Raw genomic sequence first — 266,274 nt, 5'->3', positions numbered from 1 at the left:
TACCCCTTCTGTGTTCAGCTACCACATCTGCCTGTCTGGAACACATGGAATGAATAGCACAGGATCAGGTAGACAGCAGCTGTCCAACAGTTTCATCAAGGGCAGTAGAGGAGAACAGCTTAGGATGAATGGTGTGCAAGCAGGGAAAGAATCTGCCCAAGCCCTCAGAACAAGAGATACGCTGGTTTTCTGCAAAACAAGACCCTCTCCTATCTAGAACCACATCTTGCTGCCTATATGGTTTGAAGCTAAAAGATAAAGAAGCAAGTAACCTCTTAAATTCAACACAGAATTTACAATGGTCTGTTTGGAGATGAATAGGGAGAAACTATTCTTAAATATCAGTTATAGATTTCTCCTTTTTTTTTTCCCCAGTTATGCTCCTCCATTCTAATAGTGAATATATGCACTTAACTCCCCACCTTTCTTTAATTGTAAGACCTATGAAGCCATGGAGAATATTTTCGTTCCCTCTGGTTAACAGAGACCATGCTCTTCTGTTCAACTCATTTTAAAGAAAAACAAAATAATAATAAACCAATCCAATTCACCACTGATTCAGAAAAAAAACATGAACATGTATTGTGAGATTTGGAGCCTTTCCCAGTACTCTTAAGAGTCCTGGACCTGTTCTCAAGTACATTATAAAATGCACATGGTACTAATCATTTTGAATGTGAACTGCTCCAGTTTTTCCTGGGAAGCCACTATTTATTTGCACAAAGAACAGCAATCATACAGGAGAACAGTCACTTACTGTGAATCTGTGCATAGTGCTCAACTGGGCCATAAAAGAAAACTTGTGACAGGTCCATCTAGAAAGCATCTCAGAGCAAGCTGATTACTGAAACAGAGCTGCTTCTGATCATACCACTGATGGCCTGCTCCTCTAAACTATTAAGACTGATAATCAGAAATAGAAAATGGGGATTACAGAGGTCGCAATGTAGTTTTAGATCCCTCAGACTAGAAAGGCCACTTATGTGGCAAAGTGACATTGTTCCCAATCTTTGGATACAAGCAGCTTGCCCTCTTGGTGAAAAGGTCATATTGAAAAACGCCCTGTACTTTATTTTAAAAGGAAGATTTCACCGCCTTGCTAGAAAACAAATAACAGAGGAGTATGTTTTTAAGATTTTTCTTTCATTTAGCTCTTGGGATGTAAAGGAAATGTAAGGGGTAGGACATGTACAAAGCAGTAAATATCCAGTGACAATCTTAAAAAACCAATTTAATATAAACTGTTTTGCATATCTAAATCTTCTGTAGTCTGTTCAGGAACATACCCTAACTCAGCGTGGCAATGATACCTACTGACCCAAGACATTGGGAGTTATTCTGTAGTGAATGTTACCTGAACTGAGATTACAGCGAGTTTCCCAGTACACTGGCAACAATAGTATCTGTCTAGCCTAATAAAGACTTTAATGTTCTTTACCAAGTGTCTCTCTTGTCACTTACTTTGAGTCTGATAACTGATGTTTTAATGGAGTTGCTTACAGGACATTTTTCACTTTCTCTTGTATTCAAGAGTCAGGATACTGTTGAAAAGCTTCCTAGAAGAGAAAATGAAAGAGTTCCTCCAAGCCAGTCTTGTTAATTGTGGTATTAAAATAACCCCTAAACTGAAAAACTTTTACTAAATGGCAGAAGTGTTTTACACTTAAGGTACATTTATATCTTTTTCAAATTTACCTATAAAAACCCCTCCCAAAAAACCCCATGTGCTTCTACATCAGTTTTGTTCATTTGATTTTTACACTAACAAATTCATAGTGAGCACTCAGAGACGTTAGGATTTTCTCAAATAATACTTTCAACTATAAAGCTGTGTCTGGGTCTCTCTTTCGGTGGTGGGAATGAATTCCAAATTCCTACGGGACTCTGAGAAAAGCCTCTCAACCAGAGCATCTTTATTAATCAAAGAGCTATAAAATAGACTGGTTTTTACAGAAAGCTTGCTTGTATGCCATAGAAATATGTATTTGGTTTCCTACAGCTGTTTGAACCCACACAGGTTTGGAACTGAGAGCAAATCCTAGCAGACGACTAAAATGGGATAAAGGAAGCAGCCAGAAAGAATAAATACATGCCATATGCCCACTGCCTTCTCAACCAAGAAAGGGTTTTGCACCACCCTTCTAATTATCAAAGTAAATATTTAAGCATGTGACTGTACATTGAGAGAATCACAGAATTACAGAATGGATACATGGGTTAATGTCCGAGAGTGATTTTCCTCCATCCCCAAAGTGCTGGGGGAGGGAAGGGGGGAAAGGATGGGGGACTAATACAAGGAACTTAAACAAGCAATTAGAACTATAGTTGAGGAAAACCCAGTTTCTTTATGGCTTGGTCCAATTAGAAGGTGGCAAGCACTGCAGGATGCTTATATTCTCTCATGGTCCTTTCTAAAGGCCATGAGAGAAAAAGGAAAGCAGGCACTTGAAAAGCAGAGGTCCAAGGTTACCTGAGAGCATTATGAGGAGAAAGGGTACCTGCAGAACCAGAAATACACCACACTGGCTGCACCCCCTTGCCTCTGGCATATCAGATCTACACTCTGTAAACCTGCAACCACAGCTTTGCTGGAGCACTAGCTAATCTCTCCAGAACAAAACATGGCAAAACTCCCTTCAGCTCCACATTCCTCCGTGAGTAGCATTCGATTTTGACATAGAGAGCTATCCTTTAGTAAGGAAGCATGGTACCTCTACCAAAGAGTCTGACAAAGAATTAAAGCAGTACTTTACCCAAAGTTCAGTGCTGCTTCTGGTATATTCAGCACAGCAGCTCAAGTCCCACTCCTAGCCACACAGGAGGGACTAAAGGCAGGAGAAGCCTCTACACCCATCTCAGGCACTCAATTCATTTCTTGTTTGCCTTGTACCATTTGGGCTCTAACTGGGGAACAGATCTGCAGCTGTGTGAGGTAAACAAACCACCTTTCCAGACACTGCTCTTGCTGCCTGTTTCCATCTATTGATCAAATACTTGCACTGACTTAACAGTCATTAAAATGCACTTCAGTGTTACACAAATTACAATAGCAAGGGTGCCTTTTACATCAAGGCTTAGAAGTACTGGCAGAGATACCTCATGCAAGTCTTCCATGCACACACACTTTGCTAAGCCTGAAGAGCTCCTCTCTACATACTTGTTTGGCCTGGGTTCCTGTCCAATACACACATGGCAGTGCCTAAGCATACGAAAACATCGCTGCGACTGAGCACACAGCACAACCCAGCACCCTCAGCTGTACTACAGGGGCAACAGGCTGTACCACCACCCACCAGTGAGTTCCCTGCCTTCGCACAGCTCTAAGCCCTTCTAAACATCAGCTAACACCAGTACTCCCAGCAGAAAGGACCACTGGCCTGTCCCTAGCAGACAGCTTGCATCACAACAAAACCCCTGTACATCAGTGTAGGCCATCACAGTTGGCTTCTGGCTGGAAGTTCTTGCTGGGCTTCGACAAGCTTGTCACATCAGTTCTCCCACTACCACTTGGTGGGGAGTGAGGGTGATCGGAGTGTAACTTCAAACCTTGAAACTGGAAATCAGAAAGAACAGAGTTTCCACCACTATTGTAACTCTATCTGGCAGCTGTATGGTACTTCTGCACACATCTCACCAGCTTATAGATGTCCAGGAAATGTCTTCAACTACTTTGTCTGACAAGTCCATTCTGACCTGCAGTCACTGCAGAAATGCCTGAAGTGCACTCCAGGAAAAGAATTAAACCTGTGCTCTCTAGAACCAGGAGACTCACAAAACCTGCTATCTGCAACACAGCCACTGCCAGTAGAACGCAGAGCTCAAGGCTCCTCAAGGAACTGACTTCCCCAGACCCAGCCACTTCCCCAGAGTGGCCTTGCAAGTCACCACAGAAAGGTTGGCTCTGATGCTGTATTTACACTTCCACCTTGTCTAGCAGGAACAGTGTAAATATACCAACATTCAAAGTCTACCCACAAGAAAATTCCTCTACATTTGCTTTGCCTTTCTCCTCTTTGCCATGTAACTATATTTACACAATCATGAGTATTGCCAGTAAATTATACACTCCATCTGTTTTGATTCACACACATGATCTTTGCTGACTTGAAAATAATTAAAGACCTCTCCCTCACTCTCCCTTTCTGTCTGCAGCATGTATGCCAGCTGCTTGTTGGAATCCAGATAATTGAACAGCATTCCCTCATCAGGACACTCAAGGAAAATCACTTGTGACTACCAGGTTTTATTGCTGACTAGACTTTATTAAGATCATTGCTAAGCTAGATTGCCTTGTGCTTGGAATACATTGAATTTGTTCCTTAGTAGGCAGCTTGGGGCTTGATGAAGAGCGAACAGCATTTCTTGTGTGTCAAGATCTGGAATAAAGAAATATGCTTGATTACAGCACAGTAGGGTCCTCTTCTGCTCCCAGGCAGCCCAGGAAACACACCATATGCAATCAAGCATTTTTGCTGCTTTAACTCATGCTGTTACTACACCTGAGTACAAATGCACCTGGAGATGCAGGACCTGCCTGATCACAGCCCTGTGCCTGACGGATACCAGTTTGCTGACAGGACCACTCTGAAAGCCAAAAATCCTTATGGCTCACCTATTTCACCTCCTAGAGATGAGATGTGAGAGGAAGGACTAAGACATACACCCATATTTAAGAGAGGGCAGCTGGTACATTAGCTGAACAGGGCCAGAGGGATACACTGTGTTACTAGTTCCAGAGCTCACCAGTCTCACTGCCTGCTCATTGAAAGCTGTTTTACTTCTCACCATTCCCTCTTTACGAAGCACAGTCACCTCTCATATAGTCCTTGGCTTCCTCCTAAAAGGATACTACAGAACATAGAACCAACTTATCGGTTTACTTAAAATTACTCCCTAACACTACAGCCATGCATCTTTCTCCCTGCTTCTTCCCGGGGAAAGTTTCTATCATTGATACATCTCCTTTCTCTGCTGAAGAAGACATGTCTCAGATATTAGATTCTTTAGTCACCAAACTTTTCTCTAGCTGTAGGTATTTATTTACTACAATAAATATACAGTAAGGAATTCCAGAGCTCAAAGTACTTCCCTCAGCCTTTAGACTGTTGTGGGTTTTTTTTGACATTTCGTGGTTAGCTAGGTTGGGTGTTTAGGTTTTTAATTTTTCAATAAAGAAAAGGAAATCCTGGCACCCAAACTGGATATATTATTCCAAGCATTCCAGGATCAGTTTCATCAACACTGCACGTAGAAAAAACATTTGCGTGCATGTCTATTTCTGTACATCCACATGCATTCTACTGAGTATTTGCCTTTAATACCACCAAGCACCACAGGAGGCCTTCTACCTATCCCACTGAGAATTTCTTTTGAACTGTTTGTCCACTACAATCATGAAACCCTATTTTGACTTAACAATACAGTCCCATATGTGTTGGAAGTCCTTGTGTTTCTCCTTCCCAGATGCTAATTTCAAATTTGCCTTGCTGAAATGCTTTTGCTGTTCTCCTGCAGAAAGAGGCCCCAAGAAATCTGCATTGCTGTGTATGATTCACTGCTGCCGAACAGCTGTCACCACAATTGCTTCCAGACCTTTACGAAAGCACTGAACAGCACAGATCACTGCAGAGGAAAAGAATCTCAAACACAGATTTGATAGGGATTCCCACTAACTATTACTACTAAAACTTTGCTAACTGGTCCTTAAACCTTTCAACACATGCTCTAAGGATATATTAACATCATTTTGGAGCAATAAGGTAGGCGTTTGTGAAGCAATCATGTATACCCTCAGTGTTGCTACTAAACCCAAACCTGTAATTCCTCACACACTTTTTGACAAGAATTATGTCCCATAAAACTCTCTCAAGAGTCATTTCTGCTCTCAAGGCACCACTGATGTCCCAGGAGCTTCCTCTCTGTTTTGTTTCAGACAGATGCCTGGACAAGTAACTCTTTGCTGTGCTTTTCTGGAACACGTGCCTTATCTTCCACAGTTTATCAAAAACTAATGTCATTGAGTCAGTGATTTCCCAGTCATCTCTTCAGACTCTTCCTAAACACCAGTTATTGAGTCGTCCCTTCGGAGAACACTTAAAATATCAACTGCTTCATGTGCACTGCACCAGACTGATGAAGATATCCCAGTACTATCAATAACCAAGATGATTTTGACATACAGCACACACATACCTAGTAAGTATCCTGCTTTTCATGAAGCAGTTTTGCCATCTTCACCTAGGAACAAAGCTAAATGAGTCTGGAACATTTTTCCTGATGTTCTACTTCTTGTCCTTAAATTGAACTGTATTTAAGATGTGTTCAAGATTGTGTTTCTCCCTCTTGGGTAAATAAGGCCTTATCTGTTGCTGTACTGGCAGTCAGAGGCCAATTAGCAGACACGCTGACCGAATTATGCTCCTACCCCAGGAATGTGCCTCTCACTGAATGGAGACACATTGGCAGGCTTATATGGGAAAACTTGCTGCTGTTTATCTGCCCAGATCTTGGTAAGAACACATTGCTGTGTTTTCACAAGCCATTTGACTGGAGTCTTCCAAAAAAGCCTCAAAAATAAGAGACTGGATCCTATTTCCCTCTTGAACATTTTGTTTGTCCCAGGAACACTGTTGACTGCTGGCTTGAAAGGTACCACTCAAGTCAACGAATCCAGTACCTTGATACCACAGCCACAGATTTAGCCAAATCACTTTAAACTAGTTGGGTTTCTCACTCCCCCATCTTACTGCTGGGAAGCTGTTCAAGCTTCACACTGACAGTGATTGAAATCATCTTCCAGCTGCCACCTAAACTTACACATGGCAATTTCGCACTCATGTTTCCCCTCATGCCAATATTTTTTACCCACCTCCCTGCTACCGCCTTCACATGCGGCAACCTTACTCTTTCTCACAGAACAAACAAGACAAGTTGGAAGCTGGCTGCTCACAAGTGTACTAGCGGACTCATTTTTTTTGGCTACATGGTCCTTTTATGAACGTAAGTAACTGAAGGAAAGCACTCTGACCACACTACACAACGATCTTAGCAGATGTTTCGACCTGTAGATGGAGCGCTTGCACTGCCTAAAGAGTCCCCAAGTGCCTGCTGATCCCTTCCCAGTAATTTCTAGCAACTTTTAAATTGGGAAGTATTTGTCCCGTGTGGTTTACTTCGGCATTCCATCAAAATCCAAAAGACAGAAAACTGGAGCTTGGCAAACTCTACTCAAATCAGCCCCAAGTAGGAAGAAAAAAACATTCTCATGCCTCACAGCTGCACCCTGGCTGTGTCGCATGCATGTTAACACATGCAATGTCTTTACATGCAATGAGTACTCTCTGAAGAACTGATATACTTGCTAGACTTGCTACTATTAAGTTAAAAGGCTTTTCAGTGAAGTTCAAATATAGTTACCTCGGAAAAGTCTAACTGCTTCCAGGAAAAAATGCAGCCAGTCATGAACTTCTGGATCTGCTGTGGGTGGCTTTTTGTTTGTGTGGCTGCTTTGTTGGTTAGGGATTTTTTACAATTTATTAGTAATAAAATCCTGTGGAAGCAATTTTATTTCACTTGCCATCAACTTTCTAGTGCAAATCATGAGCCAATTCATTCAAATGAACACTATCATCCCTTTTTAGCACTACACTAGAACTAGAATGCCTCTTTTAGAAAAAATGGATTGGTTCTAGGAGAAATGGGCTGGAAACACAGAAATCTTTACACTACATTGAACCAGGTTTATTTGGTCCACTGCCTTATATCTAATCATGATTAAAACAAGCTCTTTGGCAAGAGTGGGCAAAAAGTCTTGTAGAAAGCAATTTAGAAACCCTTGCATAGCTCTAGATCATCTCTCTTCCTCCCACTATGGCAAAAAGGACTCGGACGAAAGGGTAGAAGTCTGTATTTCTTACAGCAAAATCATACTTCCAAGAGAAGCCGTCATCTTGCATCCCACTCAGAGAAACACTTTTGCCTGGGGTACACTAACACCTTAAGAAATCTGGAGAGGGGCTTTTTACAAGGCTTGTAGGGACAAGCCAAGGGCTTTGAACTGACAGAGGCGAGATTTAGATGAGACATCAGGAAGAAATTCTTCCCTGTGAGGGTGCTGAGGTGCTGGCACAGGGTGCCCAGAAAAGCTGTGGCTGCCCCATCCCTGGCAGTGTTCAAGGCCAGGCTGGACACAGGGGCTTGGAGCAACCTGCTCTAGTGGAAGGTGTCCCTGCCCGTTGCAGGGGGTTGGAACTGGATGAGCTTTAAGGTCCCTTCCAACCCAAACCAGTTTGTGATTCTATGATATGTTTTCAAGACTTTCATTCTATTCACTGATATAACTGATTAAGTTCTCTTCCTTTTTGAATGGTGAGCTCTGGAAATAGTGTATGTTGTGAATGAAACCATCCCACACTCCCACACACCCTTTTTTTCTTATCTTTTAAAGCAACTAGAAGCATTATTGAGTTCCTTCATAAAAGCACATGCTATCATATGAGCGGCACCTGAGGAGACCTAAAGCTATGCTCTGCCTATACTTCCCAGCATATCTTTTTGTCTGAGGCTCCAAATGTGTTTCTGCTTACCTCTCTTGGACAAACCCACTAGGGAACAAGATGCAATCCCTCTCTTCCTCATTGTCAAACTTCCTGCCTTGCCTGCTTCCCTTCCACGAGACAGCTGACGCATGAGAAACCTCTTGCCAGCTCATATCCATGGAACAATAAATGTACCCAATCACTTTGTGTTGCTGATAAATTCAAGAACTGCATTTTAAAAGCAGAAATCTGATCCGAAGACAGTGTCAGCCCTGCCAAGCATAAACTGAATATGTAAACATCTCAAAGTTGATTTTAAAAGCTCTTCCTCAAAGCCTAGTATTTTAGGGATGAAGGTGTCAAGAAATGAGGTATTAGAAAGCTCTTGTTATAAGGAATGCAACCTTGCAACCATTTAAAAGTTGTCCAACTTGTTTGCTCATTCATTCATTTACTTAAGACTGCAGTTTAATGCCTACGTATCAGAAAACAAGAGAGAAGCTCCTCTTCTAATGTTGCTTTAGATGTTTCTCAGTATTCTAAACTATCACTAACTGATTTCAAAATCCCTGAAACAGGCACATTTTTTTTTGTTTGTTATCCCTTTCTTATCCCCATTTACACTGGGGAACAGCAGGTAAATCCCCCTTTCCACATACCAGCCCTACTATAGGCAACACTCAACACAGCTTCTGGTATTTAAACATAATTAATACAACAAAGAAAAGGCAATTTTTAGCCAGCGAAAAATTATCCAACCCCTTTAACATTAAAAGATGTTCCTCGGACAGACCATTCTACCAAAATAACACACTGTGTCTTACATCTGCTTTCCTAAATTTGGCAAACCCTAACACAGACAGCTCAACCAGACATGCCCCAGTGCCCTGCAGCCAGGATAACGAGGTGAACACATACAGGAAACGGAGGCCACAAAAACTAGAGAGAATCCACACTGCCTGCTAATACATCCAGGCTCTGGCTCTCCAGTAGGCTCTCTTTACACATGCAAAGGAGCAACATTCACACCTTCCCTTACCTGTCCACAGCACAGAACTAGTAAGCCCCAAGTCCCCACACTTCACACCCTTGTCTGGCCCTAACCTGGGGAAGGAAAGGAGGAATAATGCCAGGAAGGCAGGTGACCAAAAGCCTTTGTGGGGTTTAGGAGGAAGAATTTCTAAACAAAGCCCTATAAGCAGTAGATGGGGTGAAGGAAAAGGGAGAGGTACACAGTGCTTCCTCCATTTACCCCTCTGAAGTATCCAGCTCCAGAGGATGCAGAAGTCTGCAGGACCAGGGGAGCACCAGAAGACAGCAAACAGTTGCAGGGACTATAGAATTGCTGGTGAGTATATCTGAATACGGCACTGTGATTGATTCAACTGAACTCTGAAACTGTGGCTGTGCCTCTAAAGGCCTTTGGGGAAGTGAAAGGGGAAGGACAATTGCACAGAATAATTGCAACCAGGACAGTTAATGAATGTAGGAACTATAAGCACATCTTTTTCTTTCAAAAGAGAACTATTTTCCACAAAAATTGAAGAGTGAGAAACAATCACTGCCCTACAGCAGCCACAGAAAGCCAGGTCCTAAAAATAAATACTTCTTTTTATTTGCTTTTATTTTCCTTCTTTCTTCATATTTGAGTATGATACAGACATCAGAATCTGAGCTACAGCCTTTTCACACGCTCCCAGCGTGACCATCAGATTCTGACCCAAATTCCCTCCTGCTCGGCTCTACAGCTTCGTGAAATTAGGTGGGAGGGGGCAAGGAGTCATATGCCTGGAACACAGCAGGAACCTACAACTCAGAAGTGTCTTAGAACACTGTTTTGTTTAGCCCACCCAAACATGGAAAAGAGGGGAGTGGTTTCACAAACTACCTCCTATGCTTTCTCCAGCAAGAGTTCAGAGACACCAGACTCACTCCAAAACAAGGGCTCTGCATGCTTTCAGTTTGTATGTCACAGGAGAGCAAGTAAATAATTCAAGTCTTACTGAAAACAGTAGCCAGGCTACTCTGATAATAGAAATCCAAAGCAGAACCAAAAGGGAAGATAAAGAATTAATTCATCATCTAATTAGAAAACAACACACAACCTTCTCTACCTAACCTAAGTGGCAGGAGGCAAAGTGATCAAATTAAAACAAGCACTACTGAATAGCAAACACATAAAAACCACGCAAAGCAAACCACTGGTATTTAAATGATGGACTCACAAGCTGAAAGCAGATACATTATTTATTCCAAGTATTTATGTCCTTATTGATTTCCTTTTGTATCTGATTTGCTGTCACTGGTGAGTTACAAGGTTATTAATTATGCATAGCAATGAATAATATATCCAGTCACACCAACTGAATTTTATCTGCATTTAGAAAGTTTTTATACTTGGGCTTTTTCGGAATGGTAGCTATGACTTATATAAATAGATCAGTTAAAACCTATAAAACAATGCAAATATTTTGAAGCAATTTCTGGAGAAGCAGCAAACAAACATGGAAGTAGGCAGTTGTCTATTTCAGGTCAAACAGCTGCCAGGAGACTGGAATCAAGGTACCAGAACTTTGATTAGGAAGTCCAACACAGAATACCTCCTCTGTCATTCAGTCTTCTGGAGCTACACCTTGCAAGAACATTTTCAACTGTTTGAATTTATTACAAAAAATGAAGATCCTCACAAACCACACAATCCACCACCTCTCATCTTCTCCTGCACTTGAAATGGATTTTCATGGCAGCAAAAGAGCTTCCCAGGAATGTAAGAAGTGCCATTCATTTAAAGACTTGTTCCACACAGTACCACCCAGCTTCATTGTGAGCATAGCCCAAGGTCATGCTCAAGAGTGACCCTGAAGAGGAGAAAGTTAAGTCATGAGCAGCTTAGGATTCCTAAGCATTCATGTAGGAGAAGATAAAATACAGCATGGAAAATACCATTTTCACTCATATGAAAGCAACATCATGTGGCCATACTTACATGTCCAGAGCCAAAAAAGACGTGAAGTATGCAATAAGAACACAGAAGAGACATCCTAGCTTTAGAAGGTGAAATTCTGATTTTTAAAACCCTACCAACCTAGCATTGTACCAGTACTTTTTGTTATTAGTAGTAAAGTTGTAAATCAATCCCTTCTGAACATCTCATTGTAAGGAAACTGCAGGGTGGGGTACCACAGGTACACTCTGACCTCATCTACTTCAAATGTAGTCCCAGAGAAGGCTGGTCACAGCCCCGCTCCTTTCACCCACAGAATTAACTACAAACCTTTAAAGCAAATAGACTCAGCAAGCTGATCTGATGAGAATAAATATTGGGAGGTTTTTTGGTGGGGTTCTTTTTTACCAGGCCAACTTTCCAAACAGGCTGATTCTAAGGCTGCATCATCACTACAGTGGGAGCACATGAATTAAAAAACAGAACACAAAAGAAAACCTATCTGTAGTGGAAGGGCAGAGAGGGGGTGGTGGATGGGACTTAACTTATTTTAAGTTAATAAGCCTCTAGCTATTGCTGAGAAAACAAATGAACTACTTGATGCCTGAGCCAAGTCACAGAATTAACAACTGCTGGTGCCATTAAAGCTGTAAATAAGCAGCCTAGAGAAACTCCCTATGTACACCCCGTGCAGTGTGATAGATTCACAAAGTATTCACTGAGCAGTGCCCACCTATTCTTTCAATGTTTGAATGTAGTACAGCAAAGTATGATCACATTCCAGAACTGCATCAACTCCCCACAATGAAATGCAGAGAGAGAGACTCCAAAGCTAATTGTCATTGAGCTGTGAGCGAATTAACGGGGAGAGGAGCAAATTATAAGATCAAGCACGAGACTGTCAACGAATTTCAAACTTAACAATTATAACACAGCTGCATGAGTGTGCGGAAACAATATTTATCGGACAGTTAAAAAGCAAAGTAACTTAACAGAGATTCAAAGTCCCCCTGTCGGTTTACAGTCAACAAACAATTTTGTGACTAAGCTTAATGTTGCTTACCTGCAAGTAGAAGAGTACAACATCAACAGGCAACAGCTTTCAAGTATTTGCCGAGACCAGATCCAGAAGAGGTGTTCATTTTCTCCGTTATCATAGAGCCTATAATGAAAACCAGAGCTCAGTCTAATCAGCAATTTCAAGGTAATAATTTCACACCACTCAGCTGAAGCAGAACTTCATAGCTCAGGTAACAAGTGGAAAAATGATTTTTGTCCTGAATTACTTTCTGTTGCTGTAGTGAAGATACCAGCAAACCCCATGTCATCAGGTTTTACTGGAAGCCTGTCTAGTGCAGAAGCCATGCACAGGGAAGAATTTCATCATGGAGGCTCAACAGTCACATTGACTGGTGACTATGAACTCTCACTTTTGCTTATCAGTGCTCTGCAAGATATTAAAATACATCACTGTGTATAACATCCTATGTATATTCTTAATAAAGAACATATATATAGTCTGTGTGCAATAAATGGAGCATGTGTTCAGGTGCAACACAGCAAAGAAAGAGCCCTGCTTACCTCCAAGAGCCTTTATCTTACACTGCAAGCACAGAGACACCTTGCTAAAGCTGTGCTACCTGAAAACATTCCCATTCTTTGCTTTTTTTTTTTTCTGCTGTTCAACCAACAAAGATGCTCACATGAAACAACACTTCAGGCAAAGCCTGTCTGGTTAGGGAATTTTGATCACTCTGTTAAGGCAGAGGCAAGTTAAGAAACTCCATGCAAACCACTCCTAACTTGTAGGGATACCAGTTCCCTTGGCAAACAGCACCGGGAAGTATGGCCTGATCCAAAGATGCTTAAGTTAGCTACAGACTTCAATGAAATCATTGCACCTTTGTGATCCCTAAAAAGCTCTCAGCAGTGTTTTTTTTAACAAATTATTATTATCTCAATCTAACCTAGTCACATTTAAACTGATCATGGTTGGCGTTGTCACTAACAAACTTCTGGAATAAAAAGCTGCAAATCACAAGAATTTCAATCCTGCAAGTCATGGTAAACCATTCAGCATGAGCCACCACAGCTATATTGAAATCAAAATGCCCTACTCTGCTTATTCTGATCCAGCAGCCTGCAGTACAAGCAGAATCCACAGATTCTGAGATTCACAAAGTTAACCAACAAACCAGAAATCTGCTCCTTGTACCGTTAAAGCACAGCACAGAATGGTACACAACTGGCTTGGAAATCAAGAACTATTAGCCTGGCAAAATAAAACTTGAATACTGCTGTTCTACACGTTTTCCATAGTCCTTCCCATAACCAAAGGTGGCAGCCAAGCTGGCTTCGCTTACATGCATATCCAAAAGCAGCAGGGAATATCCAGAAAAAGCAGATGCACAGTAAATTTGCTGAAAACTGGCTGTTGTTCTAGCTTGTCCCTGTAACATTCTATTACCTCACAAAATCTAGTGCAGCAAGTCCAAAGCCACACATTTGGTCAGAATCCTACAGACATCAACGGTGACAATGGAGAGGGAAGTCAGGACATTCTGAGAGTCAGAGAAAACCCCAGGCTCAAGCAAAGAAAGAAGCTTTACTAATTCCAGCCTCTTCCCACCCACCAAAGATGGGCACTTTGGGGCCCCTCACACATTTTCTTGCATATGCTATAATCTCAGCAGCATGGCATGGGATTTGACTACCACAGCAGAAAAGGTGTGTGTAAAAGCCAAGCTTTCAGGCACAGGCTGAAATACAGAACGTCCAGGAGATCCACACCTGCTGCCCTGGCTGATGCTCAAACAGCTGCTCTTGCCAGCCTAGGAAGGCATGGTTGTGTACTGTTCTGTTCCTTCCCAGAAGTAGGGAGAGGCAGTTTTTGCACAGAGTGCAATCAGTCCTGGCACTTTAAAAAGCTTTTGGATCAGGACCTTAGCTTCCAAGAAACACAAATACTTGTCTCAGACTAACTAGGGGAGCAGAACCTAAAATTAAATGAATGGGAGAGAAAAGTTTAATAAGACCTAGCCTGTAAGACTTGACACAATGCTCATGTGGCATGGAGAGGCTAACTTTTCCAATCAGAGCTACAGAAACCCACCCAATTCTGCACTGCACCATGCACAGCATCTAAGGCCCCTTTGTGTATGTAACTGACTCAAAGCTTAACTGTATGTTTCTATGCAAAGCATGAAATCAGAAGGGTTTACCCAGGCTTTATGCCAGGTACTTTACATTATATGCAAACATCAAACCGCACTAAGCTTTTCAGACACCCTCAACGTCTAGATGGATTGGGGATCTAATTTTCAGTACCGGACTTGCACCATCTTCCTTTACTGACTGGACAAGTTCACATGGCTCTGTGCATTCGGGTACTTTGACAGCAGTATCACAGTTGCTCTGCAGCTCACGGACAGGCAGACAGGCTTCCAGACAGGTTAGTTACTCAATCTACTTTTAAATAGTCTTTTCCTTCTTTCCCCTCCCTCCTTTTTCAGGGCAGAGTTGTTTTTCTCCCTCTTGGAGTGAAGGGCAGGGAGGCAGTCATGCATGCACACATCTAGCAGCTAACTGTGCGTGATTCCCTCTGGCAGCCCTGTCAGGACCTCAGCATTTTTATGTACAAGATGTCACACCAGGAAGGGTTCTACAACACTGAGCCCCTTCAAAATTCAAACCCAAGAAAGCTATTACAAATGAAAAGCCCTTTCTTTTCAATTCCCGTTCCTGGCTGTGTTTTTTTGGTATTTTTTAAGAGGAGTCCAAGACAAAAGTTGGCACTGATGTTCCACAACATCAAATGCAGATTTCCTGAAGATTTTGGTAAAAAATTAAAGTGCTGCAGTAAGGAGCATTACCTTTCCTGATCCTTGGAAAACACACTGCTGCACCCAAACAGCAATCTACAAACTCCTCCATAGCATTTCTGTGGGAAATTCCCTTATCTGGAAAGGAGATTACTTCTTGGAGCTACAATTAGAGATTACTTTCCTTCTTACCAGCACACTTCTAACAGGGAAGCGTGAGTACTTTCTCAGCTCTCTTTTCCTTTTTAAGCCTACTTACTAAGGTCCCAGTTGGGCAAAATGCTTAGAGGACTGAACACAAGCCTCTCTGTTTCCAAGTCTGGCAACAACCAGCAGGTACCAATACTTCCTCAGGGCTCCCAGGGAGAAGCCCGGATTTACTGGTTACCTTTGTGAGCCTTCAGCAGGAACAGCCTCAAGTGAAGCAAGTGGAAATGTTCTCAAAGATATTACTGAGTCCCGCAAAACAACATAAAGGCACGAGTGCTTGCTCTTGTCACTGCACCACTGATGAGATACAAACACAGCAGGTATTGCACAGAGCAGCATCGAAGGGAGAGGCAATCAGACAAGACAGCTTCTGCTGCCACAGGGGTATGGAACGAGCAGACCCTACTGAACTGTTGACTTTGAGAGCACATACTGCCTAATCCTTGCTTAAACCCTGCTCCCTTCCTTTCACAAACGATGCCAGCCCACTTTAGCTTTCAGAAAATTCACTTATTCACTTATTCTGCACGGGTTTTATCCAGAAGAGTCAATCTGGATTGGTAATTCCTTCAACACTGCATGCTGTGCCAAATCTAACAGAGTAAAGCATGGGGTAATTAAAAGGAACAGATAATTTTGCCTGAAAGGCAATGAAACCTGAGCTGTGAAATGAGCAAGAATAGATTCATTTGTAAGAAGCTCCGCTGTGATAAGATGCTCAAAATAAGCAGGTAGCTTGCAACAGGATAATGTGCTGTCGAACACCCTGGTTACTGTGCACAGAGTGCTGATAGTTATAAAAGCTTTGCACTCGTCATAGAGAACATGCATAAAACAGAACAGATTCACGTCCTCTCTATCATTTCTTCATTTGCAGTTCAAAAAGCTACACAGGTCTGGTTCACCACACCTTTTATCAGCAGCCACAAAAGGACATTACTACTGAAAACAGTCCATATCTGCACATGGACTTTACCTCTTGAGTAAAAATATGGAAACAATCTATTTTGGTGAAGCTTCGCAACTAAAACTGTTGCTGTTGAGGCCATCAGAATTTCCCAACTTGATTATTACAGCCTCTCCTCCTCAAGCTCTCCCACACTCATGCTGCCCTCTCCCATCCATAGGGAGAGCTGCTGCCAACAGCTTCCTCACTCTGACCTGACCACCTCCCTTGGCTTTCTGCACCTCTTTCTCCTGCACTGTACCACATTCAAACTTGTTGCTCTAAATCCCAGGACCACGCACAATCTTACTTCCATCAAACTGTCCTCTGTCACATCCCACAGTCTGTCCAACTAACATGCACCTTCTGAAGGTCACTCAGGCCGCCTTCTGCCTTGCAAAAAGCAATCCAGACTCCAGACGTAAGTTTTAAGAGCTGGTCCACAATAGTTCTTTGTAACAGCTTAGTAAAAATTACACCCTAATGCTTATAAAGCCGAGAGCAATGGCCCAACTGTGCTATCACCAGTACTTTCAATCCCAGGATTTTAAAATTATGTTAAAAAAAAATTAATCCCCATATTCTTCATCATCCAAGTTTTTCATCCTTAAAGTGTATGAAATCTTCTGCAACCTAAGGATCTAAAAAAGGTTGTTAAAAAGATCTGTTCTGCTTTAGGTTAATTATTTCAACTTCCTTTTTTATCATATGCTTCCACATACTTGAAGTAGAGGGAAAACAAACAAAAAATTGCCAAATTGGTGCCAGCAGCACTGAGAGAGGCACAGTTCACCCCCACCACTCATTAAGCTTTTACATCATACTCATGCTCATTCCTCAAACCTACCTTGCTCTAGCACTGTTACAAGATCTGGAGACGCAAACCAAGAAATTCCTGCAGTCGTTACAGTGGGTCAGTATTTTTCAGCTGCATGCAGGATAAGGAGATGGGGTGAGCCTCTGCAGACTAGGAACGAAGATTGTGCTGTAGAGAACAGCTGCTGCAAGAAGTTAATTTCTGACTCCCCAAGAGATCCCACTAAAATAAGAATTCCCCTCCAACACTACCAGAACAAACAGTGGATAACCCCACAGACAGACAACTTGGATCCAGTGCATCTCCTATAGTGGAGGTGACTTCTGACAGTTCAGCCCAGCTCTCCCATGAATATCCAAGAAAAGTTTGGGCAATCCTCCCCCACATTTTCCTGTGATCTAACCTAACAGCCAGACAGCACAACCTGCCCCCCCCCCCCACTGTGTGCGTCCTCGTAGCCTGTTCATGGCATGTGACTTTCCCAAGTGGAAGCCCCCCCAGCTCTGTGGCTGGAGAACAGAAACCCTAAATCACACCTCCATCAAACAGCAGTACAGAAGCACAGGCAAAAGACAGTGGCTCCAAGAGGTAAGAAAGCACTGGGGATCTCCACTAAATAAGACAAATTCCCTCTCCTCTGTGATAAGCCCTATGCTCCTCCTTGGAAGAACACGTCAGAATGTGTGGTCCTAACCCTCTACAGTTCCTGCACTGCAGCACTCATTTGGCAGCACATCTCAGAGAGCAGCAATTAGTGGTGTTCAAAATTACCTTCTAAGTGAGTAACTGGTTTTCAGGCGGGTTCTAATATCCTCTACCTTGAGTGTAAATCAGAACTCATCATTTTCTGTGTATAACTGGCTATGAAACTCTGAGCTGTAGTTTCAACTCTTCACTTGTACAACCTTGGAAAGTTTTCACTCCAAGAAAATAAACTGATACTTTGTATACTCACAAAAACCTCACCTCATAATAGGAGAAAGTTTTCAGGGAGGAGAAGGAACAGTCCATCTGGAGATAATAAATCTGACGAGACAGAAATTCCAGGATGAAAGACAGAACTTCATTATATTAATTAAAAAATGCTAACTTTTGAGAAAAAAAGTGGTGATTCATGCACCCTAATGGAGCTTGAGAGTTCAGTCTCTCCCATCAGTGTCATCACATCATTGTCCCCTCAAAAATTATGGCTTATTCCCTGCTCTGTAGATCAGGAAAACATGATAGAGTAATTAGGTATTTAAACAGGGTGAAGATAATTTTAATAAAGAATTTTGTATTTTTTACATGCCCCAAAAAGCCATTTTAAAATATACTAAAGGAAGATCTTTTGACATTAGTAACACTCACTTCTGGGGAGAACTAAACGTAGATCTGAAAAGCGCCAGCTTTTATTTGTTCTTAATGAGACAAGTTCACAGGCCTTCACACTGTTAACAGTGAGAGACTCCTAATCTTACCTTACTGTTAAAGCAAAGATCACCGATTATGCCATATAATGCCAGAGGTGAGGCAAACCCAATTCTCCTTTCTCCTAATTTAAATCACAGCATCCTGAGGCAGGGTCTCATTGTGTTCTGTCCTTTATGGCACAGTGAGGGCATACTTAATGAACTAGGATACAAATGCTACTGCATTTCAAAAGAATAAGATGCATGAAAACCTGCAGCATCTATTATGTATCAAAACACCCAGACCAAACAGGTTGTTTTGTTTGATTGTTGTTTGCTTGGTTTTTAGGCCAGAACCTCTGCAGAGAGGGGAAACAACTGAGTTCTTAAACAGAGGAGAAAACCACCCCTCCTAGGTCAGCCTTTTAAGTAAGTTTCCCTGTAATTCTTTTATTACCACACACCACCATTTAACAACATAAAGGGCCTTAAGAAATACAATAGGAAGACTACTTTGGCTTATGCTCAACATTTAAATGGAAGCTACCTGACGTGGCTGACAAGTTAAACATGCCTGCAGTTATCAAGATGGCAGGGAGATCAAGACAGAGTAAGGTAGAGAAGAGGTGGGCAATTAATCAAGACAACCTTTCCATTTATTTTATCACAGCATCATCTCTGTCAGCAGTCTGTGTATCAGCCTGCTTTGGCATATTTCCAATTCCAACTGTATTTCCAACTGCAGATAGACACTTCTCTACATTACCTGTTTTATAAACCACACTGCAGAGTGTGAAGCAACTATGGACAGCTCTTGGCTTCTGGTCTTCTCCACTATTCCACAATGAAACATGCATTGTTACTTTAATGTAATTCTCAGAAGAAAAGTAAAAGATTCATGTATAAGAAATTGCCCTTTATAACAATGTGCCGCCTTTCTGTCACCCCTCCCCTAGTACAAAGTGAAAGAAATGTAATGGACACTTAAGCTTTTGTGTTAGCCATTTTTTTGCATATTGTTCAGAGCATGGAAGAATCTATGCACACTTCAATGGCATAAGAGAAAAAAAGGTCAACAATTTCAGTACAGTTATTGAAGCTACAGCATAACAGCCCCATTTCAAGAAGATGCTTAAAGTCAAAGCTCCACCACAGAACCTTCTGTGCTGGCTGTGATGCAGGGAATTTCCTGTATGGTCTGACACCAGAGTGAGGAAGCAGCAGCATGCCACACTGGGTTCCAGTGACGGTCCTGTACTACTGCCACAAAAGAATGGCAGATTTTTGGGTTCTGCCCTACCCTTAACAAAGGATGACATAGTTTGGTGACCACTAGCTTGTCTATCTTCATCCCATCATGATCATCCTCTCCAATATTCATCCTTCAGCTTTCTAAATGTTTCAGCATCATTTCAGTCAAAGGAACTTAGTATGTAAGTAAACTGATGGAAATGCAGAAGGCATCAGACACCTTACAGGCATAACTACTAGTTCTTCCTGTAAGGCATCTATGCTTAACAAAAACCAAATATAACATCAGTATGAGAAGAGGGGCTGAGGGGAGAACACAATCGAGAACTTGAAAAAGCGGGTTTTGAGAGAGAGGAACCCATGCAAGCACTTTTAACACACAAAAGGCAGCTCTGGACTACCCAAGAAGTGAATGATAGGAGGCAAGGGCTGCTAAAAAGAACGTATCACGTTCCACCTACCATCTTCCCATCCCACCTCCCCATCCAACCAGAGATATCTGCTGCCAATTACTGTGGGTTTTGGCTAACCCAGACTTAGGCTAACCTACCTTCACAAAGAATGAGGAAGAAAGATAAAGCAATTTGTATTCACAAAGCTGGTACAGGAGGGTGGGGGGAACACAACCAAGAACCCACAAGCAAAAATGTAAGACAGCTAATGAGATTCCCAAACAGAGAGAAAACAAAAGTAAAATATGCTGATGTGGTTTGTAGTTCTAGTCCTGCAACAGATGTCACAGGCATTGTGAACTGTAAGTGCTTCTACTTAGTAGAGCTCTTTTCCCTTGTCAAGATAACTAAAATACACACAAAACCAAGAATGGGCTTAGAGGAGAAAGACCCTAACAAGCAAATACTAACAAATGGCAGATCACTTGATGAGGAGGCAGTAAACAAAGAACATTGGCAAGCAAGCAGAAAGCTTTAGTGCTAAAATTGTTCCTCTCAACACTGTCCCTGAAGATGTATGGTTTCCTTTTCTTGTGGAAGTCCTTACATGTACATATAAAAAGTCAAAGCTTATGATCTCAAAAGAACTGGAAGCATTTCTTAACTTTAACCATTGCTTAAAACCAACAGTGAAATAAAGTCCTAACAAAAGCTTTATGCATAGGTCTCATGCACCTAGACTGAACCACTACTTTACAGACATCATTTACAACAATGGAGAACTTATGGAGTACAAAATAAAGCCCAACATTCCAGAGAAATAAAATATTACCAGGGAAGGGAGAATCCTCTCCAGACTTACTAGGAAATCACATGAACAACATCTGCAAAACTTAACTTCCAGGCTAACAGCCATCTCTGATGCAGGGCATCACTGTACCATAACCAATCCTTGCCATAGCTGCTCAGTTTGTCCAGTATTCGGGACCCTTCTACACTTTTTGCCCATCAAGGCCTCCCCCGTCTTAGTGTGCTATCTTAGCAGAGCTAGTCTTGGGTTTGTCCCTGTGTTGGAGCAGACAGCCATGCTAGTGCCTGTCACTGCCTCACTACCTGTGGCATGCATGGCAATGCCATGGCATGGTATGAGGTACTTGCCAGAACAGACAGGGAGATGGACAGTTAAAATGATCTCTAACTTAAGACATTGCAAAGAGGAAGCAAAAAGCCTGACTGTTCGCTCCAACTGAATGCTGTCTCCAAGAGGTTATAGACTTCTCTCTTCAAGGGTGACCATGAGAAACTAGGGATGAGGCCATGCCCCATCAGGGCCAAGTCTTAAGCCAGCATTCTGGTTCCCAATTTTACACTTTCCTTTGACAAGCTTTCCAGGTGGAGGAGAAAAATCATTTGCTTCACAACAGTATTCAAAAATACACGCATGAGAAACTATGCTGAACAGTTGTGATAGCACCATGATAACACCAGCTAGGTTCCTATCAAGAGATTACTTCTCAAACAGGACCACTGCCTCTACTCCCACCCCCAAAATGACTGAACACTGCTCATTTTAGCTGCTTCAGAAGGCTAGACTGCCTTCAAAACAGATGACCACATACTCCTGAATTCTTTGCAATTACTCATCACTTCATCTTGACCACAACAAAAGAAACTAACAGATTTAGAGCAGATCTCTCAATCCAGAAGGCCATACATCTTTCCCAGTGGCACTGTTCTCCAGCACCCAAGTTTTCCCATCTGGGAGCAAATTAACCACCCCAGAACCCAGTACTCAGCAGCACGGCTTTAACACTTCCAGTAACACAAAAGGTTTACCATTAGCCTGGTAAAACTTAATAGCCTTCAAGAAGTTGGAACTAATTGGCATAATTTTATAAATCCTCATTTAGCATCAAAATATTTGAAATTAAAGAAACAAAGGAACACACCATCAGTAGAAACATGTACTGTTGGGGGCTGTTGTACACAAAAGATCTGAGCACTCACTAATTTGGATGCAAGCTCTTGTTCAGAAAACAATGTCTGGCAATAATAATATGATCCCAAAGAAAGGGCTCTACAGGAAAGTTATTTACTCTCTCACAAAGGCCATATGATTTATACATGTTGTCACTGCCTATGCCAGAAAATTGATGACTGATTACCACATGTTCATTTCAGTATCAGGTATCCAGCCTGAATTAACTACATTAGGCCTTACGGAATTTCTGAACGATTTACAGCACAACTGATTATAACATTTGGTTTAAGTCAACAAAAACAAGCAGCTTTTAAACAGAATCCAGTAAGAACTAGAATATATTTAAGCCACATTAATTACATGTTTATTATTTATCACTAGTTCTCATTTACTCCACAAACATCTGGATTCCATTACCGCAGCTTGACAGGATGACAATATTGAGAGAAAAAAACCCATATAAATAGCATATAGGTCGTTAAACATCTCTAAAGCAATGCTATCACTCATCCATTCCCAGCTCCTGAGGACAGGTATTCAGCTATTCCCTTGTGTTGTTGGCTGGATATCGATTAAGAAGTTCTGTTATCTCGGTTCTGCAGCTCCCTGTGCAACAGCCACAAAATCCCTGCTTGAAATGTTGCAGGTCCTGTGTAGCAGGACCAGGGAGCAGGCAAGAGTAAGGCAGGGACATGAAAGCACTCAAGAGTAAAAAAAGACTTTTGAGAGCAGCAAAGACAGAAACGAGTAAACTCATGTCAGGCAAAGAATTTCTAAGACCTAAGAAACAGTACCCCCTACCAAAGCACCTGAATATGCTATGGGATGGCCTGATTAATATTAATAGATTGGTAATTTTATTCATTTTAGGCTTGTAGATAATGCTTGCAGCATATGAACATGTATGGCTTTTTCCAAGCCCCTTACTTCCCAGATCAATTGAAGCACACAGAGCCTTGCTAGTGAAGCTTCCCTCACTTGCAACCTCCGATTGCTTTACCTGATACCTAGCAATGATCTATTAAATACCGTTCAATTCATTGATATTTCATTGACTATCCCTTTTAATTCGAAGGCTATAAGTATATATAAGTAATAACTCTAGTAAAACAGCTTTATTGTCAAGCCTAGAGTGTTCTTTTAGTCTGCGTATGAACATGCCTTAGTTTCCCCCTGCAGCAGAGGGTCTGAGTTGATGTACCAAAACCAGCCATGCACATTTCCAGCTGCAGAAAGCCTAGAATTTTATCTGTATATAAAATTCACATCACTACTGTAAGTACCACTGAAGTACTACATCATAAAGTGTTACGAGCTGCAGTGCATGGGGCTCTCCTAAAGTCTGCCCACTTTTACAAACTCCATCGAAACATGCAGTTATTCCTAGATATACATTACGCAAAAATCTCCATCCCTCCTCCTGCTCTCTGACAAAGAGGCTGTCCAGCACTATTATGGACCCACACGTGAATCCTCAACAAGGAAAAAGGAACCCGTACTACCCAGAGATCAATCAGTACACAAGCCCTTAGCCATTACAGTGTTAAAACAGCCTTGCTCTGCTCTTCCTTCTCCTGAAGCAAGAAAGACGCTACTGAGGAGTTACAGTAACTCCGTGTGAGTGCATGAGGCAGAAGAAACAAAACACAACCCTCTGACAAGAGCTCTGCAGCACCTCCTCTGATATGCTATGGTGAGGATCAGCTTTTCCATTCAGGAAGAGCAGGCTGTCACCTGGGGCAGCAGGGCAGCCAGGGGCTGCTTATTGTCAGGGTAACACCAGGATGTAAAGGAGGGCACTTTCCAATTAGCCTGAGGCAGCATATCCCCCAGAGGCAGCGCTGGATAGTGTAAACCGACCAAACATAACAGGAACATCCTGGACTTGAGCATAAGGAAACTGAACATTCATTGGTATAAGAAGGAAAATATCCCAAAACCAAGAACAGAATACTCTGGAGACTCTACCCTCAGTAACCCATTTCACCACTTCTTTTAAACTGTTCTTCAGCATCCTTTCTGCTCCTTTCCCCTTCTTACACCAGTTCTTGCAATAGAAGAAGCATTCCTTCCATCTGCTTGTGAGCTAAGCTCTCTCCTTTTCCTGGAGGCTTCTAGCTGTCATACAAAGGAAAAACCATCATAAAAACGGCGCAGACAGACTGCATGCACATGAAAGCATTTTGCCTGCACACAATTTTTGTGACATACTTCTTAAAGTATCTTTCAGGCTTTAAAGAATATAATTGAGGAGAAAAATCATGCTTTCAAACCACAGTACAAGGGCTCCCATGTAGTAGAAAGACCTGTGTCCACACCTTTAACACCTCCTGGAAGGACACCAGTCCCTGATGGTCACAGAAGCACCCGGGCCGCAGCAACAGGAACGCCCATGCTCACAGCACAGCCTGCCCTCATTAAGGTAACCAGGCTCTTTGGTGCCTACTCTACATACTGGAAGAGTGGTGCTGGCAAAGCACCCCACAAACTGCAGGAGGCGGCTCAAACAGTACTCAAAGCCCCTTCTGGAGGGCAGCACCGCTGCAGCCACCACCCATAGCCCACCACTGAGAAGCCCTGTGCACAAACCCCAGCGAGGGCTGCAGAGCACACCCCGGAGGCCCAGCTCCAGCTCTTCCACTCTGGGCCTGGAGCACCCACAGCCCCCGAAAGGCCGCCGAGCCCTCCCCGCCCGCCTCACTCGGCCCACGGGAGCTAGGGGGTGCCGACACCCCGCCCTTCCCCGGGGCTCGGAGGGACGGGCTCACGCTTACCGGAGGAACAGAGGCGGCCACTAGGCGGGGCGGTACCGTGGAGAAGGGCGACGAAACTGACATGGAGAAGAGCCCGTCCCCACAGCGCCGCCATTTTGTGGTTGAGGCACTGGGCGGGGCGGGGGGGCGCGAAGCCGCCGGGCGCTTCGGGAAGGTTCCGCGCGCGGGGTGAGGCGGCGCGAGCTTGGAACGGTGTTGGGCGTTCACGCGTCACTCCCAACGGCCGCAGCGGCGGGAACGGTGCGGGGGAGCCGTTAGACTTTGAGGGGTGGGACGTGAGGGCTTTGCCAGCAGCAGGCTCATGGCACGGCCTGGAGTGAATGACTGTGAAGCTCCTGTGCCTTTAGTGTGGTTCCCTCACACCTACCTGGACCTTCTGCCAGTGTCTGCACCGCCCAGCGAGTAAAATGAGCCCCTCAGCAATACGGGTTGGTGCAGTGCTGTGTTCCTGCTGTGTAATCATGCGTTTTATTTGGAAGGGCTTCCAGTAACACCAGTGGGATTGCTTTCAGAGGGGGGAGAGGAAAGAAGATCCAAGCAGCACGGCAGGGAAGGTTCATATGCTGCATGCAGCTCCTCCAGCATAGATGGTGGAAGGTGTGAAGTGCCATGATGTGCGGGTGAAGTAACGGTGGTGTTGCCCATGCTCGCATGATCATCTGGCTGTCCTCGGGGAACTAAAGGACTTACATCATCATTTTCTTACCCCCTAACTTACTAACTTGCACTGTATCAGAATGAGGTGCACAGCTTACCTCAGCCCTGTAATTGGGCAGCATGTTCATAGGTCATGTTTGGTGAAAGTACTTCTGAAGATGAAACAGAAAACATTGTAATATTTGCTGTAACAACCACCATTTATTGCCTGCAAATCCATTCATTGCAGTGACTATTAAAAAAGCTGAGAGTACTGTACAGTATTAAAGGGAGTTACGAGGTTCAAGGGCTTTTTGTAACGTTGACTCAAGTGTAACAATAGTAATAACCAGACTGTGGTTTCTGCTTGAGTATGCCTGTGTTAGGAGTCTGGTTTTGGTAGCAGAAAACAAATACTCTCCGTCAGCTTGACTGGCAGCTTTATCTCTCTGCAATACAGGACACAAGTCATATTACACTGGAACAGCATGGAAAGACCAATGCAAGGACAACACACACAACAGATGCTCAATTGTAGGGTTTATTTCATCCGCTAACATTCATTCTTGAGCTAGACAAAAACAATTCGATGATTTATTTTTTTTTTTTAATCCAATTTTTCTTGTGGAAGAAAAGGAAAAAAAACCTTTTAACGCTTTTTGTAAGATGCTATAAATAAATATATAAAGCTTTAAGTGTTACTTGGCTCAAGTTAAACAGTTGTCTGTCGTTTCTTCTTGTTTTTAAGTTCCTGAAGTGGAGGAGAAAAAAAAGGTGCAAACCATACACATTCAGCCCAATGGAATGACTCCAGCCACAATCACTTTCAGAGAAGCTGAATCTGTTTGATCTACACATCATGGAGGATGGAAGGCGCGTGGGGGAACGTTTGTATTTGTTTACCCTCAGTCACACAGCTCCTAGAAGAGAAGAACTGAGTCCCTTGGTACTCGGGTAGGTAAAGCACGCAAGAAGGGGGAAAGGAAAAGAGTCCTGCCTGTATTGCCCTCTCCCTTCCCTGTGCAGACTGTGCAGCAGAGAGGAAAGAAGAGGCAATCTAAGCAAAGCCTCAGACAAAACCAGATGACAATGAAAAGTAAAATTGGATACCAGCAGGGAGGGTGAGAAATCCTGTGGCTGTTGCGTGTTTGCCTGGCAGACTACACACAAACACAGAGGAACTTCACATTGAGAGAGGGTGGGGGTTTCTGTCTTCTCCTCATGAAAAAAAGATGAAAAGGGGCAATAAAAATAAGTTAAATCATATTCCAATATGTACAAAACAAATCATGCTCAGTAAACCATTTGAATATAAAATCATTCATTATAGTACAACTCTCTCAACCCAGTCTACAGAATAGACACCTGGGGGAGAAGAAGGAGGGGGAAGTGGGGGGCTTTGAGGGATGAGACAGACTCATTTGCAAATCTTGATTTTCCTCAGCTTGCATGGTTAAAAATTACAGGGAAAACCACCTGCAGCTGGGATGATACAGGCTTTAATACCCATGTGCTTATCAGCACTGCATTCAGTTTGGGAGAACTCCTGTAGATGGGGCAAAATAAACAGCTACAGGGAGCTCAGACTGTGTGCGCAGACATGAGCTCCGCTGCTCCCTGGTGTATCTGAACTGCTGCTAACTGACCTGTGCTTTCAAGGCTTGGCTCTACTGCTGATCAGCCAGCAAATCCTGCGTTCACTTCTGCCACTGGGACATGATCTGCTAAATATTAGTAAAGACAAGAACAAAAAGATAACACAGCCAACCCTGTGATTCGAATCCAGCAGATACTGAGTTGCATTTCAAGCTGTACCCCTGGAAATACAACATTTAGCATTAGTCTGTGTTGCCAATTCCTGTAGCACTACCCATTTTTGTGACATTCTGAAAATTCTATAGGATAGAAGAGGGTCTGAGTAACTCTGAACACCAGTGAGAAGCTGGAGCTGCTTTTAACCCCAGGATATAAATCTCAGTCAGGCCCTGTTCTGTGATGTTAGTCATCACCTTCTGTAGCTCTTGGGGGGGTCTCTGTGAAGTGATTTGATGGGCTCAGAGTGAAAACTTCCTAAGTGCCATGTGTCTGTCTGCCACTGTGGTGGTCCTTCTGTCTTGCTCGTACTCTCAGCAACGGCGCTGCCCTTTCTGCTCCTACGGGACAGCCCTTGGAGAGAATTCAAAAGCTTGTTGGGATCTTCCTTATGCTGCTTTCATTGCCATCCCACTTTTGTAAGCAAATAAGGGACTATGGGGTGCAAACCCATCAACCTGAAGTGCTCCAAAATGTTGGGCATAAAGGGAGAAATTCAGACAAGCCAGAAATTCACTGACCCTTTTGTGAGAGGTTTTTTGTTGATGACTTGGAGCCCCATGACAGCCTGGCTTTGCAACTTAACCGGTCAATCCTGCATTTTGTGACCTGGGTAGGGTACGAGGTGGCATCTGTGTGGGAAACTTTGGAGGAGGCAAACTCCAACGGAGCCAGGTTTGATGAGACAAATGAGCACTAAAAAGTCTTCTTCAGCAAAAACACCTGGTAAAGTTAACACTGTTCAGGTGACTAAAAGTGACAAAGATCTTAGCACTGCAGCATATCTTGGCCTTTCCACCCTCCCAAAGCAAGAATTCTACTTCTTACTTCTACTGGTAACTCCTCACTCTGAGTGTCACCCTTCGTGGCAGATGTGCAAGGCTCTGCACAGAAATACCTTACACAGCTCCATTTGTAAAGTCCTTCCATGGCAGAAACACTGTGGGATGGACAAGCATGCAACTAGGTAAAATGTGAATTCAAGGGGAACTGCCTCTCCTGCCCTCCTCCCTTAACTTATCCTGACCTGGATCATGGTGCACTGACAGGCCCCTCAAGAAACACTGTGTAGTGAAGAAGGTCTGAGTGCATCTGAAAGTCATAGGAAAAATGTTTTGGAAGAAAGGGGCAGATACTGAACAAGAATGTACTATCTGGCCAATACTTCTGCCAGAGTGCCTTAAAGCCATTGTTCTCCATTCATTTTAAAACTACATACACGTTTTTTTATGTTATTGTAGCATCAAATAATCAGTCCTAAAAATTAATTGTACCACGTCAAACTGTAGTACATATAAATCACAAAAAACCTACGTTCACATTATGTTAAAAAAGCTCCCTTAAACCCACTAAACGAAGAAGATAGTGCCAGGTACATCCTGCAACCCATGCTCTGGCACACAGCACTTGCAATAAATGAACCCATGGCCTACAGCTGTAAAGAGACCAGCACAGCAGGCAGGGTGAGGGATGGCTTTTTGGTCGTTCACTGTATTTCCGATACTTAGACTCTATTTCAAAGCGCCCTATACTTTTCATGGCTTGGATTACCTCTTTAAAATGCATAAATTTGTTATTCCCAATGTACAGGTGGAGGAATTGAGGCATTTGCTGGACACAAGTTTTGAGTCTAGACATTTCTGCCTCAGTGCTAGGCTGAGGTCAGCCCTCCTTTTGTGGGTTGAAGTGAAACTGTTAACAAGACAGTTTTGAATATAGTTTCATTTCTTCTGCTTGCTACTGTAATATATTACAAACAAAATGTTGGAACAAGGTCTTCTACTGACATGCTTCTAAGGTCAAAGGCTGCCTCTGATTTAGGGAACCCTGCAGACAGATCAGTTGGAATCTAGCTGGATACGCAGAGCCCGTAATGTAGAAACAACTCAGGCAAACCAAGCCAAGAAATGTTACCGGTCCTAATCATGCACAGTCCTGTTTATTGTCACCCTTGAGAGCAGAATTAGGTACAGGATGGCCCTTAGAATCAGTGCCAGCATATGTGGACCTGCCTGGGCATTCACTGCACGGCCCTGTGCCGATGTGCACCTCGAATATGGATTAGCTGCAGGAACCACTTGTGCATGATGGATCCGTAACATAGGATGCACACTGAATTGCCTTTGGGGAAAGCTGGGAACTGTGCATATAAAGCAGTTGCTTTTTATATCTTGTGTATGGGGTTTGTGGGTAAACAGCCTGTAAAATTGCATTTTTTAAAATATAAATGTTTTCTTTAGTTACAGCAACACATAAAAGCGCTGGGAATTAGCAGACGTAGCTCCTCCCAGTCTTGGAATTCAAAGATGAGCAAATGGAGTTGTAATACCTTCTGCCCCCAAGCCAACAACCGAAAATTGCTTCATTTTGCTTCCCACTTTTCAGCTAGGAAAAAATGCTTATGGCCAGGCTATACATCTCTGGGAACAGGGGCCATTTTGTGGCCAAAGCACTGACAGAACCTTACAGACAGCAACACCACTACCAAATACTGGTACCGGCTGAATGCATGGGTAACATCCTACTGTCCTTGTATATGGATGAGCATTTGCTTGTGCACTTTGCAGCCCCAGGATGCAGACCTGGTCGAAACCCATCTGAATTCACTAGGAAGGGCATCCTCTGCCTTCAGTGGACTTTGGATCAGGGCTGTTAACAGGGTTGTATTTGAGCCCAAATTGCTGTTTGCATGTTCTAAGTTTTCAGTCATTTTGACTTTGGAGAAGAACATCTCCAGAAGCAAGGTGTATCCCCCAGGGTGTACACAGAAAAAACAAGGCCGCTCCTCTGCTTAAAGCAGCCCCTCCTTTGCAAAACTCAGTCCGATATGAAACTGTTGGAAACAGTGTACAGAGGCAGAGAGAGAAATAAAATACAAAACAAGCAGCACTTCAGTGGCTGTGTGATGGGAAAGGAACACTGTAAAAGCGACATGCTAAAATTGAATGCATCAGCTCTCTGCCTCCCCTCCAGTGATTTCAATGCCATATTTTATTTGCAGTTAGCATGGCCTTTGAAAATCAAATTATATTCCATCTGGGTCATAGTTTACCCTAAACAGTAGCTGGTTCAGGTCTTACAGGCTCAGTAAGAACGGGGTGAGACATGAAACAGGCAAAAACTGCTTCATTTCCATGCTTCCACCCAAACAAAGAAGTGCTTGCAACAGCAAAAAGTAAGCCATACTTTAATTTGGTGAGTGGGAAGAGGAACTGGACAAGTCGTTGTTCTATGACTCAAAAGGCAGTAAGCAGAACCTGGTTAGACTGTCACCACATTGGAGGATTAAACTCACATCAGTCCCTAAAAAACAGCATTGAAAGATTTCTGCTTTGAAAGTGGTCTGAGACTAAAAAAACATCCATGATTCCCCTTTCCAGTTTATGAACACAGCTTGTCCATGTAAAGTAAGAGCTCCAGAACAGGCACAGTGCCAAAAGACAGTGTGCTCTGTCTCACAATGAGTTCAGACCCATAGTCAGAAATTTGCACAGCTCTGGAAGACAGCCCCATCCTGTTCCCCTTAAATCAGTCCTGGTGACCTCACTGGAAGCAGGCTGATGGCCACTATCATTTGATAAAAGCAAGTAAAAATAACTGAAAAAATACAGATACGGGTACATCTGTATGCTTGTTCTAGTTCAGCATTTCACATAGCAACAAACAAAACAAAATCACCCCCTCATCATCTTCCCATTAATGACTAATTAGTCGCAGGGTCTTCCCTGGAACCTGTCGCGCAGATTTATGAGGGAGTATTGCTATTTAAATTCTTCCTCCTTTTTTTTTTTTTTTGTATTTAGAAGAGGGTTTCCATGTGCTGTTAACACATAAATACTGGTGACAGCATGAGCGGCAGTTGTGTAGGATGACAGGATAGCATGTGAGTGCACATTTGAGCCTATGTGGAATTTGGTTGGCTTTTAACTTGTTTTGGGACCTACCTGTGAAATAAATCCGGGAGCTCTGTGCATGAATTTCCTATTATCTTTGTGATGGAGTTGCGTATGTATACGTGATACCAGTGCAGTGTATCAAAACCTCTGTGCTAAGTACATATCCTAGGCCACAGTCAATTTGATTTAATGTTTCTTGTCCTCTGATGTTTTTCTTCTTTTGGTTTTTATGGTGGTCTGCTTTCTGGCAGTGGCTGCCAGCTGAAATGAAGTGACCGCCCTTGTGCTCAGATCACAGCCTGACAGGATAACACATTGTCAGCTTAGTCGCTGTTATCATTTACTTACAAACAATGCAATTCCCATCCCGGCTTCAAAAACACCCACAGAAGAAAACCTCCATTTCCTAGGTTTTTAATTCTGTATCTTTGTGTCATTATGCTCAGGGCATAAACAGATCTTAAAAATCCTACTTTTGCCATTGGTGTTTGAATTGTGAGGATAAGAAACATTCTTTCGTGATTGGCCTTAAGAGTGGGTAACTGCATTTGTGCATGGTTTACCTCTGCATTATCATGTTGACCTTTTTTTTATGTCTTTATTATTTTTTTAAGAATCTCATTGGTCTTGTAAGAAACAGTAAAAAGACCCCCTGCGTAAGGAAGCAATCTACCTTCTGTTTTACAGACTTGCGTTTAAATAAAATAGTTCTTGTTGGTTTTTGCAATTTTACTTCCATGATCTTTTATATGGAAACCCTAGAAGAATCATTAATATAAAAGTCTGCCTAGGCTACCATTTCTCTATAATATGGCTCATGTAGTCCTCAGTGGGCAAGCGTCCTTGCTCTTCCGTCTCTTCCTTGGGAAGCGCTTCATTGGACCGGTGAAGAAGCCTCTCTTCCCGATTCTTTATCCTCTGCTCCATTCTCTCTAGCTGCCGTTTGTACTGGTAGCGCTGTTGGAAGAGGTCCTTTGCATAGTCATAGAGCTGCATGTCCAAGTCATTGAGCTCTTCGATCCTGCGGATGGTGTCATTATCAACCTCCACCCCTCCTGCCCTGGTACTGTTGTACTGCATAAAGGGCCGGATGAATTTCAGATTAAAAGTTCTCTCAAACAGGTACTGAGTCTTTCTCTGGAACTCTGTCAGGCCGAAGAAGGCCATGTCTTTGAGGTTTTTTTTTGCACTCTCCAGCAGGATCTGTGCTCGCTTGTTCTCTGGGATGAAAGACATGTTGTAGCAGCCCACTAAGCTCAAGTCGGCCAACATCCTCACTTGGCGGTTGTTGGCCAGATTATACGGGCAATCCATGAACTCCTGCAGTGTGCAGCCTGACCAGTCTGTGCCTTCGTAGCATGACGGCAGCTCTTCAGGAGTTGGTGTCCTGCCATCACACATGTGCAAGGAGGTCTTCCAAGTAGCTCCTCGTTGGACGTGACGCCATTCGCTGAGGTAACGGGATACAGGGTCTCTCAGCAGTGTGATGTAGTAGAATTTTCTACAAGAAGAAGAGAAAGGAAAATAAATACTCTGCTAGTAACAAGATGCTTGGCAAGCTGAGATACAGTGCAGATATCAGAAAGACAAGAGGAAATCAATACCACAGCATCCATTCCACTGTGCTCTTGGGTCATCTTCTTCTTGCAATATCTTTGCAAAGTAGTTTGTACAACATTAGACCTGTGTTTCTCATAGCCCACCATTTTAGTCTTGCCAAGTAGCAATCCTTTCACCAGGACTTTCGTTTTAAGCCACAGACTGCAAATGTCAGAACAAATCATCAAGATTCAACCAATCTACCAGCTTCAGAGAGCAACTGTGACTTCAGGGACTGCCTGGCCTTTCACATGGCCATATGCCTTCTGAATCAGCCAGGGCTTGCTCTTCAGGACAGCTCAGCAATTGGTTTATGAGCTGGGCTATCATTTTCGCTTCATGCAGATGGCTGACCAGGACACCTACTGCTTGATTGATCTGGCTGCCGAGTTGAAATGTGGGAGTCTGCAGTAAGTAGCAAGATAGCACCGCACAAACATACGTGCAAAATAATGGGAAATCGGGAATGCAATATGCTTTGTAGAAAATGAAGGCATGAGTTAACAATCAGTAATAGTAGCAATAGTTCACTCTCAGCTAACCTGCTATAGGTTCAAACAAACTTAAGACACATGAAACTAAAAAGGAGGAAAAAGCAAGACAATCAGGAGGAACACACATGGTGACATGGGGCATTCTTGCTGTCTCAAATATAATGAAGTCCCCAAGAATACAAGCTGTCCCTTGAACTGCAAACATGACAGCTGCCTTGTACAGAGAGACCCTCCAGCTTCAGCCCACCTTGTGCCTGGGTAAAGTTCTGGGATTGATCGTGATGGCAGTCTGCAACAGCCCTCTGTAGAGGCAAATGGACCTGTTCCCCTGACTTCTAGCAGCTTGGCACTGTGGTGTCTCTTGAATGTTTCTAGAACAAGGAAATACCTACTCCAGTTGCTAAAGCTGGCAGAGAATCAAGCCCACATGTGCTCCCAGTGCACAGGGCTGTGTGACACTGCACTGGGGCTGTAGCAGGATAGCGCACATAAGCTACTGGAAATGTTTCATATAGGGGTGGTGGTGGATCATTTCCCCACCGGAAATGCATTTTTGGAATGCTGCTACATGGCTTGCTGCCACCAGCAGGGCTTGGAAGAGCTCAGTGTGATGGCCATTGTGAGGGAACTGCACATCTTTTTAGGGAAAAAGAAAACTAAAAAAGGTAAAAATTCTGCTTTGGCTAATACTAACACACCCGTATTTCCTTAGCACCTTCAATATTATTATTCCTAGCAGTAACCTCAATTACTGCAATAAGCGTAATTTAATTTTAAGTAAATACATCAAAGACATTGCCTGGGAAGCCTGATTTTTAAGGAATGTTTGCTTTCCCAAATGATTATTAACTTGCTGATGGGTTGTTCCAAAGCAGTAAATTTTGTAATCTTTCCAGCAACGGCAGTGCGTGTCCACTTGGACTCCAGCTCTTCTTCTCTTTCTGCCTTCAGAACTAGGCCTGGTAAAGACATTTGCTATTTTTGGAAGCTTTTCCATCTCTCTTCATAGCAAGGGTATCATGCTGTCTAGGAATACTGTCTAGTACTGTCTGTGTACAGAGGGAGAAAGGAGGGGGCAGAGTGCATAAGAGAAACACTTCCCTTACATTTACCTCTTTTTCCTTCATTTACATTGCAGCCTGTAATGATTCAACTACCCAGACTGAGATGCAGCTATGATTTACATAGGCAGTGCTAAGAAAACTCTAACAGATGGGGATAAAATATGACAGTGGAAGGAAAAGGAAAGCAATGATGAATGCCAGATGTTCAAGCGACAGACACTGATGCTAAACACTACCAGCACTTTCTGACTTGTGAACTGTAGTGGACTTTTTATTTACACCAATGTAATCTAAAGGCTGCATTTTTTTCCCATAGCAGGTAGAAGCCAATTATTATTGCATGGCTTGCAGAAACAACTGCAAGTTTCACCTAAGATCAGGGACTCATTTGTGCGGTATCCAAAGACACAGGAGGAACCAATTCGTGTCCAAACCTGCAGTCTATACAAGTACAGATAAGGGAAAAGAAGAAGCATTAGAAACTGTATTTTGTACACAGGGGAACTACCAATAGAAAATGATGGCCATAAAGTCAAATGGGCGTCTGTGGCAGAGCTGGCATGAATCTGATTCTTGTAAGCCTGAGTCCAGTTGGTCTTCTCTCTCTCTCTGTTTAAACTTTAGGGATCCATTAGTAAATACCAAATACAAAGCTTGTAGGCTCCATTGAATCAGAGACAGCTTGAACAGGACATAGGTTGAGAAAAGGTTAGGAGCAAGTATTTCTTCTTTCACACCTGCACTGCAAGAGCTATTATCTTAGTTGAAGCGATACACTGGTAAATATTTTACCATGAGCAATCTCTTAAGATTCATCTCATGGACAGAAAAAAATGGACAATAGAAATAGTAAACAGAATGTTTTTTGAAAATATACTGAATTTGATGTGCCCCTTCCCAGGTCTGTCACGTACAAAAGCAGAAGTGGAGCTTGCCTCCTAACACAGAAATAAGATGTATCTTTGGAAACAGGAATACTGGCAGTGGAACCAGGCCCCTGGAGGTACATTAGGAAGCTGCCCCAGTGGAGCTTAAATTAAAATCCAAGCAAACAAACAAATAGACACTGCAGTGCAAATGAAAAGTTTAAACCGCCTAAGATGAGATGCACCACTGATATACTGGAAGTTATTCTCCCAAACCTCTATTTAGCTTTCTGGAAGGATACTACTTTCAGAGGTGCAGATTCCCTCAGCTCTCAGGAAAGTGAGGAGCACACCTTCAGGAAGACTGGGGCCTCAGGAACTGGAGAGATGAGCCACTTTGATATTAGATGAATGACCATGTAAGCATTCACCCAAAGTACTTAAGATACTGAAGTCTGCATTCATGAACTATAACTTGGGGATTGCCTTCAAGTGCAGAGAAAAGTTAGCTATCTCACTAAAGCATCGCCCATTAGCAGCAATGTTATTAATATCGTGAGCCAGAAAGCAGGGGGAACTTTGCGCCAGCGTGGTTGAGAACACAGGCAGTGCCACTTGTCAGCAGTGACTTGCAATTTATGAGGAACCACATGGCTACTAAGTTCTCTTTTGTCATCAGAGATAAAATAAACCCATAAAATACACACAGCTGGGAGTGCCCTTCCTTTCAGCATGGTGCCCCAGACAGCTACTTAAGTTAAATATTCCTAAAGGCTCATTTCAGAAGTGTGGTCTTCTCCTAGCCCAGATGGTTCCACTCAATACTACCTTATAAAAAACCCAAACAGCCCCAGTCTGATCATGCAATGCCAAGTCTCACTGGCTTTCCTAGCATTAACAAGCTTGAGTAAGAAAAATGGACATTCTAGTTGGTAAGGTACTTCTTTTCCTGTTCTTCCTATATGAAGCTGGGCAGAACAGCATTACTACTCTTGTAAGCTCCCCTTCTACATATCCATGGGGTTGTGATCCTCAGGAGGACAAAGAAAAGCAGAAGCCGAAGTCCCACCTCTGCCTTTCCTTCCATTATTATCCCTGGCACTCCCAATAGGAAAATCCACCTGAAGCTCCCTGGAGCATTTGCAACGACAGTGTTGCAACTCAGATCTGTATGCAAGCTGCGCAGTTTTGTCTGAGGAAAGAATCACTACTGTATTTATTGAACAGAGCAAGATGAAATCATGGTTTTGGTAAACAATCCTGTATTAGAACTGAAGTTTCAGGGAGGAAAAAAATCCAATATTAGAAAGGAAGGGCAATCTTGCAATTGTAATACACACCAGCAGAAGCACCCCTTGTGTTAAAACTACCCTATGTGTCCCAGGCAGATCTCTCTTTCTGCCTCAGTTTCCCACGTGTGAAGCGCTGACAACGTCTCCTTTGTCTATTTTGGCATTTCAAAATGTAACATCTTTAGGAGCATGAGCTGTCTCCCTCAGTGTTTATGCAAAGCCCCTGTTTCAGCCTGGATTGAGGACAATAGTTAACTTGAGGCGTATTTTCATGACACAGGCGTCAGGGGCACTGTTGCCCTACAGGATTCCCACCCCAACCTCTCCTTCCCGTTCTCCCATAGCAGCACAAAGCAGCCTTGGTTTTGCCAGCAGAGTTGGGTTTGGTTTGGGTTTTTCGTTTGGGTTTTTTTCAGGGCCATGCTGCACATGCAGTCACTGAGCAGATATGGGTTAAAACTAACCCTTTCCTGCAGACATGAGGGGGTGGCTGAAGCCCCCCTTTAGTAATATTCTGCCTTAATTCCTGCCAGCAGGTTCCTCAGCTAATGAAAGGGAAATGAAGCTCTCCTTCCTTTAAAAAAACAATTCCTTCTCTTTTGCTAATAACCAGTCAACAATATTCTGATGAAGTGACATTCTAAATGTGATGCTATTATCTCTCTTCAGTTCATTTCCATTTATGCTTTCCTACATTCCTATTCAATACACCCTTCTTACTTCCCACTGATGGTCTCTAAAATCTACCAAGAACTGCTTATTTGACTGTGCAATCCCCTATTCTTCGCTGTGATTAAATGCTTCCCTCCCACACAGCCAAAATATCTATTTCTACAGGCTCTTCACTGAGCTTTCAAGTGTCCCTCACAGGAAAAGTCAAATCTATCAGAAGTCCTTCTTGGCTACTGTGGTGGCCTTCCGTCAGATAAAGAGCAAAATAAGGATAGCCACTTCCAATCGTAAATGCTTCATTCCGCCTGCCAGGAGAGGGAAAGGGAAGGAAGCTGCACAGGTCAGCTTCAATCATATAACCCCAATCTGTCAAAGCAACATGCCCCCAGGCTACAATTTTTCTACCGCTAAAGAAGAAAATAATAAAAACCTCTTTCTGTGTCCTTGCCGAATTAACTGAACAGAACAGAACAGGGTGTCCGCCAGCTTGCAGGAATGAGAAACACTCTGTTTTGTTTAAAAGAAGTACCAACGTCAAATTTGTGGCTGATTTAAGGCATCTTTATAAGCCAAGGCCATGTATTACACACTCCTCAAATCATTTGTGAGGGTCCTTATTCAGTTCATAGTCACTGTAAATAGTTTATCACTAAAACAACTACCGATTTTGCCTCCCACCAGCAAAATGAAAACAGGCACCTACCCTGCCATTAGTCTGCAGGGACCAAGGAAAGAACTAGAGCAAGGAAAGAGCCAGAGCAGTCAGCACCATGACTGCAATCACGTAAACCCTCACCTTACAGACAGTTAAGAGGATTATTAGGCAATGGTTACCTGCCCTGAAAATGGACAGTGCATTCTAAAGGAGCAGTCCCAGCAATGGCATACAGGTAAATAACAAGTGAAGGTGAGTCAAGGGTCTCTACTAATGGCTGAGCTGAGAATGTGGCAGGTGAAACTTTGAAAGGAATTTATCTTCTCACTATAAAGTCATACCATGTGTTACCTACAAATAACAGAGGTATGGAACCTGTTTTACCCTTCTGCACGGAGCCACAAAATGCCGTTCTACTACAGTGGGGTGCAGAACACTCTCCAGCCATCCCCACTGCCTGCTTCTGTACAAGTTGTCTCCTGCCTTCTTTACCACCAATACACCAAATCCCTGCTCACTACTTTTAAAGCCCAGACGTGGGAAGACTCCACGTGTGTCCCTTTTTACTCCACAGTCCGATTTCTTGCATAACAAAACACACCCTCAGTTAGAGATTGGAATTTAATATATGTACAATGATTACTTCCTTTGGTAGCAAATAGCCCTAATTTTCCTCAGTCTATTTCCTCTCATCTGGTGTTCATTTAGACTCTTCCTGCATTTCACACACAATAAACTCTTCAGTCCTTTAGAAGTCATAGAAAAAGAAAGAAAACCCCAAACAAACAAATAAACAAAACAATCAAGTCTCTTCTGTCTCCTATGTTTAAATAAAGGTTGCAACACAAAACACTAGAAGCCAAGGAACTTCACAGCAAAGGCAGTCCCCCAGTACTCAGCCTGTGCAAACACCTACCATCAACATTTTTCTGTTTCCAGTGAAGGAAGGGGCTGTCTTTAAAGCAAGTCAGTCCTTGCTTTGGTAACTGGGTTTGTTTTGCACAGTTGTGTTTGTTTTGCCTGATGGTCGCTGCTCTTGGGACTCTGCTGTATTAAAAGATGGGATGTTTTGAAATGCAACAGCCATCACACAGGCTCTGCTCACCCTCCAGATCTTCACTCAGGGACTTCTCCTAGGGTCTGATCTCACCGTGGGCCATGCTGCTGATAGCCCACCGTGAGCTAACCATGAAAAACAACACTCGGGCTGCTTCAGGAGGCGAAGGCAGAAGAGAATACCCTCATACTACTGCCAAATTGACATGCTCTTCTTCCAAATGGGAAAATTAACCCCTCAAGGCTCTCCTGGCTGGATGCAATCCAGAGCACATGTTTCCAAATACACGAGGGTGGGTTTCAGCAGGTAAAATTGGGTATTTCAGTCCATCTACCCTTTCTGTAAGCACCAGCAGCCCCTGAAAAAAGAGCACTTCTAGAGCTGGACATTTATATGGCTTTGAGGGCTGCAGCTTTACCTGCTGCCCTTCCAATGCACAGGATAATCGTAGTTGGACTGGATGATCATCTTAGGTCCGTTCCAACGGATCTATGCTATCCTATCCTATCCTATCCTATCCTATCCTATCCTATTTCTCTTTTCCTCTTGGGGATGAACAGATTAAAAATGGAAAAGCAGAGTCAACTCTAATTCCAGCAGCTATAACAATACTGGCTGAGGGTGTAAGTAGATCTGTAGCAGATTTCAGAGTGTAAATGAACCTGAGGTTACTTAGGTCTCATGTTCTGGATTTAAATAGCTGCAGAGTCAGAATCTATTACATATTTATATTTTTTAGCAGGAATTAAAATGTGTTATATTCATTAAATATACACTTAAAAATACCAGTACTATATTAACTTGGGAGTTAAAAAACAATGTAACTGAGTGGGCATGCTTAGAAAGCCACACCTCTCTTTCTTCCCCTGTGTGTTTCCTAAAATGTGGAGGATTTTGAATGCTTCACAATCCTGGTGATGCAGCCTTTCATCATACAATGAATGGTCACGCTGCAGTGGCAGGCGGGGAGCGTGAAGCTCCTGTGTGCCTGTACCTGTGTGTTCCAAACACAACACATATTTCTTGCAAAGGCAGTATAAAAGATGAGAGAAGTGGACAGTGAAGAAAGAGACACAAGAGTGAGCAGTGGCTCAGGCATTTCACAAGAGGAACAACCACCCCTCCATCCACTCAGAACAACTTTAAACAGAAGCTCTCCTTTTGGTGTTTGCAACAGACACACAGGCTTAGAATCACGGCTTTAAAAACACCGGATAGCGTCAAACACAATTGCAAGGGCCTTCTCCAGCCTGGTGGCGGTGAAACCTGCAGATGTGGAGCCAAGGAAAACACGAATCTGTGTGCTCCTGTAGCAATTGAGCCTCAATTTTGGAATCTGTAGGAAAGATAATGCTGTGTGTCTGCATGTGCCTCTGCACACATGGTAGCTGTGTAACAGCGCAGTGTGAAACGTCTCTATTTGAAGTTGACCTACAAAGAAAGGCAGGTCTACAAAGCAGTAGTTGGAATACTATTACATATATATTCCTTTTACATCGGTTTGTGTCTGGAATCAAATGCAGCATCAAGACAGGTATGGATTGCTATCAGTTCCTCTGAAACCATCAGAAATGGACACTTCCAGGCTCACTGTCTCCATAAATGAAATGAGGGTGTGTTTGTACCTTAGACCTCAGGATTGGGCAGCACTGATACTCGCTGTGTTCATAATGCGTTAGTACACACACCACCCCAGGTCAGATTTGCTAGCAAAGGACTACCGACAGGCTTTCACCCAGGAAACAAGTACGGTTCTATCCCCCTCATGCCTCATGGCTGTTTTACATCCAATTAGCAGAATAGACACAGACTGTGGGTTTTAAAAACATCTCTGCTCTTCAAGAAAACCGAGCTGCTGTGTGAGCACAAGAATTTCCTGTTGCAGTGTCTCTTGCAAACAAGTTAATCTATAATAAGACACATGACATGTTATGAACCTCAGCTCGTTTTTCAAAATGACAGATGTGATGAAAATTGGCCAAAGGCTTGGAAAAAAAAAAGTGGGGGTCAGGGTGAGGGGAGCAGATGTGGGGCGGAGAGGAAGGCATTCCAGAGCCCTCTGGAGCCTTGGACTCCTCTAGGACCCATTAAAAGCTTATGTTACTTGCACCGTTTATAAACAAGTGCTTTCTTTTGCCATTATAACCTTCCTCCTATCAAGCGCTTAGGAAGTGTTGACTGCTGTCTTCTACTGAAGCAAGGCACCAAAAATGACGGCGTGTTACAAATCATATACCTTTGATTTATTACCTTTCCCAAGTTTCAGGAGGTTTGTTGTGATTCCTAAGTGACCTTAGTAAACCAACTAATCAATAGCACATCTGAATGCTGACAGACTGCAATGGAAAGTTTCGCTGCCAAGAAGGATTACATCAGTGCTGGCAGAGGACAGACAGTAGAAATGTGGACTGCAACCTATGCCTGTTCTTTGCATTCTTTAGCTTTTATTATTGCCCCTGCTGTCATCAAGGTAGGAGATTCAGGATGAGAAAACACTGCCATTCTCCCTAAGAAACATGTTCTCTCCCTTCGCTTATGGGCTCTATTGGAGGGACTTTCATTTTTATTGATTTTAGCATTACACAAAATACAGATTTTAGTCACACACTGCAGCCATATTTACTGTAAAATATTTGCTCTAAGGGTACTGTACCCATTAGTTTTTTGAGTTTCTCCCTGTATGCTGGACACATTAGAATCAAGCAAGAAACAAATCAGCCCCTGAAGAGACATTTGCAATGAGACTTTTCATCTCTGTGTCAGTGTGGCACTGGAGAGGTAGCAGAAGATAGCGGTTTTTACCCTAGCACTAGACAGGTTAAGTGGAAAACATTTGGGGTCTTATTCTAGCTCCCTGGGGTAAGTGCTGTCCCCTAATAAAATGCCAGTGGAGGCTGCCAGGTTATCAGGGAGGCTGAAATTTAAGTCTCCTACTTGTCATCGAGACTGAGATGCACTGGTTCTGCACAGAAATCTGCACAGCTTTGTACTGTCTTTGCCCTGGGAAGAAAGAGAAAGCCAGGGATTCAAGCTTCCCCAGGTGTCAAGATGGATGCAATGAATAAAACAACTGCATATGTTACCTAATAAAGCAGGATATCTGCATCTGATTCCTGCAGACTTCAGGATGGAGTTTGGGAACGATTAGGATATTGTCACACAGAAAGAAAGAAAACCAGAAGCAAGTTGAAATAGTGCAAAGACAAAGCAGAAGTAGCTATGCAATATGCAAAGATATTTATCTGCATCAGCTGCAAACAAAGCAGCTAGGCTGGAATTTGCATTTCCTTTTGATCTGTAAGCCAGCTTCTCCTGCGCATCACAGGAGTTCCACTGGCACTAAGATTCGAGAAGTGTAACAGCATGGCAGACAGGAAGTATGTCTTCTTGAGAAAGATTAAATTATAAAGAAACCATATGGGAAGATGAAGAGAGCAAGAGTAGTCACAGGAGCAGATATTGATAGCTTATGCAGGACAACTGAATTCCTCAGCAACTGCCTGCCTCAGCCAAAAGGATGCAATATTTGTGTCAGGCAGCTGCAACTGCAACGCAGACACCCGCAAGTTGCTTGTGGATCAATCTTGTTCCAGTCAAAACCTGATGGATGGCTACTTGTATTGATCAGAGTGGGAAGACTCAGGAAACTGAATTGAGAAGCACAGGATTTTGAAACTAGATTGACATGTCCTGGACAGGCGAGTAAACATTGTAACTTCCAATTGGCCAGGGTATGTTAAGGAAACAAGACAGACATCTCAAGGAACTAAAACATACAGGGCAGCGCAGCCCATTCCTGGAAGCAACCACAATGCAAGCTGTTGCAAGGACTGGTTTCCAGAGAGCATGTCTGTGAGCCAGGTGGGGCTGCTAGAGAAAGGGAACAACTGCTGCCCACTCAAACATAATCCATGTGAGCTACATACACCTAATGGCATAGGTGACTGGTCCTAATTCCATTTACCCAGTGCTGGGAGGGGTTCCCACACTGCTGCTTTTCTTGCGAATGGTCATATTAGTGGCTTACAAAGAGTACCAAAGCTCCCCCTTCTCAATTAACTGGCTTTCCCTTGCTCAGGAATAGCAGATGCTATCAAGCAACAAATAGATAATCCCCAAGAAAGCAGAGCTACTAATCAGTCACTTCTACATTTAAGCTCACTCAGAGTTGCCACTGCCTTATACTGTTTTTCTAATTAATTGCACTGGAATGCACTTAAGCAAGCCCCGGATCAAAGAATCAACTGCAGAGATTGAAATAAATCCTGTCTGTGTTGCTAATGCCTTGGAAACGGATGACTTGCTAAGCATTCCAAATCCTGGGTACCAGTGTTTTAAAACTACAGATAGTGTGAGACACTTTGAAAGGAACAGATTTAAGAATAAAAAGGAACAAACTCCCTTCACTGGCTTGTAAAAGACAATTAAACAAAGGCAATCATTCAGCTAATTTATTGTTAAGTTTGTGTATCTTAAGTTCCTTATTCTCTGCTTTCCTATCACCAGAAATCACAGCGCAGGAGTGTCAGTTTTTGTTATAGCAAAACTATCATTGTTACAGATTTCTTTTTCTTCTAAATTTGCTTTTATGAAGGGTTGAAATCTTTTCAAAAGAATGATAAATAAAAATGCCTGGGGACGGATGCGTTACCGGTTGGTGCAATAAATCACTGCCTCTTCCTACATGAGTCTCTCTCTCCTGGTTTAGAATATCATCAGAATGCCTTCGATTGATTTACAATTTAGTAATCCAGCCATCATCATCCATAATTCTACAATAAACCACGGCACTTAATGTAGCTGTTACAGATGTGCAGAAGTTCATTCCCTGCCTTTTAGGAGGTGATACCTAGAAGGCAGCTGCAGACACCAGGATTAGCTGGGGAAGAAAACTCTTGTCTTCAGCACAGGAAAACATCCCATTTTCCTGTAACAATGCCCGGTCTTTAAAGCTGAAAGACAACCTTGACATATCCAGGTTCCATTATTAAACACCAAATATCTATATGCATATATGCACCTCCCTTGCCACCTGGCAGGAGTAACAAAATGCCTGGCTTCTGTCTAAAACACATTATTTCCTGGGAAAGCAAGACATTACTGAAAGCTGTAGGCAACCAACCCAGCAAAGGGTATGCACCTAAAAGCAACTGGTCTCACAGGCCAGGCCAGCATCAAGATACCCATGCTGCAGTGCATCTGCATGTGACACAGTGTCCACAGTCAGACCTAAGGCAGGGGTTAGAGTTTGCTCTTAAAAACCCCACAGGAGTGGGGCGCAGGCAGTGCAGCCTGAGGAATAGGGTGCTACTCATTCTCCTGTTACTGTAACCAACATTAGCCCTTCCTGACAGCACAACTGGAGACATCATGGGCATTGTTGCTCATCTTTTTGCTGATTGGAAAACAGTAGGTTAATTCTAATTGGTTTCAACTTCTTTTGCTACAGCCTGAGAGCAACACAGTGTGAGCTAGCCTGCAGTTAACACTTTTGTTAATACCGTTTCTTAAATAAAAAGGAAAATACGTAACATGCATAATACAAGGTGCGGGTATTTTATAGCAAACAGCACTAGTACTCTCTGCCAATCTCACAGCAGCCACAGTTCATTTAAAGCACGCATACAGAAATAGCCAACAGGAATTGTCAAAGTGATGGTCTAGGTCACAGAAACAATTTCTTTCCTGAAGTGAATCACCATACTGAGGAAGCTGACAAAGACTGCAGAATTCATTAGCTGAGCTGTGCTGGAAAGGTTCTGCTCCGAAGCCATCACTGCTCTGTCTAGGCCAGCATCCTGTCTCTGACAGTGACCTGTCCCAGGCACTGCCAAGAGAGGTGCAAGGAATAGCAAAGATATTTCTAATTACAGGAATCCCCTTGTTTCCTCTAAGCTGCACTCTCAGGAATCATAAATCAGACTTGTGGTTTGGGTCGTCAGGGATATTGGAGTCTTTGAAACTGCAGCTATCACTGGAATTCTCAGCTGTGTCTCAATCAGTACATTATGAGGCTGAAAGAGCTGGCAAATCTGCACGAGTGTAGGGTCCAGTGACATACCAAGCGGCTATTTCACAGGGACAGCATCCCTGGGTTTGGAGAAGGGATATCACACCCTAACAAACCATGGGTTCATCTGCTTCTGAGGGTGGTAAATGATAGCCCCTGCCCTGTGGCTAGCAGGGGCACTTAAAACTACCAGAAAAGTGGCAGTGCGTTGAATGTGATTTTGCAAAGCACCTTTTTGATTAATAAATCCTTGAGATTCTTCTCTTAAATACAGCCCAATGTTACTGCCTCAACTTCTATCTGAAGGACCTTGAAGGTGTCCTAATTGGCTGAAAGGCAATCAAGTTCCTCTGCAGTTCTACTGCAGATAGGCCTAATTATGTGCTTACAAGTGTACACTACAATTCTCCAAAGCACTGCTTTCAACTCAGAAGAACCCTTTGCATCTCTTCAAAGAAAGCACACAGTGGGACTATTCCTCCTGCTCCCCCTACAGCCTGGGAATACCCCCACATCCCTCCACAAGGGAGGAAGAACTCCATTCTCCCTGAGAGCCAGCTGGGCTGCCAGTCACCATGGCTGGGTACCAAACACCGCCTCTGGTGGGGTGGCACGACCGAGGCTGAGGGTGGGCACAAGCACATCCTCCCAAGGCAATTCCCTGCACACACAACTTTCCTTCCAGGGGGACTTACAGTACTTGCCACTGGTATTTACATTTCCAATTTAACAGCTTATATTCACTGCTTACACAAACATGACATACAAAGTGCTCCTGGCCTGCAGGTGATGTTCACAGAATCACAGGATGGTTTGGGTTGGAAGGGACCTTAAAGCTCATCCAGTTCCAGCCCCGTGCCGCAGGCAGGGACACCTCCCACTGGAGCAGCTTGCTTCAAGCCCCTGTGTCCAACCTGGCCTTGAACACTGCCAGGGATGGGGCAGCCACAGCTTCTCTGGGCACCCTGTGCCAGCGCCTCAGCACCCTCACAGGGAAGAGCTTCTGCCCAAGAGCTCATCTCAGTCTCCCTTGTCAGTTTAAAGCCATTCCCCTTGTGCTGTTGCATACATGTGTTGAGATTACAATTCTGTATCTATAGAGCGTTTTGCTTAAGTCTGCCTCAGGCTTGACTATGAAATACCACCTGCAACAAAATGACCAAGGAGTTTTCTCCTCATAGGCTTATATTACACGGAAAGGTTTTGCTGGTGTAGCTGTGCTGTGAGAAGAAAATAATAAGAGAACATGTCAGCCAAATAGCAATGCCAGCAAAAAGTTGTGGATAGCTATACAGCTGTGTGAATAGCTTATTCTGTCCAGGGAAATGGGTTAAGTTATAGAGGCAGAGGAACACTTGCCAGTGTGAGTTCTCTTCCAAAAAGGGTTTACCAGCACAGCTCTGCTAAAGTAACCACATTCTGAATGCAGGCATGTGCTCAGTCTCTCTGTCAAAACAATTATCACAGAGAAAGTTCCTTGTGTTTGGTAAACTGTTGAATAACAATTTACCAAAGGCAGTCAGCATCCCTAGAGCATGCTGTGATTAGGCCTCTGCCCACTGGGATCTGCTAGGCTGAGGCCACCAGTTCTTTCAGATACACTGGCAAACTGCTGAGCTTGGAGAGGCTTTCAGTCACTACCAACCTGGGATGGATGAGAGCTGGTGATTGTGTTATATGAGGCTCCATATCCCACAGCCTGAGTCATTCAATCCTCTGACTGTCTCTTCACATAAGAATTTATGTTTTCTTCGAGCATGCTGCCAACGGGAGCTGGAGGATTGCAGGGTCATTGCAATCCATTTCTTTGAATACTCTGTGGGATCTCAGCTTGGTGTATTGCGATTTTTCATCCCAAAGAGAGGGTGTGTACAAAAGCAAAAGATGTGGAAAGCTTTTAGCATCCCAGGAACTGAGAATACTGCTTCATTTGTTTGCTCCATGTAGCCTGATGATGGTTTTTATTATCCATTAGCTCAAACACAGCAAAGCTACATCTCTTAGTCGGTTGTGGGACGCAGGTATTTGGGTTCAAATTCCCCTTGTTAGCCTTCCTGAGAAGCTGGGCTGATGCTTGTTGTGCATCCTGTTATTCCAGTCAGCCTACAGACAAGTGCCAGAGCTGGCATGAAAGGCACGGATCAGAGACAGACAAAACCAAAAGTAAATTCCTCCCACTCCACACTTGGGTTTGTTGTACCTGTTGCTACATGCGTATCCTCCTTATGCCAGCCATTACAAAGGCAGAAGCAGTTGTAGAGAGGGACAGAAAGGGGATTGCTAAACCAGAAAATTAATACTGAAAGAATCAGTACAGTAAAGGTTCACAATGTTCACTCTGGGAAGACAAGATCTTCCTTCTGGATAATTCCCTCAGGAGAGGAGCAATAGCAATAGATTTGAAGAAGAAAAAGAAAGAAGTCCAATCACATACTGTGTATATAAAAATTGAGAAGACTACCAGCTGCAATTACATTCATGATTAAAAGATCTAACAGAAGCATATTTACATTCATTAACTTGGTCCACACTTTACTACCTCAGGAGACCAGCTGCTGCTGGAATACAGGGCAGCAAAATACAAACTACATCTTGCTTGTACTTGATCAAAACCTTTCCAAGTTCCAATGATCTGGCTGTTAACATCTCTTAGGTGATAATTAGACTCTCGGGGCAGAAAGCATTGTTCGGAAGAGAAAATGCACTGTGGAAACGTAAGTAGTGGAGCCTTCTGCCTTGATGAGGAGTCAGTTATTCCACTATATAAAGAAAAGGCAGGCAAAGGCCGTTTTCAAACAGAGACTCATTCTGTCTGTGTATATCAGCAATCAGCAGATGCTCCCCTCTGTGTAAACTGTTTACTTTAGTTTTTGCTCATTTCTGGCAATGTATGTTTTAACCAGGGGATTTCAGCCACATGAGCACAACTCTCCTCTGGAACAGGCACTACATAGTTTTTCCATCGCTGCTTGACAGCTGTTTGGTAGGAGGTACCAGCTGGGGCTGAGCAGATACTGCTCCCAATTCCCGTCCCCCCAAGCAAGGTCCCTGGTCTGCCTCGGCCTCCTGATCTCTCTGCTCGGGGGATGCTCCAGAGCCTCTGGCTGTAGGATGAGGCTTCAGGGCACTTCCAAAGGCACTGGGATGAAGCCTGTCAGCAGGGCAGATGCACAACAATGTTCTCCATCTGTCCCAGGAGGGCACTAAATTAACATCAGAGGCACTGACTTACTTCCTTCCTGCTATTGCCATGGGAGCTATTTCCCTGTGACAGAACAGGAAGAGACTTTAATTATAGATAACTGTGAATTTCTGTTTCTGGCTGGGTCTGACACGTATTCTGTCCTTCTGAAGTCTTTCTCTTTGTATGCTATGCTTGGTTGTGGTCTCCTCCATCCTGCAAGACCAGGCTCACCTCCTCCGGACAGAGACCTTTCTTCTCAAGAGATCCTGCCAATAATTGTGACAGTTGGAGTCTCTCCTGCCCTTCCTGCACAGTCCCCCATAATCAATTGCAAGAAATCCCAGAGGACAGAGTTGATCTTTCAGACAGACAGCTACGTGTGTGTCTGTCCTGCCAGGCTGACATTCTGAGGACCCATTTCAGGGTTTTAGTTAGGATCCACGGCACAAGTCTACATTATGGAAGCGTCCGCACTCCCTCTGTGCCTTTGGGAAGTTGCACCATTCCTGAAGAGCTGTAATTCACCTTGAAACCAGCATATTTAGACACCATCTACTTGTGCCACATGAACATCAGTTTCTCATTGTCCACAACTGTAACTGAAGTGCCCTGGTGATATGCACAGGAGCAGGAACAGCCTCCTGCTGTCTGTGTCCCTTCGTTCAAATGAAGTCAGCAGAGATGCAGCTACACTGGCAGTGAAATGTCCCGCTCAACTTTGCTTCCCCTTTGTCACTGAAGGACTGGAGAGATCTAGTTTGTTTTGCTTTAAACGCCAATATAAGGCAACTGACTTCCCTTGAAAGAAACCTGAAAGCCAAGAATAATTTGGGTTTCAAAGTCACAGCTTCAAAATGCTCCCTTTTTGAGGGCTGGTGTGGCCATATCTCGAAGTTGAGCGTATACAGAGCTACTGCAGTGGATGGAGAAAGAAACTCTTCCATGACTCATCAGCCACCCTCCATGAGCAAGGATATAGTGACAGGATTAGTCAGAAACACTGTAAATGTGACCAAAAGCAAGAGATGAAACTAGAGGAAGAAAGTAGGGAAGAGGATGGGTACTCTTGGGACCACTGGTACAAAAGCTCTACACCAACTTCCCATCCTAAAAATATTTGCTAGTGACTTAACATGTTTCTGTCTCATAATCAGAATTATACACAGTCTCAGATCCTCATTCTGATGAACAGTAAACACATTTTTTCTTGTTAGATATGGGAACATTTGTTATATTGTATTTCCAATACATAGGAAGATTCCCCTTACTGCCATATTTTTGGGACAGTCCTTAATATTGCTTCAAAAGTAAAAAAAACCACGTGCTTAAGTCCATTACAGTATGAGACAGCTTTCCTGAATGGGATCTGGAATTCAAGCTGAGATGAAGTTACTTACAGCAAAACCCAAACATACTTCATGCAATACCTGTGCTCTGTGTGTGACTTGGAAAATAATGGGATGACATTTTGTGAAGGATTTAAATGAAATCGTGAGTGGGTTTTTCTCTTTCTAGAGTACTCAGTCTCGAGAGAAAAGGAGGTTATTTGCATCCCAGAGCAAAATGCCCGCTAATACTATGAACACAAAGAACTCTAAGGATGAGGCTTCTGATGGCACTTACAGAGACTGAGTGCCAAAGTCTCTTACAAAGAGAGATGTGCCTTGCATTGTTCTTATCATCCAGGAGCCTGTAAAGGCTGCAATGAGTCTTGAGATTGGGTACTGAAGCTGGTGGATGGCAGATTTATGAACCACATCCCCATTTTTTAACCCAAAAGAAGCTTCAGTACCTTTTACTACCCCTTCCCTTCATCCGAAAGTTATGGGTTAGCCTTGACAACAGATAGCTCCATCTGCACTTTTATTCATCCCCAGTGAATAGTTGGGTTTTCTCTAAACACAGATTCTCATCTGTCTCAGCATTAAGGAGCAGCAAAATATCCAGGGAGAAAAACTCAGGATGATCCAGATGACAAGATAGGGAGGACAAGGAAGGAAGGCGAGGAAAGAGGAGCTTGAGATGAGTTGTGATTAAATTTGTTAAGTTTAAATTTCATTAAATTTGGTAAGATTAAATTTGCAAAATTACTTAGGAGTATTGAACATCTCAGCCTTGAGTTCACCATCAGGTCAATCTGTTGTAAAACAAAGGGCTTCCCTTTGAAGAGGTAAGACAAAAAATCTTAGACATGCTCTCTTTTAAAACCAGTTTATGCAGGAGGGGATGTTCTGGCTGCAAATGACATGATTAATTCTGGTTTTGGTGAATATTTGTTACTCCATACACTCTTCTGCCAAATTCTCATTCCATAATGGCATGATCCAAAGCTCATTGAGCTCAATGGAAAGGTTTGCAGTAGTTCTGAGGGAACTACTAGGTGAGGACACGTGAGGAAACAACATGGGAGAAGCTTGAGAAGACATGGGGAGGGATCGACTGCTGAGGACCCATGAGGCTGGAGACGCACTCTTGGAAGGAGGGAGACCCCTGAGGGACTGTGGTCCATGGAGGACTCATGCTAGGGCAGGGACAATCCTGACGGACCCTTTCTGGAGCAGCAGCAGTAAGAAGAGCAGAGTGAAAGAGAAAACCAGTAAAGAATCGTGGAAGAGGGACAGAGAGAAACGATTACACCATTACACACTAGAAAACTCACACACAATTCTGCCATTCATGCCCAAACCCTAGTTTAGAAGAACAATCTCTAGGTAAAAGTAGGAACCTTTATCTCCATGTTGTTTAAATGCTGGACCTTTCTCAGAAAGGGACAACTGTGACCCCAATGGTGAGATATCTTCCTGCAAAAAGGGCAGCTATGTTTTACTGAGGACGTGTTGACCCTTCTCAATTTGTGTTCATAGGAAGAGTTTTTGAGATGTATTGGCTGGAGCTACTTTGCTTTCTGTGTCCCTACCAGTTCTCTTAGGCTATCAGATCCAGGAACTCTTATCCAGGTGGGATAACCAGTTTGTCCTGATATACAGGTGTGCCCCAGCCACCCCATCCTGTGGTTTCAATGGGCTGGAGGAGAGCTGTGGGCTGCTCCAGGCAGGCACCTTGTCAGCACAACAGAGGGATTAGGGTGTAAGGAATTGCCACAGAACACATATCCCATACCTTAGACAGAAATAGAGTGACACACACCCTTGGGGAGGACAATTTGTGAAAGAAGTGATTTTCAAGCCTTGAGTAAGGAGGCAAATACTGGTTTATCCCAAGAATTATGTCTTATTTGCCATTATCACAACATCAACCTTCTGTGCCCAGTTTGTCACCTGGTATTCTGCTGATCTCATTGCCTTCAGCAGAAGCCCTGGGGACTCCCAACTGTTCAACAGCAGCCAAGAAAACTGAACACTTCTCCCTTGTTAATTCACGGAGAAGCTAAAAGGTAGAAAAGAAAAACCTTTGTAGAAAGTTGAGGCCTCTTAGTTCAGTCAGTGCTCTGCCATGAAAACACCAGAATCTCTCAGTTCATTCATGTGGCATCTGCTGACCCTGAATCCCCTCCTGTCCACATGTACATGCCAAGTGGGTTTTATACTGTTTGTGGCCGATGGTTCTAAAAGCCAAAAGATTTATGAATTGCTAGATTCATGCATTCAGAAAATGTGACTCAGGCCCCTAGAAAACCACCGGACCAGCTGAAAAATTCCACCACATTAAGCTGACCTCATTCTGCATAACTCCAAGTACTCTGGCAGCAAAGCCTAGGATCCTTCTAGCTCCAAGTCATTCACTCTAATAAGTACACGAAAGCTGCAGGAGGTATCCTCTGCCAAACCTCCTTCCCTCACAGCAGCGATGCCTCTGTTCATCAGCAAGCAGTCATGATTTCTGTTAGTTGTGGCCCAGTTCTGGTCTATTTTAGGATTTCTAGAAGCTGTTAAAAACTAATATCCTCCCACTCCCTCCTCCTAGAATCTCATTTGTCACTCTGCTTCTTGCACAGTTATACTTCTCTGTCTCTTAGCTGGCAATTTCTTTCCTATCATATAAATTTGGGATGACCCTGCGGGGTTGTAAGCACATGGGTGCAGTGGACCAGGCTACAAAGTGACAGGGAAAGATTTAAACAATTGGGACTGTTAGGAAAGGGGGAATTGTGCTAATTAAAAGGAAAAGGAAGAGTAAATAGCCAGATACAAAAAGCAAAGGTCCTCAAGCAGGAGCACCCTGGCAGTAGAGGAGCTCCTTATGATCTGTCCTGCTTGCAGTGCAGCTCTTCTCCAAAACAGGGTTATGAAATCCATCAGTTTAGTAAGAGACAGATTCACTCTCCAAGTGTATTCCGTATCATGTCTGCTGATTTGAGGTATTTTTAGTACATTTTTACAACTGTTTCCACTACAGTCACTATAGTTTCAGGCATGCCAGTTGACCTCAACTTTGTCTTGGGTCTCATAAATAGAACTATTGTTCATTAAGCTTGATAACCAGATTCTATCCCAAATAGCACTTGGTTAGCCACATGGTGGTGTAAAGATGATGAAAACAGTGCATGCAGAGAGTTTGCAAATATGAAATAAGGGAAATATTTTGGCTTATAGAACCTGCACAATAAAGAATGATGCTTAAGACAGCGTGGCTTGATGATCAGCTACCAGGCTGCATTAGTTGGGCCCACATAAGAAGTTCTACCTGCAGTCTCAGTAGACCCACATATGACTGTGAATCTCATTCACAGGGATGTTTAAATGTAAGAAAATGCTAACTACAAATAAGATGTGGAACTAAGAATAGGTGCTTGGAAAGGGAATTAGTACAGGAAGAAAAACAGCTTTCCAAAACCACTGGACTAATTACACTACATTGTTTCTAAATGTCAGCTAAACGTTACTGATCTCTTCCCATATGAACAGCTCAACTTTGCACTAAAATACCAGTTTACCTGCATGCATGGGTACGAGTGTGCATGTGCAAGGAAGAACTCAGGGATCCTCTTCCAGAGCAGCTGTTTCTCAGGCTGGATCCTAGTCAAGTACGTGACTCTCTCTCCAAATCTAACAAAAGGGCTTTTTTCTCACAAGTGGCACCACTCTCGATGCACTGGCAACCCACTGGTTCAAAATGTCAAGGAACACAATTGCTCATGGGGCTGTCATTTGGTATAGAGCATCTATACGCAACCCATCACCAACCTGCTCTGCCTCCAAGCACCATGGCACATCCATGGCTACAATCAAGCATGTGTAATACAGGTCAAGAAAGGGCCAGAGGTAGCCACTGAATGTCACTAATCTTGAATCTGCCTTATGCCTAGTAGTAAACTGCAATAGTACAAATCTTGGCTTAAGTTTACGGGCTGTCAGGGGCTCCTGCGGCCCAATAAAGCACAAGGGGATCAGTGGCAGCATGTAGAGAAACTCACTCTGATTCCCTTAAATTAACACTGGGGAGCCACAATAAAGACTCCAGGATGCAATAGCGTTCCCCCTCTACTGAGATGATAATTCAGGAATCAATTGCACTGCTGTAAGTAGTCGACCTGGTACCAATGCAGATCAAAGCTAGCACCACAAAACTTCTGTCTCTGTCTGGAAGGGCAATGGAAGGTATATGTGATAAAGTCTACCTGGTGTGAAACACTGCATAATGTCTAACAGACTGATTATGGCACCAAACATCACTGAGCATCCTGTTTCATGCACAGCTCACTGTCTTGCTTTCAGACAATCAATATGCCTTCTGCTTTTTGTGCACATTCACATACAAAAAGCAAACAGACGAAGCCGGATTTTTCCTGCCTCTCATCTCATTACTGAAATTTTCCTTGCAGCTCACTAATTTTATTCTCTCGCAGGTATGAGCACTCCCAGCAGCAGGTTTCCAGCAGCAAATTAGACAAGCTAAATTACTGGAAGTTTACCAAAGGAAAAGGAAATAAAGACCTCAAACACCTTGTGGACTTTTCTCTCCCTCAAATCAGTAGCTTGTTTATTCTAATAATAATAAAGCAGGCAGGAGGATGTAATTAATGTCAAGCACAATTCATTCCTGTTACTTTGAGGTACTAAAATAAAAACCAGAAATCCTGACGTTGAAGCAACATACACCAAAAACACAAGAAAACTTTTATATGTGCAATTTTCTAATTTAGGAACATCCATGAGCAACGTGAACTGCTCAGCAAATTAAGCCAGGAAATACATTAACTGGAAGCTAATTTAGGGCACAACTATTTTACCTCATGTTTGAAACTGTTCCACCAGGCTATTTCACTGCAGAAACGACATTTTGGAGAGGAGAATGAGCACGCTAAGGGGAAGAGAGAAGGGAGATTTCGCACTGTGGGTTTTTGGCTAAAATGGAAAGGAAGCTATTTCTGGTGAAGTGGACCCTCTTTCACACCAGATTAATGGATAGATCGTGTAAGAAAAATGTCTCCATCCCAAGGCAGGCCCAATTACGTTCTGCATTAACTGAAACATATGGGAACATTTCTGTATAAACAACAACTGCACTGTATGAGCACTTTCCAGTTCATTTAACCCTTGCTAGGGTGCACATTAAGTACAGCCTGAGATTACTGGTATAACACTCCACTGAGTATTTTTTGGCTTAGGTAATGCAGGAGTAACTCCCGGCTTTTATGAACTGGAAGACTGCTTACATCTCAAAACACTGTAGGCCCTCTTCTTTACGCCAGACTGTTCAGCTGAAGGAGGTGGATGTTATGGTGGGCTTTCTGAGAGCATCCATTCAGAACAAAAGCCAGTCTTTTGAACAGAAGGACGGCAAAATCATCCATGAGAAGGATGCTCCTAAATGCTATTCATGGGAGCTCAGGCTCCCAAATTATCCGACTGCTTTTGAAAACGCTTTGTTTTCGCTTCTCTTTCCTAACTGTGCCCTTCACATTCCAGAAGCACCTTTCCCTGGCTGCCATGGTGAACACCTGCAGTCCTGATGAACTGTGACGACTCAAACCTTTGCTGAAGTTCATGTGCCTCTGGGGATCCAGAGCAGCCCAACCTGACCAGGCAATGCAGCGAGGCAGCCTGCTTTTGGCTTGTCCTTTCATCTCCTTGGGCTCCTTGTTGAGATCTGCCCTGCTGAGATGATCAGCTGCCCCATCATTTTTATGTCAGGTAGATGAAGAGCAATCAAGATTCAGATAATTTTTTTATGTTAACCCATCTACTTATGTTTCATTTCTAATGTTTATTATGAGAACTAGTTTACTTTTCACTTTTGAGAGCACACTGACAAAAAATCACTAAATGTACCTCCAAACTCTCATATCCTCCTGACTGCTAAAACAAGCAAACACCAGCAGCTTGGACACAGCTGTAATGAAAAGCTTCAGGTTTATATTTTCTTACTCTGTGTGTGGCAGGAAAGAAGCCTCCCAAATCAAAGTGGAAGGTCCTTCTGCCATGGAAAACAAGGGGAGGTATTTCTCCAAGTCAGTGCCACAGTATCAAGTGACAGGATACACGCTGATTTTCATGTCTTGACCAAATCTCAGCGAAACCAGAAACTTACTCCTCTTACTGTCATTCACAGAAAGTAAACCCACAGAAGACTACTGCAATTTTGACTTCTGAATTACAGGAGCCATTGGGCTTCTATGACTTCATTTTTCCTTGAATTCAGCATGTACTTGACACAATCTCATGTCAATTTAACTGTTGTCAGCAATGCTCTACCCAAAGCAACCCAGGGAATTTTCTACCAGTTTAGTCGGAGTTTGTATAGCTTCATCTTTCTTCTATCTATCAGTTACTGCCAGCTTGCTGATCCTCTTACATGCCACAAATCATTGACCTTTTAGACTTAAGCTTGAACCCAACAGACTGTTTTCCAGTGAATCCTCCCCTATTTTCTTCTGCCTTCTCCACTGTGGGCACCAAAAGCGAGGAGGGTGAATGCTATGCTCAAAGCTGCAGGAGGTGCAGTCACAACTGTCCTGTAGTACAGCTCACATGGGAGGATCCTGGCAGCAGACCCCAACTAACATTCCATGGCCCACTTCAGACGTTGGCATGAGCCTCATGCTGCCGTGTTGGGATATGAACTGTGTTCATAAACTGATCCCATCTCAGTGAACAGACTGCCTATCTCAAAAAGGGTATAAATGAAGTAACCATAAAGAGGAAAATACTGACAGGGATATTATGGTCAAATTTCACACTCTGTTACACTGAGAAAAAAGGATCTGAAATTGCTCAGGATTGAAAAAGAGATGTTATAGCATTTGGTTTCAGGAGTTTAAATCAGATGGAGGAGGGTAATGAACAAAACCACATTATCATCTAGCAGCCACTAACGAGTTTCAGTGGCTAGATGAATATAGGCTTTTGCTGACTGGCAGTGACAGCTCCAGTTTTAGCGAGAGCTGTCTTTGTAAGGAGGTCTGGAAAACTAAGTCAAAATTATGAAACCAAGTAATCCTGGGATACAAAATCACTTGCAGAATGGCAAGTGAGGGGTAGTGATTTCATTTCTAGGTCACATATATCACAGCTTATATCCAGACAGGAGAACCAGTAATGGGAAGCAGTTAATGTTTAGTGTCCTGTGCTTCAATCCTGAGAGCAAATACCCAGGATGACTACCACAAGCAGCAGTTGCACCAAAAGTGATGAAGGGATAGATATGCCCAACTCTCTACGCTGGTGGAGGCCTTACAGGAGTTTGCAACCATCAGCTTCCATGATTTTACTTTGGTTGGCTGGGCCAAAGGGAGGTCAGTATGTAGCTGTCCTCCAAGCAACCGTCTCATAAAGATAACTGGATTGTCACTTTTAAAGAGAACTTTCCTTCCATAAACAAATGACTTTTTCAGCGATCTGTGATACAAATGAGGAGGGTGCCTGCTCTCCCTCCAAAGGTCTGGACTGCTTTGACAGTGCTGCGATGCAGCACGGGTCCCCTTCCTTCTCCTCTATGTGCTCTGTCCTCGCTGTTCGACTGCCTGACAGATTTTCACCTTTCTTTCCCAAACGTGTTTTTCTTTATGGCTATTTTTCATTCCTATGTTAAGGACAAGCCCAGTAATATTCAAGAAGATGACAACTGTCAGACCTACGATGCTCTAGTTGATTAAATGATTTCGCTTGTCCACTGCTGTCAGTCCTGGTACTTTTCACACCATTTGAGATTCACTTTCAAATGTGTCATCTTGGCTGAGGCAGGCTCTCTGGCCTCAGAACAACACCCTGCTGCCCTAAATCCTCCCAGCTCAGAGCAAACCTACTGCTATGGAAAAGCCTTGCTTGGTTTGTGGACAGAATCCACCTACCTCCCACAGACACCCTCCGTGCCAGGGTTAATGGAGAAAGGGGCCATGCATTTCACTGCTCTGCGTTGCTGCTATTGGCAGCAAAGATAAACCATAAGAAGGAATGTCAGGAAAATTCCAGCAGGAAGTATCTGGGCGAGGCACATTGCAAAATGCGCAGCAGAGGATGGCGAATAGACGGAGCCTATGCAGCCTTTGTGATTCTGCTGAAGCACTGGGACAGGCTTGGGAAGAGGAGCATAACTTTTTCTAGCTATTAAAAATGCGCTAAGACTCTTCTCATAACTGTTTCTCTACACTCCTTAGTTAAACTTTCCTTGATGAGCTTCCCCACTCCTTCGGAGGGATGGTGTAAATCACAGATATAAACTCGCACACAGTTCTGCCAGAGCAAGCATTTTTCCACAGCAAGTCCAACTCGCTTCCTAGGTGACTGGAGATATTAAGAGGTTAAATCCTTCAAACTACTGTTGCAAACAGCAGCACTTGACATGGTGACCCCAGACTGGAATAATCTTGGACTCCGATCTAGTTAAACATCCTTGTCTAATAACTGCCTCAGGCTTTCAGAGTGCAAAACTGGGACCATAAACCTCCATCACAATACAGAAAAACCTTACTCGTGTCATTCCTGGCTAAGAACCTGCTCACCTTGAGCTGCCAGGTCAAATGGGCAGGTAGCTGGGAGTACTGATGGTTAGGCAGGAACAGACAATTCAGGCTGCAGTTTGTCTCTGAATGAAACCAATTACCCTTCCAATGCTCTCAGCACCTTTGTTTCAGCCTGTTACATGTGCTCTGTGAAGCTTCAGTGCTGGGTGAAGTGGGCTTTACCGATGGTGGGAGTCAGGCTCCACATCTACACTCACTGCCTGCTTCTGGGAAGCATTTAGATTGCTGGAGCACACACAGGAAATCCCTGGATGGTGACATGTGGAAATGGGGTCAGGAAGGACTGTTATCTGGGAGCACAGAGCCCTTTCTGGAAGCAGCATGCTGCCAGCATGTTTGTGGAGAGAACTGCAGAGTAAGCAAGAGCCTTGGAGCAGAGCTATGTTACACACTAAATGATCCCTAGAGAGCACGAGGAAACCTAAGAGCAGCAATTCTTATATAAATAATAAAAATTAAGAAATCTGCAGTAAAATTAACTGAGGCCACACTCAAGGGCGGGAAAAAAATCACAGTGCCAGGCCCCATTTCCCATTGGTGGTGGCCACGTTTCCCAGACGGCTCTGCCTTCCAGTGCCGCAGCGCGCTTCTTTCTCTTTCAAACACTATTCAGTATATTAGCCCTCTGCCAGCCGCTCCCAGCCCTGCCAGCCGCCGTTAGTATCCGCTGTGCTGTCAGACAGAGGTCTGCAGAACTGGGAGGCAAAGCTGGAGCAGACACATGCCACCTCACTGGACTCCTGGGCCCCTCAGAAGGCCAGGCTCCACGACACCCTTTTTGGCTCCCAGTCTGATGCAGATTACAGCACAGTGCTGTTTCAACCACTGGGATAGGATGGAAAAATTAGAGCCTTTAGGGTTCATTTACCACACGGCAGGTGTAATATTCAGAGTTGTTAAGAGACCTTTCTTTTGCTTTTCAACAGTGGCAGCAATTCAAAAACACCCTTAAAAATTCCTTTTTGTGCACTGTCCTAAGAGCTGCAACTACACGCACCCGCTCCTGGATGGGATCCAGAAGTGTCAACAACAGCCTGAGGGTTAAGTCCCTTCCCTTCTTATGGAAAACAATAGTGTAAAGCTCACCAAGAAACTCTTTTGTTCCCTAACCTCTACAATGAGGCCAAATGAGACCCCAGGGCATCCCACAGTGATAATCCAGCCTCATGTAACTTGCCTGAGGGTCTGTGAATTAACATTTGCAGTGATTGGGTAGGTAAAAACTTTCCTCACAGCCATTTTCTGGCACTGCAACACCCATCAGAACCTTAAGTATTCCTATGGTGGCCACACATTGTGTAGTGTTTATCGTGGCCTTTTTACTCCATGCACACGCTTTGGTAGAGATCCAGTATATGATTCCTTCCTTCCATGTTTTTCTGGACTTCTATCAATTAACTTTACAGATCCATATCCCGCTTCAAAGCCCATTTCTACTGGAGAAAACCCAATATTCCTAACAAGTTTTTAGTCTATAATGGGCATGAACAACCACCTCCTCAACAAAACCCAGCAACCTTAACGTAGTTGATTTAATTCCTTGTGACACACTTGCCGTTCCTGTAATTTTGCCTCTGGCGCTGGCATCCAGCCACAGTGGTGAGTCATTGACAGTTCCATTTCAAGGGTTAAATTTACATGTTTTACATAATGAGTACACACGTTTTCCCATTCCTACTAATTAAATTCATTGAGTCTTCTGTGACTCCACTGCCACTATGTAAATGGAGGCAACCTACCATTGTTGAGAGAGGCTCAAGGCTTACTGGGTCCAGCTCTCTCTGTCAGTCACTCTCTGGAGCACAGCCAGGCCTTTGCAGGGCTGCGGAGATGACCCAGACACTACAGCATGTACTTCTGGACCTCTGAGAGGGGGGAAAAGTATAAAGTCTGGAAAAATAACAGCATCTTCCAGATGTGTCGGAGACCAGGGCTGTCTCTGTGCAAGCTGGGAAGCGTCAGGACTTTTATTATTTGCCACTTGCTGGTTACACGTAAAAGTGCTCATTAAAATGAAATTCCCTATTTTAGTTTCTGTGCTTGGAAATTTCCTCCCATCATCTACAGATTTCTAAATGCCCCCTGCAAAAGGTTCTCTTCCCTAAGTGTCTTGCTTCCTGAGGAACAGAAGGTACCAAAAGGCACAAAAAGGCAGCAAACCTGGGAAGGAACGGTTTGGAGCTATTTTACCTCAGACTTGACAGACTCACGAGAGTAGCAGAAAAATGCAGTGCAAACCAAAGATATAGTTGTAACACAGCAACAGAAAGGAAACACTGCAAGCTTTCAGGGAAGAGACAATGTCCCTGCCTGTCTTTGTGTACCTATCACTACTATTCTGATCTTGATTGGCATCCTGTCTCTCTATTGTAATTTAAACAAGCCAATATATATGTTATCTTTAAATTACTGAGCTTTTCAACAGCCGTTCCCTGGAACCTCTGTGTGATGGGAAACATCAAGTGACCTTGTCTCGCTCCTTGCAGTCCTGGACAGATTTGCCGCTCCAAGGCTGCTCCAATGCCCCTTCTAATCTTTCGCTTGCCTTGCATTCAGGGAAGCACTGGCAGAGCTGGGAAACAGCAGGAGGGAAGCAAAGCCCAGCACGGCCCAGTGGCACCACATTGTGATGGGGCTGCCCAGGAAAACCCAAGCCTCCTCTACTGAGAGCATCCCTACTTGCAGCCAGTGGTTAGTGAAGACAAAATATAAAATGTACTTCTTAACTGGACTTGTTGCACTCCAAATGGCCACAAATTATTTTGCCTCCTTACTAACCTCTTCCCCAGATGACTTTTAAGTTGCATTTCTGTACCTCTGATACATGTAAAATACTGACTGAGGTAATAATAATCTTACCTTTAAAGTAATGAAGGTGAGAGGGTCACACAGGGATATCAAAGCCATCAACAGACAAAGCCAGGTCAAACGAGAACAGGAAAAGAGAAAGACAGAAAAAAACACAGTTAGATTTGTATTTCACTATGAGCATGCCAGCTAAACAGGGGGGAAAAAGAATTCAATTTAGTTTGATTTCTCCAAGCAAATGATAAAGTAAAAACAATGGAGCAAATTAAATAGTGACACAAAGTGCTTTTGTCAGTGGATAAAGATTTCAAAGATTTATGCAAATCATTTTTCACCAGCATTCCTTTGTGACACTGATTTGCTGTCTTCAAAGGAGTAAGAGGAATATCTTTTATGTACTATGAAATTTAACACAGACACATACCATTCCCCTTTTGAACAGTAAGTAAAGTAATGGATGCAGATACAGAGAAAAGGTATCAATACATCTGTCTGCACACACTTAACAGTATTAACTCCTTGGCAAAGCTCCAGTTCTCAGTGGTACCAGCCCAGCCCATTGTATTTGCAGCGTTATCTCAAAGCCTCAGGCACAGTTTTAATATCTAGTCACTTTTCTCTATATTAGCAGTATACTTCCGGCACTCGACCAAGGAAAATGCTTTGGAGACCTGTTAAAGCTAAACCAAAAATCCATAAAACAACAGAAGTTTGGTGCAATGAAGGGGTAAAAAGGGGAGGGGAATAATTACTTGCAAGGGAAGAAATAAGCACTGTTCTGAAGTCAGAAATTCTGAGTTTCCTGTGGGATTTATCAGAGAAAATGAAAGATTTCTAGTGCTACTGAAGGAAGCAGGCAAGAGGCTCAAGTCCTTTAATTGTCTCTTCATTAGAGCTCCAACACTATGGTAAAAGGTTGGACATAAGTGTCTGCGACTAAAGGAAATATTGCAAGCAAATGGGGAATTCTGTCTCATGTCATCTGTGTCCCCCCCCATGCCTGCATACAGGTGTCATGAATGTGGCATGGCATGTTCTAACTGCTTTGATAATGCTTTCTGTTTTCACTGATGATAAAATTACAGCCCTATTTTTTTCTTTTAAACATTAAGAGGAACCTTTTCAAGAGTGTCAAAGTCAATGTTGCTTTTATGTGAAAACCTTTTACAAAATGGTGTCATATCTCCAATGCTTGACCCTAAATGGCACACATATAAAGAGATGTTCTTCCAGAGAAATTAAGATTATAATGCAAGAAAAAAGGCCACAGACAGATACAGAAAGCAACTTTAATGTGCTGGGGTTGTACAGCAAACATGTCTATGGTGGTGGATGGATGAAGATACACACCCCCTGTGTTCATCACAACCTTGCAGGAATACGTTAACCAGACACCTGGTCCAGCTAGGTCAGGGCTATGATTGCTCAGTGCTGCCTCCAAGCTCAATTAGCCTTACTGGTGGCAACATGCTGCTGCCTGGGCATCTCTGCTCTGGCTCCAGTTCACAGGGCAGAAATACTCTGTGATAACAATGAACTGTGAAATTCCTCTCCTCCCCTAGGCCAGAGCTGCGTGCTGGGAAGCTGGCCCTCTAGTCATGGAACACGTGTGGGGACAGGCAGCAGACAAGTTTCAGCTATGACGCTCGCTCCCGCTCATTGGGAGGTTATGACAAAACTAAGGGCCTCCTGCCAAAGCATTTCGCCAGTGTATTCTTTCATCCACCTTCTCTTCTGCTTATGCAAGAAAGACAGGGAGGAAATGAAATCTTGGATAAAGTCATCCTGCTGAAGGACCCAGCAGGGTGGAGGGCCCATAGCTCTAAATACACTCCAGTTATGATCTCACTCCTCAATAACTACTGAGCGAAGATGAATGAGAAAACACCAAGGGCACATGCAATGAGAAGTGCATTTCACTGGATTCAGATGCTCACAAAAGTAAGTGGGAACATGAACTGTCTCTGACTTTCACCCCAGAACCTTTACAGGCTGTCTCTTATTGCCTCAGTACTTGTCAATGTATTGAATTCACTCAGTGAATTCAATTTTTTATAAGGAAAGCAGCGAGAATGGAGGAAAGTTGTTCCAAAAAGAACGCGGTAGGTGGAAGAGTGAGCTTGGTAAGGCAGGAGAACCCAAAGGATCTGGTTCAGAGGGTCCTCTGAAAGCAACAGGGAGTTTTGCAAGAACTTCTACATGATTATTTATCTTTTCTTCTGTCTCAACAAGGCCCTTTAGCTCAGTTTCTCCACAGAAAGAGAACTAGAATGAACTATAAAGCACATGCCCTTCTGCTATAGGGGACTGGAACACTGCAGAAACCAAGGAAATTGACTCTGTATTTCTAAGATACTCTGATGCCCGGAGGTGCAATATTAAGGCTGCACTATACAATCAGCAAAAGAAAAGAGTCCTGCACAACTAATTCCAGACAAAGATACACTTTTCTAGGTGAATATGTGCTTTGTGTCTGACCAGTTTGGGTTTCAATTGAGGGCAACAGTGCTCTACTGGAAGATGAATTAAAAAGACAAAATGGAATTACTAGTCTTTATTCCTGTGCCAAATGCTAGATGAGGTGTGTGAACATATTTGTTTATAAGGGTAACAACATACATGACAATTTCTTGGCACTTAAGAGTACCTTCTACTGCAGGGTCAAAAGGAACCTCACAAGTATCAGTGAATACAGCCCTCTAGTGCCCTTGAGAAACTGGCAAAGACTGGGAATTCCAAAAAGTGGGCAGGAAAACTGAAGTGTAAGAAAGCCATAATTAATGATACATAGGAGGTGGGTGTCTTACAGCTGCCTCATCAGCAGTAAAGCCCACAGCCCCAGCCCTGGCTTTGGTCAGGCTCTGAGTGCTGGTTGGTTCTAATGCCACGTGCTAAGCAGGGAAGGTGCAGTTGGGTTGTGGTGAGGGGCTCAGGAAGGAGGAAAGGATAAGGCCCAGTGGCAGCTGAGACCTGCTGCTGTGCCCACATCACATACAGCTTCCTCTGGCTGCTGCTACCCTTGTGATGATGGCTGGAAGAGGCCAGAAGAGACTGTGGAGCTGGGAGCCCTCGGGACAGACATGCTGCTCTCACAGCATCCTTGCTGCTGGTCTGGATCCTCCCCTACGAGTTGTAGATGAGTAGCTGAGAGGTAGGAAGTGAGTGATGCTCGCCATAATGGGCGTTCAGTTCAGGCTATTTTAAGCATCATCACTGTGTTACTCTGGTCCTGCCACACAAGCCAGCGCAGGTACTTATAACACAGGCTTGAATCTCAGAAGGATTTAGGATGCTCATAAAGATGGCTGAGGTATCAAAGGCACTTTTAATGGTTTTTTTTTGAGTGGATTTTGAGTACTGATGGAAATATGTTCTGTTACTAGAGATGAACTGAAGATAACATTGTTTGTATGGAATTGGACTCTGTCTTCAACACTTGCTCTTAAACAAGAAAGCACTGCTCTCTGTCTGCTGCACTTCACTCCCTGCTGAGCCCAGGGCAGATGCCAGTCATTCCAAACCTAAAGAGGGTCTTAAGGGTTTAAGATGGAAGCACATCAAAACTCAGATTTCCTTTTAATTTATTTTCTTTTACCCTGTACTGATGGGCACAGTGTCTCCAAATCAGCAAAAATAAAAGCATCACCCAGTAAATCTCTTTCCAGGGGTCAACATGAGAGCACAGAACAACTGTCTAGGGAGAGCAAGATTATTTGCTTAATTCAAACCCACTTTTTTCTCATTAGCTGGCAGAGAAAGGGAAGAGAGTAGAAAAATCAATAAATACAATAACTTTAATAACCATCACATAGGGAAAAGTTGAAATGAAGTTAAATAACTGAAGTTTAATAATGATTTTTAATTACAGGGGCTTTCATTTCACTTTTTAAATGGATCTTAAAAACCCTGCCCTTGTAAACCTCACTGTATTTATGAAATAATGAATAATTCAGCACAGCTGCAGTTGACACTTTACACACCACTGATGGTAATAGCATTGCTGTGATCAATCTGCAGAATGCCTTTCTTTAAAGTTCCTGCATCTGGCTGCTAATACAGCTCTGAATCATGCCTTTCGCAGCCCTAATTTTGTGAAGAGATGCACGCAAGCAGAACTGAACTGCTTCCTAAGCTTCTGCATAACAACTTACAAAGGCTGGATTGCTCCATGCGACATCTCATTCAGGGCTGGAGCTGGAAGAATGAAAGAGCAGTCTTGGAAATTACAGGGGGATGGATCCTGGCTCTTAGCTTTGGGCAGGGAGAGGAGAATGCTCAGGAATGTGCCTGCAGGATGAAAGCACTTAGATGTGCCCTGGCACGCCAGCTGAACAAGTGAGTTTTGTGCCTCTGAGTTCAATAATCCCTGGAATCTTACAAATGGCAAATTGTTCTTAAGATCTGAACAGGAGAGTAAAGCAAGAGAAACTGCCTGCTCATTTACCATACAAGAAGCCTGCCTCAGCCCTTTTTCCTGGAACATCCCTCCACCATCAATGCTCTGAAGTACTGTTTGAATTCAACAAGGAGAAAGCTACATATTGCTGAAGCGAGCTCCTCACAGGCTGGTGGATCCTCATCAAAGCACCAGGGATGTACAAAGCCCTGAGCATAAAAGAAACGAAAAGACTACCACTAAAAGCCAACACCAGCAAAGCAACTTCCAAAAAAGAAACAACAAAGACATTCACACTTCAGAAGGAAGTTTTCCAGGGAGCACAGAGCTGTCACTACATGTCATGACAGCAAAGTAGGATACAGCTTTAAAGTCCTGCCTTAATCAGAACAAAACAATGACTTGAGAGACTCACCTGCACTTCATGCTAGTGTTTTTAAGGAACTGCAAAATTAGTAAGACCTTGTGTCATGTTACGTATTAAGCCCATTTTGCAGATGGTGGACTCTTAACTCTGTGGGAATACCTTCAGGGGACAAACCCAAGCCCCTTAAAATCATTTATGCACATCAAGTTTTGGACGCTTGAATCTGTGGACATTTGGAAACTCAAACGTACACGTGATGCAGACGGTGCTCTGTAAACAGCCATGCGGTTGAATAACTTCATTCACATGATCTGTTTCACTAGCAAGTTAATGTGGAAAAAAGCCTCATTCATTTTGACTGGCAGGACTGGGGTGCCTTGATGTAGACATAGGGTGTGATCGTAGTTCCTTGGGTTCAGAAAACTACTCACAGCTTATTAGCAAAAATGGTTATTTTTATTTCTTGTTCTCCTTTGAAATGCTGCTTTACTCTAACATGTTGTTTGCCATGCAGAAGTGCCAGGAGCTGTGCTGTCTGTTCATACATCACCTCATGAGTCCCTTCCAAAACCACATCCCACAAATACCAGGTGAAGAGGAGTTCAGATTTCTTTCAGATCCCACTTGTGGGAGATGCCACAAGTCTTCATTCTGTTCACAGTCGGTCACTCATTGCTTTCAGCTCACTTTCGTGACAACTAAACAGAAAGGCCCTTCAAAATAACCCACGCTTAAATTCCAGTCAACATTTTAAAAGGTATCTAGAATTTACTTAGGAAACATTCAAACAGTAATGGCCTTTTGAGCTGGGGCTAATCCGAGGGAAAAGCCCTAAGTCTCTCAGGAGACTTCAGGTTTTATCTGTCATTTGGAAATTCAGACATTTTAATGTAACTCATTAAAAAAGAAAAAAACCCTGGAAGCTCATTTACCTGCCAAACCCAAGAAAAGAGCAGTACTAGAGCTTACCAACCAGCAGAAAAACATACCATTCACAGCTATAGGAAAGGAACCTGTGCTGAGTGCCCTCAGGCATGCTGGAGGGGGGTGAGGAGAACCTGCTTTGTGGTGGCATCTACTAAGGTGTCCCTGTGGCTGACTCAGAGGCTTCTGTAATGTCTCCCTGTACCAGGCTTAGAGATATCCACTGATATGGAGGGAGGAGAGATTGCGGCTTTGGATCCTTCCCTAAAGCCACCTATATTGGAACCACCAACTCCAGCAGGGCAGCAGGAGGGAGAACAAACTGTATTCCCGACAAAGATTTGGGATTTAATCGTTTCTGTTACTTTCTGCAGTGTCTCATACAAGCAAACCAGGATTTCCTTTGTTACAGGGCAGGAATACAAATCTCAGTCCTCAGGTTTGGTAGGTAAATGTAAGAAAAGGTTGGAAATGCTCCATTTTTTTTTTCAAAATTAAAAAAGAAACAACCAAAATCCCAACAAAGTGGGATTTACGAATTAATCCTGCTTTAGGTGTTACACCTGCTCTAGGCCTTCTGTGGGAAGTCACTGTTAAACTCCGCGGGAATGCTTTCAGAGCATGGAAGACTATACACTAACAGGTAATTCCATCATCAATTAGGGATCTTATTGTTACATGTGGGTTTGGTATTTAGAAAGTATCTTTGAAATCAATCTAAATGCTAATAAGAGAAATAACTGTGGCAAGCTTTCCATGCTGAAGATGCTGTATCAGTTTTGCTATAGCTCCCCTCAAGAGCCGATACAATAGTCTCAGCCAGGGTTTTAATCTTACAAAACACAGACGTGCTGTTCCATTTGCTAAGTTATTTACCTAGTGATACAAAACCTGGGCACGGAGCTGGCATCCCACTGCGTTTAGACAGACCCGTGTACTAAGCAAATGTTTAGTACCATCTCCCTGAAGTCATTGAGATAGTGCAAAGCACTGATGTCCTGTGAAAGCTCAAGTGCTGTATCAGTTACAAAGAAAACACTCACTTTACAGGAGTGCAAATTCCTGTAAAACTGCCTTGAGATGGAAGTGGAGTACATGAAAACTCCTGCTTGGGAGGCAGGCTGTGGTTCTGCAGCACCGGCTTCCCTGCAACCTGAGTTTTCTTAGCCAAAGAGAACAAAAAGCAGAAAATCTTGATTGAACAGATTTTGTTTTGTTTCTTTTTTTTCTCTTTCCTTCAAAAGAATTGCTGATGTCAAAAAATGTCAAAACACAATTAGAGAGGCCTTTCCTCCTCTTCTGTGTGCTTTCTGACAGTATTTAATCATTACCTTCCAAATTAGTTTCAGAATGATGGCAAATAAATGGGGAAAAAAAAAAAAGCACAACCAGGGATACAGAGCAGACAGGGCTCATGCTTACGTTAGAGCCTGTTCCTCATGCTCACGTTAGAGCCTGTTCCTCATGCTCGTTGAGGTCAGTGGGCCTTCTGCATGTGCTTTGGCACTTTCCTGAGAGGTGATGGGCTGCTCACTTGAGATCTCACCTACTTTCAGTGTCTCAGTAGAGCCCATCATTACACAAGCTAAATGGATGTTGAACCAACCTACAAATAGCAAACCCTGATTCTGCAAACCCCTTTCTGTTCTGAGAAATAGTAACAGAAAGAAAAGTATTGTCTTGAAGGAAACCAGATTTCAGGCCAAAGGCAGCACTAGCGCAGCAAAGATCAAAACACAACCTAACCCACTGCAGTGTTTGACCTTTGATTATAAGGGCTCTGACAAAAGCTGCCTTCACCTGACCTGCCATACAATAGAGTTTCAAGAAAAGCTAACATAAACAAGTAGGAAAGCACTGACAGGAATGTGGGGCTGGAGCCAGCATGGTGTGATTGATGTGGCTTTGCTCCTGTGGAGCAGAGTAAGAAACTGTATTTGGAAAAAAACCAAGAGGGGGTTGAAAGCCACGTAATACTTTGTTCTGGGTTCAGCATCCTCACTGAGAGTCAGGCCAAACCGCATCCAAACCAAGTGAGAGAAAAAGGAGCTGGCTTTCACCTACTTTGATTTTTCCCACCTGCAGGCTAAGGCTGCTGCAGACAGTTGCCATGAGCCACCACTCAAGGGATTCCTTTCTGGCAGCACTGAACTGCTTTCCAGCTCTGCCTCTTTCCCCACCTGGAACATCTCTGCAGCCCATCCTTCGGGCTAGCAGAGCTTGTGACATCTCTTGTGTTTCATTAGGCTGTAAGCAGTTGGAAGCTGGAATAGTGCTACATGTCTTGTAAAGTACCTAGTCCATCCAGGGTGCCATATGAATCAAACCAATCACTTCATTTGATGTAACTTAGTCTTCTGTTGCTATGTGGAAATGTCAGGGAGAAAATGGGGGGAAGGAGGGCTGGTATTTTTTTAACACTATTCAAATTGCCTGGATCTGCAGGATGGCACGTGGCTATTACTGGATGCTGAAACTGTTTTCTTTCCTCCTATCCCTTTAGGGAGTCTTTCTTCAACACTTGCAGCTCCATGCTTCACAAATGGATTATCTGCCTTCTGCGTCTCCACCTCTGAAATCCTAGTTAGAGGAGAGAAACCTAACCAAAGACAGAGCAAATTGTGCAGCTGGAGGGGAGAGAAGCAGAAGAGCATCCCCCCAAAGCTGCCTGCCCTGCTACCCCTGCCTCTGCTGCCTGCTGGCCTTGAAGAGGGCTGCCTACAAAGCTGAGCTGGCACTACAGGCGATGACAGCAGCGCTGCTGATAATAGATTTGGTAGTAAAGAGCTTTGTCACTTAGCTCTCAAAACCTCTTAATTTTACTGAGCAGGTAATAGATAAAATCTGATCAGCTGGATAACGGGCCTACTGCACACCCCTGGGGAGAGTGCTGCGTGAGCAGTGCCTGGATTTTACTCTTCCATGTTACTCTGTCGTATAGATTCCAATGAGAATTTAGGCAGATTAAATTCTCCCACTGTCTCCTCTTTGCACACCTGTGGACAATAGTGCCAGGCCAAACAGGGAAAAAGTGAATGAGTTAGGACCTCCCACCTACGCCACGCATGCACACAGTCATAGCTTCTATCAAATAATAAGTCCTGAGTTTTAAAACCGTTCCTTCCTCGCTATGGAGGAGTCAAAATGAAAATACCATTTCAGCAGCTGAGATACAAGGAAAAACGCTACAATGGTACTATTTATAAAGCCTCCAATTAGTAATACTGCTGCCATTCCTGATTCTGGTGCATACTTCAACACTTCCAACTCAGTTTATTGAAATTCAACATAACGCACCTCTGTGTACAACACATAGCAATATAAGCACTACTTCTTACAGGTGAACTCTGTAGTGAGTAATCAAACAAACACATATATATTTATCTCCTGTCCCCCCACGTGTAAAATGCTTGTGAATGTAATTTTGTTTTATGGAGCCTTCACAGCTGGGTTTGTTTGTTTGCTTTCACAAATAAGAAAGCAGACAAAAGAAACATGCTGGCAGGATAAGGACTGCTTTTAAAGCTGAGCTGTAACTTGCAGTAACAATTTCTCTCAGCTGGTTCTTCAACCAGTTCAGCTGCAAATGCTGGAAGAGTCACCAGCAGAGCTTAAGACCAGCCTCAACCTACAGTCCTAGGGCTTCTTCTTCTTCTTGCCATATAAAAGGCAGGAGAAGTTTCCTCAGAATTAGAATTCTCTGTCACTGAGGATTTCAGAGCGGGAGGAAAGGTTTCTGGGTCACCAGGTCTACCTTTGCTGAAATAACTCCAAAGAGTTTAACCTGCAATACCCATGGATGTAGACTCTGGCATGAGGTACCTTACAAGAAGAAATCTCTTTGGAGAGTGGGAAAGAGAAATATCAGCTCTGTCTGCAGCATGACTCTTCCAAATGTGGCCCCTGACCTGGCTGCCCTATGTAGTACCTGTTGTTTAACACAGGTCAGGAGTTTGCTGCACGGACCAGATGGCACAGACTGGCACATGTCTGAAGCAGATGGGAGATGCTGTCTGTCTCCCCAAGGAAAGTGCTTTGACATTCAGCGGGAAGAGCTTGCCACCCAGCTGACAGCACTGCAAAAGAAACCTTGGGATCCATTTTGAGAATCTCTGGGATAGGACGGTTTGACTTTCCAATTTCCAGAGATAACCAAAAGGCAGGAAAAAGACTGACCTGTTGAGGCAACGAAGCCAAGTTCGGGATGTGTCCTGAGAACATGCTGAGGGATGATAACTGACAAAGAGAGAGACTGCTCAGGTGGAATTTGAACAAGACCCTTGCGAGTCAATTGTTTTTGGCAGTTTGATCACTAACTGGTCCCTGCAGAAAGATATAATTACATCATTTTTAGGGATACAGGACAAAACTACCAGGAGAATTCAGGAGCGGGGATCTACTTTAAAGAATTGTTCCAGGATCTGCAACTGCATTCTTCCATCTCTGATAAATTATGGGCATATTATGCATCTCTTGTCTCAGATCCAGGACTCGTGCACGTAGAAGAGGCACTGAGAGTTCCTATTCTTCCATGTACTGTGAGAGAATTAGCAAGCCCCAAAGTCTGCACGTTTAGAGTCCACTACTGGGGAATGTGGTGGAGCAGAAGCAGCCAACATACATCACAACAGTAGAGCGAGGATGTCCTGAGGATTCTCAAAAGACATTCTGAGGGAATTGGGCTAAGCGCCTATAAAACTTAGACCAGATACCAGTGAGGCTCTGTTCTGAGCTCTAGCAGAGAGATGGTCAAAGCCGCTTTGTGCTTCATGACCTCATTTAGAATCATGTTTTCTCATGCACCAAAAGATATTGCTCCTGCAAAAGGGACTCACAAAACTACTTTCCTTAAGAACTTCCCATTTGTTTGCTAAAGGTCTTCTATCCACCTCCTTCTGTAACCCTGCAGCTGGCAATAAAAGGAGATGAGCACATTGCATGATAGCTTTTTCTTTTCCTTAGAGAGACTTTTGAGGTTAGTGAATGATGACACTACAAAATATATGGAAAGGAAGAGTGATCTGCTGGCACCTAAACTTGCATTTTCTGGCAAGTTTTGATGAAAATTAATGAGAAATACATGCACTCGTGGTCATATTGTCCAATATTGAGTCTCTTGGACTAGTTACCAGATGAAATCATGCCCTGGAATGCAGTGCGCTTTGCCAGAAGCATTATTTCTTTCTGGAATTCAATTTTTCAACCCAAGAAACAACCACATTCTGTCTAAACTAAAAATACCAGACAGGAGTGTCACATTTTAAGCGTGTACTGAAAGTTCGAGTAAAAAGGAAAACAAACAACCCTTCTGCCTCTTTACCTAGCTCTGTCACTTTAGTCAAATACTCCTTTCAAGCTGCAAAGAAAAAGACCGAACACTTTCAAAGATCTGGCTGTCTTCCAGCACTGTCAGAAGTCAGCACAGCCTATTCTGCTGCCACGTTTCCCTTAAAATGAGGGGTCTTCTGGCACGGGAGCAGCGGGGGACACACCAAAAAGTGAATTCTCTCAAGCCTGATTCAGAGGAACACTCAAGCTGACCCTAGACCCATTCCCACTCGGGGCAGGAAGCCTTTAAGCAGGTATTTAACTTCAGGCATGTGCTTAAGCCATGGCCACTCAACTGGGAGAATGTGCCTCTGTGTGTGTGGACAGGGCCAGGGTCATTTCAAAGTCCTGGCCTGAGGTCTGACACGCACTTACACTGGCAGGTTTGGAAGAGGCAGCTCTGGGGTGTCCTGTATCAGACTCAGTGCATACCCACAGCTGTCATTTAGCTAAGACCTCAGAGCACTTGCTAGCCAAGGTATCAGCAGGATGTCACCTAAAGGTGTAATGCAGCAGTTTAGCCCTAAAACCTCACAGAAGGATATATGTTTATGCTAGGAACAACAATGTAGGTGGGCAAGAATCAGTGTATCATTTTGCTAACTGTAGAACAGAGAAAGATGAGTGAGATCTGGTGATGCTAGACTTCTTTCTTTTAAAAGAGTGCTGGTAAACTGCCTGTGCACCACACTGCAGACAACAGCAAGCTGCTTCTGGTCACCTAGTCAGGAAAATCCAAGCCCTACAGCTTGCCAGCCTATTCTGCATCTATTTGCATGCATGGGAATAAACTTACAGGTTGGAGAACGAGCAAGCTAAGAAGCAAAGCTGAGATCAAGCAGGCTGCTGAAGGATGTGCCAGTCATATATCCTAAGAATGCTCCCCTCTGCAAAAATGAACATGCTTTAATTCCTGCCTTGTACGCTTGTCCCGTACCTGAGGAAAGCTAGAACATGATCAGAGCAGGGAGATCACTGATCCGGGCCCTACATCTGCATTCAGAACAGTATTTGCTTCCTTTGAATGTAGCCACTGCATTCAGGTGAAAAAAGGGCACTTTATAGCATGGATGCAGTATTCAGGGACTGCCAAGGAAAGGCTGCAAACATGACACACCTGTCTTACACTTGTTCAGATTGATGATAGGGATGTGAAGAGAAGCAGTGCTTTTGGGCTGTGGAGGAATACACATACCCCTGCAGGAGCTGTTTGTTATCAGGGTGTGCTGTGGGATCTGGGATGAGAGAGGTTTTTGGGTTTCCACCGAGGTGGCTGGAACTGACTTGAGACCATGAGAAAATTCACAGCTCTTCTTGTGAGATTTGCTTGAAGCAAGTGAAAATGAGAGTGGGGAAAGGATAATGTGGGATTCACAAGTGCTCAGCCCTGGTCCAGTTCAGCTACTGCTGAACTCAGTGGAGTTTTATCAGTTAATTCAGTGGGAGTGCAGCCAGTATTGAATGGTACTTTATTTGTGGCTGTGCCTTAGGAGGGACAGGTCATCCTTTACATTTACCTCTCTGTATTACACTAAAGCACCACACAAAGGCAGTTAATCTTCACTTGGGCCAGCAGGAGCCTTTTTGCACTGATTGGTATGTTAGAAACGTGCTGTCTTTGATACTGAAAGGGCAGTGATTTCCTTGCAGCAAATATGCATATATGTCATGGAGGTGATGTGTTTAGAATAGGGAGTTAGGAAAGAAAGAGAAAAGGGAGGCAGCAGCAATCTTGCTTATCTGTGCCTTGCTGTGTTCACAGTCCAGGAGAACTGATATCTGTATCACTGAGATATGGCCGAGTAAGGGGACTCTTGGGACTGCAGTAACTATCTTCACATGGAAAATTGCTAACAACATGCTACATACAAAAGAGCTTGCCACAACTGATCCTCAACTGTTCTACTTGAAGACCATTAATCTAATTTTGTGATTATCTTTTCAGCAATCGGATCCAGCTGTTCAGCAATGTTCAGTGGGAGGTTAATGAATATTGCTGAGCTTGCAGAACAAAATGTTGAGCTTCAAAAAACTTCTGGGTTCATTTTTAATGAAATGTTTTAAAATCTTGGCTTTTATCTTTTTCTAAGCTTCAGAAGTAGCCCTGGCTCTCTTTTAACTTGCATACTTGATATTTTCCATTAGAAGAAACTCAAAACGCAAGTATTAAAATGCATCATGTTGTTGCCCTTTTAGCCTGAACAGTATGCAGAATTCAAAGCCTTCCTGTCTTGTTTCCATGAAAAATTGATATGGCCCCACTATTTCTTTGTAAATAAGTAAGACTGTGCAAGAACTTACAAAATGTCTTTTTTCCCCCTGAGCACACAAGGGGAAGAAAAACGAGTAAAACTTCTCTTAGAAGCTGAGAGGTTGTTAGGAGCGGGTATCCTACATGTCTGACATATTCATGGCCATCATTATCAGTGCCACTTCTAACTCCTACTAGGGAAAGGTGGCTTTGGCTTGACCTGGTGCGGCTGTCCTCTGCCTTCTCCAGAACTCCCTGTTTCACTGGCATTCTGTCTCAGGAAGCCCTGCCTCAGCATCCTTCACACCCAAACCCACCCTGCTTTAGGGTTGCTTTCACAGAAGGAGCTAAAGAGAAGCTGAGAACTCTCTAACTCACTGGCCCTGCTCCACTAAGCAACATCCATGGAAAACATTTGGAACTTAGCTTTGTCTCTGGCCTTCCTTGCCAGACTGCATCACTGGCAGGGCCCTCCCATATTAAACTGTTAAAAAGAAAGGAGTATTAAATAGCTTCATCATTTAGCCTCAGTGTAGAATGCTTACTGCATACATAGATGCTTGCCAAGCCTGTGACTGATGGCTATTTTAATCTTCCACCACCACAATGTATTTTTTTTCCCCAGGAAAAAGAGAATGCAGCAGTGTAACCACCTCTCTGTGGAAGATTTTGCTTCTTGGCAAGCACTGCATGTCTAATTCAATGCCCAGGTGCTCCAGCTGAGATGCACAATGCAAACATAGCCAAGGCAGTCCCTGGCTCAAAGAACTTCTCACCTTAACACTCAACATGGCATAGGCAAGATCTCTTCTGAAGATGACAGGAACTTCTGTCTGAGGCCCCAGATCAGGTGATACAGGCTCTACATCCAAGAAGCCCACCATTAGTGGGGCTTATTTTATGGGTGGCTTCTGCTTCACATCTCATGCAGTGATAGGACAGGGGCAATGGTTTTGAACTGAAAAAGGGAAGATTTAGATGAGATATTAGGAAGAAATTGTTTACTATGAGGGTGCTGAGGCGCTGGCCCAGGGTGCCCAGAGAAGCTGTGGCTGCCCCATCCCTGGCAGTGTTCAAGGCCAGGTTGGACACAGGGGCTTGGAGCAACCTGCTCTAGTGGAAGGTGTCCCTGCCCGTGGCAGGGGGTTGGAACTGGATGAACTTTAAGGTCCCTTCCAACGCAAACCAGTCTGGGATTCTATGTGTAGAGTCAAGCTATGCAATTCTAGGGCTCAAAGATTTACCAGTAGTGTCTAGTTATTTACCTGTATATTTACTGTTGGTATTTCACCCTCTTCATCTCCTCTAGGCATTACATTGGTTGGGTGATATGATTTTACACTCTCGATACAACTCTGCTTTAACTCTATATTCTCCTTCTCATTTTCATCACTATCTATGAAGTTCAAAGTAAACTATTAAGAGTGGAGACAAACTTTTATCCAAGGGCTCACTCCCTCACTCACCTTTGGAACCAGCTCCAGACACACCACCACAAATGGCTATGCTGCCAGTTCTCTCAGGCCTGTTCTTCACATAGCTTTCTTGCCAGCCTTACAAATCCATTTTGCCAAAGAAGTGAGGAACATATCTATCACTTTTGTATTCTCTAGCATTAGGCAATACAGACGGACCTTTGTGACAAGTCTATTACTTCCCATGTTTATGTCTCAAGCAAATGCTAGCAGGATAAGTGTGCTCTGCTTCAGTCCCAGCTTGCCTACTTCTTGCCAAAATAGTTTTGCAGGATCTGAATCCCTCTGGGTCAGCTTCCCAGTTCTCTGTAGCAAGCTGGTTCTCTTGTCTGTTTATCCCCTAACTAAACACTGGCAAATACAGAAATGACACGCCACCTTTTTGCAGGATGAAATAAACTGACCTTCAGTCTGGCATTGCCCTTTGCTGCATAAAATAAAAGAGTTCGAAAAAATAACATACTTGGTGCACAGTCCCAGTGGCTTTTAGGCAAATCTTAAGCAGATCTGTCGTGCACGAGTGGACATAGTTTATTACAACGCCGGCATTTTTACATTGGTTTGCTATCAACAGGAAGTAAACTGTTTGAGAAATGCCAGACAAATGGCTTTGTGAAATCCTGCAGTCTCCTAAAGTAATGCTTATAAGCAGCTAAACTGGGGAAATCTCACAAAGGAAACTAAGCAATAGTTTGCCATCAGATGTGCTGACAGAAGGACAGAGCACTGTTTCAACCACAAGAAAATCCACCCTACTATCAAGTTAAAAGCTGCACTAGGCCAATTATGAACCAGGATAATGATCGTGAGAGGAAGCAGCAGAGACTGTTCCTTGTAAGCTGCAAAATGCATTTATCCTGCACAAAACTCCTCTTGCAGCTCTACAGGCACATGGGCTTGCATTCAAATGGCCTCATTTCCAGCTCAGGCTCTGGGATTAGAGCTTCTTTGCTGGCTTGCTCGCCCCTAAATTGTACCTTGTCAAGTCACCATTTAGGGGTATAGCTTTCATCACCAAAACCAAGATGAGAGTGGAAATTCAGACTGTCCCAATAAAAGACCCAGCTCAAGAATCAGCTTTACATAATTGACTTTGAAAGATACTTCTCATACTCAGACTACAAGTTTCATGCTTTGCTGGAAATATGCTGCACAATACCCTGATGGATCTCATATACAGAGAGGCAGCATCCTTTCTGAGACTGTAAACCTCACATTTTTGTAACCTCTTTCATCTCTATCTTGGACTGTTGGATAGCAGCTATGGGAAAGGGTGAGCTTTAATATATTGCAAAGTTCTGCAATGGGGAGGTATCATTAACTTGCATTTCTTTCTTGTGAACTGAGAAATCCAGTTCCAAATGCCCCTGTATGTAATATCCTCCTCCTTTGTAATATTCTATCTGCACAACTAATGTAACAGTACCCAGCCCTGCGAATTAGTTATGGGTAGACTCCAATCTCCCAGTATAATTGCTGAATACTGTGGTATTATAAACATTGGCAGGGACATCACAGGTCAAAAGAGCCTCCTCATATACAAGACTTAAAAAGATCTTACTCTGTATTGACATTTAACTCCTTTATAATGTTAATAAAAAGCTTCATGAGCAGTATGTATTTTAAGACCAGCTCTGATACTCTTGAGTAGGCGCACACATTTAGGAAGATATAAATTACATTTTAGTTCTGAGTACATGCAACACTTACTGTATGAAAGAGTTGACTTGTCCTCTATAAATATTTTTGAGGTAACTTCAAAGCCAACTGGAATCTTTTCTATGGAAGACACGCAAACTCTAGGATTACATACAAGGGGGAGGGAGGCTCAGCTCAGGGGAAAGGTAATGAATGGCCAGGCTCTCCTATCAAGGTCAGAGCCTCATATCCAGCCTTGATAGATGTTTCTACCTAGAGACTGATCAGTGCTCGACATAAACTGGAGCACTCCTAATCCAGTCCCTAGGCAACAGGTATCTATATTAAAAACAAACCCTTAACAACTTCATGGACATTTTCTTGCCCTGGCAAGGGCAGGAAAGATGCAAAGGAATGAGGACATATGAAATAATGACCACTTTGACCTACATGCATCCTCATCATTGTAATAGCTCAGCTAATGTTCTTAAAAGGGTTTCTTCATGCCAAAGAGGAAACGCTCTGCTTGTGGACCACAGGAAAAACTATTCTTCTCTCCATAATGAGTCTGAATGGCGAAGAGGGGAGCCCATGCACCGGCATTTTCAAGGCAGCACTTCTCAGCTGTGCTGCATTTAGATGGAAGAATGATCTACATTTCTTTTGGCAGCAAGGTCAACTGAAGTAGCTCCCACCATCTCTTCTTGTCTTGCATGCTCTTCACCCTTAAAGCACTCACTTCAGCAGTGTCAGAACAACTGCTTTGCGGGGCTGAATGCTGGGCTTGATCAAGCAACTGAGCCAAGTTTAAAATAACCCAGGAAAGAAATGAGCACACTGCTTTCCTGATCAAGTTCACCATGCAGCCCTAGAGCCAGCAGCTGTGGGAGGCACTGGAGAAAGGAGGGGACAGCAAAGGAACTGTTAGTGAAGCCACCAATAATCGGATTTACAAACCATGCTCTAATTTGATCCTGACATCCTCCAACCTCATGGAATTGCTCTACTTTTTGCCTCATTTTATATACTGAGAACAGAATGAGTTAGCAAAATATCTCAGTGCTCTGCCTGCGTTAAGAGAAGAGTTGGGAGCTGATGAGGTGGAATGTCAGATTTCTTTTAACACCCGAAAGTGCCAAGGATCTTGGAGGAGTGGAGAGCTGGCATGGGAGGGAAGTGATGCTAACGGCTGATCCTCAGCACCAGGCCCAGACACTGGATAACAGCTCTGAGGAGGATGGGATGCTGCAGTACAGGGCCCTATTCCCCAGGGCCTCAGCACGTACCTGAGCATCCTTGACCCTTCTTAACAATGCTTCTTTGGCAAAAACCAGCCCCTGCCTGCTACCTGAGTGCACTTCAAACAGATGATTTCTCCGTAGGAGCTTTTCCAGTCTCTGATGTGCTGTACAGGGCACACAAAGACATCCCTCCTGCAGTGTGCAATGCCCTAGGTAGGGGACAGACAGGCTTCTGCCCCAGTAAGGGAGCAAACAGAGAATTCTAAAAGGCAACTCATCTTGTGCAGCTCCAACTTACTAAGCAAAAAGATAATCGCAAAATCATCATACGAAACTACAGCCTACTCCTTTTCACAATGTTTTGGGTTCTTCCCAGACAGAACAATGGGGTCTCTCTCCTCCTTGCAGTTGAGCTGTAATTCCCCTTTACATGGGCTTCCCATGGGTCCAGCCAAACCTGTGGGACAATCACACCATAAAAATTTACCAAGAACAACTTCCAGCAAACTCTGCTATCAACCTGCCATAATACTACACTGCCTTTTCTGCATTAATAAAACAGGCCCAGAATCGTTAGACAAGACACCCAGGAGACTCAGTTAAGTAGAGAAGACTCAGAAATATCTCAACACAGAGTATCACAGCCCATTGCAACACAGAAAGAGTCTATTAAGCCTCCAGGGCCACATACCAAAACACAGACATCCCCCAACCCACTTTGCTCCCACTTTGTCTTGTATTTCTGAAATCCTGAAGAGGGCAAAGCAACACCCAGTGACAAGACAGTTTGTTGTGGGCAAATACCCAGCTAGCAGGGACAGTGACCCAGGCAATCTCCACTCTTAGAGGTTTTAAGAAGTTAGATAAGTATCTGTCAGGAGCAGTTTAGTTTGAATTGATCCTGCCTGGGGGTAGTGGGATGGAGTTGATGACCTCTTGTCCTTTCCAGGTCGACCTTCTGCAATTCCAATGAAAGCATCGAGAGCAGAAGCCTGATTCCAATCCTGTCTCTGACAATTGACTTTTCATTCATCTTTGCAATTACCATTAGCTTCTTAGACTGCTCTACTTGCCATAAAACTGGGATTAAAGCACTTCCTAATTCACATGAACATGTAAAGTGCGTATACACACAAAGAGAAGTACATACACCATATATATCTCTAGCCAAATTTGTATCTTTAAACATTTATCTACAAAACATTCATACACCCTGATCATGAAAACAGAAGATGAGAATGAAAATGGAAAAGAAAAGCATTAAGGCTGAAGATACCATAACAGTAATTCCAAAGCTGCTACTCACAACTGCTATTTTTAAAGCAGAGAGACTCTGCATGTCAGACTAGTCAAGCTTTTCTTCTAATATAAATGAGTGATTACAACTCCTGAAGCCAGAACAAATAATCAACTACCATAGTATGCAGGAACCATCATACTCCAAAACATTACACGCATCAGTAACATCTCCTTTTCGTGCCAGTATGTGCCAAGCTGAGTACAATGTAAGCTCCAAGACAAAGGAATATTCTCCAGCTCATGCCATACGGAGAACAGCTATAGGAGAGGGACAGACTTGCATGACAAAAGTTGCGTGTGGAGGCCCCAGCAGGCAGAAAAGGCTCGGTGCATTTCAGTGGTTGCTTGTCAGTTAATGCCTGAGCAGAGTTAAACTTCACTAAAGCACACCACAGAACACAAACAGAATACAAAATAATCTTCATTGGCTTATCTGTTCAGCTCTCGCTTCAAACATGCTCCACACCAGCAGCTAAACTATAATATACGGTCTTGAATCTTACATACAAAATGGAGTTTACTAAAAGGTATTTTACAGGTAAGTACACAATACAGGATTCATACAGCCTCCACTTAGGTTTTTACAAAACTCAGGGCAGCCAAAGCTAATCGCTGCTTGTTGAATCACATTCGTTCCATCTCAAAACACACTTCTGATCTGTAAAGAGGATGCCTACGCAGACAGTGCAGGCATGTTCATCAGGGCCAGCTGAGATACCTGGTGTCCTGCGTGCATCTACATACATTATCTATGACTGTGCAATAGCTGAATATGTATAGACAAGTTTTAAACACTGTATAACTATTACACACACACACACTTCTGCAGAAATTAGATGTCTGCTCTCAAGAAATGACAGGAAATGACTGGGGAAATTTTATGAAAACTGAAGTAATCACCATGCAAATCACCAAAGTGGGTTTGAGATGCAAGGGGATTTAATTCATCAATTTGCACAGATTAGGCAAAACTGAAATTCACTGCATTAAGAGCTCCTATTTATTTCTTAAAACCTTTCTTGGCTGGGAGCCATTAGGTACTTGTAAAAGATTAGAATTATTGGTGTTTGATGGGCTCTCCTAAAAGGAACGGAAGGGAGAAAATGCCAGATTTGTGTCTTTAGGATCATCTTCTGTTAACTCCTGTGTTTTATAAAAATATACTCTAAAAAGCATAAATAGATGACAAATTGCCTGACTCCTACCTAGCATGATTCCTGGCCAGTTCCACTGTCAGTAAGCATGCTTCCAGGCAAACTGCCTGCACTTTGCAAGTGTTCCTCCTTACTCACACTGACACATAACATAGGCTGAAAGATTCATCTTACAGACGGTGTTGTTTTGTCCTGCCACGTGAACACTCAACAACTGTTCCATAATAGCAAACGGACTATTACAGACCGCTAAGCGAGCTCCCTTTCTCTTTTAAATAATGTAAGCGGGCTGACTTTATTCAGGATGAAGGACGAGCTATCCTAACAGCAAGACACCCTTCATTAGGCTGCCTTCGAACCTTCCCCATGCAGCATCTGTCAATATATCTCCAAAGCAAGCATCAAATCTTCCCTGCTCTTCTTATCCAAGACCCACTGCTATCTTCCTTCCTAGACATCCCTTGCTTAGATGATGCTGCCTGTCCCAAACTCAGTGTGGTTTTGGTAGGCTTCTGGGAAAGAAATACAGTCATTCCAGCCAACTGGATTTACAAGATGGGGCTTAATCACAGGTTTCTATTGGTCAAGAGATTAGTGCCCTAATGTGTTTCATTAACTGTGTGTCAGCAGACCCAATTTGTTGATTGACTGAAGTCACTTGATTTGCAAAGTCTGTGGAAAGAAATGCTTATGTTGACCTTGTAGTCCAATAAAGAAGAAAACCTGCAATCTCTAAGAGAGTTCTACTACACAAAATTATGCCCAGAGTAGACAAAGCAGTAATTTGTGGTTTTAAAGGAAACTAGTTTTCAAAATTACATTTATACAGGCCTGCTTTATCTTATACTTTAAAGAGTCCTTTAACTTGCCTCCAGTACTGCTTCTGCACTAAAATAGTGACAAATGGAACTTGAGAAATAACCAGAACTTATAGGGCCAGATCCTGGGAAAACTGGTTTTGGTAGGCAAGACATCTCCTTAACTTCGGCACATATGGGACTGTGTATGAGATTGGGATTACTGCTTATTCCAGAAAAGTTGGCCCAAATCTACTTCCTTACATTGTTTTTCTTTTCCATTAATTTGTCTGTCAGTCTAAGAAATGGTTTTGATTGTTGTTACGCTCACTTGCAGGACTCCTGTAAAAGAATCTGATTGTTTGGTATGGCCAGATTAGGGTGAAAGTCATCACATCCAAATGGAACAAATATTAAACTCCTATTGCAAACAGGTTACATAGCATTTTAAGATATTAATTCTTCTACAGTTTGCCCAACTATGTATTGCACTAGATGCACTAAAATTGCACTACAGATGCATTAAAAATGCGCTGCTTAGCATGGCTCACAGAGGCACTAAGAGAGAACTGGCTACAAATCTGGGTAAAACAAAATGTATTTATCAAGACTAATGTTAGCCATAGACATGTGGCTGCTTAATTCTAGTGTTTTGCAAAAAATTAACTGTATGTTAACTTTTCCTCCTTGTTTTATAATTTGTATCAGGTGCTAACAGTGACTAAACTGTAACTAAAATTTGTTAATGTCTTTAAGGGATGGGATAAAACGTGGCAGAGAAAGAGGAGATCCAGCAGCAATGCATGCAGCAGTCATCAGCTAAGGACCAGTTCTGTGCAACTTGTGCTGCCGGAGGCTCAAACCTACAGCTCTTCTAGAGACTGACAAGACTCTAAGTTTTGTCACCCATGTACTCTTTATAAGATCAGACAGTAACACTAAACAAGAAGGAATCTTGCATGAATTATAAAGGCGTTTGCTTTCTTACCTTGAGAAGTTGCAAAGAAACCACACAGAGCTTGTACCTTGTAGGATATATAAATAAGCCTAAATGACAGGGGTTTCTGAGGTTTTCTTTTTTGTTTTAGTAGGTTTCTTTCCCGGCTTTTTCTGTCTAATACAGATTTATGTCTTGTCTACTCTGAAAGGCCACACAAATGACAAAAATTATGACAGCATGAAAATAGCTAGAAAGAAAGCTGCGTAACCAAGAACACCTTTCTATTTAGGCTCCTTACAATATTTACTTTAAAGAGTTAACAAACATTTTTCAGAAGGGATGTCCCTGTTAGCAATTCAATAGCTCTACTCTTTCAATTATCAAGTAGGATCACACTCATGCTTGAACACCTATGAGCAAAAATGGGAACAAGCCTCGAGCACAAGAACATCCTTTGAAAAGGTCACTTTTAAAAGACGTTCCAGTATGCAATGTAGGGCTGCTGTGGTACCTCCCCAAGAACTACCATGTTTTCTCTTCTTTTAAATATAATTCTGGGGAAATGAACAGGCCTCATTTTTCTCCCTGGCTTTTCAGAGAGCTGTGGGTTGTACTTAGCTCTTGGTACACGGGTACTCCTGTTGTATGGCATGCAAAGCAGCCAAATTTTCACATTTGTTTTAATTGCCTGTGCTGGGAGTACAGCCTTCCTAGCCAGTCAGAGGAGAAGAAGACTCCCCTGGATGGTGAGATAAACCATGTGAAGCAGAAGCCTATCTCTTTGTTAAGAATATAAAAAGCTTGAAGTTAGATGCTGTGCTGCTGTTCTGGCTGCAATGCTAAAGTTGCACATTAGCCCTGACTGAGAGTGAATTAGTATGAACATACATCACCGTGCTTAAGCACCTTCAAACCAAGGACATTTTGGAAAATGCTAGATTAAATTCAGTTATGATTTACAATTTGTATGTTCTTATACCTTATGTTCATATATATACACACATGCATAGTGTCTACGTTTGAAAGTCTGCACTATTTCATTTGCTCCCAAGTGTAACCTAAAGGTGCCAGCTGGGACTTTACATGGCACAGCGGAGGAATGGAGCTGCATGGCTCCATGGAGGGACCAGCTCAGTCATGCAGACACGGTGCTGCTGGGCTGGGAGCAGCTCAGGGTGCTGGAATCTCTACCTGTTCACTGAACTGCAGAGCAGGATGCCATACGTGTCTTCTTAAATTTGGCTTTGCATTTGTTCTTACCTTTTTGGTTACTTCCTGACAAAATGTCAGTGGTGTTAGGGTTGGCAGCCAGCAGCAATGGCTTGTGGGTTTCCCCCCTCCCTCCCATCTAGATCCCAGCCCTGGCAGAAAAATCGTATTTTTATTATGGATTAAATCCCCTTTCCCAAACTCTTCTTTACTCAGTGTGCTAATAACATTAAAACTATTGCTAGCAGTAGCTTTAACAGCACTAGAACTTTGTGCCCCCTGTGCACTTCAACTCCTCTGTTCTACGCTTACGACAAGGGAAGGAAAGAAACACATCTTTTGTTAGAGGCAGATGATGGTGAGGTTGTGAGGCACAGGGTTTTTTCATTTCAGCCATTATCTGTATTTTGGAGTTTGTTTCTATAAACTGTCACAGCAGATAATGTATGAGACACAGAGGAAAAAATCACAGTATTTTGAAGCAACACAGCTTTAGGAAAAGGACATCTGGCTCCTAAACAGATCACAAGTTGGGAAGAAAAAAGCATAGGACTTGGAAACCACTTTTCACATTGAGACTAGACTTCTCACAGCAGGACAATCAACCACCACTGCTTCCAACAGCGCACTCCTAAGAAACTGCCCCTACTGCTCTGAGTGATGACAGGAAAAGGAGATGATGGGGGGATATTAGCTTATGCAGTAATAATGTATAGATTCAGCATATAAGACAGGTAAGGTTGTTTTCACTGATCTTGGAAGAGCTGAAAAGAAGAATGAAAAATAAGCAAAGGTTCTCTGGACTTGAAAACCCTCTCTGCAAGCTCACTTGCTGCTTCCCTATCTGAAATGCATGATAAAATGATCTAATTCAGAAAAATAAACTAACGGAAAACCATGTTCAAAGAAACAAAGCCACTGGATGCTCATTAGCCAAGTGGGTCCCCCTCCACCTTATTATAATGCCACATCCCACTGGGAGAACTCGCTTGCTGCTACCTGCACTGCAGAGCTTGGGCTGCTTGGGGCTCTTGTGTGAGCCCACAGAGTCTGCTCAGAGTGAAACCGTGAAACCCTTAGGAGAAGCTGGCAGATCTTCTCCTCAGGAAGAAGGAAACAAAGCACCACATTGATTTGTTTCTCGTTCGCCAAACTGTGACATGCAAACAGGCACACTGGGGAAAGGAGGCCTCGCCAGAAAACTAGCTGTCACTGCTTTTCTCTGCTGTAAAATAAAGCATGTGTATTTGTGCATGTCTGTGTACATGGGCTTGGATGGAGAGAGAAGATGAAGTAATGATTTCCTCCCCCCCCCCCCCCCGGCCAATTAACATTCCCTTGGAGGTTTTTAATTAAAGCAAATGTCCACCCAACAAAGAAGGCAAGTCTGGAAGGTTGACATCACATCTCCTCTTAAAACACACAGAGACACACCTCCCAGATAAAGGCTATTTATTATCTGCTCAAGAGACTTTCTGGGACTCCTTCCCTTTTTTGGCCTCACTGTGGCCAAAGAGTCCCTTTCTTATCTGTCTGACAGGTCCATACAATGCTTAATTGACTTGCCTGGGGTCTTAGGTTTTCTTTCTTTAAGGAAAGCAGGGCTTCAGGGTGGTGATGGAGAGAGATCCCGTCCTTTTGGCTTTTAATGAAAAGACTCCAATAATAATGCCATCCATTTGCAACCATGACCCCCTAGAAGATACTGTGTGGACAACTGTTTTCCTCACAGTCAGTGGGAGCTGGGAAAAACACAGTGCTGAATTCTCAACTACTTTACCTTTTGTTTTCCTAATACCATAAAAAATACCGCATTCAAGAGATGGAACTCCCTCATGCTGAAGCTGGATTTCACAAACTCCAAAAACTTCAGATAAGTGAGTCTTACTCAGATATAAGCATGGCTGACTGCAAACACACTTTTGGCAAGTAACACGGCTTGAGAAGTCACCTACTGCTGAAAGCCCATGGAAATTCTAAATAAGGGTCTGAAGGTAGCCAAGATGAGTCCTGAATGCTCACAGACGCGCAGGTATGACCACAAGAGCACTCAAAAGGTGGTATCGCTGCCGTTATTAGTGACTAGGAGATAGGCAACTTCAGTCCATGGAGTTTGGGGCTAACTACATTTAGCCCAGCAGTAATGGATGGCAGCATGGACCATGTGAACATGGCTCAGTGGGAAGAGCTGACAGCTCCTGCTGCCAGCAGGAGAGGTGCTGTTCTCCCTTTACTATGTTGGGACACAGAGTCTTGCCCTCTCCTTTAGCCCTGCTCTGGCACTCATGTGTGCTTCAGCCAAGTCAGCACATCAAGTTTTTATGCACAATCAGTGCACAATTTGCACCCCCACCTTTCTTTTCAGTAATATATTTTTGGCAAGTTTAGTGAGGCAAATCCACTCACTAAGAATGCCAATCACACCCCAAAGCCAGAGCAAACGAAAAGGCATGCATGGAGTGGAGAAGGGAAGACAGACAACCATGCCTGTCCCTTTGGCAGCTGTTAGCTGACATTTCAGCTCAGACATTCTGTAAATGAATCCCAAGCAGTGAAGGGTGGTGGGATGGGGAAGGGGGCAGGATTTGAATATACTTCTTTCACATGAAAGAGCACTGCAATGTATTTCCCTCAGCAATCAAACAGTGTTCCCAATCAGTTTACCCACCACAGCAGTCTCATCTAAAACTCTGCTATAAACCCAGTCTCAGTGGCTGCAGATGAGAATACCCATTTATAAACTGATCAAGGCTAGCATCAAGTGTGTGCACAGCAGGTAGCTGCCACGAGGGCAGCCAGACAGCACAGCTGATGCAGACCCAAGCTGTGCGGTTCCCAGCTCCCTGCTCACCCATCCTGCCAGCACAGCAGGGCAGCAGCCAGGAGACACTGCTATAGCCCCAAGCAGAGCAACCTGTTGCCATGCTTGCACCCCTAACCAGGGCCAGAGTGGGGAAGAAGTGAAAAGAGGAGGGCCTTGGCTGCTGCTCTAGCCAGACCTTGGGGAACTCACCTATGGGAGGATGTGGAAATGGTGCAGCAGAGGAATAGTAAATGAACAAGGAGGGAGTGCTCAAGGGAGCTCTCCCCTTCTCAGCCCTCACAGCTTTAGGGCAGCACTTCGGAGAGGCTGCTGACAGCACGGGGAATGAGCCATGTGTTGCCACAGGGAAGGTGACAGCAGAGCACTTGCCATCTGTGAACATCTGTGAGATTCATGGGCCTTTAATGCACCCTCAGGCTGCGTGAGGTGTGTACACACTGCCAATTTTACAGAATAAAGTGCAGGAAATTCTTAATAGAAACGCAGGAGACCTGGGATTCTTACAGCTACCTGCAGTTCAGAGAACTGGCCCATCACCAGCAGTTTGTACTGGAGAATAAGGAGCTGTCCCTGTGACTCCTGTTCACTACATATACTTACTGTCTATTTGTTGTATTAAACTCAATTTCCATAATTATGTAGCAAAGAAGAGAAAACTGATAGAGACAGGAACTCTCTGAGTGCATGCTAGGAAAAGCATCCAGATAACATAATAAAACTGAAAGGAAATCTGCAATTAAGAACTAAAACTGTTTCTCTAATTTGACAGCTTGGTATCTCTTCTCTCTTGAACTCTGAAATTACAAGACATTGCTTTTGCATCCCCCCAGTGCTCCCGCTGCTGTACTCACGCAGCAGTGTAATTCAATAGCCTCGAAATCTGCCCCATGCCCACAGCTGTACACTGTACGTAGACACCAAGCAGTATGTTCCCAAGGTATTAAAATATAGCCTTTCTAAAGGCCCCCATCCTCACACAGTATTTTGCACATACTTACAGGCAAAGTATACTAAAATCCTCACGTGAAAGTATTCAAATGCAAAGAATAATAATTATAAACAAAGTTAATGAATGGGTCCATTTCAAGAGAGAAATGCATCACATATTCTATATTTATATATTATAATTAATTCCCTCTAGCACTAATGCTGGCTTGGCCTGGAACCAAAGCAGCTGTCTTGGGGGATTCTCTGCATGGCACTCCCTCTTAAATACACTAGAAGCAGACACTTATCCACTTTTAGGCTTTTTATAATGTTTGCATGGGCAAAAATAGAGAAAGAGGCAAAGATGGGAGGCGTGGGGAGAAAAGAATGAAAACAAAGAGGGAAATGCAGCCTGGAAGTCAGGAAAAGCATTTCCCGCAGCACAGCTCCGGGGGTGCTTTCTAAGGCTCTCAATAGCGATTCAGAGAGCCGACGCTTACTGGAAGAAACCAGGCTAAAGAGATTATCTGAGTTTGCAATTGTATATCGGTTTGGTTATTTTACATGCGGCTTCTGATGTCCATTTCCATTCCAGAGACAGAGCTAAAAAGCTTGGCTTTGTTTGCTACAGCTCAGAAAAGGGGATGCAGGGAGACAGCTTTTATCAATGCTGCAATGCAAAAAAAGTCCATAATCTCCCCAAAGTCCAGTGTTACTTTTCTCTGTAACTTGGCCTTTGTCTGCTGGTATATCAAATCTACACATTCCAAAATGGTTAACAATGTACCCCTTAATGGGTGCTGCAATGTATTCCTGTGACCTATGGGGATCTGACACCCTGGGGTAGCAAAAAGTCCTGTTATTTAACCTCCTCAGCTGCACCCTGACCTGAGCTGGAGGCTGGGAGAGTGCAAGGATCCAGCCACAGTGAAAACAAGTACTTCAAAGACAGACAAAAAGATCTTTGCAGAAAATACAGCAAAAATACAGCACAGGAATCATGAATAATGTATTACTAATTTTGTACCAAATAACGTATGCAGCACTGTATTAATAAACTGCAGACAGCTTTTGCAGAAGTTAACACCAAAACCACTGAACTTCTCAAAGTTTAAGGAACATTACCAGATTGGCTGGCCTGTTCAAAGAATTATAACCTAAGTGTAAGAAAATAAGTTGCTCAGGTAGAAAGGCTCTCGCTAAATTGGAACTGAGAACTGGCTCCCACAAGCAGATTTCTGTGTCAGAGAAGCACCCTCTCATACCATCTAAAGACTAAGGTACATCTGCATGAAGTAGACAACGGGACTTTCCTAACTTCAACACCTTGTCTTGAGACAGGTCAGAACCATATTTAGTCTGATGCTGAGATTCTGTAAGTGACTCAACCTGCGTGTGTATCCTGTGGTTCAACTAGCTTCTTTGGAGATGAAGAGTTCAACATTTCTAAAGCTTCTCGCCTGTGATTGTTTCCAACTCTCTCTGACCTAGTTCCCCTTAAAGGCCTCAATTTATAAAGTATAACATTTACTTCCTTAGAAAGCATCCAAAACCTTACTAGAAGGGTCTGCAAGCTCTTACTGGCATTACTGTAGACCCCTGGCTTTTGTATTGGCCTTCCCTGCTCTGCAGGTCTGCCCATCCCTGTGTGCAGAAGGCCTGGCCTACAGCTGAAAATACTGCTTATTACTGTTATTTTTCATATCATTCAGATATGTATGTAAAAGGCTGTAATATTTTCAAATATGTAAAATACCAGTACTGGGACAAGGGATTTCACGGACTGTCCTGTCACATTGCTTTATATGAATGGATTCAATTAGCTCAAAGCTGACTCTGACACCAAGATGCTTGTCTGCAAGCTGCATCCATACGTGTAGCAGAGCACAGGGAGGCACAGAGAGATTAAGGTCATGCTGAATAAACAAGAATAAACATGAAGTCCATAAACTTCTCTTTGTAGACAGCTATTTACAACACTGCAAATTGAAGCAGCCGTATAAGAACCACCTGATAGTTGGAAAGTTGGGCATAGCCTCAAGTGCAACACAGAGAGTGCCCAAACGAGGTGAGGTGATGATTTCATCCTGGCTATTGGTGAAGATCAGGTGTCCCTGCATGCCTAGCTAGTGTCTAATGCTAGCTTGAGACTGCTAGCCACACCATCCTCACAACTTCTCTTAAGGTCCACAGAATGATGGTTTTGTTTCTATTGCAGCACATTCCCCAGACCTGGCTTTGAATGGTGCTGAAGGAGAGATGTGCTGACATCTGGGGTTCTCCCTTACAGCACTGAAACCTGCCAGGTCTTTGGAGTACCTTGGTTCAGCATTTGGAAGACTGTGGCATTGATGAGAACTACTTGGTTACAACAGGATCATGGACAGCAACACGGTGGCAATGAAAGACATGGAAAAATACCTGCCAGCTTTTCCTCTCAGAGCATTTACCATTCATTGGACAGCAGAACTGCAATGTAGCGCTGTTGTCTCCCTAAGATTGCAGCAGATATCAGGTAAGTATATAGCAACAGCAGTAGGGAAGCCATTTTTCTGTCAGACACCAAAGTTTCTGCATGAGACAGGTTTGTTATGAATGCCAGTTTCAGGAAAAGCTTTCCAAATCTTGCTCCACTAAAATACCAATCTACAGGACACAACCCTTTAAGAAAACCAGGTTCCATCGGTTCTGCGGCTCACACAGTGATGTCTGTGCAAAAGCACATAGTCTGGGACAAGGCTTCTTACTCACATAACATCCTCTAATGCTACCACTGACAGCTTCTGCTGAAAACAGCAGCGTTTCATTGCATCTTCCTCACCACACAGGAAAAAAACCACTAACTTCCACTGAAGTCACTATTCCTGGAATCTGAACGTCCTTTGCCTAGCGTGCACTGTACATTAAGCAGAGAGGCAGCACGGTCTGTCAAACTGAACTAACACAGCTCAATTCCTTTTGGATCTTTTACTGTGGCTGCAACTAAATATACATGTCAGCCAGTGACATGTCAAGCACTAATCAGAGCCTTCCCTTTTTTATTTTAGGAAACCTTACAGTATTTTGTCTGGGTCTTTTTTTTTTGTTGGGAAACTTCGAATCTTAAACCTTACCTCTGCTAAGCCTAATAAATCTCCCCGTGTCTTCCTGTTCTGTTCCTTATTTCTCCTTTTCTCTCTGTGCTCACGCATGTTCAGAGAGCAGTGTGTTATTATTTATGACACTACCAACTTTCTTGCCTGTTCAGACGTTTTTATGTCTCATGGCCAAATTCCAAAGCACAACGTTAAGGGGCTTGATGGCTGTGTCAGAAAACTTTGCAGATACCACATATGTGTCAGCCTAATATTTTACTCATTCTCTGCTTCAGGTACAACGCTTTGCCCTGAGGGTTTGCCAGGTTACAGCATACTGATATACATTTCAACAGCTCTTTGCCTCGGGAAGGCTTCATCAAAACTTACAGCAGAGCAGTCAGTGCATTCTGCACAAGGGCATGAGCAGGCATGAATCTTGTACCTTGATCTGCATCATCTTCCCCAGCTTGTAGTTGGCTTTTTTTTTTTTGGCATGGAAACAATTAATACACCTGACCAAGCCATCTGCACTCCTTATTAAAGTGTATTTCCTAACCTGCTTGCAGCCAGTGTGACAGGGACGAGTTGGCCCACAAGTGTGTGAATTCTTGTGGGTCTCCTTGTGATCAAAGAGGTAGCAGAGGGGAGATTGGGAAGAAGGTGTATTGAAAGCTGGGGCTCCCGGCGTGTCAAAGGAATGGGTTTCAAGGACTTGTTTAGGTGATTCTGCACGGGTCTCCAGCACTTAGTAAGACATTAAAATAGAAGTAGACTAGGATTAAAAAGCTGCCAGCTCAAAGAGAAATACGAAACACAGCCTGAGCGGGATGCCCTGGAGCTGCAGGGAAGGCCCTGCCATGACCCTTTCAGTGCCATCTGGCCATTTCTAAGCACTGGCGCCAGAGAGTTTTCAACAAGCACATTTTACAAGGCAACAGAAACTGTGGAAAGCCTTGAGGCACAGATACATACCCCAGCTACTGCCCCTTCAAAGAACTGGAGGCATGGCTCAAATTATGCCAACCATCTTTTAAATGATGGGTGCTGTTCCCCAGGAGTAACCCAAATACCTCCCATGCATTTTTACCCCGCCATCTGCCCAGCCTGCCACACTAAATAATTATGCTCTCTCCTCAAAGGTTGGCCTTGATTGTGCAGAGGTGAGGCATGAAAAGGAGGATTAAGTCTCCTGACTCGAAAGCTTTGTAGGCAGGACTGATCCAAGGTCAGGCACACACATCTCTTTCCCACAATGCCCCATGGAAAAGACTGAACTGCAGATGAAGAGAAATGGTCAAGAGAACTATTGCCTTTTTTTTTCCCCAATTATTTAAAAATAAAACCTGCACCAAAATTAAAATGAAATAAGCAAGTGGGATAAAAATGTCTCTGGAGCGCTGGGAGTCACTTGAACACAGGCTTCAGTATCTAAACTCAGAGTAGCCTAAGTACAAAACACACCCCGAAGACAGATGACAAGCATGCTAAGACAGGCTGCATTTGGAGAAGACCTTTCCAGAAACTAGTTCCTGGGGCTGCATTTAAACCAAGTATGATGACAAAAACACTCACAAAGACATTTTCTGCCTCAGGATGCAAATGCATCTGTCTACAAGATCCCGTGACTATCAAAGCCCAAACCTGACGCTCTTTCTACTGTAAAGTCCTATGCAAATTCACATTTCTTAAGAGTGTTTAAGAGACAGGCTCCTAAGTGAGAACCTAACATACCTCTAACTTCATAACTAAATTCATATACCCTTCAATACAAAACAAACAATATCAAAAGGACACTGGCTGAATATTACGGAAGAAAGAGGTTCCAGTTTTACCCGTCTTCTATTTTTAACATCCCTCCAATTAAAAAACCACGATAAGAATATCATAATGACCACTGTTGGCTCCTTGTGTTCTTGCATGCCAGCCTCCATCTGCAACTGCAGATCTTACAGCTACATGAGAAACCCTGCAGGAGCGAAAAACCTGGCTGTCTTTCCACTATGTTTGTCCAGCAACCAGCAAAGTAGGAGTCTTGTTCTGCTTACCTGCACAGCGCTGCAATTGGATTGTGAAGCAGGACTAAAGCCAAAGTCAATGCAATGCAGCTCACAGAGGCATGCATCTCAGTGTCTTCTTGACCCAGAACCTCCCACAACGCAAAATGAAGACAGCCAAAATAAACATAATGTTATGTGTTCTCTGCATTTATGACATTACAAACCCACAATGAATGCTCCAGACTGAACAATTATTCCGCAAGGGGAAGGAGGATTTGAAGGCAAGGACTAGCAAAGGCCAAAAAAGAAGGAAGTCTCAAAACCAGCACTCTGTGCTGGGCAACTGCTTGGCATGAAGGCAGCATTTAGCATAGCTTGAGTGCAACCACCACTCCGACTCTTAACATGACAGAGAAAGACCTTGTGGTCTTCAATGAGAAAACAAGCACCTCCAGCCTTTGAGGGACAGGGAAAGGACTGTTTCAGTGCTCCAAAGAACATCAGAAACAGAAACAGGCCACTGATGAGTGCTGCTCTCTGCAATGCTTGCAGTCCTTATGAGAAACGGCAGGAAAAGAGAAAGTAATTTTTATAGTAGGAAGACTTAAAGAAATGCAGTGCTGCAAACCCATACTCTCTCCCCTCCAGGAAGAAGCCTGCTGTTCTTAGTCTCATCTCAGATATGCCCTTTCCGTGTGCTGCCTTTGAGACGAGATGCTTCTGCCACTATCGTCTTGATGCAGAGAAACTATCTCTGCCAACAAATTGACAGAGAATTTCAGTCTTAATAATCATCCTGCCCTGCACTTCAGCCTGATCCACATCCCAGAAGGAAGATTAATCCGCTAAGCCTCTCAGCTCCTAGAAACGATACTCACAGGCAAACAACTATCCCCACTCATTCTATTCCTCAGATGATAATCAGAAAAATGTCTGTATTTGGCTCACTGTGACAAGTTGATTTTAAATCTCCTAAAGAGCACAAGCTTGTTGGCTCTAGGGATAAACCTGCTTGCCCCTCTGCTTCAGCCTAGTGGCGCTGGTAAGAACGAGGCAGGCCATCTTCGGAAGGGTTAATGCAAGCTGGTTCCATAGGCAAATCCTGAGCTCAGCGTCAGGCCTCCACAGGCACCATGCAGTCAGATGAAGGGTAGAGGAAGGCCCTGGTTAGACAAAAGCCCCATAATCCTTGAGCTCTTTTCTTCTCTCAGACAAGTACAATCACAGGTGCTGTTCAACTTGACTTCAGTGTGCTCACCGTTATTAATGCATCCTTTTGATTTGCAAACGACAAGTACATATGGAGACATTATGGACATCTTGGCACCTTGGTGAACCAGAATCCATTTACAATTAAGCTGGAAGATTGATAGGAAGCTTGTTAGGAAGCCATCTGAAGCTTTCTCTATAAAGAAATCAATACCTTTGAAGCTTCATCATGCCACACCTTAGTTCAGAATAGGTATTTTGTAGGCTCTTGGCAAGGAGAAGAAAAACACTGAATGAAGACATGAAACATCATGGTAACAGCATTAAAAAAAAAAAAAGGGTACATTTTCCTGTCTACCCCCCTGGTTTTCTATTTTGAGGCAGTTCTCCGCAACTTACGCTTTATCCTACAAACTTTGGTTTTCTTGTTCAGACTCTAAACCATTTGAATGATGAACCTTAATTTTTAATGCATTTACAATACAATCTAGAAAGACATCAGAGGAGATGGAGCTAGAAAATGATACCTTTTTTTTCATATGCAGATAATATACACAATTTATGGCTGAAGAAAACTGCCTTTTAGTATTTTTTTCTTCCCCGGAATCTATAGGGGCTGCTGGAAGACAGGACAGGCAATAAAACATATGCAACACAAACAGCTTGTGATAGTCTATGGCTGCTACACATGAAAAAGAGGTTAATTAGAGCAGTGATATAAATAAGGCAGAACTGGAAACTACAAGCAGTCCTGCAGGGAGAAGAAACAACTTGCCCAGCCTTGCTAAGCCCTCACCAGGCACCAAGGTAAGCAGAGAGGCTGCACAGTGTAGAACAGATGGCCAAGGAGTTACGTGCTCTTAAGTGTGGGTAAATCTTCTCTAGCTTTGGTTTCAAATGTGCAGTAGGACAAGTCAAAGTAAGCACCTACGTCTAACACTGGATTTAGATTCTATGGGCCATTTTATTCTAGATTCAGGAATACTCTAGATTTTGGCCCATTATTGAAGGCCATCACTGCACTGACCACTGTTTCTAGGAGATTCAGCAAGCATGACACCTACATAGAACCACAGCTTTGGAGAAAGTTATATCCTCCATTTGAAATGTGTTAAGAGAAGCCCTAGGAAAAAACTCTAGGCACCCCACTGCATCAAAATGAAAATGAAAGCACACGCACATGGCAACTACAGGAGCAGCAGAAGAATATATATGTTTAATTATTTGATAGCTAAGCAAGCTGGAAAAACTGCACAGACATAGCAGGCCTTCATCTAAAAGTCTGTGAAAAGAAACACTTTTCTTTCAACAGCTCCACATTTTGTCCTCACTCTTTTGGCAAAGTGCTTAAAATGTTTAGGGATCATATATTGTCTGACGGCCTTGGAGCATACAAGCCAAGCAGGTCATTCAAGAAAACTGCGAACTCTCATTTTGCTCTAATTAATTCATTTCTTTGTAAATCACTCTGAAGAGCCTCGATTACTTCAACACCTTCCTAATCCTGCTCTCAGGCAGCTTTCGCAAACTCACACCTCCATTTTGTAGTCTTTGCAGTGAGTTGGTTCATTTCTAATGCATTCTCAAATCAAAAGGCTGTGCTGTATCTAATCCTTCTACCCTTCAAACAATAAAAATCAACTCAGCAAGCACAGTAAAACTAACACTAAAAAACCATAAGCCTGGAACAACTGAGTTAAACAGAAGATTTTATAACAGACTCTCAGCCCTCCAGCATTGAAATTCAACTGCACAGGAGGGCTCCTTTTTTCTCCTTGCTTTTCTGAAGGCTTTCTTGATAAAGTTCTGTGACAGGACTAATTCTGTGTAACCAAAGTGTGCTAATTGAAATGCAACCCATCATTTCCTTCTAGGTGATTTGTTCTTAATATCTGTTCTGCATCAGGGTTTTGATACTTAGATGCACCCACTGCGCCATGGGGAGGGAGGAAAAAACCCCTATTAGCTGTAGCAGAGATGATGAAAAGCAGAGAATTCAAAGGGGGAAGGAGACAGAAGGCTTTCTCTCCTCAGTCAAGGCTGTTCCATATTCTCCATGACTCTCTAAAGCTGGGCCAGCACAGACAAGTTGGCACTTGGTGCCCTGAAGGAACAGGCTAGCAGTTTGGCTTGAGGCTTTGAAAGAGCCTGGATTTGGATCCCATCCTTGCTCTCCAGCTGACACCTGACTTTGGACAGAGCTCAACAGGAAGCAAGGCATCTGGAAAAAAGCCTGCAATTCCTTATCTAGGGAACAATGAGAAGCTAATACAGCAGCCTAAATGAGACATGACTCAATTAATGAGAGCTGATGGGGCTAATGACTAAACAGATGGTATTCCTAAAAAAGGACGAGGGAGGGGAAATATAGCTGTGATAATCGACCTGCTGTAGTGTACATGGCAACTCTAACGCTGTCTCTTGCAGAGCATCGAAACCACTTAGGAAAAAAGAGTGCTGTTTGCCTCAAATGCAATGCAGATCAAATTGCAAAAGGAAGCAATATCTGGACTAAGGCACCGCATCCCTCCTTCCAGCAGGCAGAATATGATTTTATTAAAAAGCCTCCTACTACAGCCACCAACAGGCCGGTACAAATTTTGTCACAACCCTGATTTCTATCTCTACATACATCCCTACATCTATTTTGGATAGACTATAGTAGAAGCACTTCGACAAAGGCTTTCAAAGGCAGAAGAGCTGAAAGTCGAGACATGGCTCACACTGATGGAGCTTCTAATTGCAGAGTACCATCCAGTGCTGCATCTTTGTGCAATGGTAACTCAAGGAAAGAGGCTGTCCTCTCCTGAGACACTCTCACACATTCCTGGAGCAGCCCTGTGAAGGTCTGACTGGACTTGATCCCACTTACTGTTGTAACTCTGCTGAGATTACAGGTCAAATGTTATGGGCCACCGGATTGTCAAGGCAAGTCAACATTAGGGCAAAGAGCAGCCTGTCTCCTTTTTGATGATATGTCAGCTACAATTATATTTGTGACATTTTATCGTAGGCCTGAGAAACTGTAATGAGCACAAACCTAAGAATCTGACCAAAACACAATGCTTCCAGCCCCAACTAGCAGCCTCCTTTTAAGCGTTGCCCATATGTTCAGTCATCAGCTATTCTTCGATTAAGCTGCTGTGATCAATACAGTGTTGCTAAAGCTTCCTGTGGATTAAATATGCCACTGTAGCATGTCTGTTCTGATAACAGGTTTTGCAACAATGGCCCCTCTATGGTGTTTGCCAGCAGGAGGGAGGACGGAAGGTTCATCATGCTCAGCGATGCATTATGACTGACAGGAGTGTCTGCTCTGGGGTGAACCTTTGATTTCCTCCCCTCCATACTGAGATAGTACACAGCTGTCTCCCCCCACACCAATCAGCCTAATGCAGCAAGCATTAGAGGCACTCATCTCTCTTCAGATTTTTGACATTTAGAAACAGGCTAGAGGGGGAAAAAAAAAAGAAAAAGAAATTAAGAAAATGAAATTTTCTATTTCTGAGCCTATAAAAATACTTTCCTAAAAAGGGTAGAGTCCAACATATCCCTTTCTTACTTTATGAGCATCTTTGAATTTGACACTCTGCATCACTTTCCACACAGGTCTTGGTGCAGCCATTGGAGGGCACATTGTTGTGACACCAGCAACCCACAAAAGCCCATGTGTGGAAGATTCACCACCACCAGTATCCCTTCCCATTACATCAGGGACTTCTTCCAGAAGAGGAAAGTCAGCAACAGTTAACCATTATGTTGTAGCCAACAAGTGCAGGGTATTTCTGCCTCTGTCTCTGACAGGGGGACAGGGATGTTTGTGGCATTTATAGTTGAGCCATATAATAACATTTTTTGAAGGAATATTTAAACAGCTGCCATCCATCCCAATTTCTACATGCAATCATCTTGATAGGCCTTGTGACTAAAGACAGCCGGTGACAGGAAATTATCTGGAACACAAATGGAATCACCGATTGCCACAAACACACCGGACACAATAATGACTGATTTTATGGTTAAGATGGGGAAAAAAGAGTTGCTCCTCAGGGATGATTCTGGAATGATCTGCTGGGTAGAGGACAGGCCAAAGAGATGGGGGAGATTCTGCCCTCTTAGCTCTCCTCAGCTCTGACCTGCAGGATGAGGCTAACAGGGAGGTTAGCATGCAGATTCTGACCATGTTTGTATTATCTAGCGTGGACTTCCAGTCTCCTCTTTTAGCTGGAGGAAGAAAGCAATGGCAGCACAGGTTATGTCTAGTAGAGGTCCTTCTGACAAAAGACCACTAAAATGTGCACATTAAATTCAGAAAGATTCAGGGACTGATGTAGATACAATTTAGGAAAGAATCAAACCAATAAAATGCAACAAAATTCTCTGCTTCTGTTTGATACCTGCTTTTGAATGAGTGCCCAAAGCCAGCTGAGGGTGACTTGGTTGAACCTTCCTGCTGACTCCGGCAGAAAGAGGCATGGCCCACCTGCCTCCCAGTGAAAGAGCACATCCCCAGAAATTAAGAACAACTGCTCATGGGGGAAAGAAGAGGAAAAGGAAGCTCTCATATGATAGTCTGCAATTACAGACAATAAAGCAGGATTGGTTATTGGTTCAGCTTTAGCTAAACAATTGGATCAAAACTAATTTTTTTCCCTTAAAGAAATAGAACATTTTGTTTCTTTGTCCCTGTTCAGATTACACTAAAAGGTTCCTGCATCTCCACTTCCACAAAGCACATGGTAGCATGGAGTACGCCAAGACTAGTTCAGATTAGCTGCAACAGTTCAAAGCAAGAAAGCATCCCTGTAAGGTGAGTGAACCATTCTCCTAAATTAAAGTGCAGAATCCTTCTTCAATAAACAGAGCTGCTCCTTGTACTGCAGTGGAAAGAACTATTTATGAATACAGAAAATCCAAAGCAAAAGGCATAGAGGGGGGATTCTTAGGCAGAAGCACAAGAGAATTAAACTGAACATAGCTGGCACAGCACCAACAAATCTTGCAGAGAAAGGCTGACAGTCCTGCACAATAAATCTGCTCCCTCTTCGTTACAAGGCTGCCTGCAAGAACACTCTCCACTAAAAGCATTGCTATAGCAAAGTTCTATTTATAGCAATCCTCATGGCAATTCCCTCCTTCTCCCCCTTTATACCCCTTGTCAACAATCAAGAAGATTATCTCTCTTGGATGGTATTAAAACAAGGGTGAAGCTTGTGTTCCCTAATTTTAAGAAATGGTATGCATTAGATGGAAAGACCAAAGAAAAGGTACTAAAATAGTGACACTGAGGTTTTACTAGAGTGAAGTCAGGTCATAAACGTATGATTTTTCTTGATTTTGTCCCCTTCTCCCTTTTAAATGCAATCCTTCCTGGAGCAGAACCAGCCACAAGGCTGCTTATCACACTCTAGGGAGAATACGTGCAAGTACACGTCATTTTGTGTGCATGCTTTCAAGTTAGTTTTAAACAGAGGTTTTTGAGGGACTCATTGAAGTCCCTGACTGACAGCTGCAAAATCTGTGCCCCTTTATCATGCAGGAACAGGCAGAGCAAAGACAACAGCGGCACTGTGTCATCTCCCCAACTTTACTCAAGCTGATGAAAGCGTGGCCACTTTTCCCAGCTATATTACATACGTGTGCATATATATATATACACACACATACGTGTATATATATATATATGCACATACTAACTACTCCTACAACTCTTTTTTCTCTTAAATCTTTTGATCGTTACAGCCATAACATTATCACTGTTACGACTGATGCTGCAACATTAGAGATCGCATCTCATCAAGGGAAGGTGGTTTGTGTTCTTTATTTGCTCACTCCTTGATCTCTGAAAGAGAGTGGCAGTGGTGAGAGTGGCAGGGGAGTTAAATGCAATTCCCACATTTGTTACAGAATGGAGGACTTCTTGATCACTGTCTTTTTAATGAGCAACGAATCGTCCAGGAATGAGGCTGTATGTGTGCAGCGAGATTCTCTGGGTCTCCTCTCTTTATCCTCCTATTTTCAAAACCAAAGATTCTTTCTTGCAGCTATATTCTCCATATGTAGTTTGAATTTCTGGGCCAGGCCTGCCTGTATTTGAAGGTTACACAGAGAAAACCAGGGCAGGGACACCACTCTTGAAGTTCTGACCCTTAGGTGTGGCTTTTTCAATTGCTGGGAGAGAAAAGAGTGGAAAGAGAACACACTTTACTGCTGTTCTCAGGAATTTACACTTCTGAACCAAGATTCTGCTGACACACACAGGTTGCTAAGCTTTCACTGTGCTGGGTGCAGCTCCAGTTTTAGTACTCCAACAAAAGCAGCTGTGTCTTTCAGACACTCGCTGTTTCCCCCTAATCACCCTACCCTGTACAAGTGCTATCCCTGTTACCCCTTCTTCAAGCACATCCAGGGACCATAAAGTCATCACAAACAGCATCACAAGCTCAGGGCAACACAAAACCAACCTGCGCAGTGTAGAAGCAGGATTCCAATTACCCAAAGGGCAACCCAAGAACCAGAGGCCCATGTGAGAAGGGTTACTGAGGGATTTTAAAGGTATTTAAAGCATCAACACATTTAGACAGACCAGGGAATAGCTGCACTATCTCTATATATCCCTACTGATTCCATTTGCACTATAGTATTTCAATTCAATTAGGATTTTTATCATTTTCCACCTGCAATGCAAATGCAAACAATACCCTCTAAAACTATTTAAAACAAGTGACGTTTCGACTTCTGTCACAGACTGATACAGGCAGGTATCTGCTTTTATCTTAAAGCTACATTTCCAGTCTGATACTTCCATTAAGCAACTCGAAACTGTGAACTATTTCAGTTTCACTGTAAACAGCAGAAATAAGGTGGTGACACCTCCTCCCTGACTCCAACTGCAGTCTCAGTTTATTCTTAGAGATTACGAAGACCTAACCAGGGGAGTTATTAAAAGGAAACGGGCCAAATGCCAAGTGGACCAGCTCTCAACATCTCTTCCTCCCCATCTTTAACGTTGCTTTACCTGGGATTCATGTATTTTCCAAAACCATTCATCCTCTTATGAGTTTTCAATTATTAAACCATAACTGAAGTCCACAGAAACAGGCATGTGATATTCACAATAGAACTGCAGCACCTTCTGGAGTGTGAACAATTTGCCTTGGAGAGCACTGCTGTTATTATAATGTGGATTTATTCTCCATTTACAAATAGGAGTGAACAAGTGCTAGTGCAAAATTTCTTCTTGCTATCACAGTTAACAGAAAACAAACTATCACAAAGGAAAGAGATGTCTCTGGATACTGATTATGCACAAAATTACATCCAATTGAGTTTTGTTTTGGAGTTCGAATGAGAAATTATTTAACAATACTGCTGTTTCTCAGTAACCCCCTGGCAAGCAAGTTGGAACTTCTCTTTCTTACAGTAAATGAGACTACTCAAAATTACCTGCTTGGGTTTGTTGGTTTTTTTTACCAAATGACAGTATTTGGTACTACTGCTTATAGATGATAGAATCTGAAAAGTAATTTCTTCCACTCTCCTGACTCTTTATGGGAAAATTGGTCTTTTGTGCTTGTACTCAGTAAAGCACGCAGCGTCGGTCCCGCTGTAACTGACACATGAGCCTCCAGCTGTGAGCTCTTATAAATTTTCACTTACAGCTTCAAATGCTGAGTTTAACAATCACAGATTTAAAACAGCATCTCAGAAAATGAAGAAACATACCCACAACAACAATGTACAGGATTAATGAACATGAGTATGTTCATTATTTTGCTGAATTTCTTATAAAAGGAGACCTTTTAGCAGCCTTCCAACACCTCAAGGGGGCCTACAAGAAATCTGGAGAGGGACTTTATACAAGGGCATGTAGTGACAGGACAAGAGGGAATGGCTTTAAGCTGAAAGAGATTTAGATCTTAGGCAGAAGCTCTTCCCTGTGAGGGTGCTGAGGCGCTGGCACAGGGTGCCCAGAGAAGCTGTGGCTGCCCCATCCCTGGCAGTGCTCAAGGCCAGGTTGGACACAGGGGCTTGGAGCAATCTGCTCTAGTGGAAGGTGTCCCTGCCCGTGGCAGGGGGTTGGAACTGGATGAGCTTTAAGGTCCCTTCCAACCCAAACCAGTCTGGGATTCTTTTAATGCTTACCAATCACACATTTTCAGTCAGAAACAAAGATGTTACATATTATGTTACACCTTCCTTTACGTATTATAGCTTCTACATAAATAAGAAAGTGTCATATTAGCCTTTGTTCTCCTATATCAAAACACTATTCCTTCCATTTACAACCTTAATTTTCAAAGGTTTTTGTATTCTTTTCAGTGGAAAAACAAACCACCCCAAAGTCTCATTTCTACTGCCAGCAACCACTGTAACAAGCTTTCTCACCAAAGCTGGGGCAGCTTCCTGACTCCAGCAGGTACTGCTCCTCCAGCTACAGCTCTCCATGAATTCACCTTTAAGGTGAAATAAACTGAAATAACGAGAACTTGGGCAGGTGTGAATGAAACCTTCTGAAACGTTAATGAAAAAAACAGGGTTTTATTTTATTGTCTACAGTGCTTCAAAGCCTGGAAAAGAATTAATAATAATAAAAAAAGAGAATCCCAGACAGCAAAACCTGCTAAGGTAATGAAGGATTAAGATCACTAATGCACAGAGGCTGCCCACAGCTACTTGGCACAGAACCCGATCTGCTGTGTTAAATGCCCCATCTCAGTGGGGCAGCAGACGTGAAAACGAGCAGTGTTAACAATAAGGCCAGCTAACATCGCCTCCCTCACAGTAAAACCTGCAGTATTTGAACAGGGAGAGCTGACTTCTTGTATTTAATCTGTAACCAATTTTATTTCCTGAAGAGCTCCTTTGAGAGAGGAGCTTAATAAGAAAGGCGCTATAGAAATAAAGAATACAGCTGATTGCCTACGCAAATCTGTGAATTTTCTTTGGGGAGGGGGATTTGCAGCTGGAATGGGTTAATGATAAAAGTGATTGCTGGTTTTTTCCCCTTCCCAAGCTCCACAGCTGAACACGATCTGATGTGAGAGGGATGGTTAGGAACAGGGAGATTCAAAAGTACAAAGCCATTCTGGCTGCTCCAAATGTTTCTGGCACAGTTGATAGTGCTGATGGCACAGGAACTCAGCACTGTCTTGCGGGAGGACTTGCCTTCAGACGTGACTCCGAGACAACCTTTCTCCTGCAAGCCTCCACTTTTTGTTCTTTGGGAATCAGACAAACAGCAAGAGAGGAGCAAGCTAGTGGAGGGAGCAGAGTGGTTATTCTTCTCTCAGGCGTCGGGGCGCTAATGGGAAGGATGCCTATGCCGTGAAAGGCTGGAAAGGAATAAAGAAACAGGGAAAGAAACAGAGAAATAAAAAGGCAGGAGCCTGAGCCCTCCAGAAGCAATAAACCTTCTTTTCTTTTCCATATCTTTGGAAGCGGCTGCTAAGGCATGCTGAAAGGGGTTTTTGTCAGAAGCCCTCTCTGCAGATGTCTCCTGATCCCTTTGGAGGCATTTCAGCCCCTAATACAGCTGTCACTTTCTCCCCGCTGCTCTAACAAAAAAAATGGGGGAAAATATAATACTAATAAATTTCTGCCTAACCGACCGACCTGCCACTGACAGCCACCCACTGGGGACTTTGGCCTGCATGGGAAACCCTGCTGACCGAGAGAGGGGCCCAGGGCTTTAAACTGCTTTCACGCCACATTAACACCCTGCCTGGCAGGAGCAGGATGGAAGAATCCAGGGCTGTCTGATCCCCTGAGCCACCGGGAGCTGCTGCTCTCTCCCACCCTCTGTCTCTCCTGCCCGTTCTCGGTACAAGTGCAAGTGAACAATACTTTTGATGCAAATACGAGGGAGGGGGAGGCGAGGAAGCACCTTACCCTCACCCCCTTCCCGCCCTCTCCTCCCTTTTGTGAGCTCAAGCAGATAATAGTGAAAGCCAAGGCCCATCTGGGGCTTCTGAGCAGACTTTGTCCCAGTTACTTAGGCTCATCTCTAAGCCTACTTGAGGCTCCCTGCAGTTTAATGCATCTTTAAGAACTGTCATTCCGTGGCTCCCTCGCTCTGCCCCCTCCTTGCTTTCTCCCCTGTTCCAGTCCCCTCTGCTCCCAGCCTCTCCCTCCCCCAATTAAAAATTCTTCACATTTGAATGAGCGTATTTTCACCATCACTTAGCTTGGAAACGGGCCCTCCCCCCTCTCCTTCGCATCCATCCTCCTGCTGAATGGAGGCTGGAGGAGCTCTTTTCACATATTATTTATTTAAAAGCTCTCCCTTGCATTTCAGAGAGAGCCATCGGCGTGTCAGGCTGCCTTGGGACAGCACCTGCTTATGAACCTGCCACCTTAACGTTTTCAATGCGTTTGATCATCTTCAGAAGTCAATTCTTCTGCCTTTATCTGTATGTCAAGGGTGAGGACCAGGTAAGAAAGATGAAAAAGTGCATTTTCTTCTTTTACTTCCCTCCCCTCCCAGTGCTAGCTGGAGAACACTGAAGGCCTGATAATTTTTAAAAGCACTGAACACATGAAATTACCAAGAGCGGCTGCCTGGGCTCAGCACCTCTGAATGGCAGATACAAGTTGAGCATGAAAAAAATCCTGAATTACCTTTATCTACGCCTATTAATATTTATTTGTAGCAGGACAGCGCACAAACCCTGCCACAAACAGAATATATAATGCCCATCCCACTGATCCCTGATGGAGGCAGGGACAAAGCTTTCCCCATGGCTGAGACCAGGCTTTTCCCTTTGTTCTGCCCTTTTCCATAGCAGGGGGCACAGTTCTGTCTTACAGTGACCTAGGGTTTTACTGCACAAACCTCTGCTTGTTCAAGGACCTAAAAAACTGGTGATGCCCACAGTTTCAGGTTTTGTTCCTCAGGGAACGGAAAAGTGTTTGGCAGCCACAGATCTGTGTATATCTGAAGCAGCTGTTTTATAGACACTTCTCTACTAAATATTTAGGGTTTGACTGCCTGCACCTACAGCTGAAGAGATAATTTTCACCTTAGGTTTCTAAACAGATAAAGTAGGAAGAGGATGGGAAGGAAAACAGCAACTTAAGTATGTAAAGTGACTTGCTCAAAGGCATGACAGATCAGGGGTAGGGCAGGGAGTGAAAGTCCCAATGCCCCTCTGATCAGGATCACTTCAGTTTCAGGGGAGGCTGGGAGGGCTCGAGCACAAAGGCATCAGAACCTTCAAGGGCAAAAGCTCTACTATATGTGAAAAAGCCTTATTTCTTGAAGCATTAGAAATCTGTGAAGGAAAAGGCCTTTCTCTGAGGCATGAAAGTCCTTTGAGCTATTACACGGCTGGCAAATCCACTTAATTCCAAAAGCTGGAGAGCCAACTTCACCCAGCATCTGACCACCACCTCTGATCTCCCCTCCCTCACACAGAGTCAGACCTCTGATTTCATGCCCTAGGAAGTGACAGTGGCCTTGAGCTGAATCTGGTGTGAAATTAAAGATAGTAGTAGCTTTTCTTATTAAACATCACAGGGTGCATTCCAAAGCTGGGGAGCAGAGTGGAGCAGAAACAGTGTTCCACACCTAACTTTAGGATTTACTTATCAAGCAAGTCACTCCAAGTAGGAAAAGAAACTAAGCCATTCATCACTCTCCCTCTTGCTGCCTGCCTGACACTGATAAAAAGCACCAGCGACTCTGACAAGTCCTAGGTAAATCCCAGATTGGATTTCTCTACTTCTTCGGCGCTATGGTTTTGACTAAGTTCCCATGACACTGGCAAGACACATTTGGAGAAACCCCAGCACAGCATATTTCTCTACACAAATGAAAAAATGTAATACTTGGATCAGAGAGAATGACTCTGTATTGGCATGGAATACACAGCTCTCTCTGGATGCACTGACAATGCTGTTTGATGCATGGAAGAAATCCTGCTGGAAACGCACCCGATTCGCTCACGGACCTGATGCTTAAGTCCTAAGATCTCTTTGTATTCAGGACAGGTATGAGCAAAAGAATAGATTCCTGAAAATAAAGCCATTTATAATATTTCTTCAACACCGAACAAGACTGACAAGAAGTGGAGATATTCATAACTGCTTTGAAAGAAATGGGGAATTTTATTTTGTGCAGTTACCGGTGTGGAAGAGGGAACCTGTGTGATTGTCTGTACGCTCACTGTCAGAAAATGCAATAACAGCAATCTGTTTTCTGTTCCCTGTTTCTGAGCTGACTGAAAAGCAAGTAACCCCCAGTAACAAAGTACAAGCCAGGCCACAGCTGCCTTAAGCATACATGAAATCAGGCTGTTCTTTGTAACTCATGCGTATTCCATATTGCATGTGATATGCTATAAGAAGGGAAGCCATCTGAAGGTGCAGTTTCTAAAACGTGGCAGTGTGACAGGTTCTCTGAACACGGTTTAGGGGTTCAAATAGTGGGTTCTAACATCTCTCCCTGATGAGCCCAGCCATAGAACACCAAATGCTCTCTGTGGTATAAATGAGCTTGTTTCACAGAAATTTATAGGGTGATGTTGATTCACATCAGAGATGATTTGGCTCACACTGTCTGCAAACAAAGCAAGGAGGATTACCTACTGGTACACATGATCAGTCTATAAATACACGACTGTAGACCTTGAATGAGGCTAAGAGCTACACAGAGTAAGACCCTCAAGCACCAAAGCCACTAAGTTCACTTAGACACTTGTGAAAATTTCATCTACTGAGCCATATACTCCTGCATTGTCCCCAACAACGTGCACTACTGAGTGAAGCAGCTGGAAAGTATATTAAGAGGCAGGGTTTAATAGGTTTAGCAAGGATTAATAGACATGCTGACATTGAGAGGCTGGGGTTCGTGAACAGCACTGTGCCACACTACACTCAACATCACAAGGACTTTCACAAAAGTGGATGAGTAAACAAGCTCAGCTAAAACTAAGGCCATGTATACACCATAGGCTTCTGCTGGCACAGCCCTCTCTGTGAAGGGTGAGAAGAGGTGAGCCTTTGCAGGACAGCGCTGTGCCAGCAGAAGCCCCTCTGTGCAGACATGTTGATGCTGGCAGCACATGCTTTTGATTGGAAAGCTTATTTCATGTGTGTGCACTCCAGGGAGAAGTGTTATTAAGCAGTACAAAGAACAGCTTTGCCAGTACAGCTGATTCCATAGCAAGAGCACTTTGTCAGTATGGTGGACTTTTCCCTGAAAAAGCACTTCCAGAGTAGCCTTCCTAGCAATTCTTAGGTTAGCCTTAGTATTGACTCCAGTTTTCACCCAGGACTCGGAACTTGAATTTGGAAAGTTAGAAAAAGCTCCTTGAAAATAAACCACCTCAACCAATTTTGCCTTCAGGTAGAGCTCTGTATCTTTGCACTGTTACATTGCTGGGCTGATCCTTCGGCAGCTGCATGATGTAATTAGCACTCAATGTTCAGACACACAGAATGAGAAACAAAACACATAACACTCTTAGTATCTGTATCATGGAAGTATCAAAGGCAAGTAAATGAGGCATAGGATTTAGTTATGGCACAGGAAGGACTGCTGTCAAGACATCAAGTCTGCTTTCCAGATGAGAATGTCTGGGCAAGCACTGATCCAGACTGCCTTGTCCAATGCTAATTATAATCATACTTCCATTTTCCCACCCTGGCAGCAAGCACTTCTGGGGGGTTTTAGGCCAGAGAATGGATTAAAGTTGACACTAAAATGTAATATTTTGCTGTCTAACACCCAATTTCCTCATAAATAAAATTACAGGAACTTTAAATAATTTATGTCAGATGCTAAGCCTTTGAAATGGGAGGCACTCTTCAGTCCAGCCTCATGATGGAGAAAGAAGGAACTGCTTCTAAAAAGAGGCTCTCTCTGAACTACTCTCAACACGGTCTCATTCTCTCTCCCAGATTGAAAAGAAAAATGCAATTGGCCATCAGTTTGGAAGATGGAACATGCAGAAACTCAAAATCATTATTAGTTCAGTACATGTGCTCACACATGTAAAGGTTCAATAGGTCTTTTGGGCTTCAGCCCATCAAGAGTTCTGTACCTGTTGCTTGTTAAATTATTGCTAACTAATGGGCTTCAAAGCTGTGTGACTGTCTAAATAAGGAACTAAAAGCCCTTCACAATTCAGAATAAAATCAGCTGAAATTAAGATAAATCAAAATGATTTACACAGTATCCCAAATAAGTGACACTTGGAAAAGCACATGTCTACTAAAAGTGTGTGATCAGGGAGTTTTTGCACTGGCCCGCTTCATAGCTATAGCCAACAAGAAAGTGTCTTATAAGATGGTATGCAACATTCCAAAGGGGCAATGAATCAAGCAAGACTTTATAAACCTCTGGTAGCTCCTTAATCTCATTGTAACAGACTGCTTTAAGTACTCAGAGTTCTAGCCAAATCATTTACAATCCAAACCACATACACATTTCCCTGTATTTTTCTTCTCATTTTCACAAAGCGTTAGTAACAAGAGGCATTTATTCAGAACTAGTCAGCACAGGTCTGAAGAGACCATACCATATCTGCCACACATCACTGGTCTTTCATTCAGTGATCACTTCCCCTACCTGCATTCACCTAAGGATCCAGTGCCAGGGCAGGAGAGAAATGTACAGAACAGGGTAAAGCAGACTATAGTGTTTAAATAGAAATAAGCATCTTTGTAACTAGAAGAAAGGTAAATATTTTGCCTGGGGTCCTGGCAGAATACACATAATATCCTTAATTATATCAAGGACTCCAACTTCTAGAGGAGAAGATGCTGGAGTTTGAGTGTGCATAATCACCATCCGTTCCGCCACGCTGCCTACCCTGACTGACAGCTGCCAGAAGAATGCTGGGACAGGGTGAAGGGGAAGCCTACTTGTTGCCTCCCCCTCTATAACAGAGACCCCTACCATGCAGAGAGGGATGCATTCTGTACATCCCAGAATTTCATGGTGAATTTGCCACCTGACAATCAAAAAGGACAGGACTAAACAATAGATGAAGCATAGTAAAAGAGAGATGGGGTAGAAGAGGAAGGAGGGGGAATGTACTTGGGATTCCACTACTTAAAAACCAGCTCTATTAGTAGATTTTTAGCCATTCTAATGTAGTTTCAAAAAGCAGAAGAGTAGCATATTTGAGGATAAAGAAACAGAAAAGCAAAAGGGCAGCTGCAGCAAGCACTGTGGTAACTTAAACTCTTACAAGAAAAAGGTTAGATGGTTTAGCTAGTAAAGGTACAAGACTAGACTAGTTCCTGCCCCTGAATCAGACCTCATCTAAAGGTAAACTGAGTTCTCAAACCAGGCTGCAAGGTTACCAGAAATTCAGCAGTTTTCCTCATATATGGTGTCCCCTGGGCTCCTGCAGGATGTTCTGTATTTCACACCACTTGTACTTTGGAGAGAACAGGTGACGTAATGAGAAAAGCTGCCTCAGAAACCAGCTGCAAAAGTGACACTGGCCAAAGAGCGCTAGAGACTATGCTCAACTTCTGCCCAGGCAGATGTGGGTGAAAGTTCAGCAGTGCTCTCCTAAACAATTTTAACCTTTAGAAAAGTCCAAAGGACATGTCTGCCTCCACCATTTCATGTAGTCAAGTTTCAAGACCACCAGCTAGTGTTCCTGTTTGGCAGAGCCACGAAATGCCACATCAGCAGCATCGTGCAGAGACAGGTTGTCAGAAAGAACAGGCACTCTTCCAAACTCTCACACAGTTTTTCCTGGTATCATCACCCCAGGCAGATGCCTCTACATAAAACGAACAGGTCTGTGGATGCCAGTTTTCAGCTCCTACTGTCCTCCAGGACCCAGGCACGTCTGTCACCTTAAGCAAGTAACTGCATGTTCCAGCAGTCTCCTTCGCTGTAAAAAAAGCCAGCTATCTGCCTGCTGAACTTGAAATGAAGATGTATGATTCAAGTCCTATCAGCCAATCAGGAGTATAACAGCAGGCTCTAATGGTTTATTACCTTCTTAAAGCTGGAGTCAGAAGACCTCATATTCCCAAACCCTTTACTGACCTGCTACATGCAAAACACATTCACTCAGACTCTCATTTCTCTTTATTTTTCCTCCTGCCTCTTGTCTATTTTCCTGTTGCTTTGTGCTGGACATTGGTTCTGCAGAGAATCGATTAGGGCACCAAACTGCCAGGACCCCCTCTTGTCTGGACTGTGATTGTTTCTGTTAGTCTTAATCTAACACTAGGAATACCACACAGGAAGTGTAGATTATGGAGCAAATCCAGTCTGTTTCTCAAAGTACTAATGCAAGCAAGCATCAGCTGATGAATAGAAAAAAATCTCCAAGTAACAGATCAAAGGACATTGAGGTATCTTCTTTTGCACAACTTGTACCTCTGAAGTTGTGAGAGGGGTGAATTAATTAAAGCTCATTTGATTTGTTTTCTAGTGTTTAACACGCAACAGCTCTTCACTCTGAACTCCTCACTTTTTACCTATGATACCCGGGATTGCCAAGCAGCCTCTTGTCCTGTACTGGAGAAGCCCAAAACAGTTTAGTTTCCAAGATCAGCAGGTGCACTGAGTGCACTATAATCAGAGCAGCTAAGCCCTCAAAACCACCCAAAGCTGCAGCTCTAAAATGGGGCCCTTCACACTGTATATTTTGCTTCCTTACAGACAGCTGCTGCAATATGCTATTACTGATATTATTAGCACTGATACTTTACTCAGTTATGTAGTTTATAATCAGATCGATACACCATCTTCCCTCCCACCAGAGTCCCACGCTGCTTATCTGTGGCCTCTAATGCACTGTTTGGCTTCAGTTACGAGGCACAGAAAACAGGGGGGAAAAGCTCAAGAAACTGCCTGATGAAAATCACTTGTTAATTGGTACCATACTTCCAACACTCATGCAGATGAAGAGATACAGTGAATTCCTAATTATAATTTTCTGTTTTCCTGTCATAAGCACCTATGAGCTTATTTCTCCTGCAGGCTGCAGGCTGGAGCAGGCCCACCAGGGATGATGGCAACTAATTGCGCTGCTGCAGTGGTAGAAGACAGTCAAGTGAGGCAGATGCCAGAGCAGCATGACGCCTGCTCAGGTGACACAGCACATTCACTGCTCCCAGCGAATGCTGGAGTCGTCCTGCCATCTGTTCTTACACAAAGGTGAATGTACTTCTCAAGGAAAGTTCTTGGTTTTAATGCTGGCTGTGTCGCCGGCTGCTGTGACTAGAGACGAGCTGTGACGGATGCAGTTGACAAGGCTGTAAAACTGGCAAAAAGTCTGTCTCAAAAACAGTCGCTGAGAGAAGACCACCAAACCAATACCATTAAAAAATTACATAAATACTGAGGAACCAGCAGCAATTATAATTCCACGTATACATGCTTAAAACTGAGGCTGCCAACTCACTCAGGATGGGCCCATCAGAAGCGCTGTGGGATTTTCAAACCCCAGTTTGTTAATCTTTCAGGTCCCAGCAAGCAGCAAATATGGAATCCGGGGGTATACAGCCCCAAAGACCCTTCCCGCACAGGGACTGATAGCTCAGGGTGAATGAAAGGCTTGCAGAGCTATAGAGGTGGGTGCCTACACTGGTTTGGCACTGCAGGGTGGACTCCACTACACTGAAATCACGCATGGCATCAAAAGGCTGGCTAGTGGCCAGTCGGGTCAAACAACTTCCAACTGACTAAGGCCTAAGATAGAGTTCTGAGACAAAAGAACAGCACTTTGATGTACAAATAGATATAGCAGTCTCTGATCTTCTCACTTGCAGCATGGTACCAGTCACTGCAGTTCACTTATTTTGATGGAGAACACCTAGGGACTCCCCCAGGCCTGGGGAGAAGAGCTTTTTTAGCAATAGATTAAAACAGTTTAGATGGAAACTTTGCGCAACAACATGAATTTGTACTGTCCCGCAACACTGGCTCCACTCAAAACATTTCTTTACTGGCTTTTTAGAGCAGGATACCCAGGGAACACTGAGCCTGACAGCAGTCTGAGGACTGGAGAGAGGAATTGTGGCGCATGTCAGCTGAGAGCTAAACCTAAGGGTATGACTGAAGAAACCCCAAAGTTAAATGCTTGCTCTCAAGTACACTGTATTCCTGCCTAAGTGACTTCTGAACCCATTAGCTGAAACCCATGACTAGAAACGAGAATTTCCTTACTTTACATGGAACAGATTATCAGCTTCTGTCACCTCCTAATTGCAATAAAGACTCTGGAGTGCTGATGCATCATAACTAGTATTTTAAATGCCAAAGTGGATAATGTAATCTGAAATTAAACTGTGGCTTCACAGTCAGCTTTAACAGCTATGGCTAATTCCTGCAGCAACCTTACACTGCAAACAACGGAGCATATAAGGCACTATTTGCAATCAGGATTTGATTTTGTAACACACTCTTGCTCCTTTTTATTTCTGGAGACATTTTTGGACATCTGATTCAGGGCTAGAAGGGATTTTCTCCTTTTGTCAAGAAGCACGTCACAATATTCCTAAAAGTGACCGGAATTAAATACATTGCTGTTGCAGATACTTCAGAAAGGTAATTTTATTCAGCCACTGCAACAAAACCCTAACTAAATATTCTATGAGCTGCTTTTGTTATTACCCTCCACCAGGTAAATGCTGAGAGAATCAGATGAGGCTTATACTTGGTTACAAGATTAGGCTTAAGTCTGGAGTTCCCTTGAGCTACAGAAGAAACTATTTGACCTTATCAGGAAGGCTGAAGGTTCAGCGAAAGACCACAAGAAAACTACAGGTCTAATAGGTTCAGGCAAAGGCTTCTGCACCCACATTCAACGTGGTCAAATTTCTGCGTTAAAAACCTCCCTGCAAAACAGGACCTGCTGTCAGTGCCACCAAATTCCACCTTTCCTAAAGTCTTTCCTAACGACTCGGAGTACCTGCCAAGCTACTCTTAAAAAAAATGAAACTGAAACGGGGAAAGCCAATCAATTAATTTTCATGTTGGTCAGTTGCATCAGTAAATGATTACGTGGACGGAAGAGATTTCTGCAGCATCCTGGCGTTCTGTATCTTTACTTCTTTAATCTTGGGAAACTTACGATTATCAGTCTCCAGAACAAAACAGTAAAACTTAAAAAAGGAACTCACCAGGTGATTTTACACAGTATCACAGTATCACAGTATGTTAGAGACTGGAAGGGACCTCAAAAGATCATCTAGTCCAATCCCCCTGCCAGAGCAGGAACACCTAAATAAGGTCACACAGGAATGTGTCCAGGCGGGTTTTGAATGTCTCCAGAGAAGGAGACTCCACAACCCCCCTGGGCAGCCTGTTCCAGTGTTCTGTCACCCTCACTGAGAAGAAGTTTCTTCTCAAGTTTAAGTGGAACCTCTTGTGTTCCAGTTTATACCCATTACCCCTTGTCTTATCATTGTTAGCCATTGAGAAGAGCCTGGCTCCATCCTCGTGACACTCCCCCTTTATATATTTATATACACTAATAAGGTCACCCCGCAGTCTCCTCTTCTCCAGACTATAGAGACCCAGCTCCCTCAGCCTTTCCTCATAAGGGAGATGCTCCACTCCCTTAATCATCTTTGTCGCCCTGCGCTGGACTCTCTCCAGCAGGTCCCTGTCCTTCTTGAACTGAGGGGCCCAGAACTGGACACAATATTCCAGATGCGGTCTCACCAGGGCAGAGTAGAGGGGAAGGAGGACCTCTCTCGACCTACTGACCACCCCCCTTCTAATACACCCCAGGATGCCATTGGCCTTCTTGGCCACAAGGGCACGGTGTTGGCTCATGGTCATCCTGCTGTCCACTAGGACCCCCAGGTCCCTCTCCCCTACACTACTCTCTAACAGGTCGTTCCCCAACCTATTCTGGAACCTGGGGTTGTTCCTGCCCAGATGCAGGACTCTACACTTTCCCTTGTTATATTATATATATATATATATATGTTATATATTGTTATATTTTACTGATTTTTTAAATTTTCGGTCTTTATCTGTAGATCCAAACATTGTAAAACATTGTAAAATTGAGCTAAACTGAGTCATACAGACTCAAGTGCATCACCAGCCACATTTGCTTCCAAGAACTCTAGTGAGATCTGTTTCACTGTGCGTAAAAACACAAATATTTGCCAAACAAGTTTATATTTGCTACTCAAGTTCCTTTCTACATTAAATGACTTATTTGTATTAGGTTAGAATGATAAAACAACACCCCAAGGCCAGAAAACACTCACAGGGACTATACAGTAGTAGTGGGAAAATGAGAGAAAAAAACATCTGGGTCTGGAGCAAGACAAACTGGTCATATTCCTGTCAACTTCTTGCTATAAGAACCTGGGAAAATTGCAGCAGTGCAGCTTGGTGCTATTTTGCTGATAATGAGGGCTATAATAGGAAAAGAAAAAGAGGTTTTGCAGGGAAGTGGGAAGTAAAATGATTAAAAAGGTGTATGTTGGTAAAATCAGACCTGTGCACAAATTTTGAGAGTGGGTCAGTGCTTGGCATGGCAATTCCCAACCCTCTTGACAGGCTTCCACCCTTACAATAGACCAGGGCAGAATGGCCTTTCATCTTCTGACTTGTTTGGCATCTGCTCAGAAACACATTCTCCAGGGAAAGAATACAAGGGCAGAGATGCAATACCGGAATAATTTAAGCCTTTGAGAATTGTAAGTAATGGGTATGATTTTCTATGAGTTAGTATAGTTTATCTCAGCTGATGTCAAGGGACTTATCCTGGGGAAAAAGGGTAAGATGCTAAGTCTACTGTTACATTTTGATGGCTCATATAGATCATTTGCCTCTGGACATTTGAACTCCCAACACATCAAGCAAGAAACTTTAGAGTTTGGTTTGCTGTTCCCTTCCTTTTCTTTTTTCTCTGGGAAGAAATGGATCACTTCTTTGCTTGTCTAACTGGACCATCCGCTGGTATAGCAGGAGGATGTGTGTCGGTATTAATAAACTACATTTTCATGTAGTTTTGCTTGGGAATCAAGCTGAATTAGTTCAGCCTGGTCTCAATATGCTGCTGCCAGCCATTGATACTCAGAAGGAAAAGCCATAAATACTTTTCTGAATCTGGTTCATGAAATAGGTGGTAGGGGTTTTTTTAGTTTTTTTTTTTAAATCAGAATGATTGCCATGGTTTAGCCTGGGAAATCGCGACTTGCAAAAATGCATTCCAGAGGGATGTAGGAGATTTAAGCAATGCCAGATGTGAATGCCTCGTTTTAGCCAGTAAACTGCCAGGCACTTCCCAATCTCAGTAATTGTTTTCAGGACCACAAAACCCACAGGATGAGGAAAAAATTACATTGCACATTTCTGTGAGACGCACAAATGCAAACCAGTGTCTGTGGCCCATTCATTGATGCAAGCCTGAGGAGTTCTCATTTCTTTTCTTTTAATATCTCCTGTCCCTCCAGATCCAAGACCAGCACAAGTCTCTCCAAAAATTAATGATAAAAGAAATAATTCTGGAGTCTAGACAAAAATGGCAAGGAAAGAAAGAGGTGAAACCGTATCATCACCTGTTTTTAACTCAGTAAAGCATCTTTAAGAACTGAGAAACAATGTGGTAAGATATGGCAAAACTGCTCACCATCCAGATGATGTGAGTTAACCCGGCTCTTCACTGAGAGTTAATCTGGCTTTCAGGTTGCACACTTACCAAAGCCAATACCTATATATGAAGCAACTGTGACATTTGTGTGGCCTGTATCTTTCCCGATAGGGCAGCGATTTGCCTTCAGCTGGACCCCTGGAGTATAAAAATGCGCTGTGGTTGAACTTTGCAAGCTGCGCATGTGACCTTCTCGGGAAAGCAGCAGGGAAGCCAGCAGGGCAAGGGCAAAGGGGGCCAGTGAAAGACCAGTGTTGCTAATCTGTAGCTTGGCAGCATTTCTCCACTTGGACCTCCTCTACACTCACAGCTTTCTACAATGAGGTTTGTGGAAACAAAGCAGCCTTGCTTTGAGAAGGCAAGAGGCTATTCTCTTTGTGGGAGACCCACCAGTTTCCCAACAAGCAGGATCTCAGTGCTGCTTTTTGCAGAGGCCACAGTCACTGAACTGAAAAAGTAGCCTCTGAAACAGCAACTGGGCCCATAACACTAACTTTTACTCTAGCATTATGATTTTTTTCTTTAACCTAATAAAGCACATGTATCATCACATAACAGCGTAGGAAAAACAAAGTCATTCCACAACACAAGCCGTCTGTCCACCACATTATCTGTCAGATACATGCTCAAGTATTCAGACTGAAGAGGTATTTGCAACTCCTCTCCCTCCCACCACAACAGCCATCATCAGGACAAAGGACCAAAGTAAGTTGGTAGCAAAACATTTTCCTCTACAAGCTGCATAGGAAAGGGCACTCACCAGCATATCTGAACTCACACTGAGCCACTGGAGCTTCAGGGAAACAGGCTGAGGGAGAAAGCCTGGTCTGTCTTTTAGGCATCTTTTCAACATGCCATTCCGTCTTCCCTTTAATCTGTACCATCACAAGCTTTAAAAGTCTCTATGCTTCCTCCTCCCAAGCATTCTTTCATTTCTGCAGTTTGCAGCCAAGTTAAATGCCAGAATAAAAGCAGGGAACAGAAAATACAGAGGTGATACAATAGCATGAAGCCAGTTTACCCGTTCTCATCTCGTGATCAAAATCACAGCTCTATCTCTGTTTGCAACAATACCACAAGAAACAAAGAAAAGCAGAAGCAACTCTGCCCATAAATTTCTGGACAATTTCATGTAAGAGATAAGGGAATTCAATTTGCAGAAGTGGTTTTTTTCAGTGACGTTCATTTTCTGAGTGCAAGGCTACAAACCAAAACATATTAAGAAAGTGTTACTGTTGGATAATTAATGTTCCAAAGAAGAAAAATATTTATGCTAAGGAATGACGTTGACTGCATTCCCACTTGACCGTGTGTTATGGTACAATGTTTAATTACATGCTCGTGTTTCCCAAATACCCATTACAACGTATCTTCTGCTGGACATGATGCATGTGTATTATTTGGCTGAACAGCATGATAATATATCAAAAGGAATTGCAAGCACTGTTTTCCAGTTTTCATAACAGAACGTTGATTCCCTTCCACCATAAACTTGCACCCGAACTGAAAAACCACGGCTGTCCTCCCTCTCACACAAGCCTGCTTGGAGCAGGAGTGTTGTAGCCTGAGAGAGGGGAAACGCTACAAGCAAAGAGAAAAGGAAAGTAACAGAACAACTAAGCAACTTTTTACTAGAGGACTTACTGCTGATAGAGCCGTATTACAGCTGCGATGCGATGGCAGTGATTCCCATGCCATTTTGATATAATAAACCAGAAGAAAATCCGGGGTCTTCTGTAATTGATATATGCCTTTTCTTCACTTCTATCAAGTCCAGGAACTTAAACCAACACCATTTAATTCACTTGAGAATATATGCGATGTTCAGTTGAGCTTTCAGACCGATTCAGCTTTAGTAAACTAGTGTCTGGCTGAATATTCCTGTGAAAGGCTGTGAAGTAGCTCTGCAAGAGTATTTAACATGAAAGTGAGCCCTCGCACACACAATTACATAGGTATATCATAGAATCAACCACATTGGAAAGGACCTTTAAGATCATCGAGCCCAACCATTACCGCAGGACGCTCAAGCCCACCACTAAACCATGGCAGTGAGGGCCAACTGATCTCCCCTCATGATCTCCAGTCACAGCCACCCCTCATCTGCCCCCCATAGCAGCCCACACTATACAGCTGCCACCCCTACCCCTCATGGCCACACCTCACACCCCATGGCTGCCCCTGCTCTCCCCTCATGACTGCCACTCACTGCTCATAGCCACCCTTCATATCCCATGGCTGCCCTTGCTCCCCCTTCACAGTCTCCCCTCAGGGCCGCCCCTTCTTTCCCTTCACAATCTTCCCTCGTGTCCGCTCCTTCTTTCCCCTCATGGCCGCCCCTTCTTTCCCCTCATGATCTCCCCTCATGGCCGCCCCTTCTTTCCCCTCATGATCTCCCCTCATGGCCGCCCCTTCTTTCCCCTCATGATCTCCCCTCATGGCCGCCCCTTCTTTCCCCTCATGATCTCCCCTCATGGCCGCCCCTTCTTTCCCCTCATGATCTCCCCTCAGGGCCGTCCCTTCTTTCCCCTCATGATCTCCCCTCAGGGCCGTCCCTTCTTTCCCCTCATGATCTCCCCTCATGGCCGCCCCTTCTTTCCCCTCATGATCTCCCCTCAGGGCCGCCCCTTCTTTCCCCTCATGATCTCCCCTCAGGGCCGCCCCTTCTTTCCCCTCATGATCTCCCCTCATGGCCGCCCCTTCTTTCCCCTCATGATCTCCCCTCAGGGCCGCCCCTTCTTTCCCCTCATGATCTCCCCTCAGGGCCGCCCCTTCTTTCCCCTCATGATCTCCCCTCAGGGCCGCCCCTTCTTTCCCCTCATGATCTCCCCTCAGGGCCGCCCCTTCTTTCCCCTCATGATCTCCCCTCAGGGCCGCCCCTTCTTTCCCCTCATGATCTCCCCTCAGGGCCGCCCCTTCTTTCCCCTCATGATCTCCCCTCAGGGCCGCCCCTTCTTTCCCCTCATGATCTCCCCTCAGGGCCGCCCCTTCTTTCCCCTCATGATCTCCCCTCAGGGCCGCCCCTTCTTTCCCCTCATGATCTCCCCTCATGGCCGCCCCTTCTTTCCCCTCATGATCTCCCCTCAGGGCCGCCCCTTCTTTCCCCTCATGATCTCCCCTCATGGCCGCCCCTTCTTTCCCCTCATGATCTCCCCTCAGGGCCACCCCTTCTTTCCCCTCATGATCTCCCCTCATGGCCGCTCCTTCTTTCCCCTCATGATCTCCCCTCATGGCCGCCCCTTCTTTCCCCTCACAGTCTCCCCTCATGATTGTCCCTTCTTTCTCCTCACAATCTTCCCTCATGGCCGCCATTACAGCAGCTACAAGAAGTCCTGGAGGGTCCCGGATAACAAAACCATGTAACACGAGGCGCAGGTAGGAAGCAGAACACAGAAAAGCCATTTGAATGGCATTCAGACCCCTCTAAACCCAGAGTTTCAGTTCAGTCTCAGCACAGAGTTGGCTCTGGCAAAGCCTTTAAAATGCCACCATCCTCAGAAGGTATCAAAGTTTCATGTCTAAACCAGCCATCCTCATATTTCACTTCAAAGAGGCGCTAGTACCTTTGATATGGCTTTAAACCCAGAGGGCTGGCACTGTGCTCCTCTGTCGCTGTAGGCAATGCAAGCTAAGATTCAGTGATGCTAGATATTAGATTGGGAAAGCTGTAATTGCTTATAACAAAATACATGAAGAGTTAAATACATGCACAAGATAGAAAACACCTTTGATACATTTCCTCTCTTTTACATTACATTTCATTCAAATCTGTAGGACTCATGCACACTGTCTTCATCCTGCTGTAATCCGACTTGATTTTGTTCACCCTGAGATGTATTTACCTCAGGATCTGCAGATTGCCAAGTTGGGAAAAGTTTGGTTCAGTTTTGAGACGCTTCAATATAAAGTGTGCTAAAACATCAGAGACTGTAGAGTGCTCAGGAGCTGGAGAAAAGGAGGACAGGGAAAAACTCAGGGTCATTAGAGTAGCTGAGAGTCAGTGGATTTCTAGTGAGGCCAAAATAGAACCTGGTTTGATTTCTTATGGAAAAGTTTGTTATGAACAGGGAGCGTTCCTTCTAAAGAGCACTTTTACGTATTTAAACCTCCCGATCGCAGCTGACAACAGAAGAAGGGCAGAGTTTGCCAGAAACGGCAGACAAAACGGCTGGACATCTTTCCCAAGCACAGCTGGCCGACTGACAACTCCCATCCCGTGCAACCCTCAGCAATGGATTCATGCACATTTACTAAGAAGAATAAGGGTACCGTTAATAGTACTGCTACTGGACTTCCCTGAACTTAAATAACTCTTACCTTTACTGTAAGGCAAGCCTTCGCTGAGCATTGTCTTTTCAAGAATACACCCCTCACCTATTGTATTGTAAAGCCTGGTCTTTCATTTTTCAAGAACAACTAAAAAAACCCCAAAACCCAACAAAACCCACAACAGATTACCACATACTCCCACAAATTGCCACTGTGACATGGGACACAACAGGCAAGCTGCATGTCAGAGGAGCCTCCGCTAGAAGAGTGCAAACGCAGTGATTTCATTCCCAGTTTTCATGAAAGACCAGAAGTACATCCAGCTCCACTCCTCAGATGTGTGCTTGTTGCCTGCCTTCAGCTTTTGAAATACCACATTTTGTAACCAAAGTGAACTTTCACTCTAAAGGACAACAAATTAATTCTGAAATAAGTCATTTCACAATGATGACCAATTGCTGCTTTTCATTAAGAAAAGTAAACGGCATCTATCCATGCTGGCTACAGACTTGAGAACATCACTGGCACAGGAGGATTAAGCTAGGGCTCACAATCCCTTGTGCTGTGCAAAGGACAGCAGGTAGATACTACTAAGAGATTTTCCTCTAATGCTACGTAAACCAGTCACAAAGACTTGGGCACAGACACAGATTCCAGCTATTCCATGCAACTAAACAAACACAGAAATAGTATTCATTAATGGCAAGAGTGGAAGATAACAAGTAAAAACCATGGAGAAGGAAAGCAATGACCTCTCACACAGTCTTGTGTAGTGCCTTTGACATCAGCAAGAGAAAAGCCTCCCTCTTCCCTAGATAGAAAAGGACTGCTTGGAATTTTCTAGCACTGATTACAATTTCATTTGATGACTATCACTTACACTGAAATAATTTTAAGAGTGCTACATCAAAGGAACCTGTAAACTGCTCCACATGATTCATTTGCCCTCTGGGAGAAAGCTAACATTGGTGGGTGACAGGGGGTACAGAGCTGGGAACCTTAAGGAAGAGGGGTCTGGGGGATAGAAAGGAATATGTAATAGTAAGTGATAAGTAAGCAGTGTTTAAATCCTTAGGCCAAACTCTCCATATTCTGTCCCATATTTGTCTGGTAATGTTTAATTTTTACCCTGAATGTCCTACTTCTGCAATGCTCAGGAAGTCACTAAACTGAAAATAATTGGAAGCTGGAGAACTATTAGGGGGAAGTATCACATATGCTTGCCCTGTTTTACTCTTCCCTGGGCTATCACACTAGACGGATTTTTCTCTTGCTCCAGTAGCTGTTTTTATTCTTTCTTCTTTCAAAAAAGCTAACGTCCAACATTAACACAGCTCCAAAAGTTGAACATGGTGGTGTTGATGGTGTTTTGTTACATTTCACATTTTAGAACTGTAATATGCATGTGGCTTTTCAAACATGCAATTTACATAACTGCTTTCATACTTGTAATTACCCTTTGCTTAATAGTTCACTTAAGTGGCAAAACAGCTTCTCAAGCAATGGGAATTCCTAAGTATTTTGGCTGTTGTATTTTGCTGTGCTGTATTAATCACATGTTTGAAAGTAAACATACTTAAGACAAGACATAATCCAACTGAGACAAAATTATGACTGGTGAGTAGTGGAACAATGACAGCTACTCTGCCTTTATAACATCAGCAGTCACAGACATCTGGGGCAGGGAAAGGTGCAGAGAACACAAGGTTGACAACAACTGAATTTTCAGCACTTGCCTACAAATTGCTATGAAAATAAACTGCACTGCTGGCAAGAGCAGCACTGTGGGAGATACCTGCTACACCTTCCAAATGACACAGGCATCACTAGGGAGCTCCAGAACAAATTCTAAAGCTCTGAGAAAGCACGTAGCTCAGGTCACACAGATGATGGGAGAAGCTCCGGATGTATCCTGTGCTACTGAGCTCAGGTGCAATAGCCCAGGCTTCAAACACCTCTCCGAAAGCTCCACTTCGGGATCTCATAGATGCTTTTGGCTCTCCACACTTCTCCAGAAGTAGGAGAAAAGTTTTTCCAAGACTCCACAATAAATATTTCTTATTCTCTTTTATGTTCTTTGTAATTAGAGGTGGGTAGGGGGGAGCGATTTGGGGTTGAATTGTAGCAGTTACGTATTACAGCAAACTTGTCGGCAAACACTTAGTGGAAGCATGTCAAGTGTTTTGTGCTCAGAGCTATACTGACTGAATGTGCAGGTAAGGTTTTTTACATTTAAAATCCTACTCCCATTTTGAATTACACTTGGAAATTATGCCTTTGGAGGAATAATTTCCTCACTGAAGGAAAGACTTTCCTCAAACAGAGTTAGGATTTCCAGTGCTTTTTATTATAACATTGGCACAAAATGGGGAGTTAGCAATGTCTTTGGCAAGAGACTTGTATTGCCTCACTCAATACTGTTTCTAGGTTAAATGGGAAACTTGGTTTTGGATTTTAATTTCTGTTTGTGAAATGGCTCATTGTTTGGGAACATGTATTTATAGAGCACTGGAGATCATACCGTATATTTCTCACTACTATTTCTCCCTCTGTACAACACAATCCTCAAAAGTCATTTGCAGTACAGCAGACAGGCAGGCGAAAGGCAAAGAAGAAAGAAAAGTTGATAATGAATATTTATTAAAAAAAATTTAACACTTACCTGTATGTTTCAGTTCATGAACGAAGAGGAGAAGATCCAACAGCAGCAAAAACATGGAAGAGAAAAGAAAACAAGAAGATATATTGTTAATTCAGAAAAGAAATCATCAGCAATAGCAGCAGATTTATAGAACACTTACAACTTGATCCTTCCTGCAGGAACAGAGGCCTGAGGATCATGCCCGCTGTCCTTTCAGAAACTAGATCCCACACACTGGATCTCAGGTGGTGTAAATTCATAGCAGATTTCTACACACACACACACACACCCTACCCCCTTCAAGTTTGGACAGCAAGTTTATTTTATGCCTGAGGACACAATTTGTCAAAATGAGCTTAAATTGTGGAGTGTGGCAGTTTCTTTCTTACAGCACAATGAAAGCCTAGTCAAAGTATTTACTTTCCTGAATACTCTTTAGATCAGCAGTATCCTCAAGATGATGAGATTTTTGGCATATCTTTTTGTGTGTTCTAGTCATTTTAAGCAAAAGGGCAGAACAAAACACTTTGGCAGGAAAAAGCACTGGTTTTCATCCCTGAAGAGGGCCCTTACTTGTCTGTTTAAAGGCCTCTATGCTCAGAGAGAATTAACACTTATTTACCATCAGAGTGCTTTCAAGGAGTCTGAAGTTCAGAGGATTTCTCCCCTTTTCCACATGACGAATTTTAAAAGCACTGGACAAAACTAAGCTGAGAGGACTGTCTTTTCTGGAAAATCCTCTTCTCCCTCCCTCCCTTCATCTCACCCTCTCACCATAGCTGAGGAAAATACCAAGATGAAAGACCACACTTTAACTAAGCCCTCTGTCTCCAAGGCTAAGGCTGAGTTTCAGTTCCTGGGCTGTACACAAAGAGAAGCCATTAGAAGCCCGAGGGTTAGGAGGAAAGGCACTGACAGGTTCCTTTTAATTAGGCTGAAAACTAACTTGGTGAGAATAGCTTGTCTGTATCAATAGCTCTAATTGACTGTTCTGAAGACAGACAGAGTGAATAAAGCAGGGGGCAATTATTGTCTGTGACAATTTGATTGACAAGCTTGTCCCCTGGAGGAGAATCCGGAGAGCCTATTGTCTAGCAGAGCCCCAAAATAAAGCATTCACTTTCAGAGAGCTCCATTAAAAAAACCCACTGGAGGACTGAGGGATTTAGCATTTGTGCTAATGGGCTAACAGCAATTTCAGACCGGGAGCCTCTGAACAAATGGCTCAGGTGTATTCATGGCTGGGAAGGCACGGAGAAGAGGCTGAGGACTGCAGTGGTTCTGCCCTGGCCAAGAGCAGCAAAATGAGAACAGATGACAAAGGTGCTGCCTTGCTCTCCTTGCAATACACACAGTGATAATAAAGCAGCAGATTTTCAATTCGGCATCATGGCCTGTCTTAACAGAGAGCAGTGCTTGAGGTCAGCCAGAAATAAATAGAAAGCAACTGAAAGGGATGATGTTGTCCAATTTAACTTATCAAACACTGAAAAGCTGCTACCCGTGTTTGTTTTCCAGACCACCACCCACAACCCCAAATGAACACAAGCCACGTTTTTAAATAGCATCTTAGAAACTCTATTTCAGCAGAAGCTAAAAGCTCCTCAAAGCACTGTGCTACGTCCCAGGCATCCCATAGCAAAGGTAAGGCTCCTCCAAAAGACAAAGAAAAGTTGGCAGGTGAAAAACAGGAGGGATAAAGCATCAGTTACAAACCAACTAGATAGATAAATAGGTAAGTTGGAAAGTAACTACTACAGACCCCTGAGTGCTGCCCACTAGCTAGACTCACTGAGTTCTGCTGTCCACACTTGTTTTCCTCCTTTGAAGACTGTCTCAATGTGTGTGTCCAGGGAACAACAGTGAAAATGAAAATTCAGTATTACTGGAGGTATGAATTTAATTGCTTACCTATTTAACAAATTACTCCCCCTTTTTGTGAAAGCTGTTCTGGTTTTTACCCCTTATTTTATTTTTGACGACAGACCAATTTAATTAGAAGCTCCCAACCACTCCGGTAAGAATACTCCTGCGCTCCACCTCAGGGAAAAAAAATGATTTGGGAAGTTTAATTCAAGAATGAGCCTTCGAACCACCAGCTTGTTCTTTCACTCCAAATCAGAGCACAGGGAAGTCCTGAAATGGAGTAAGTCTACAGCCAGAAACAGGGCTAGGGGGTCTCAGGCCCATGGTATGGGGACAAATCTCACTAAAGTCAAAGGGAACAAAAGATATTCTTCAGTTCCAGATTGTCAGTCTGCGTGACAGCAGCAGCCACACTTCAAACAGTGCTGAGCACAGGCAGGTACCACATACTTTCCCAGTAAGAGAGGTGGTGTCTTTGAGAGCTTATAATTTACATGTCTGAGACAAAGGATGAATAGAAAACAGAGCCACAGGGTGAAGGCGCCTGACCAAGGGCTCAAAAGCAGATCAGGGGCAAAACTTGTGAAACCCCCTAGATCTCTCGACCTCAGGTTCAGTGCCTAACCACTACTCCTGGGTCAGCAGCCCATCAAGTGTCACATGCCAGATAGCTTCCATTTTGTGAAGGAAGAATACAAAGTATGCTAGTTTCATTTCTCTCTTGCACAGAGGCAAATCGTGTCTCTGAGTGGCGGCAACTCCTGACCTCTGCAAACCCCACTGCAGAGGGAGTTGGGAGCTTCCCTCTTTCAGAGGCAAACACTTCAAAGACTGATGGTAGCAGCTTGTCTGCAAGAAAGGCAGTGATGCCTTACCTGTGGCTTTGTGCTCCTACTCAATCCCATCCAGCAGTGGACAGGCATCTGCTTCCCACATACCGAATCACAGAACACTGAGGCTGGAAGGAACCACCAGGGTCATCTAGTCCAAGCTCTGCTCAAGCAAAGTCACCTCAAGCACATTACTCAGTACTGTGTGTCCAGATGGCTCTTGAATATCTCCAAGGAAGGAGGCTCCACAGCCTCTCTGGGCAAACTATTCCCATGCTCAGCCACCCTGTGAAGAAGTTCTGCTCAGGTAGAGCTTCCTGCATTTTAGTTTATGCCTGTTCCCTCCATTGCACCATAGAGAAAGGTCTGGCCCCATCCTCTTGATACCCCGCCTTCTTTCTCCCCCCCTCCCTTTCCAGCCTTGAGATACTTCTATACACATATCAGATTGGCTGGTTGAGCATGATTTCTCTTTAGTGAATCCAAATGCTGACTACTCTTGATCACCTTCTGTCTTAGAGATGTCCTCCAGGGTAAGCTGTTCTATCATCTTTTCAGAGACTGACTGGCTGGCATGAAGCAGGGCTGGTACACATCTTGAGACAGAGAGTGTTCAGATTTGGGAGCTGTATCCTCTGGCACATGCAAGCAAGGCTTATTTCATGCCAAACAGTCTGCCTCCTTACTGTCTTTAGAAAGGGTGCCACAGGTCAGCAGTGCCTAGAATAGATCCCAGCCTCGCAGGATGCGGTCAAGGAAGAGTTAAGAATTACTGAGTCATGAACACAGGTCAGTTTGTAAAGTTCAATCTGTTGCTTTGCCTGGGAGGTCAAAGACTTCAAGAGCTGGAACCGCGCTTAGAGGTCATTGCCCAAGCACAAATTGCAACAGCACAACCACATAAACCACAAAATCTCTAGAGATGCAGCTGGAGAAGTCAAAGGGTTAGCGAGCACTGCAGCCTGGGCTTGAGAAATACAGGAACCTTGAGGCATCCTCTGTCTTAGTCTCCTTAGTTGGCAGAGAAGAGGCTGAACTCAAAAAACCCTTTAAAATTGCAACTACACGAGAGAAATTCTGTGGAAGTCAGTGACCAAATCCATGCAGAAGTGTGATTTTTGGTCATACCAAGCCAATTTCATTTTTGGGATCTTAAATCTCTGTCTCACATACATAGAAAAACCCCAACTTTCATTTTTTAACTGAAACTGTTTGCCAAACATAACCAGAGTTTGCAAATAACATTGATTCCCCCCACCCTTAATCATATTTTTTGGCCAATTTACTGTTCACTGAATATTTTGCTGCCATCTGCATATGAGCAACTTGAAAGGAGAAGCTCGCCACGCTGAGGATGCCAAAGTGAGAAAACACACCTTGAAACAAACCACAGGCAGGATTTCTACAGGAAAAAAAATACTCAAGAAACAATTCAAGAGAAAAACCCAGCAGGTACTGTGACAAAAGGCTTACAACAAGCAGATAGGACTTACCGACCACTGCCATGAAACATAATCCAGCCTAAATCCACAATTAGGCTCACAGCAGCAGCTTAAAAACACAGCCAGGTCATTATAGCCCAAGTCAGATGAGCCAGGCTACTAAACGATCTGGACTAAAGCCAAAACAAAATCAGTCTTGGAAGTTGCAGGAATGTTAGTCAAAAACCTCACACTGATAGCAAATTCACTGTTGACTTCTTCCGACCTTCCAAGATGAGGTAGGTACAATTCATCCCTCTTCCAAACTGCAGTTTTGGAACTACTATGGTATAAGTGAAGTACTACTTTAAAACCTTCCTGTTGAAAGGTACTTTGGTGTTGGCTGAGGATTGTTTAATGAGCAGAGGCTGGTTTTAGGCATTCAGGTGTAAGCAGTCAGCACTGTAGGCTCCCACTTGTCCCAGGCAGGACTGAGAAACTGGTGCTTTCCCTTCACAGAGTTATGTGTCACCCGTCACTCCAGGTACATATTCTCATGGACTCTGTCGTTTCAGAAGCACCTCACATTTTAAAGTGTTACTCAATATGCTAACTAACTTAGCAACCGCACAGCAACAGATAGACCGGAGATATTTCTGTGTCCCAAAGCCTGGCATGGGTGAAATGTCTGCAGTTTGGTGTGATGGAGGACATTTTAGCTGATAAAATGGATTGAAGCAGCTGCTCCTGCAACAGTAAGCCTCGTTTTTATCAATAGTTGGAGCCAAAGAGCCAGGCTCTGTAGAAAACAAAAAAGCTCACAATCCCTAGAAGGGGCACATCTACTACGTTCACTGCCTAGGCAAAGGATACTGGCATCTGTTCTGGAAGGCAGTGAATGTGGATCAAAAAGCTGCTTGGAAATGGTGGATAAGCATCAATGTTGCACTTTCTCCAGGGCAGAGGTGAACAGATGGCTGAGCAAAGAACGAGCATCCTGCTCCAGAGAAATGAAGAGATTTTTCCAGAGTGGACCTTTACCTATCAGTGGAAGTGAGCAGTGGGATGTACAAAGACTGATTTCCCAGGGCCTGGGGTTTGATTATCCCATGCCTAACAAAAGCAGGAGCTCTACTCAGCATTTGTCCTGAAGCAGAGGCATGTGTCCCAGGTGGATTCATTAATGTCTAATAATGTAGCTGAGCTTACCCCTAGCCCTCCCCTCAAGTGGGGAATTAATTTGTGTCTCTTCACTTTGCCTGGCCACCTATTTTCACTGAACTTTCTGCTGAAATTGCCTAGTAGGTTCAAACGCTTTTAGAACAGGAGTGACAAGCCATGAAGACAGATGATACAATGACATACGCCTCATTCTCTTAAGAATCCAGGCTAAAAGTGGCATAGGACTTTCTTTTTTGGCACAAACCCCCTAATGGCTGATAATTTCAGAATGAAGATTTTGATTTTCCTTTTAAACTGTTACGATAAGCAACTATAATTAAGGGATCCAGGCCTGAAATGTGGTGTACAGACCAGACGTCTGAATTCAGGGGTGACCTGGGCAGAAAGCATTTCAAGTATGAAGCCTCTGCTAATTGGAACCACACTGCCACAAGCCAAGTAAGGCATGGCAGCAATTCCTCCTGACACCAAAGTTACCAGGAAATACTTGCTTCCTGAACTGTTTCTGGAAGCACCACACTACTGACTACTGCTAATTTGTATTGTGAACATCTACTAGGAAAGTATAGATGACTCTGCCTATAACCAAGACTCAATCACTGCTGCAGGTCTTGTGCTGGCATGCAGGTTTCCAAGTGTGGCACGATGACTGACCCTGTAAATAAAGAGTCACTACTGTCTTGCATGTGCTTCATGCTTTGAATCTATTTGTGTTTTTTAGCTGCTGGCACCATTAAGGGAGATGCTGTTCTCAATTAAAACCAGCCCATTGCTTCCCTAGGCTTAATTAGGAGCAGGGCTGTACATTCTGGCACCAGCAGTATTTTCTTTTCAATTAATGGACTTAACAGGCAGCAGATGCCAGAGTCTTCCTTTCTCCCCTCTGCAGCAAGCACCCCACCCCAATATTAAAATAATCATTGACGATGATTTTAAAGATACAGCTAATTCAGATACTGCTTCTGGAGCCGAGAAGATTTGTTTAAAAAACAAAATCAATCCCATGTACATTTCAATGCTGACAAAGCCCATAATAACCTTCCATCTTCTCTATACTGCAGAGCAGATAATAAATACTTAATTAAAAGGAGAACGGTGAATTAAATAACAGTGCGAACCATGACAGTCTAGGATTACACTTTGTGGGTGGATTTACCAATGGTAAGGCTAGTAGGGAATGGGACATGCAAAAAGAATGCAGTTATTTTTTCTTACTGAGAGGTCACACATTCCAACTTTCTTGCATTGTTTCCTTGAACACAAGATGCAAAAAGCAAGCAGTGATTCCTCTTAATGGAAAACAGTAAAATTCCAATGAAAAATACACCAACCACATTTCAGACTCTTCTACAGTCGTTCCTTTATGGCAGGACATTAACCTATGCCTGTGACTTCAGCTAAGACTTAGTGATATAAGTGGAGATTCTGAAATAGGATTTTTATTTGATTAATAGTGTATGCAAGAGTGTAGAAAGATGAAAATTAAAACAAAAAGAAAGTTGGTTTTGTGGACAGTTTCAACTCCTAGGTGGGTTTCTCACCCAGAAAACATCTTCAGCTGCCTCTTTGTACAGCCAGACAGTAACTATAACGATCAGCTAATGAACACGACACAAGCTTTCCTGGTAGCTTGGAAGCCAGGTACCAGTGCACACGCTCAGGCTGGAGGATGCATCTCCTATTCATAAAGGGACATAAACCAACTCAACTCATGCCCAAATTGAGCACATTCACAGCAGAGCACACAAAGGCCTGGTGAGATCTGTCAAGTTTCAGATAAATGTTCTTTTACTGATATTGACACAAAGCAATGAACTATATGGTTAGGGGTATCTTCTGTGGCAGACTAAACTTGGAAGAGCTCCAAAAACTGAGCCTCCTCCTAACTCAAAATTACTACAGAAATGAACATTTTAAACCATACATGCAATGTGGTGGTTAAAAAGTGTCGAACAGGCAACCCTGAAGACATGGAGTGAAGACATCTTGGTGAAATACCACATTTTATCTTTATGAAAGTGATCACATAGCTGAAATATTTCTTAACGCTGTGCTTCACAGGTAGGTGTCTGAGGCTACCACTAAGAAATGTCACCTCCATCTCTGCATTTACTTCAAGTTCAGTTGGCGTATTTGCTGAGAATGAAGGGCCACCTATACCTTTAGCATGTACCTGAACAGCAGCACCATGGTTGGACTCTTCTCCTGTTGGGCACTGCAGACAGCAGTGAGACAATACCTGCTTCTCAGACGCTATCAACTAAATCACATGAATCTCTACCCACAAATTGTCATGTCTACTTACACCTTGTGCAAGTCCTTCTGTGGGTAACAGACCAATGAAGCCTGGTTTACAGTACATTTGAATATTAGTTTTATGAGCTGGTGTTGACTCTGATACGTAAGAAGCTGTAGCCATCACCCTTGTGAGATTATTGCCTTTATGTTGTAGCCTGCTTTCGTTAAACTTTCTAGACTTTCTCTTTAAGGTGACTACTCCTCTTTGGCTGGAATTTGCCAGACTTCTCTACTCCAGCTGCTTGGGTAGGGGATTCAACAGAAATACAGCACACTTGCATAAAGCTTGTTCACTTCGAAACTTAGTTCAAGGCAAGGTTGGGGGAATCATTTAGAGCTCAGGATGATAAGCACACTGTCCAGGCAACAGGGACTACAAGCAGGTTTCAGATACACCTGATAACAACGCTGCCTTTTTGTCAGGCCTGAGTAGGAATGCATTTGAGAGGCACGGATGAATCACATGTAAAATCCTGCCCACAGTCTATCAGATACAACTTGCTTTTAAATCTCAAAGGCTAACAGACATGAGGTTAAAGGTTGCTTGCATAACATACTCTGATAGCTGTCCTATTCCTGTTTTCTCCCTTACCTATAAGAAAGGAGGAATATATTGCCACAGCAGAGAAGCACCTAAATCTATGCACTGAACTGCAGCACCCTAAATCAGGGTTTCTGTTTTACAGCAGTGGGCCACCATTACTTAACAAAGCAATCTTTAAACCTGATCATATTTAGTGCTTGAGAACATCTATCTGTTTTAAGTGCCATAAGGAATTCTGTGATGTGGAGCTCCTTCTTTTACTAACGCTTGTGAGCACTCACCTCTCTCTCAACTGGCTGCCACATTGCTCTCAGACAGCAACTCTCAGTCACTGTCCCCCACAGTCAACTGTACCTGCAAATAAATGGCAACATATGGCATTTTTCAACAGGCTGGCCTACCTTGTTCAGTGTTCCGCACATCTAAAGTCTACAAGATCTCATGGATTTCATTTTTGAGCACTGTAGTACAAAAGGTCTGGTGTCACCCTTTTCCTGTCTCTGCAATTTAGGTCAATACTGGTCTTCACTTCATGGTAGAAAGCCAGGAAGAAAGAGGAAGGGAACAGTTTGCTTTCCTTTAGTCTGACAAAACTAACTTGCCTTTCCATCAAGCAGCTGGATCAGATCAGGTTTAAGAGAAACTGTCCTTAATGAATTCGATAAGATTAAATTTAATTTAGGAAAAGCAAAGGGGCTGCCCAAGGGAAAATCTCCCTCTCCACTCTATAACCCAGACTGGTTCCAACTCCATACTCTCTTTCACAGAAACTGTGAATGTGAAGGATAGGGTCATGCATAGTATTTAAAAGGCAAATATAACATAATTGTTGCTGGCACCAAAATCATTACTCATATTCAAGCAAAATACTGAGCAATTGGAAAAAGAATAGCCAAAAAGCAGGGGAGGGTGAAGGCAGATTGGGGAGCCGTTTTTATGTGGAGTCTCAAAAAGCAAGTCTGCTTTTTGTCAACTGAAAGGAATCTGGGACAGTTTTGCAATCTGAAAGTATTGTTTACATCAGAACTATGCTCTTCTAATGCTTTCCTATGGCTACACTTATTCTTTACTGAAAAGAAAGCAAAGTATGTAATTATATGCCTGTAAGAGCAAACAAAACCAATAATGAAAAAGCATTTCTTACATAGAGAGAGGAAAGAGCAGAGAATTGTCCCACCCAACTTTTAGACACTTACCTGAGATACCTAACCTAGAAACTTACTTGATGCCTAAAACCTGAAACACACATGTATTGTATCCCCACTGGCTGAAATTCCTTTAAAGTCAAAGGGCACAGAGATGCAGCAGAGGACCAATATCACAGTGAAGCCCCACTCTAACCTCTCCAGTTAGAGACTGGAAAAGGAGCTTACATGGAGGTTGGTCATTATTATCATTACACGCCTGTTAATTCCGGCTACCGTACACTGAACAGCTTCTGGGTTTTGTAGTCTGTCAGCTTTACCATTTGCACAGGTAGTTTAAACACCAGCGAAGACTGTTTTAAAATTGGAAAACAAGTACAAACCCATAAACACTAATAAAGAGAAGCTCTACAAAAGGCTTGAGACAGACCAGTTGCAAGTGGCTGATATTCCTTTAAAATGCTGGTGTGAACAATGAGGAGCTTTGGGATTTGAGTGGGGGTAGACTGTCCTACTCTGAGCTAATAACATCCTATTGTAATTCTCATCTCAGCGATAAGAAGTCAACTCAATTTCCTAGCTTAAACAGGACCTTCTGGGATCCAGTATTTATATGCCATCCAGAGAAAATGAATGAAAAATTAATGCATGCAGCGAAATATAGGACTACTTCAACATTACATATTCTTACATACTTCAGAACTCTCAGACATTCAGTGTTGTTCCTAAGAGTAACTAAATTTGAAAAGAAGAAAAGGTGCATTACAAATTGCTGCTAATCATGCCATAATTTTATCAGATGCTAAACATTCCTGCCCAAGAGGCACTGCCTCTTTCCTGCCATAGCTCTAACAGCAGGGAGCCCTCGTAATAACACAGAAATACAACCTGACTGAATTCCCTAGATGGGAATATGCTATACATCCTGTCGCCACACTGGGGAAACGCGTTTGGCAGCTGACTCCCACAGCTTGCCATTAAAAGAAAGGCCAAACATCTGAGGGCAGGCAGGAGAGCTCCTTGTGGAGCACGCAATTTCTTCCCCCTGTACATGATACCACCATTACACGTTTTTCTCCTTGAGTCCATTCATCAACTTGAAACGAGCACATCACCGCAGTCCCACAGCGTAGGAAGGATTGCTGCATTTCTACTTGTTTCTCCAGTAATGCTCCAAGAACACATAGTGAGGAAACCTTGCAGACATCTCCCAAGCACACTTCGTGAGCCCGTTTTTAACGCTTATCATCTTCTTGTAGCAAGAACTGTAATTCTTCATTCCCGCCGGCTGATTTAAACACACTTTAACAAGAGTCTTTAAAGAGCTACTGAATCATCGTGAACATCTTTAGGAAACAGGATCGCCACACTGTACAGATAAGATATTTGCCTTGATATTTCAGCCGATTAAATAACTGTCATCAAAAGCTTGTCCTGCTTTCCCAGGCATATCAAGTAGGGTAACAAAAGATATCATCTGTCTTTGAAACTCATATACCCTTGGACTTTCATCACAGCAAGACTGCTACTAGTTCAATAGATTGTCTTCCAGTGGCCTAAAAAAAATAAAGGGCATTCGAATGCCCGCAGACAAATCTCACACATTCCCTGTCTACTCCGCAGTTGTAAAAACCACTCACTGCATCATCAGCTGAAAAGCTGAGTAACCAAGTCTGCAGCTTGACTCTTTCCTGCCTCAGCTGAAGAACAGTAAGGGACTGAGTGCATGCTCTAAGCTCCCGGCAAACACAGTACAAGTTCATCTAATTCTTGGAAAAGAGGTGACATTTGACTGCTTAGAATATAGAAAATGGGTGATTATGAGACTCTGAAAAAAAACCCCAAACCCAAACCAAACCAAACCCAAACCAGACCAAACCCAAACCAGATCAAACCCAAAACCAGCCGGAATAGGTTTTCAAAAAAAGTCAGTATCCAAAAGCTCCTGGACTTTTCAGAAAGATGAGATTTTGTTTTTTCTAAGTAAACCTAAATGTTGCTTTAACATACTCTGCTTCTCATCTCGTTCTTTGTTCTCTCCCTCACACATAGAAATGGACATCTGCCCTAAGACAAGTATGATAATTTATGTGAAATTCATTCATCTCTCATGTTTGATATAAGCAGGGTTTCCATATAAAAATCAAACATGCTTTTGATTATTAACTTACTGGTACAGGTGACATTAAATGAAACACATTATCCTCAGGAAAATAGGTAACAAAAGCTAATATAACAAAGCCTGTGGTTTTGAGAAGGCTCTATTACTAAAGGAAAACAAACAACAAAAAGCATGGCAGTGAAATGTGTTTTAGCACATTTATCTGCTTAGAAATTGATGATCTCTATTTTCAAAAGATAAAGGCATAATAGTTTCACCTAGCCTTTTAAAATATAACATCAGCAGTATCTTAGCTTAGGTATTCAGGCAGTTAAATACTACAGGCTACTAGAAAACAATAATCTATACTGTCTAACCAATAATGCAAACGCACCTCTCAAAGGGCATGCCATGAGATGAAAGAAATATGGATTCACGTTTCAATGTAGCCCTTGCAGCCATGTTCTCGTGTTGTAACAGAGAGCACCCTGAGGCATGTGAGCAGTGCACCTGGCTCAAGTTTGTTGAGAATGTGAGGTTTGGACTTGCTAAGTTCAAAGCCAGGCCAGGCAGCTGCTGATTTGTGTTCCTTCTGTAATTTCTGTAGCAATTCCTTCTAAGATTTCTTCAAGACTGATAAATGCTCTGGCGATGATCATAGCATCGCCTTGGATTAAAAATGTGCTTACCACTCTGCGTAACCATCCTAAGTCTTGCATTTTACTCTTGTCGTGGTTTAAGCTGAACCCGGGACAACTCTGCACATTGGATATACAGAGTAAAGCAAAACGTACTGTTTGAAAACTGTTACCCCATGAAGTTAAGGGGACGCTTGTTCTGGCAGGACAGATGAAAGAGGCTATGATCAACAAAAAGGAAAACAGCTCCTGGGTTTTGGCTACTAACTGGGCTTCCACAAGTTAACCAGCAAAAATATCTGAAAAACAACAAAACAAAAACCCCAACAACTAACTCAACCAATGAAATCTGTGCCATGTAATGGTTACACATCAAACAGTCTAAATCAGTTTATACCGTTTGTGTCTTTCCCATTATAAATCTATTCCCTACAGTATAATAAGTACTATCTGTATCAGTCAAGCTTTATGCATCCATTGGGAGAACTATTCAAAAATTAATCGATTTCACTGTCAGGCTATTTCCCTTCCTTCCTCCCGATATCCTCTCAAGCTTTCCTCTTCCTTGATTTCCTGTACTAGCTCTATAAATCACTCTCCTCCTCGCGTATCTCATGTTTGCCTTGAAACTACATTCCTTCCAGCCACTAATTTTGTAAATTAGCACATGAAACAATAGGATTTATCTGGCAAGAGTTACTCCACATAAACTCTGCTGTTGACTGTTTGTGGTTGTGCTGCTCATTAGGACCAAAGCGCTGGCAGGACGTGCACCACATTCACCTCTATGTTTTCTTTCCCTCAAAACCAGAGCAGCGTCATCTTTCAGGCTCCTCTAGCCAAACCAAACCAAAAAATATATCCTTCATGTGAGGTGACTAAATGAAGCCAAAGCCTGCGGAGATGCGGTAACCTGCACATGCAATTTCTTCTACAGCATCCCTCACCACGAAGGCGCAATAGTCTTTTAACTGTTAAAGACAATAGAATCATAGAACAGTTAGGGTTGGAAAGGACCTTAAGATCATCTAGTTGCGGTAGTTGCATTTGAGTCCACCACAGGGTAGATACTCCTGAAAGAACATTTGAGCTCGGTTATCACAGCCTGCCCTGTGGCAACCAGTAAAGTGTGACTAATTTGTGAGAGAGGATTGTTTGCAGAAGGTACAGCTAATTAAAATAATAAAGGATAATACAAGATAAAGACCTACAGAAGGTAAGTGGATAGCAGGTCTAGGACAAAACCTGCTGGAACACACAATCTGCTGCACAGACCCTCAGTCAGCTGGGTAGTTCAGGACACGCTGACTCACAGCAATCACTGGAACCCCACTTGCATTTACTCTGGATTAGATACAAATGTGGAAGAGAAGTGCCCCCGTGTTAAGACTTGGCATTACCACTGTAACATTAATTGCTCTGACAGTGGAGATCACTAAAGAAGCTTATTTCTCTCCGTTCCCCTTTAAGTATATTTCTTGAGCAAGCATTCCTGGCAGGCATAATTGCTGCCAAAACTATTCTTTGGAGAAATCAGAAACCCAGTTTTATCCTATGTGAAGAAATGCATCCACATGCTTTATTAGCCACCCACGTAAGGACAAAGTACAGACTGAATTTCATTTGGGTTTTCATTTTAAGCCCTGTATCTTAAGCATTATTCTTCATGTTGGTTCAGCTGACCTTGACACTTTTATATTCATGATGGAGTTTAAGTAGAGTCTAAAAGATAAAAATCTCTCTTCGGTTTCCTGCTCGCTGTTCCTGTGATACTTACAATCAGTGAGTACAGAGCATCTCTGTGGTAAAGTCTTACAAACAAGCTGTGTGACAGTTTTTAGATAGTAAGCCAATATAAATGTGTTCATCATAATCTGCTTCTATTTTATAACTGCAATTCATATATATTCTTTGGGCTTAATACCACAATATTTTACTTTCAACAATATTAGCTGAATGGCAGCAGATAAATAAGCACAAGAGGATAGAGTTTACCTACATTTTTAATGGAAGCTTCATGAAGTCCCCACTATGAGGCCTTTAAAATAACACACAACTAAGAATGAGAAGATCCTGTCACAAACTAAGCAATGGGAGGCATAAACAGAAGAGAAAAACCCTTAAAGAAGCTTTCCACAGCACAGAAAGGATACTGGGCTCAACCCCTGTATTCTTGTAGGTAAGCAACAAAATTCCCACCAGATTCAGCAGTGTTCTGCCTGGCATTTGAAGATCTGGAAGGGAGGAGGAATACAGCAGCTTACGCCTTTACTTACTACCAAAGCCTCCTAAGTGAACAAAAGAACATGGGAAGCTTCAGGGAAAGAGCCAGCTGATCAAACCAGACTCAACAAAACCTGACCTCCTGGGTACACATTACGAGCAGCTAGCAATCAAAATATCCACAAGGATCCGCCTTCCAGAAACAAGATCTGGACATCATGATGAGCAGTGCTCTAATCAGTCTGCAGAGACGGAGAGATCACAACCAAAACTGAGAGCAATGAAACTGAAAATGCTATACTGGGTAAGCCAGTGGCAGGTCTTCTACCACGTACAGTCACAGGCTAGTAAATGTATTTGTCAAAGCAATGGTCTTTACCAGATGTTATAACCAACACAGGGAATTCCCTTGATGGGAAAGAGCAGAACCTGGCTCACCTTGTTTGACAGAGCTGGGACTGACCATACAAGTGCGAGAGTTCATGGATACCTTAACCAAAGCCCACAACAGACTTCTTCTGAGGGGAGATGGAGAAATCTAATAGAGAACAAGTAATGAGAGTCTCTTGATATATCCTTTAAGAGTCAGACAACCCACCCACCTGCAAGCAATCTGTGGCTATCTGTAGCTCTCAAAGAACACAAACAGTTTGTGGTTTCACTCTGGGAAATCTACCCAGCTCACCAAAGTGCCCAGTAGGGTGATAATGCTCAGCTCTGCTTCTCCTTCTTAAATAAGGAAAGCAGGCCAGAATGCATGCGACATGAGAATCTGTATGTTTGAACTGCCTAAAGGTTGCCACAGACATTTGGAAGGACTGGCCAGATCCTAACTGCATGTTACACTATAGACAACTACTTTTCTTTTTTAAAGACATACGTTGTCTTAAGATAGTAGCTATTACTGGTCCCTGTCAGGCAAGCACGGATAACAGCAGCACCTTGCCCTACCATTGGCTTGCCATGCAAAACCATCACTTGCAGGGAAATGGAATACTTCACTCAACATTTATGTGTCTCAGATTTGTAGGTAGCTAAAATGTGACTGTCTACAATTAAGAAAGAAGCCTCCTGTAAATACACTGCCCTGTCAACAGCAACACTGACTGCATAAATGTAGCCAAATGATTACTAAATATGCTTCAGCATAAAGCCCCCAAGAAATTCCAGGCCACGGCTCACCTCCTCCTTATTTTAAAAAGACTCAGTAGCCGCTAAGGTCTTTTGACCTGCTCTGCCCTGTCGAGGATTTCTTAGCCAACATAACTACTTTTAAGAGCCATGGGTAGGATCCTGCTGCTCAGTTCAGTACCTAGAGGCTAATCCAATCTTGAAGGAAAAGGCAGCTGGTCTTGGGTACATATTTATACAGTGACTTACAGAAAGGATTCTTGGTCCACAAGCACTACTGTAAATATCTACTGAAGTGAATTAAGGTCATGGATTTATCACCAGTGTGCCTCAGGAGGTGATACAGGGCACGCATTACATGTAAATCCTCAAGACTCAGCCCTGAACTAAAATGTTCATCAGGAATGGTTTTTCCTTATTGTTTATACTGTAAGAAGAAAAAACATTGCAGAAACAGCAGCATACCTCAGCCTTGAACTTCAAAAGACCTTTTCCTCTGGCTAAGGGGGGATCCCTCCAAAGAAAGATCGAACTCAAACTTCCTCTCATTAGCCACTGTGATTTCCTATTTCCCGAGTAACGCATTTCCCACACCGACCAGACTGGTTTTCAGAGCAACGCTATTAACAGACATCCTTTGATTTTTTTGGGGCGTGCTTTTCATTGTTATCCTTAACAGTAACAAAGCTAATTTCAAAGCATTCGGATAGGTTGTCTTCATAGCACAAAACTGACACATGTTCTGTATGTTAAAAATAAACCTCAATGCTATTCTTATGCTGCCCTCAATGGGTTTTTCCCTTTCATTTTTCATATCTTTGGAAGTTACATTGCTTGTACAGAAATTAAAATGGGATAAGTAGTTCTTTTAAGCAAGGAATGAGGAAAAACCTGGGTCAACTGCAGGTTTAGAGGATTCAGTAGATAGTTGCTGCTTCTCTTCTGCAGTCTATACAACGCTCATCTGGCTACACTCTTGAGTTGGGACTGCTCAGAATGCATACTGTATCCTTTTCAGTAACTGAAAAGGAGCTGGACAGATATGTGTCACATGAAGTGACATCCTAAAGTGACATGGAAGTAAAAAATACCTGCTTGCTCAGCAGATTAATCAAAACCCAGGCAAACAAAGCACCAGCATCCGTGTATCTGAAGATGTGATTGGTGATGAACAAGATTCAAAGCAACAGATCAGGCTGTGCTTCGCCCTTTGTGGCACCTGGAGAGGCTGTGGGTGAGCAAATGCCACCAAGCTACAGACATCACCCAGATACTTCTAGCTTTGATGTTACATACAACTGTCATGGTAGACAGAACTGCAAGACAAGCTCCACGTAGCTCAAGCTCAGCTGCTGTATGCTGCGCTTCCCCAGGGCAGCACACATCAGCTCCACATGGGCACAAGCCAGCATGTTGCTGCGTGAAGTGAGACTACTTGGTGCCCACAGATCACATCTGTGAGAGAGGAAAGTTTAAACTGAGGTGAAGTTTTGTTTCATCATGCTCAGAACATACAATTTTAAAAGTTACAAAAGCCAGTGGATTGTCCCACAGGAGAACCCAAATTCCAGTATTATTATTATTATTATTATTAAGCAACCATGCCAAAAATAGTAAAACCTGTGAAAACTTAGGGTGAATTGTTCATTTAACTGCAAAGACCATGGACTAGCTACGTTTTGCAATGCAAGTCTTGGTGAGATTATTCCTTGCCAACATGGAGTTTGACACTGACTGCTCATGCCAGCCTGTGCCCATAATCTCTCTCCGCATAAGTATCCAGATAATACTATTTCTACTATTAATAACAATAAAAACACCTCCCCTGTATCAGGCCCAGTGAGAAATCCCAATCTGAAAGCATTTCAAATGCTGTCAACCATGAAAATCAATCAGCACCAACAACCTCGGCTGAAACGGGGCTCATGGAGCCCGTTTTCAACATCACTGGAGAGCTGCCAGCCTAATCCCCTTGCTGTAAATACAGCGCTGCGAGAGCCTCCTGACAAGGGAAAATGAGCAGATTACACAGGGAGGTAACAAGCTTGAACTGCAGCACGTAATGAACGGTGGGGTGGAGAAATCAGCCTTCCTTTGTACTCCCAAATTATTTGCTTTTGACCAGTCTTTTGAATAAACCTTCCAGTGAGAGAAGTTACCCCTATACACATCATTGCAGCCTTATTCTGAAAATAAGGTGGCAGTTGTTAGAGGCAAACTCTTTTGCCCAGTCAAACAGAAAATAAGCAATGTGGAAGCTCTCAGCTTCTCTCAACTTTACAATGCTAGCCTGACCTATGCACTCAATAGCTCCCAGAAAGCAGGGCTGCAGGGAATGGCTCCATCACAGACAGAACACTACACTCAGGGGCCTGAGGAGGCTGTCAAGAGGTTGCACTGCAGCATCCTCTTGATTTTCACTTTGGCCATGCAGGAAACAGTCTTTGAAATGGACACGCAATCAAACTTATTGCTTGCCCACATCTTTCAACGTTCAAGGTGCTCTTAAAAACTGGCCCTTCAAAGCCCCCTTAGTTCACTTTCTTATGCTCATGACTTGTTTGAAATGGTGCCTGCTTGTTACAGTGAGAAAGCAAACGTGAACCAAATAATGAAAATCCCACTGATGATAGCACAAGGAGTAACGGGTTTAAACTGAAACAGGGAAGTTCAGATTAGATATAAGGAAGAAGTTCTTCACTGTGAGGACAGTGAGGCACTGGAGCAGGTTGCCCAAAGAAGTGGTAAATGCTCCATCCTTGGCAGTATTCAAGGCCAGGCTGGATGGAGCCTTGGGTGACATGGTCTAGGGTGAGCCATCCCTGCCCATGGCAGGGGGGTGGAACTGGATGATCTTAAGCTCCTTTCCAACCCAATCCTTCCTATGATTCTATGATTCACAGACATGTATCATTCCTTAAACCCTATCCAGGACTCCTTAAACACTGCTTGACCTTTCGGCTCTACCAGGGCTACAACCCGCATCAGTTACCGCTCACCCTCACACAGCCTTTGGCCCGTTGTGCAAAGAGCAGGCAGCTGTTCGTAAGAATTATCCCACCAGCTACAAACTGCAAGTATTTTACAAAGCTTCCTCTTTGCTTTTAAGGACTTCACTGAAAGGACTCTGTGCAGAGGTCTACATGCTACTGAAATCAGCTGTGCACGTGGGCAGGCATGCATGCTCCCATGGGTTAGTGGAAAGAACGCTTACATGAAGTACGTCGAGGCATCCTCAAACATTCTGTCTTTGTGGTTGTCCATCAGGGCCTCAGGATTTTAATGGCTGTGTTTTTTCAAAACATGCATGCTCTTGAACAAAGAGGGCGCCTTGCAAAGCACTGCTTTACATGTTTGTTCTCACCAAACAGCTGTTACAGATAATATTCATGCCTGATTATTATTCATGAACGCTCAACTGAAGCATCTTTTTTTGTTTCCACAAATGTTAGGGAAACGGCTGCTTTCTCCAGAGCTGAAAGGGTGTTTGGCAAGAACAAGAATCCCCATTATTACCTTGATGCTCATGATTCTCAGTTGTTCATTTCCTCCCTTTAGAAATTTAAACCATGCAATCAGAACACAGCAACAACATCACCTAACTTGTGAGATCACTCACTAGCTCCACTTTTCCAAAGAGAAAATAATTCAAACAAGCTATTTCCAAATAACTGCTTGTCCAAACTACTCTATTAACATCATGTTTGCTTGAAATATGGAGTAAAATGGCTTGGGAAACAGTTTAGTCCACAGTGAACACTGGCATCATTTTATAGCCATGAGCCACTGATCAGACTTACTTCCGAACAGCTCTGCACGTGAGTACTAATGATGGGAGCAAGAGGATCATAAACTGCTTAAGAAGTCTGAGAAAATCTTGACACTTGTAGCCATAAATATTTCCTCTTCTACTACACCATTGGCGAACATGATCCATCTTGGGGAGTTTAAATTAAATTTAGTAGTAGATTTTGATACAAGAAGGTGGCATTCTCCAATCTACTCATATGGCAGATGGATTGATGGGATAAAGTACACACAACCTGTAAAACATCAGTAGGAGAAACATACATATTCTTCACCTTCTTCAAACTTGTTCTCTTGCTTGATACACTAAAGGCTTCCCTATTAGAAACGCTTCTTCAGCACAGCATTTGAGCAACAAAGTTGATCCTTGCTCTGCCTGCGCGTCTGGAAACCAAATCTTACAGCTAATTCTGAAACTGACAGAGGAGAGATTTAGATTAGATACATTAAGAAGAAGCTCTTCCCTGTGAGGGTGCTGAGGCGCTGGCACAGGGTGCCCAGAGAAGCTGTGGCTGCCCCATCCCTGGCAGTGTTCAAGGCTAGGTTGGACACAGGGGCTTGGAGCAACCTGCTCTAGTGGAAGGTGTCCCTGCCCATGGCAGGGGGTTGGAACTGGATGAGCTTTAAGGTCCCTTCCAACACAAACCAGTCTGGGATTCTACAAACCTTTCAGTGGAGCTCCTGTAATGAAAGCCTCTAGAAGGAAACCCCAAAGTATAACAGGCTTTTTCAACACATTTACAGATCTGTTCTGTTGCACTTGAATACAGAAAGGGTCTCATGTTCAGAACGAGAAAAATGGTCTTACTTCACACTAGTAAAATCAAAACAGAAGCTGCAAGAAAAAACAAACATATATCCTCCTCCCCCGGATTAAGTCCATTACAATAGCATTGCTACAGTGACCTGTTTGAAGCATTTAAGGGGCTTTGGTTCTTTTGGAATCTTTCGGAACCTTTTTTTCATATGTGTAAGAGAGATGAAACACAGTTTTACTGTTCTTCACTGTGTGACCCAATCATTACCTTCTATAAATTATTACCCATCCATACCTTACAGTATCCCTTCAGTAGCCATGTCAGAAGGATACCTACTCATTCTGGCTGGAAAATCCTACCCACAAACTTCTATTCTTCCTACAATAACCCAAACAATACTCCCCACCAGAACCAAACAAGAAGCTTGTACCGAGATGATTTCCCACAGTCTCTAAGAGCAAATGGCAGTGATAAAAAGGAAATTCAGAATGAAAAAGCCAACCCCCAGGATACTGATGGTAGAAATGACAAAGGAAATCAAGGACTGGAAATCAGGAAAAATACCTCTGTGATTCAGACAAAATACATGATAAAAAAAAAAAAAATCAGGAGAACCCCATGCAATCAAGGCAAGAATCAATTGGGTGTGCATCGGGGCAGCTTCTCAAATCACAGGAGGATTCGAGCTGCCGCTCATATGCTGAAGAGAGTTCCAAGAATCAATTAAATTAAATGTCCAAGAATCAATTGAAGAGGGAGGGGAACAAGCAAAGAGGGAAAGGGACACAGATACCTGCAAAGGGGCTGCAGTGGGGACGCAGGGCAGGCTGGGCAGGGGCTGTGGGCAAGGCAGCCTTTCAAGCTCAAGAGGAGGACTGGCTGGCCTGGTGTGAGCCCGTCAGCTGGAGCGTGCTGCTCCCCATTCATCATCTGGTGTAAACCTGTGTTTCAGCAGTGGGCCTGACAAGAGAGCCAGGATCTAATAAAACCCTGACAGACAAAGTGAGACAGCCTCCTGCCTGTCTATCCCCTTCCCTTTGAAATGCGGAGTAAGGGTTGGGGGAGAACAAAAAGTCACTGATGATTGATAACAACTTAATATCTTTGTGCAGCTTTATCAGGCTTTTTAACTAATGACTGAGGCAACTCCACCTCTATGAAATCAATCATCATGTCATAAAAGCCTGAAACAGTACAAAATTAAGTGCTTGCCCCAGGGATATAGAGCATGTGCCATGTTTAAAGTGAACCTAATTCTGCTGGGGGTCCCTGGAAGTTATTTTTTAACTTTCATTTCCCTTGGAGATACTCGAGATGGGGAGAAACATGCAAGAGAATCCAGAATTAGTGCCTTCCTTTAAAGAAATGAGCCAAGTAATCCTTTAACTCACTTATCAGAGCCATGCGCTTATCAGAGAACTGAACTGGGGGATCTAAATAATTCAATCACAAATACACCAGCAGGAATAACCCTGCAGCAGTTGAACAGGATGGACAATACGACCTCGTTCTTCCCCAGGATGCTCAGTCTTCCACAGAAAGGCAAACAAACCCCATGTATTAGATTCTGTGACCTTACTGTAAGCACTACAAACTGCCTCTTCTTTTAACTTTAACCATGCTTGGAAACCATCCATTCTTAGCCACCACCCTCAAATAGAGACAAGGGCAAGCAGGTGAAGATGAGCAGATGGAGTATTTGACAAGTACAGTGTACCCGTCTCAGGACAGATGAGCAGAATCAAGACTCTGCTTCTCCAGCAGGTGTATGTAGGTACAGAGCACTCCTTGAACTTCACTGGGAAACTGCCACCTTCCCCATGAGACTGCACTGTGTCATCGATAGCCTGCCAAGTTATTTCTGACATCAGCGTATTGCTCTGGTAAGATGATTTAGTCTTCGCCACTCAAAGATACAGAATTAGAAGATACTGAAACTTAATACCCATTGTTAAGAGGGAAATAGCTAGGCAATCTTAAGGAAGCGATTGATGGCAGGAAAGAGAAGGGGCCAACTTAAATAAGTCCATAATTTAGGACTTGGCAGCTCCTTTCTCTGCTAACTGCGGGTAAGAGGGGGAACCACTGAAACCCCTACTTTCTATCTCCTTCTTTTCTGTACAGTGAAAAGGAAAACAAGAACTCCTTCTGCATTGTACCTCACATTCCCTGCAGCCTCTTCCCATTGGCAGAAGAGTTGAGCGAGGGCTCCCAGGAACACTCAGCCCTTTGTCTGCTTGCTCGTGCAGATGCATCTGTATCACTGTTGCTCTCCTCCTGCACCACTGAACTTTCTTAATGCCTTTCCTTCCCCTGCCGTTTCAGCCACAAACGTTCCTGTGCTTTATGAAAAGGAAGATTTTTCCCCCAAAGTGTGTCAGACACCAAACCGTGTGCTCAAGGCTTAATTTCCTGAGCGATTTAAATGCTGCAGGAAAAAAATCACATCATCTTCGAGCTCAACCTCTTGTAATCCTTGACTGGGTATTTATGTGACAATGACTTAAACTGTCAGCAGCAGCAGCTGTTGCCCACTGCCAGGTGAAGGTGAGATCGGGAGAGCTTTTCTCCATAGTCAGAAGAGAAGGGATCTGTTTCTATTTTGATCCTGTTTGTAACCACACTAACCTTTTAAACAGGCAGGGCTCCTGCCAAGTCTGAATTACTTGCCAGGGGATTTGGCTATTTTACAGCTCAAATTTGATACAAGCCTTGGGATTGTTCCCCCTTCCCCTTTCATACAGAACATTATTCCAACCCCTCCCTGTTCACAAACTTTCCAAGAACTGTATTGAGACAAAATCTAAACTGGCACATTTTTCATACACTTCATGGCAATATTCCTAACTACTTTTGCAGGCAGCTGGAGATGTGCATTATCCTGCCATAAAATCACAACGTTTAATTTGCAACATCACAGTTGCTTCTATGGCAACAGATGGTGACATCAAACACAGGATCATGACTTCACTATGGGATCAAGAAGGATTAGCTTTGCACAGAGGAAGTTAAGATCTAATACAAACAAATAGCCTGAACAATTGCAAGGAGAATTTACAGCAGCATAGTTTACTCCCTGTGTAAATGTTCTTCTTGTTTACTCCTGTATGAAAATCCCTTTAAATCAACCAGCTGTTTGTAAATTAAACACAAATGGATTAGCTTTAAATCAAGCTCAAAGGTTTAAGGTGGGGTTTGCACACGTAACCAGTTAGGATCGCATTTGGACCTCTAAGTTCCACCTGTACTAAGAAAGAAGAGGCCAGAATTACAATATCCTTCCCTTACATTGCCTCAAGGATTTTTACCTGTGTAAATGTTCACCTGCCTTAAGCAGGTATAGCATGAATGCAGCATACTTGCCTTCAGCACTGCTTGCTATCCCTGAAAACCATGTGGAGACAGTTATTTAATTGCATGACATATTCTCTTTCCCAAGAGAATCCTTAGATGGATGAATTCCCTGGCCTTTCACCTTTATGTTACCAAAACAGGACCAAACAGAGGGTTCCTAGCTTTACACGCCCCTCTAGAGACACCTATTATTAACATCTAGAGACATCTATTATTAACTGTCCCCAACAAGAGCCAGCCCTTAGCGGGACAAGCACATCCAATCAAAGAATCACCTTCCCCTAAGGAGTAAGGAGAAATAATGCAGACGGATCTTCCCAGGACACAGCTGAGTCTGCTGGTGGGATATGGAAATCCACATTCTGCAGCTGTTCCAAGGACTCTCGCAGGCGGCAGAAGACGCAAACCCCTTTTTAGCAGTAGCACAAGAGGGAACTGCCCCTTGGGAACCACCTTTACAGCAAGTTCTGAACCAATTCTCCTCCTCTTTGTTAGATTCCTGGGTGCTGGCACTCAGTAGGTTGATTCTACTACATATGAAAACCCGATTGCCACATTCACGCACTGGATCGCGCAACTGTTCAGTTACCAATACATTTTTCACCCTAGTAGACGCTAAGTCCTTCCAACAAGTGGCACTGAACTTTCTGATAAGCATTCCAAGGAATTCTGCTAGACTACAGCATTTGCTGTGCCTTCACAGCCCATTTCTATTTGGAAACTGGGCCAGCTTCCACGGCTTTTCTGCCTCCAGAAGCAGGAAGCTCAGCACCGCGCGTGTGCCCTGCCATTGCTAGCCATGCCTCCGGAGAACCACCATCGCAGGGTAGAAAGTGACTTCTGATTTCACACTCAGCCTCATGCCTCTTTGATGAGATGCCAACTAGGGTATGAAATTCTCTTTTACTAGCAGAGTTTTCTTTTATATGGACACATCAATTAGACTACCAGTCCTGTTGCATAAAGCAGATTATGTTGATTAGCACAGCCCTGAAGGAAGAGAAGACTTTGAGCAGTTCTCTTAAGAATTAAAGCTAGGCAAAAGCTGAACCACACAGCAGGGCAGGAGAGTAGTTTTAAACCTCACAATCCACTTCCATAGGTTTGTAAGTGCTCTCTACTTTAGTTAGAGGGACTTCTCTTTGTCCGAAGTATAGTTTTGTTGGACTACTCTCATCGGTGTTAATAAGCACCAACTTATAGTTAAGGGGCTTGCCTAGGTAAATACATTCATTTTGCAGGTGTACAATTAATATAACATCAAAGTACATCAGGAAAACAACAGCACGAGGAGCACTGTGGATACTGTAGTGGGACACATCAGTGACAGTCCCTTCCACACTCAGTTAATTTGAAGTGACAGATTTTTGGACCTTCTTCCACACACACTTAGGTGATAATGGGAAATCTTTCAGGCTACGTTGTCACCTCTCCTCTTCTTTTCCTGTCCCTTCTCAATTCCAACCAGCAGCTCCCCTCATGTTCCTACTGAGCCCAGCTCCTATCTCAGTGAGACCATTAGATACCATTTCTTCCTCTAATAATTGTAAGAGGAAGCCGAAAGCTTTCCATTCCCAAGACACTGTTGGCCTGAACTAAAAGCATTTTACCTCATTTAGTGAAAGAAAGACTGAATATAGAGAAAGGAAAAGAACTGAACCACCTCAATGCTGCAGAGATTTGACAAGCCATTTAAATTCTAGACCCCAGTCCCAAGAGGCAAACCATGGCGATAACACACCCTCTCCCTGACTCCTTCACTGTTCAGCTATTAAACAGGGTGCTCGCTATGTGATCAACACACAGCTCTTGCCCGAGTAATTCGTGTGCCAGTGATGTGCAGACTAATGAAGCAGAGCAGTGGCTCCATCTAACACTGCCTTTGAGACCAGGAATGGAGACGAGACTCTATGAAGACACTCATGCTTCATTGGTGTGAAGAAAGAAAAGATGAAGAAATGTACGACCTGGAAGCATTAAAACTAACATTTAAGTCTTCCCCAAACAGTGTGCAGGTTCTCAAATGAGCTGTGTGCAGGAGTCGCTGGTCCAATTTATCTCTAGGTCAGGAGAAGAGGAGGCGAAGGAGTGATCCTCCTTCCCTGCCTAAGACAGAGCAGGAATAATGGCAGTTCCTGCACAGAAAGCTGCCATTTCATCCATGAGGTGCTGCTGCTGCTGCTGAGTGAGGGTCAGTAGCAAGGTTGCTTTGGCTGTGTTTAAACACACACCCGTAAAAATTATTAGGATGGTTCGTGGCCTTTGGTCTTCCTAAAAAGGCATGTTACAGACCCAAGTTCTTTCAGCCTTCCTAAAAGGGCTCTTAAATGAATGAGCCAGCCTTCATTTGACGCAGTTCTACTCACTACTCCCCCAAAAGCAATGCTTTCTCTGAGTCCTGACCAGCAGATGAACCCAGGGCTGGGCCTTGCTTGGATCCACATCATACCATGCTACCTATTCAAGCATGACCTCCAGAGGCTCAGACCCCTATTCATATTTCATATTCCACAGATGTCCCCACACACACACTTTTGCTGCCTGTTTTTAACGCACCACTGAGTCTCTTTACAACCCCTGCTTTAAATATATCTTATTTTTTGTTGTAAGAAAGCAATGAGGTGAGAAGCAAAACTGAAAGACCTGACAGTCCCAGCTTCCCACTGACATACTCCTTCGTTTACATCAAAAATCAGGGGCTGTAAGTGACAAGAAAGCTGCAGAGAGCACAGGGTGCAGAGAATCATTTCAAAGGCAGCAGCGACATGACAGCCTTCGAAGGCCAGAGTTGACGTTTGTCAGGCCAGGAGGATGGGGCTGCATTAAGCTGCATTTCATTAAGAAAATACTCAAAATCTATTAAAGGGTCCCATGTGGCTGCCTCACCACATTTAATTTAATGTCTTTACTCTCCAGTGACCAATCCACCCCTTACTTTCTTACAAACGATGACTTGTGGGTCTTAACCTTACAAGCAAAGATACGTTTGACCCATTAGTTACCCTATTTAAGGGCTTTTGTTAACCTACAGTATAGAGCTTGAGCCATGATTTTACATCGAGGATCCAGATCACAGAAGCAGATGGTGTCATAAAATCCCACCTCCCCCTATTCTGTTTATTCAACTTCTGCTGTGTAATTGACGTTCATTCTTTATGCACCATTTTCTAGGCAACACGTTATCCCCTCAGATCAAAAGCTAGGGCAGCGGGTATCTGAAATGCTGGCCATGGGTAATGCCTCAGGCAGCGCAGGCATTTGAAGCTGGTGTTTCTGGCCTATTTCTTGGGAGGAATGCCCCAGACTCCAAAGGCAAAAGCCTCCTTGAATATGTAAAAACTCCATTTACAATTGGCGAATTAGAAATGAAACGAAAGACAAACTATTCCACCTAAAACGCAGCCTTGATACTACAGTGCCTTCTATGTCTGTTTTAATTTTTTAAGCTTCCTATTCTCATTGCCCAGAGCCAGTTTCTCCCCACCGAATGTATTTAGTTTCTCCTTCCAGAAAGAACTGCAGGAAAGATAATAAATCCTGACTCTGTTGGCTACAGAGGAGGATTTCCTGGTAAGCTGCAAAGTTCACAACCTTCAAAATTCATCTCTTAGGAGAGACAGATGACTCGAAAACAAGGTCTGCAGAATGAAGGAATGGAAATAAAAAATCCAAACACAAGTGAGTCTCTCTTTTACATTACTTTTCTGAAAGAAACTGGAAAGCTAAAGGATCAAAAGCCCCCAAACAAACCCAACACTCAGCACTGAAAAACTGTCAAGAGGCATCATACATGTGCATTAGTAATAATAATAATAATAATTTACAATCTGCTTAGATATCCTGCTCACAGTTATTTAGGAAAATCCCTGCAGAAAAGATTTCCAAAGTCTCACTGGTTTGATTTCAGAAGGAAAGGAGATGGCTTGATGGTAAAGCATCGAAATTATAAAGTAACGTTAATTCTACTGCTGTTTACCACTAGCAGAACATCATGTTTCCTTTTGTGGGGTACTGGCCCCAAACCCAAGGAGCATGGTGACTGCCTGACAACGGGCAGGAAGCAGGCTCCTTCCCTCCCCAGTCTCACTTGCTGAGTTCTAACACGATGACATGTAAGGCAATGAGCTTGTATTGATTTTGCATTTGGAGCTGGCTCAAACACTCAGGCAGTCTCTTTACAGGAAAAAAAGATTATGTGGGAGCGTAGGAAGGACAGATCTGGTGCTAAAAGTAGCAGAAACTTAAATACTATTTCAACTCTTCACATTAAATGAGTTGTTTCTCTAAAAACAGGAGAAAAGCCACAGAAGTCAAATATACAGAAGAACTAAGAGAAGGTAGAAATACTGAAACGCAGAAAGAGCTACTGAAGGAGGATACTGGCTCAAATTTCCTGTTCGATCTGTTCCAACAAACTACCTTCCTTTGATCAGCTCTTCACACCCTGTGCAGTCAGTTCTGTTGGGCTGTGGGTGTGCATTTTCACCAGGCCTGCCTTCCTTGTTTCACATGTGAATACCCACCCAGCCACCACAGACAGACCACCCTGTGGGCATCCTTCCCCAACACAGGCATGCCTTGCGGGAGCGTCAGCAAGGACATCAAGACCTTGCAAAGTGTCCCAGAGGAAGGAATGCTCTGGGAACCACACTAACTTGCCTCTGTAGCTATGTAAAACAGAGACAGGAGGGAAAGCCTGCACTCCTTCAATGGTCACAGTGTGTTCTGCAGAAACTGCCTAAGTGTCATTGCCAGAAATCTCAAAGGCCAGAAAGCAAATTGAACTGCCTATAGAAGACAGCAAGCAACACCATCAGGTAATGGAATCTGTGTTGAGTACACAAAATACCCTTGTCTGCCCCTCAAATCATGAAATAACCCACTCCATGGAGTCTGTCAGCAGCCAGTCTCATGGGCCACTTGGTCCATAGGTTCTGGCTGCTAGGACCAAGCTGCTGCCCATCAGCAACTCAGGCAGACCTGATGTAACCGGGTCTCAACAGCTTCAAGTACAGGCCATTTTCCTGTGTATCTAGACCAGACACCAGCCTCAACATACCAGTCCTAGGTTGCCAGCGTAAGAGTCCCTCTCATAGTACAAAAATCAGTGGCGACTGCCACAGCTGAAAATCTCAACAGCTCATCATCGTAACTCACATTGCGCAAACCGGGTACTTTGGACAATTTCCAGGCAGCTGAACATCCACAGGTGGACAGACACATCCATTGGCCCTGTTCTTGCCACGCTGGCAGAAACCCTGCATTTCCCCTGCTCCTAGGGCCCAGATGCTGCAGATGCAGCGACACAGTTGTGGCAGGTGCAGAGCAATGGCAGAGCGCTCATCTGGAAGGCTCAAAGCCAGGCAGAGATTAATGACCCAATTCATAAACTCTGCCTCTTTTCTGCACACCATTTAAAAGAGCCAGGGCAAGGTGTTTAATGGCATGTGGGCTCAAAGGGCCATGGGATTTGCAGTGCAGCTGGCATGACAAGCAAAGCTACCTGAGGCTGTGATTGACATGACTGCTGCTGGAACTGGCCGGTGAGCCAAACTGGAGCGTGCACACTTTGCATGATTGCATGGGGCAATGGAAAGCATCAAGGCCTGAAGCGGGCCATATTCAGCATCTGTTTTTTTGAAAGTCACTGTCTGGGATCTGAAAAAAAAAGCAACCTTTCTCACCCTTTTCTCTATAATTAGTTTTAGCTCATACAAACTTGTGAGAGGAAGTTCAATAATTTGTGAAGAGGTGATAAATAGAGAACATGCTGCAGGCTATTAACAGGCTATTAGCAGAGCAAAAATCACTGCAAATTAGGCATAAGAATACTGCCTAATTGCAAAGCAAAATGTGGATCACCTGAAGTGAAATACATGTCCTGAAATCTTCCGTTTCTTTGCTCTACTTATCAGCTTCATGAAGTGTCATGGTAATCCTCAGAAGGAACTGGGCAACACCGGGGAGATGCAATGACAGCATTTTAAGAGGTAACACACTAATAATATAATCCTGCTTCTATTCTGTCAGGTAATCTGGAGTCTTGGAGCCTCTGGAAATACATTTTATGCTAAGCAAATGTTTGACATTCCTCCCTGTCCTGCAAAAATAAGTAAATATCATCATCATAGAATCATAGAATAGTTAGGGTTGGAAAGGACCTCAAGATCATCTAGTTCCAACCCCCCTGCCATGGGCAGGGACACCCCACACTAAACCATGCCACCCAAGGCCTCATCCAACCTGGCCTTGAACACTGCCAAGGATGGAGCATTCACAACCTCCCTGGGCAACCCATTCCAGTGCCTCACCACCCTCTCAGTAAAGAATTCAGAGCAGCCCTGCAGAGAAGGACTTGGGGGTGTTGGTTGATGAGAAAATGAACATGAGCCGGCTTCAGTGTGCGCTCGCAGCCCAGAAAGCCAACCGTATCCTGGGCTGCATCAAGAGGAGCGTGACCAGCAGGTCGAAGGAGGTGATCCTGCCCCTCTACTCTGCTCTCGTGAGACCTCACTTGGAGCATTGTGTGCAGTTCTGGTGTCCTCAACATAAAAAGGACATGGAACTGTTGGAACAAGTCCAGAGGAGGCCACGAGGATGATCAGGGGACTGGAGCACCTCCTGTATGAAGAGAGGCTGAGAAAGTTGGGGCTGTTCGGACAGTGGGATTGAGTGCGCCCTCAGGGAGTTTGCCGATGACACCAAGCTGTGTGGTTCGGTTGATACGCTGGAGGGAAGGGATGCCATCCAGAGGGACCTCGACACGCTTGTGAGGTGGGCTGATGCCAACCTGATGAAGTTGAACCATGCCAAGTGCAAGGTCCTACACCTGGGTCAGGGCAACCATCATAGAAGAGATGGATTCAGGTCACAACTGATAAAGTCCACCAGAACTGATCAAGCTAGCAGAGGCCTCTGATTTGACTTCAAAGATGGAGAGATCAGCCCATGTAGAGAGAGGCTGTTTCCTCTCTGAGGATCATGTTTTGTTATTTTACACAAGCGGAAGTGGTTGGGGGAAAAGACTCTGGAAAGAATACAGAAGAAGACTATAAAGAGTGCTTAAAGACCCTGAAGATACCCTGCTAACAAGAGAGATTCAACTCTACCTGAAACTTCTTTGACAGAACATTTGCCCAGCCAGTCCTTAAACTCTGAACAAATTCCTCCCACAAGTCCTCAAGAAACCTATTCCAGCGTTTGCTTAAGCTCACCATTTTTTCTAGCATCAGTACAAGCTCCCTGGCTCAAATATAAGAGCATTAATCCTCAGGTCATGTCTCCCAAGTAATAGAACATGCAACACCAGCCCCTCACATCACCAGCAAAAGCTACAGTGACTGAGCTGGAAGCAGTTGCTGCCGCTGCCTGTGGATGGTCTGCATGTTCTCTCTCCTCCTTCATCCCAGCCCTTGCCCGTTTGCCTCCTCCTTGAATGAGACGACAAGTTTAAGCTGAGGCAGTCATTAACTACATGGTTTGTTTTGAACCTAGCACACAACACAGGAGCTAAAATAACCAAGTCTTTTCAGCACTACGGCAACATAAATGATGCATAGCCCCCTTCTGAGCTGTCTCATGCCCAAATGTCTCTGCAACACATAGCCCCTGAGCTGCGCTGTGGGATACCAGGATGGGTTTAGGCACAAGCGCTCTGACACTGGCCAGCATGGCTGATGAACTCTGTATCTTGGTCCCTTGCTAGACTGGAACTTAGCTCCTCAGAACTGCTCCAGCAACAATAGGATGGTTTAGTTCTTTTTAAAGAGAATTATCTTTTCTTTAATACCCTAGAACAGCTCCTGCTCTCCCTAACCACACTGTTAGTAGGAGTTACAGATCTTTTTTCCTTTCTGCCTGGGAATGACCTCAAGAGCTGTTGATACACCATGGATTTTCAAACTGGCTGCCACAGAACAGGATGTTTCAAATTACAGGAGATAGCTGTGCTGAATCTCCCCTTCTCTCCATATGCTCACAAGTAGCCAATCCACAGTCACCTGAAATCCTCCCCTGCAAGGTAGCTTCTGAGAGATAGGCTCCAAAGAGGCCTTCTAAAAGAGCATACAACAATGGGTAATAAGTTGGAGCTGTCAAGGAAGTCCAGGTAATGAAATATTGTTCACTTAATGCTGCAAGAGCATGCGGGGACAGAAATTCAACAAGCTATGTCACCTCAACTGTGGCTGGGGAACATGGGACTGTGGGAGTTGGACAGCTGAGACAAATGAGCAGAATCTGCTGCTACTGCTTGGGTAGAAAATGACATGATGGTGTGTGACACAGTATTTAGCTTTGCTGAAGCAAGTACAGTCCCTGCAGAAGTACTGTGTAAATGTGCGTGGTTAGCGATACATTTTTCCATGCATCAATGTGATGTACTGCGGCCCAACTGGCACAATTTCTGCGGTAAAAACAAAGCCCTTCTGCTTGTGCTGTTTCTCTGAGCACAGCAAGACAGATGTGGTTAGTGCTACGCCTTCTGCAGAAAACTCTTTTAGAGTTGGAACAACTGTCTCCAAAAAGATGCTCACAGAGCTGCTGACAGAGTCATTAGTTTCTCTGCAACCAGCCAGTAGGCAGCCCACGTTTGGTTTCCCAAGTTGAAGCTGTACAGAGAGGCAGAGCATCGCATTTGCCCCCGCAAGAGCCCATGGGCAGGTGCACGTGTGCCTGCAGTGCTAATGTTCCCTCTCGGCTCCCTACGGGCACACAGACACACAGTGCATGGGGAGATGTCAGCCGGCATGCGAAGTGCCACTCAGCCTCATTGAAGTTAGTAGGGTAACTAGCTGGCTTGGCTGTGCACAGATCTCAATATTAATCCACACGGTTCCTTACACAGTAAATCTAACAAGTAGGCTGTCCTCTCTATACTTTCTGCTTTTCTCAAGCATATGGGATCCCACATTATGCATGCAGGCTTTCCGTAACTGCATGTAAAGTGATATTTCTCATACATAAATACTCATGAAGGAGACAGTTGATGCAGTCTTATTCTGCAATTCAAATGATGCCTTATTTGTACCAGTGGAAATCCACTGTGGTTCAGTGGAGGCTATAACTACCCTATTACATCATGTATGAGTAAAACGCTGCCCTAGTATATCAGTATCTCTACATTCTGTACTTTTCTTCCCCCAAAAAAATCCATTAAACACCACACACTGATCACAATTAAAGCTGCTACCACCAGCAGATTACAAATACCCAAGTCAGTTCCCAAACCATAGCAAGTGCTTCACTTGTCTCAGTCACGTGGCTGTATTAACATTCTCAATAAATGCCAGCACATTCTCTGTCTAGATACATTAAAAACACAAAAACCCACTTCATTTTGAATAAAAAAAAAAATAATGGCTATGTATAATAACATTTTAGAGTCATTATCAGATTGAGCCTTACCACTCAATGGGAAAATGATTTCTGTCTGCATTTATGGTGATACGGATTTATCTCTTCAGAAGTATATGAATACATTTCCTAAGAGCGTAAGATTTTGAAGGAGCCCTTCAAAAGAAAGCTTCATGAACCATTATTTATTTTTCAGATTGAAGTTTTTGGAGAATTTAAAAACATCCCTAGCTCTCCTATTTAGCTTGCAAGTAGTGTAGACTCTGAATACATGTGAAGGTCCCACACTAAACACCCACAACTTTCATTTGTGGGCACAAAAAGGGGGAAAACAACTGACAAAACTGTTTATTCTAGGTAAGAGAAGGTGGCCTTTACACAGCAATCACTCAGGAGCTTTTCTTATCAGCTTTAAGTGCTCTAACCCTATGTGGGTTATCACATCCACATTACTCCGAGTGTTTTAGTTAGAGATGAGGGAGCTGCTACCCGCACTAAGGCTGAAGGTCTAATGATGGCATTGTCATAAGGAGCCTATGAGATCATCTTCCTTTCCAAACCTGGGTCTGAAGGGACCTGGAGGGTGTAGCATTGCAGCTCAGCCCCAGTACAATAATGGGACAGATTGCATCAAGTGCTTCCTAACCGTGGGAGAGACAGTCAGGAAATGCTGTGTAATGTGCAAAAGGGGAGAGAGGAAGGGAATTAAGAAATCCCACAACAAAAATAACCCCATTCCTTTGGATCGTATTCACTTACCTAAACCACAAATGGTGAAACAAGTTCAGGTCAGGAGACATCAAGGAAACATGAAAAAGAAAAAAAAAGAGAGACTAAATTAGTTCAAAGATAGGCAATTCCAGTTAGCTTGATGGTAGGGCCCAAGAGCACCCCAAACAGATCAGACTCAAGCTTTATTAGAGCAAGCAAATCTAACAAATTAACTCTACTCAATTGCTGCTTTTTTGCTGTGTGTTGGTTTAGTAGCAGCATGACGCATGCAGATGAGTTGATACAAAAAGCGTAGAAATAAACCCAATTCCTTAGCACACTGTGGATGGAACACGACTCCATCCGCAAGGCTCACGGAAGCTGCCCACCTATCACCATATCTGCTCAGACTCAACACAGGTACCTGGGCACACAAGGGCCTGACTTTGCCCTCAGATCCCACTGACTTTGGCTAAGCAGTTTTAGGAACACGATTCCTATTGAGCCCATTAATGCTTAGCTGTGCTAAGCCTGGAGTAAATGTCAAAAGCAGATAATCATCAGGAAAAAAAGAAAACTGCTTTAGGAGGAAGGAAGACAAGAAAATAAGTCATCTTCAAAATACCTTTATTCTGCCCTGTTTTGTTGGGGTTTTTTCCTTACTGAGGCTCCTGCCAGAATAATATTTGTTTAATACAATTTAACCTTATTCTTTCATCCCACTGCATAGCAAAAATCTGAATCTTTAACAAGATCTTGTAGGGGAAGAGGCATCACTCAGTTCCACTAGCCGTAGTAACTCACAATAACGTACGTTTCTATTGCAACGAACATCAACTGCAAAAAGGAGGTATTTTGTTTACCTCAACTGCACACATCTTCACTTGAGCCACATCTACCTTTCTGCTTTCTTTCCTAAAACCAGACAACCATACCATTGCTCCCCAATATCTTCTCTTCCATAGTCTTTCATCTTCTCATTCCTGTCAAAGCTTACTATGATTTTATCTTGAGTCTTGCTACTGCTGTTATGGAAAACTTCCTTGGAACCTGTCTGCTTAGCTCAAACTCATCTTTGCTAAAAATGGCCACCAACTCCCATTGCACTCTCATTGTCCATTCTCATTGAATGAATCCATCTCAGTGGACTGAGATGCAATCATCCATCTCAATCACTCCAATCCATGGAATGGATTGTCCATTCTCAGAGCTAGAGCAGAGGATGAACAGATTGTGAGCCAAATTCAGAATAAACAAAAGTACGTAAATCCTTCATTATGTGGCAATATAGAATCTTAGGCACCTACAGAAAGTACTGCCAAAGAATAGGCATACTAATGGCATGCTGGGCAAACTCAAACAGGAAAAGTCCATTGAGAATTGCTTAAATACAGTGGAAACTGCATCTAGCTCAGGAAATCTCTTGAGCTAAAATAAACTTTCCTAGTTGGAGACCAGGAAAGTTTACTCTGGGGAAGTAGCATACACCCTTGCCTTGTTTTAATTATCCGTAGAGATCCCTTTATGATGAGCACTGGAGACTTTGTGTTAAGATAGGCTTTTAATCTGACCCAGGACAGCTATATCCTAGTATTCAAAGGTTAAGCCTGGCTGTTCTCCAGGAATACTCTCTGTGGCTAGAAATCAGGGCAGGTGCTCATGAGGACAAAAGGTGCTGAAGAAAAGAAACAGAAGAGCTCCTCTTACTCCATAAGATTAATCAGAAAAAGATAGAAACCCCAAAACACACCAACCAACAAAAAAACCCCAAACCCCAGAACACACCTCACAATCAAATCACCCAAAACACAAACCCTCCAATGAAATAGCTTTTGCATGTTTGGCTCCATCATTAATGTTTGAATTTGGAATCAAAGATAATCCAGACCCTGAATTACAAAGCTTCCTTTACGTAACCATAAACACAAGACAGGAGCCATGGACTGGGATGAGACTTACACTGCCCAAATCACAGGGGCAGTGACACAACACCAGCGCTCCAGTTCACAGACCCCAAGCATTACCCAGGGAGAGCACTTGCTTCCTAATCTGCCTTTTGCATACCTGGGACTTATGTTTTCGCTGGGGCCAGAGGTTTAAAGCCAACCAAGTAAATTACAACCCTCTCCTCACCAGTTTGAAGGACCTCCTCCCCTCGCCCCCAGCCCATATAACACTCTGTATCACTCTCTGTTGGCAAAATCTGTTTTCTTTGCTTTTTTTTGTCAATCCTAACATAATTCACAAATTAACACGATGACTCTTTAGGCCAGGCTAGAACCAGGTGAAGTGCAGACGCTCCTTCAGTACCATTTGGTCTTTATCAGCAATAACATTTTAGTCACTGTATGGTTCTGCTGACATAACTCAGGACTGATTCACAGTTCCAGACCTGCTACCTCATTAGGGAGGATAAATGTACCTTTATCTTTACAAGCGAGGACTTTTGCAGGATTCGAGCTGCAGAGGTATAAAGAAGAAGGATTGTCGCTGGCCACCTTCTGCAGTGTATTAGAGAAACCTACACAGAATCTGAGAGCCAGGCAGAAATACGAATTCAGATTAGAGGTATGTGGCATTGCCAAGGAAATCATGCTAGCTGTCCGAGGTTGACAGATGCAGCAGGAGTAGAGAGGAAACAAAAAGGAGACAAAGCAATTGGCAAGAAGAAAAGACCACAAAATTAAACATCTACAACGTGCACTTTTTCCCATCTTGGATTCTGACTCAAATAATTACAGCATGACACCATATGATACTCCATTTAAAGCCCTCGCTTTCTGCACATTTTAAATCCTAATCCCTACTCCCTGAGGAATAACTAGGCCTCACACCCAGATCAGATAACCAGCTAAGTACACTATAAGGGAGCAAAGCCCAGTTGGCATTCTCCACCGCAAGGAATTTCCTATGGAAAAAAACATAAAAGGGCCACCTTTTCTGCATACCTGGCCTTGGCTGGGAGTGGCAAGGCAGCAGAACTCCTTGTTTCAGCTTTTAAGCAGGGGTTTAGTTCAAAGCCTTGGGCACAAAGTGACAGAGGAACACAGTTCAAATAATTCTGCAGCTCAGACTCACATGACATCACCACTTGGCACTTATGCAAAGTGTCCCCTCAATCTCCAAAGACTAGTCCAGCACATGGCCTCCCTTCTACAGCAGGGATGAATAAAGCAGAACATGATATGATCTGGGCAAGATCTCACACAGCATCAGATGCAGAAATCAGTGCAAGGCCAGCTGGCAGCGGGACCTGCGAGACCTTATCCCAACAACTCTTATGCAATCTGAACAGATGAAAACCAATTCCACTGAAGCCACATTTTTCAAAAGCCTTGATGACTTTCATTGCTTCTAGAACAAGCTAACATTTCACTGAAATAAAACCATATGGTAAATGCTATGCTTTTATCAGATTACTCATAAAAAGGTTTGTGTGGAATGAAACTATACTGATTCCTTTTAATTGTCACTAAAGATTTGTCGTTTTCAGTTAGTGTATGAACTGAGCTGCCTCTATATTGAACAGTAAGGAAATTACAGTTTTCTCTCCTAATACACATTAAAAAAGCATCCAGTATGCCACTTTGGGAGTTACCATATTTAGTCAACTGAAAAATAGTCATCAGATGTCTCCAAAAATGTTAGCTTTTCAGTGATACCTTTTTTCATGGAATTGCTTTTAAGCGCACTATTGGAGTATTGATTTCTTTTACCAAACACTAAAAAGTAGTTTTCAGAACCAAGAAGAAAATCTACAGATTCAACACGACTCTGTGATACAAAACCCACTCCTTTCGGCCTTGGAAACCAACAGGCAGGTTTGGGGGATAGGAATTTCCTTTGTTTTCCTGAAACAAAGCAAGCACAGACATAAACCTGCTGTTACTGAAATCAGTGGGTTTGACTTTAGGGACCATAGAATTAGATCAGCATCCCGCTCTTTTTAGAATCTCATCTTGTGTTCAGCACAGCTTGTTCTCAAGGAGCAGAACAGAGCATGCCTCTGACAGAGCTACTTCATTACAGAGATGCTTACTTTAGAACAGCAAAAATATTTAGTACTATTTTTATTTTCTTGTAAAGTCTTTGTGGTATTTTTTTCCAGGTATATATTAGGATTAAGAGAGTCATTTTGTTATGAGAAAGAAGGACCAAAAGGTTTGCTTTGAATGAAAAGTTAGAGACACAAAGAGGCAAATGCAGCCCTGTCTAGTTTAGAGAGTGCTGGATCATAACATACAAGGGTTCCCAGATGCTTGTCCTGTTGTGCAGCTAGAGCAGCATCACTTCACCTTCCTGCTGCTATTTTCCTCCCATCTTTAACCACAGCCATCTGAAAGCAGGAGCTGTCTGTTTCCATGGGCTTATACGATGCTCAGCAGAAAAACACACCCACAGTTCTGCCACTTTGTCCAACCAAATTACAATGATTGTGCAGATTTTCCTCAGTATTTCTTCTCAGCATCTCTGACTGCAGCAGTAGACTCGCACTGGTGCAGCCAGAATGCACAAGCATTTCAGTAGCTGCCCTACTTCAGAGAATTTGTTACTATCCATGAAATCAGAATCTTACTTCAAGAGCAAATAAACTGTGCCCTATACAGGCTCTGGTTTCAGAATGCTGTGCTGGTTAGTCAAATGGATGAAGCTGAGCTCTCAGCAAAGGTCCAGAAGACCACCTCTCTGCTGCTGTCCACTCATGCCACCTCAATGGCTTTCATAACCAGTTTAAAAGGTCAGCATTTCCAGTGCTCAGTGCCAGACAAATGCCCTTTCCTCTTAGTTTTGTGTGCCAGACTTGCTGATGAACAACAGAAACAAAACCCATTGTGGGACAGAAGCCATATGGAGGAAAAACCCAACCAACAGCTAAAGCAAAGATGATCTGAAGTTGCCTTGCTCTTCGCTCCCCTCCACCATAGTATTAATAGCTTAAAAATGACTTCGACACAGACATAGACCACACATGGATAATGGTTTAGCACCATTGTCAGAACAAAGAAAACAGTGCTGAGAACATGACTCCCCGACTCACTGCTTGTCCGCAGTTACAGCTCTCACTTGTCTCCTGGTTGCTAGACAGCTTGAACACCAGCCTGGTTTCTCCCCCTGCCCTACAAACTGCATCAAAATAAAGCTTTTCTTCTTTTCTGTTTGTCAACTCCAAAAGAAAGGAAAGTCTAAATTAATAAAGGGATGTCAGCTCCTGAAAAGTGTTTTCTCTGTGGATTCTGTGCTTACAAAACCCTTTCTAGAGTCTTTCAAAAGGTCTGCCTGAGTTTTCCTCCCCACTGCTCAGTCTTCACTCTACAAAGCCTTTTGGTGATAAAATGTGTATTCAGACACAGACACTTAGATATAAAGTAGCTTAAAAGGTTTAGAGATGAGTAGGTATGAAAATTTAAACAGGCTGTTAACTTCCATGTCATGACAGGCATTCAGCTTTACAATTTAGAGGAGTTGTCTTAACACTGCAGTAAGAACTTCCTCAAGTCCACCTAGGCCTCACTCTCGTTCTTGGTTAGGAACTACAGAAATACAAGATAACTGCAAATACTCTGACATTTATCAGAGTGAGAACCATGAGTTCCATCACTCACATTCAAACAGCAAATAGAAACATTCCTCCTCCTCCTCCTCCTCCTCTTTCCATCACTTCCCTCTATAAACTACTTCAGCTGTGACACGCCCAGCACACATTTTCATGGTAAAAAACCCCCATGGGACTGCTCTGACATTGCTAATCTGTCCTCCTGATCCTGCAGCAGAGAAGGGTCTAGTGATCAATTATAACATCCCAAGATGGAATATGCCAGAGCAGCTCGCTGCTTCTCTTGTCTAAATCACCATCACAAATCCTCACTGTTACGAGGATGGTTATTTCACTCAAGACACCTTTTATGTAAGGAAAGGAGAAGAGGAAGAGAGTTAAAAACCCAAATGCTCCAGGATCCTTTTGGGAGACACGTGACTTGCAGCTCTGTTGGTGGAACCAGGAGAAAACGGAAGCTTTGGGGACCAGTGATGTTCATGACACACTGAAGGAAGCAGGGAGGACAGCTCAGTCAAAGCAAGTATCTAATGGCCCGTAGTGGCTGTCTGTGAAATGACTGAACTGTAGTCTCCAAGGAAGTTTTCTATTCAGACTGAGCATAACCCTGAACCAATTAAGTGTGTGTATCAGCTCTGCCAAGGGAGAAGGACAGCCATCAGGGATAGAGATGCTGAACAGAGGTGAAAACACTAGGGGCCTGTGCTGGTTTTGGCTGGGATAGAGGGGTTTTTTTTCCATAGATATTAATATGAGACAATGTTCTGGACTTGTGCTGAAAACTCTGCTGATCACAAAGGGATGCTTTTGTTATCACTGAGCGGCGCTTACAGAGAGTCAAGCCCTTTTCTGCTCCTCACCCCTCCAGTGAGCAGGCTGGGGGTGCACAAGGAGTTGGGGGACACAGCCAGGACAGCTGAACTCAATGGACCTAAGGGACGTTCCATATCTTAAAATGTCACACTCAGCATATAAAGGTGGGGAAGAAGAAGGAGCGGGGGGACACATCTGGAGTGATGATGTTTGTCTTACTGTGTTTTTCCTGTGTATATAAATGAGCATGTGTATATATATATATATATATAAGCAGTCTTCAGCCTTTCTGTGCATACGCTTCTGACCAGGTGGCAGGAGCATAGTGAGGTAAGGTACATGTGATTTTCAGGTTCCAAACAACAGCGATACCAAAGTGACTTACAGGGCAGCTACTGTCAGGAATTAAACTGCTGCACATGAAAATACCCTCCTGTGCATCAGCAGCAAAAGGAATAGAACAATCTTGCAATCATTTCCCTAGGGCTGGGAAAAAAACCCCAGCTAACTGTTTTCTATACCGTGGTAAACTCATTTTGAACACTCTGTATCGACAGAGTGAAGCATAACATGCCTCCAATTAAACTCAATATAAACTCCAGGGACATGGATCTTGTCCTTCAGCCAACAGTGACAAACAGCATATTTAAAGGTCCACACCTATTTTTCAGCCAAGCTAAAAACAAAAAATCACTGTCCACTTGTTTCAGGAAGCTGTTAGCAGGAGGTAGGCCTGGCGTCGCAGCCCATCTTGGCCTGTTTGAGGAGAGTATAATTTTAGCACCTCAAATTTAGGAAGGTGTCTCCACCAGCACATGTAAACCATCCCAAACTGAGCTGCTCAACACAGGAGCCTGCAAGGAGCAGCACATCTTTATGCTACTGTATAAACAAAGAAATACCGAGTTTATTGCTGCAAGTCAGTAGATTGTATTTCAACTAAGTTCAAAGCAACAGCAAAAGGACAGCTGCCCCCTTGGTTGGGAAAAAGCCCTCCAAGAGAAAGAGAGAAAGAGCTTGCACTGGTTTCGGGTGTGCTGGAGCCGTACACAGGCACCTGTTTCCTCCTGACCAATCCAGCTATTTCAGATTTGCTAGGATAAGTCTACTCTTTCCTATACAAGCATAGAAGGTTTTAGATTTAGAGGTGCAGTTTGTTCCAAGATCAGACTACAGGGAGGCACCCCTTTCTCCAAAGAATAAACGTTGATAAACCCAACCTAGTTTTGTTTTGCCCATCCTATCCTGACATTCATTAGGTTTGAAAAAGTATGTGTTTGTGAAGAAACAAGTTGTATAAGAAACTTGAAAACACACACACACACACACACACACAATGCTCTGACAACTGAAATGAGCAAAGAGGCTTTTCACCCCCTTGGATTTCATCTGCTGAACATAAAGGTAGGAAGCTCCTACCCTTCGAACCTGCTTCCCAGCCCTTCGGGGTGCTACCTGAGAGCAGCCCTGGCTGTCTAGGGAGAACAACCTTTTTCCTAGCCCAGGCCGCTGCAGGCATTCCTTCATCCCCTCTCCATATGCTGCTATGGGGCACAACCTGGCAACACAGAGCTCTGGATCACAGCACAGAGGAGAATTATCCAGAAGTGGAGGCTACAGCATAAACTTTTGCCCAGACAGGGGAATTTATCCCAGGGAGCCTTTGTTGCATTTTCATGCTTCTTGGAAGATGCAGAAACTGACACAAGGGAGTTATGCCATGGCTGTAAAAATGGGCAGACAGTTTTCAGCCCATGGCCACAGTGCAGAAGGCAAGGACATAGCGATGCGGGGGCCCCTCTTTGCGTTCTTAAGGGGGCTGAACAGAGAGCGCTTTACTGCTCCTAGGAGGATTTCACAAGCCCCGAGACATGCTACAGCTTCCCTCCCCTGACCAGTCAGAAAGGCAGACATTTAATATCCAGCCTCATTACTCCTCCTAATGAAATGTCAGCAGCAAAGGCACAGGTGTTTAACTGCTGCTGGAATGCCTGCAGATGCCAGCGAGCCCTCGGGCAGGGAAACCACCACAGTCAACAGCCTCAAAAAGGTCGCAAAGGCAGTGCAAGGTCATAGGAGACCTCTGACCTTCATTTGCCTCACTCGAGGAGCTTCGGCTCTCCCTCCCTTTGCTTTCCCAAGCCCCAGAAGCATTCCCTGCTCTATCCCAGCCCTCCTTGGCAATGCAGGCTCTCAAGGGTTCTTCTACCTTATTCAAAACAAGTGCAAATGTGTGACCTAAGGGAGACCTGCCTGGGACTCGGCTAAGACAAGTTACAAACAGCTAGACAGCTCTGAATGGAGACACAGCTCTGCCTTCCTCCCTCCCGCTGCTCTCCCCAGCATTCCTGGGAGAGGCTGAAACGTTAATCTGCATTACAAGCCCCGAGCTCACTGAAAGCATCCTTCTTCCCAGTGCACAGCAGTGGGCGTGATTTATTGCTGCGCTCGGCCCTGGATTGGGAGCCACAGCATTGGCTGTAGGCAATGAATGGGTACAGAAACTAGCTGACAGCAATCCAAGCGGAAAGGACGTATGAAAACCACGAATAGAAAGAGGGCAAAGAAAGAGGAGACCAATGGACTAATGTAGTCAGGTCCCTTCCACCACCAGCTTCAAAATTAAAGATCTTAGAGAGTGCCAAATCTTCTACCTGGCTTGCCCCTCCTGAAAGTGGGAACAGGGGCAGGGAAAGGGCTGTACTTCTGCACAGATTTCTTCTTCACTCTGCTATAAGCCACACAACTAAAAAAGCCTGTAGATATTTGGACAGCTAGAGGCTGCCATTGCAACTGCGTGACACTGTTAGAAAGCAAGACGGAAAGGAAGGGAAAATACAAAGCAACATTTTCACTGAGGCAGCCAGAGCCGCTGGGTTTGTTTTCAGTTCTGGCGTGAGCTGCAAGCATCCAAGTATTTGGCAAGTCCCATCCTGCTCCTTGGTTGCTGCTAAATCACACCACCGTTGGGCATGATTGGCAGCAGCGGATCAGACCTTGATCAGGAGGAGTACGGCACAGAGAGAGCTTGTTACCTAGCTTGGCTCCGTCAGTCTTCTGTAAAACCACGTTAACAGGTAACCACTAGCTGCCAGGTTTGTTGTTAACTGCAACACCACCAGCACTATCTTGGACTCTCAGATTAATAGTTAAAGCTTTGAATTTCAGTTTCTGCTCATTTATGTCTGCCCAAAAAATCTTCTAGTTGACCTAAGAGTTTCTGTGTTTAGTCTCACCCAAGAAGTGAGATGAGGAATTTCAGTTCATTTCATAAACCTCTGCATCTTTCTGAAGCAGAGGGAGACCAGTAACAGCAAAGTCATAAGACTCAAATCTAGGCACAAAGATCAACTGCCCATTTTGGAATAAACACAATAAAACTCAAAGAGGAAAATAATAAAAAGATTGTGATACAAGGCATTTAACCCCAAATATGTCAATGGAAAGCCCTTCTGGTTCGCATGGGCTTGTGTTTTTTTGTTCAGAAGTGTTTCTACCTCAGCCATGGTGCACTATGAAGTAATCTGCTCCCTTACAAACAAAACCATAAGCTCTTTGGGTCTACTTCATGATGTATTGCCCTCGGACTTCCCCTTTTCTTTGTTCTCCTACTAAAGAGCCACATGTGAAACGTTTTAAGACACTGTGAAATCCTTACTGGCACTTCCTACTTGTTCTTTCCCAAAGCCAGAAGCATATGCTGTGCCGCTGGTGGAGATGCAGCTTTCCAGAATCTAAGTACAAAGATCTTTGCCAGGCTTCTTGGGAACAAGGGGTGGATGCTGAGGGATTGCTCCAGCCAAACAGCATTCCATCCCATCTCGGAGCTATCCAATTCTCTGGATAATAAACAGTGCACTGCGCCCACCTCTCCCCACAGCAGACTATGGTGATCCCCTGGTATGAGGAGCAGCTCCCCGTCCTGGAATGGTCAGAGATCAGGATCTCAAAGGCCAATCTTTGTTCTGTACTTGCTGTTGAGCAGACATAAGTAAACTCCAAGAACTCCATCCTGAGCCCCACACCTGAGCTGGGCTGGCACTCGGTGCTGCTCAGCACATGCACTGTGGGTGGCGAGGGAGCAGGCACAGTGGCTGTGGCAAGTGGTGTTTATACAAAGAAAGAGAAGAAATCTCACAAGAATGCTTGAGCGTTCCCACAAGTTGAAACCTATTTGGGCAACTGCTCAAAGATTATACTAAAAAGACTCCTGTAACGCCAGGGCTTTCATTGACATTCCCCTATGACAGCCTGGTTTGGTTACCCGGGCTGGGTTGTTATATTCTCTTCACAAGAACCACATCAGGACAGAGCTGCATACACCACTGCTGGACACAGGATTTCCCAAGTAAATGGGGCTGCCAGAACTGTTGTAAAGTTCTCCCCTCCTCCCCCATTAATCCTCTCTGCAACTCTTTTTCCCCCTTTAACATTCACCATCGTAGTCATTCATCAGCAGGCAGAAAGTGGCTCAGTAAATTATTCTCAGCTCAAAACACTGAGCTTTCAAATGAGAGCGAATTCCACACCGGTCCTGAACTCCCCTCCAGTTTATCAGAGGTCAGGGGAGCGTCAGGCAAAGCAGGGAAGAAAAAGGTTTGACCCCACATTCCTGGCTAAGAATACTCCTTCCCTTCCTCCTTCCAGTCCCCAGCACTCACCCTGAGAAATCTTTGGGTTTCAGGAGCAGAGATAATAGAATAGAAGTCGAACAGTGACGAGAACTATAAACTGTGCTCAGGAAAATCCAGCCTGGCCCTTCCTACTCCTCTTGGAAAGGGAACACAAAACACACCGGGCAGCTAAGTTTGCAGACTACACTGCATAGTTAAGCAATCTCATAGGCAAGCAAAGCAACCAAAAATATGTTAAGTGCATATACGAGGAAGTTTTTACCTCCTTAGTGAGCTGTCTTTTTTTTTCACCCTCCCTATGAAACAGCATAATAAATCACCTGTTTGCCTTGCTTGCTTTTATTTCAGCTTTTTAAATAGCTCACCAGATCATTCATGAAACTCTATTACGAAATGGCAAATTCACTTCCAGAGCAGAGAGCAGCAGGTGGTTGCGTTGAGATGTGCACGCTGCTGAGCTATGCAAAGTTTACTTTTAAGATTTGAGGTTTCAACCTAAGGATAAAAACAGGAAGCGGTTACCTACCGCGAGCTGGAGCCGAGGGGATGAGCAGCAACAAGCTGCCAGGTGAAAAGTTTATGTTTCTAAATGGAAAGATTCTTTCTCTCTTCAGACCAAATTCGTAGTTTCTGTAGTTGTACAAACCCCATTACAATGAAGGCCATGTGCAGTGGTTATACTTGTAAGCATTTAGAAGTCTAATTATCATTTATCTGTTGCTGTCACTGTTTACAGCAGTATCTTGTCTTAGTGCGAGTTCAACAGACAGCACGGGCAAGCAGAGAAATGAGATCTAGAGCAGATCTTTGATTCCCACTAGCTTCTTCCACAGCACTGTACAAGCCACATGACTTTATTAAAGCTAGATTAATTCAGAAACTCTGTAGGGCTTGGCCCACAGCTCACCATTTATATAGTACCCAGCGAGATTCTTCTGGCACGCGTAGCTCTCCACCAACCTAAGAAATAAACTCCTCCAAGATTCAGCATATAAATCACTGCTTTGCAATAAAGACCTTAAAATACTACAACTCCTGAGGCAGGTCGGTGAGTGCTGGTGAGCCCAGGGGAGGTCAGTGCTGGAGGACTCCTGGGCAACCCATGTTTTATTCTCATTCAGATTCTGCTCCCCAGCTTGAGACTGCATGAGGCAGTCCCCAGTCTCTACCAGAGGTCTCTCCTCTCCTTCTGTGGGTATTATGAAATCACACTTGCTAAAGACAAACCTCATATTTAGCCTCACCAAGATGTTTCTCAGACACATTTTCTGTCTTTGCCATGTACCGGGCTGCACCGCTTTCCAATCAAGGATATCTTTTCCCAAAACTTTAAGGGTCCACAGACAGTCTAAATCCACCTCTAACAGAAATGTCCACATCTGCCTCAGGTAAATCCCAGATGGCACTACACCATTTTTTCTCCATTATTTATTTATGACTTTGACAGATAAAACTCATCTTCTCAGAATTCACAGTATGACTTACAAAGCACGAAGGTACCTTACCTCCCTTTTTTGGTTCAAATGCAGTAGGGGAATTGTAGGGGAAGTGTAGCCCTCATCATCATGTTCCCTCTCTGAACATGTATCAAGGGATTTGTATTAGCATTTCCATGAAAACACAACCCTGACTGCATCTCAACAAGGACAAAAATTCCCTACACAGACTTAGCCATTGCTTTTCATTCCAGTATCTTCCATCACTGCTCTTCCAGTATGGCACCTACTGAGCAGATCCAAACATCAGCTCACGGGATCATTGAGAAAGTTGGCTCACACATGTTAAGGAACAGAGATGAAGCTCAAAGATGACCTGAATAATCTGCCTAGGAGCAAAAGCTTATGTGTCAGGTAAAAGAGAGTAAGAAGGGCTTTAACCCCATCATGGCACCCTGTTTCATGCTTCCTCCAGAAAAATTAAACCCTTCTGGAAAGTACTGATGGTGCTTCCTCTGGACTGACAATTGGCACAACTCTTCTTATGTAAGGAAAGAAACAGATATGGCAATATCCTGCATAAATAGGAAATAAAGGAGATAAATTATTTGCCCAAGATGGCAATTATATCAATTCTAGCCAGCAGGTGCTGCTCTGGCAACAGGAAGGGAAGTTAAGGTTACAAAAGCTATGTAAAAACAACTGAACCACATGAAGACAAAGACACATCACATGGATGTGTAAAAATGAGCAATTAAAATTACAGCTGTTACTTGGAGAAGAAAACCATAAATATTTCACCCCTATTATTCACATTCTGCGCTATATCATTACCTCTCCACTAGCTAATTACACAAATAACATCCTATTAACAAGATGACTTCAAACCGTTGTTAACCCTCCTCCTCCCATTCTTTGGTTTTAACACTAAAATTGTTCCAAAGACATTAGAAATGTCAGAAACTAAGAAAGATCATTTCTTGCCCACTCTAGTGTAAAAAGCACCCAAATATGCTGTGAGTAGAGGCAGAAGGATGAAGTCATAAAAGGGTTTTTTTTGGTTTTTAAGAATTAACTGAAGAACTGCTTAGCATTTGCCTCATCCTCTCTCTTCTGCAACCTCTCCTCTTTCTGAACCACTTCCAGTCCAGAGGGGAAGTATAAGGAGCTTTCAATTCATGGAATATTTATGGACCTGGAGACCTGGGGGCCTTGAAAAGAAGGAAGACTCATACATAATACAAGGATGGGATTTGCCATATGGAAGGATCAATTTACCACACTGGCAAACTGAACTAAGAGGCAGAAAACCCATTAGAAATACAAAAGGCAGCTTATAAGTTGTGAACACTGGGTAAAAAACAAGTATAGCCAGCGTTCACTGTAACAGAGTAGACATTTCCTATTACAATTCATTAGCTGATAGATGATCAAGCTTATTAAATTAACCTTCCCCCACTAGCAGCTGACTGAAAAGTTCCATCCTCTCTTAATTACAAGTAGAATATAAGAAACTAAAAGATTATCAGCAATAATTCATACAATGAACACTCAACTCTTCAATATTACATACTAAGGAAAAAACACCAACCAGCAGGCATCATCCGCTACCTCCAAGAAATGAATGATACAGGGCCTGAGCCACTGGCTGCCAAAACACCAAAAGAAATACCTTCACACCATCCTTTTACCTTCCTGAGCTTCCACTAGCCATTTGCTCATTCCCGTGATCTTCATCAAGGCCTTCAAAGAGCCTCTTGCATAATTCTAGTCTTATGATGAAAGGCATACAAGCAATGCATACATTTTCCTAACCTCAGCAAGTAAGAAAATAACGAACTTCAAACAGAACAGGGGTTCAGATGACAGAAGACAGGAGCATGTATTACAGACCACCTACAAAGCCAGTCTATTTGATACGTGGAGAGACACGAAGGTTCGACTTCCTTCAGCAGTCACAAGCAGAGAAACAGGGAAGGAAAACCTACTTCTTATCCACAAGAAAGGAAAAGTTCCTTCAGATTCCCAACTCCTTTTGTCTATTAATTGTCTGTGGAGGTCCAAAAGAAAGAGAATAAAGATTTACAACTGCAAAAACTCCCACAGGACCATAATATGTGCCTAAGACTCTTTGCTGCATGACTGCAACCTGATGTTCTTCAACACTGCTGTAAAGGAACCATTACAATATCACACATCTTTTCCTAAGTACATTCGGTGTCTTCAACTTGTCCATCAGCATTTTATGGGGAAGGTGCCTAGAAAACTTGTGTTTCACCTTTTCCAATTTGCACAACTGCTATTTCCTTCACAAACTGCTAATGGACATACGGGACATACGGGAAATTGCAGAGTCCCCAGTCATGGTTCCTTCCTTCAGAGGCTTTTGAGTCCCAGGTTCTGTGACAGCTACAGAGCGAGCAGAACAGGCTGTCCCCCTGCAGTTCGTGCCATGGGAGATCTAACAGCCTTGTGCTGAATTCCATATTGCTTTACGAGAGAGCATGGAAGTACAAACAGAGTTAATAAACACATCCTGTCACCAGGCCGGGAAAGGGGGAGCAGACTGGATGGGTTTTTCTGCTTTGTTCCTGCTTTTTTCCCCCAACTCTGAAGAAGCTCTGAGAACATGAAGGCAGCATCATCATTTCAGCCTTCTCAGAGAAACAAAATTAGAGCATGCCCTTCAATTCTCTTTGAAAAGCATCTAAGTTCAATCAACTCTTTTATCAGGATTAGAGGTGAGGCTGAAAGCAAATGGTCTCTTTTAGCTGATAAAAAACCTGGCATTCCATTTCTCAACCTCCCCACCCCCTGGGCCGAGAGTTTCATGCATATTTGACGTGTTTTCCATCCAGACAGCGATACAGCATTTCTACCCACTTGCTTTTTTGCTTTCAAGTGACTCAAGCGCACAGAGCTTCTTCCTGAAAGCCAATTTATTTTTTAATTGTATCTGAGCACTCTGGGATTTTTTTATCTTGACTTCACAGACTTTAATTCATTATATGAAAAACTAAAAGCCATGTATATGTTATGAACAAAAGCTGTTTGTGGTAAACTCAGAAAGTGCTTCTAGCGTTGTTATTTACTATTTATGACTTTCGGTACTATTACAGTAGAGCCCAGAGGATATTAAGCAAGATTGGTCATTCTACCGTGCTAGAACATACACAAAGCAGATCACGGATCAACTGTAGCAGATTTCTGCAGCATTTCATCATTTGGGTACTAATGAATTTTATTTTTCAAAAGTACTTACAGAAATTCAGGCAATTTCAGCCCAAAAGAATTCCCTGACCTAAGGGAAGTGAGTTCTGATCTATGGATCCTATCCTACTGCTCAAAGTCCATTTATTGGTTATAAAACCCATCGTATTTTTTATTTTCCCTTTAAAAAGTTAGAATGTTTGGATCATTCTTGCAATGATTGGTTTTGGTCAGTAATGAAGTGCAAGGTTAAGTTACAACATACATGTGGTAATGACAGCAAATACTGATCTAAATGCAAAGGAAGCAATTGTAGAAAATGCTCAGAAAAGGGTAAAGTAGGCAGAAAAATGCTTGTAAGATCATTTCCACTGTGGTGCTTGCATTCAACATTTCGTCTTCTCTTCTGCTAGACCATATTAAGTTAAACAAAAGTTAACTCTTAGTTTCAACATAACAATGTTATCACTATCTGCTAGAGCAGAGTGCAACAGCACTTAAAAATCGTGTGGAAAAAGGAGAGGGCTACATGTTAACACAAACTCAAAGGCAGCAGTTGGAATTACTCAGTTTCCCCTGCCCCTCCACCACACTTCTGGATACAAACTGAGTGAAAAAGAAACTCCTACTGAAAATGAAGTTCCCCAAAGCCTCTTAAACGAAACAGTAATCTAGGATTGAAGGAACAATGTTCTAAAGTGCAGAAGCTGGAAAACAGGTTAAATCACTCAAAAATGTATTTCACAGCCATGGCAAAAGCTCTTTTTTTTCATGCTAATGCAGCCATGGAGCTCATAGAGCCACTACATTAAGATGATCCAACCTAAATGATACCAGCCCCAATTCATTCCCTGTTGCTTTCTTACCCCCAGGTAAATGTGCAGGAAGCATAAGCCACAAACAGTCGAGCCTCAGTAGGCTAAACCAAGTATTCAGCCAGCTTACTGCCAGTGCTTGGCTTCTGCACACATCAGCTTGGGAAGAAAAGTTTGTACCCTGCAAACAGGCAACTGCAATGAAATAATCTTAGCAAGGTGACGAATCACACACAGATATAAATAGAGCTGCTGTTCACAGCAGCTCCACCTGTCTTGTTTTTCTCACTTGGATCTTTTATCCCTCTGCCCCATCTTTCTCCAAGAAGGATTTTGGATCCTGCTGGTGGTGACTTCTCAAGGGAACAGATGCAGACAGCAAGCAAGCGATGTACTTCTATGATCAGCACCAGCCAGAGGTGTTATTTGGTTGCTTTAGCTTTACCTTTTCAAAGCATGTGTAGGCGTCAACGCAACGGCTCCAGTCTACCATCTGAATTAGCAACCTCGTATGTAAGCAAGGTGGTCTCCCTTTTCTACAGCTAATTTGTCTCTGAGGGTTCAAGTGCTGTACTCCAGTCTAAAACGTCTTTTTCTGATCCTTTCAGCACTGTTGCCCTTTCCTGTTACAGTAATCAGCAAACCTACTGTCACAAGCAAACACTGCTTTTACAAACAGCCTGATGCTCTCTCTCTCCCTCAAAGGTAACACAGCACCCGCTCAATGATTCGCTTTTTCACATCTTGCTACCTTACACTGTTAAAGGTCTTGCATGTTCATAGCTAGATTTGTATTAACAGATTTCAGAGACTCTTGCATTAAATAAACAGGCAGCAGGAAGGCACAGCATTGTGGAGCCTTTCACCAAGTTAACAAAGTTGGAGGAATTTGAGCTAACATACTCCAAGCTAAACTTGCTCCACATTTTTACAAAGCTTATGCATTTATGTCACAGTAGCATCTTATCCTACACCACACCAACTGAACAATTATTTTAACATACATGAAGTATACATAGGGGCAACTAAGATGATGAAGGGAGTGGAGCATCTCCCTTATGAGGAAAGGCTGAGGGAGCTGGGTCTCTATAGTTTGGAGAAGAGGAGACTGCGGGGGGACCTTATTAGTGTATATAAATATATAAAGGGGGAGTGTCACGAGGATGGAGCCAGGCTCTTCTCAGTGGCAAACAATGATAGGACAAGGGGTAATGGGTACAAACTGGAACACAAGAGGTTCCACTTAAACCTGAGAAGAAACTTCTTCTCAGTGAGGGTGACAGAACACTGGAACAGGCTGCCCAGGGGGGTTGTGGAGTCTCCTTCTCTGGAGACATTCAAAACCCGCCTGGACACATTCCTATGTAACCTCATCTAGGTGTTCCTGCTCCGGCAGGGGGATTGGACTAGATGATCTTTTGAGGTCCCTTCCAATCTCTAACATACTGTGATACTGTGATATGCCCTGTCTTCCATCATTAGCAGAGCAGGAGCACTTAGTATATGTTTCTATTTGCAGAGGAATTCATTATGGGAAAGGGAATGCTCTTCTCTGCAAGGAAATTTGTCTTAATGGATGCAGGAGTGGGTTTCTCTCCCCTTCTCCTGCTATTACTCATTAAACAGATAATTTCCTTTTATAAACAATGGAGTCCATATAACATGCAGGCATATTTGGATAGATCACTAATGACATAATAGTTTCCTGGTTTCCCAGCCTGAGAGATGAAACCTAAAACCAGCGCTCCCAAGAGCCAACCCTCTCTCAGTTCCCCAGAGGAGGAGACTGGGCTACTACATGCTCTCTGCCCAACACTCAGAGATCCCTGAAGCAGCTTGATTGACCCCTTCTTTTAAATGTCTCTTTGGCAGAATGATGATTTCATCAGAAGCTGCTTATACACGGCCTAGAGAACAAAAATCTTTCCCATTTCACTGCTATATTTGGGGACTTCCAAAGACATCCAAAGCTCCCAAAGAGTAAGCCAGGGATTTAAGTCAGCCTTCCAATAGCTAGCTTTTTGTACAGAGAAATTATCAGGTGGATGCTAAGATGCTGGTTAGGATAAATGAAAGAAAACCAAGCAACTTGACATTTTGGGAAGTATTCATCCAACATGGCTCATCAACTGGTGCGACTCCCAGACTGAAAACAGACACCTGCTTTGGCAATCTCTTACCGAGCTTCAATATTCTCTAATTAGGAAGGGCGCTCAATGTTGTCAAAATCCACACTGCATTGTTCTACAAACCACACTTTGATTTAGGTTCCAAAATGAACCAAGAAATAAACCGTTCCAGCATTCAAATGTGCTCAGAAATCCCCAAATCAGGTGAGACAAGTGCCTGAAGACATTTAAAATACAAGAGCATAGTAAATGCAGTTTCTCTTTCTCAAACCTGCTCTCTGCTGGGAAAGCTATGACAAAATACAGAACTCCTTCCAGCTTTTGTTTGTTTTAACCTGGGATTATTCTCTCTCTCTCAGACTATTACAAACTCCCACTTGTTATAGGCTCAAAACCACAGGAGGACAGATTGCGCTTGGCCCCTTGAAGGGCAGGGGAGCTTTTCTTCCCTCCATGGAGTGGGTCACATACAGCTTGGGTGGTTTTAGCTCCATGATCTCTTTCTGCAGAGTGTTACCACTAATCCTTTTCATTCCACACATACGGCCATTTTCCCACCAGGACACAGCCCAGATAATTGCAATCCAATGAGGGGTTTGATTTTTCTTTAAATTGCTACTGAGTCCAAGTGCCGGAGTTCAGCTCCTCAGAGAGGCAAAGGAAGGGCTCAGCTTCCTGTGGCCACCATGAGGGAGTGTGCTGAAAGGCCATGGTTAGAACTGCTCCCTGGCATGAGACATCAGTGGCCTGAATCCTCAAGTGAAGACTTAGATGCATGCAGCAGACTCCTACCTCTACTAGGTCTTTGCTCTTTGAAACAGGATATATGCTTATTCCCATTTGCTATCCTGTGAGTAACCAAACTACTCAGGCTGGGTGGCCTCTGAAAGGTAAGAGGAAGAAGGTTCACTGAAAGGGGTGAAAAGGTTGGTGTGCTCTTTCCTGGGTCCAGGATTGTTGGACAGTGCTCAAGACAAAAACATCTTGTAGGGTCCCTGACAGTCAAAGCAATTCTCCAGTGCTCCTGTTCCAATACCTTCTTTTCCTCCCACCTCCTTTACATCAAATGGACTCTTAGACATTTTAAAACAATGTAAATCTCAATGAATAATGTAATCTCAAAATCAAATAGTTTCTAGCTGCTTCGGAACGATGCAATCTTCTGCCTTTAGCAGCAGACATCACAGTATACAAGCATTCCTGCGCCAGTTCTTAGAATGTATCTTTGCTCCTGTCTGGGCTCCTCTACAGCCTGCAGTGTTACTTCAGACTAGTTCTAAACTCAGATTTACCCAGTAAATTCTCAGGCAGAAAAGTCTCAAGAAAATTATGATGGATCATACAAAACACAATAACTGTGATCAGAAGAAATTAATGAATTGCCGCTTTCTTGCTTTTGCAATATTTTCCATTGTATTTTAGTAGAATTTCTCTCTCAACACCGATTTCTTTTATTTATACATATATAGACATACATGTGTATGTATCTGCCCAATAACACGTGAAATTCTGCAATATAGAGTACTGCAAGCTAGCTGGCTTGTGCAGACACAGAGATATTATGAGCTAATACATCAGAGGTTTCAAGGTTCTCCAGGTGCTCCTGTCCTTGAATCACCTTGGCTCTAAACTTCCAAATGGATCAACACAGCTAGGACCTAAAGCTACACAGCACAGCCTGCGTTAGCACCAAGATCCTTAGTCATGATGACTTGAAAGATGACGGGTTGTGCCAGTCCCTCGTGGTCTCCACCTGGAACAATAGCTAACTACCACTGATCAGAAGGGTCACTGCACCCCAACGCACAGGAGGGAACACAGGGACAGCACCCAAGCTGTTTAAACTGGAAACTCATCATGAGTAGAATTAGATCACCTCCCCACTTAGGCAAAGTATTTACAGTATCTTTTCTCAGGAAGGATGTTGACAGCATTTGGAGAAAACAACAAAACTCATTTTCTCAAAAGGTCAGTAACGGCTTTAAGCATTACACAGGGAACGCTGCTGGCAAAAGAAGTTGAGGCCCATACTTTACACCTACGGAGTGTATCTGGGCAGGCTCTTCAGGGGTTAAATATCCCAGGAAAGTACCAAAATAATGATCAAAATTCCAGAAAAGGGTAGGCACAGGAGTTCTTCTAAAGGTGCTTATCATGAAAAATGTGACCCTAAAAAAGGATCATGAGTTTTAAAAGGTATTGTGAAATCAGGGTCATTCCTCCAGAGCAGTTTCTGGTTTCTGTCGCCCAGTCCTTCATCTTTCAATGCAATTGAAACGTTCTGGCTGAGTGCTTAGCAGACTCTGATGAACAACATTATCAGCCAAAGATCTTTGTCTCATTATGCACTCAGAGCTTAAGCCAGCAGAAACAGAGAACTTCAAGAAAGAAAAAGCATTTGTGAGTTTAAGACAACCACTTAACCAGAAAACTATTATTGCGAGGAAGGCTACAGAGCAGAGACCACAAACATAGACCAAAGCCCAAGCAGCCTAATAGGCCCTGATGTTCGTGGCAGTCTCATGATAAGCATGGCAACAATATGAAACTACACATGGAGCCTACTGAGTTCCCAAACCTGCAAACCATCTTTCAATAGATAACTCCTGTATTCACAGATATCACATTGCATCAAAACTTCCATGTCCACCGTGTGGAATACTTCCTTTGAAGATGATTTCTACAGTTCCAGCAGAGAAGGGAAATTTGACCATAAAGGTGATGCTTTTCCTCTTTTAAATAGATTCCTTAGGAATTATCCTTAAATATTTCTTCCTATTTTTAGAAATTACTATGCGGTCCACACATCAATAGATTACTATGAAAAAATTAATACCCTGAGGATGGGAAGAGAGTAGGAGTAGCTGCAGGTGTCCACCCACATCCTCATCCCAGTAACTCACCTTTCAGTAAGCTAATATCTCTGAAAATGCAAACTGTCAGGCCTGGGGGCTGGTGGGCATGCACAGCACACAAAACAAGGCACAGGCACAAATACACCTTCTTTCCTATTTACTCTCCCTCCCTTCTCCTGAAGATAAATAATATAATCTATTGGCCTATTGAGCTTGTATATAAAAATAGGAGGAGCTGCTGACTTCTGACCCAGGTTAAAACCAGCTTTAAGTTCTGTGCAAAATCAGAGCTAGGTACTCATTGCAGAGTTACTGACAGAAAAAGAACCTTCCCTTGCTCCTATTAGACCTACAGACCCCAGATCTGCTTCTTCAAGTAATGTAAGACTTCTTTTTCCATGCAGTACTTGGGCTATATCTTTCATGCTCATTTAATTTCTAGAGTAGAGGCAAGGAGGCATGGTTTCCTGGATGGATCCACTGTGTGCACAAGTGTGCGAGATTAACTCAAAGGCTTATTTTTAGAGTTTAATTCTTATAGAGAAACAATATCATGCCCTACGTTTTTGCTTTGCTTTCATGCTTCGCTGGCATTAACTCATTTGTTAATAATGTCCATCTGTGATGGTCCATTTTTATATTCATAAATTTCACGGCAGATTACAGGCTTTTAGGCTCTTCTCTGAACTTCAGCTTCCTGACAAAGTTTTACCCATACTCTGACATTACTCGCATTCTGACAACAAGTAAAGCTCCAGCATGTGAAATGGTTTTGTATCTGTGGACCCCAAGCAGCATTGTGAATGCAGCCACAGGCATGGTAGGGTGTCAACAGAGCAGCTCACACTCACCATAGTTAAGCAAAGGGTAGGAGAGTGGACTGCTCCTCTCTTCTCGCTAGCTGCTCTATGGGTTGCAGAACTGTCAGTCCCTTACCTTTCAATATCTCTAGATTCAATAAGCAGCAATTTTAAACAGCGGGAAGAGGAAGAGGAGAAAAGCAGGTAGAAGACAGCAAATTCCAAAGTGAGAATGCATGGAAACTTTGTATAAGGCGATTTTAGGGTCTTCACGCTCTGAGAAGTGCCATTTGGGCATGCCACAGCTCAACTACCGAAACTGATCAACAAGATTGGAACAACAGTAAAAAATCTATTAGCTGGTGGCTGTGGAGCATCACAGGTCTATTAGCAATTGACTGATCAGCCTGTGAGGTGAGAGTCAGACTTGCTCAAATCTCACTTTCAATAAACTGTTAAGAGTCAATAAGACACAGAGTGAAAATTCAATTCAGGGTAACAGGATAAAAATAGCTAATTATTCTTTCCCAGCACCACTGACCCTTCCAGGACTCCTTTAACAAAGGATCGGGCATTATAACAGACTATTTGTATACACATTACCAACAAAGCTTATCTGTGAAATAAAAAAAGAAAAAAGGCACCTAAAGAACAATTCTACATCCCAAACTTCACAGAATTTTAAACACTAAACTACAAATAGCTCTCATGCTACAGGATCTATGTAGAAAGCCAAAGATTCCAGAGCAGCAAATAAAAGATACCTTCTTTCAAGAAGTTTTTTAGACAATGTAAAATCTTAACATTGCAGAATATCAGCTGTGGAACACAAAGATCATTATTATTTCAGTACTTCATTTATACATAAACCCAAGTATATAAAAACTATGCACACACAAGGGAGTAAGAATTCAACAACTACGCCTGTCTGGGAAGAAGCTTTTCAATGAAACACTAAGAAATAAGAAAGTATTCACAGGGGTTTAGGGCAGAAATCAGAGCTGTAGACAAAAATCTGCCCACACAGTGAACAAACACCCTTCAGCACCATTCTGAAGGTCAGGACTCCTTAAGATACACCACAGGTTTGGGATGATGTTCATCAGCTCTTTTACATGAACACACTGCTTGAAACAACCCCCCTGTGCTAACAACCTGCTGTGCTAATGATAATGCTGCGTGCAGCTGCAGGCCCAGTTTGGGAGGCTCTGGAGATACTGCAGATGAGATGAACAGCAGAATGGCCAGAGGGTGTTTATGTTTTAAACTGCATGGATGAATAAGGCAAAAAGGGCAGCATTTCCAAGCATGACGGCCATCTATCATAGCAGTGCCTGCCATCACACAGGTAAATTAAGCAGGGGAAAGGTAACAAAAAATATACACCGACAAAGACAAGAGATTTACAAACGTCATTGTGCTCACTGGTTTGGTTTCATTAGTTACTGTGTGCAGGTGGAAAAAGGCAAAGCAAACTTTAAATGCTGTTGATTTTCTGCCCTGCAGAGAAGGACTTGGGGGCGTTGGTCGATGAGAAAATGAACATGAGCCAGCTTCAGTGTGCGCTCGCAGCCCAGAAAGCCAACCATATCCTGGGCTGCATCAAGAGGAGCGTGACCAGCAGGTCGAAGGAGGTGATCCTGCCCCTCTACTCTGCTCTCGTGAGACCTCACTTGGAGCATTGTGTGCAGTTCTGGTGTCCTCAACATAAAAAGGACATGGAACTGTTGGAACAAGTCCAGAGGAGGGCCACAAGGATGATCAGGGCCCAGAGCACCTCCCGTATGAAGACAGGCTGAGAAAGTTGGAGCTGTTCAGCCTGGAGAAGAGAAGGCTGCGTGGAGACCTCATAGCAGCCTTCCAGTATCTGAAGGGGGCCTACAAGGATGCTGGGGAGGGACTCTTCATCAGGGACTGTAGTGACAGGACAAGGGGTAACGGGTTCAAACTTAAACAGGGGAAGTTTAGATTGGATCTAAGGAAGAAATTCTTTACTGAGAGGGTGGTGAGGCACTGGAATGGGTTGCCCAAGGAGGTTGTGAATGCTCCATCCTTGGCGGTGTTCAAGGCCAGGTTGGATGAGGCCTTGGGTGTCATGGTTTAGTGTGGGGTGTCCCTGCCCATGGCAGGGGGGTTGGAACTAGATAATCTTAAGGTCCTTTCCAACCCTAACTGTTCTGTGATCCTATGATTCTATGATTCTGTGAAGATTGGTCACAGTAGCAAAGAGCACACCCAGGGAGATGCACAGTTAGTGTGCATTATGCACAATGGCACTCTTTACTCTTGCAGAGCCAGATGTGCCTGCTGCATTGCACTAGCTCCTGTTACACTGTTTTTTGAATTAACAACTGTGTTAGTGGTTTTGGGATACAACAACTCTGCAGCAACTGAAAACACTGGGTATTGGATGAGATAAAAACAAATTAAGATTTCGTCCATCCTTCACCATCATACTTTGGCCTCTCAGCTGCAGGACCTTGTGTAAAAATCAAAGTGATCTGGATTAGAAAGAAAGTCCGTTTAAATCAGCTTTTTTCAGCAACGTAGTTTTAAAGTGGCCCCCAGATACTTCCGTAAGTACAACCAAGGTAGTGGTGATAAGGCATAGGATAAAAACAGACTACAAGAAGAAATGACATAAGTCAATTAAAGACTATAGGTAGTGTCATATGGTCTGCAGTTCAAGCAAACTGTAAACTGGTAAGTAGAGGTAATAGCATAATTCAGTGCAAGCTGTAAAATCCATTCGTGCTACTAAATAAGATACAGGTACTTTGTGCCAGGCAACAGCAGGTACTACTAACACCAAAAATAAGGCACTGTTCAGCTTTGGACTGAGCAGCTGTGACTGTGGTGGCTGCAGTGCAGAGGGACCTGCAGCCTGTGTCTTTGACCCCATCCTTTCACCTCACCCCACTCCCCTAAAGTGCTGTTGGTGAAAAGCATACAGAAAGGGAGGAGGAGTACTAAAAGTCAGTCCAGAACTTCGTATTTTGCAGTTTTTACTCTCTCACCTTTGACACAGTAGAAATTGCTTAGCTTTGGCATGCTAAAGACTAAAACACCCTGATAACTAACTCACCCTAGCTAAAAGCAATGTGAAAACGTGACTAGACAGTAAGAATGGAAAAATGAATCCATTATTGATGACACATAGTGCCACAAATTCAGTGCAGTAAAGTGGGCAATGCACATGTTAAAAATTACACCAGCTTTAAACAGAGGGACATGGGGCCTGAATTCTCCCAGCTTTGTAAACTCAGTTAAAGATTTCAAGGCCTGGACATTAAAGTAAAGCAAATATTTGTTTCCTAAGCTGACATCGAAGACCACAGTTGTTCTTTTCTCCCTACGCTGTCAATCAATTGGGTAACATCAGGGCTGCAGGACAAAAGTCATCCAAAAGAAACTCCCTGCCAAACACGTTTGCTTCCCAATTCCTCAAATCAGATTTTCCTCAGGACAGAAACAGATTTCTAGAACCCACTACAAATTCACAGGCTGATGATGAAAAAACAAAAGCCAACAACCAAAAAACCACCAACCCCCCCCAAAATATCAGCTCAGGTTTGGTTCACCTCATTGAGGTAACCGGTATGTTTTATTCTGAACAGCTTCTCAGCCTGTGTCTACACAGACACATTTTCTGGGGAAAGGCCCGCAGATATCTGGCCAAGGGTGGGCGAAGCACAAGATGAAGTATTACAGAGATATGAAGTCCTTCAACTGGTCAGAATTTCATTGGCTCTGCATCATCTGGCACCACTCTTTCTCATTGAGACTGAGGTCCCACAGGATGAAACACATTCCTATCTTATAGACACACTTCCTCTTCTGTTGAGGGAAAAAATGGTCGTGGAAAGCATCAAATCAAAACTTGCAGACAGCAGCATGTCATAGTGAGATAGACAGGGCTATAACTGAAACTCATAAAGAGATCAGTTGATGAAACACAGGGAGAACACTCTTGAGCCTGGGATCACCCTTGTAAAGACTGAAAGGGAAGTTCCAGAAGTTCATTAATTAGTTTGGAAATAGGAACCAGAGTATAAGAGACAGATCTGTGCCTTTAAGACCCAAAAAGCCCAGTCCTGTGGGTTGTCAGCGGCTGTACCAATCCTGTTCAACTGCCAAGGCCGAGCAGCCGAGCAAGAAGCTGAAATTGCAGCACGAGGATTCCCACAGCAACAGGAAATCAGGAAGATCAGTAACAGCCATTTCAGTGTTTGCTGGTAGTTCCTCTGCTCTCCCCTCCCCCCCAACACCAGTTTAAATTACGAGGTGTTTAACTCAGGTGGGTAATTTATTATTCTCAAGACGGGGATGTGCCATTTGGGTAGCAATCAAACAAGCTACCCAGTCTGAAATCAGTGACAATGACATCTCCCCTCTGTGAAACTGTATTTCTTCAGACCATGCACACAGTGTTGAAATAAACAAACAAAACCCTCCACAACAACTAAAAAGACCCAAACCCATTCTTCTTCCCATTCTTGCCAACATCTCCTCCTCTTGTCAACATCTCCTCATGCTCTTTTCTGCTGCCTCCAAACACACAACCAAGCAGGGAGTAATTGCATTCCCACCTGCATAGGATGAGCATGGAGGAGACACTGAATTACTATCAAGCTGCTTACAATAGGAAATAACATGAATGCTGGCTAAACTCAAGGAAAAGGAAGAGCAGCTGCTGAAGCCAGGGGATACTGACTCTTGCGGTTAAACAAGGGTATGGAGCTGAGACTTGAATCAATTAGTTTCCTCTTAGCTCTCCAAGAAGCACCAAGTCTCGTTTCACAGCCCAGTACCCACGTGTGGCTAACAGAGTTGTTTCCCTCTCTCTATTCTTCTCAGAAGAACAGAAAGTTTTCAGATCAAAGGCAAAAGCAAGTCCCAGGGTGGCTCCAGCCCACTGGAAAGGGAATTGGCCTGTGGGACCATTAAGCTTCTCCCAGGTGCAACGAGCTCTCTAACCAACCATTGCAGCTTGTGCTGCCAGGTATGAGCCTGCTCAAAGCCTTGCCATAACCCACTCCCTCCCTTGGTGTGCTAATGTAGTGACAAAATGAAACCAGGGCTGCATTAACCCAATCGTAAGTTCTGAAGGTTTGGGTTTGTAAATGTAAGCGCCAGACAAGAACTAAAAGGGAGCTCTACTGGAGAATGCTTACGGCTCTGCTCAAGTTTATTCTCAAGAGAAAGCAATCTTTAGAGTGAGGGACACATGTAAGTCATTTTTCAACACTTCAAAACTGCTGTTTGAATTTCAAAGCTTTCTACTTACAGCAAGGCATTAACAAAAAAATCACTTGTGTTCCTTTCTGAACATGTCTTCTCAGGTCTCCTATTACAAGGGTGCTCATAGTGATTTTTGTTGGGTTTTCTTTAAAAAAACCACAAAAAGAAGACATAGACTGATTACTTTTGGTAGTCATCAAACAGGACTACACAGACTGTGGCTCAGATACTGTTAAACTTGAACAGAATTAGCTCTCCCTCATGCTTGCTAGCCTAAGAAGCAAGCACAAGTCTGAAATGCAGTAGTTACTCTCAGTGTCCTGCTGCACAGAGGTAAGCCTTCAGATACCTAACCCCACTTAAAACCAGAGAGCTGTGGGCCCCGAGCATCACTAGGTTGCTTAGACTGGTGTCCCAGTAACCAGGCCTCCTCTGTATCTGGAGAGAGCTGCACCAGTGTCCTCCTCCTCCTCCTGTTTGTGCTGCATGCCTGGGAATGTGCCCAGATAGCCAGGCTTGCCAAACTGGGACACCCACAAAGCTCATCTAGAGACGAATTAAACTACTCCACACTGAATCCGCACACCTCTCATTTTATGCTTCGGGAATGTTAATTTTAGGATGTTTGCTATATTTGTTTTGAAATACTTATTTTCAAAAGCGAGGCTTCTTCCCTCGGGGAGGAATTTTCCAACAATCTGGTATTTTATCACTGCATGTTTTCAGAGTCCACTGGCATTGTTTACTTCCCCTAAAGTTATTACCAGGCCCACAGATATGATAGCTGGATGTTTTTAGTGTGTTTTTCCACATTTTTGTGGGTTGTTTTTCAGTCCCTTGGCTCTGAACACTCTTTTCACTGTCACAAATCAAGCTGATTACAGCATCTCCCAGCAAGAGGACAACCCAGTGCTCACTGAAATCAATGGGAGCTTTGCCACTGATAGCAATGCAAGTGGGATCATGCACTCAACCGGTGTAACAAAAGTAAACAAACATTTTCATTTTCATGTCTGAACTGGTAATGCTGAAATAAGAAATAGCTTTTTTTTCCTCCTTCTAATAATATGAAAAGAAATCTAAATATAATTGCAATTCAGCTGCTGCCTGAAGGAAGGAAAACAAAACCCAATGAACCTTTTTATTTCATTTGCTGTTTGCAGAAAGGATGAATGAGCCATTTGCCTCTTCCTACTCCATTTAGGAAAGGTGCCCAACTCTGGTAGAACATTCATGAAACTACGCTATTTACTGCAGACATTATTGCTCTAGATATTATCCATGTAACACACAAGTTCCCTCCACACTTCCCAGGCTACACACTGCCTCGTTCCAGTAGCACTGAATGCATTTTTCAGTTGAGCTAGTTTATAATCCTAAATACCAAATCTTACTGTCAAGTTTTGATTTTAATGGCCTCAGTACTGCCCTGTGTAGAAGAATCTTTTATCTGAAATCCAGAGCTTATGAGTGATGTTAAAAGCAAAGGAAATAGCTTTATATGGTCAATTTGCTTTCCCTTCATCAGCACCTCCACAGTTCTTTCTTTGCACCAGATTTCTGTCTTTCTCATTGCTGGAGGTTAAATGTATTAATTATGTACTGAAATAGAGGCTGGGCTTTTTTTTTCCCATTGTGGTAAGACCCTGGCTCCAGGATATGAAATACCAACACTGCTTCATTGCCTTGTAGTATTTGCTCACTTCAAACAAGAAGTGCAGTTGCAAGAAGCACTCTCTTCTCACTATGTTATTTCTATTAGCATACAACAGTCAAAAGCAGTGAAGTTACACATATTTTGTTAGATAATGATAAAAGCTTCTTTCTTCTTCTTGCCTTAAAAAAAAAGGCAGGAGACAGCCTCAGATCCCAGGCACTGCAGTGCTACTTCTTCCTACTAACTTACAGGATACACAAGACTTGGGGAGCCTCACTGCTCACACCCTTTCACACTAAGAATACTACACAAACAAATCATCACTGCTGCCAGTTAAACTATGCTAGATCTGCCTTCATGCAACGTGACAGTGAAGGCACTGGGCATGTGGCACAGTATCACTCAACCTTGGCTACAGAAAAGCTCAGTGCCTTCAGCTCTGCACTAAGAGCAACAGTGGTTAATGATGGGATACCTACATCAATTCATAGCAACTGAAATAATAGCTATTTTTCTCTTTTCTTTCTTATCCTTCTTCTCTTTTGAATCATCGGCTATTCAGCTGCAAATACAAACACCCAGTAAGCACAGTGTTTAAGAGAAAGCAGAAAACCAACTGCTTTGTAAAATATCCCTGTTTAAACCCAACTTCCAAAGACACTCAGCTATTTCAGAAGAGCAAACTCCTTCCTTACATTAACAACAGACAGGACAATCTGTGATCAAGCAATGAATCAGAGAGGAATGAAGGGTATAAATTCTTTTGTGCCTTCAACTCTATACAGTATCTGATGAGGCTGATTATGCAATTTCCCTTCGCCACCCAGTTGTAACCTTTAGCAGCACAGAACTTCCTCTATATCCAAGTTAGGGGAAGGATTTGGTTTAGACCATAAAAAGAAAGAAACTTTGCTTCTTTACAGATAAACTGTAGAAAGAATGAACACCATCACAGATATTCTCATCTTGAGACACCCTTCACTGGTTGTGTAGCAAGCTACCTTACCAGCAAAAGCAATTGCCTAACAAGACCAGACCAAAAGGATACACTCAAAATAAACCAGCCACATTTGTAAATATGTGGACTCTTTGCGCAAGTTCAACTACAATTGCTCCTTCTTGCAGCCACTTCAGGTGTGTTTTAGGTCATGATTCCTTTCAGAACACAGTTACTGGTCACTGGGCCTAGCTGTTTCCTAGGTAAAACATCTGATTGTCAAACTATTTCTTATAACGTCAGTGGCAAGGAGCCAGTTGGGATTTCTCTGAATCAGTGTAAAACTGAAAAGCTTGGGTCTCTTTGCAAAACACCAATAAAAAACAGGAAGCAACTTCTCAAACTGTGCCTTCATCCTATTATTTTTCACTTCCAAGAGAAGGCCATTCCCAGTCCATTGAGGAAGATTCGCTGAAGAACTACAGCAGCAAGTGAACTACCAAAATATGTTAATTTGTTACTTGCAGCTGGATACCCAACCAGGGGGGAAAAACTGGTAACAAGAAAAAGTCAAGACAACAGAACACAGGAAATTTCAAGACAGAGCCCGTTCCATTTGTTATCATGACCAAGAAAACAAATAAATAAACAAGAAATTCCAAACAAAAAGGTCAGTGGGATAATTGGATGCTGAAAAGCAAACTTCCTGCATGAACAAAACGCCAGACTGCTCCAGCATTTGAAGTACTGCAATGAACAGAGCAAAGATGGACCCATCTACTCCCACTTGGGTAACTTCTGTTATGTGCACTCACTCCCACAGATATGTAAGAGACAGAGTTAAAATACTGTGTTTTTAGATGCTGTAAGGCAAACAAAGACCTTCAGGATTCTTAACCTTTAGCTCTGCATTTCTCAACTTTCATGAGTTGACATCAAGCTTTTTCATGTCATTTCCAGTGCAAGCAAGTCAGTTGATGCTTGTTTTTCTTCATCAAGCCTGCATTTCTTCCTGTCCCAGTGAGTATCTAACAATCCTCCAGTGATGCCATGTTAAAAACACATACACAGTACTTTGGCTTAATAATTCTGTCTTCGGGGATGAAATGGGATGTCATACTCAATCTGCCACAGAAGCCATTGCAATCAGGTGGAAACAGTCATTGATGGGAGTGCTGATTGGTAAAACGATTGCACTATTTCACTGTGTCTCATTCAGCTGCTTTATCAAATCCCAGGTCTTGCACTAAGTTGTCTGGACTTCAATTATCTATACTAAGAAGAATGGCTACCCATCAATGGCAAAGCAAAAGCAGGAATCATACAGTGCATGTGTGGGCTTCACTCCCTGTTTGTATTTACCCGATAGACAGGACTTCAGGCTTCACTTTTACTTCCTGTCTTCGTTTTCCTTCCTCATTGTTTCAGAGTACCACATGTGGTGGGGGTTGTTCATTGCACATACCTTTGCTCAGAAAATAAGCAGTATCAAGAGTCTTACGCATATTTTTCCAAGATACCATAGAAGTGTTTGCCAACCATCCACCCTTAGTATTCTCTCGCTTCCATCACCAAGCTTTACAAGGAAATAAGCTCTACACCATCCACTTCCTAAGTTTAGCCACAAAGAGGAAGCAAGATGTCATCTTCTCTAAGGCCCTTGCCTCTCCACCACATTCCCTCTTCCCAACTACTTCCATTTGTATTTCTCCCTGTGTAACACACTGAATGGTAAAACATGACAGGTACAGCAGAATAAGCTGTGGACCATTATTATAATGCTGCTGACAAGATTAAAATGAGTAGCAGATTCTAAATATGTCATATGCCACATGAACCATATCAACTATATGCGCCCAGTACATGCCCTTAGTACTCCTCAGAAGGGTGAACTTCAAATGATCACTCAGGTTTCTCTGCTCAGCAAGCAAAGAGCTAAACCAATTCCTCCTTGTTGGAAATAGGAAATTAAAGGAGTGATAACAAAAACTTTCTTGCTCAGTGACTGGCCACTTGTAGAGAAATACATCTATTGTATGTTCAGTGTAATTTTATCAAATAAGTCTTATTTCACTGTTTCCTCTTTCCCTAATCATGTCATTTCAAACATCACACAGTAGACATTAAAACTTCCTTCTAGAGTTAATTCAAAGCAAAACCAACACAACCGCTGAAAATTCCATAAATCACTGCCAAAACCTCAACCCCTCCATAATTACTGTTACAAACACTATTTTTATCATTTTGATGGGCTTACCACCCCCACCCCAGTTTGGCATAACATTACTCTGATAGAACGAATCCTAACTCATATACCCTTTTAGAAGGACATCTGCCAATCTGCAGCAAAAACTCTATTCAACTCCGTTCCAACACAGTTGCCTTTCCAGTGTCATGGCCAATACAAACTTACAGAGCTCAGCTTTAAACTCTTTACAAGAGAAGACTGAAATCAAGCTGCAGAAAAATTAAATGAAACATAAGCCATTAAGACACTACACAAGAACTTAAGAGGTATCCCTGCCCCACAGCTCCAATCTGCTTTGACAAGAGAAAGGAGTTTAGCTTTCAGGGATGGTACCTATGTTCTTTGCTCATTCTCTGCTCTGTTTCTCTTTTGTTCTCATCTCCTATGTAGCAGTAAGAACCAGAAAATCTCTCATATGGAATTGATAATGGACCTACCGGAATTCAAATATCTACCATAGCAGAATCACTCATGCAGTGCTTTTTCCTGCAAGCAATCATATATTCCCAGCACAGGTAACATTTTCACATATAAATAAGGCCACTTATCATTCTTGCTTCTACTTGGAAAGTATCAAGCTTTCAGCTTTGCAGCAGCCAGAGAAAAAAAAGTTCACTCATACTGCACTAAACTCCACCCAAAACCTTTAGACTTTAATGCTAAACTTTTACCTTACAGAGCCTATTCACACGCTCAAAGTCATGCCTGTGTAGTAGCACCTGCAGATTTAAAATCTCATTCAGTCCTTCCCAGAATCATGTAAGACACTACCACCTATAAGCACTGAGGTTGCAAAGCCAATTTCCATTAGTTCCGGTTCTGACCAAGCCACTTCACGGAAATATTCCAATTGTTTGTACCTCTTAAATTACCTCAGTCAGATACCTAAATGCATTTGTTGTTCACCCCATTTCAGCAGAAGGCCTCATGCTAGGCCAACACACTCCGGTCCTTACAAAGGGAAATGGCCTATCAGTGACTGTGCCTTTCAGCATGGAACAGACAATAGGGGAAAGTGCAAACCAATTTAATTTAACAAAGGGATTCACATCATGGCACGAAGCTGTCCATTAACCGAACAAACCCCTGGCCCCCTCCCTTTCTCCAGTTGGCAATTGCAGCAAATCTTCCATGAAAATACATTTCCTGTAATGTTCTGGTCATGGTCGGCAAGAGCTGCAACCCATTTCCATAAAGCCACCATGTGGAAAATTGCCTTGGCTGTTAAAACAGGCTAATGCAAAGGAATTTTTTTCTCTTTTTTTTAACGCTGAGGGCATCAATCCTTTTAAAAAACCCTCCAGTTTGCAGAATATTAACAGGTCACCTACCTGCAATAAGGCAGAGTCCTACAACTTGAAAGACAGCAAATCAAAGGGCTTTGAAGAAGAAAAAAACGCCCTTCATTCAAGTATCACTTACATACTGTTAACCCAGCAACATAATGAGAAGACTGAAGGAACTTTGCGCCAGCAACTCTGCTCTCACCAGAGTACAATCCTCCTGCTACAACTGTGAACCAACAGACTTCCACAGCATTAGTTTGCCCCCCAAAAGGTAAATCCTGAGTCTGCAGACAAGCAATGGTATATCACAGGACAAGTCAGATTGTTATGACAAAGGATGCTTTGAGGTGTTCAGGACTGAAGTCTCATCCTCCAATACTGTCATTACCAGGTGTAATTCACTCTTTAGCTCTCAGTGGTCTCACACAGATCTTGTTGCTCACTCTTTCCCTATGGGGCTGATCCAAGCCATAATGCTTACTTAAACTTATCAACGCCCTCTCCTATACTGTTTCTGCATTCATGAGCAAAACAGTTCTCTCTCTCACACTTTTCTCACTCAACTTTCCAGCTGTGCTGGACTAAGGAAGAGACACACAAATGTGCAGGGGGTGAGGGCCTGCAGCTGGCACTGTCTGGAATCGCTTGTTGCTCAAGGCGCATCCCACAGAGTTGAAGCTGCTTTGTGTTCTGTCTGATTCTGGAAAACCCATTAAACTTCAGGGTGTTGCAAGTGGATTTTACAGAAATCACTGGGATGAGACACGGGGAGAGAAGACACCTCCTTTTTGGAAACGGGAGCCTCTCCATATGCAAGACTTCAGTAGCACTGATTGATCTCAAACCAGCTTCTGAACTAGTAAATGCAAACTTGGAGGCACAGCCCTAAACTGGTGCCTGGTTCTGCTTTACAAGTGACACAACCAAATTAGGTACCTGCATAAAATGAAACTTGGCTACATTACTTTTGCATGTCAAAAACGTAACAAATGAAGCGCTGTCACTGTGTAGAGTTACAAAACAGCACACAAACGTTAGGGCAGGAACCCTGAAGTGCACGACAGCATTAGTATTACCGACACCATTTGCAAAACTGGGAAGTCAGACAGAGAAACTTTAAGGATCACATTCTGGAATTTCATATAATGAGCCTGAAAACCTGAAATCTCTGGACATGCACTGCTTGCAATGCATCTGCTGGAAGCTTGGAAACTTCTCAAAATCAACCCAAAGGTGTCTCAAGTTGGGCACTATATTATAGGTATATTAAAAATGAGAACATTTTGGAGGATTTAAAGCTTGTGTCAGAAGCCCAAGGCTTTGGAAAACTAAAATAGAACAGAAAATCAGCCTTAGAAATCTCTAATCCTCAGGTGCTATTATAGCAATAGGTCAATTTTGGATTACTCTACAAGAAGGAAAGGTAAAGATCATTGTAAACCCTAAGAAAGGTCATCAAAGCAAAAGGAGGAAAGACTTTTAAGGGAATTAAATTGATGGAGCATAGAAAAATATCAGTTTGTGAGCAAACTTTTCTGAAATACAAACATTTTGGTGATACATCCCTTGACTACTAAGTTCTGATGGCTGTGGTTTCAGGCTCAAAGCTGTGTCTAAGGCATTAGAGCAAGGAATGCAACAATGAGCTTTCCGATTTTGTCTTTGCTTGCCCAAGTAAGAAATGAAGAGGTATCTCAACTGTATCTACGTGAACCAAAAAGCTACTTCCTGATAATCTTCTGTCTCTTCAAACTTCATTGGTTTTGTCACTGGAAAAAGAACTCCATAGTATTACAACCTTCTTTCATTGCTGAGAGGCAGCAAGGGAAAGAAACGTACAAGGAAAGAAACAGGATATACAATACAGATGTATACATGCATATTGTATGTGCACGTATATTGTAGTATGTGCAGGCAGGTGTAGAGTTTTGTTACTGTATGTGGTTAAAAGCTGCATCCATCTTCCAGGGTATAGAAAATGCAGTTAGAAGGGTGCATGAGAAAATCCACATAATGCTGGTTTCTTTCTGTATAATCTTGTTTTCTATTTGTCACACTTGCCATGCAAAAACGCGGCCTGTGCAGGGTCAGTGAGCAGCTAAAGTAGCTTTACAGAAAACTCTAAGCTTTGCTACTCATCTGTGCTTCCTGTAACCCCTCTGTTAGCCGTCTCCCTGATTTATGATTCTCACACTGCCTCTGTGATTAAAAGCATGATGGCTTGTTTGCATTTCTACTTAGGCTGATTATTTTTTGCCCTTCCTCCAACTTCAGGCAAAACCCTACAGCTGACAGGTCTAATGCTCATTTCAAAAACATAGAGACCATGAACAGGAAGCTGCCCTACAGTAAGGGGGCTCCTGCTCATCTACTGCCTTCCTCTCCACCATACTACAGATCTGAGAGAAACAACCATCTGTCACTGAGAGTTTCAGCACTGCCCACTGAGTTTCCCCAGTGGCCAGTAACTACAAGCAAGCTAGACTCAACTTCTTGTCTGCCTGGACCTGAAGATCTGAACTCTCCAGAAATAATAGTTAAACTAAAACCAGAAAACATGTTTGGATTCAGATCCCTATAAACCCCACTCTGAAAATGGTTATGTGCTTTGCCTGACAAGTAGCTGCTAGGTACTTAGATAAGACTGCCTGCCACTCGTGCTAGCAGCTCCTGTGGGGCTGGGCAGTAGCTCACTGGTCTCACAGTTACTTCTTACCACAGTGGTAGAAGAGAAACTACGGTTTAATGGAAATGAGGGTCCACAGTATTTGCAAAGGAGAACAGCCACAGTAACAACAGGTAGGTTCAGCCTGAAAAAATAATATTCGTATCAGCTGAAACAGCTAGCTAAGAAATTCACATGCATCCCAATGAATAAACAGCACAATGAAGTTACTGCTGTGAAAACACAGAACAGGGAGCCAGATGTCATGATCAGCACCTCACATCACTATGGCATGCACTTCTCATTTCTTTTCCAGCCAAAGCTAGAGCATCACTTTTCCTCAGGACAAATCAGACCACTGCTCAGTCAGCATCATCCATTCTCTCCTGGGGTTAGCTGGGTCTAGCAAAGCTGTTGTAATTTTTGGTCAAAAGGGATGCTTCAGTTGTGGAACTTGAACTTGTAACTCTCTAGAAAGAAAAACCTCAGCTCTGAACACACCAGTAGACTCTGGCCTGGTATTTGAAGCTGTTTGACAAATGGTTTGCGCTACATTCTGCAAATCTGTGACTACAAGCTTCTTGTCTCTTACTACCTACCTTCCAGTACTCATAAACAAGCAAAAAACAGTCACTGGAGCAGCTTAAAGCTGTACTGAGTTACAGCAGTTGAAGAATTCAAGTCAAAAGACGCTTCTTGCCTCCACAACTACGCACACACGCTTTCTATAAGCTTTTACTGGCAAACCCGCTGAACTTGCCTTCAAAAAACCAAAAGCATTTTCCAAAGCAAGTCTCTGAAATACGACATTAAATTGTTAATGAAACTGCTTGTTAAACAAACAAACAAAAGAAAAAACCCAAACCAACAAAACAACTATAAAATTGGGCATATCATGTTCACTTTCACTGGAACGTTCTAACGCCAACCAAAACTTAGCCAGGACTCACTTCAGTTTGCACTCAGACACATACAGAAAGAGAGCAAAGCAGCAGGTTAGACAGTGGAGATGAGTTTCTTCAGCAGCTGCTCGAAGCTGTTAACACCTTTGTGAAAATACTCATTGTGCAGAAAATGTGAAGCCAAACGGGTGCTTAGATTTCTGCCTTTTCTGCCCACATCCTGGGAGGCTAATAAAACCCAGTAAACTTGCTATTGGCTTCTTGCTCTTTTGTTATGATCTTCTTTGTAGTTCAGTGCTTGTACATCTGCTCTTGCACCCTTGAAAATGCCAGTGTTTCCATGCAGGAAGCTAAATGGATGCAGCTCCCCCAAAGCGAAGGGCATTCTCCAGGCAGGGAGCTCTGTGGATCCGGGATGAGTATGTTAGCTCTCATATGTTTAGTGCCAACATACGTTACAAATATTTGTGAGGCTATGAAGACACTTTTGTATACAAAATGCACACAGTTTCGGGCAGTCAAAAAAAATTACCATGCATGAAGAAAATTAATACAACTCTGAGTCGTGGCAAGCTTTCAGAATGATGAACAACCCTGTAAAAATGCATACTTTCTTGTTCAGACTGGTCTACCAGCTCACGTCTACAGCTTAATACCATCTGCTGCAGGTAACAAGAAAAACATCACATTAATGGGGTTTTAGTTCATAGGTTGGCTAAAAAAACTAAGTTATCTCTTCTTTCACAATCTCTGGAGCCACAGAAGTCCTCCTTTCTTTAGAAAAGTGCCTGTCAGTGTTAATAACTTCACAAAGAGGTGTTTTCTTAGCAAGAAGTCTCAGCCATTGTTACTGTGCTTCATCAACCTCCTGTCCCACCCAGACTTGCTTTTCGTTTCCCTCCCAAACACAACCAAAACGCAACAGAGAATTTTCCCTTTCACGTTTTCTGCTCAAAACCAAAGTTGACAGCAATCTTTTGCTATCGTGATGACATGCCAAAATGACAATACATCTTCGCCCGTGACCACTGTTTTTCTCTCCAACAACTGATTATTACCGAGTGATACATCAGATGTTAGGAAAACACCATAGTGTCTGCAGAGTTCCGTGATGTTATTTCTCTTGCATTAAAAGAATATGACGACCTTTAGCTTGTGCTGCATTAGTAACTGTTTTGCAGTCACAGAATTCCCACGTGTTTACAGTTCGTGGCATTTCACGAACTTGTGAAATCTGGGCTCTTTTCTGAAGCCAAATGCAGTAATTTCAGCAGAAATACAAATTTCATTACGTATGACTGACAGGTTCAGGCCACACGACTGCCTTCACATACATAAAACAGGCTCCCTTTTCCTTTTGATTTATGAGTCTCCTCTACAGCCATTTTTTCTGCCGAAACAGAAGCATTTCTATAGCTATCTTTCTACTTTCCCCCCACTACTTTGAATCTGAAACCTTCACACAGATGGTCTGTTGTAGCAAGAGTAACCGAAAGTTACAGTCAACGTCCTGTACTAACAGAGCTCATGGCAGTCTAATACCACTACCCAAGGCTCATCCCTTCACAGGCAGGATTTCTAACAAACACCAATGCCTTTGACAAACTACTCACAGTTGCAGTAACACTATTTCCTATACAAATCTACTACTAAATCATTCCATCATCTTAAATTCCATTTCAGAATAACTGCCAGAAAGAGAAGGTTACGGTGTCCTTTTCAACTGCCAGTAAACTATTTCAACTACGTATTTTTTTGGTTACATGATTTAATTTTAGACCTTTTTCATTAGAGAATGCATACCTAATATAAAGCAAAACAAAGCTCTGTCACTGACTTGGTTCCAAGCCCAAATATCTGGTCACTTACTTCTGCTCATAGACCTTCCATGCAATACTTTAAAAGTCCATTTAAAAAAATCACTTTACAAATTGAACAAATTTAGGTATATGAAACACACAACAGTGGAGCAACAGTAGAATCCCTTTAAAACAACCACACAAACAGCGGTGCTTGTACCACACAGCTTTCCATGCGAACAAGGGTTTTTGAAAGGAAGCTGACACAACAGCCAAGCATTGAAAAGAGAGAAAACCCAAACATGACATTTCCACTTCCTTTACACATGGGTTCAGCATAGAAAAAGACACGGTCAACAAAATAACATGCTTCGGCTACCTTCTGCTTGTTAAACAGGCTCTGATGAAATAAACCAGACCTGTAAAGACCTCATCATGTCCTATTTCTCCCCCTTATCCCTGCACATATGAGAAGAGACACCAGTCATGTCTGAGAGCGTATCCTTGGACATACAGTTAGTAACGCAACCCAAATAAAACTTCAGACATGACATTTTCAACATATTTTCAAAAACACACTTGTTAAAGGCTTTTGCTTTTTCATATACCAACCTGAAATGCTTACAAACAGTCACTGCCAGTGTTTCATGTATGTAAAAATCAGGTTTGGTAACTCTGGGCTGAGGAAACTTAATGGCAGTTGTAAACAGTTTACTATACAACATTGAACTAGTTTATTGAGGTAGTAAGTTGTTTCTCCTATTACTGTTCAACTAAGACAAACAAAATGAATCACTGAGGCTTTCTTTCCTAATGTGGCATATGCACATTTTACAAGTTTTTTTTTTAGGTAGCGAATCAGAGGGGAATAAAGAACGCCTCCCTTAAATGCTCCCTTTTCCTCTCTCACCTCACTGATCCTCCCCAGCTCCCTTAGAAACAACCAAGGATAAAACTGTTCTGACTATATATATACATACACACACACACATATTATCCATTTCTTTAAAACACTTTGCTTTAGAGTTACTGGGTGACTTCTCTTCAATACAAAGAGCTCCCCAGCAACCACTGGTATAAAAGCTATCATGACATGATATGCCAGCTTTTGGGTATGAGCTGCAAGGTACCCACTTGCAACTATTCAGTTTTCACTGCTAGCTTTTTTCTCTTAATCTTCCATTTCTTACCCCACCTTATTCCATATTTAACTCTTGGAACTCTTACTTCAAATTGACCACATTCATAGTTCACAGACTGTACTCAACAACCTGACACTGACCGTTGCTGAATTATAAGCATCAATCCATAACACAGATCTTTGAAGGACCATCCAACAGCACCAAGTGCAAAGATTTTCACAGGACATACAAGGCCAAGATCACCAAATTGTGCAGGAGTGATGTTTCATTTAAAAGAACTTGAACCTTCCTCTTTCCTAGCAGCTAATGCAACTGTCCAGCCAGCAAACCTAAGCAAAATAAAACCAAGCTGCCTTGACAAGTCTGCCCATGATTCAGCTACAGCTCAAACACATTTTGTACAGAACAGTGAAATCAGTGACCTCATTAAAAAGAGGAAATCATGCCTACCTCTTCTCTGCATTTTCCACACAGCGGTCTGAGAACTCAAATGGCAAAGCTAGAAAGCACATTTCCCCTTGATGTTTTAGCTATCAAATATCTGAAGAACAAAGGCCTGTGGGGAGGATGCATCAGGCAAATAAGAATCGTCTGTGGGTTATCTATCCTGTCATTTCACAGAAGAGCTCCCAATTCTTCCCATTACATTACTCACTACTTAAAGGGCACCTGTCAAAAACTTCAAGGGTTAACACAGGGCTTTATTGGAATAGGGAAGATATTGGTCCTGTTCCTTTCCGAGTACTCTACATAAAAATAAGGGGCATTTTACACTTCGATACGTAAAACCAATTGACAAAAGATAGACCAGACAATAAGAAGTGGCAGTTTCAGATGGCAGAAAGGAAAAGGAAATTAAAGCAGGGAAAAGGAAAAAAAAAATGGACCTATGTGTCCAGAATTTTCAGTTAGAAAGGGCTTGGCCCTGTAAGATATTCAGCAGTCTTCCCAGGCAGGAAAAAACATGAGCTTACCATGATTTCTACGACAGAAGCCCAAGCCTATTCTTAGTAGTAATTCTGCCTAAAACCATATCACCAAGTTAAACTACATAGTTTATGATATTCTATGACTAGCAAGGAAAACTTAGTAATAATACAAATTAGATTATTCCTTGCAACTCCCTACTAATCTATCCGTTTCAAAACTGCAAATACTCCAGAATGCCACAGAAAAGTAAGGGCAGAAGTAGTCTAGGAGAATTTTAACCTGCTGTTCCCAGTTAACCCGAAGAAAGTGCCCACTAAGCAAGAGTCTCTCTTACGCCCCTTTTCAAGACATTGTCACTTTATAGCTCTGGAAATATTGTACTTTTTAGGCCTACTAATCTATGTTTCTATATTAGACTTGTGTACTTTCTAAGAAACCATGCCTTTTGTGCTCTCAATATCATAAATGAAGCCCCCAGCCTCCAACAGCCTTGCTTTGCCACTTCTGAGAGCAGAACTATGGAGCTTTGCAGCACGGAGCTCCAGGTTAGGACCTAGCATGCAGTCTTAGTACACTTGGAGAGCAATGGAGAGCAACAGTTCTTGACTCGGACTTTCCAAACGAGGTAGGAAATCCACAATGATTTTCATTTTGCTCACCACCACTTATTTTGACAGATAAAGGAAGCACAGAATTTCCAATGAGCTTTCTGAGGCAAAGGCACTGTTTAAAAGGCTTGTCACTGACATAGGCTTGGAAAATACTTGCCCCCAGACAGCAGCTTCTGCCTACAAGTAGTATGAAAAACTCCTCACACTAGTGAGGAGTCACCTTACAGAAGGTGACAATAACCAGAGCAGGAGATTTAATTCTGTCTTATGGATGCACATTACTATCCTCAGGTGAACCTCTCCAAGGCACTCTCAGTTTGGATCAGCTCCTGTATAGTCTATTCAATACTCTGAATCACGCTTACTGCTTCTAATCTCTCCAAGAGGAAACTTGCAGATGTTTTAGCTCATTTTGTAGTCTTCATATATTCACTCATTTGGTTATCGAAGTATTAGCCAAGGATGATATGATAGTTTTGTTCCACTGACAACAGTGCGTAGATTGCATTTACAACAAGACATGGCTGCAGGCACTAAACACTGCTGCTTCTATTAGAAAAGCTTTACCTCCTGCCCACTCCTTGCTTGTTTCAGGACCTTCTGTCTTTTGCAAGTGAGGAGAGAACAACCATAACACACTGAGAAAGATAAGAAAAGCTGCCTGTTTCCCATTTAAACACAATTTTATATATGTTATATGTATCTATGCATAGCATATAATGCGCCCATTTTTCTCTTTATGGCTTAGAAATAAAAATAAATGTAGTGGGTTTTTACTGTCTAATTGCACTGATCATTGGATGCCATAAAATATTTTGTTAGGCATAGCTTTGGAAAAATCAATAAGCAGGCAGGTGCCAGCTCTGCAGCTCCATAGGCCAGGCACTTGTGCTCCTTAGTGCCTCCTAAATTAGAGGGGCAGAAAAGGATGGCTCCAGAATTGAACTCCATGAAATTTACACTGGGACAAATGGTATTCAGTGGGATAAGATGTCCTAGAAAAACTAACTCATTTTGTATCAGTTCCCATTCTTCCCTTATTTGCAGCAAGGTTACATCACTGGCTTCATCTAAAACATACCCGGTTTGGGCCAGTTAAAGGTGAAGGTCAATCAAACGCATTCTGTAAATACCAGTGTCTCAAGGCAGTCCAAGCAGTCCAAATGGTCCGCAATCCTCACAAACATGCTGCACTACATCTCATTAAAACACTTGTGAGAGAAGCAGCTCTTCAGTTACCAAGGCACCAATGCTGCTTGGACAGGCTTGAGTAGAATTCTAATTATTTCCAAAACAAGCATCAAAATAGAGTTATTAAAACAGTGAGAACAAGGCAGGGTAACATTATCCTTCCTAGTGCCGAGGCTCCTATTCTGGGATGACAACGTGATGTTTGTTTGCACCTCCTGAGGACAAAAGATGGGGCAGGAAGGGGCATTCTACTGCCTTGCACATGCCACTGGGTTACTTGGTGTTTGTGAGATGCTTTAAAGGTTTCATCTCCACTGAGGACTCTGTGCACCCACCATACAGGTGCTTCCCCCAGAGGAAGACATAAAGTGTTTGTCTTCCTCCTTGAAATGGGAAAACAAACAAAACCCCAGGAAACCACAGGCCAGCTGCCTATTTCTGAGTGTTGCCAATGGTCTGTAAGCTTGCAAACAACTTTTCAGTTCCTCTTTCCTTGACCCAGAATCAAAGGTATTTTAGCAAAGGAAGAAGCAGGCATGCCTGCTGGAGCATTAAGAAGGAAGAAGTGGTGATCAAGCAACTCTGTCATCATCCTGGGTTCTCACACGCTGTTATCATTTTTCTTGAAGGCTATATTACTGTTTTCCAAAAGACCAAGACTGTTCAATTGGTCTGTGATTTGGACATGGAGAAGGCCACTGTGTGTCACTTCACTCTCAAAAAGGGGTCATTCTACAAGACTGTAAGACATCACTGTAAAGAAGACCTGATCCCTATGCTGCTCTTCCCATTAGACATTAGGTACGGTCCTTAGAGCTGACCTAAACCAGCCATCATCTAAAGATGGAACCTTGATAAGGCTGTTAAAGATAAGTACCTAGCAGTGAATTACACGTTCCCAGATCTTTTCTTTGCATGCACTGGAAGTGGTCACAGCCTTTGCTACTTCCTGAACAATGCCCAAAATTTGTTTCTGAGATCATTGACTGGCCTGAATCAAAACCACACCAAGGACCAGCAATTATCAACGCAACAGAGCAATGTTCTTCAGGTAACATAATCTAAGCGTGTAGGTTTTTTCCCCCTCTCCCGCCTCCTCCCTGTTTTATGGTGTCTACCATCTGCAGGGCATCTTTAAGGGATTTACAAGGGAAGTGTCCTATTATCTTCTTTATATCCCACGCTGCCATGTGGCTGTCCTGTACTGAACTGGGAATCTGCGGAGAGGCTAGTCAATGAAGAAAGCAACCATCTGTTGGAAATGGGAGATGAGTCACTGAAGTGGAAGCTGGGCTTAGTATTGCCTCTCTCTTACTGGTTCTATCAGTCCTCAGAAGGAAAACGAAAAGACAGCAATTCTAGACAACTCTGAGTGGGATTTGGAATTTGATTGTAGAGGAAATAAATGTTGCACAAAGGGGCGAAGTTAGTGTTAGCTTTTGCAGTCCAGCACCATTTATGAGGTTTGGGAATTAATTTCTTTTCCCTGACTTTGAATGACTCCTTGCTGCTCTTCCCTATCCAGACAAGGCAGAAGTAGACCAGACCTTCCCCATGTCCGAATCACAAACTAACCGAACTGTCTTGGTCTTCCTGAAAAACAGTGATACAGCCTTCAAGTAAAAGGATAATAAGGCATGTGAACCCAGGATGATGACAGAGTTGCTTGATCACCACCTCTCAGTTGAAAGTAGGAGAGTAGCAGTGAACAGTAAAATTGTTCAATACAAATACGGAGAGAAAAAAAACCTTTCAAGACAAAGAGCAACAAGTCTTAATTCTCACCTGGGAGGTTACGGGCAGAAAACATATCAAGGTATCTAGATTCCTTGGAAGGAATTACACGTGTGATTTCTGTTTAGCCTGGTAGGGTTATTTGTAGTGTTTTTATGTAAGGTTCAAATGGCACTGACTCAAACCAAATCCCAGGTCTGCATTTGGTGTTAACAGCCTAGCAACAACAGAGATAAATGTTTATAACTGGGCAGTCAGGACCAGACTTGGTGAGATTCCTGATGTTTTAATCTGAGGTACCTTTGAGGCAGTTTGTGCCCTTGGGTTCTGAAAGGACGATGGACACCGGGAGAGAGCTCAGCAGAAGAACATGAACGTTACCGCAGCACTGGTGATGCCTTCTGTATATAGCTTGAACTGTCCGTGGACGAGAGCACGCAGAAAAGCTTCAGAACACCACGAGTCATTACACACACATCTATACAGATAAGCACACTCATACAGCAAACGCTACAATTAAAGTTGTAAACTCTTAATTTCAGTCCAGCCCACTCCACAGAACATGCAAACCCCTGTGGAGAAGGCAGTGTGGTGCGTGCCAAAGTAGACTGTGCTGGAGTTGAAAATGTTGCTCTATTACATTTTCACCTCCATGCCCCCATTCAGCAGACACTGACTGTTCTCTTGAAATGTCAGTGTGGGGCAAGAAGCAACAACTGCCAAAGCATACAGAGATGCTGTCACTGCTCGATAGAAGCTCAAGCACCTTTCCAGAGTCCCTTGCCAACATAATCACATTGTGCCACTAGAGATTCTTAGGACAAGGTTTTTAATAAAGGATTTCCTGCCTCGTTTCCTGCCAAAATTGGGAAGTGCAAGTCAACATTTTGCAGTAATTCATACGTGCTCTGTGGCATGGCAGGAAACTTTTCTTGCTTTTTCATTTTCTTTCCTCAGTAATGCTGCTGCTGAAGTCAAGGCAAGCCTTTAGCACTGGCATGACATAAACATAACTAACATCTGTTCTCTGAAGGAGAGAAAAATGAAACAAAAGAATAAACCATGCACTTTTACTCCACCCCTTCAGAATCCTCAGATTAAAAACCAGGGATTTTTCTTGCTGCTTCACTCAAAACCCCCAAAGAACAGAAACCCCGATTCCTCAACTCTGAAGGACACATTTGATGTTTCTTGCTGAGGATTGACTGCACAGCTAAAGAGGCATTGGAGCTGCTGAACCTGATCATGCTAAACTTTGTACCTACATAGGTAGAGTTAAAAAGATTGGAAATGGGGCAGCTGCGTGCTCATGTACAGCAATTCTCATACAGAAGATCACTCAGTGACAAGAAGGTGTTTCCTCAAAACCATGGTTCCAAATCCGCTTTTTCAGAACCTCTGGCACATCCATCGTGCCTGTCAAAGCTTCTGACAATCTAAAGCTCCCACATCTCTCTGTTCATGGGAACAGCATGTTGGATGAGGACTAGCAAAACCCAGAAACAGCCTGTCGGAGACTGCACCCTATAAATTAGATGCATAACAGTGCAGCCTCACCGAAGCCATGCAAAATTAAGCCAGGAAAAGCCTGAAGACTAAATGGAGATTCTTGGCCAGTGAACTAAGGTACCTCCCAGTGTCCTCTTGCTCCCTCCTTTTTCTACCAGGATACAATCAGACGCAGCACATAAACCAAGTAGTGCTGCCACACACGGCCAGACAAAGACTAGTTGCACTAGAGCCTCTGTCTTCTTGCCAGTGAAGCCAACTGCTCTGAGCTACAAGTTTGCACGAACAGCCCAACCCTTTTTCCTGTCAGAGACATGAGTCCCATTCCATCCTCTCCAGATGAGATCAATCCCATAGCAGCGCTCCTCAGCACGACACCTGATCTCCTGACAGCCGGGTGAGCCATAGCCCTGGTCTGAGCCCTCCCACTGACACAAGGGCTCCGAGGAGAGAGCTGCAAGTGAAGTCCTTTAGAGCACCTCTCCTGAGACCACGAACCACAACTGTTACCGTGCTTGAATTTCATTGCTAAATCATTGAAACTAAACCCAGACTTTACTCATAAATGGCTAAGAATCCTGTGACAGGTTCACTCAGTTCTGTGGCTTCCAGCCAAATAAACTAAGTCCATTTTTCTCAGGTTGAGAGTTAGCTGAGTGCCTGTGATTACAGTTTCCTCCCTGATACTAGACGAATAGAGATGAAGAGGGAAGGTGGCACCAAATGGTCAGAAGAAAAATAAAGAAATTGTGACAGGACGTTTGCTCTGGTGTGTGAGAAAAAGGGTTAATGCAGGGAAGCTCTGTACAGCATTTGTACCGGAGCTCCTGCCGATGTGATGGCACTGTTCTTGCCTCTGAAAAAGACTGCTGTAGCAAGCAAAAGAAACAGCAAATACTTTTGACTCCAGAATACAGCAGAGATGTTCACTAACCTTCCCCTCTGAAGCAGGCTGTAATACTGTAGCTCCTCAAGCCGACCACAACAGGTTTTACCTTGCAATCTTGAGGGTATGTTACCATTTACACTTACAGTATGCCCACGATGCCATGAAACCCGTGGGCATGTTGTTGTCATCCAGCAGGCATGAAGCAGCTCACCCATTTTCACTGAGGCTGAAACACTGCACCCTACCCACGGGAGAAGAGCAAGCATGGGGCAGGCCAAGCAGAGCCATGACCTGCCAGAGATCCACACCCTCGCCTTGCACCAACTTGTTAATGGAGTCATGCCCCTAACAGCACGCACTTCAGACACACCTCCCTTCCCTCCCAACAAGGGCAACACAACACAACAAGGTATGAACCAGAACCCCACCTACAAAACCGTACGAATGTTGAGAAAGCTGAACTCCGTATCTAACGCCCAGCTCCATGTTTATTTCTGGTACGAATGCAGCATCTCTTTCTGTCTTCCTGCCATCTGGTATATCGGAAAGCTGCTCCTGTCTCCTAGGCTAGCTTAACATCCTCATAAAAACTGCTGCAGAGCTGTCACTACAAAGGAAAGGAAAAATAAGAGCACCCAGCATCTGCCCAAGCTACTGAAGTGACTCCCACTGTGACTGAAGTCAAAAAGTCTAATTTCAAAAGCTGGGTTTTGCCTACTCCCCACTCTGTGTGCCTTTGAGGCAACTTTTCTAACCTGCGCAAGTTTAAACATTTTCGGTCCTTGTGTCCAAGAAGCACTTAAATACAAGTTGGGATACTCCTTATATCACAGAATTAAAATGAGATGATCCATGGAGGTTACGATTGCAGTTTTGACACAGCTGTTAACGTATGCTCCAACAATGGTGACACGCTGTACCTGTGTCCCATTCTAGCATCACTATTTGATTTACAAAGAGCGGAAGAGCACTCTGGCATGACGTAGAGGGTAGCTGAAGAAATCAGGAATCATGAGAGGAAGCCCTAACGACATCATTAATGACCTGGCCATTCACCTAGCTGAATTCCTCCATTTAATTCAATCTTACACGTAAAAGAAATAGGGGTCTATTTAGTGCCCTATGGATAGGTGCATTTGCAGAGAGGACATCTGTCACCTAAGAGCATCATTGAATGTACTGACCAGATGGAGATGAGCTTTTAGCACATTAAGCATGTTCTGCATTGATCTAGTGACCTGGGGGCAAAAAGCTCCAGGTATCTCCTTACATGACCTCAAGGCACTGGTCCCAGCTCCATCTCTAGTCAAGCAGAGCACTTACAAATATCACTCTCATGCTTATATTCCTCCTCCCTCTCCTTTGACACCATCTGTGTGCTGAACAGAAAGAAGAACGACTTTGTCAAAACTTGCCTGTAGCCTTCCTATACAGGCTTGGAGGTGTGATTTAAAAGCATGGCTTAGAAGCATGTGAACTTTTATGGAGTTTAAAGACAGCCTGAACAACTAGCCCTTTGTTTCAACCTGCATCATCAAGGAGGGTGAAAAGAGAAAAGATGACGTGACACGTAGTGGAATTCTAACTTTAGCTGTTAGTACATTTAAATTAGTTTTAAATAAGAAGGGCGAAGAAAGGCCAATAACCAAAATGAATTGGTTTAACCAGCTCCTACTCGGAGTTCCCTCACCACTGTAAACACTTGCTTAATTCTTTTCTGGAGCACGAGGCCTATATTCTTAATTGCAGAAATCCACTAAGATTCAGAGTTCCTGTTCTCATCCAGTAACTGGATTTGTTTGAAGGGAGGACTGTTTGCGCTTTATCCTGTGGGAAGTTGTTAACGCCCAGTCATTTCCCCCTCATATTCTCTCCTCACTGACCCCAGAGAGACCACTTCACATGAAGGAGTTCTTCTTTTTGAGACTGAGATAATAAACAGCATGCACTATGCAGTAAGTCCTGAAGTATCCAGGAACTGCACAGCTGACATCTCTGGAATTCACTAGCTCTGCTTCCGATCTAGAGCAGGGCTTTAGGGTTTTTTTTGCACAGATTACAAAATTCTTTTCAGAACAATTCAAGATGTCATTGCTCACGCAGATACAACATCCTGCTTGAGTTCAATGCATCTATTTTAACTTGGTTTGGTTTAAACTTTCGCAAACATCCTAACACAAGCACATACTCCCATGAAAAGAAGGAGTAAAGAGCCATACAAACTCCTCTGTATGTAAGTAATACTACTGACTTCCCCAAGAGAAAGCTGCTCTCGGATCCCTTCTGCACTAAGCAACAGCCTCTAAATCTCGCTTACCCACCATAGTATAGTTGACAAATATAACTGCTCTTTTTGTTCTCATGAGCAGTTATTTCCAGATTTGGGATTGGCTGGGCTTCAATCCAGAAAGCAGACTTCTTATGACAATCCCCAAATAACTTCATAAGTCAGGAAAAATCCTGGTTAGGAAAGGGGCGGATTCATCCTGCCTGAAGTATTTGGCACACCAAGCATCCCACATCTCCCAAACGTTCAAAAAAAATCCATCCTTCAATTTCAATGCGAGATTTCCAGCTGGGTGTTACACTGACAACCAGCGCTTTATCACAGCCAACCACTATCCAGGCAGGCAAACGAGTGCTCATCCAGTAAGTTTTACAAACTGCAGTTGCACCCTTGCTATTGTGATTTATATTGTCATTACAGCCCGACTACACCTCAAGTGTCAAGTCCTCCCTCTCCAACACTAGCTAGAGCACAAGGAAGAAAATGCTCTCATCAAGAAGGCCTTTTAAGAGGAAGCCTCAGGGGGAAGTTATTTCCAAATGGAAGCAGTCAAGCTGCGGACAGTCTGCAAGAAGATTTACTTCTGTGCTTGTTTCAGGTTACTTAGAAAACTGATTTAGATGATCTTTACCCATACCATCGGATTGAGTGCCAGGAAATCTTCTTGCAGTTACGGAGTCCAATCCAAGCTTACTCCTTCATGAAATCCTGAGACAGGAATGACTGTACTGTACAACACTCCTTGGGGTGTGAGCACATGGATGCGCACTCAACATGCACATATAGTAATTCTAGATTTGCTATCCTGGCATATCCCATGGCAAGAGGAATTTGGGGAAAGAGAGGACGCACACATACACATCCCACATATATGCTCTTCTAGAACAACAGCCCTTACGTACCTTTGCTAGGTAGTGGCTTCGTCATCCGTGTTTTCAAGACTGAGAAACTAATGGGATACAAACACGTCTCCACTTTTGTGCAGGCAACCTGTTTCAAAAGAGCTCCACGGTGAACCATGGAACGGATAATACAATAAAAACCAACTACTGTTAAAATACTTCAGATCAGGTGGCAAGTAGCACTTTCCCTGGATGTGAAAAGTAGGTAAAGCTCTCTGCTGCCTTTTGGAGATGATTCCGGGGCTATTCGCAAATACAAACTGACTGCCAGGTACAGCAAGAATATTCCCTTTTTAGGCACCAAAAGAGTTTGCTGCTTTGGTGGCAATGGGTGGGGAACAGAGCACAGTTTCCCCAGGTGTCATGAGAGAAGTAACCCCTGCACTTGAGAGCTCAGCTGTTGGGGAGGAATATAAAACCTGTGCTCAACAGCTACAAACCCCAGGCCCCCACCAGGTATCACCTTACCGTTTAGCAGCATAAAAGCTGGCTGCGCAAATAGTGTGCATAACCCAGTCTTAGCACTGTCAAACAAACTGAAAAGCTTGCCTGAGCAAGCTGGGACAGACACCCGTGTTAAGAACAGTTTCTGCTAGCTTCCCTGGAGTACCTGATAATATGGGCAACAACCTAGCTTTTGTAATACCCAACTTCCACACTCCTGGCTAGGCTTTTTGCTGGGATGGAAATAGGATGGACAATTTCCTACTGCTTTCCAGTCGGTGAAATCCTATTAGAGTACACAAAACTGCTTTCATCAACTGATTTCAAAGGTTCAGACAAAACAAGTGTATTTCTCCCGCTGACAGCTACCGTTATAAGCACTGTGGAAACATTTCAGCTAACTACAGGAATACTTCTTCCCAGGAACTGCCACCACAGTCAGGTTAGCACCTGGATAAAGAACTGCTGGCATAAGCATAAACCTGAGAAACCTTCAGTCATGCTTCTGAGAAAAGAAGTTCAAGGAAGACACAGACATTTGACCCACAGGCCCATGAAAGTGATACGGCTTCAGCCCCGGCCTGAGCAAGCAGGACACACAGAGCCAGCCACCTCCAGGCAGAAAGAACACGCGATTCTTCTCCCTCATGCAACACCATGTTTGGCCACACTGATCCCCTTACCACACAGGAACCTGTATCCCAAACTGAAAAAACCAGAAAGGACGGTGTAAAACCTCCATAGCGCAGCCTCCGCAAGTGAATCCATTCAAAGCACTAATCCTCATTTTTGAGACCTCCACTGAGCTTTGTTTAGGCTTTCAGGGAAAGACACCTTTCTTCTTTAATGCATTGCTTCATCACAGAAGCTGCTATAAGCAGCATGTCAGAGCATGGAAAATCTTCAGGCTGGCTGAAGGCAAACCCATGACCTTTTCAGTTGTCTAAAGGTAGCAAACACACTGAGAAGTTAAAAGTTAGACAGAACTTGCCAAATTATTCTTCCAAGGAGTTGCCTAAATCATAAAAACATACTCACAGCAGTTGCCAGTTGAAGACCTAATTATGTTCTAGAAGCCAGGTTCCAATGCCTTTAAAATTCACTAAGCTGTCCCATGTACTATATTTATCCACCTAGACTTCCCAAGTATCTTTCTTGCACATGGCAGTCCAATATTATTCCTTTAAACAATTACACAGTTTCAGCATCAAATCCTACAGAACTCCCAAAGGCAAAGGTATTTGCTGGAAGGCAAGGTGAGAAATTCAAACTGTATCTTTACCAATATCAATGACTTGATGGTTATTTGCAAAAACCTTTATTGGTAACTAACAAACCATCTAATACCTGAAAATCCTAGTCAATACAAGGTATGCATGGTTTCTTCTTTTTTCCTCATCCTCAGCTGTGGACCGATTAATTCGTTTTTCTTCTATCCTCCAACTTCAGATGCTCCTTTTACAACCAAAAGTTAAATACAAGTCGTCCTGCCATGGAACAACTTCTTGATACTCCCTCTTTGGTGGGAGTCACGTCACTCCTCATGACATATGACCAAACCCAAGTTCATACGAATACAACTGTGGCAGCTGCTTTTCAGGCCCTCCTTAACACACTCAGAAGGAAGAGATCACCTCCAGCCAGCCCTCTCTTCTCAGGAATAGCCAAAGACAGAGTTATCTTTTAAAATCAAAATTCACTTATCATTCAGCGATTTTTGGTTCTTCATGCATGCACATGACCACACCATGACTAAGAAAGGTGGACAAAAACCTTGGTTAAAGAACCAAAAAAAAGCCAAAAAACCAAGGATGGGTTTAAGTGGATTATTTCACTCTCTTCTGACTTTCCATAATTTAACAAAGCCTGTGATGTCTTGCAAGAGTAATAACTCATCCTATTAAATGCATTTTCTCTTACTAAGACAATACAGCTGATTTCACTTCTTTATTAAGTGATTACTTTAGTAGCACCCAAAATGTGAGCAGATTGTTTGGAGCACATTGCAGGACATTTTGGGTATAGGGGACAATTCTGAGCATGGCTTGCACACCACACAGGGAGAAGACTTAAGCTATGGGCATCTAAGCAAAGATGACACAACCTTCACGTAATCTAAGCATCCAACAGAAAAGGACCCTAACATTTCAGCTCCTGCCCCAGCACCAAACAATTGTGAGGATGTCTAAGCAAAACCCCAAGGCTAACCTTTTCCATTGATAACAGCATGCATCATGCGTACAACAGTGCAGGTCTATGAGCTCTTGGTCATGAAAAGCAAGCAAGGAACTTTGCATTTCAACACAGGAAACTTCTCCCTTTGTACACAGATTAGAAAGTGTGACTGAATTCGCCTGAAAATTCAAGGTGTGATGGAACTGGGGACTACTAGCTGACTCAGAGTTCAAATACTACTTCTAGTAACTTGAGAGTGAGAAGGCTTAGTCAGTAAGAGATCTCTGAAGGGAAAGAGAAAGATTTTTTTAAGTTCAGGAAGATAGTATAGAACAAGGTACAGGATGATGCCAACCTGGAGGAAAGTGTTAGTTCAGGAAATGGAAAATAAAGCTTGTTCAGATATCATGAAGAAATAATGCCCTGCTCAGACAAAGCCTGTTCGCAAAGCTCAGGAGAGAGATCAGGATTGAATGCTGTGCCTAAACAATGGCCTGAATACAGAAGGGCAATACTGAGTCATTAGTACTTACTGTAATACCACACTTCAAAAATCAAAGCTCCCAGTAACAACAGTAGGAATCCTGATATACGTAACCGTATGGCTGGTAAAAACACAGAACCTCACTACAACAATGGTGAAATCAATTGTAATGTCTGCGTCCAGCCAGGTCTAAGGCTCTACTGGAGTCAGGCTATGTACACACTAGAAAGATGCTGTTGGTTTTAAATACATATGGAAATCTGGTCAAATAAAGCAAAGGAAAACTTGAGGGCAAAAAAAACGCTCAGGATTTATTTGGAGGTGTTGCAAATAACACCACCAACCACAACTGTATAATCAGTGGTTGGTATATCAGTAAATATACTCAGATGCTTGGAAAAAGTTCCAGTTTTATGCCCCTAGAAGAGATCATTTCCCTACCTGAAAGGGTTCCTGTGCATATTTACTGGCTTCCCTGTACAGTATATGATGGATAAAGTATTTCCCTTAATGGGATTTTAATCTAAATGACCCTTACTGTACTTGCTCCAGTAGCCAGGATCAATCTGTTCAATCTTCCTCCTTGCAGAAGGACTCAACTCAAATCTGTCTTTTCTCTTTCAAAGACCTAAAACAAAGGTACAGGTGGCAAGAAAGTGCTAAAGAACAGAAGAAGGTAATGCTGTCTTTTATGATTTAGGGCATGTTAACAGAAGGGATGGTTGACTGATTGTGATTATACTCTGCAATTCTTGTACTCCTTGCTCTTTCCCCATCTTCACCAGGAGAGAAAACCTGTCAGGAAAGCGGTGAGTCAGCAGGCTGCTGCTGTTTGTGTTAGCTATGAGGCATTGATTTTTTTCCCAACACTTGATAGAGGGTCACAGGTATCCTAACTGAAATCTTTACTGAGAGCAAGGGGGTCACAGCTGGAAGAACTGTTAGTTTAAACAAAAAAGTCAATTCTATTTTTACACTATTTGTTTGGACATTTAATTCTTCTGAGACACCCGAGAGGAAAAAATGCAAAAAAATCCCCAAAAGACTTCTTTCTTTAACCTATTTCATACAAAAAATGGAAAAAAGAAAGCGTGCTCCTCACAAGATCTTCTTTCAAATGTCACTAAATATTTCCTTGTAATCAGCTTATACATGTGTATGTCTTAATTAACACAAGTACTAAAGCTAAAAGATGGAGTAGCTCCCATATATCGAAGGAGTTTTTAGAAGGCAGCACTTTTACTTGTTTAGCTCTTACTCAGAAACCAGTCACCTTTCAGCATACCTGAAATCAGACAATGAAAAGTCACCAGGCATTCTGAAACCCTTAAGCAATGCTATTTGGCCAGAAAGCCTCAGATCACCTTCTTAGCATTTCAAGATTAACATTAGCCAAAAAGGAAATTCAGTGTATTTTAAAAACAAACTGCAAAGGCAGCTCAGGAAGCTCAGAGCTCCCCCCCTGCATAGAGGAGATCCATAAAAGGAATGATAATATTTCAATCTGCAGTGAGGTGTAATCAAAGAATCTCTGCTTAATAGGCTTGAGATTAGTTATGAAGCAAGCACACAGTCAGACCATAAAAAGTTAATTGCAAATCACTGTTTTCTTGTTTAAATTGGCAGGAAATTGTGAAATATTTCCTCTATAAAAACATAGGTGAGCTACTAGGTGGAATTTACCATTTGTAGGCTGAAAGGAAGGAAAGTACAGAGCAAAGTAGTAATAGCATGCTAAGAAACTGGTTGCTTCTGAAGGAGACAGTCACCGGGCAGGAAAGGTCAGTACATTAACGTGGATGTCTGAGATTTATGTCCAAAGCCAGCTTTAGGACAGACCACTTCAGAGTTGTTTTAGGTTGTAAATGAATGTAACACCAGGTGCTACCTACTATAAGAGGTTTTGAGATACACAGGTGAGAGAGCTTTGTAATTAGTACTGCTGAGAAATGCAGGTTATAGTTGGAGGTGGACAAGAGGAGTTTTTTAATCATTTCTGGATGCTTCATCAGAACAGAGATGCCTCAGAATGTTACATATCCTTATCACTACTCAGCCGTTGGAGGGATGAAGCAGCATCCAGCACAGTATATTATACTTCTGAAGCTAAACACAGAAATGAGAATGGACGTGTGCCATTTAATACAAGCAGAAACAACTAAGCCCTGTTAAGTATACGATGTGCTTTTCTTTTGACAACCTCTCTCTGCCTGGACCTTTCCCGAAAACACTTCTTCCAGTCATGAGATATCTCAGGCTCCAGTAGCCATGCATTGGTAAATAGCTCCTCCTTTGGCAGTAACACACAAGACTATCCGAAGCATCCTCTTCGGATCTGAAACTTGACATCCTACAGTACAGAGGTGTTTAAGGCTCTTTGTGGCAGTAATCTCCAAAGGACTCTTCAGAGGGATTCTCAAGACTGGATTTTCAGCAGAGTTCTCCATCACGGAAATAGAAAGGTGAACAAAAATAGATCAAACAGCAATTACAGAAACTGTGTTGCCTTGAATCGACAGTAGTGGTTATTTTTCCTCAACAATTCTACTTTAATTCCTTTAGAAAAAGTAGAGATATTTGTTTGGTTGGGTTTAAGGTCAACCATCATTTCAGAAACAAGAGAATTTGTAATGGACTACTTCAGCTTTGTGTTCCTCCTGTACTTTATATACTCCTTAAGCACACTATCACTTACATCTTTGTTTAGGAAGACATTTGCTTTCTGATGTTTCCCTTCCATCCACACCAAGCAAGGCGCCGTCAGAAAGACAACCTTGACTTGGCAGCTATCACAAGTATGAGGAATTAAAGACCATGCTTCACCTTTGCTTGACAATGCACAATTTCAGTCAATAATGGAAAATTTCTATCTGCTCTAAGACTTCCTGGAAATACAAGCATGAACAAAGGTAAGCTCTGTGGAGTTAGACTATGCCACTTTGGCTGTCTCAGGCAAGCACAAACCCAAGTGTTCACTGACAAAATGTTAGCTATTGAAAGCATTACAACCACAAATCTGGTAAAGCCACTGTCAAATAACTGGAAGTTTAAAACAGAGAGACACCAAGCAGTGACCTTGGTTCTGTGACTGACTGAAGGCAATTGTCCATGCTGCTTTCCCAGTGTGGGATGTACAAAAGCCACAGCCTGTAAGTGACAGCAGGATGTACAGTAGGGAGACTCAGAACATGTGCGTTACATTCTACAAGCCAGATGTTCCTAACAATTTAAAATCAGGTGTGTTCTATCTGTACAGTCACCCCTTGCTTCCAGGTCAAAGCAGCTAAAATACCACAGCCACAACCCCTTTGACTAATCTCTATCATGACTCTTCTGTGCCTCCGCTTGTCACTGTTGCGACTAACATTTGGATTAGGAACATGCTGGCAAGGAGTCATCTAGGACTCTGATGATTGCTGGAAGCATGGGCATTGTGTACAAATGTGACTCAGATATGGCACATCAATTTCACCTCTGAAACAAACTCACGAAGGAGTTTTCTTAACTCTGGGCCTGCATATCCCGAATCATCTTCTAGAAAACAGGTCCCAGGTTACACTCCTCCAATTTCTACCACAGGCAGCCAAAGGCTTCTGCTGAACAAACCCATCAAAGCCTAGGCCTGCAAATCAATGGAGGAAGAAGCCAGAAGAGGAAGCTAATCTCTTCCTCCTTCCCAGAAGAAACAGATGGCCCAGAGGGAAGGCACTACCATAATAATCTCCGAGTTATAACATAATCTCCTCTAGCAGTGCTTTCTTATGAGGTAATAAAACCTCTTGCAGTTCACATACTAATATCCAACTACAAGATCTCCCCCAGTCTCCTGCAGAGAAGAGGCCTCAAAACGTATAGCCAGGTGTGCCCCATGCAGTGACACCGGGTAAAGGCTGCAGCTCTTCCATCACGGAACATCAAACTTACATACTTGAAGATCACACACTGTTTTTCACGTAAAGCCCCTACAACACTAATGAGGCCAAATATCCTTAAATCACAGCAATTCTCCTGAGTCACAGATTTCTTTCAAGATGTGACATAAAGTTCACGAGGTGGCATTGCTCAAGGTCCCAATAATTTGGAAAAGAGAGACATACACGGGAATTGCTCAACAAGCACTAGGGAAAAGGCCTCCAACTGGCATTTCAAAGTGACAAAAGAGGACCTTTCAGCAGGGCCCTGAAAACAGGGCATGGCATTGCTTTGGCCAAGATGTTTCACACAAAAGGGTACAAACTGTCATCTCCAAGGAATAAGCCTCAAAAAATCTGCTTGAACTAGTGTGGTGGAAATAACGCATCAGCTGTGCATTTACAGCGGACCATTCCTTAAAGACTGTCCTTACACTGACAGTATGTATCAAAGCATTCAGCTCAGTTAGGAATAAAACGCAAGCCAGCTCCTTTAAAGTATTTATTTCTGAATTGTTTTTAAAAAAGGCTTTTCTCAGAACAGCACAGATTTTTATTTACAGAGTGGAAAATAAGGGCAAAAAGGCAAAATCTGAGGTCTAGGTAATGAGTGTCTGCAAACTTCAAGGCAGAAAAAACCCAGAATTACTATGTCATGATGCAATTTTTGGTTAAAGATTGATAAGAAGCAACCAAATGCATAGTTTTGCAAAATCAGGTGAGTGTAAGTACACGCTCAAGTAGGGACATATCTAAGGGCACATCCTTTTGTTCTGCCAACAAAAGGAAAAAATAGGAAGACTAATGAAACCTGGTATACTAGCCAAAACTCTGAAGCTCACCTAATACAGTACCTCAAACATAAGGCACCTATTTGAAGAGTTCCAACTTTCAGTTACTATGTCAGGTTTTAGGATTTCCACTATGAAACTATATGGCCCCTCAGAATTATTGGGCTCAGAAAGACCAACCTGGCTTTATGGGTGAGCACAACCAGGTGCAAAAGGTTTCGGATCAGACTAGCAGGCCTTGAAAATACTTCACATGCAAAGAATCAGGCTACTGAAAATAGCTTTATACTGGTATTTTCCCAGCAGTCTTTAAGAAAAACTAGTCTGAGTCAAATTGGTGAGTGGAAAATATGCCCCTTGCTCCCTGCAGACAAGTATTTCACAACCCCCTGCACACACAGATCCACAAAGAACGATAAGCCTAAGCTTTCAGAAAGTGCTAATATTATAAGAGTGATTTGGTAAAGCCTTTCACTTTCAAACAGTTGGTCTCTTGACAACGTGTCTCTGCAGCTCCTAAGCACACATACAATAAAAACCTCATCAAGAACAGATCCCTGCAAAGGGACAGATCTGTGGTTGGAAGCTGTGAAAGTTCACACTTCAGAAAAATCAAACCTAACAAACTGCCGAGCCCTGTTAATTGTTTCTTAAACAAAAACCAAAAACCACAACCCAAAACATAAGCTGTAAATAGCTTATCAGAGAGCTTCTAAACCTTGGACTGATGTATTTAACAGCAGGTTTTACTAACCTGCCATGGGCTTTTTACATAAAAGTCTGTGGATTATGGGTTTTTTTATTTCTAAAGCATACGAAATCTTGAGAAAAAACACTGACATTGGAAAGACGCACATGTTTTAAACTCACTAAGAAATACTTATGTCTTTTTTTTCTGTCCATAGATGAACTCTGAAACCAAACTTGTAGGAGAGATGAGCACAGAACTACACGCACAAAGCCAAGCCTAAGCTAGTGTCTTGAGAAGGCTCATCACAAAGAATAAATAAATCTACCTGGTGCTTGAAACAGCATAGCAGAAGGCAGAGCACGTGTGTGAGAGGGGGAACACAGAGCCAGCAATGCCCTTCCAGCACTTTACTGACTATACGGGTTCTGCACAGCAACAGGCAGCTTGCATGGAACAGTTTTAAAGGAGCTGTATGCCTTAAAATCCTTTCCATGTGCATAATGTGTCTTCAGGAAAATGCCAGCTTAGACACTCTTGTTTTCCTGAGGCAGAAGAAAGCAGCAGGATAGCAACAAAGCCTAGGCTGGGTTTTGGCTTTGTCTTGTTTTGGGGTTTTCTGGGGGGTGGTTTGGGATTTGTTACTTATTTTTCTTTTGAGGGAGTAAAGGAAACATTCCTTCAGCACAGTTTGTTTCTGCAGCACATTACATTAAGAGCCAAGCTCACGCGTGAAGCATCCTACAAGGAACACCTAGCTCTGCTCTTGTCTCGGGAGCAGGGAAGGAGGACACAGCCAGAAGGACACACAACCCCATTTCCTTTGGGGGCTAAGAAGGAAACCTTTCCAACACCTCCAAGGGCTTTCATTCAGTCCTTTAACAAAGGAGACAGCCAAGTTACTAGTGGATCCCTTCGGAGATTTTTCTAACTCTAGAAGCCAAACTAAAGACCCGAGTTTGGCTTTTTTTCCGCGTCAACTGCAGAGAGATTAGATCTCTTGCAGTTTTAGGTGAGATAAATTTAAGGGAGCAGTTCACAGAAAGTGCTTAGCCTCTGCTTTCTGAAATATCATCGTGATGACTCAAGCACACACCCTAGTATTACTGCTGCTGAAAAAAAAAGTCTTTTCCAGCAGTTATTTATGCCTAACAGTAGAAGGAATAAGTAGGCCTCCATTCCCAAAATCTTGGAATTTCCTCTCTACTAAAGGCATGATGAGAACTACACCTAAGAGATTTAACTGAGAAACACAGGTAGCCTCGGAGTTCCCTGGAGTCCCAAGTTTTACAGCCCCCAAACAAATCAATCTCTTTCGTTTACTGGCTGTGTATAAAACACAACATTTGATTCAAGAAGTGCTTGTCCAGAAGTCTCTTGAATACAAAACAGGGAAAGTCACTAGCAGGGGGGTGGGAAGGGGAAGAGAACCAGTAGTTTGTTGTTTGGGGGCTTTTTAAAGAGTCCTGACTCTTTAAAACACCCATCTCTAACGGCTTACTCTATCAATGCAAAAGACAGAAAGAAGGAACAACAAAAGGCACTCTCTGGCAATCTAGGGCTTCTAATCATTAAGTCTAACACAGAACAGCGGAACAATAAAAAGAGCAATTGCATTGTAAATTTATGTACCATGCACAGGTTATGGAACGTAGTGCAACAAGGCACTGTGCAGTGACAAAACCATATTGCTTACCAAGTTAACAGTTTGAAGCTCATGATTTGTACATGTGGTCAATACTGAATGACCTTCATGCTTTCCAACATTCACTAGAAGGCAGATTTATTTGTCATCACAAGTCAGCTGCTTTGTTTTGGGGGGCTAAACATACAGTTGGAAGAAAAAAGGTTTAAACTTTGCATTAGGTAGAACAGGCAGAGGCTTTAAAAGCTGAATTTGAAGACTGTACTCCAAAGCCCAGAGTGGGTAATATTAGAATGTGAGTGAACCCTGCTGGAATGGTGCTTTGCTGCTCCTTTCTCTTTTTCTTGTGAGATATACTTTCATAGCTCAGTTCCATTATAAGACAGTAGCGTCTCTAGCATATACCTTATGTAAAAACATGCCGTGTTTCAACAGAAGAGAGCCAGCATTCACAACAGAGAAATAAAGTTACACTGTTCTTTGTGTAATGGGCATAACACAAGACTATCTTTTTTCCAGCGAAGAAACTCCATCAAATTTCTATTTTAAGCAAGCACTGTCTGCCTTATTCCTAATTTTCTTAGACATGAAATAAGTACGAGTTTGGAGAAGGTGCCTACCAGCACAGGACAACAGAGCAGTACCCTAGGCCAGTATTATTAGAATAAGCAGCAGCTGTTCATTGCACCAAAACCACCCCAGGATACAACGAACAGTAAATTCTGAGTTTTACTTAATAGACCAAGGTGATAAACCGTAAATTATCTAAACCTTCCACATCAGAGTTCTTACACTGCTGAAAAAGTTCTAATTTAGACTTCAGGGAAGTAGAGAGACCACATTAAGCAGAACTATTTATGGCTATGCAGAGACACGAGGGAACAGGCCAGGATTAATTATTTTTCCTGCACACCCCAAAACCAAGAGAATTAAGCAGCATGTAGAAGCTTACAGCTCTTGATGTGCCACAACAAATGGCAAAGAAAATCTTATTTACAAGCATTTGACATGAGGCAATAGGCTTCTGGTTCTCAGCTTCCTCTGAGCTGCAGTAAGGAACTGCTACTTCACAACCTGAAGTGCCCTGTTCTCAGGTACCTCTACAAAATCCCAACTGCTAAATAGGATGAGACAGTTCTATACCGAACACATAGCAGATTTTTAGTATAAAACTGCCAACTGAAGCACACAAGATTCCCAAAACTCCAAGACAACTGACAAAACCACACAAGTCTTTATAGCAGGTTAATGGTTTCCCAGCCAAGTGCCAAGGTTCACAAAACAGCTAATTTTTAATCTTTTTTTCTTTTTTAATCAGATTTGAACTTTGTGCATTTGTTCTTAAAACACTTCACTACAATCTTAACTGCAACCAGATGGGCTAAGGGTATTTTACTCATAGGTGTTTTCAAGTACCTTATTATAAGAGACCAGAGGAAAGCCTGAATACTCAGCCCTTTAGCTACATAGTTCAGCTTGCTGCTTCTGGATCAGGCAGCATGACAGCAATCTGAGCATAGTACTTGGGTGACTAACACTGAAACGGGTTGAAAACAGCAGCAATCATGAGAGAGACAATAAAGAACCCCAGCAATTGCATGCAGCTCCAGTGAAAGAAAAATGAGAGAAAAGCAGTTCTGATGCTAGAACATACTTTCTTAAAGGCCACGTTTCACTAACGGGATTATGCATGGTATTAACAATATACATATAAATAAAGCTTATGGCCTAAGCAAATATTAGCATAAGATCTTGGACACGTTTAAGAATGTAATCTGTTTGCCTTAAAGTTTCAAAGGGTCGTAATAAAAACACTGATGTGTCAAGGAAGGTGTGTGTGCTGTTAAAAACCAGCGAAAATGAAAGGAAAGACACAAAGGTCTACTGAGCTAAAAGAACATAATCTTAGGAGATCTTACTATAATCCATTGTCTTTACCAGAGTACTTCAAACAGAAAATTCCTCTGAAGCTTATAATCTATAGAGACCAAGGTAGAGAAATAATGGAGTAAGAGGGCAGAAATATACTGGGTATTCAACAGGGATGCACTGAGGGGTGCTTTATGATGGCACTCCCTCTTCTCCTGGTGCACAGATGGGGGAGATATAAGGAATATGTACAGGGTAGCTCCTTTCCCCCAAAGATTTCACCTCAGCTGTCCCATCAGGAGTAAACAGCAAGGAACATACAAAAGGCGTTTAAAGAATGCTTTCTGCAACGTGCAAAAAAATTATCAGGCAGACTAGGGTGGGTGAAAGAATGAGGACTGGTGTGCCTCTCGGTTGCACTGGAGAAAGAAAAAGGGGTGCACAGATCATGGCACAGCTGATTACAAAGGCAAGCTTGAGGCTAACGATACAGCGAAATGGGGACTAAAAAGTGGCAAGTGAGGTCTGAAATAAAGACTAAGCGTTCACAAAAGAGAGTAAGTGGCACAAACACATAGGCTTGCTACGGGGTCCACCCGGGCTGCTAGAGCAGAAGACCAAGGGCTGAGGGTGCAGCATACCAGCTCCGTGGGAGGAGGGAAAAGAGCTGAGTATTTGCCTGGGAACGCAGAGGAGAAGGTGCAGGGCACAGCCTGGAGGACAGGAGGGGAGGACGGGACAGGTGAACCAGCTGAGGAAAGGTTCACGACAGGTTGGGGCACGACACATCACCTACACGCTACAACGCACAGGGAGGGGGGCTGCACAGGGAAGGGGCTCGGGCAGGGTGCGCGGCCCGGGGGGGAGCAGCGGCGGGCCGGTACCTGGGCGTCTTGGCGGCGGCGCTCTCCCGGCGGTCCAGCACCCCGGGCACGCAGTTGGTGAGCTCGGTCCAGTCGGCGTGCAGCCCGCAGCTCCAGCCGGTGGAGAAGCGGGAGAAGAGCCAGGTCTCCCGGCGGTTGGGGCGGTAGCAGGTGCACTTCTTCTGCCCGGGACGGCAGTCGCAGGGCACCTCCAGCCGCACGTTTTGCACTAGGTGCCGGCCAAAGGTGGTGCCGCCGGTCTTCTGGATATGCAGGAAGACGATCACGTCCTCGCCCTTCATGTCGAAGGCGAGCTCCCGCTCCAGCTCCCGCACGGGGAAGTAGTACTTCTTCACGTAGTGCGGGTCCGGCGTGGGAAAGAGGTCCAGCTCCTCCGAGTAGGAGCGGCCACTGGGGGAACCCAGGCTGAGCCCCGGCCCCACGTACTGGTACAGGATAAGCATGAAGCACACCGAGACGGCCACGATCAGCAAGAACTTGCTGGTCCTCTCAACCATGGTCCTTCCCGCACGCTTCATGTGTCACCATCTCCCGGGGCTGCCAGCGCTGGGCAGACGGCGGCGTCGCCGGGGGGCGGGCGACGAGAGCCCAGCGCCTGTGCCAGCCGCCTCCCCCCCGCTGCTCCCTGGAGCACAGCCTCCCCGAGGGCGGCGGGCCGGTGCTCGGGTCGCCTCGGCTCCCCGCTGTCCCCGCCCGCCCCGCCGCGGGCAGCGCCGGGAGCCGGGCAGGGGCAGCCAGCCGCTCCGGAGGGGCCGCGGCACAGCGCGAACTTAGGAGAGCGGGGCAGGAGGGAAGAGGAGAGGGACAGAAATGCAGAACCAGCCCCCTCCCGCCCGCCCCCCGCCGCTTCAGGAAGCCAACCCCATCCCGCCGCTGCCTCGGCCGCAGCTCTGCGCCGTGCCCCAGCCCCACCGGCACCGGCGCGGCAGTGCCCGCCCCCGCCGCCGGCTGCACACGGGCTGGGCTCGGCTCGGCCGGGAGCGAGCGCTTCCTGCCCGCGCCTCCCCGCGCCCGGCATGCACAGCGCCGCGCCGCGCCGCACCGCCCCGCGGCCGCCGGGCTGCGGGCACACAGCGAGCCCTGCGCTCGCCCCGCAGCCCTTCCCGGCGCTGCCGGGGCCGCTCCGCTCGCTGCGCTCCCCTGAATCCCGCGGCCGCTTAAATCATTCGCGCTGCAGACCCGGGTGGGCTGCGAGGCGGCTGCGGCTCCCGGGAGCATTCGGCTCTTGCGTCTTTCGCGGGGAGTCTTTGTATGGCACCTTAAAATTAACCCCGATAAGCGAGCCTTGGCGCTCCTCGGGGGCTCGGGTTCCACTCGCTTTTTGAAACAACAGTTATGAGTAACAAAAACGTTTGCATGGGAATAGGAGCAGGGCTTCCCGCATGGATGGGCTCCCGCCGCGGCCGCCACACGGGACACCACAAGCCTTCAGTTGCAATGTCGCAACGGGATGCAACAGGAACAGGCTCCGGTCGCACAGAAGAGGAGGAGGGAGGCTGGCTGTGAGCAGGAACAAGCCTGTGCACACCCATAAGCCACATAATTTGAAATAATGATGATAATAATAAACTCGATGATAATAATAATAGAAGTTGAGGCAACAATCAACAGAGGCGTTATTTACAGAAAACTTTCCCAGCGAAATGCTTCTCACTGATCTGGGTGCAGCAGTACTGCTGCTGCAGAATTCAGTTGCAGTACAGTAGCTTTACCAATGAAGAACCGCATTGGAAGACCCAGGAACTGCCAGGTAGGTAGGTAGCTGCCTTACAGCAAGATCCTCTGCAGGATCTTGCCTGTAGACACCATGACACCGCTGCAGGGCAGTAGTAGCAGGGTGCAAGGAGCAGTATAGTAAGGACCTACACGGGCCAGATGCTGTGCTTAGAGCTAGGCTGAGTCGACTTACCAGGGCAGAGGCTTCTCTGGAAGGTGCTAGAAGGGTTCTGTGGGTGCTCTATCAGCTGGAAGGCAGGTGGGGTTCACCACCACAAAGCGTTGAAGCAACCCCAGAAAATCACCATCTGGTGCCACTCTCCTCTGCCTGTAACAGGAGGATGAAACGTGGCCCCAGGTCAGAACACAGTGAGGCTCAGTGTAACAAGCAATGAGGCTGTAGCTTCACCTAGATGTGAGTTACTGTCTATGCAGAATAATGTGAACGATTGTTAGTTTCTAGGACAAAGTCTCTGACTGCAGTACTGTATCTCCTGTAATTACTGCTATAGGTGACCGGTTTCTGAAGTTCCTGGTGCTTCTATTTTAAAAGTTGCAACTAGAATTTAACACTCTGGCACTAAAATATTCCCATCAGGGTCCACTTTTTAAGCCAAGTTGTGTGCACTTGTATAAATGTAAGGGAACACATGCAGATGAGCCATTGTTAAACACTGGGTCAAATTTATGAGGACTTAGGAGGAAATGAGATCCTGGATTTTCATTTGAACACCATGACTGATAAATCTGTTGGATTTTGAGATGGCTGCATTACTCACAAGTTGTGGAGCCCCAGTGAGTTATGCAGTTCTTCCCAAACAAGTAACAATAAAACATTTATAGCACCCAAAAGCATCATATATTGTGTTCAAACCATTTATTTTGTTTGATATTTTCCTCTTAAAAGTCTGCTTCTGATTTTCCTCTTCTCATGTAAGGCTAGTTACTCCCGAAACAATGATGTCATTCTTATACACGAAGTTCAGCTACATCCAGAAGCATAGTATAAACCCAATTTAAAGGTTTGAAATTTCTATTAGGATTTGGGAAATACAGGGATAAACATGAGGTTTATGTACATGATTGGACTATGCACCGCAGTATAAAAACCACAGAGCACGTTTTCGGATTGCAGTGTGTTTGCCTGCAGTTATAAATGTGTAAATATTTAGAAGTGATAGAACTATGAAGAAATAGGCCAATAATTCCAGTTACATGAGCTATTTCTTGTTAATGAATTGTTTAACTGTAAGATACGAAGTCTTCTGGCTTTTTTCTTTAGTTACACAGATGGAGATATTCCAGTGGGTTTCGTTACTGATCTATATTTGTGGTAAGTATAGTGCCTATTAGTCCGTGAAAGAACATTCTAAAGTACGATCCATGAACTATAAACAGACCACAAAGGAAAAACACAGAGTTATGGCTGAAAATGTGCTGTTTTCTTTACTGCAGCACCTTCCATCAGAACTGGGGGTGGTGAACATGCTGGAAGTGTAGGAAAGGCCTGTGCCCTTCCGATCTTCACCCACCCACACAAGTACACGACATCCTGCCTGGGAGACACTGAAAACCAAAGCTCTGGGATCAGCGCTTTTATTTTTACTGAAATGTGGAATTCTTCCCTGCTAGTTCCATATGCTGCTCTGAAATGCTGGTATTTCAAAGGTGCTTATATGTATGACTCACCTAAGATGATCACTTAGGGATTGATTTAAGTATTTGCTTATTTATTCTTAAGCTAAAATTCCACTGAAGACAATGATAGAGTAGCTCTTTGCTGCATGGGGAGTTAAACATCAAGTACTGCATCAGTGCTAGTTTAGACCAGCATGTCCCTTGTATCAGAGGAGATCTGAGTGCCGTTAACATAGCAAGATCTACACGTTCCCTGGCCCTTCCGTTGGAAACAGCAGTGGGAAGAGATGAGAAATCTGAAAAAATACAAGTTGCTACTGCTGCCTCCTGTTACTGCCTGCTTATCCTCCGAGTGCACCTAGACTGGCCATTTAGTCATTGTGCATCTTTCCAAGTTGAATCTTTCACTCAAGCCAGACCTCCCTGGCTTTCCCATATCTCATCTGGAATTTATCACAGTAGGTCTGACTTGCTCCAGGAACAGAACTCTGTTTCCCGTGAGGCAGCAAAAGTGACAATCTGCCATCACTGAGATGCCTAAAAATGAAGTGTTTATGTAGAATAAAGGCTTTTGGGGGGGGGAAAGTATTCCTATCTCTATCCTGTGGCCTAGGGGCGATGCATTGCAGATTTCCTATCTCTGCATTCTCCTAGGCAAATGAAAACAAGACCCTCTCTGCCTTAGCCCACTGAGAAAGGTCTCTCACACTTGGGTGTCTATCTGATCTTTTCCACCCTAGTTTGGAAAAATAGTTTGCAGTCCATTCCTGGCATAAATCCTGCCCCCTGTTGTCTAATGGCTTAACTTGCAGTTATTGAAGTCTCTGCTGGGATCTGCCATCTCTTCCCTGCCTGTACAAGCCCCAATAAGTCGCATGGAAGGTCTCATACTGCAGTCTGCAGAGTGTCCTCTGTTCCACAACCAAGGCTCAGGCAGCAATATTCCATCTTTGACTTCGTAACATTTTACATCACCTTCATGTCCAGTACAAAGGAGGTTACAACAGCCACACAGCAGATTGGGTCTCCTTTTAAAGATCATACCAAAAGCTGCAGGAATTCCAAAATCAACTGAGGGAAGGTCAGGTTGCATTTAAATCTGTACTGATGCAAGCTACAGCTTGAAAGTGGGGGGGAAAAAACGTCTTAGGTTCTAGGAGATCAAAACTCAACATGAACTCCACAGGTTTTATTTTGTTCAATAGAGTTTCCTTTACTCTGTGCTTGACACTAAACAGAAGACCAGTTTTAACAGTGGCTCAAATTCTGCTCATTTATAGTAACATGAAAGTGAAATATCTAGTGACTTTCCACTCCAGATCTAAGTCAGACTGAGCAGAACCCTCTCCCAGCACAAGGAGGAGGGGCTATATATCCCACAGGAGCTATACCTTCTCTGCAGAGAAGCTGAGTGCAGTGGCTTTGGTTTGACTTGGAGTAAACTGTCCCATTACAAAGCCATGCTGGTGATATGCGTAGCAAGGTTCAGTCCTCTGTGTTTGCCTGGGCCTTCTGAGGGCCTTGCTTGGGTTCCCAGCAAGGCAACCCAGTCCCTTTCCTCCTCTTTTCAAACCACAGAATGCAGGCAGCAGGACAGAGCCTTCAGGTAGTTTAGCCTGCAGCTGCACAGTTACCAAGAGCAAGAGCAAGCAGCACTTAGGCTTAGCTCTTAAACCAGTATGATGCAATGGGTCCACTACCTCAGGTATGAATTACTAACACACACCTGAGCACAAGGTTTTCGTATTTACAGTTAGAAATCAGATGAAGAGATGGTGAGTTAATACTGAAGTGAGGACAAACTTGGATATAGTAAGAGTACAGCTTATTACAGAAAGCCTCTCATGAGAAAACAGCAGCAGGAAACGTAAACCACATAACACCTCTGCCACCAAAACCTCAATAAAATACTTATCTCACAGCCTAATAAATAAATAGTAGCAAATCAAACAGGCAAGGGAAATCTAAAGGCTTCTTGACACAAAAATTACTCTCATTTGCTGTGAACTAGTATAACTTAGTTAACCAAAGCCGTAAGATAATCCTCTATTAAACACTCAATAAAGGCACCTTAAATAAATACTACTCACCATTAAGAAAAAAGAGTGTATTTATTTGTTTCCCAAGGACAAGCTCCCTGTTACCCCAAATAGGTTGAAACAAACCACTTGCCTTGTTCATTCCCATCTTTGGTGATACGTGTGTTTGTGTATCATATACCAATTAAATCATAGGATTTAGCTGTTGACCTGTAATATCAATGCTCAGACCTACCGCAAAGTGTAGAACAGGGGTTTCTAAACTTAATTTTGCTCAACCACTGCTGTTGCAGCATCAGTTTCCAGCTATACACATCTGCAGAGAGTGTCAGCACTCTCTTACCATTTTCCTATGATACTTGTACTCCTAGCTGGACACCTGTAGCAGTTTGGAAGCACAGATGTAAAGACTCTGTGGCTTCAGTGCTAATGCTGTAGGTTAGCCACAACACCACAGAGCATTCACTGTCAGCGAGGTGATCATTGCTCCCCAAGTACAGCACGGTTCCACGACAGTTAGGGAACCAGGTACTGAAAGATGCCAAAATGTATCAGACCCGGCAAGCCTGGTTCTGATTTCAGGCTCTTGTACTACTTTTATTGGCACACTGGAAAGGTCTGCTGCTTGAAAGGTACCAAAGGCAGTCTCAGAACTAACTCTGCAGGAATCAAAACAGCGAAGCCATTCACAGCTACCCTAAACAAAGGGAAGTCTGACTTCAGCAGCTATAGTTACCAAATCCGAGTTTTCAGAATACCTTTACAGACAATGTGGTTATGATAACATTCCACACCCTCCTCTCATGTGCGTGCTATGGATCTAAATATCTGTGTCTTAGCAGGAGGTCAGCACAGGACCGGTAAGACAGAGCTAATGATTATCTTTTCTCACTTGCAAAGGGAAGGTAGTTGAAGTAGATCCTCCCCATGAGCTTCCATTTGCAGCTGGTGAGCAAATGCTGTGAAACCTCTGCAGACAGGCATAAGCAAAAGCTGAATTTACCAAAGCTGCCTATATGTGCTGCCATATAACAACTGCAGAGGGCAGACCCTAATGTCTGTCAGGACCGTGAAACACTGGAAAGAACTTACCTGATCTCTCAAAATATACAAATGCCTGCAAATCTAAGCAGGGAGTTGGGACTGCAGCTGAAGCATGTATAGTTTTTAAGGTATTAATCCATCTAAAGGAGGAGTTTGTGTGTCTACACACAAAGACAAGGCACAAGATGCCAGCTGCTCCTTACTCAAGCTCTTTTTTTTTCCTGCTTGCACTGCAACAGCTGCAAGATGCTGCTGTCTGGACTTGATGGGAAGGCCAGGCCTATTCGTTGGTGGCATATTATTAGCATTATTACCCATTCCTTCATGGGGATTAAATACATGTAAGGGGAGCTTGGGTTCTACAAGACTTCCTTCCCCCCAGCTCACTCTCATGCAGCAGCTGTCCCTGTGACATGCCTGTTAGCAGGGAACAAGCGTAACTCTTTCAGCATTGCTCTGCAAAACTCCCCTTGGACACAAATGCTTGGCTACTGGTGAGGACATCAGCGCGACATGTATGAAACACCACGGAGATAAGTCAGTGCAGCCAGCAAAGGTTCTGCGTGTTGACTCTATTCATGCCCGTAACAGGTATCTCGACTCAGAAAATGGTGCTGGGATAATTTCTGTATGGACAGCTTAGTAACTTTCTGCAGTGACCTGAAGCTTAAGACTGGCTTACGGCCAAGTTGTGTCATACAAATTAATCTAAACATTACTGGAAGTGTTATTTAGTTTTATTTTTATGCTCTTCAGTAAATGCTACAATGCACAAGGAAGATCATTGTCTCTTTGCCACTGGGACTTACATAAACACATAAACATCCCTTTAACACATGCACTCTTTCTTAATGTTCTATATCATCATTTCCTTGGTCTTCATCAAAACCCTGACAACTCAGTTTGGAATCTGCGTTCTAAAGCAAATGTGCTTACAGGAATTCGACTTGAGATCTCTGTGTGATCCTCCAGGGAAAGAACTAATTAGAACAGGCATTCATCCTTCTTTGCTGATGTTGTAACATAAGCGGTGAACAGACAACGCAGGGATGCTAAAGTTCACGAGAACCGAGATACACACACAAAAGCAACCAATCACTTTTCCCAAATTAAGAAGTTACGTAATAAAGGGAATAAGCTGAACGCTGTAAAATAAACCGGCAATCATATGCTTACAGATGTGCAGTTAAACTGGAAATGCGCACAATTCAGTTCTTTGAAGGCTTTCAGACAGAAGTAAGCACCTGAAAAGTGGAAGGAATTTGAAGGATTTCTTAAAAAAGGAATTGACTGGTGAAGCCAAGCTGTGGATGATCACAACCTCTGTCTTGTGACCACAGGATCTTTCAATTATGCTGCTTCTACAAGCAGTGTAGCAGAAGAGCTGGAGACTAACAAAAGTCTGAATACTTTCTGAACAAATAAAAGCTGCTGGTTTAAAAGTCCCCTAATGCTGGGAAAAAAGTGCAGAAATACCCCCTCCACTGCAATGTTTGTAGCACCACAGAATTAGCTCAGTGGTAAAGGAAATGGGAAGAAGTTTGCATTCCAGCTGCCTCTGTGTAATACAAGCTGTGTGACTGAGAACCAAGAGGTGAACGGCTTCCCCCCACTCTGCCTGCCCACACAGCTGTGCAGGGTGGGTGCCCAGCACTGGGCAGTGTGCTCAGCCAGGGATCCAGGCACTCCCAGACCTGGGGATGCTGCAAACCAAAAGGATTTTCCACATTTGGTTTTATCACAGCTACTGCAATTGTCAGCATCCTATCAAAACAGTCCTATAAAAGATACCCAGTGAACTCTTAAGAGTCAAAGAATTTGATAGAGATTGTAAGACCAAAATTAAGTCCACAACATCCATAACTAAAGCTACTGCAACCTGGTCTAATTGATGATGTCCCTGTTTATTGCAGGGGGTTGGACTAGATGACCTTTGAAAGTTCCTTCCAAACCAAACTGTTCTATGGTTCTAGGATTCTACAAGGAGCTCTTTAGTGTTTAAGTCACAACAACAAGGAATTTGGGAGAAAAGGCTGAAATGCCACAAGGCAAACAAGTTCTTGGGTAAAATGAAAGTAGCAGGGGACCAATGCAGAGTCTAGGGCTGCAGTGTGGGACTGCTCTCCTAGACTGAACTTCAAGTTCACTTTTCTGGGCTGCTCAGTCCTAGGTGGCACTTCAGTCCCTTTGGAACCTTGCCACAGGGTGACTTACCAGAGATAACACTGATCATCTACCTAAACTATACCTGATAGTGGCAACTTAAAATTGCATCAGATGAAGGAGTGACCAGCTCCAGAGTAGACCATCTGTTAAGCCAGATAAAGGCATGTAGGGGAAATAACTGTAGACCCAGCACAGTCTCTGGAGTGAGAGCTTACGTATTTCAAGCTTGATCTACTTAAGGCATTATCCATAGTATAGCGTTCTCAATTCTTTTTTGATTTGTACACTGAGCGTAAGTGAGAGCTGGTGGCACAGAGTTTTCTGCCTCTTCAATGTTTATATAAAGTCCTAGAAGTAAGCTTAATACACAGAAGTGCTGCACACTGGTGCTACAGTCAGCTGGGATGAAGGCCTCATAAGAACAGTAAGAGAAAAAACCAAAATAAATTCAAGCCTATTAGTCTATACATAGCAGAAATAAAGAATTTTAAACCAGCATAAAAATGCATTGTTTGATTTCATTGGAAACATAGAAGTCCCAACCACCCTTTAATCAAGTCTCATAAGCCAGGTTAGCGTAGAAGTTTGTATGGTTAAAAAAAGCCACAGAGCTACGCTGAACTTGTGCAGGATTTGTCCTAGATTTGACTGTCAGACACTGACAGTTTCACTTAACTGATTGCTCTCTCTGTCACTGCAATGCATCCAAATCTATACTTCCATTAAAAATGTTTGCTGCAATAAAAACAATTCCTGCCTCATTCTCCTTTCTCAGAAGGAAAAACGGTTGTAGGTAACACCTGTTCACAGCCAGAATTCCGGAAGAGAATTCCATGTCATTCCCTGGGAGGATGCACCTTCTTTCCTGTACCACTTTCTAACCACTGGATGATGCTGGATGGAAACAGGAGAAAGTTTAGGACTTCTTCACCACTGACAGTAAAATGGGAACTAAGCAAGACCAGTCCTGCCAGTATGTGTATGTGCACAGAGCATGTGCACTCTGCTGTAAGTAGCCCAACAACCTATTTCCTGTTAAATGTGTATCACATAAAAGGACAGAGACTGAATGTATAGATAACAACTTGCTGTTAATTTCACAAGTTTCAATCTCTCCATCTGAAATATTGGTGTACACAATTGAAATTTTAATATGATTAGGGCCTTTTATTTTAATTAGCCTTTTTTCCTCCAAGTTGGTAAAGATTTGTACCTCACCAATTCCGTTCCTTCCTTACACTGCAGAGAAGATTAAAGCATTTGTATCAGAGGGTACCTTGCAGAGGCTTTCTCAAAGACAGTGGCATGAGTCTGTACTGATGATACTGGCTTCCGCATGCTGCTGGCATACAAGATGCTTGTCCCTACCATTTTCTCAGGTGGAGCTCATGTGCACATACTGTGCTCTGTGGTGAAAACCTAACTCAGATGTTGCTATCGTTAAGTGAAAGAGCATTAATTGGAAGTGAAAGGAAATGCTTGCTTCTTGTTGGGAAAAGTGTTACACAAATATTCTTAGTAAAAATGGAAGGGGCTGACTCTGTGGCAACATGGAACACTGTTTTCAAGAACAATGACTACTTCAAACGTGGTTTTGTAGATTTGGTGAGTTTTCATGAAAAGGCTATGAAGATGGAGGTGAGAGATCATTTTCTCTAGCACCGTTGAAACAGACACAAGTATCTCTTTCACAGAAGCACAGCTATTTTTGCCATAGGAAGTGGACAAGGTAGGGTTTAAGTGCTTCCTAACAGTACGTAAGAGTCTGTTGTGAACCAAGCAAACTTAAGCGAAAGGTATGCTAAGAAATGGAAGAAGAAAAATCTATCTTTCCAACCAGAATATTACAGTTTTCCACAGAGCTGTCATTTTGGTAACCTCTTGGAAAACAGCTTTTGAGAACACCAAAATAAGAATCTTTGCACAGAAACAGGCTATCTAATACTATTTCTACAATGGAAATAGCCTGAAATAATAGTCCACATAGTCTGGATATTGTTTAAAATAAAAGCATTATTCTTTCTGGTTTGTGCTTTGCAGTGTGGTGAAATGTATTATAATAGTTCCCAGTGCGGACACTCCTCTATAGTATTATTTATTCTGAAATACCCAGTTTGCTTCAAATGCAGAGGGGGTTGTTTTGGTATTTTTCTAGAACAGTGTCTATCTGGAGAACTACTCTGGAATTCATCCTGTGGTCATTTACTGCCTACAATAGACACGGTGTTAGCTTGTGGAAGAGATTATAGGAGTGATCCATTTTGATGGAGAACCACTTTATGAGTGACATGTCTTCTGTTTTAAGGAGTATAGCCCATAGTTTGGGGCTCTGTATCAGTGTTAAACTATTGTATCTGTTCAGAAAAGAGACTGACAGTTGGCTCGATAAATGCATTATTAAACATTGAAATGCAAAACAACACCCAAAATTAGGGCTGTTGAAAGCAAAAGCCAAGTTGGCTAATTGCAATGCACTGAAGCATTTTAATTCAGAGCTTCCTCTGCTCCTGCTGCTTGCTTGCCAGGTTAACAGTGGATTTTTTCTTGAGAGAAGAGAGTATATGAAGAAAGATGTTTAAACTGTCCATGATAGAGAAATGGAAATTGGAGATGTATGCCGTATTGAAGCAAAAGCTATAACAAGGCAGTATAAGTGCACTTGTCCATGGCACTGCTTAGAGGAATATGTGAGTCTTTCTGGTATCTATTGCTACCACCTATGAAAAGACTCTGAATGTCAGCGAAGCAGAAAGCAAACGAGGGTGTGAGTACTGCATTATCGTTCCTCAGATAATCCAGCAAGACATACTAGAAAAAATTTCCACATAATTCCTGGAGATAAATCCTGGAGAAGGTTTTGTGTTGGTTTTGCAGATACTCAAGTAAGCACTTCACCCTTCATAGCTTCAAGGAGCAAACAATTGCCTGCTGATAAGGTCAAGCCTCTGTATAATGTTTGTTGCCATTGAACTGGCAAGAATTCCTTTAGATAAGTGTGAGAGTCAACAATTCCATATGTGAAATTCTAGAAACCATATCACAAATTTATATGCACCAAGCTGGTCAGCAGACCGCTTCGGTTTGGATACACAACAATGAATGAAGTGTGTGGTGTTTTGTTACCACAGCTTTGTATGCAGCCATGCAAAAAGACAGGTGAGGTAACTTGGAACGCTCAGCCTTCTGCTGTCTGCATGAAGCATGAAAGGTCACGGGTTACATGCAGTGACCAAAAAAGTGCCAGAGTGGATGCACTCCCGCAGCACAGCCATGCCTGTTAGCCCTGGACTGACAGTGCCTGATGTCTTTTCCTGATACAACCTCTGACAAAGATGCTGAGCTCTAGAAAAAGCAGCTCAAAGCTCACACATTCCAGCAAGAGACCAGCAGCAGCAACTGGAAATCAGCAAAACGGATGTGGTGTCTTTGCTAACAATATTGGTTACACCATGAAAATTCCACCTTTACTAGCATTCATGTAGGCACAGTGGGAGCCTGAGTAGATGAGTATCTCTGGCTTGACAGCAATGCTCAGAACAGATTTTATAGTAATTGCACTGGGAACAGCTGTGGAAGGCTAGTTCTCAGGCAGAGATTGGCCTAGCAGCACTCAGAGAGCAGCCTATGTGCATACTGACCAGCAACATTCTCTAGCAGTAGCCACAGGAGGAAGATGTACTATTTTGACACCTTCGTGCTGCTGAACTGCAAGATGATGTGGAAGGGAAGGTGAAAATGGAAAAGCAAAATACTGTTTCATTGTCTCCCCTCTAAGGTCCATCAGGGCTATTTTCTAGAAATGACTGTCATTCTGAGAAAGGGTCTGGTGCAAGAGACACACAGAAGTGACCAACAGGAATAGCTGTTATGGTTTCTATAGGCAGCTCCCTGTTTCACTGTTCCCTTAGATTTTTAACAAGTTATGTCCTGAAAGATAATAACTTACAGAATGGTAAATTGGCATTGATTTTAGCTTTCCCTATTGTGTCAGCTATAATTTGCGATGGTTTCGGAGCTCTTCAAATAACAGAGCCTCCCTCCACTGGGGTGGAGCAAGAACCTCTGCAGAGAAGATAATGTGGGCAAGCTCAGACTAGAAATTATCAGACCTCTCGCTGTGTAGTCCATCTCCTTAAGAATTATATCCCGTAAACACAAGCTTAAGAAGTATTGCTGTTGGTCTCTAGGGAAAAAGAATTCAGTCATGACATTTGTAGCATGCTGGAGAAAAGAGATGGGAAGGAAAATGAGCACCTTCCTTCCACTTCAGAGTATCTGAAGAGGAAGAACCAGGATCTTTGTCCTGGACACAGGCCTTCATGAGAAAAAGCGCTTCTGCCTGTTCTGTACCACTGTGTCCCTAGACCAAGATAAGGAAATTGATGCTCCCTTTTCCCGCAGTACTTCCTGAAGGCAGATAGCTACACCTTAAACCATAAACCAGTATTGCCATAGATCCACACACTAACAAGTCTCAACAGTAGACTTCATCATATACTTTTTAAAATGAGTAATGTGCATAAGGAACATTTTAAATGTGTTGATATGAGAGTGTGAAACCACTAGTGATCATCAAAAGCCTGTTTTCTGAAAAGGGTTTAGAAAAACAGTTGTTCCTGAGAAGTGAAATGTATTATCAGTGGTTTCTGACCCTGGATAAAGAATGATGATCACAGTAACAGGCAGGGAAGTTCTGAGAAAGTATCATACTCAGAAAACTATCTGAACTAAAGCCGTATTACAATGTACTGCCACATTCTGGGTGACTCCCTTTTTCACACTGTGGTATGTCTCACAATCACTGGACCTTGTGCTCTTAGGCTTACTAACTCAGAATGAATTTTATGAATTTCAGGCCATGAGGCATGATCTTTACCTACAATTAGTCCAAGCAACTGCTGAAGTCCCAGAATTTGTGCTATCTTGCCCTAGTCATACGCAAAGCACAACAGTGCTCCCTAGCAGCTGTGTGGATGGAAAACGTACACATATACACAGACGTGGCTTGACTTGAACATCCAGTTTTGACCATATTTTACTCAAATTTACTTTTGTCTTCTCACAGAGACTATAATGGGAGAGAATAAAGGGAAGGTAACTTAGTATTTAATGTTTTCCTGCAAACAACTACCTCCAAACAGACAAAGCTGTTACTGTAGTCAAAAATGTAAGACAACTCAAATTTGAGCTCATCACATCTTTTAAGCTGGTGACTAACGTAACTTACTGGAGAAAGAGACAGTGGAAGACTCTTAGAGGCCACTTGAAGAGAAGAATAAACTCCAGTGAAAATAAAGTTACATTTGTGCCAAAGATTAACTTAAACACACATGAAATTTAGGCTATAACAAGACAGAGCAGAGTTCGGTAAATTGCCCTGATCTTTACACTCTGGTGAACTAAGCCATTAGAGGCAAATGTTCTCTGATCTGGTGTTCTTGAAAACAAATTTAATTTCCCTGTGTCTAATTGAGATGCAGCAGGCTTGTTTCACCCTTTCAGCTCTTAAAATGATCATACCAACCATCTTTATTCCTTGAAAAGAAAACAAAGCTATCCCAAATTAAAAGATCTGTGTGAATACATCCACCCCCCATGTTTATGTTAAGCAGCTTGACAATCATATTGTTGCAGCAAATACATTTTTAATTATTTTTGCTTTATAAGTCGTAATGCTTCACTCATTAGAACCTTATCATCTTTTGATCTTGTTCTAACTTCTCATCAACTCTACCCCTCCATAGAACAGAGTTCTTTCTTGTTAACTGGACTTCCATATCACTGCTCACTTTTCACAGTGCATCCTGCCGATACATTTAACCGAGATGATGAATCAGTTAATTTTCTATCTTAGTACTCTTAGTATTTTCCTAGCAGGTCATCTGACTTCAAACTGGTCCAAGTCACTGATATAAAGTTTTTATATGTTGCTTATTTTTAATGTGGTTTGTATTTTATCTCCTGCCATAGACCTCAAATACAGATGTCATGCTCATACTCGCAACATCAACCTAATTGTCTCAAAATATTATGCATCATTGGGAAAGCTGAACACTTTAAAACTGTATGCCTAACTTGTCGCTAGTTGCTTGCATTCACTTACACACAGCTACTTGCTTTGTGTCCTTCAGTATTCCCAGCTTCTGAGAGTCAGGGCACAACTGATAGTAAGCATTACATCTTCTCTCAGTAATGGAAACTCCTCCTTTTCCCTATGCCACCAGCTTTTTAGAGCTTTTGCTAATCAAATAATACTTCTTCACCATGAACGTGTAACTCTTACCTCTCTCCCCTCTGCAAAGACTTGCTGTACCAGTAAGGAATTCTTTTCATTTCAGTTCTTTATGGTTCCAATACCCAGATAACATTTCAACCTTGCTTTGATATTGTCGAGTTACCAAACTCCATCCTCCGTGTTGCGTTCCCTCTATTCTTGCATCTGACTGCTTTAGTTCATCCTCAGTCATTCCTTGCTCACTTTGAAAGGGAATCAGTTTGAGGCTGGCCTTTTAGCAGCGTTTTGATGAATAGAATATGACTTGCATGTCACACTTAATGCAATTTAGGAGGCAGCAGTTTGAGATACTAGAAAACTTGGCAATAAAATGCCAATTAGCTGTGACTTAACACAGTGTTTGAAATACCCAATACTCTCCTACTATTCCATGCTATTGAATTATATCTGTTTAGTCCCATATTATGTCCTCTTAATAAAGAGATTATGCAGGCCTTTCCTTGCCTGTCCACTCCATAGTTCTCAGGTGGATTTTACAGGCCCTTCTTAGCTGCACACTGCTGCAACCAGCTGTTCTGGTACTAAACCCAGCTCATTTAAAGCAAACTCTGATTAATCTGTGCTGTAACTATACTGTAGCACAACAGCTATGAATGAAGCTGAGGCATATCTATTGATGAAAGAAATCTGTAACAAAAGAAATAACAATTAGATATCATTAAAAAAATTGGAAGTAGTATAGTAAAATACTGGAACAGGGTAGTGGTTGTGGAATCGCCATCGATGGAAGTACACAAACGTTGACTGGACTGACCTTGAACAAACAGATCTAACTCTGAGGCTGGTTGTGATTTGGGCAGGCAGTTGAACCGGATGACCTTTATCCAGAGGTCCTGTCAAGCCTAAATTATATGGTTCGATTGTTAAAATAGTATAAACTCACCATGAAGACAGGTAGGTTTGTTCATTGTGTTTTGTTTTTCTTATTTGCATGTCTTTTAGAACCGTTTTCAACTAAAATATACTAGAGTAGGAGAGATTTAATCTCTCCAACTAGATTTTCCAGTTTAGGCATGCTGCAGCAACCTCTAGAGTTTCTATTTTGACTATGTCATAAAATTAGGTGTCTAGATCCTGCCAACTACTGCTGAGATACATCAACAGTCTAAAGCAGGTGGGCTGCCTCTATCCCTAAAGAGTAGTACATACATCGCTGAGACACTGCTCTGTTAGTAAATCCATGCTCATTTAATTTGTTGTAATTCCCTTCCATGCTTCTCCTCTAACTCACCCTATTCCTCAAACTGCTCTTGAATATGTTTTGTATTCATCTTCCTCACTTTGTGTTACCATAACAGTACCATTTAGAGGTAAAGCTTTAGAGAGGTATTGCAGTGCACTACATAGCAGATGGGTACCTAGGGATGGGTACTGGCACAGTGTGCTTGTGGGCACAAAGCAAGAGCTAGTTGTACTCTGAGGAACCAAAGCACAGAGATGTGCTCCTCCCAGTTGATGTGCATCCTCCCAGATGATAACAGTCTGCTGTCACCATCCCTGTTTTGCTTCCTGCCTACTTTCTCCAATGCCTTTTTCCTGTTTCCTATTCCCAAAAGACATTCCTGCTGAAAAATATGAATCACAACACAGAACCTTTTCTTCTGAGGCAGAAAGCTCTCCTTCATTCCTGGCACAGCCTTTACTATTAAATATTGCTGATGTAAAAGAGGTGGTAAAATTTTTCATTCAAAGGAGTTTTGTTGATTTAATGGCAGTCTTAAAAGCATAGAATTTCCTTATGCTCAAGCCATGGTTTGCATGCAAGGCTTCTTCCTCACACCCACCCCTGCCATACAAGCTTATTTTTGGTTTAAATCAAAGGCTTTTTTGTATATATAAGCTCCGGCTCTGGGAAGTGTTTTACACAGGCATAAATACTTAATCAGGCTCCAGTGCCAAGCTAACTGGCAGCAGCTGGTATGTTTGCATAATGTGGACCAGCTCCCAGCACAGTGATTCGTTACACTGCATTTCAGCACTTGGGATTTGGAGATTTGGAGTTATCCTATCGAGTGCTAATACTGATAGACAATTAAAAAACCTGGAAGCTCGGTGGAAGACAAGACAGACTACCAGTACAGCATCCCTTCCACATGAATAGTTTACTACTGTGCAGGGGAAAATATGCTATTTTTATCATGATCATTTAATGAGTTCTGGATAAAAGTGCCCTGGTGTTTTAGGAAGTTACTTTCCTAATACACGGAAAGCCCTCCAGTTAAGAAAGAAATACTTTTGACTTGTAACTGGGTCTTTGTAGCAAGGGGACAGCTTAAATCTAGGTTTCCTTTTAATTTGTAAATATCTTCAGTAAACAGTCCCTACCCCTGTGGTACCTGCCGTCACTGAAAGGCATTGCAATTTATCAAAGCTCATTTCTTAATTGTGACCATGACATCCTTATGATTACCAGATTATGAAGAATAATAGAATCTTCGAATCAACTAGGCTGGAAAAGACCTTGAAGATAATCAAGTCCAACCACTCCCCAGAAGTGCCAAGGACACCACTAAACCATGTCACTGACAGCCTCATCTACACAGTTTTTGAGCTCTTCCAGGGACAGTGATTCCACCACTGCCCTGGGCAGCCGGTTCCAATGCCTGATGACCCTCTGTGTGAGGAAATTTTTCCTAATATTCAGTCTAAACCTCCCCTGGTGCAGCTTGAGGCAATTACCTCTTGTCCTATCGCTTGTTATTTGGGAGAAGAGACCAACCCCCACCTCACTACACCCTCCTTTCAGGTAGTCGTAGAGAACTATAAGGTGGCCCCTGAGCCTCCTCTTCTCTAGACTAAACCACCCCACCTCCCTCAGCCATTCCTCATGGATGAGTAGACTGATGCAGTTCACAACTGTCAGTCTCCTCTCCTGAGTATATGCCCACCATATACTGGGCTGCATCAAAAGAAGAATGACCAGCATGTCAAAGGAGGTGATCCTGCCCCTTTACTCTGCTCTCATGAGACCTCACTTGGAGCATTGTGTGCAGTTCTGGTGTCCTCAACATAAGAAGGACATGGAACTGTTGGAACAAGTCCAGAGGAGGGCCACGAGGACGATCACGGGACTGGAGCACCTCCCGTATGGAGACAGGCTGAGAAAGTTGGGGCTGTTCAGCCTGGAGAAGAGAAGGCTGCGTGGAGACCTCAGAGCAGCCTTCCAGTATCTGAAGGGGGCCTACAAGGATGCTGGGGAGGGACTCTTCATCAGGGACTGTAGTGACAGGACAAGGGGTAACAGGTTCAAACTTAAACAGGGGAAGTTTAGATTGGATCTAAGGAAGAAATTCTTTACTGAGAGGGTGGTGAGGCACTGGAATGGGTTGCCCAGGGAGGTTGTGAATGCTCCATCCCTGGCGGTGCGCAAGGCCAGGTTGGACAGAGCCTTGGGTGACATTGTTTAGTGTGGGGTGTCCCTGCCCATGGCAAGGAGTTGGAACTGGATGATCTTAAGGTCCTTTCCAACCCCAACCATTCTATGATTCTAATATCTTCCATAGGCTTATGGGCTTCATGGCTTGGGTCCTGATTAGCAGTTGTTAAGAGTATCAACGAAATCAGCATGATCAGTAAGAGAGCATCAATAATGCCGGCCATCTGTTATCTCTTGAGTCTGACCTGTAAGAATTTCTTTCTTACTGTGACAACATTTCAAGGATGTGTCTTGAAGTCATCTGCCTTAGCCTCTTTATGAATGAGGTACCTCGGAAGGTAAAATGAATATGCTTGAGCCAGCTACCCAATAAATGGCATCCAGATGCAAAAGCCACAGGAAAAAAATTTCTTACTCTTACCCACAGATTATGGACCAGCTTTCTAGCAGTGTACAAGACATGAATCCAAATCAGGAATTGAGATGTAATGTTCTACCTTCAGGACAGGCCGAGGTCAGTGATCTCCCTAAATCTATGACCCCTCACCCTTTAAGCACTACAGAGAAGTGTTTCCAACACGTTTTAAACGCTAAGAAAACACAAGAGGAGGCTAGCATGCCAAATCCTTCTAAGGCTACAAATTCAGAGGGTTATATTTCCTTTCCCTGAACACTTCTGATATTAGAGAATTAGTATCTATTCAACAGCATAATAAGGTGAACGTTTAACTCCTAAACCAAAACCCCCATATTAGTATTAGTTGTAAAAGTGCCCCATTAGTTTTACTTGCACTTGGTAGGTTTTTGAGTATAGCCATTACAGTTCTAGAATACAGCAATTTTGAGCACTGCTGCTCAAAAATGCTTGAAATAATACAGATCCTAGGCCCAAAAATATATTGCAGAAATTTATTAAATAAAAAAGGCAAATGAAGAAGGCTGATTTTTGTACCTGGAGCTCATCAGTCTTGGGATGCCAGCAAGACTTTAGTATTATTTGGATTACTAGGAAAACTTCAAAGGATTTGGATATTTTAATACCTCATGAATCTTAGAAATACAACTCAAATCTATCAGTACTGTAAATATTAGTATTTTGGGTTTGGATGTATTAAACACAAATACTACTAAAAACACCATATTGACAAAAATTCCTAAGTGCTTTTCTTTGTACAAGCAGATTTATAGAAAAGCACGTGTGTGGAAAATATTCCCATTGTCCTTGAAGCAATCGATAAACTAATGTAATGAAAAGAAGAACATACTTGTAATTCTGCGTACAGCAAAGGCATTGGAATTCCGCAACTTGGTTACACTTTTGCCTTGAGCAAGTAATTTCACCTCTCTCCCTTCTTAGCTTTCCCATCCTGGTAAAATAGAATAGCTTACTTCAAAAGCATGCTGCAAGCATTATCAAGGAATTCTATCACAGTTATTGAGGCGGGTAAGGCACAGTCAGTGTACAGTAAAACATCCTCCCAGCGAGGGGCGCTGTGACAACCTGGCAGTCAGGAAATTGAAGATTCAGCATTGTTAATACAGTGAGATTAGAAAGGTCATAACACTGCAAGCTGGCATTATTTTCGTATTTGGCATCAGGAAAGATTGCCTCCATAGCACATTTACCCAGCTGAATATTGATTTGGCTTCTCGCATTACAAATTGAACCTAAACTGATTAGAAAACAATTAGGAGTAAATCTATATGAAAGGGTTTCTTTTTTTAACTCCTTGGCCAGTTAACTTGATGCAGCATAAATTAAGACTAACATTGCCACTGAATTGCAAAAGCAGGTAACAAGACCGTAAGTTTTCATTGCTGATGCAACTATGAAAATAAAAGTCTCTACTCATCCTGTTTCTCAAGCAGGAAAACCTCTGCCATCTCTAGTTGCCTTACAAAGGAGTAAGAAAAAACTTGATATGGCTTCTAAAGAAAATACTCCCTTATTACACCTGACCTTAGTGCAGTCTTGCTGAAGCTGTACTGCTTAATGCAGTCTCTTATTTGTCCCTTTGTTTGCTTAAATACTAACTTAATCTAATGGAAAAGTTGCCATGGATTTGCAGTAACTGCCTGATCTGACAAAGAGTCTAGTAATGATAAAGGTTTTGCTTTTAAATTTTATCAGCAGAAACTAATGCTTAGTGCTATTCCACTCACAGTTTGTGCGCACTCCTATGCTACGTGAAAAACGTCTCTGGACAAATAACACTTTATTTGTTCCCTGAACAGCTAACCGAACAAAGCCTGGGTTTGTACAGATTTGTACACTATGTTCCTGAATTCACCCCTTGCTCCACAAAACTGCCATGCTTTTACCATGCTTCCAGTGCTAACTGCCTCTCTCACATCCTGTATCTGCAGTTACACAACATTCTAGCTGTACCTGGGATGACTCATTATCTGAAGCCACTAGGTATATCAGAATAGATGAAAATATGTGCATGTATCTATATATAACTGTATATATCAGAATATTTAATATTCTATTTCAGAATCTGCAAATACCACAATAGTAGGATTCAACCTACATAGCATCCTCATAGAACGTGGTAGCTTGTCTCTTTCCTATATATGGCTAAAGATTTTTTTACAGCATTTGTAGGAACTTTATGCCCTTGGAAATACCAGTCATCTACATAAGTAAATTGAAAGTGCAAATCAGGCAGCAGAGGCAAAAAGAAACAGCTTAATATTAAAAAAGCTGCTGTAGATACACTTGTAACATAGCTGACTTACTCGGGATTGTCGCTGAAGACAGTGACAAATCCAGACTACTACAAGGCCATGTTGCAGCTGCTTCTTACCACTAGGCCATAAACCCTACATGCTATTACCTGGCTATTTGGCACCAGTATTTCCTTTAACTTGAAGAATGACAAAGTTACACTGCTACAACTGAGATAAGGAGAGGCAACTGAAATTCTTTGTTTGTCACATGAAGGAGCTACTTGGCAGCCACCTCTCAATCCTGTTCCTTCATTAGTCACTATTTAGACATTTTAAATAAAGATGTATTGCAAGGAGGGCTCAATGATTCTCATGGTGTCAAGGACTGTAGGATAAATTCAGAGGGCCAATAAGGTAAGTAATTCTGTCTAATCCAGAAGAATTAAAAATATTTGTCTTACTAGGAGGGCTTTTCTTCACAAGACAAAAAGCATCTAAAGATCTTAAAGAGTTCACTACTTTAACTTGATTACTGGGGGGAAAGTACTCCATCTTAATAGATTTAAAATCTAAATACCTGTTACTTCAGCTCTCCGCCTCTCGTCAATCAGCTCTTTACCCCATATTTTCTCTTTAAGTTGATAAGAACAGCCTTCAGAGGTTATGAAAAGTTGGCAGGTTTTATGTAGCGAAAACAGCTTAAACTGTTTCCCTCAAACAGCTGCAGTAAACCAGGATATGTTCTCCACATGTCACACATGCTCCTAAGTAAGGAAGGAAGAGGGCTCACAAGTTCCACATCTGGCTATGTGAAGTATTTTTAGATTAAAAATACTTCAGAATTATTATTCTGTTACAGCTTTATGTACCACTAGTGTTTATGCGATGATCAAAGACCTGCCTTCTTATTTGATTGAAGAAACCTTTGTTGCATGGGAAGCTTAGAATTGTGATGTCTTGGGTTGTTTCTTTACTTCTATTTTCCTAAGTTTTGTGAGTGATATACGCACATGACTGGCATTTAGCAACCTTGATCAATTCTCAAGACAAAGTATTAGCTTGTGATTATAGACAAGGGTCCTTATTCCCTTTACCCCTTTTGACTAGCATTTATTCAATCTGGCTCCATGTAATGTATTCCTAAAGCTACCAGTTCAGGCTTTCTGGATCATCTCCCTATGTATGCCACTGACTTTTATCCTTTTAACTTTTGTTTTACCAAAACAAACATCTCCTAACCACTTTCTTGATCCCTACCGAGAGTCAGTCACACTACAAACAATTTTCTTTATCACTGCTTTTCTTACGTGGAAGAAAAGTGAGATGGCAGTGAATTCCAAATCTACTTAAAGAGTATGAGGAGAAAAGAGGCCAAGATTTCTTGAAGTTACAGTACTCTAAGCCATTACTGGCAAATATTCTTTGGACCACTGCTTCTTCAATTCTCACAGGGCATGCAGCCCTGAAAAATGGGAGAGTTGTAAATAACTTGGGAAGGTAGCTCATGGAAAATGAGGTAGAAGGAGCACAGTGGGAAAAACGAGAGATAGGAAACATTAACATTTCTGTGACGTAGGTGGAGTAGACCATTAACTTGAAGATCTGCATTTTCCACTGATCATGGAGAAAAATGGAAGCTATTTTGACTGAAAGAAAACAGTCACATAATGGATTGCTACTTAAGGGTAATGGTAGTACTGCACCTTGTGTTCTATAACTAAAGTATTCTCCAATTGAACAAAGACATTTCATTGTCCCTTCCACCGAACACGGGATAGAAGGTAGACACAAAAAAAAAATTACTTGTCCTCTTCTAACTTAGACCTAGATCTAAAATGAATATGTAACCTAAAACCCTAAATCAACATAATACAATCAGAAAGCGCTGACACAGAACACTGGCATGAAAAACTTTGCTTGGCTTTCTAGATTGTCCAGATTAAAAGGCAACAGATGACACATGGTTTCCTTTGTAACTAATAGTTTGAATGATTTTAAACCTCACTGATAGTATCCTTGCTGTCACGCAGTTTGTCCCTCAACTGCAAGGTGGTGATTATGAATATTTAGACATAAAAGGAGAGATGTGAAATAGAAGAATCTCACTATCTTAACAGTCTTTTCTCTAAGGAGAGCTCAGGCAGGCAGATATCACATTTCAAACTCAGATAATTCTGGTGCAGGCCCTGCTGCACTATAACGGGTTCCAATGCTCTTCCAGAAATCATTTTTTGCAAAAATATCATTGAAATAGCCAAAGTCACTGCAGAATAAAGCCGCTTCTGGAATACCTTTCAATAGCAGCCAGGTGAAATCTGCAGCTTTAATTATTTCTAAGAGTAAGCATTTTTTCTTTTTGGCTCCCATCTCAGAATAGTGTCACGTGTATTGGAGATATATGCCTTGGTCTTGTCCTGGTTTCCAGAAAGTAAGAGATGGTATTTGTTGAAAGGATTTTAACCAGAACTGAAAACATAGCTTGAGGTGAACACACTAAACATTGTAGCATGCTAAATGTGCTGCTGTATACCTGCAGCCACTTCTGGAGAGTTCAGCTTGAGAGGCTTAACAATAACTACAACCTTTGCAGTAAAGAACGTATGGAACTTGTGATGCTCTGATGTATTGATGTAAAAGCACATCATCGCTATTAAGCATTTTCTGTTAGAGTCCCAGGTTGAAACAAGAATAGCACTAATTCTTTGGATATTTATTGGAGATGAAAGAGCAACAGCAGGACAGAGGAAGTGAATATACTTTTGTAAGCATGTGAAAAAAGGGGAAGCATAATTTTAAGTAACTGATGTACCTGCTTCTAAATGTTTGGGTGTGAGAGATATATCCTGCAGTTTTGCTAAATTTAGCTTGCTGCTTAAGTTTCCTTTGTTAGCAATCCTTAGAGAGGAATTCAGATGTGAACAACTTACAAGGAACTTCTCAAAGTATCAGAAACTAAGGCTCATTTTGGTCTATCTACATCTCCTTTGACTTTGTGAACATTCATTAAGCCTTGACTGCTGACTGTTAGTCTATACTACATGTTCAAGTTTCACACGTATAGCAGAGAAATACACAACTCCTTTATGAAACAAGAAATTAACAACAAAACCCAAATGGAAAACATAGCAGCTAGTGCAAATAGAACTGAAAGTCATTATCCCAAATCCTCACAGGGACAGTAAACTGTAGGACTACAGGCGCCAAGGAATTCCTGGATGATGTTTGCAACTTTGCTCATGTTACTCTAAATGCCTTCTGTTTGCCAAGGGGTTCAGTTTTATGAGATGTGGTGTGAGCGTTACCTCAAAGGGCTGCTCTAAGGTACCAGACTGCAAAAAATTAGATGAACATACAGAATAAATGATCTTGGCCTAATTCTGCAGCCTTGAACCTCCAGTGACAGCCTGTACAGAGCAATGCTTGCTTTCTCATGGGGACAGTTTTGGCTTTTAAGCTCCTCAGTGTATTTTCATTCATGAGATTGTCTCACTGCTGAGTTTCGAGGCTTTCTGGTGTAGCCATTACACTGATCTGCAGACTGTATATGCAGATCTACTTCTGTCCTAATACAGGGATTGCTTCCATAGCTGAATGCAGAATACCAACATTAGCATTTGGTCCCATTCTCTCTCCCTCCAAAGGACACAGGTTCTTTGATGGCAGTTTTGTACATCTGCCTGATCCCTACAGACACATGGAAGAAGCATTTGTGGATCCCAGTATGGGATTTAACTTTAAGAGACAAATAGCTTTGTGTGTGCAGAGCAGTGACAGTTGGCAGCAGACAATGTCTAAGGAGCCAAGAAAATAAACATTTCATAGCTACCTGTTCTTCCCCTCCTCCTCATTTGAAAGACTTTCAGGGACTTCAGATACTCTGCAGTGTGATCAGCTAAAAGTTCCAAATCCAGCATCTGAGAGAGAAAACATTTAAATGGCTTACATGCTTTTTCATCACTCAAATAGCTCTTGCGTTTTCTCTAGAGCCTGAGGGTCCTCACTAAATCACTTAATGAGCTCATCATACATGACGACACGTTTGAAACACCCAACTAGCAGAGTCTGTGGCTTATGAGGTCTCTTTAAATCAACTTCCACACCTACTTTCTCAATATTTAAGTAGAGGTGGAAGTTCACAAACTGTTCTACCCTTTCAAAGTTGTAGCACAGGCTAATAAAACTTGAACAAATGGGCTTACTATAGCTCTTACCCGGAGAGCAGCTACTCTGTGCAGTAGCTCTGAAATTCTGGAGGCAAAACAGCTATGGGCAACTGCAAAGTGCTCAAGAGCATGATGAAGATATGGGAAGTGGTGTTGGTACTTTGAGATAATACTCTCTCTCCCTTTGCTCAGTAATAGACCTTTGCTGTCTCCCTGCTATGAAGCTCTTTGATCATTTGTGGTTATTGAAATTACCATAAGGTAACCAGAAGATGCTACAACATCACACAAGCAAATTCTAGCTAAGGGAGGTGCACCCTTCCCTTCCTACAGCTCAAAGTATCCATGTTACTTTGCCTGTTCCATGATGCACTGCAGTGCAGAACAGCTGACCATCTCATCCCCAGACAGCTTTTTTAAAACCTACTTCCTCAAAGTGACCTTGTAGGGGGGTCCACACAGTATTTGCCACTTATACTGAGCCAAAGATCAGATACTGTATGGGTATGTAATTCATATGGCACATGAATTGATTCTGCTTCCTTACAAAAAAGTAAGCTAGAAAGAATCACTAACTGATTTAATAGTGGCACAGACACGCTCACTGTTACGGTCAGTTATTGTCCTGAAAGAGTCCACATTTATCACTCTCTCCCAACATTATCTTCGCTTTTTAAATTCATGTTCTCAGAAACTCTTCACTACCCTCATCTTAGCTGAGACAGATGAGACAGCTGAGCTATGACACTTTGAGAAAGACCTAAATATTCTGGCTCCCTTCTCCCCCAGCACTCTTGAACGCTCAGACAAGCTGGTCATGGTGTACAGAGTGATGGGGCTTGCTAACTGAAGCAGGAAGACTGCCTGAAGCATCTGAACAGCCTGGAGGCCTGTTCATACATTTTCCCCTTGGCTGAAAGCAGAATTTTGCTTTTGGATGGCTTTGACATGTCTCTGATATTTACAAATCACTCTGTGTAGATTGGCTTCTGACTGTTCTAGTGCACCTAGTTCAATGCGATACGCTATTTAAATGTATGATCTGGAACTGAAAGAAATATCTGCCCTTTTTGTACCAGGAGAGCAGTGTGACTGAGAAATGTACATGCAGGGAACTGCTCTTTATGCTGAACACACACAGCCACCCCAGCACATTTCACAGGCATCTCTGCTTCTACTGGATCTAAAAAGTCTGGAGTGAAGGCACCCGGGGCATTTGGGGAGCCTATTCTACCAGCTCCTCCCGGTGGTGAAAAGGAAGTAGAGCACAACACAATTTGTTTTTAACGTATACATTTTGTTCTGAGGAGAATATAGTTGAATCTACTCTCCACAAGCTTGGCTGGACAGTATCTCAAACTGAGCTTCCCCTGCACCTGACAATTCTGATTGTAGCCTCAGACTAGCCAACAAAACACTCAAGAAAGACGTTTGTAAAACCTCAAACATGCATTCCACCATAACTTGTCAAATCTCCGTCAGCAGAGGCACACGTAGCTCACTGTGGTGGTCTCTCTCCTTCACCTGAGATGCTACACACAGGATGGGACCACCCAGCCTGGTCATTTACCTACTGAATGTTCTCTGCAGTATTTTCGAATGAGGATGGAAATGAAAATACTGTGACTCTTGGATGTTGTGCTGCCCAACAAATATCAAATTGGAAGAGGCTGAGCTGGAAGGTACCTTCTGCACTTGCAATTAATCCCTTCCATTTTCAAAAGACTACTTCCAAAGTACAGGATAGGCCCCCTCCACCATGGCAATGAATATATTTGAGAGGTCTGCTGACAGAAGATCCTTCCACTGCAGGCAGAATCCTTGCAGCCAGCAAATTTAGCAGCAATGAAGTGACCACACTGTGCTCCACACATTTTTCCAAGGCAAGATCATCCTTTCCATCTCTACAAAGAGCAGTTTTCTCTGCCAGCCATTCAGCCTCACTCTGCTGCAATGCAAAAGTGAAACTACTACTGAATGGAAGAGGTAGGTGATTTATGAGAGGTTTTTCTAAGAAAAAACAATAATCTAATTAAAAAGACCAGTGATGGATGTGTGGTTAAAGATATTCCCAAACTTAGCGTCCTTGGACTTTTCTTGGCTACCACATTTGGCAGCTAAACAACAAAAACAAACCCTTCGTCCAGGCTAATGGCTTGAGTGGTCAAAAGCTAAAAAGCATTCACCACCTTCTCCATGGGACTAGCTCCCAGCATAGACCACAAAGGACCGCTCAGCCCAGCCCCACTCACTGGCTTGCAGTCCCTGGTCTCAGAGGCCAAAGAAGAACATGCACAGGGGAATGCTGCAATTAGCAGTAAAAGCAGCTCTTAGAGATGATGGTTCTCAGTGTATTTCACAGTAAATTTAGGAATCGCTCTGATTTGAAACCACCAGCAGTCCCATCCACAGTACAAATAACACAACAGCTTCTCTATAACCCAGTATCTGAATTTGTTAGGAATCGATGCCATCCAGTTCTCATGGAAGTGACCTTAGAATGGGGTTACAGGTTCACAAGAAATTTTTTCTTTAGTGTAATTATAAAAGATTCCTATTACCTCAACATGCCATGCTTGCAAATGTCTTATCCCATTACTGAGCAGAGGGAAGAAATGCATTAGTAGTAAATCCATATGACAGCACACATAATAAAAGCCAACCTAGTTTTCATACCTGATACAATAATGTTGGTGCAGTCACGGGAAACTGAACTACTTCATATTTGTGTCTTCCTTGCCTACTAGGGAAATGACTGACATGAATTATTTCCTACCGCGCCTTAGTGTAGCTTTGCTGAAACTATTGGTGTTGCACCAGTTCGAAGAAGCAATCCCTTTAGTTCAGAGGTGCTTACTTCAACAGTCTGCTAAGGGTGCTGTGGCCTGCACTCACCCTTATTATTGCTTTGGTAGACCCAGATAGAGAAAGAAAATAAGAAGAAAAGGAACAAGGTGAGGAAGGCAAGAAGATGATAGAAGGGCATCTTTACGGAGATGCTATATTCATGATAAATAGATTCTCCCTAACAACAAGTTTGTAGTTTTGGTATTAACTCTTGCTCCACCTGCATGGCTCTGTGTACCGTCCTGTTAGCTAATAGAAGCTGGGGACAGTTATTCTAACCAAAAGCCTTCAAAATTGAAAAAGGAGTTTGCAGCACTGACCACTAATTGCAGAAAGCAGAGGGAACAGTTTTCAGTGATGCCTTTTCTTTCTTCAAGAGTGGAAGTAGTAATAGTCAGTGGAAGGAAAATCAGGTGTTCCTTCATTCCTTTCTCTAGCAGCTTGACAATGCTTCTGCCTCAGCTCCCCCTTATTCAGACTTCCTATCATCTTAAGAAGACGGTACTAAAGGCCCAAAACAAAGAACAAGACATCTATATTCTGCCCATCCTGAGTTCTGGCCTTGGCAGGCTCTTTTACTCTCAACTGGATTAAAAGGTGTAGAAAAGGAAACAGACAACCTGTTAGCAACAAGGCTAAAGTAGGTGCTGGCCTTCAAACCAGTCATTTTCTGACAGCCCTACTCTGGTGGGAGGAGGGAAAGCTTCAGGAAACGCAGGATTGCTTGGCCCTAAGTCCTGCCCAGCTGGCTGTTCTCCCCAATCAGAGCTAAATTGGTTAGCTCCCAGATGAGGAAAGCTCTCCATTCCTACAGCCTATGAACTGCTGTTCCCAAGAGCTATGTCCGGCCTCAGCTGCTACACTAACTCTTTCATGTCCGTACTCTAATGCAAAATATGGCAAGTTTAATTGGTAGTCCAAATAGAGTAGCATTACCAGATTATCCCCTGCTGAAGTCAGCAAAAGGGGAAACCATGGATTTATACAAGGATGCTGATCTGAAGACAAAGCACTCTCAGAGTAATGATAGAAGAAACAGATGTCAGCTTGGACAAGTAGGACCAGGAGCGCAGCACAACTGTGCTTCTTGCTAGGGTAAGACAAATTGGGCAGATACTAAAAAAAAAAGATGGCAATTTATATTAATTTGTGCAACACTTTCTGGTAAACTGGAAACATGCTGACTGAAGGTTTGTGTCCAACTTGAAATGCACTCCTCATGCTGAGAGTGAGCAGATGGAGCAAGGGATAAAAAGCTGCAGAAAGCAACAACTTAAATCAGGTGGCATGAAACATTTACTTGCTTCTGGTAAAAAGTGGCTGAATATATGTCAGAGGAGGCGCTTTATTTTTGGCAAGGCAATTAAAAAAAGGCTTCTACCTTCACCTGTTTTGTGCTTCACATCAGAGTATTTCGTCCGTCTCCTGCCAGCCTTGCCTTTAGTTCACTACTTCTTCAATCTGTACATCATCACGAATCTCATTTCCAGTTTTAAGTCCATTACTGCAGCTACTGACGCTCAGCTGAACTGAAGGTCTCAGGTATTAAGTTGTACCTACTGCCGCATTTCTACTAATGCTGGGCCTCTTTCTTGCAGACCAATTTCCACTTGATTTCAGAAACATCTGCCTGCTTGAAAGGCAGGCTGACTTACAGCATGCCAGTTAGTGATGGCCTCGCAGAGATATGTGTTTTGTCATCCTAGTGAAATGGCATCCCTTCATTAAGACACTGGAAGAATTCTATGTGCCAACAAGAAAGGAAAAAAAAAAACAAAAACAAAGAAAAGGGAAGGAAAGAGGAAGTAAATAAGGAGAGAAAATTACAGCTGGCAGGGGAAAAAGAAGTTACATTTTCCACATACAGGCTATGTTTTGCTACAAATGGAACTGTAAGTTCAAAGTCAATATCCCAAAGATTGAGGAAGGTGGTCAGAAGAGAATGAGTGCAACTAGAAGGACTTGATCATCACATCTTATCATCGGCAAACCTAGTCACATCTTCATTTAAGGCTCTCTGAGGCATCCTGGAATAACTCCTCCAGGGTTAATTCATTATAATCCGGTGACTAACAAACTCCCAAATTCAGGGCTTGAATGAACTAGATTATCCAGCCTATAGCCAAGACTAAACCCTCCAACTGGCAATGATTAGAAAGCGTAAACAAAATGCAATTGTTTAAATCTTACAGGAATATCATCCAGTTAGCACTGTAAGCTTTACTAAGAAAATACTTTAACATATTTAGAAGACTTTCTGGTACAACAGTTTGTAACAGTACCTCCAGGTCATCTGCTTACAGAGCTTAGTTTTAAACTTAAATACTAACTGGGCAAACTTCGCTTGACTTTCCAATGCGGTTAGGTTCCCATCAAAGAGCCCAACTCTGCCCTTAACAGTCAGGTATAGCAAGAGAAAAATGGAATAAATATTAATCCTGTTCCATTCTCATGCTGCTGACTTGGCCGCCTGCTTGCGTTACCAAAACACGACCATTTTAGGGAACCTGAAACAAATCTCAAAATATGACCAGGGTATTCCTTTGTATTCTTTGCATCATTAAAGTTGGCTGAGCCTTTCCTAGATACAACATTCTCTGTCCTGTACTATTCTGAAAATTTCAGAGTAACCTTACTCACTTAAAACCGTTCGCTGTTGAACTATAGAATCATCTAAGTTGGGAAAGACAAAACCAGGACAACGATAATAGAGTCCAACCATTAAGCCGGCACTGCCAAGTCCACCACTAAACCATGTCCCTAAGCATCACATCTACACATCTTTTAAATATCTCCAGGGGTGGCGACTCCTCTGCTTCCCCGGGCAGCCTGTTCCAGTGCTTGACAACACTTTTGGTGAAGACACTTTTCCTAATATCCAGCCTAAATCTCTCCTGATGCAACTTGAGGCCATTTTCTCTCATCCTGTTCCTTGCTACTTGGGAGAAGAGACTCACCTGCACCTCACTACATGTTCCTTTCAGGTAGCAATAAGGCCCCCCCGAGCCTCCTCTTCTCCAGACTAAACACCCCCAGTTCCCTCAGCCATTCCTCATCAGACTTGTGCTCCAGGCCCTTCACCATAGTTGATCTGACGCTCTTCCATGATTTTACACCATATGAAAACCATCCTCAGTACATTGATAATGGAGCTTCCAAAAAACCTTTACAAAAGAAACTCAAGTCATTAAGTTTCATATGGTCCACAATATTAAAACAGCCATTCCGAATGACATCATCTTTCACAGGGTCTGTCATTCATTATATTTATTTACTCATTTGCTCCAACTATTTTATTAGCTGATGAATTTAGGACACAACTAGCCTCAGCAAGGTCCAGACATGCCACCTATTACCAGTTTCCATGCTAGAGATGTGACAAGAAGAGGGTTAGCAATATCTCCTGCACTGGACAAGGACTCTACTGCTGAACTAACTCATGCCTAAGGTTAAACAGACTCCCAGTTTACGAAAGTTTACTAAGAACCAACATACTAGGGAGAACTTCTGCTATTTCAGCTTCTTTATTGTCCTCTCTTACCAGAAGAACGTACAAGAAGCGTGTTTTAGTACCCGACAGTCCATTCGCCACTTCCCTGTTTTTGTATTCCTGCATTTCACTGAAGTTATTTCAGCTCCTATGATTTCCATGTGCCAAGATTAGCACTAATAGCATAAGACATAATGCAAGGGGATTTAAATTGGGATTTAAAACTATTATGTCACAAAACAACTAAATGTACAAAGAATATTTAGTTTTGCTCACAAAGCATGCTTATGCCCAAAGGCCCTTCAGTGACAAGTGTCACAAAGTAATTGCACACCGGAAGAAAAATATGTGTTCAAGTACAGTAAAACTCCCAAGTATGCCATTATGGGTACAATGAACTCTTAAGCCAGAGTATGCTAGGATAGAACTCCCAAATGCCTTTCCAAGCTGATTAAAAGTTGCCAATACTGATAAAATATCCTATATGCTGTGCTAAGAGGATAAATATTGCTGTCATAGGTCCTTCGTCCTAGCCCTGCTCACTCCATTTTAGCAAGCTAATTCCTATTTTCAAGATAAGCTTCAGCTAGAAAACAATAACTGGAGCTTCTTTTGACCAACAGGCTAAAAGTCAGAAAGAGAAGGAATCAAGGGCAAGTTCATCTTTCCAGCTTTACTATCTGATCTTCCCTCCCACCCAGATGGGACAGTCTTTCTATCCATTACCTGCTGCTTGTTTCACTGCTGCTGGATGCCCATATTCATTTTGCATCATAGTTCTCATGCCATTAGACGTTCCTTATTCCTTGCTGCTCATCTCCTTCTGACAGCAGTCTTTTGCTCTTGTTTTTCCATTTTGCATTTCTCTTCAGCTGCCTACCTGTGCTTTGCAAAGTAGCTTGAAGGTAAACAAGTTTTTCTCCTAAAGTTGGAAAATTCCTGAATACAAGCAATTTGGTCAATGTTAGCAATACACAGGACTCAAATCTTACGAACTCTACATAGAGAGGAGGAGGGAGGGAAGTGATTTTGGCTTCTTTCCCAATAACATAGGAAACATCCTGCTTCAGTACCTACAGTAATACTGCTAGCCTCTGCTGCTGGTTCAAGTAAGTGTGCAAGTGTAAATAAACAATTTACAGAGTTACACTTTGGATATTATTGGGTAATCTGGGTAACTATGATAAAGTATTTATAATATATGTTTGTATAATCCTGCTGTATTCTTGAAATATCATTGGAAACGTCATTTTCCTGTTTCCTTACACGCTACAGTGAATAGACTGGTAGTGACACATCTTTCAATATACCTGTCTTGTGTATGTTACACTTAAGATTTGCTGCCACCATCTACTTAAGCCCCTTAGCCTTGGGCACCAACAAGCACGTCTGACTCCAGGGTGTAGAACTGCAGCAGTTTCTACCCTATCTCTCAGTACATCATCTCCTCGTGCTGCTATATATAGCTACAGCTACAAGGATTGGTGGAAATTATACTGTCAGCAGCACTGAAGCAGGTTAACCCGCGAGGACACTGGAAATGAGGTTAAGCTCCCTTTTAGGTTCAGCCACGTTAAAACAGCTTTGTCGGATATTGTCTCCAAGTACCTCTAACTCCAATTCTCTCCTAAAACTCTAGACTTGTTATAATTCAGCTGAATCTTAATCTCGAAGCCCAAGGAAGGCGGGTCAGAGGCGCACTCCTGCCGCGGCGCGCCAAGAGATGGCAGCAGAGAGCCCCATCGGGGGCCGCGCAAGCCCTTGGGCACTTCGGCTTTTTCTTTTCGGATCGATCTAAGAAGGTCTAAACGCGTTTTGAATGTAAAGATAATAGGGGAAATAATCTTAAAGCGTTCTGGAAAAAATATCTCACCGCGGTCACTGGCTTGTAAAGACACCGGCACTCACCCCTGGAATGATCCCCAAGGCTCTTCTCTTTCCTAAATTTTTTTATCTGGCAAGAAGAGAAACTATAGGAATGATCAGGACTAGCCCCTGCAGCAAGCAAAAAATTGTGAACATGCCAGAGCTGTACAGGGAGGTGGGCACAAAGTAGCTCCTTCAACACTGTGACTACGGTCCTGCAGGTAAGAGATCCTTCAGTGCTGCAGCGAGCTCCCCAGCCCAGCTGTCTCTGCAGACACAGACTCAATGCACTCCCCTAATGTTAATACAGGTCCCACGTTCCCCTATTTTGGTTCCTGAATACATTTAGTCCTGTTTCTTTTTTTTTTTTCCCTTGAGAAAACAGTTAATTGGCCTGCTTTAATAAGGAAGTCTGATGACTTCTCCTTTATTTTAGTTGCTCACCAGCCAATAACATCTGTCACACCAAATCATGTGCTTCAAGTTGTTTCTCTATCTGGATCATATTCACTGTTAGAGCTCATGGGAGGATGTACCCATAATTTTCATTCACATCTTGACACAGTGCTTGTGCTCACACGTGTCCAGCTACAAGGCTTGAAAGGGCCACTTGTCCCGTCATCTACCTGCTTTGGGGTTGCATACATGCTTGGAGAACTTGGGGAACAAATCCTCTCATCCCAAAGCACAAAAATGAAGACACAAATGAAGAACTAGGAGGCAGCTTTTGCATGACCAGTTTCCTCCAAGTTCCTGAAGAATCATGTTTATGGGAAATATACTTTTCTTACATCAGCTTTAACAGCAGCTGATATAACGGAAAGATATGATGGAGGGTATAAATGACATTAGGATATAGAATGTTGCTGCTGTTAAATTACTAATTGTACTTTCCTACTCAGTATTGTGAGTTTATGCTCTGCACTAAACAGCATGGTATCTCTGCGTTAGCATGGGCTCTTACTGCTCTGATAGCTGTACTTACAGCTATGTTAAGGAATACTTTCATTTGCTATTTAACACAAGAGGTAAAGAAGTAAGTTTTCTATCCTACTCTGCAGGGTCTCTGCAGTGATATCCTACTCAGTTTCTGTATCACCTCACACAACAGGTTCCCAACATGGTTAAAAGCCAGGATCGACTTCTAATGGGCAAGATTTTTCAGGAGTCATATGAAGAGTCATCATGGAAGGGCCTGCTTCATTTATCAGTCTCCTAGACTGATAAATTTCCCATGTATGCAACACAGGGTAAAGAATTGGGACCAACTCTTAAGTAAGAGGCCAAATTACATTACAGAGTGGCTGGAAAGCTCTGAATACTAAAGAACAGTATCTGGGGCCTTGAGAACTTTCAGCTTTACTAAAGGTCAAACACGATGAACGTTAATCTGAAAAGCTGTATAAACTATCAGTCCCACCATCTGAATCTCTACCAGTTTCCTCCAGACTTGTCCAACTTTGATATTGCAGGCTGTTTCTTCTTTGATGACACATAAATAAATCTCCAGCTGTGTTAGTCTCCAATTCTGACTTGAATAAGTTTAGGTGAACATCACTATTTATCCCTGCATAAAATAGGTATTTACTTCCTCTACACAGCTGGATTTCTACAGGACAACAGAAAGTGAAAGTTAGTGTTCTTTTGTTTCCAGGCCAGCATAAATAGTCTCTTCTTTTGAGAAGATCCAACAAAGGGTTAATTCTGTCATGCATCATTCTCATGAATTGGTAAGAGTGAGGCATGACAAACTGCAGAGGTTTCTGCACAACGCAGATGAGATGAATATTCTAGTTAAGATAGTGCCACATAAATTCTTTTCTAACAAGTCTCCCCTTGGGAACTGCAACCCCATTTAGACTTGTAGAGACTTGTCATCGAGTATGAGACTTTGAAATCTCGTAAAAAGTTAACCTAAAAATAATGCCTCAAAAGCCATGGATGTAAAAGTAATAGAAAGTTAAGAGATGCAAAACCTGCAGAAATCAAGCTACTATAATGCCAGAATAATTATCAGTCCTTTCTGCAAGTCTTTAAATGGATTATCAAGCACAGCTGTTTTTTCTTTTATTACTATCTTCAGCAATCCATTAATATCCTTGACTTGCCCTCAAATATCAAATAAAGGCACTGTTTGATTTATGAGGACTAAAAATATCTTGATTAATGGTATTGCCGGGGTTTCACAATAAACGTAACAGCACGTTGCCCAGATACAAAAACCAGAACCTCATTCACACTTGCAGGTGAGAGTTAACCACAACCTTTCAGCCATCAGACTGGGCAAAGTGGTGAACTTCTGGAACAAACAGGTGAATCAGGGTCAAACCAATTAGCAGATAAGCTTTTATTTAAAAGGGAGCTTTAAAGATTCTTGTGAAAGGGAAGATAAAGCTTTTTCTGTCAGTTACTGCAGTCTATTTGAGAGAGCTTTTCATCAAAAGGAACACTGCACTGAGGGTGGGTGGTGTGTACTGTCAGTTTCTACCCTTGGTAACACAAAAGAGGATTTGTTTCTTCATGCAGACATACTAGGCCACTCTCCAGAGCCCTAAAGGGACTGAATGGTAGTGAGTAGTAGGATCCTGGTAACTGAATAGAGTAAGACTGAGAAGAGACACAGTAATGGTTGGAAACCTAGAGCTAACAGGAGTGTGGACAGGAACAAAGAGTTGTTCTTCATGAAAAAGCACAAACCTTATCTTGTAGCAAAACATCACCGAGAGGTGTGTGCACACATAATTCAATTCATGCTTCCTACCCAGGAGAGCGTTACTGAGAAAGGTACAAGGACAATAACTGCAAACCATTCTGCACAAACTGCTCACAGCTTCCCACAGCAATTTTGTGTTCTTAGCTTATGTGATGTAGCTCATTTCTTCTTTAGTGGATGTGCTTTGTTTCCTTTAATTACTTCCACAAATTGTCAAGATGTTCAATTTATTTTTCTAGCCTACTTTCTATAAATTCCTTTGTCTGAGGAATTGTTACAGAGGACTTCGCTTGTTGTGTTTATTTCTGAAACTTTATTGTTGGTTTATTCTGAAAAGCATTGATAGGAAAGCTTAAACACACCCACAAGATAGTTAGCAGGAGAGCTTTACTTGCAATAAATGCCACAATATATTTAAAATTGAAAATTATCCAGGACATGCAGCAGCCATCCTTCGAAACTTGAAGGATAACCTACCTGAAAACCGGTTACCAACCTAGAATACATGCAAATTGTAATCCTCTTTGAAAGAGGGATTTAGTAGCCTAATGCTCTGTATTCCAGTTCAGCAATTTCAGAGTGACATTCAAAGGGATTACATAGAAGAAATGAATTATACTTATGGCTTAAGTGCTCTTAGGACCAGGTCACAAAACTTCACTTTACCTTATGGGTTTCTGCAAAGAGACTGATCTATACTCAAGTTTTGGTTATTAGAAGATCTTTCCAGGCTTGCTTTTAGAACTATTGCTCTTTTCCACAGGAAAATAGCTGGAATTTCGGAAGATAATATGAAACCATTAAGAGGAAAACACAGTACATATTGTACGCGGTTTAAATTCACATTTTCACTTACCAGTGTCTCCCATTTTATGCAGCATGCACATCCTCCAGAATGTCCTCTCTTCTTCCTATTAAGTGACCCAGAACAACAGATTGGTGATCAGCCTGACCCCTGACAAAAATTATCTTGAATCTGTTTCACAGTTTAGTATATAACTGCTTCAAAATTATTTCAATAGCATCTTTATCTTTTTAATCTTCTCATCACAGAAAAAATGTTACTCAAAACCACACCTGAGCTATCCATACAACATCGCTCTCCCATGTCTGACAGATGAGGAACATGGCCAACAACAGCAAGGGCCAACAAAGCCCTTCCTTTGTCTACACTACACGCTTCCAAGTATTTTCACTGCATCTAAGCTTTCTATGATTATGGAGATAAGAAAAAGAATTAGACTAGCTTTGTTACCTCCCAGTTCCATCATGATTCTTGAAATACTTGGGAGATACTTCTTGATGTCAAGAGCTGAAGCATAATCATAATGATTACGCAAAATGAGTACATTTCCAGCATTTGTAGTTTTGGAGAAAAGCTTGAAGTTGTTCACAGGCAGAATAACATTAGAGTCAGGCAAACAAATTCCCCATTTGTAATCATGAACTTTTAAAACCATGTTAAGATTTTTGCACGAGCTTTCCATGAAATGCAACAAGGACTGTGGTTGAGGACGGCTTTTGGAAAACACCAGGGCTTCATCAATAATGGTTCCACAGTTAACATATACTCAAAAATTATAGTTGTCTCAGCTCTTTCCACTGTAAGAAACCCTCAAACTGCTTTCAAACACTACATTCAGCATCCCAATTGCACACCTGGAGTCTCAGCCCTCCCCACAAGAACTGCAGTCACTCAGCTGCCTATTGTCATATCAGCAGTTTGTGATGCTAATTAAAAGTAAATGTAAATATCTCAAACTATTAACATATATGTTTTAGCAGGACAGTAATTCACTCTTATGCATTAAGTGAGCATCTTGTCTGTCTGGGTTGTCTTTTCAAACTCTTTTTCCTCAGCTACCTGGTCACTTGCAACGCTATCATGAGATGTCACGCTACATGCCGGAAAGATTATTTTCACAATTTGAATAGACAACAGCCTGATTTATTCCTTGCTCAATTTAAATACTATGACCAGTTCACTGATAAATTCCCAACTAGAATATCATTAGAAAAGTGATAAAATGAGGAAAACCTATTTTATTTCACCCAGGTTCATTACAAAATATTTATCTTTTACTGATTCATACAGTAAGTACAGCACCTAAAAGCTGGCCCTCTTAGAGACTGAGAAATGAACGGAACGGTGGTGTTCTCATGCTGCATGCAGTTTTAAAAAGGCTTGGGTCTCCTGGCATGGTAAGAAAAGGCTCATGTGAAGTTCACCCTGCTATAGAAGCCTTGAAGTATCTCTGTTGGCATGGTGAGATAGTTTTACATGTTTAGGCATCAAGATACTTCTCTGAAGCTCGTGTGAAGGGTGATGACACTAAAAGTGTAGAAGAACAGCAAATGCTTTTCCAGAATATGCTAGGATAGAATATATGCCAGCTGCAGAGTACCTCAGTCAGTACTGGAAGTTGGATTTGTCTGCACTTACTATCTGTATAACACTGACTTGCTCTCTTTTTATAAGGAAATGACACTTGAAATATTTCATCCAGTTATTTCATCCAAATACTAACACATCAAAGTTGAAGTGATGACTTATTTGACTTTTCAACATGACGGACACACTGCAAATTCCTGTTGACATGGTATAGACAGATCTCTACATATACACAGAATTTCATATTAATGCATCTTCAGGTTGTCCCATTAAATGTTTGGATCCCAAATTGTACAGTAGAGCAGGTGCTACCTTGAGAATCTAATGCAATAGAAGAGTAGAACTGTTGGGAAAGTAACATTTTCCACATACTTCAGGATATTAAAAGCTTACCTCTACCTGCCATTCATTACAAAACAGCACTTCTTGAAAAGAAGAAGTAGAATATTTAATTATAATTCAATAACTTATGCCAGCTTACGGCTACATATATTGATGCTCCATTCAACAGCTTGGGCATTGAACAATACTGCTGGTTTTCACAATTTTACATATTGATTTTTTAAGGAATCAGAATGAAGATTAGACCATGTGCACACAGGAATGGTCAAGAAGAATACCAGAAACAGAACAGCGAAAGAGAGACAGAGTAAGCATGAATCAGCACCACCTATACCAGATACAAGAAATAACTGTGACACCCACAGGATTTCACAGCAGATATTCACAGTGAAATTATAGAGAGAATCCAAGATGCACTAACTTTAATCTCCTTCAAAATGGTCTTGCTATAAGGTATTAAAAGGTTAATGATACAGAGATACAGCAGAAACTTAGCTGCTCCGTACAACGGGACTGTTCACTGACATAATCTTTTACAGCCTAGGTTGCAGTAAAGCCAAGTATGCAGCAATAAGTTACTTCCAAGCAAGACATTGTTTCTCATGTTTCTATCCAAATCAAGATGATTGGATTCCTGGAAAAGAAAGGAAACTGCAAAGAAGTACCACTCAATTTTCTAATGAAGTACTTTATCTAGTGTAACTCTAACAGGCTGCATAAGACTAATGATTCTTCTCACAGCAATTATACCTCAATCTGTTTTGGAAAAGGAGATGTTATTAACAAAAGTAGCAAAAGGTGTGAATTACTTGCCAGACCATTGTACTGTTATCCTACTGTAACTCCCATTGACCACAAAGAGACTAACAAATACCATGCTACCTCTGTTGTCAGCCCTTACTTTCACAACACATTTATAAACCAGTTTCACCAGCTCAACCTGGTGCAAGCTTGCAATACTTCCAATAATATCGTACCTCCCGAGCATCCTTTTTGTTCCTTATTCTTGGAATCTACAGGACAGTTTTCTTGAACTCTAAAAAGTAAATGACAAAAAGGAATCATTTCATAGTTTTGTTTTGGCTGAATTCCTGCTCTCACTAGCTATGCTGATTTTTCTTAACATCCCCCCCCGCCCCCCTTATAAATAACGAAACATAACAATCTCAGTCTTTCCTGCCTTCTTTTTGTCTTTTGCTTCCATTTTAGTTATGCTTAAATACTTCTAACTCCCAATCGGAAACTCATTATTTACCATAAAGTCATATGAATGTCAATGAGCTTTAGATCAAACTTCTCATGTTAACAAAGCTACTTGAGAGCTAATAGTTTCGCTCCACTTTTGAAGTTAAACGTCTATTTCAGCAGATTTAGAAAGTCACGCGTTTTGTTAGTGCCATTGTCTCCATCCTGTTTAAGTGTCTATAAACCCATGCTTTTAGAGAAAAACTCCCCATGGAGAACCCAACACCAAATCCATAGACTTCAGTGAAAACTGTCACGATGGCTTTAACAGACTTTGGACAAGGACTTAAAATTTGAGGAGCTCTGTTACAAATAGCTCTGTCCAGGGTGATCTGCCAACATAATTCAGATGTGAAAGAGCCTGAGGAAACTGACCTTGCTTGTTGGCAAAGATGAGAACTGCCTCAAAGAAGGAAAATAGGAGTGCTTTGTGCCTCTGTCCTTGCTTCTTATAGGAAAATGAAAAGTGGATGTCAGTATGAGGAAACGGGTTGGCCAACATGGAATTAATTCCTTTTATTTTTCATGTCTTTGATGTACAATTTAAGTGTAATTTTCTCCCCATTTTGAAAGGCTCAGTAGACCAATGTTTATATGTACAGATTCAAATATGCCACTCAAAATTATTTCCTATTTATATCTAATAGCAATGCGTGCCAACCATTAAGAAAAATCAATAGCATGTTTCTGACACTAATAAAGTGCAGTATTTTCTGCTCAACACCACTTTTTGCCTAGAACATTACTTCAACTCACACCTACCTGGACTAGCCATAAACTTCAGCAGTCACGCACTGTTTGCTAGAGACGGTATATTATGACTGCCATCACTATGCTAGGGCCCTATAAATGACGTAACTGGAAAGAATACCTGATTCAAAGTATTCCCTGAGGACAGCAAGGTGAGAGCAGAAACAGTTTGCTCATTTTCCAGATGAGACGGAAGTGATTTCCAGTTCATTGAGGTTTCATTTCTTTGTCCAGCACCTTAAAGAACCAAACAATTTCTTTATAAAAATCAGACTGGTGATTCCCCCCCCCCCCCCCCTTTTAAGTTTTTCTATTGGATTAATTTTGACACAACCTCACAGGCCTAGGGAATTTAGAGGCATTAGGCGATGACAATGGATACCATGCTATACATCACAAAACAGGTGTTCTTGGTACTTGAGTAACTGGTAGCAGCTCTGATGACAAAGCCATAGGTTTTGTTGCCACTTGGGAGTTTAAAGCCTGAACACTTCCTGCCAAAATTATTTGCAACTAGAATTCCTGGCGACAGTGACATCCCTAGGAGTATTTCAGTGTGAAAGTAAATCTCTAGTTGAAGAGGTGAATATATAACAAGCAAATCACTTTGTTACTCTGAAAACACAGTTTCATACCAGTCATTTTAACATGTAAGCATGCAAATTGCATTTGGCTTGCAAGGGTCTCATCAGCAAGGAAACAGACATTCGGTGTGGACACAGAACAATGGAAATACTGGAAAACTGGAAATACTGGAAACTATTCACACTATCACTGCCTTCTCTGATGCATTAGATATGCAAAGACAATTCTTTCTAGTTCAAATACGCTATTCAGACTGGGTCTTCTTGACCCTTCACAGCCAAGAAAGGGGCTTTTGGCCCTTTTGCAGCAAGGAAGCATTGAACTAGTCCAGTAGTTTAAAGCTGCCACAGAGAGTTCTGTCCGTGGACATTTCCAGTTGGGTCTTTTCTCTTTTGAAAACGAGTTAAAAAGGGAGAAGCTAACATATACTTCAAGCACGTATCTTGTACTTAGCTGATGCAATGCATTCTTGGGGAGTTCATTGGTAGAGCATTTCAGGGTAGTCAAACACTGGAGCTGCCTGTCATGATGTGGAAAAAGTCAGATTTTCACTACTCTCCTCCGGTGAGACCCCACCTGGAGTCCTGCATCCAGCTCTGGAATCCTCAGTACAGGAAAGACAGGGACCTGGAGAGGTTCCAGAGGAGGGCCATAAAAATAATCAGAGGGATGGAACACCTCTCCTATGAAGAAAAGCTGAGAGAGCTGGGGTTGTTCAGCCTGGAGAAGAAAAGACCCAGGGAAACCTTATTGCAGCCTTTCAGTTCTTAGAAGGGACCTATAAGATGAGAAGAGACTTTTCAGAAGGGCCTGTTGCAATCATATGAAGGGTGATGGTTTTAAACTCAAGGAGGGGAGAGTCAGGCTCCATGTGAGAAAGAAACTTTTTACACTGAGGATAGTGAAATCTTGGCACAGGTTGCCCAGAGAGGTGGTGGATGCACCATCCCTGGAGACATTCAAGGCCAGGCTGGATGTGGCTCTGGGCAATCTAATCTAGTTGAAGATGTCCCTGTTCATTGCAGTGGGTTGGACTAGATGAGCTTAGAATAGTTGGAAAGGACCTTCAAAGACTCACTGATGCAATTGGTAAAACAATGGGTGACTTAGATGTTATATAATGAAAAATTGACTAGTTATATACATCACATGTTTTAAATATAACTGTTTCTTACCTTATGCTTGCTGGTGATTTGTTCCAGAGTTTGCAGTACGGACAACGAGTTTATCCTTTCTTTCTGGAAACTCCCAGTTAAAGTCCCCCTTTTGACATATCCCTGCCTACTATACCAGTCTCACTTTGACCAGCATTTTTAATTCATTATTTACTATGATGAATTATAATGAATTCATCACAGCCTTTAAAAGCATTAGGAAGTGCAGAATTATTTGAGCTACAGAAATTCATACCCCCAAACTAGTACCAGGCTTCATTATTTGACAAAACTCCTGGCATATGGGTCTTTTCTGTAAAAATAATAGAAAGTCTTCACTGTCATCTTAGTTATGACAAGAAATTGTTACCTTTTTACTACTTTTTACTATTATTGATAACTCAGTTAATAACCATCTTATTTCTAAACCCCTCTTTTCACTTTACTATTCATCAGGTTAAAGCCAAAACCTTTAGAAAGGCTGGTGACCAAAAAAACAATTGGAGTTTCTATTTCGCTCATATGTACTCTGTCCCCATGTATGACTATATGAAACAACATTTGTGTCTACTGAAAGTATTTTTCAAAGCAAGGTTAAAACAAACCAGTTCATCTCTCAGAATTAAACCTATGTTACAGTTGCAGCAAAGCTCTTTGAGCACGCTTTATTGCACATTACTGTGCTTCTTGGGTGGTTGAAGGCATGAGACCATCAAAACACTCCTGAGGTAGCCTGTTACAGTGGAATAAGGCCCTATTATGTTTTAGTACTCAAATGAACCACAAAATTACCAGATTAACACTTCATTCACTTGGTTTCATTGAGCCTAAGCCATCCCATATTTTACAATTCTAAAAGACTTGAGCTACTGTGGCTGAAGAGTAAATTACAAAACAGTAGTTTCATGAAGTTCTACTTTGGCTAAGAAAACATAACTTGGTTTTGCTAGCTGTAAGATTTGCAGGCTATACAGTTTCATTAATTCAATGTCTGAAGTCAGTGGTGCCTGTTGAGATAACTTAAGGATTTAGTGTGTATAGAACAAAATCCCAAAATTGTTTCTGAAGCAGCGAAATAGCACCTTTATGCCTTTCCTTCCCTTTGTACATGAAACCATTGGATCCTTTACAGCTAACCTTAAAATAGATAAGAACCTAAAAACATAGTGAACAGCAGAATTTAATACAACCTTTGGAAGTAGTATAATATGGAATAATCATTATAATTAGGAAACCTAATAGTGCTAAAGACGTTAAATATATATTTGGGACTACCTTTTTTACCAAAGATTACATAGCTTGAAAGGATGAATTAACTTGTTAAAACCAACAACAGCTGTAAAATTCTCCACAACACATTTTAGGAGTATCTCAGTTTTACTTTCAAATTCATGGCCTAGTAGTGAGGACAGACATTTAAGGAAGGCATCCTTTTTTCACCCTTATGCATATCACACTGAGTCAGGGTTTTAATTGCTACTAGCGGGTTTGCTCAGCTGGAAAATGTGTAATACATTACAAGGTTTATCTCAGTATGTCCGTTTATGTTTAGACTCTTCGCCTTACTTGAGACACAAGTTTTGCTGTCAAGGGATAAAGTTGTATCTTGCCAGACACTCCTCTATATGGTTTATTCTCTTCAAGTAAAGTTTAAAACAATTACTTGCTAAAACACTTTACTAATACACAGATACCGTATTCATATTAAGCAGAATGACATGCCTTCCTTGGAAGCATGGCACACTGGAAATGTGGCAAAACATTGTACATGCTACTCAAAACTGAGACTATTAGCCACTTTCCTCGTGTTCCTGAAGGAGTGAATGCCACTGTCCAAAGGCCAGGAACTATGTTCTCCCTTTTCCAAAGCATGCCCTCCCCAGAAGGATTGGTTGAAAAATGACGGATTTTGTCTTTCAGCACAAGGTAAGCAACCATCTGCCCTTGACACCAGGATATACAAAAGTCAATTTTCCTCTGTGGCTATAAGTTACTCAGCAGAACATGTAAGATCACTAGTTGAGTGCATTCAATCTCTCAGGTTTCATGCAGCCTTCTGGCCCTCCTCCTGCACACTGGCTAACTGAAAGGAAAGACCAAACTGTTTCTCTCTGCAATTCATTCAGATATTCACCCCTGATGCTCCAGCAGCACCACTGACCATAGGTGGAAGGACAGCACAGCTGACACCACACCATTAACCATGCACCCCCAGCAACTAACCAACCTGCCAATGCCAGGTCTGGTGCCTGTACATCCCTGCTGACCTTCCCCATTTCTTACATTCATGTCCAATTGTGTCATGCCTTACAAGAGAAGCTTTATCCTTTTCTTTCCAGTCTGCAGGCAGGAAAGATTTTTCAGCTACGAGTTTTCTAAACTTAACAAACAAAAATGTTGACCTAGAGAAGATTTTATCAACTTTGCCCTAATTGCTAGAAGGGAATAACTAGTGATAGAAATCATGTGCCTTATTAATATATAAATAAATTATGATAGCAGCCTTTCTATCTCTAGGAGCTTGGCTGAAAAACAGCTTGTATGGCTGGGTGGCATTTACTTTTCTATCTGTCAATATTTGGAAGGTTTTATTACTTTGCAGTGCCAGGTTTAAAATGGCTAATGGAAATATTAAAATGGAATTAATTTAACTAAATAAAACTGGTTCTCTGTGTATTATTCCCTTGGAAGTGACTTATTGCGCTTTCTGAAGCAAACCTGTAGTGGAGATTTGGGTTATATTTAAGTTTATATGTTGTCCATTTACTTGCTCTCAGGAACTTTCTTTTCCAAGCCGAAGCAAGCTGTGGTGTTTTATAATAACTATACCTCAAATATTTACACAGATGACAAGGTTACAAGTAGCCAGAGGGCTCCCAGGTCCACTAATTTACCAAAAGTTCTCCTTGGGGAGAACAGCAATATTACAGTGGCAACTAATGGCCCATGCCAATAACATTACTGCACTGTACTAAAAGTCAATACTAAAAGTTTTGCCAGTCTAACAATGATGGCTTGACATGGAAAACACACATATCTATAGCTGAAACTGCAGTGTTTAACAGAACTCCAGGTGTCAACCTTCATCAAAAGAGAACCCTCTTGTCAAGTTAGCTTTGCTGCCTGCAGTTATAGCACACCTTTGTCACCTGTGGAACGGATGCAGCTTGCATTTCCTTTGGGGGACTCCATCATAGCTAGAGTAGCTGCTGTTCAGAGCCACCAATAACAGGAATATTTCTATGCAATTTATGAAATAATCATAGAATAAGGTAATTTCCCTTTACACTTAGCACCGCATCATTTTGTAACTTTACACACCGACTTCTATCTTTTGTCGAAAAAGTTTAATGAGTTACTTGCAATAAAGAAATACACAATTCTCCATTTCCACTTTAAAAAGCAGAAAACAAAAGACCAAGGAAATGAAGCAAAACTTTGACAGCACTACAAGCATTGACTGCTGATAGAGAGCCTAACTCAAGTATCAGCAAAGAACAAGAGGCTGGGAAACACAAAACCTGATCTCATCTTCAAAGCAGCAACTAACCTAGCCAGGAAAACATAGGGACCAGTGGGAGGCAGACAAACATGCATCACATATCTGAAATGTATCTTCTGTTCCATACATACTCACACATAGGAGTGTGTCTCTAGTCCATCACATGGTTGTTACCAGCAATTCTCTCGTAGCTGTTACCACAGATGTGAAGTAGTTTCCATTGGGAGCCTAAGCAGAAACAAGTCAAACTAACAATGCACATGAATTTGAAGTTGCTTAACGGCCTTTTCCTTTTAGGCATCAGAACACACAGTAGGTATTTTACAAGTACGTTAAGAGAAGAGGAAGTGGGAAGACAGCATGGCCCAAATTTTGAGTTCACTCATCTTGCCCTTGCATTGCATCATCCACACAGTTAATTCCAATTCCCTGCCATTTAGATGCATTTCAGCTTCTTTGTTGAACACTCGGGCTCAGTCCTACTGAAAACACACCACACGTGTGTGAGGTTTTATCATCTTGGAAAGATTCATGACAATTTCTCTCTCCCTTCCAACACCCTATATGAAATCTTATTCACTTCTTCATTATGATCTTTTAAGATACCACTACCAGCATCTCAAAGTCTTCATTATCACTGCAGGGAGCCTCCTGCAACTACACAGATACATTATTAGTCCACAAGTGATAGATGTAATCCATCTATTTCTAATTTAATATAAAGAACCACCCAGGACATTCAAGTCACTGAAGAGAAATGTGAATGAGGCCAAAGGCAGTTTATACTCTAACTTCTTTACCCGTTGGTTTTTTTCAAATGCCAATATTTAAAATGTATCAAGACAACCAAATGGAGTTGTAACTTCATACAGCTGTAAAGGACAGGTAACTCCCTGGGCTACATTTTGCAGATTTCCAAGTGGTGGTAGAATCAGAGAGAAATTACTGAGATAGAACTTTATGCGTTTCTTAATCTGCTTTAACCTGCTTAACTACTGTGCTGTTATTATAATTTCATAGATGGGAATACAGACACAGATTAACAGAGATTTATCCAAGGTCCTTTATCACCCACTGGTAAATCTACCATTGAAACAGCTGTCACTTTCCCTTGTTTTCTGACTACAAAGCCAGGCAGGCTCTTCCCATCACTGTCTTCAATGGAACCCTTTCCACTCTTCCTCCTGAGCGTCAGGCCAACAGACACATGCACTGGAGGGATCCAAGCACCATGATTCATTCCAGAAGAGTTGGAACA

At 42.9% G+C, this 266,274-nt stretch overlaps 1 protein-coding gene across 1 annotated transcript; it reads right to left on the bottom strand.

Moving 5' to 3' along the window:
* Positions 1-32,200: 32,200 nt before the first annotated feature.
* Positions 32,201-219,538, bottom strand: HS6ST1 (heparan sulfate 6-O-sulfotransferase 1; the record flags this gene model as incomplete). Its single annotated transcript, XM_080623489.1, has 2 exons — positions 32,201-32,909; positions 219,021-219,538. The coding sequence occupies 2 exons, from the start codon at positions 219,536-219,538 to the stop codon at positions 32,201-32,203; spliced, it is 1,227 nt and encodes a 408-aa protein (XP_080479615.1).
* Positions 219,539-266,274: the final 46,736 nt, after the last annotated feature.

The sequence above is a fragment of the Psittacula echo genome, assembly GCF_963264785.1.
Source record: "Psittacula echo genome assembly, chromosome: 7".
Taxonomy (NCBI): domain Eukaryota; kingdom Metazoa; phylum Chordata; class Aves; order Psittaciformes; family Psittacidae; genus Psittacula; species Psittacula echo.
Note: the sequence above shows the minus strand (reverse complement) of the source record. Positions and strands in the feature narration are given on the sequence as shown.